This window comes from Rhinatrema bivittatum, chromosome 11, assembly GCF_901001135.1.
Source record: "Rhinatrema bivittatum chromosome 11, aRhiBiv1.1, whole genome shotgun sequence".
Classification (NCBI taxonomy): domain Eukaryota; kingdom Metazoa; phylum Chordata; class Amphibia; order Gymnophiona; family Rhinatrematidae; genus Rhinatrema; species Rhinatrema bivittatum.
In genome coordinates this window covers 35,332,114-35,620,471 of record NC_042625.1, presented here as the reverse complement: position 1 = coordinate 35,620,471, position 288,358 = coordinate 35,332,114, and the positions used below count along the sequence as shown (strand labels likewise).

Below are 288,358 nucleotides of genomic sequence, written 5' to 3'. Positions count from 1 at the left end.
ATGGTCTTGCCCTACGCCCCTAGAATTGGCGTTTGCTAAAGGTTTTGCTAGGAGGAAAACTTGCTCAATTCTGTACTGGGCAATTTGTCAGACAGGTCTGGATAAGTAACCAGTCCTGAAGGTGGAAAGGTAGTGGAAAACAGACCTGCAGCTCCATATCAGCCCGAAGGACTGGAAGGGAATCTGGCATAGAATGCATAAATCCTCTCTCTGTGCCAAAAGGGCAGAGCTTATGGTCCGCCTGATTATGTGCATTTTTCTCTAAATTTTCAACCACATCCTCTCCTCTGTGCTGGTGAGGCTGTGGCCAGCCAGATTCTTACTTGCATGTATGGTGGGGATGTCCCTTGATATCTGACTTTTGGCAGAGAGCCGGATGGCTCATTGGGCAAATCACTGGCTGCTCTCTTTCACTTTCTCCAGAACTTTGTCTTTTGGGGCTGTGGAGGGATCGTAGACAGGCCGATACAGTAAAGCGCGGCCGCGGTTACCCTGCTTCTAACCCGCTTCTAACTCACAATTTGGCCGTGTAAGTCCAACCCGCGATTCACTATCCCTTTTAACTCATCCTTACCGCTTCTTTAAATCAACCGGTAACCCTTTCCGCCCGCAGCATGTATATGAGATGTAAACGCTCCGATTAGCTATTCCCTCCCATACAGCAATGTGCACCCCGATTATCTTCTTTTTAACCTGTAGTTTTGCCGCGCGTTTAACCTGCTAACTTACCGCCTACCCTTACCCCCTGCGTTAGTGTGGAGCGTCAGGTCAGAGAGACGAAATTTCATGGACAAACAACCCCCTCATCCCCCGGGACCCTTACCCTGGCGTTAGTGTGGTGTGAAGCAAGGCGCAGGGCGAAAATCGGCTCGACATGTCATTAAAACAAAAGTAAATAAAGTGTAATAAAAGTAAACTTACTGCATGTGAATTTTCTTTGAACAGTCCTCTCTCCCCTCCTCTCGAGGCGTGCACTGCAGCTCCCCTGCCTCCCGGGGGCAGCCGGCGGCGAAAGCGGCTTCCAGCAGCCCCCGCCGGCGAAGGTGGATGAATGCACGCCCGCCAGCGAAGGTGAGTGAATGAATGCATGCCTGTACGCGCCAGCGGGCATGCATTCATTCAGGCGGGAGCCGGTGGGCGTGCATTCATCCAGGCGGAGGGAGCCGGCGGGCATGCATTCACTCACCTTCGCCGGTGGGCGTGCATTCATCCAGGCAGAGGGAGCCGGCGGCAAAAGCGGCTTCCAGCAGCCCCCGCCGGTGATGAATGAATGCGCGCCTATGCGTGCAATTTGGGAGCTCAAGGTGTGACGTCACAGCGTGTGACATCGGCGTTCGCTAATGCACTGCCTTGAGCACCCAAATTGCACGACAGGTGTACACAGGCGTGCGTTCATTCACCTTCGCCGGCGGGGGCAGGGGAGCCAAAGCGGCTTCCAGCAGCCCCCGCCAGCGAAGGTGAATGAATGCAATTTGGGCCCTCAAGGCAGTGCATTAGCGAACGCCGACATCACACGCCGTGACGCCAAACGTCGTGACGTCACGCCTTGAGCGACCAAATTGCATGCACAGGCGCGCATTCATTCACCTTTGCCGGCGGGGGCTGCTGAAAGCCGCTTTCGCCGCCGGCTGCCCCCAGGAGGCAGGGGAGCCGCGGTGCGTGCCTCGGGAGGAGGAGAGAGAGAGAGAGAGAGGACTGTTCAAAGAAAATTCACATGCAGTAAGTTTACTTTTATTACACTTTATTCACTTTTGTTTTAATTTTCGCCCTGCGCCTTGCTTCGGGGGGGGGGGGGGGGGGGGGGGGGAGAGAGGACTCGCAATCCCCCCTGGTACCTGTCATTTCAAATGTCATTTGAAATGTCATTTGAAATGACAGGTACCAGCGCACCCAGGATACTGTATAGGCGCTGTATAGTGCTCTATACAGTAAAATGGATTGTGCGGGCCTAACGCTTCAGGGACGCTTCTTGGACACGGCTTGCATTTGCAAGCTATTTAAATACAGTATCGAGAGGTAGGTGATCCGAACTGTGCGTGCGGCAAACGCGGGTGCGCCTGGCACTAACGCACCTCTTCCTACCGCTCCTTACTGAATCGGCCTAAGAGTGAGTAAACATCAAAGATTACTGATTGAGCAAATGCTACATGCTGCCTGTTTTGTTATAGGATGGAAATGGAAATCAGTATCAACTTTGGGTGACTGGAGATCCCAGATGTACTCTGTGGCCTTACTTGAGAAGTTAACCTTCGTGTTACATGATAATGTCAAATTGTATGACAAGATTTGGGTCCTATACTGGAAGAGTTATAATTCCCTATGGAAGCTTTTGCTCATTATCATTATGTTCTATTTTACTATGTTGTGGCTGATGTACTGCATTATATCTCAGTGCTTGATGCATGTTCTAACGAATAAAAAAGTTTGGACAAGTTCCTGGAGGAAACTTCCAGTAACTTTCCTTTCCCTGCTCCTAGTCCAATACTTCCATCACAGAACTTAATCCACTGTTTCTCTCCATTTTACATAAACTAGCATTAAGTCACATAAACATGTCATAATTCTAGAGGTAAATTTAGAGGTTGGCTCTCCTAGCCTTCCCCACACTCTCTGTAAATAGTTTTCTACTATTGTATCTCCCCCTTCTCCTTTTCCAATTCCCAGTTGCTCACCCCTTGTTATAATGTAATTTTATGCTTCTACTAATTTACGTCTCATATAATTTTGGTTTGGGTTCTGTTACTGTTAAAAGCTTTGTTCTATGTAAACCGATTTGATTTGTATCTAGAAAGTCGGTATAAAAAAGCCTTAAATAAATAAACAATTATTAAGGTAGAGATCAAGAAATCCATTGCTTATTCTTGGATAAGCAGCTTGGTATCTGTCAACCCCTTGGGATCCTGCCAGGTACCTGTGACTTGGCTTGACCACTGTTGGAAACAGGATACTGGGCTTGATGGACTCTTGGTCTGACCCAATATGGCAAGCCTTATGTTTCTTATGTTCTAATTCTGGTCGCCGCATCTCAAACAAAATATTGATGCACTGGCAAGGGTAAAGAGAAGGGCAATCAATATGATAACGAGGATTGAACGGCTCCCCCTATGAGGCAAGGCTAAAGAGGTTAGGGTTGTTCAGCTTGGAGAAGAGAAGGCTGAGGAGGGATATGACCGAAGTCTATAAAATCATGATTGGACTTGAACAGGTAAATGTGAATCAGTTATTTACTCTTTCAGATAATACAAGGACTATGAGGCATTCCATGAAGTTAGCAACTAGCACATTTAAAACATCTGCTGGCAGGGATACATAAACCCAGGAGTCTGGACTGATCCAGGGAACAGTTTCAGATACACAGCTAGGGTATAACGGGCAGAGGGACAGGCAGCATGTACTGAACTGACTGATAATAGCTAGAGGAGAGGAGAGATCGCTTCCTGGATGTAATAGAGCAGACTGTGTGGCAGTCAAAAAAGCAAACAGAATGTTAGGAATTATTAGGAAGGGAATGGTGAATAAAACGGATAATGCACTTTGAGTACTGTGTACAATTCTGGTCACCGCATCTCAAAAAAGATATAGTTGCCCTGGAGAAGGTACAGAGAAGGGCGACCTAAACGATAAAGGGGATGGAACAGCTCCCCTATGAGTTAAGGCTAAAGAGGTTAGGGCTGTTCAGCTTGGAGAAGAGACAGCTGAGGGGGGATATGATAGAAGTCTTTAAAATCATAGAGGTCAAATTCCAGAGCTTAATTGTGCGTTGAGTGAAAACAAATTTTCTCCGATTAGTTTTAATTCTCTTTAGTATTATCTGATGTTCCCTGTACGTACCTGGATCAGTCCAGACCGTGGGTTATGTCCCCAATCCAGCAGATGGAGTCAGCCCAAAGATCTGAGGGGGCGTCACCATAAGTACTACTACCCCCTCTGCAGGAGTCCAGTATCTTCTGACTCCAGCAGATGCGAGTAGGGGAATCTGGGCTTGCTCCCGATTGCCTCTAACCTTCTTCCTTTTCTTCCCTTGTTTGGGACTTTATTTCCTGCTCCTTTGTTAGTTTTATTTGCTTGGATCAAGTTCTGCTTCATTTCAAAAAAAAAAAAAAAAATCCAAAAGTTAATTGATTAATTGGGGAGGCGTGGCTTCTGTGTTGTAAGTCTCTGTCCCTCTCTTTCCTGCCTCGGCGCCTGTTGTTGCTTCACCAGGGTAAGTGTTTTTCTTCTCCGTTGTTGTTTTGATTTGCAGCTAGTTTAGACGCGGCTGCCGGGGGCACCGGCCTTCAGCGTCTTCGCCTGCTCCCGCGGCCATTTTTCGTTTCCACGTGGGCCGCAGCGGGGAGCAGGGTGATCATCTTCGGCGGGTTGTGCGGCCAGGAAGGCCCCCCCGCGGCGCCGCTTTGTTCTTCGGTGGGTAGTGCAGGCCATCGGGCCCCCCCGCAGCGGCGCTCCGTATCGCGGCCCCCCCCCCCCCCCCGAGGCTCCCAGGGCGTTTTTGGCTGCCGGAGACTGTTTCTTTTTTTTTTTTATCACGATCGCGATGCCGCGGCCGGCGCGTTGCTCGGCCTGCGGCGAGCCTGGATCGCGTATCTCGAGGGAGGGGATCTGCGCTCGGTGCCTCCCCGGGGGGGAAGGCACGTCTCGGCCCCTCACTCGGTTTTCCCCTCTGGCAGCCTTGCCCGGGCGGCGTGGGCCGGCCCCTCCCCCATTCCTGGCGGGAACGGCGGCCATCTTGCATGCGCTGCGTCCTGAGGGAGATCAGGCAGCGCAGGGGGACGGAGAAGCCTCAGAGGGCTCCCCCCCGAACTTATTACCAGAAGACCCGCAGGGGCAGGGTCCCCTGGGGCCCCCAACAGCGGATGTCCCCCCGAGTAGGCCGGGGTTTTCACCAGAGTTCATCCGCCTGATGCACACAGCTTATCTTCAGGACCTGGCTGCTCCCGCGGAACCGCCACCACCCAAGCTGCCGCGACCTTCGTCCCTCTACACGGCCCCCCCCCGCGCCGGCGGGAGTGGGGGCCCCACAGCTCCCCGTCCCCACCCGGCTCCCTGTGGGCTCGGGGGGAGCTGGGTCGGACCCAGTTTCCCCTGGGGCGGACCCTGCAGCTTCGGGACAAGGGGACTCCACTTCAGAGGGAGAGGATCCACGCACGCTGCGCCTTTTCCAGCGGGAAGAGCTGGATGACCTAATCCCGCAAATCATTCAGGGGTTGGACCTCGATCCTCCGCCGGATCCGCCGGCTCCTGTGGCGCCAGCGGTCGTCACTTCCTCAAAGAAGGGGGATCCGGTACTGGCTGCCCTGCGTCCGAGGGCTCGGGCTTTTCCCATTCACGAGTCTTTCCTGCAGCTTCTCACCAGAGAATGGGATGCCCCGGAAGCTGCCCTAAGGGGCAGCCGCGCCATGGAGAGGCTGTATCCGCTGCCGGAAGATTTTCTGGATCTCATCAAGGTGCCCAGGGTGGACTCCGCGGTGTCGGCAGTCACGAAGAGGACGACCATACCGGTGATGGGTGGAGCGGCGTTAAGGGATACGCAGGATCGCAAGTTGGAAGTCTTCCTCAAGCGGGTCTTCGAGGTCTCCGCGGTGGGGCTGCGGGCGGCGATGTGCAGCTCGCTTGCCCAGCGGGCCAGTCTTCTCTGGGTGCAGCTATTGCTCACTTCTCAGGTGTTGCCGCCCGAGGAGGCCGCCCAGGCGGATAGGCTGGAAGCGGCGGTGGCATACGGGGCTGACGCCTCCTATGATCTGTTTAGGGTCCTCGCCCGTTCCATGGCCTCGGTGATGGCGGCACGTCGTCTTCTATGGCTACGCAACTGGGCGGCGGACACGTCCTCCAAGTCAAGTCTGGGTTCCCTGCCATTCAGGGGAAAATTCCTGTTCGGGGAGGATCTAGACCAGATCATCAAGTCTCTGGGGGAAAACGCAGTCCATCGCCTGCCGGAAGACAGATATCGCTCCACCAGGGCTTTTTTGTCCTCCCGGACCAGAGCCAGGGCGCAAAGGCGCTACAGGAATTACAGACCGGCGGCGTCTCGGGCCGCTGCTCCTAGGTCTCAGCCCTGGTCCCGGTCCTTTCGCGGGCGCCGCCCACCGCGTGCCGCTCCCACGGCAGGATAGCCCTCGCCCAAGTCCTCTCAATGATGTTCAGCTCGCCCACTCCGCCGTCCCCAAGATCGGGGGGCGGCTGGCGTTCTTTTACGAGGAGTGGGCACGGATCACCTCGGATCAGTGGGTCTTGGACACCATAGGACACGGCTACGCGTTGGAATTTGCCCGCGCTCCGAAGGGACGGTTCATTTTCTCTCCCTGCGGCTCGGCCATCAAGCGAAGGGCGGTGCAGCTGACCCTGGACAGACTATGGGAGATAGGCGCCATTGTGCCCGTACCCTCCGGAGAGGTGGGCTTGGGCCATTATTCCATCTACTTCGTGGTACCAAAGAAAGACGGTTCCTTCCGCCCCATACTGGACTTGAAGGAAGTCAACAGGTCCCTTCGGGTGGTCCGGTTTCGCATGGAAACGCTACGTTCGGTGATCGCGGCGGTACATCCAGGGGAGTTTCTGGCCTCCCTGGACCTGACGGAGGCCTATCTTCACATTCCCATTCGCCGGGAGCATCATTGTCTGCTACGGTTCAAGATTCTGGATCAGCATTTCCAGTTTGTGGCGCTTCCGTTTGGCTTGGCGACGGCCCCGCGCACCTTCACCAAGATCATGGTAGCCGTGGCGGCTGCCCTTCGGAAGGAGGGGATTCTAGTCCATCCTTATCTGGACGATTGGCTCATCCGAGCGAAGTCTTTTCGACATGGACAGGCGGCAGTGGCCAGGGTGATAGAGTTTCTGCAGTCCCTGGGATGGGTGGTGAACTTCTCCAAGAGCTCCCTCGTGCCCTCGCAGCGCTTGGATTTCTTGGGGGCGACCTTCGACACCCGCCTGGGCGCGGTTTTTCTCAGACAGGACAAGGCGCACGCCCTACGGGAACACATACAGCGATTCTCTGCATTACCAGCTCCCACCTCCTGGGACTATCTGCAGCTCCTGGGAGTGATGGGCTCCACCATCGACATGGTTCCTTGGGCATTTGCGCACCTACGGCCTCTGCAAAGAGCACTTCTATCCCGTTGGAAACCACTTTCGCAGGACTACCAGGTGATACTTCCGCTGCCCCAGTTTGCCAGGGACAGCTTGGCCTGGTGGATGGTGCCGGAGAATCTGGCTCGAGGCGTGTCCCTCGACCTACCAAATTGGGTGGTGGTAACCACCGACGCCAGCCTCGTAGGCTGGGGAGCAGTCTGCGACCGAAGCGCCACGCAGGGGACGTGGTCCGCGGAGGAATCAAAGTGGTCCATCAATCGTCTGGAGACCAGGGCGGTCAGGCTGGCGCTTCTCCACTTCCTGCCGCTCCTTCGGAATCGGGAAGTCAGAATCTTATCGGACAACGCGACTACGGTGGCCTACATCAACCGTCAGGGCGGCACTCGCAGCCCGCAGGTTGCGCTCGAGGCAGCGATGCTGATGCAGTGGGCGGAACGACATCTGCGCCGCCTGGCAGCCTCGCACATCGCGGGCGTGGACAACGTCCAGGCGGACTTCTTAAGTCGCCAGCTTCTGGATCCCGGAGAGTGGTCGCTCTCCGACGAGGCCATGCAGCTGCTTGTTCGGCGGTGGGGCGCCCCCCACCTGGATCTCATGGCATCCGCCCAGAACACCAAGGCTCCTCGCTTCTTCAGTCACCGGAGGGAACGGGGTGCAGAGGGCGTCGATGCTCTTGCGCTCCCGTGGCCGGCCGATCTGCTCCTATACGCGTTTCCCCCTTGGCCGCTGGTGGGAAGACTACTCTGACGGATAGAAGTTCATCAGGGGATGGTGATCTTCGTCGCGCCGGAGTGGCCAAGAAGACCTTGGTTTGCGGACCTCCTCCACCTGGTAATCGACGGTCCCATCCGGCTGGGACATCTTCCCCGCCTCCTCCACCAGGGACCGGTATTTTTCGACCAGGCAGAACTCTTCTGTCTTGCGGCCTGGCTTTTGAGAGGCGCCGCCTCCGCTGACGGGGGTATCCGGAGGCGGTAGTGTCCACTCTGCTGCGGTCTCGGAAAACTTCGACGTCGGTGGCCTATGTGCGAGTCTGGAAAGTGTTCGAGCTGTGGTGTACCGAGCGGAACACAAGATCCACGGAAGCGTCTGTCCCGCAGATTCTCCAGTTCCTACAGGCGGGAGTGGACAAGGGGCTCGCTTACAACTCACTTCGGGTTCAAGTGGCCACTCTTGGCTCTCTCCTGTGGGGAGGAGGATCGCTGCTACAGCATCCGGACATCATCCGTTTTCTCAAGGGGGTCAAGCACTTGCGGCCTCCATTGCGGGATCCTTGTCCCTCTTGGAGCCTCAATCTGGTCCTACGTTCCATGTCGGGACCTCCGTTTGAACCACTGAGGTGTGCGACGATCAAGGACCTCACTCTCAAGGCGGTGTTCCTGGTGGCCATATGCTCCGCTCGGCGTATTTCGGAGCTGCAGGCTCTGTCCTGTCGAGAGCCTTATCTCCGGTTCTCCGATTCGGGCGTGTCACTCCGTACTGTGCCTTCCTTCCTCCCGAAGGTGGTGTCCGCCTTCCACGTGAATCAGACTGTGGAATTGCCATCTTTCTCTTCGTCTGAGCCGCGGTCTCTCCGTCTCCTTGACGTCAAGCGCACCCTGCGGCTCTACCTGGAGGCTACGAATGATTTTCGGACCTCTGACCATCTCTTCGTTCTTTGGTCCGGTCCCCGGAAGGGATCCCAGGCCTCGAAGACGACTATTGCCAGATGGTTGAAGGCCGGCATTGCCGCTTCCTACATCGGGGCGGGGCGGACGCCCCCACCCGGTATTGTGGCGCATTCTACACGCTCTCAGGCGGCCTCCTGGGCGGAGAGTCGCTCGGTATCCTCGCAAGAAATCTGTAGAGCGGCCACCTGGAAATCTTTGCACACGTTCTCAAGACACTACAGACTACACCTCGCCTCGTCCGTCCATGGACACTTTGGCGAACAGGTTCTACGAGCAGGCCTCGCAGGACCCCACCCGGATTAGGGAAGCTTGGGTACATCCCACGGTCTGGACTGATCCAGGTACGTACAGGGAAAAGAAAATTATTACTTACCTGCTAATTTTCGTTCCTGTAGTACCATGGATCAGTCCAGACGCCCACCGCATTTGGGTTCTACTCCTGCTCAGCTGTATTTGGGGGCTGACTCTGCTCCACTGTTCTTTATGTTACAGTAGTGGCTTTACTGCTGTTGTTTTTCACGTGTTTCCAGTTTTCATTGTCTGTCACCATTCTCTTGGAGGTTGACACGCGATGTTCGTGGCCTCCCACCCGTTGGTGGGACGGTTCCAGTTCTCTATTTCGACCCAGCGGCTCTTTGTTGCCGTTTTGTTTAAACTTGATCCAATCAAGGGGTTTCTGTTTACTCGGGCTTTGATATACTCGATACTGAACTCCTGCAGAGGGGGTAGTAGTACTTATGGTGACGCCCCCTCAGATCTTTGGGCTGACTCCATCTGCTGGATTGGGGACATAACCCACGGTCTGGACTGATCCATGGTACTACAGGAACGAAAATTAGCAGGTAAGTAATAATTTTCTTTTATTGATTCTCTGTTACACAGAAACATAGAAATGATGGCAGAAAGGGAGCAAACTAGTCCATCCAGTCTGCACAGCAAGCTTCCGACAATAGTTCCTGCCACATCATGTAGGTTATCCCATGTTTCTCTTAAGGATAGCAACTGCTGCTCTGTGTAGTTATCCCAGAGTATTGCGATAACCCATAAACATTTACTGCTAGCAACATTTTTACTGGGTGAGGAGCCTTTTTGAAAATTCAGACAGAGGAAAATTGGTTCTTACCTGCTCATTTTCATTCCTGTAGTACCACGGATCAGCCCAGACTGCTGGGTTATGCCTCCCTTCCAGCAGATGGAGACAGAAAAACTTGAAGGGCACCCCTGTAAGTATGGTGCGCCACCTGCAGCCCCCTTCAGTATAAACTGTATCAAAGCATAAAAGGAAATCGAACTGGTAACAGGAATCCAAATTTAAATGGTCAAACCAAATCTATGAGAATCAACTATGTACAAAATAAGAGTACTTGTGAAATTTTCATCCTGCACTAATATAGCGTGACAGCAAATTAAAACTTTCGAGCAGATCAAAGACTGGGCGGGCATCTGGGCTGATCCGTAGTACTACAGGAACGAAAATTAGCAGGCAAGAACCAATTTTCCTTTCCCTGTACGTACCCGGATCAGCCCGGACTGCTGGGATGTACCCAAGCTGCCTTACATGGGGTGGGACCTAGGAAGGCCCGCTCGAAGTACACCGCTTCAAAAACTCTCTGAGTTGGGAGCCCTAACATTCAAGCGGTAATGCCGAGCAAAGGTATGCAAAGATTTCCATGTCGCCGCCCTACAGCTCTCCTGGGGGGAAATCAACTGACTTTCTGCCCAAGAAGCAGCTTGAGAATGAAGTGAATGAGCCTTAAGATCATCTGGAACCGCTCGCCCGTGACATATGTATGCTGAAGCAATAGCAGCCTTGGAAGCTTTATGCCCTTTCTTGGGACAGCTCCACAAGACAAAAAGATGATCCAACAGGCGAAATTCATTAGTGACCTCCAAATAACACAGCAATGCCCGCCTGACATCCAACTTTTTCAATTCACATGCATGCGGAGAATTCTGATCCAAATCCGGAAACGCAAGCAACTCAACGGACTGGTTCACGTGAAAATCCGATACAACCTTAGGAAGAAAGGATGGCACAGTTCTGAGAGAAACACCAAAATCGGAAAACCTAAGAAAAGGTTCGCGACAAGATAGAGCTTGAATCTCAGAAACTCTCCGAGCCGAGCATACAGCCACCAAAAAAGACCGTTTTGAGCGTAAGGTCCTTCAGAGTAACGCACTTGAGCGGCTCAAGAGGAGGTTCACACAACGTCTGAAGTACCAAATTCAAACTCCAGGATGGACAAACAGCCCGACGTGGCAGATTCAAGTGCTTAGCACCTCTAAGGAAACACACCACATCAGGATGAGCCGCTATGGACACGCCTTCCCTCTTAAACAGCCTAAAGCCGCCACTTGACCCCTTAGAGAACTGAAAGCTAGCCCCTTCGCCAGACCCTCTTGCAAGAATGCTAGAATGTGGACTATCGAGGCTCGCCTAGGGGGAACCTTCGACCTAATATACCAAGAGTCAAAAACTTTCCAGACTTGAACATACGTAAGAGAGGTGGAAGGTTTGCGAGCTCACAAGAGTGTAAATCACCGTATCTGGATAACCCTTCTTTTTCAACTCTCTCTCAAGCCAGGCTGCTAGACAAAAGCGATCCACCTGGTCGAAAAATACTGGACCTTGCCTCAGGAGATTCTGAAGATGACCCAGACGGAGCGGGCCACCCACTGCAAGGTTGAAAAGATCCGCGAACCACGGTCTCCGTGGCCACTCCGGAGCCACCAGCACTATCGCCCCTGGATGGGCTTCTATCCTTCTCAAGATCTTACCTACGAGGGGCCAAGGAGGGAATGCGTAGAGCAGAATGTTGTGAGGTCACGGAAGGACAAGGGCATCCACTCCTTCCACTCCGTGCTCTTCTGCATCTGAAGAAGCGCGACGCCTTGACATTCCCTCGAGTCACCATTAAATCCAAACAGGGAATCCTTCACCGGTACGTTATCAACACAAATGCCTCGGACGACAGCTCCCACTCTCCGGGATCCAATTTTTGATGGCTCAGAAAATCCGCCTGAATGTGGTCTACCCCGGCAATCTGAGAAGCCGCTATCCTGAGCAGATGTATTTCCGCCCAGGCCATGAGCTCGTCCGCCTCCGTAGCCATGGGACGGCTCTTTGTTCCTTCTTGCCAGTTGATGTATGCCACCGTCTTTGCGTTGTCGGAGAGCAGTCTCACCGACCGACGATGAACTAGAGGCAGAAACTTCTGCAAGACCAACCGTACCGCCCTCGTTTCCAGACGACTGATGGACCATTGCACTTCCTGCTGCGTCCATTGGCCTTGTGCCGCCTGAGACTGGCAAACTGCCCCCCCAACCAGAAAGACTGGCATCCGTCGTCACAATGATCCACTGAGGGACCTCCAGATCCACCCCCCGAGACAAGTGCTCGGGGTTCAACCACCAAGCTAGACTGGACCTGGCCGGTTCCTGCAGCGGTAAGGGAACTTGAAAATCTTCCGACGTGGGGTCCCAACGTGAAAGCAAAGCCCTCTGCAACGGCCTCATATGAGCAAAGGCCCACGGTACCAACTCCAGAGTTGACGCCACAGAACCAAGTACTTGCAAGTAGACCCACACCTTGGGAACATAGGGACAATAGACGCCGAATCTGAGACATGAGTTTGTCTATTCGTTCCTGCAAAAGGAAGACTTTCCCTATCCGAGTATCAAACCTCGCCCCCAAAAAATCCAGAACCTGGGCAGGGGACAATTGGCTCTTGGCTGCACTGATGATCCACCCCAGAGAATGAAGAGTGTGTACCACCTTGGCGACCGCCGCCTCGCATAGTTCCTGTCGCTTCGCTCAAATGAGCTAGTCATCCAAGTAGGGATGGACTAGGATCCCCTCACGTCGGACAGCTGCTGCCACGACCACCATCACCTTGAAATTGGTAATGTTTGCCAAGGGTCATAAACCAGAGATACCGCTGATGGTCCCTTCGAATTGCAATGTGCAAGTACGCTTCCGTCAAATCGAGAGACGCTAAAAACTCCCCGCCTCTGACGGAGGCAATTCCGGAATGAAGCATCTCCATGCGAAAAGGGGGCTCCCGGAGGGCTCTATTGAACTTCTTTAAATACAGAATCGGACGGAAGGATCCCTCCTTCTTCAGAACCAGAAACTACATTGAATATCTGCCGGTCCATAGTTCGTCCAAAGGAACCGGGACTACTACCCCTAGGTCTAACAACCGACGAAGTGTCAGAGACACTTGGCACCTATTCTCCCGGGATCCGCAGGGAAACACCAGAAACAGATCGCGCAAGGGACAAGCAAAATCTATGGTGTAGCCGTGTTCTATAATGTCTAGAAGCCAGTGGTCAGACATGATTTTGACCCTCTCCTCGTAATACAGGGACAGCTGTCCCCCAACGACGGAACAGGGGAGTGGGTCGGCGCTATCTCATTGGGATGATTTGGCTCCTGACGCCACTGGAGTACCGGCATCCCAGGCGGATCTATGGCCGCAAAAGGAATGAAACCAAGGCTGCGCTCTCCCGGCCAACTGCCTTTGCCAAAAGGAGCCAGTTTAGACTGGTGAAAACGGCGCTGTCCTCTAAAACGCGAACGGGAAGGGCCGAAGCCCCTAGCAGCTTTCGGTCTATCCTCCGGGAGCTTGTACACCTTATTCTCCCCCAGGGACTTAATGAGCTGCTCCAAATCATCCCCAAAAAGGAATTTCCCCCGAAATGGAAAAGATCCCAGCTGTGATTTGGAAGAAACATCAGTCAACCAATTATGGAGCCACAAAAGCCAGCGGGCCGACATCGCAGAAACCATAGTACGCGAAGATGTACGAAGGAGATCGTACAAGGCATCTGCCCCATACGCTACCGCCGCTTCCAAGTGATCAGCCTGCTCTGACTCCTTCGGGGAAAGATCCCTGGCAGTCAGGAGCTGCTGTACCCACTGGAGACTCGCACGCTGCATCAAACTACTGCAAATGGCCGCTCTAACCCCAAGAGCCAACACCTCGAAGATACGTTTGAGAAGAACCTCAAGCTTATGATCCTTAAAGGCAGCCACCCCAACTACCGGAATAGTTGTACACTTTGTGACTGCAGATACGGCCGCATCAACTTTAGGAACCTTAATGAGATCGAGAGAGTCGTCCGGCAGCAGGTACAATTTATCCATAGCTCAGCCTATGCAAAGGCTTGCTTCTGGCGTATCCTACTCCCGAAACATCAGCTTTAGCAACATAGGATGAAAAAGGAAAGTCCTAGCAGGGGGGGCGAAAACCAGAGAGCACCGGATCCACTGTGCCCTGATCCTGTGGCGCCTGATCGGCCGGTATGCCCAACTCCACAAGAACATGTGGAATCATCGGCTCTAATTCATTCCTACGAAAGAGACTAAGGACCCGAGGTTCATCCCCTTCCACCAGCGCCACATGCTTGGAATTGTCATCCACGTCCGCCTGAAGCGGATCCGCCAGCGTAATATTTCCCTGGTCCCCGGAACTGGACCCTTCCCGAACCACCTGAATATGGGATACCTCAGGAGGATCCGGCCTAGGAACCTGAACGGGAGGAGAGGACCCAGCCCCAGGACGCCCTGGATCCCCCGATGGCATAAGGCTAGCTAAATAAGCCTTATGCAGTAGCAAAACAAAATCGGCAGAAAAGGGTGGCTGGCCCTTTAAATTCTCCCGCCGGGGGGGGGGGGGGTCCCAAAGGAGCAGGGGTGGGTGGGAATAAAGTTGCAGGGAGACCAGAGGCATACCCTCCCCCCGCCGAGCTATCAGCATCCGCAGCCCCTAAAATGGCCACTGTTCCCGCGTTTCGTGGGAGCGGGGCAGGCCAAGCACCACGAGGCAGCATCAGGTTGCCCGCACCATGAGACCGAGCTGCCTGCCTCCCCCTTCCGCCGGCCACTGCCCCCAACGAGCCCTCGCCCCTGGGAAGACACTGGGAGCAGAGGTTGTTGCCGGAGAGCCGCGCTGCCAGCTCCCCGCAGGCACTGCACACTGAGGCGCTCAGCACCGCCGTGCTGTAAGGGGAGGGACCACTAAAACACCACCACGGAGCCCGGGAGGCCAAAGGAGAGCCATACTACCTCGAATCTGGTTTGTTTGTTTTTGGTTTTTTTTAAATCGGCAAAATCAACGAGCTGGCCTCACCAGAGCACAACCCGCAGTTGTCTCTGGGCCAGGTAGGGAGGGACCAGCCCACCAGTAAATCCCCCCCCCCCCCACCCAGTCACTCGCCAGTCAGCTGCTCCGGGACTGCAGGAGCGAAGAGGAGCCCCCAGCAGGCCTACCACCAAGGAGGAAGAAACGTCTCCTCGGGAGGCCCGTTTTTTGTTTTTTTTTCTTTCTTCAACAAGAATAGCTTTGCTTTAGCCAAATTCAAATTAAGGATTCTCTTCTTTTTTTTTTTTTGTAAGAATTAAGTAACCAGGACCGCAGGTTCTGCTACCTTCATCTGCTGGAGACAGAGAAATACTGAAGGGGGCTGCAGGTGGCGCACCATACTTACAGGGGTGCCCTTCAAGTTTTTCTCTGTCTCCATCTGCTGGAAGGGAGGCATAACCCAGCAGTCTGGGCTGATCCGGGTACGTACAGGGAATGTTGCTTCTTGTGCTTTGCTTATGGTCTTGGCCATAGAAGCAGTCCTGTGTTTTTTTTCCCCCTTATATCTGCGAATCAGTTCCCCAGGCCGTAAAATTTGGGGCCCTCATTGATTGCTATGTGAATCCAATTCCCTTTTCCCCCTGCCATTGAAGCAGAGAGAAATGATGGAGATGCATCAACAATATCAAGGCTTATTGGTTACGGGTAGTAACCACCACACCAGCAAGTTACACTCATGCACTGTTCTATCCTCTTATTGCTTAAATAAACCTATCAGAGAGACCTGGAACTGTGAGGTATTGAGTAAGAGTATGTGTGTGTGAATAGTTGTGTGGGGAATAAGCTTCCAGGTTCAAGTTCCCAGGTATAATCCAGGTAACTATACATGTGTGCACTTACGTGTGTGTGTGTGTGCACTTACGTGTCCATGTGCGTGTCCATCCCTCAGGTAACACCCAGTATAGACCCCAATGAGATTAGCCCCAGGTTTGAGCCCCAGGGCAGAATGCCAGAGTGCACAATCTGAACCCAGAACAGTGTCTCGTTCAGTTCTGGTATAATCTCCATACTTACAGGTGGTTGAAAAATCCCAGAATAACTCCAAAGGTCATGTGAGTGACTCCCAGGATGACTGACATTTTCATTTTGAAAGAGTTTAAAAAGCTGAGACGATTATTTGCCAAGTTCCAAATCTAGAAAACGAAAAAGAAACTATCAAAACATTTTAACCCAGTGCTTATTGAAACGTGCCACAGGAGGTTATAAAAATTGGAATAAATCCTTCTGCTTTTGGAAAATATTCCTTTTCCAAGTGGTTCAAATATTACATTCCATGTTTTGAGGGTGAAGGAAGGGAGCAGGCTTGCTTCCCTCTATATCTGAGCAACCAGTCCATTTGGAACCTGCCTCATCCTCACTCACAGGCCGATACAATACAGTGCGCTCCAGCGGATTAACAGTTTATTATTAACAGCTCCAGCGGAGCGCACTGTTAACCCGGGTTTGGTCGCGCGTTTTTGACACGCTAGCTTTACCCCTTATTCAGTAAGGGGTAATAGCGCATCGAAAACGCGCATCCAACCCCCCCCCCCGAACCTAATAGTGCCCGCAACATGCAAATGCATATTCATGGCCCTATTAGGTATTCCCGTGTGATTCAGAAAACAAAATGTGCAGCCAAGCCGCACATTTTGCTTTCAGAAATTAGCGCCTACCCAAAGGTAGGCATTAATTTCTGCCGGCACCGGGAAAGTGTACAGAAAAGCAGTAAAAACTGCTTTTCTGTACACCCTCTGACTTAATATCCTGGCGATATTAAGTCGGAGATCCTAAAGTAAAAAATAATTTAAAATTTTAAAAAAAATAAAAAAATTTTAAATTGGCTCGCGACTCGAAAACCGGACGCTCAATTTTGCCAGCGTCCGGTTTCCGAACCCGTGGCTATCAGCGGGTTTGAGAACAGACGCCGGCAAAATTGAGCGTCGGCTGTCAAACTCGCTGACAGTCGCCGCTCCTGTCAAAAAAGAGACACTAGTGTCCCTAGCGCCTCTTTTTACCGCGGGCCCTCATTTAAATACTGAATTGTGCGCACAAGAGAGTGGCCTGTGCACTGGCCCGCAACTTTTACTGAATTGGCCCATTAGTGCCATTTATTACCTGGAAGGGGCGGAGTGTGTGTACAGGGTGGGGTGGGGGGGGGGGGGAGGGAATCTGAAGCTGAGGTGTTAGGAGTCTTCACTCATTCATGTCTGTTGTCACCATTTCTACCAACACGCAATTTTTGCCAAAGAAGAGCTGGAAATGTTTTAGTGTCATCCTTTTACAATAGCAGGGCCACCAATCACACATTACAGAAGGTCACACCATTTAAAAACTGGAATTCTTGGGAAGAACAGCAGCACCCTGCTGCAGCAGACTTTGCGGCTGTCACAGTGCGTTGCCCAGCGCCAAGGTCATGCTTCTTGTCAATGGCGTCACTAAGCCATTCTTCCAGCATAAATGCTAAAAGAATGATCAACATAATGATTCACAATTGCAGCCCAAACCGAGGTTGAACAGAATTAATACGTGCCAAGTGACACAAAGGCAATCAAAACTACTCAACTGGTTGGCCTGCTCCTTCCCCCGGCCTTTCTCAGCCTATAATTCTGGTACTCCATCTGTAAGCATAGCCAGACTGTTCCACTGCAGGTTCCCCTCTCCCCGGTGGCACTTTTAAAAACATCTGATTTGTAAATGCTTTATAATGTAATAAAAGCTGCTGCTACTGTGTTTTATGGTTTTAATACACCAGCGCCTGGCTGCAATATCAATGCTTCAAGTAACACTGCTTCCAACCAAACTCTGAGGTTAGCAAAATATAACAGGAAAAAAAACAAAACAAAAAAAACACACAACTCTTCACATTTTAATTTACTTGTGTGTATAAGGAAAATCTCATAAAATCAGAAATTGAAATCGTAAATATGTTTCTTGTGTTATCATTATCTTGGGGAGGATGAACGGCAAGGACTTTAATGATCATTGTGATGTTGTTTTAACGTACAAACAGCATCAATATTTTGCACATAAGCATGGAAAAGTTAAGCAGAATCTAAACATGGGAAGTGAAAGTGATTACTGAAGGATAATCCAAGGAAAATATAGGTTTGTTTGTTTTTTTACATTACTTGATATACTTTTATACCATCTTACTTCACAAATATGAACCCAAAGATAACAATACAATAAACAATATATAACAGTCCCTAATGTACAGAACAGTCCCATTTCCCCACTCTCACTGAGGGACAGGGCAACCCTGAAACATGAAAATGTATATTTTAACATCAGCACTCACTGGATCTATGCCGAAAGGATAAACCCCATTCAGTACGCCTGTAACATTGGGATCCAAACTCAGGAACTGATTTGACTTTAAGTCATCCGAACTGAAATTGGATAAAGAGTCCAGATTAGTGACAGCTCTGGATGTTCAGAGAATGGCACCTATTATACATCCTTATTTTTTCTCTATTTTGTTTTAGTGCTTTAAAAAGTGAGAACACAACCAGACTGCCTTTACTCTACTTTTCCAATAGTAAATAATGAGTTTGGTTATTAAAATCTGACCAATTTGTAACTCTCCTAGGGCCTCATTTACTAAGCATTTTCCCCATAGACAGAATGGGAGAAAAGCCTTAGGAAATCAAGCCTCTATTTTTCGCCTTTGGCAATTATACACAAGGGAGTGTCTGGCATGGATTCCATGTTCATGTTCTTTCCAGCATGTTTCTGCCAGAAGGAGAGAAGTGGCCTAATAGCTAGAGCAATGGGTTGAGAGCCAAGGAAATCAGGGGTCAAATCCCACTTCCTCCACCAACACTCCTCATGACCTCAAGCAAGTCGCTATCTCCTATTGCTGTAGGAAGGGACTAATTATTGTACCTGAAAGCCATTCTGACTATCATTTGGAAAAGCATGTCAGAAATTCACAATTCTTATTACATTCAAGAGTCGGGTCTGAACAATGCACCACCAGGCTTCCAACTTTCAAATTCTTGCACAGTGCGCAAGTATGAATTATGGTAAGCAGTGTCCATTCCAGGCAAAGCTCTGGATCCCAAGCCACTAGCAATTATGATGACCCATGGTAATGCCTTATATAATCAACTGTTTCTGGTGTTGACCTAACATTCAGTCAGGTCTGTTTCTGCCTTCCCTTACTTGGGCATAAATGGATTTCATGTGTAATCTTTATTCAGGGATGCTGGTGAATTTAAAGAAGCACTTCAGCCTTCAACTAATATAAAATTAAACACTTACTTCCAAATGCTCTGATTAAACATTGCTGACACATTCCAGCGCGAGCCAAATATATTCAGGGACTTGGAAAAGCAGTCATTATAGATCAGGCCAGTGTAGACAGAGAACAATCCCATCAACAAAATAATGTACCGGCCATCGAAAAAGGTCTTCACAATCTGTGAAGATTGAAATAAAGAATCTAAAAAAAATGCCTTGAGGAGGAGAAATTTCAATACCAACTCAGCATCAAAAAGGGGTGAAATGGTGCCCCATGCATGCAACATGCTAAGCTGAGAAATTACTACTTACCTGATCATTTCCTTTTCTCTAGTGAAGACAGGTTAATCCATGACCAGTGGGTTACGCACCGCTATCAACAGATTGAGACAGAGCAAAGCTGATGTCACAGTGTATATAGCCCAGCACCGACATCAGCCTGTTAGTATTCTCTGCAAAAGCCAACTGTGGACAAACTAATAACACTTGATTATAACTTTTAACAGACAACTTCTCAAGTATTCAGTCAATGGGAAACACTAAGCTCAGACAAAGAGGGTAACATCATTAATCTAGGGACTAAAACTGACACTAGTTATACCCGGACATGCAGCCACTCGGGAGGACCAAACAACCACAAGCCAGCAGCTAAGGGCAGGAAGGTGAATTAACCTGTCTTCATTAGAGAAAAGGAAATTTTCAGTAAGTAGTCTTTCTCATTTCTCAGCATTCAGACAGGTTAATCCACGACCAGTGGGATGTACCAAATCTACTCCTGAACAGGCTCCATGAGGGCACCGAGGAGTGGGCCGGCCCCGCTTCATTGAGCGGACTTAGATCCTGGCGCCCCCCTGGCTGGAGCCATCTAGTCGGCTTTCGGCCTTGAAAGTACCGATTCTAGAACTGTTGCCTCCCAGAGCTTTGTCTCTGAGCGCCTCCCAAAGCTCTATTTTGCCGAAAATGCTGATTTGTCCGAAAGCAAGTCTGCAGGGAGGAGGAACTCTTGCCGATCCTCGGCTTATCCTCTGATAGCTTGTGACCTTTGTTCTTGCCCAAAAGCTTCACCAGCTCCTCTAAGTCTTCTCCAAAAAGGAGCTTCCCTTTAAGACGTAATGCCCATAATTGAGACTTCGATCATATGTCCGCTGACCAGTTCCTTATTCAAAGGAGTCACCTGGCAGAGACTGCAGACACCATAGTCCTGGAGAATGTCTGGATAAGATTGTATAAGGCATCCAGCTCCATGCTTGGCTCTGAAGTTGGGATCACCTTCACAGACTAACTGCTGCACCCAGCGCAAACCAGCCCGAAGCATAAAGCTGCTGCAAACCGCAGCATGAATGCCCAGAGACCTAAAAATTCTTCTTGAGGTAACTCTCCAGTTTTCTATCTTGCATATCCTTAAGCACAGCAGAAGCAGCCACAGGAATAGTCGTCTTTTTTGTAACCGCCAATACTGAGGCATCAACTTTCTGAAGCCACAACAAATCCAAAGTGTCCTCTGGTAACGGATGCAGCTCATCCATAGCCCTGTCAACTTTCAAACTGGTATTCAGAGTCTCCCGGAGCACAAGTTTCTTCACAGACTTATGAAATGGGAAGGCCTTCACCAGACCTCTTAAGCCCTCCATGACTGGGTCCACTTCTTGATCGGACTAGTCTCGCGGTTCATTGATTCCCAGCTCTTTAAGGACAAATGGAATCAAAGGCCATAATTCTTCCCTGTGGAAAAATGCGAACCACCTTGGGATCATCGCCTTCCACTGTTGGGGCTTGTCCCCTCTCCTCATCCAAATCCGAATGGTCCGGGGGAGAATGCACCTCACAGAAGGTCCTCTGCCAGAGGCTCTCCGTCATCCGAGCCTCCAGAGGTTTGAATCCACAAACTGGGAAGTCTGACCTAGGATTCTCCGAACCCTGGTAGACCCCCTCACATGTGTCCACTTGAGCTTAATAGGACACGGATCCAAGCCAGGAAAGGTGGTGTCCCGCGGCTTTCCTGGCGAGATACACCTAAGAAACATAAGAAAATGCCATACTGGGTCAGACCAAGGGTCCATCAAGCCCAGCATCCTGTTTCCAACAGTGGCCAATCCAGGCCATAAGAGCCTGGCAAGTACCCAAAAACTAAGTCTATTCCATGTAACCATTGCTAATGGCAGTGGCTATTCTCTAAGTGAACTTAATAGCAGGTAATGGACTTCTCCTCCAAGAACTTATCCAATCCTTTTTTAAACACAGCTTTACTAACTGCACTAACCACATCCTCTGGCAACAAATTCCAGAGTTTAATTGTGCGTTGAGTAAAAAAGAACTTTCTCCGATTAGTTTTAAATGTGCCCCATGCTAACTTCATGGAGTGCCCCCTGGTCTTTCTACTATCCGAAAGAGTAAATAACCGATTCACATCTACTCGTTCTAGACCTCTCATGATTTTAAACACCTCTATCCTATCCCCCCTCAGTCGTCTCTTCTCCAAGCTGAAAAGTCCTAACCTCTTTAGTCTTTCCTCATAGGGGAGAAGGAGCACAAATTCAGGGGAAATATCGTCTGCACCCTCAGGATCCCGACCCAGGAGGTCTTCCTCCTCCTCCTCCTCAGAGGCCCTCTGGGTCTCTGTGGGTCTCGTCTCCTGTCAGCTGGGGACAGCAGATGGGGAAGGGATCCCTCTTTCTCCCTGCTTTTCCCCTGATGCAGCAAAGGAGGCTAAAATGGCCGCCATTCCCACGGAAACCGGGAAGGATCCATCAACTGTGCTGGCAGCCTCCGTGATCTCAGAGGAGCTCCGATGCCTGCCAACATTCTGACAGACATTCCCAAACTCCTCTCCCCTTCGGAGAGGCATGGGAAACAAAGGCTGCTTTGTGAAAGGCATGCCCGTGCCTCTCTACATGCTGCACACGGTGCGCCGTGCGGCATGGCCCGAATCGGGCTGCATGCACAGGAACCAGCCGCTGCCGAAAATATGCTTGCAAAGCGAGCTGAACCCCATCTTAGCTGCCTGCCGACTGTCTCGCCGCCTGCACAAAGCGCCACGACACAAAGAAAGAAATGAAACACCTTACAATACTTTCTTTTTTTTAAACAAAAAACTTTAAAGGCAGCAACAGAGAAATCACTTCCCTGAATCTAGGCAGCAGGAATCCAAAGTGTCCTCCAGTCGTCCCTCTGGAGGGGGAGGGATCTGGCACCACCAGATATCCCCAGGAGTCTGGACTGATCTGAGAACATACAGGGAACATGAGATATCACCTCAGGAGAAGACAGTGAGGGACCACAAGGTATCACCTTAGGAGAAGTGGTGCATGATTAATCTCCTTCTTTTCTCCTTCTCTCTCTCTATTTTTTTTGAAAAAAAAAAAGAATCACCAGTAGAGAGATGTACGACTGCTGGAGACAGAGAATACTGGCGGGCTCTCAATGCTGGGATATATACACTGTGACGTCAGCTTTGCTCCACCTCCTTCTGCTGGTAGAGGTGCATAATCCACTGGTCGTGGATTAACCTGTCTAAATGCTGAGAAAGAGAGTTATTAGGGGTCAGTTGAGCTTGGGCACATCACAGAAATGGTATGCACAGGCCTAGAGAGGACTGGTACCCTGCCAGCCAGTGAGTGTCTCCCCCCCTAAGCTACCCCAGGCATGCCATCTGGGGGAGGAGGCGTGGCAGACACTGTTGGAAGTAGGCCAAAAAAAACCCCAAATCTACTAAACTGCAGACCCTCAAAAGGAGAAGAAAACCTTTAAAGGTCATTGTCACTCTTTGTGGATATATAATGTAAGCACTATGCACCCCTCACTTTTCAACCTTGTCAACTTTTAAGCGAATAAAATGCCTCTTAACCTAAACATATCTCGATTATCTCTAGAGGGCAAGAAGTACATGTCCACCAAACTCGGTGATCTGATAAGGAGGATATCTGATGTTTTAGATATGATGGGTTTGCTTGTACTTGGCTTCCCTCCTTGCTCATGAAGAAAGATTCCTCTCCGTCACATTAAAGTGCAAGAACTCTCCATCCCTGCTTTGCTTTACCTCGTCTCGTGTTCGCTGGAGCACGGGACTCTTTTCGTGCAGCACCATCCAGAGGGCAAACAAGAACATCAGAAGGCCATGCCCACAATCGCCGAACATAACAGCAAAGAGAAAGGGGAAGGTGATAATGGTGTATGGCGCTGTTAGAGACAAAATCACGATACACACCATCATCAATCCACTAAACTACTCATTACTTTGCTTAAGATATTTCTTTAAAAAAAAAAAAAAAAAGGTATTTCTTTGCAGTCTAAGCAGAAGCTTCCTTGTAGGACTTCACTGAGCACATTGGGTAAACAAAAGCAATGAGATTTCATTTTGTTATTCTCATTCATATTTCAATTCTGAGATAAAAATCAGTGATGTGTTTTGCTTAGCTCCAGCTTCTTACACACTATCATTCTTTGGGATCTAAGTAAATTAGGGTGCTGCTGTGCTGCTCTACATCATGTGCTGGTACCTTGGTAATAAAGAACAGCACAGCAGCACCCTAACAAACAAATATGAGTCCAGAAAAGACAATATCAAAACAGAGGGTCAGGCCAAGATTAATGGTTAGGGCAAACTAATGGAAAAATAAAAGCAAAGACTAATTTCCAAGCAAAAATAAAAAAAGGAGACATATAAATAAGATGAAAACAATGGTGAGTCATTCTGCGCAACCAGTACAATGCACAGGAAAATGATACTGTGTACAGGAATGAAATCAATAGAAGGAACACAGGCAAGAAAAAGTAGGTTGATTTTTTTTTAACTTCCAATGTGACCCTGCTGTGTCCATGATTAATTAGAGCATGCATAGAAATGTGAAATTGTACAATAGTCATATTATATAATTTAACCCAAGAGATGAGGAACAAGATAGTTATATCTTTAACACACTGTAAGTATCATATTCTGTGCTGAAAAAAGTTCAAAAACTTAGTTTATTCACTTGTAAAGCACCACCAGTATTATCACATACCACATATCATATTTCAAATTAATTTTTTATAAATTCCCATGCAACTAAAACTTGAAAACCTTATCTGAGTACTCACAGTTGTTTCAAAATCCCAATTATTTTTATAAGAGCCCACATAGATGTAATATGAAGGTTTGCAATCCCAAACTCTAAAATGTCAATGTTCCAAAGTTGCAAAAGAAGAGAACTTCAAAAGGCAGAGACAAACACCAAAACTGCCTGACACTCAAGAGTGTTTCGGCAGGATTGCTTGCCTCAGAGGCCAGCACAGTGATTGTTTTGCTTGCCACATGATCCGTAACTTCTTCCCTTTGCAACAGGGAATTTTGGCGTTTGGGATTACAAATCTTCACATTATATCTGTGGGGGTACTCGTTAAAATCTTTGGGACTTTGAAACAGAACTCAGAGTACTCAGATAAGGTTTTCAAGTTTTATTTGCATGGGAATATATAAAAGATTTATTTGAAATATGATACAGTGGGAAGTGATTATACTGGTGATGCTTTACAAGTGAATAAGCTAAGCTTGGTCCTTTTTCAGCACAGTGCATGCTACCACTTATTGTTACATCTTTACAACACTATGGGGCGGATTTTCAGAGCCCTGCTCGCGTAAATCCGCCCAAAACCGGGCAGATTTACGCGAGCAGGGCCCTGCGCGCCGGGAAGCCTATTTTACATAGGCCTCCCGGCGCGCGCAGAGCCCCGGGACTCGCGTAAGTCCCGGGGTTTTCGGAGGGGGCGTGTCGGGGGCGTGTCGGGGGCGGGCCCGAACCGCGCAGCGTTTTCGGGGCGTGTCGGGAGCGTTCCGGGGGCGTGGCTACGGCCCGGGGCGGCCCAGGGGCGTGACCGCGCCCTCCGGACCCGCCCCCAGGTCGCGTCCCGGCGCGCAGGAGGCCCGCTGACGCGCGGGGATTTACGCCTCCCTCCGGGAGGCGTAATCCCCCGACAAAGGTAAGGGGGGGTTTAGACAGGGCCGGGCGGGTGGGTTAGGTAGGGGAAGGGAGGGGAAGGTGAGGGGAGGGCAAAGGAAAGTTCCCTCCGAGGCCGCTCCGATTTCGGAGCGGCCTTGGAGGGAACGGGGGTAGGCTGCGCGGCTCGGCGCGCGCCGGCTATACGATATAGATAGCCTTGCGCGCGCCGATCCAGGATTTTAGCGGATACGCGCGGCTCCGCGCGTATCTACTAAAATCCAGCGTACTTTTGTTTGCGCCTGGAGCGCAAACAAAAGTAGGCTATTCGCGCTCGTTTTAAAATCCGCCCCTATATGTTCCTCATCTTTTGGGATTAACATATTCTTAGATGAAAATAGTTGTGCTCCTGTTTTGTTTTTAGCTTAGTATACCATCTGCCTTTCAGAAAATGAATGGACTAAAACACAGATATCTTCTTTGTGTCCGCGTGATGAAGCCCTTTCCTTCTGCCACCTCTTATGATCTTCAATGTGGAACATAAAAAAAACAAACAAACCAACCTGGATTGACTTCCCCATAGCTCCCGACTCCGTAGGCATCGACGATGTTCTGGAACCCAGAGGTGAATTTGTTGGTGCGGATTAACGTCGGAGGTGTCTCATTGGTAGGTATTCGATTTATAAATGATGGAATCGAGGCACCACTCTTCCTCTGGGAATTTGAAAACAAAATAGAATGGCAGATTAAAAAACATTAATATAAATCAACCTATTTTCTAAGAAAAGCAATTGGAGACTACTTGATATCAGACCGCAAAAAGAAAACTTAAAATGTGGAGGATTTTGGGTTTCCATCACCATAAATATTTATTTATTTTACTAGAACTTGTAGGGTATTTTATTTTCAGAAAGACAATGTTTCCTTCTGACTACAGTACAGTAGTAGTGAAAAGGACAAGCAGCTCTCCCGTTCAACACATGAAGTCGGGAGGTGTGTGTAGTTAGGAAAATTAGTTCTTACCTGCTAATTTTCATTGCTGAAGTACCACAGATCAGTCCAGACAAGTGGGTTTTGATTCCCTACCAGCAGATGGAGACAGAGAACCAATGACTTTGAGGCACTTCTACATAATCGAGAGTGCCACCTGCAGCCCCTCAGTATTGATCTGTAACCAAGCCAAACTAAACTGAAACTCAACTCAAACTTTTCCCCCCTCTTTATCAGGGTGATCTCAAAACCAGGGTTGGAGTCCCCCAAACTGGAGCCCCACATCAACACCAAAGAAACCAATAAAACCTGGTCATCCTATAGGCTCTGAATATATACATTCTGAAATCTGATCCCATTTTGCCAATGTAACCAGTTCGGTCTTTTGCAGATAATGGGCTGGGTCTCTGGACTGATCTGTGGTACTTCAGGAATGAAAGTTAGCAGGTAAGAACCAATTTTCCCTTCCTGTTCATACCCCAGATCAGTCCAGACATGTAGGATGTACCAAAGCACCCCTACACTGGGCGGACATCCGAAAGACCCACTCGCAACATACCCTCACCAAACATTTGCTCTCCCGGCGCACGAACATCTAACCGATAATGTCAGGAAAAAGTGTGCAGTGAAGACCATGTTGCCACCCTACAGATCTCCTATGGCGACACCAACTGATACTCAGCCCAGGAGGCTGCCTGCGCTCTAGTAGAATGTACTCACAACCCTCTGGAACTTGCCAACCCTTGCAAAAATAGGCGGAAAAGATAGCTTCCTTCAACCAATGAGCAAGCGTGCCCTTAGAAACTTTACTTCTCTTCTTAGCTCCACCAAATACCACAAACAGATAATCCGACCGTTGAAAACCATTTGTGACCTTCAGATACTGCAACAGTACCCGGACATCTAACAAATGAAGCTCCCTTGTATCTGGAGATCCGGACAAGCAATTTGAAAACCCAGGAAGCTCCACAGTCTGATTAAGTTGAAACAATGACCTTGGGTAAAATGAAGGCATCATACGCAAGGACACCCCATCATCCATATTCTCAGAAATGGCTCTCTGCAAAACAAAGTGTGCAGTTCTGAAAATCGCCTGGCCAAACAAATCGCCACCAGAAAAACCACCTTCAAGGTGAGGTCTTTTAATGATGTGAGCCATAGCGGTTCAAATGGAAGCCCACATAGCGCTTGAAGAACCAAATTCAAACTCCATGCCGGGCTCGTCCTTCGAACCAGCAGATGCAAATGCTTGGCTCCCTTCAAAAACCAGACTACATCCGGATGTGACACTAAGGATCTCCCTTGTTACTTACCTGAGACACCCCAGAGCCAAGCAAGGAATTGAATGCCAGACCCTTGGACAAGCCCTTTTGCAAAAAAGCTAACACCTGAGGGGTATCCACTCTCAATAGGTCTAGGCCTTCAAGAATAAACCAGACTTCAAAAACCCTCCACATACTGACATATGCCATAGACATGGACGGTCTCCTGGCTTGAAGCAAAAGTAGCAATCACCTGCTCCAAATGCCCTTTAGCTCTTGAAATCCTCCTCTCAAAAGCCAAGCCACAAGACAAAAGCGATCCACCCAATCCAAGAAGATAGGTCCTTGTTTCAACAGGCCTGCTAGATGACCTAATCTCAGTGGGTTGTCCACCGCGAGATGAACCAGATTCACGAACCACGGACGATGCGACCACTCTGACACAACTAGTATGACCATTCCTGGATGTCTCTCCACGGACCGTAACATGCGACCTACTAGAGGCCACGGAGGAAATGTACAACAGAAACCCTGCTGGCCATAGCAGAATCAGAGTCTATTCCCTTGGCGTCAACTAAAGAATTGAGCCATCTTGGCATTGCTTCATGAAGCCATCATATCCAGCTGGGAGTTATCCCAACGGGCTTGAATCTGAATGAAAGCTTTGACAACTCCCATTCTTCTGGATCCAACTGTTGCCTGCTGAGATAGTCTGCTTGCACACTGTCCACTCCTGCCACATGCAAAGCCGCTATCCCCTGTAGATGCCATTCCGCCCAAAGAAAAAGCTCCTGGGCCTCCCGAACCACAGAATGACTCTTTGTCCCACCCTGATTGATATATGCGACAGTCATCACATTGTCCGAGAATACTTTCACCACTTGACCATAGATTGGAGGGAGGAACTCCCTCTGCGCCCTGCAAATTGCCCTCGTTTCCATACAATTGATCAACCAGGATGCTTCTGCGGGCGACCACCAACCTTGGGCCATCCACCCTCGACAGACCACCCCCCAACCTCTGAAGCTGGTGTCCATGGTCATCACCACCCAGTCTGGAATCTCCAGATCCACACCTCTCTCTAAATTGTGACGAGAAAGCCACCACGAGAAACTGGACTTGCGCTTCCCTGTAGCAGTAAAGGCTACTGATATTCCTCCAACAACAGAGTAACGCCCTCTGGAGAGGCTTCAGGTGGGTAAACACCCATGGCACCAAATCTAGAGTACACGCCATAGAATCTGGCATCTGTAAATAATCCCAGGTCATGGGAACTGGCAGGCATAAGAAATGCTCTATCTGCAACTGAATCTTTACCACCCCCTCTGGGAGTGAGAAAGACCCTGCCAGCCCAGGTGTCAAACCACGCTCCCAGGTAATCCAACAATTGTGTCAGCACTAGACGACTCTTGGCTAAATTTATTACCCATCCAAGCGACTGTAACATGTCCATCATCCAACGCACCGCCTGGCAACATTCCCCCTTCGACTTTGCCCAAATGAGCCAATTTTCCAGATAAGAATGGACAAGAATCCCCTCCCTTCGCAGCGTCGCTGCCACCACCACCACCTTCGTGAATGTTTTTGGCGCCGTCGTTAACTCAAAAGGAAGGGCCACAAATTGGAAATGTTGTCCCATCACCATAAAGTATAAAAACTTCTGGTGCTCCTGCCGAATGCCTATATGCAGATAAGCCTCCGTCAAATCCAGGGATGCTAGAAACTCTCTTTGGACCGCTGCGATTACAGACTGCAACATTTCCATCCTGAAACGTAGCACCTGCAGAGCCATATTGACCTTCTGAAGATCCAGAATGGGCCGAAGAGTGCCCTGGTTTTGGGAACCATTAAATAAATCAAGTATCTTCCTTGCCCCCTTTCCAGCAGAGGAACAGGCACAATTGCATCCAGCCTTTGCAAGCAGTGCAGTGTATCTCTCGTATGGCCTCTCGTTTGCTTCGGGATATGCAATGGGACACCATGAATGCTTCCCTCATTGGACGAGAAAATTCTAACGCGTAACCATCTCCTATCACCTCTCAAACCCACTGGTCAGATGAGATCTTGGTCCACTCTTCGTAGAACAGGGACAATCTCCCTACCGCTTCTTCCGAAGAGTGGACATGCACAACTTCATTGCGAACCCCTTCCTCTTCCAGCCACCTGACCGGAGTCTTCTCTGGAGATTCTGTGGCTGCCCTGAAAGGACTGTTGCCTTCCCGAGGACTGCTTCTGCCCCGAACTTGAGACACTCTTGACCAAATGAAAACGCCTGACATCCTGAAAACGGGATCGTAGCGGAAAAGTTTTCCTACCCTCCTTCTTGTCTTCCTGCAACTTGTTGCCCTTGGACTCCTCCAGAAGATTCACCAACTGTTCCAAATCTTCCTGAACAGGAGCTTGCCCTTGAAGGGAAAACTGAAAAGCAATAATTTAGATCACACATCCGCTGACCAATTCCGTAATCACAAATGTCTCCTTGCTGCTACCGCGGAGACCATATTCCTGGGCCAAGTCATAATGTGTATCCATCACATAGGCCACTCTGGCCTCCAGCTGGGCCACCTTACTAGAGCTCGCAGAACTAGGCTCCTTCTCTTGCGCCTTCTGCACTCAGTACAAATAGGCCCTTTGCATCAGGCTACCACAAATCGCCGCCTGTAGACTGAAAGCTGAGACTTCAAACATTCTCTTCAACTGAATTTCCAGCTTGCAGTCCTGCACATCTTTCATTGCAGCTGAACTGCCACTGGGATCATGGTCTTTTTCATGACCGCCAAGGCAGCCGCATCCACCTTAGGTAGCCTCAGCAACTCCAGGGTCTCCTCAGTTAATGGTAACAATGTCGCCATCGCCCTACTGACTTTCAAGCCAGCTTCCAGAGTATCCCACTCCCGGTTGACCAGCTTCTTCACCTTCTTGGGCAACGAAAATACCTTTGGCAGTCCCTGTAGGCCATCCAGTACCAGAGTCACTCCTTCATTATCTGACTCTTCCTGGGTGACCTTAATTCCCAGTTCCTCCAAGACTTGGGGAATGAAGGACTTAACTCCTTTTATGTTTCTATTTTTCGATTTCCTGAAACTATAACTGAAAGTCCTCTTTGGTAGGTTCCCCAATTTTCCCCGGCACACCAGCCTCCATCAAATTACCATCCTCTTTAGATTTCTGCACGCCTGCATTCTCCATCTTATCTTCACCCGATTCTGGATATTCTCGCAAGGCCGCAAATCGGGAGCCTCCGGCTTCGTAAGAGAAGGACTTCAAATCAATTGCTTTCTTCCTGGAAGTCATCATATACCCTATAGCATATCCCAGTTACATTTCATGACTCTCAATTTCCATCGATGTCACCGATTCTTTAAGGATTATAAAAAGTGTGAGGGAGAGGCTGTCTGTGAGAGCAATTTCAGCGTTTTTCTGGTCACAGAAAAATTGGATTTACCTGATATTTCCAGCCCCGGGTGTGCCAGCCCTGACGTCAGTGGGAGCACCGGAAGACTCTACAAAAGGGGAGTTCCTGCGGCGCTTGAACAGAGGCTGTCTGTGAGAGCAATTTCAGCATTTTCTGGTCACAGAAAAATTGGATTTACCTGATATTTCCAGCCCCGGGTGTGCCAGCCCTGACGTCAGTGGGAGCACCGGAAGACTCTACAAAAGGGGAGTTCCTGCGGCGCGTCGTTGCCGCCGGCGCGTCGCCAAGCCGCGCGCGTTTGTCCAACTTAGTCCGAATTATCCAATATATCCAGGTTATTATTAACTTTTGGACTTTTTTTATTTTTTTTTTTTCCTCTCACTGTCTATGAATCGGCGTCATATTGGTCAAAGATTGAATCACTTTTGAAATGCCTGCGAAAAGGAAGGGAAAGATTAGGGTGTTTCCCTCAACACCAGTATCTTCCACCCTGACTCAATCCGAGATTAGTAAATTTTTGACCCAGCTGGAACATAGAGGAGCTGAGGACTCCGTTGGAGCTGCACATAATGGAGATATGGGCGGTTCCCGTGAAGAAGCGTCTCTTAGTCCGGACAGCAGTCTACCCCCAGTGCAAAGAAGTTTGGATGGTGGAGTGATACCGTTGTCTCCCAGTGAAGGGATTGTTACAACGGAACTAGAGGGCCCACCTATCCATAAAGCTGATGAATCATCTTTACAGCAACCCCCCTTGGTGGGGCAGGTAACACTGGATAAGATACTGGAGGCGGTAAATAGTTTAAGTCAGGTTGTATCTAGGCTAGAAAGGAAAATTGACAATGTTACAACTGATTTTCAAGGACAATTGTCCAATGTACAAGTTCAGAGTACCCAAATTGTTCAAAAAGTGAATGAAAATGAAAGGAATTTATTGTCATTACAGAAAGTCAATGTCTCTTTAATTAAAGATCAAATTGCCTCTTACTTTCAATTGTATCGCCTAACGGCGTTGCATCAAGATCGTGTACCTCTATTCCAGAAAATCTGGGACCCCTACACACGATGGCTAGCGACTCAAGACGCCTCGGTGTCCTAACCTGGGAGTGCTGACCTCCGCAGGGGTCCTCTAATCTACCATGTTCCTCATGCTGCTTTTCCTTTTTCATCGGGCACAGTGACTCTTATGCACCTTGTACTGTTTGTTTTACCTATTGATCGGTCGGGGGGCGGGTTATGGGAGGGGGGGGGTTAAGTGTTGATGATGGAAAATATGGAGCCAGTTGTTGTTCTTTTTGACTTGTTGTTCGTTGGGGACTGTACCTCGCTTTCTTGTTATACACATGTCACACATGTTTTATTCTATACTGCCCTTACTTTTTTGCATGCTGGTTCCTAATAAAAACCGTTTAAATACAAAAAAAAAAAAGATCAAATTGCTAGTTCCAGACGTCTTGAGATATTGGAAAACCGGGTACGTCATCTAAACATTAGGATTGTCAATTTTCCTCAGGTACTAGGTGAGATCCCTTATATCTCCCTAAAGAGATACTTTAGAGAGGTATTATTATACAAGGAAGAGGATATCCCTTCCATTAATTCCTGTTATTTCCTTACTCAAAAATCCCAAGTACCAGCTAATTTGACAAACTTCCTAGAGGAATCAAGTTTAGATGTTGTCCATCGGAATACTTTAGTTGTATCTTTTATTACATCCCAAGATATAAATGGAGTAATGAGGAAATATTTTAAAAAGTTTCCTACAATGTTTCACGGGCAGGCAGTTAAATTATATCCGGATTTAGCTCCGGTGACAAGAACAAGGAGAAGGGAATTTTTGGCTATGTGACAACAAATTGTATCCTTGGGTTTTTCTTTCTTTTTAAGATATCCTTGTAGGTGCGAAATTAAGAAAGGGGTAAACTCTTATGTTTTTTATCAAAGTGAACAGTTGAAGCAATTTGTCGAGGCCCAACTACCTAGTATGGCATCAGATTTACCTATAGCTGAGTCTTCTCCCGTTAATATAACACCTAATGGGGCTCAGCAGTAGACGGACATTTATAAAGTTTATCCAGCTGTTATGAATATGCCTATGGTGTTTGATAATATCTTAATTATTCTCCATTGGGTTCTTTAAAAGATTCTAATATCAGCCTCTAATTTTATTTATTTATTTATTTATTTATTATTTTTATATACCGATCTTCTTGCATGGGATACAAATCAAACCGGTTTACAGTGAAACAATAACCTCGCATGAAAGCGTTACATAGAACATGAAACATTGAGTAAACTTTGAATAAAACATTAGGAATATAGAACATTAGGTAAACGTTACAATAAATTAGAATTATATTAAATATAATATAGTGTTAGACAGTGGATAGCATTGAGCAGTTAGGGCTAGAACGGGCCAAAATATAAGCAGAGAGCGAAATACATGGAACTTGCTAATTTCCTTTTATAGGGTAGGTTTATCTATACCTTTTCATGTTAAGACAAGTAATGAGTAATTACTTTTGCAATTACTTTGAGATTAATAATTTTTCTTAACAATATTTCATATGCAATATTGACTATGTTAAATATTGTATGTAAAGTGCTGTATTTCAAGTGCAGTGTTGAAAGTGTATATTAATTTTCTTTATATGTTAAATGAAAATATCAATAAATAAAGAATTAAAAAAAAAAAAGTGTGAGGGGAGCTAAAAGAAAATTATTCCTTACCTGCTAATTTTCGTTCCTGTAGTACCAAGGATCAGTCCAGACGGTGGGTTATGTCCCCCGTCCAGCAGATGGAGTCAGAACAGACTTCGAGGGACGTCACCAGTATAAGCCAGTGCTCCCTCTGCTGGAGCTCAGTATCCCGTATAGCAAAGCCCAAAGGACCCGAAAGGGATTGAATCAAGTTACTCAACATACCTGAAAAGACAGGCACTAAACTGCAATAACAATGAACCGCCAACGAGCGGTAAGAACCCAACTTGTAGAGAGCTGTGCAAAACAGAAACAAGGCACAAACAGCAGGTAATAGAAGATATCGACAGGCATCAGAACCGAGCAGAAGCAGAAAGATCCCAGAGTGGTGGGCGTCTGGACTGATCCTTGGTACTACAGGAACGAAAATTAGCAGGTAAGGAATAATTTTCTTTTCCCTGTACGTACCAGGATCAGTCCAGACGGTGGGATGTACCAAAGCTTCCCTAAACCGGGTGGGCCCCTGAAAGCCCTGCTCGGAGAACCTGGGCACCAAAGTGTCCCATGGAGGACGACGCCAGGTGCAGTCGATAATGTCGTGAAAAGGTATGCAGCGACTTCCACGTCGCTGCTCGGCAGATCTCCTGGGAGGAGACGGAGCGAGATTTCGCCCAGGACGCCGCCTGTGAGCGGGTGGGAATGAGCGATAACCCCCGCTAGGCGGAATACGGCCAGCTCCAATGTAGGAGACCGAGATAGCTTCTTTAAGCCATCGCGCAATCGTTGTCTTCGAGGCCCGACACCCCTTCTTCGGACCGGACCAGAGAACGAAGAGATGATCTGAGAGCCGGAAATCATTGGTCACCTCCAGATAGTGACGCAAGGTGCGCTTGACATCCAAGAGACGAAGAGACCTAGGCTCGCTGGGTCCAAAGGACGGAAGTTCCACCGTCTGATTCAAGTGAAAAGACGAGACAACCTTCGGAAGGAAGGAAGGTACGGTGCGCAGGGAGACACCGGAATCCGTGAACCTGAGATAAGGCTCCCTGCAGGACAACGCTTGTAGCTCCGAGACACGACGCGCGGAGCAGATGGCCACAAGGAAGACCGCCTTTAGAGTCAGATCCTTGAGGGTCGCTCCACGTATCGGCTCAAAAGGTGCCCCTGACAAGGCTCGAAGCACCAGGTTGAGACTCCAGGAGGGACAAGGATCCCGGACAGGAGGGCGCACATGTTTGACCCCCTTGAGGAAACGGGCAACGTCCAGTTGCAGGAGAAGAGAGCCATCCGCGCGCACGAAGGAACTCAGGGCCGACACCTGGACTCGTAGGGAATTATAGGCGAGTCCCTTATCCAGACCATCTTGAAGGAACTGCAGAATCGACGGGACAGACGCCTCCGTGGGTCGGATCCCCCTGGAAGAACACCAGACGTCGAACGTTCTCCAAACTCGCACATAAGCAACAGAAGTAGAAGACTTCCGGGCCCGCAGCATTGTAGAAACTACCGCCTCAGGGTAGCCCCTGCGTCGAAGGCGGCGCCGTTCAAAAGCCATGCCGCAAGACAGAAGAGTTCGGCCTGGTCGAAATATACTGGACCCTGGCGCAGGAGCCGAGGAAGATGACCGAGCCGAAGCGGGCCGTCCACCGCCAGCTGGAGAAGGTCCGCAAACCAGGGCCTGCGCGGCCACTCCGGAGCGACGAGTACCACAGGACCTTGATGATTTTCTATCCTGCGGAGCGTTTTGCCCACCAGGGGCCACGGAGGAAAGACGTAGAGCAGCCGACGAGTCGGCCACGGAAGGGCTAGGGCATCCACCCCCTCCGCGCCTCGTTCCCTCCGGCGACTGAAAAACCGAGGTGCCTTGGCGTTGGCGGCCGTGGCCATCAGATCGAAATGCGGTGCGCCCCACCGCTGAATCACCAGCCGCATCGCCTTGGCGGAGAGCTCCCATTCGCCGGGATCCAGTTGTTGACGACTGAGAAAGTCCGCCTGGATATTGTCCACTCCGGCGATGTGAGAAGCTGCGATCCTGACCAGATGCCTTTCCGCCCACTCCATTAGGGGGGTCGACTCTAGGGAGACATGCTTGCTTTTCGTGCCTCCCTGTCGATTGATATAGGCCACCGTGGTGGCGTTGTCGGAGAGGATTCGTACTTCCCTGTTCCGCACCAGGGGAAGGAACCGCTGTAGTGCCAGCCGCACCGCCCTGGTCTCCAGACGGTTGATCGGCCAGGTCGCCTCTGTCGGGGACCACGTTCCCTGTGTTGCGCTGCGGTCGCAGACGGCGCCCCAGCCCACGAGGCTGGGCATCGGTGGTGACCACCACCCAATTGGGAACATCGAGAGAGACACCCTGAGCCAGATTCGTCGGCACCAGCCACCAGTCCAGACTGTCCCTGGCGACAGAGGGGAGAGGAAGGATCAGCTGATAATCCTGGGACACCGGTTTCCACCTGGAGAGGAGGGACGCCTGCAGAGGGCGCAGGTGCGCAAAAGCCCAGGCACCATATCGATGGTGGACGCCATCACTCCCAGCAACTGAAGATAATTCCAGGAAGTGGGCTCCTGCAAAGCTGAAAAATGACAGACATGCTCCCGCAACGACTGAGCCTTGTCCGGACGCAAAAACACCTTGCCCTGCAGCGTGTCGAAGCTGGCACCCAGGAAGTCCAGGCGCTGAGAAGGAACCAAAGAACTCTTGGCGAAGTTCACGACCCATCCCAGGGATTGTAGGACCTGGACCACCCTGGCCACAGACTCCTGTCCGTGGGCAAAGGACTTCGATCGAATCAGCCAATCGTCCAGATAGGGATGGACAAGTATCCCGTCCCTGCGGAGAGCCGCGGCGACGACAACCATGATCTTGGTGAAGGTGCGAGGCGCTGTCGCTAGACCGAACGGGAGAGCTGTGAACTGGAAGTGCTGGCCCAGAACCTTGTAGCGGAGAAAACGACGATGCGCCGGCAGGATGGGAATGTGCAAATAGGCCTCCGTCAGATCCAAGGAGGCCAGAAATTCCCCTCGATGAACTGCTGCAATCACCGAGCGCAGCGTCTCCATGCGGAACCTGCTGACTCGCAGAGACTTGTTGACTTCCTTGAGATCGAGAATGGGCCGGAAGGAACCGTCCTTCTTTGGCACGACGAAGTAGATAGAATAGTGACCCGAGCCCACCTCGCCGAAGGGGACGGGGGCAATGGCTCCTATGCCCTGTAGTCGATCCAGAGTCTGCTGTATCGCCGCCCTCTTGAGGTCCGAGCCACAGGGGGAGAAGAGGAACCGGTCTCTGGGAGGACGGGCAAACTCCAAAGCGTAGCCGTCCCTTATAGTGTCCAGAACCCACTGGTCCGCCGATATCCTTACCCACTCCCCGTAGAAATCTGCCAGGCGACCCCCTATCCTGGGCGTGGGGGAGTGGGGGCATCTGGCATCATTGGGACGACTTTGGTGGAGGAGGACCCTGTCCGGAGCCGTCATGGGCGGAGCGGCGCCCCCGAAAGGACCGAGACCAGGTCTGGGGTCTAGAGGAGGAGGAGGCAGCACGGGTCCCCGGCTGCCTGTATGACCTATAGCGCCTCTGCGCTCTGGTTCTAGTCCGGGTAGACGCAAAAGCCCTGGAGGGTCGATGTCTGTCTTCAGGGAGTCGGTGAACAGCATTCTCCCCGAGCGATTTGATGATCTGATCCAAGTCATCTCCAAACAAGAATTTTCCGCGGAAAGGCAAGGACCCCAAGCTCGACTTAGAGGAGGCATCCGCCGCCCAGTTGCGGAGCCAAGGAGCCTCCTAGCCGCCACCACCGATACCATGGAACGCGCCTGTACTCGGAAGAGATCATACAGGGCATCGGCCCCATAGGCTATCGCGGACTCCAGGCGGTCAGCCTGCGCGGCTTCGTCCGCTGGTAACGCTTGAGAAGTCAGCAACTGTTGCACCCACCGGAGACTGGCCCGCTGAGCCAGTGAGGTACACATGACAGCCCGCATGCCCAAGGCGGATACTTCGAAAACCTTCTTCAAGAATACCTCCAACTTGCGGTCCTGAGTATCCCGGAGCGCCGTGCCGCCCGTGACCGGGATCGTCGTCCTCTTGGTGACCGCCGAGACGGCCGAATCCACCTTGGGAACCTTGATAAGATCCAAGAAGTCTTCTGGCAGCGGGTACAACTTCTCCATGGCACGAGTGACCTTAAATGAGGCTTCAGGGGTATCCCACTCCCTGGTGAGAAGCTGCAGGAAAGACTCATGGATGGGAAATGCCCGAGGCCGGGGACGAAAGGCAGCGAGAACCGGGTCCCCCTTTCTGGCCGATGTGGTGACGGCGGGCGCCACCGGGAGCAGCGGATCCGGAGGAGGATCAAGATCCAGCTCCAAAAGGATCTGCTGTATCAGATCATTCAGTTCGTCCCGCTGGAAAATCCGGAGTGCCAGCGGGTCATCCCCCTCGGAAGGGAGCTCCGAGAGCGCAGGGTCCGCAGGATCCGGTGAGGGTGGCGAGATCGGTGCCGCCGCTCCCGTGGCAGGCCGAGGCCGCAGAAGAGGAGCTGGGGCCCCGGACACCGACCCAACCAGGTCAGGGGGCGTCCCAGGAGGGGCCACGGGCACCCGAGGAGTCTTTGCCGGCGGAGGGCGAGGGGCCAGGTCCCCGGGAGCCCCAATCCCTGAAGGTACGCACTATGCATGAGTAGAATAAACTCAGGTGAAAAACGAGGCAAGCTGGGAGGGGGGTCCGAGGAAGGAACCTCTGAGGGCCCAGGATCGGACAAGCCCCCCTCCGGGGATAAATTCGGAGGTGAGACCTCCTGAAAATCCCTCCGCTCGGGCACAGCCTCAACAGCAGCGAGGTGCCGCGAAAGCAAAATGGCCGCCGTTCCCGCCAACGGCGGCGAAGTGGCCGGCCCGCGCCGCCCCTGCCGGGGGGAGGGGAGAGAGGAAAAAGCGGCTGCCAGCTGCGAGGTGCCTTCCCCGCCCGGGAGGCACCTCGCGCAGATCCCCTCCCTTGAAATCCTTGACCCCGGCTCGCCGCAGGCCGCGCATCGAGACGGCCGCGGCATTCTCAAAACTCGTCGGGAGCGGGCAAAAAAGCCTCGGGGGGGGGGGGCCAGGGGCACTAAAGAGGTGCCGCGGGGGGGCCGGAGGGCCTGCACAACCCGCCAAAGGGATCCCTGCAGCGCCGAAGAGGACGCGAAAAATAGGCCGCAAAGCCGCGGGATCGCCTGCCCACACGTGGGAGCCGGCCCACCGGCAACCACGGGGCTCCAACAACCTGTGAAGAGAAAAAACCCTACAAGGAAAAATCAACACAGGGGAACAAAAAAACCAAACTTACACCAGAAACGGAGGAAGCAACAGAGGAGGAAGCAAGAGAGAAGGCAGAAAGACACGCCTCCAAACAAGAAACCTCCCTTTTTTTTTTTCAAAGAATTTAACTTGATTCAAATAGCTCAATAACAAGAAAACCTGAAAGGAAGAAAGAGAAGAAATAAAGAGAAATCCTGAAAAAGAATCCAATCAGCCTGGGGAGACCGTGGATCCCCCAACTCTCATCTGCTGGAGTCAGAAAGATACTGAGCTCCAGCAGAGGGAGCACTGGCTTATACTGGTGACGTCCCTCGAAGTCTGTTCTAACTCCATCTGCTGGACGGGGGACATAACCCACCGTCTGGACTGATCCTGGTACGTACAGGGAACGCCTCAAGCGTCCATGCTGGAAGGCTGACGGCACTTCCCCCCTTTTATGTTTCTAATTTATATTTTACTACTATTGATGTATTTTACTAATTTTATTGTATTATCAAATGTTGTGAACCGGTATGATGTTACCACGAATATTGGTATATAAATACATACATAAATAAACTCCTCTTTCCAGAACAATAGAATGACCCTAGGGTTATCCCTTTCCATCACCAGTGCTTCATCCGAGTCATCCCCCATCCTTGTTCATCCCTGGGTTGGTAACCAGATTGCCCACTGTGAGGTCTTTCTCTGGCTCTTCCGCTGGGTGACCTTCCATCACAAACGGGTCATCCAAATCCTGATCCTCTTCATCTTCCTCCCCTGAAGGATGTGCCAAACCCAGGTGACAAAGCAATGACCCTGACCCCCCCCCAACCGAGGCCATCTGGGATTTCTTCAAGGGACACTGCGGCTTTCCTCTCAAGGGCCGGTTTCCCCTCACTCCCCATCTAGGCTAAATAAGCCCTGTGAAGGAGCAACACAAAGTCTGTAGAGAACTCCTGTCTCTGCGAGGTCATCCACATCTGGTTCATCCCCAGCCTCCGAATCCTCTCCTGAGGGCAGCCCCACCAAGGAGAGAGAAGGAGGGGAACCTCTGGGCCCTGCCACTGCTGTTGACGCATGTGCATATAGGAAAATTAGTTTCTTACCTGATAATTTTCGTTCCTGTAGTACCAAGGATCAGTCCAGGACACCTGGGTTGTGACTCCGCACCAGTAGATGGAGACAGAGCAAGAGCTGTCGGGCTCACCCATATATGGTCACACTCCTGTCACAGCCCCTCAGTCTTACGTAATGTCAAAGTAGCAAAGGATAACACAAACCAAAAGAGGGATCCCTCCCCAACAGGGAGCAACGACAAAACCCCCAACTGGAACAAAACTCTCAATCGAGAAAGCAGAACAGAAAAACCGAAACACTGAAAACCTACGAGCGGACTCTCCATGTCCTCAGAGCAGCACGGGCGGGATCCTGGACTGATCCTTGGTACTACAGGAACGAAAATTATCAGGTAAGAAACTAATTTTCCTTTCCCTGTACGTACCAGGATCAGTCCAGGACACCTGGGATGTACCAGAGCTAACTTACCGAGGGTGGGAAGCAGAGAGTCCCGCACGGAGTACCCTCTCTCCAAAACCCCCAGCAGTGTTCTGAACATCTAGCCGGTAATGCCGCGTAAAAGTATGCAAGGACTTCCAAGTAGCCGCCCTGCAAATTTCTTGGGGCGACACCTGAGAAGATTCCGCCCAGGAAGCAGCGTGCGACCGGGTCGAATGCGCCTTGAGACCCTCAGGCACTGGCTTCCCTTGTACTATGTACGCGGAACCAATGGCCTCCTTGAGCCATCGGGCAATTGTCGTCCGGGAAGCCATGCCCCCACGCTTTGCGCCTGAGAACAGAACAAAAAGATGATCCGTTACACGGAACGGATTGGTGACTTCCAGATAGCGGAGAAGTGTCCTCCGAACATCCAACCTCCGCAAATCCCGCAGCCTTGACTGCGACGCACCCCGGACGCTGAAAACGGGAAGCTCAATGGACAGGTTCAAATGAAACGCCGAAACCACTTTGGGCAAGAAGGAGGGGACCGTTCGTAAGGAGACCCCGGAATCCGAGATCCTTAGGAACGGTTCCCTGCATGAGAGCGCCTGCAACTCGGAAACACGGCGCGCTGAGGCAATAGCGACAAGGAAGACCGTCTTCAACGTGAGATCCTTGAGGGCTGCCCTCTTCAAGGGCTCAAAAGGAGCCGAACACAATGCAGAGAATACCCAATTGAGGTTCCAGGACGGGCATGGAGGACGTAAGGGAGGACGGAGATGTTTGGCCCCCCTCAAAAAACGTGCAATGTCCGGGTGCAGTGTCAAGGAGCCCTTCCGCCCCTTGCCACGCAGACATCCAAGTGCTGCCACCTGGACCCGAAGGGAACTACACGAAAGACCTTTAGCCAAACCAGCCTGTAAAAACGACAGAATATCGGATACAGGAGCCGAGATAGGATCCACATTGCGCTCCGCACACCAGTCATCAAAGACTGCCCAGACATGAACGTAGGCCATAGAAGTAGACTGCTTTCTGGCCCGCAACAACGTGGCGACCACCGCATCCGAATAACCCTTCTTCTTCAAGCGCTGCCTCTCAAAAGCCATGCCGCGAGACAGAAGTGATCCGCATCCTCCAAACAAACGGGGCCTTGCCGAAGAAGCCCCGCCAACCTTTGAAGACGAAGGGGCGATGCCACCGACAACTGAATGAGATCTGCGAACCACGGGCGTCGTGGCCACTCTGGCGCCACCAAGATCACTTCGGCCGGAGGTAGCTCTATGCGACGAAGAACCTTGCCGATCAGCGGCCAAGGAGGGAACACATACAGCAGTACGTCCAGCGGCCAGGGTAGAACTAACGCGTCTACTCCTTCGGCCCCTCTCTCTCTCCGACGGCTGTAAACCTGGGCGCCTTTGCATTCTGCCATGTGGCCATGAGGTCCATGTGTGGCGTCCCCCACTGTTCGCAAATGAGGTGAAACACCTCCGGTGCCAATTCCCACTCTCCGGGATCCAGATGATGACGACTGAGGAAGTCTGCCTGAACATTGTCGACTCCGGCGATGTGAGACGCCGCTATGTTGCTGAGGTGGTGCTCCGCCCAGGCTAGCAGAAGCTGCGCCTTCTCCGCCACTAGTGGACTTCTCGTCCCCCCCTGACGGTTGATATAAGACACGGTGGTGGCATTGTCCGACAACACTCGAACCGCTTTTCCTCGCACAAGCGGCAGAAAAGACTGTAGTGCCAGGCGAACCGCCCTGGTCTCTAGGCGATTGATGGACCACTGAGTCTGAGCCAAGGGCCATTGGCCCTGCGCCGACTTGCCCAGGCAGACTGCTCCCCAGCCGGAGAGACTGGCGTCTGTGGTTACTACTGTCCACTTGGGCACTAACAGGGAGACTCCGCAAGTCAAGTGGTCCGCTTCTAGCCACCAGTGAAGACTGGCCCGCGCCTGGGCCGTGAGCGGGAGTGGCAGATGAAACTCTTCGGACACTGGCTTCTATCGGGAAAGCATCGCTGATTGCAACGGACGCAGATGAGCAAAGGCCCAGGGGACCAAAGCTAGCGTTGAAGCCATAGAACCCAAAACCGTCAGGTAATTGGATACCAGGGGAAGCCGAAGCGACAAGCGGCGCACCTGCCCCTGAAGCTTGAGGACCCTGTCCTTGGATAGAAAGACCTTGCCCCTCTTCGTGTCGAACAGGGCCCCCAAGTACTCCAGAGACTGGGTGGGTGTCAGATGACTCTTGCTGAGGTTGACAACCCAACCCAGGGACTGCAAGAGCGTGAGGACTCTGTTGACTGCTTGTCGACACTGGACCTCGGACTTGGCCCGAATCAACCAATCGTCCAGGTAGGGGTGTACTAGGAACCCCTCTCTTCGGAGGTGAGCCGCAACCACCACCAGCACCTTGGTGAATGTCCTGGGAGCCGTGGCCAGCCCGAAGGGAAGAGCCTTGAACTGATAATGCTTGCCCAGAATGCAGAACCTGAGGAACCGGTGGTAAGACGGCTGGATGCCGATATGATGGTACGCTTCCGTGAGGTCCAAGGACTCCAGGAATTCGCCGGGGTGCACAGAGGCAATCACCGACCGGATCCTCTCCAATTTGAAGCGGGGAATGCGAAGGCATCTGTTTACCCCCTTGAGATCTAGAATCGGCCGTGAAGTACCGTCCTTCTTCGGCACGATGAAATAAATGGAATCCTTGCAAAAATCTAACACGTAACCGTGATTTATCACGTTGAGGACCCACTGATCTGAAGTTATCTTGGCCCATTCCTTGACAAACAACTGCAGCTGAGCTCCCACGTTTGGAACGACCGACTGAAGCTGAAGCGAGGGATGGACCGGCCGCATCTCATTGGGAGGCCTTGGAGGTCGAGCCCCCCGGGGTTCCACCCTGACGGCCGAACCGCTTCCCCCGAAAGGACTGAGTCCATGAGGACGACCGTGAGGAACCGGAACGATTGGAAGGACCTGCGGACCTCTGGGGACGTGACCTCCTGCTACCACGGAAACGAGCTCGGTTGGAGAAGGAGGATCGGGCTCTGACCCTATCCTCAGGCAACCTGAAAGCTCTGTTCTCGCCAAGAGACAACATCAAATCGTCCAACTCCTTGCCAAACAATAATTTCCCTTTAAACAGCAGCGCCCCAAGATGCTCTCTCTCCGAAGCCTTGGACGAGCCATCCGCGGCCCAATTCCGGAGCCAGAGAAGCCGACGGGCCGACACTGCCGAGACCATGGACCTGGCCGAAGTACGAAGGAGGTCATGTAGGGCATCGGCACTATACGCTATTGCAGCCTCCAGCCGATCTGCTTGTTTGGCCTCCTGCATTAGCCTGGAGGACCTGAGCCCATCTCAAACTGGCCCGCATTGCGAAGTTACTGCAGATGGCTGCCCGGACCCCCAATGCTGAAACTTCGAAGATTTTCTTCAGCTGCACCTCCAGCTTTCTGTCCTGTATATCCTTGAGGGCCGTAGCTCCTGTAACCGGAATCGACCTCTTTGTCACGGCGGACACCGCAGCATCCACCTTCGGTAGTCGGAGAAGTTCCAGCGCATCCTCAGGCAACGGGTAGAGCCTGTCCATAGCTTTACTGACCTTTAGGCCCAACTCCGGAGTGTCCCACTCCCGGAACTAGATATCCGAAGCCGTAAACAGACAGGGGAAAGCTACTGCTGGACCCGTGAGACCCAGCAGTACCGGATCCATGTTCGCTGCCTGCCGGGGTACCACCGGCAGCGCTTCAACCCCCAGTTCCTGGAGGATAGCTGGAATAAGCGGGGTTAGTTCCTCTCTGCGGAACAACCGCACCACCGTTGGGTCATCACCCTCGACGGCCGGCGTACCTTTCCCCGCTCCCGGTTGAGAAGGACTCCCATCCGTCGCATCGCCGGCCCCCCCCAGGGGCTCTGCGGCCAGGTCATCTTCCTCATGGGAGGTAGAATCAGAGTCCGTGTCCTGCGGCATTCCTCGCACAGGGCGCTTCCGCCGCGTTGCGTCGCTCTCAGAGACCGCCGAAGATCTCCTCTTCCGGGATCCAGCTGAACTGCTGGATCCCTTCACTTTCCTTGGCCTCCTTTTGCTCCGTTTATACTTTAAAATTTTGCGCAAAAGTAGCGCAAAATCGGATGAGCAGGAGGACCCAGAGCCTGCAGTTTCCTCTTCAGGCCCGGACCCCTCTTGGGACCGGGCCTCTCCAGGGGCTTTCCCCGAGGGACGTCGTTGTGGCGAAAGCGCGGAAGGCAAGCCGCCATTTGCGACTGCCACCCGCGTGGCTTCCCTGACTGTGGCCAAAATGGCCGCCGTTCCCGCGCTAAGCGGGAACGGGTCCCCCGGGCCGTCAGCAGCAGCGGAATCGCGAGGCGGCGAACGCGGCGCCCGGGATCGGCCCTCCTGAGAGACCCCCGACGAACCTTCGCCCCCGGTGGCACAAGACGCACAGACGCTGTCCCGGGAGAGACGAGAAAGCGCCGAGCAGCACGCGCGGCAGACGGATCCCCTCAGCATGCGGCCCCGATGGGAGGAAGGCCCCTTTAAAATGAAATCGAAAAACGGCGCGGGCGGCAACGAAGACGGCCCCCCCCTGAAGAAACGGGGAGCCGGCGCGAAGGAGAAGCCGCGGCACAAACAAAAACAGTCAAACACTTTTTTTTTTTTTTGTAAAGAAAAACCGCCGCTGTCCACGGTCCTGTTGCAGCAGGGGTGAGTGAACCGGGCTCCCCGGTGTCACCCCCGACGCTGCTACTTCCCTAGGCGGGTCCTCGACCCTAGCAGCGGCCTCAACCAGGGGGGGATAGTCCCCTCAGAACCTTCCAAACCCCCCTGGGAGGCAGGACCAGCGGGGATGTATCCTCTCAAGAGGAAAAATTCCTAACTTTTTTTTTTTTTTTTTTTTTTTTTTAAATACCAATCAAATTCCAATTAAAGAAAAGAACCTGAACCTTAACAACCAAAAGGAAAACCCCAGGGAACAGCCAAAACCCCCAGGGACCAGGGCTGTGACCAAACCTGCACCATCTACTGGAGACAGAGTAAGACTGAGGGGCTGTGACAGGAGTGTGACCATATATGGGTGAGCCCGACAGCTCTTGCTCGGTCTCCATCTACTGGTGCGGAGTCACAACCCAGGTGTCCTGGACTGATCCTGGTACGTACAGGGAAACTGAAATTTTCAACCACAGATGAATAGTAAATAGACTTCAAGCTCCTGCACTTACAGGAAAACATGAAATAGCACACAAGAAAACAAAGGCATACTACAGAACTGGACTTACCGAACCCTCTTCAAGGGCTTGCCTCACGCCTTGCAAATCAGCAACGGGACACCAGACTTCTGCAATCAGACACTTATTGGTGACATCGAAGCTGCAAAAGTTCAGGATGTGGTAAATGGCCTTCATCTTCTTTACCTGAATAACCCAGCTGTGAATGGATTCGGATGCCTTGCACAGCACCTGTCTCAGATAATCTTCAGTCCTGTACAGCACCTTGCACGAAAGAACACAACCACCGCAATTAAAACACTGCAGACATCGGCAAAGTGCAGACTCCAGGCCTCCCAAGATTAGGATAAGGGTCCATTTCCCTAAATCTCCCTTTCATGGAACACTTTGGAAGGAAGCAAACTTATCGCACAAAGAATTTGGCTAAAATTAACAGAACTCCCATTCTGAAGACAATTCTTTGTGGCTTCCAGGTTCAGTACATGGTAAGAATTCTTGCAGCACAACCCACAAAACTATAACCAGGGTCTCAGGATACTACATTCCTCAAACTATGCATTTTTCAAGGAGCGATGAGCCTTTTCACAGGTTAAAGCCCCCAGTGATCGATCCCAACTCCCATCTTCAGCTGCATAAGGTGTTTTGCACCTTCCTCCAAATTGGGACATCTAGTGATAGGTGTGAGCAATCAGCTCACGATAGTGTTTAGGGCAGTAGGCATTATCACATAATTAAATGTTTTAGCACATAAGATAGTGTGACCAGCCCCAGCTGTGGTGCACTCACTGTATGCAGATCTTGAATGCGAGTGTTCAGTCCCTGCAGCACTTCCTGACGTTCTTCGATGGAATTTGGGTAGGGATAGACGTGACAGTGATAACTGGAGAAGGCAAGAATGGACATATGACTCGCTGATAATGGTGAAAAAAGTACAGCTGAGTGAAAATTAAACAACCAGAACTTGCCCCCATGCCACTGTATAGAGTTTACAAACTGCATGCAAAATATTTATTCAGACTATATGGTGACTGCAGGAGAAGAACCGTTAACATCACGAGAAATGCATGAGTTTGTTCTATCAACCACTGGGTTAATTTATATGCCACTTTGTTTCCTCCCTTATGTGTATTTGTACAGTGCTGCATATGTCTAGTAGCAGTATAAATAAGTAACAGTATTCACTCAGAAACACAGAACAAAATGCAATACTTTCTTTTGGAAAGAGCCCCACTCTGAAAATGACCAGATATCTGGTCATTTTCAGAGTGCAGAATGTCAAGGTCCTCGCCAAACTCCTGTAATCCTTACAAGTCTGACCCCATTCCGTCCCGTATCTTTGTCCACAAGGCACTGCAGGAACTAAGGGAAACCAGAACACGCAGCCAAATGTGAGAGCGGTTGGCCCAGTGGCCACAGTGATGGGCTGAGAAGCAGGAGACCAGAATTCAAATGCAGGTTCTTCTGCTAGCACTTTGGGTGTACTTTACTAAGGCATTTTTTTTCCATTCCGTGTCCACGGGTGGGTGGGTGGAGAAAAAAAGCTTAGTAAATCAGGTCTTAAATCTCCTAGTGCCTCATTTAGATTGTAAGCTCACCATGGAAAGGGCTGTATGTAATTTGTTCTACGTGTCCTGGGCTACTATATAAAAAGTCAAAATAAAATAAATTAATGACTTAGTGATACTATCTTTTTAACCTCAAAACGAAAGCATAATTTTATCAACATACAACATCATGTGATGCATTACGCAAGCCGCTTAGAACTGAGTTATAGGTGGCATACAAGTGCCATAAATAAAGAGGTCCTGCTGCTTACCAATCGCATATCTTCTTAACTTTCTGTCCAATGTGTTCACCCCAATAGGATATCAAAAATACAAACCATTTTGTGATTTCACCCTAAAGAAAAAGAAGAAATAAATCTAAGCAAATACTTTATACAAAATGGATAAGATTTTATCAGCTTTCCCAAGACAATGTATAATATTTTCTTATTTATTCCAATTTCTTAGACGCTCACTTCCAAAAGGAATTCTGAGCAACTTAAAAACCAATATTTCAACTACAAATCAACCCAAGGGGCTAACCACAGCCTGGTAAACTTCTTTAGGTTATATATACACACATATCCTGACCGTTTGCCCCAGTAAGCATGCCAGAACATGGACTTGCAATAATGGTCTTGAGAACATTAAGGGGCTGGGTTTCTGGACTGATCTTGGTACTTCAGGAACAAAAATTAACAGATAAGAACCAATTTTCCTTTCCTGTTCATACCCCAAATCAGTCCAGACAAGTGGGATGTACCAAAGCACCCTTACACTGAGCGAGCCTATGAAAGACCCCCCCCCCCCCTCGCAACACACTTGTGCCAAAGGTCAGCTCTTGTGGAGCCTGAACATCTAAACAGTAATGGCAAGATAAAGTGTGAAGAGAAGACCACATCACCGCTCTACAATACTCCTGCGGCAATACCAACTGACACTCAGTCCACAACGCTGCCTGCGCACGCAGCCCCTCTGGAATTCTCCCCTTACAAAAGGTAGACCGAAACAATAGCTTCCTTCAGACAACGCACTATTGTGCCCTTGGAGGCCTTGCATCATTTCTGGCACCTCCAAGCAATACAAACAAATGATCCGGCTGCCGAAAACTGTTTCTCACCTTTGCCTCCGGCGACTCAGCAGACCAATTCGGGAAGGCAGGAGTTCCTCAGTCTGATTCAGGTGAAACAAAGATACCACCTTAGATAGGAACAAGACACCCCCTCGTCTGAAATTTTCATAAATGGTTCCCTATAGAACAAAGCCGCAGCTCCGAGATCCTTCCGAACGAGCAAATCGCCACCAAAAATACCACCTTCAGCGTGAGGTCCTTTAACGATGCTTTCCTCAACAGCTCAAAACCGGAGGCCCTCAAAGCACCCACAAGACCAAGTTTAAACTCCACGCCAGACCCAATCTATGCACTGGCAGCCACAGAGGCTCAACCCCATTCAAAAACCTCACAACATCCAGATGTGAGGCCAACAAACTTTTCCCTATACATCTGAGACACCCTAAGGCTGCCACAAGGAATTGTAAATTAAGCCCTTGAAAATCACTGGCTCAGAGTATCTTTTTTGTTGCAAGTGTTTGCTCTCAAAATTCAAGTCTCAAGACAAAAGCGATCCATGCAATCCGAGAAAATAGGACCTTGCTTTAACAGACCCTGCAAATGAGCCAATCTCAGGGACCCATTAATTGCGTGCTGAACCAAATCCACAAAATACAGACAACACAGCCTCTCTGGCACCACCAGTACCATCTGGCCCAGATGCTTCTTGACGTGTCTAAACACTCGACCTATTAATGGTCACGGAGGGAACATGTACAGCAGGATCCTTGTCAGCCATGGAAGAACCCAAGTGTCTATGCCCTTGGCTGCGACCTATCATCTATGGCTGAAGAAACTTGTTGCTTTGGCGTTGCTCCTTGACACCATCAAATCCAGACAGAGGCTGCCCCAACGAGATTGGATAAGGTCGAAAGCCTCCTTCGACAGCTCCTGTTCTCCTGGATCCAACTGTTGCCTGCTGAGTTTGCCGCTTCATATGTTGTGGGAGTGGACAGTGTACAAGCGGATTATCCCCTACAAATGTGGCTCCGCCCAAGCAAAAAGGTCCTCGGCTCCTTGGGTAACCACGAGACTCCAATCCCCCTTGCCAATTGATATAAGCCACTGCTGTCGCATTTTCAAAAAACACTCTGACCATTTGACCTCGGACTTGTGGAAGGAATTCCACCAATGTCTTGCACACTGTTCTCGTTTCCAAGTGATTGATAGACCAGGATGCTTCAACTGGCGACCACAGTCCTTGTGCTAGCTGTTCTTGACAGATTGCCCCCAACCCTTGAGGCTGGCATCTGTGATCCCTATAACACAATCCAGAACCTCCAGGCCCATCCCTTTCTCCAAACTGGGCCGACAAAGCCACCACAAGAGACTGGACCTGGAAGTACCCTGCAGCGGTAAAAGCCGATGAAACTCCTCCAACAACAGATTCCAGCGCGACAGCAATGCCCCTTGTAGAGGGCGCATATGGGCAAAAGCCCATGGCCAAATTCACCGCAAATGTCATTGAACCCAGAACCTGTAGATAATCCCAAGCCCTGGGCACTGGCATCAGCAAAATCCACACCTCCTGGGTTTGAAACTTCCCACTCCTCTGTCGAGCTGAGTGTCGAACTTTGACCCCAAGTATTCCAGCATCTGGGTAGGGCTCGGGTGACTCTTCGCAAATTCACCACATATCCATCACCGTGCACACAGACTGCCGGTATACCTACTCCGATTTACCCTGGATAAGAAGGTCGTCCAAATAAGTATGAACTAGGATCCCCTCCCACCATCACCACCATCACCTTTGTGAACATGCAAGGTACAGTCACCAAACCAAACGGGAGGGCTCGAACCTGGAAAAGTTACCCCAGAACCATAACATGAAGAAACTTTGATGTTCGTTCTGAATGGGTATGTGCAGATAGGCTTCCATCAAGTCCAGCAGGCCCGAAAAACTCCATTCGACGAACTGCCACTATCACTATAAGCAACATTTCCATACGGAAAAACGGGGACTCACCGAATCACATTTCACCTTTTGCAGATTGAGTTTGGGATGAAAGGGCTCCTTCCTTTTTTGGCACAACACAGTAAATCGAGTACCTCCTGCGACCATGCTCCCTGGCCACCACCAGCACTATCATGCCAGCAACTGAAGGTGACACAGCATGTCCCGAATTACCGCTTGCTTGCCTCGGACACTGCAATGAGACACCACAATAGCTCCTGTTGTGGGGCGAAAAAATTCTAAAGCATAGCCGTCCCTTATTACCCTCTAGGACCCACTGGTCTGAGGTAATCCTGGTCCACTCTTCATAAAAATGTGATAGATGGCCTTCCCCCGCCATCTCAAGAGTGGACAAGCTTGGCTTCATTGTGAACCTTTACCACAGCCGGCACCCTGGTCGAAGCCCTCTCTGGGAAGTCTACGGGTGCCTCGAAAGGACTGCTGCCTACCAGACCCCTGGTTCTCCCCAAAGACAGTGCAGAACCCTTAATGGGATGAAAAACACCGCACCTCCTGAAACCAAGAGCGAGGTGGAAAGACTTCCTGACTGACTGTCATCTTATCCTCCAGCAGCTTATTTCCTTTAGAGTCCCCCAAAACCCTCATGAATTGTTTCAGGTCCTCTCCGAACAACAATTTTCCTTCCTTTAAAGGGAAGATTACAGAGCTGAGACTTGGACCACCTATCAGCTGAGCAATTCCGCAACCACAGCAGATGATGCACCGAGACGGCCGCAGTCATATTCCTGGCCGAAGTCCAGCTCAAGTCATAAAGCGCATCAGCCTCATAGGCAATCCCGGCCTCCACCTGAGCTGCCTGGCTATTAACACTGAAGACTTCCTCTGAGACTTCTGGACACAGCATAAACAGGTCCTCTGGATCAGACTTCCATAGATCGCCGCTCGCAGGCTCAGTGCCGAGACTTCAACCATCCTCTCCCGATGAATCTCTAATGGTCCTGCGGCATCAAAGGATGCTGCCAAACCCCCAACCGGAATGGTCTTCTTGTTAGTGACTGCCGAGACCGAAGCTTCCACCTTCATCAATACCAGCAGCTGCAGGATATTCTCTGTGAGGGGATACAACTTTGCTACGGCACTAGCTACATTGGGGCTCGCCTCTGGGAATTCCCATTCCTGGTTCACCAGCTTCTTGATCCTTTTAAGGAGAGGAAAGGCTTTCAGTGGGCCCCAGAGTTCAATCAACAATGGATACACCCCTTCACTGTCCAACTCCTCCTGGACCACCCTAATATCCAGTTCCTTACGAACATGGGAAATAAAGGGCCTCAATTCCTTAACAGATGAACCACCCGTGGGTCATCTCCCTCCGTTATTGGGACCTCTTCTGGATCAGCCATGTTCTTATCCCCGTTCTAACTGACATCTGCAGTGAGATCTGTTGGGTCATCCACATCTACCCCCGGACCAAACCCAAGACCATCTTCTGGGTCATCCAAGTCCAAATCATCTGAGCCACCAGGACCTTTAGGATGGTCTAGGTCAAGCTGGCAAAGGAGATCCCCTGACCAAGGAGCTTTTCGACCTTTGAGCAGCAGGATGAGACAGCTGATAGAAGTGCCCTTTTAAACCCAGTGATTTTCCTGGTTAAAAAAGCCTTATGCATAAACAAGTCAAATTCTGAGGAAAACACCACGTCATCTTCTCCCCTGTCTGGCCTAGAGCTTGCATCTACTCTGCGCCCCCCCCCCCCCCCCCCCCATGGGATTGCTGGAGACAACGGGAGAGTGGAGCCTGTCACCTTCTGAGTTATAGCCCTTCTCCTGCCTAATATGATGTTTAGCCTCCCAGTATTGATCCTGACAGGGCCTTGGGAATTTGTGGCTTTCCTACCAGACTTGTTTCCACCCCCCCACGGAGGGCCCCTCCCCCCCAGAAACGAATCGTGGCATAGCGCCGCTGCATTCAGCTGTCCCCGAGCTAGGCTGCCAGCCAGACAAGCTTTCCCGTGCTGGAAAACCGCTGTCGGTGCCAATTTGTCTCCACGTGTCTGGGCCTGCTGCAGAGGAACAGAAGCCAGATGATAGCGGTGTCAGGAGAGGAGGGGAAGTGGCCCAATGCAGCCTCCGCCTCCCTGACCAGCCCGAAGCCACGAACAGAGGAGCTATACTGCTTCCTTCCCCAGCCCAGGCCTGCCCCGGTGATCAAACCAGGAACAACCTGAGCATTTACTGCTGAAAGAAAAAGGTTACACTTTTTTTTTTTTTTTTTTTTTTTAAAGAAACAGCAGCCACAGCAAAGGAAGAAAGTCAAACAAAAAACGAATACTTCCCTGCTGCTGGTAACACCTCTGGGAAGGAGCCTTCAGAGGATAAGAGGGAACCAGGACCCCTGGCTGTCAGACCCGTGGATCTGCTGCGGGCTAAAGCTGATCAGGAATTACCAATCCCCTGCTCGCCTGGTTCATCCTGAGGGATGGCCCATGAAGGAACCTAACACCTCAGAGACCGTCTTCTGACTTCTCGTCTTCTGTCCCTTCTTTCTTATTAACTGCAGGTTTGCATCTCTACCATCTGCTGGAGACAGAGAAATACTGAGGGACTGCAGGTAGCACTCTTGGTTATGTAGCAGTGCCTCAAAGTTTTTAGTTCTCTGCCTCCATCTGCTGGTAGGGATGCAAAACCCACTTGTCTGGACTGATCTGGGGTATGAACAGGAATTGTAATTCAGTGGATATAATACAAGAATGAAAAATAAAATTTCAATATACTTTTGCTGAAGTAAAACTTAGGGTCTGATTCGTTTTTCTTCTATCCTGTGTTTATGGGCAAAAAAGGTTTAATGAACTGGATCCTCAATGTACCACTCTTTCCATGTTAGTCTGAATTGTACATTAAAAATGTTTCATAAATTTTGAAACTAGTAAATATCTTGCGTTTGCACCAGAGCCCTCATAGGCTACTTTGCAAGCAGATCACTACTGGTTTCAGGGATGGCTCTAAGACACTGTATAGTACCAAACATCACTGCCATAAAATGAGTTGAAAGGGGGTGGTGGGGGCACTAAGAGATTATCTTACTCTTGCTGATCTCCAGGGAGAGTTTATATATTTCTATTGCCTGGTTTTGATATTTTATTACAATGCCTTCTAGAATTTCACACTCTTGTAAAATTTTCACATTCTATCTAAAAAAAAAAAAAAAAAAAAATCAAAATGCATTAAAGCCTCTAATTTTTAAACCATACATCCACAAAGGTTTCTACAATAACAAGCACCAGGGCCATGATGGTTACTCACAGTGTCTGGATCCACAAGGCCTTCCTCCAGCTCAGCATACGTAAGAATGGTGTACCCCTTACACACCCTCCACAGCATCTTCTCAAACGCATCCACTTTTGCTCGCTGAACCAAGCCTGATACAAACCTGTTTGGAAGAGACAAAAGAAAATTGGTTCATACCTGCTAATTCTCGTTCCTGTAGTACCACAGATCAGTCCAGACTCCTGGGTTTTGCCTCCCTGCCAGCAGATGGAGACAGAGAAAGTTTCACTGACACTGCACCATAACCCAGTGCGCCACCTGCAGCCCCTCAGTATTGACCTGAACCCAAGCCAAGTCGGCATCAACAACCATAAATTTCTAAGCAAACTTTTAAGCAAACTCGCTCCCCTCCAAAAAGCTGGAAGAAGGTGAAGCTGCCCAAAAAGACAATGGAAAATTTGTTTCCCAAATTTAACATGAGCAATCAGCATTGAAAACCTCTAACAACTCTGCACTATATACAAAGCAACAGTACAAGCGGCGGACTCTTTCCCCCAGTAAATGGGCAGGTATCTGGATTAATCTGTAGTTCTACAGGAATGAAAATTAGCAGGTAAGAACCAATTTTCCTTTCCCTGTACGTACCCAGATCAGTCCAGATTCCTGGGATGTACCTACGCTCCCCTCAACTTGGGTGGGACGTGGAGAGTTCCGCTCGTAGAACACTCTCACTAAAGCACATGGAAGCTGGAGCCCTGATATCCAAGCAATAATGTCTAGCAAAAGTGGGCAATGGCTTCTAAGAAGCCATCTAGCAAATTTCATGCATAGATCCCTGCAGTGACTCAGCCCAGGAAGTCGCCTGAGAACGTGTCAAGTGCGCCCCTAAACCCCCCCGGCAGCGGGCGCTCTTTAGAAATGTACGTCGGCTTGATTGCTTCCTTCAGAAACCGCACACCTGTAGCCTTAGACGACTTATTTTCCTTCTCTGGACCACTTCACAGTAGAAAGAGGTGATACGATCTACAAAGAGGAGATGCGATCTATGGAAATCATAAGTGACCTTTAGATACCTCAGTAATGCAATGCCTCTAATCTAAGAGGCAAAGCTCCCCTGCAAGAGACAGACAAATCCAAATCCATAAAAGCTGGAAGCTCTACTGTCTAACTAATATGGAACACCGAGACAACCTTAGGCAGAAAAGAAGGCACCATGCATAAAGATACCCCCAAATCAGATATTTGTAGGAAGGGATCTCAATTCGACAGTGCCCGGAGCTCCGATATGCTCCTGGCTGAACAAATAGCAACCAAGAAAACCACTTTAAGAGTCAAGTCCTTAACCGTAGCTCTTTTTAATGGTTCAAATTGAGCCTCCCACAATCCTCTAAGGATTAGATACAGATTCCAAGATGGACAAATATTCCGCACCAGAGGACACAAGTTCTTAGCTCCCTGAAGGAACCATAGAACATCCGGATGTGCGGACAAAGGATCCCTTTGCACCTTACCCTGGAGGCAACCCAATGTCGCTACCTGGACAGTCAGAGAGTTAAAAGCCAGTCCCTTCACCAAAATCTTTCTGTAGAAAAACCAAAATATGAACACTGTGGCCTGAACAGACTGAGGCTGCACTCCGTCAACAAAAGACCAGGACTCGAAGATCCTCCAAATTCGTACATATATCAAGGATGTAGAAGGTCACCTAGCCTGCAATAAGGTGGAAATAACCGCTTCAGAATATCCCCTCCATCTTAGTCGTCTCCTCTCAGAATCAAAAACATGAGACAGAAGTGAGCCGCCTGACCAAAAATATTGGGCCCTGGTGGAAAACAGTCGACTGATGTCCAAACCTCAGGGGCCCGTCTACAGCCATGTTGATTAGATCTGGGAAGTATGGTCGATGTGGCTACTCTGGAGCTACCAGGATCACGTTGCCTGAATTTTTCTCTATCCACCATAATCCCTTGTCCACCAGAGGCCACAAGATGAAAGACAAAAAGAAGAATCCCTGAATCCATGGCAGCACCAGAGCTCCAATTCCTTTGTACTGTGTTCTGTTCAGCGGCTGTAAAACCGCAACGCCTTGGTGTTCTCTTTTGTTGGAATACCCCCATTTTCAGTGAATGAGACTCATTGCTGCCTCCAACAGCTCCCATTCCTTGGGGTCTAACTTTCTCAGACTAATAAAATCCGACTAAATGTTGTTCACTCTGACGATGTGAGATGCTGCCAGCCACTCCCAAGTGCTGTTCTGCCCGGAGAATCAACTCTCGGGCCTCTCAAACCACTGCCTGATTCTTCGTTCCACCTTGATGGTTGATATACTCCATCGTCATTAATTCCAATGTCTGATAGGATCCGTAGTGGATGGCCGCATAACCTTGGCAGACAAGCAAGCAATGCAAAATGCACTGCTCTCATCTCTAACCAATTGATAGACCATGAGACTTCCTGCTTCGACCATTGGCCCTGCACCTACTGATCTTGCCACACCACCCTTCATCCAGAGAGGTTTGCATCGGTGGTGACAATTATTCAATTCGGAATCTCCAATTCCACATCACACTCAAGATTGGTGTGAGTAAGCCACCACGAAAGACTGTCCCTGGCTTCCCCCATAACGGAAGAGGAAGATGAAACTCTTCCAATAACTGATTCCAGCGGGAGAGAAGAGCCCCCTGCAGAGGCCGCATATGCACAAACACCCAATGCATTAATTCCAATGTCGAAGCCATAGAACCCAGACCTGTAAATAGTCCTGACTCTGCAATTTCAGCACACTTTCTCCATGAGAAACACTCTCTCTGCCAGTGTGTCGAAATGAATTCCCAGATACTCCAGAATTTGTAAGAGTGTTAAATGGCTCGTTGCTAGGTTTGCCATCCATACCTTCTGTACTGATTCAGGTACGTACAGGGAACTATACCTTTTGTACCGATTGTTGACAGAGGTCATTTGATTTTGCACGAATAAGCCAATCACCCAGCTACGAACACACCAACACACCCTGTTTTGCAATGCGGCTGCCCTCACCACCATCAGCTTGGTGAAGGTACATGGAGCCGTCGCCAGCCGAAGGCAAGGGCTCAAAACCCAAAATGTTCCCTTAGAACCTTGAATCTCAGGAATGTCTGGTGCTCCGGCCTGCTGGCTAAGTGCAGATATGCCTCTATCAAGGCGAGAGATGCCAACAGACCTCAGAGTTTCCATGCAGAAATGGGGAACCTTGAGATCTGCATTTACCTTCTTTAAATCAAATATCTCTTAAATTGCATAGAGGGGGGAAAGAAACAGACGCTTAACTTAAAATTGACCTCCGGCCACACTAAGCATGTTCAGGGTCTGAGCCAAATTCAGCAAGACATCGCTGTGAAAAAAGAAAAAAAAAAAAAGTCAGAGCAGAGTCCAAAGTGGCTCTTGATCATATGCAATTTCTCCTTCTTCTAGAAGGGAGAAAGCCAATTCCCCATCATAAACCTCCGATGTCGCATGATCCACACCCTCTTGAACATTACCAGAGACAGCCTCCCTGCGGCATTTGCCCGCCATGACTGATAAATGGGAGGCTCGACCATGTGATCCCTACATAGCAGGTTGCTTTGCCTTTGCTAGGCACCCCTGCAGAAAGGTCTGCAGGCCCTGGAAACATTTCACCCAGGAGGAGGAAGAGGAGGACAGAACTATACCGGAGTCCATAGGCCCAAGCCTTGCTCTCTCCAACCTTTCTCAGGGAAGATTCTGCCCTCAGGAACAAGGAAGGAGAACTGACCATTGTCTCATCTCCCACTCCACTCCCCCTCCAGAGACTCCATAGGCTGAGGGGGATGTCCCAATGTGGGCAAAAGCTGTAGTAGTCAAAATCGCTTTGAGCATCTAAACAGCACTGACAGAGAGAGAATGAGGACTGAACTGCTATGAGACGGCAAGTCTCACAGATAGCAAGGCGCATGGACCTGTTCATCCCCTGCGCCTAGCTCTCCTGAACTTCGGCTCTAGGAGGCCTTCTGTGTGCCCTCCAATGCCACCTGGACGTCCATGCACACCCCTCCAGGATGTGCACAAATATGCGCTCAAGACTGGGTTGCAGTTGTACACGCACAAGTATATGTGCAAATATGCGCTTGTATAGGCCATGCTTGAATGCACACAAATAGCTGTGCAAATACGTGTTCCAGGCTAGATTGCGGCCTTATGCACACAAGCACCTGTGCAAATACGTGCTCAAGTCTAGGTCACAGACATACGCACTTAAAGCTAGGCCGCAGCCTTTTGCACATAGGTCCCTGCGCACAGAACTGCAACGCGGCGAGAATGCGCACACACGCCTACGCACGTGGGAAAAGAACCGCTGCCAAGGACTACTACTACATGGTTAAGCAAAGCCTGTCTGAACCTTCAGCGCATTTTAGGCCCGGATCCGTTTAACATCCAACACCAAAAATCATTGGCCTGAAGAGCTTCTCAACAGCATAGGCCTCTTGACTGGCCAAGAATACAAGGAGACTGGGGCCAAGAGTCAGCATCACGCTAAACAAACTTTGTGCACAAGCTAGTTAAAACCAGCAGGAGACCTCTACCAGAACCAGACACTCCTCCTCAGTGCAAGTGCCTCTCTGCGGGATAGAGAACTGCCGGTGATAGCTGAGGAGGGGATTCCCCCACCTGTCTCACCGAAGCTGCTTGAGAATAAAAAATGGCTGCCGTTTTCACGCTGATAGGGAAAGCCTCAGCACTAGACCCCGTCAGGCTCGATGCAAACCCCCCCCACCCCCCCCCAGGAACGCTTTTGCCACACGCACACACTGTTCCTTCCCACACCTGCGGCACCACCCGCACCTCAACGGCAAGCAAAGGAAAAGTCCCTCAGCACCACACAGCCAACACCCGGTCTCCTCCACAGGCAGAGACACTGCTGGAAAAGCCCATCGATGAGCTCCTCGAGCTGCTAAGGTAGCTCCCCCCCGCCCCGGAACCTCACTGCTACACAGATTCCTCTAACTAGTTCCTTGTTTTGTTTTTTTTTTTACTGAGAACAAATAAAGATACATATCTCTGTCTCCATCTGCTGGCAAGGAGGTAAAACCCAGGAGTCTGGACTGATCTGGGTACGTACAGGGAAGGACAAGTGTTTTGAAATTATTTTTTTTTTTAATATTCTCGCTCCTGCAGTCTCATTACAGCACTACATCGAGTTCTGTTTTACTGCCTCTGAATGAAAAGATTTTTTTTTTTTTTTTGTGTGGTTACGCACCCCAGTTTCACATTCAGCCTCTGCATGGAGGTGCAGTCCAGCAACAACTCCTTCTCCAGAGGAGGAAATTCTTCATAATTACATAAAGATGATTCATGCTGCCAAGAAAGAAAACATAATATTTGGCGGCTTAGATAAGCTCATGTTAGAAAGTGGAGGGGTCAACCATGGCGAGACCTAGGTTTGCTTCCTAGCTGAGGTTTTCCCCTCCCCATTGGCCGGGGCTGAGGATGCTGCAAACGTAGCACTCATGGCCACCGGAGGCAGAGGGAAGGAGTCCTAGTCAATGGCAACATCTAAGGCCGGACTTTAGAGCTTATAGAGCCATGGTGCATTGTCCCCAGTGAAAGATTGCTGCTGCGATGATTAGACTAGGCAAGTTGGGAGTGCGCATAAAACAGAGGAAAAGAAATACCCAGCTAGTTGCAAATGAAGGCTCAAGGTGCTGGATGCTAGCCCTGGTCTGAATGAATTGGAATCCCAAATCAACAGGAGGAAACTGACAGAACCGCTACACTCTCCTTTACCTACCCCCCAAACAAATATATCACAGATGTGATGCTAGGCCCCAGGCATACACTTCTAAAAAGACAGGGTGGTGTAAAAAACAATAAGAGAATTCAGGAAAGCCTTCTCACGCCACCTCTTAGGAGGGACTAAAGTTTGAAAACCAGTTAGGCTAATTTTGTTGCCAATGCTTTTCTGGGTATTTTGTTCTTTAAAGCAGGAGAAAAGCTTCTCAAATGTCACAAAAATCATTAGGCTAAGAGGAAGTAAGGTATAACTACGGGACTGTGAAACATGCCAGTGACCGGCCTTGCTAGATCCCATGAAGCTTCACAGTTATCTCTGTGCCAAGGATGTAAATATTATCCATTTAAAATGATATATATCTGGACAAGCTCCCTTGGACTGGCTCTCACTAGTCATTCCTTCCCTTATATGCCCATATGCTCCTTTCCATCCCCCAAACCTTAATATGCCCAAGAGCTCCTCCCTCCCCCAACCCCTGATATGCCTGCATGCTCCCCAGGCTGGCCAACAGCATCCCAACCTGTCCCAACATGGGCAGCTATGCAGTACACCAGGAAAGGGGAACCCAGAAGTTGGCCATGTGCCTAGCTTGCGCCGGCAGCTATTAGAGGTTTAAATGACCAAAACAGAAAGACTTTACTTTTCGTTTAAACTTTTAATATATTTTGCATCCGCACACTGTACCTCTGCAGATCTATGGACAAAGCCCCGAGTGACTCGGAGCAGGCAGGTGTACTCCATCAGTTCCAGCAGGTTCCTGCACAGCTTCTCCTTGTTCTTCGTCACCTCGCGCAGTTCCACCTCCAGCTTCTGCAGCTGCTCCTGAGAAAGCGGAGAACAGCAGATCACCTTTGGTCATATTGAGAAGTACTGACCTCATCCATTTAATACTAGCAAAATGACCCCTTGCAATGCATTCACTAAAGCTTCAGCTTGCTGGAAAACTCCACAAGGTCAAGGTTTAGCAGGTTTGTCTGGCTAAGTTTGGAAACCAGTCAGACTTAAGGGGTTTCAAATTCCTGTCCCATGCAGCGGAAAACGTTTTATCCAGGTAAATCCAGGAAAATGCCAACGAAAACTTAGCTGGGTAAAAAAAAGAAGCAGCAATGGGAGTGGGGCTTAAATTTAGCCAGTTTAGCACCATTGTTCAGTGCAATCCAGGTGAATCTGGTCATGCCGGAAAGCAGATCCAAACTTATCTGGCTAGCTTTATCTGGCCAATTTGACTTTATCAGGTAAAAAAGCCCCACAGACTTTATACCACTGTGAGCAGTTGCAAAATGACCCCCTAAAATGTTTGAATGTATTAATCCTCTGGGATGGGTTTTGATGTTTTTATAACCCACTTAAAGCAGCATTTACTGGAAAGAAAGGGATATAAAATTCTTAAATTAAATTAAAGTGAGGTTCGCCAAGACTAGGAGGGAGGAATAACCTAGTGGTTAGAGCAGTGGACTATGAACCAGGAGACCTGGGTTTGAGTCCTGCTGTCGCTCCTTGTGACCTTGGGCAAGTCACTTTACCCTCCAGTGCCTCAGGTACAAACTTAGATTGTAAGCCCTGTGGGGATAGGGAAATACCTACAGTACCTGAATGTAAACCGGTGTGATATCTCAATTGAGATCGAATGTCGGTATATAAAAATAATAAATAAATAAATAAATAGTTTTTATTTCTGATAAATTTAGTTTCTTTTACTCCTTGGGGAATTTTGCACTAGTGCAGAATTCCCCTCCTGCGCAGAATTGTTTTTTTCACACAGGATTTGGAGATTCCTGGTGGACTGCACATGGAGACCATCCTGCTCGTGATCGAAGTTGAGGGGAGGCCTGGTGGCCATGGGCGGAGCCCATCTCACTTGTCACTGAAGGTGATGGAGGCCCTGGTGGGCCGCAAGCAGAGCCCATCCCACTGACGGCCGAAGTCGAGGGAGGTCTGGCAGCCATGAGCGAAGCCTGTCCCACTCACAGCTGAAGACGGAGACCCTGTACGCCTGATTGAGGCTGTGTGTGAGTGTTGAGAGAGGGAGCCTATGTGAAGGGGTGTGTGAGTGTGCAGGAGCTTGAGTGAGTATGCGTTTGCAAGAGAGAGAAAGTAATGATTGTAATGATGGCAGAAAAGGACCAAATGGTCCATCCAATCTGCCCAGCAAGTTTCTTATGATATCTGCCACACCGTGCAGATTACTCCAAGTTTCTCTTAAGGGTAGACTGTATGGTTACCCTCAAGCCTTATGATAAGGGTAGTAATATTTACAATCAAAAACCAAGGAACTGTGGCTTCCGGTGACGTCGGCAGCTTGAATGGTGGCCTAATTGGGTGCTCCGGTCCCCACTAGACACAATCTGCAATGAAACACAGGCATCCATGGACCAAAATTCTTAAGAGATGCATCCAAAAGTAAAGAAGCAAGTAGGATGTCTGCCCGTAGAAAAAAAAAAATTGTGGACTTTCAGCAATACTCCTTTAAGAATTCAGGTGGAGAGATGAGCGAGGCGCCATGCGAAATTGAGAAAGATGGCCGCGGCTCACCCAAAATGTGCTCCGATTCTGCTAACGCTGAGAACTTGCAGGTGGGAAATGACTTACCATCTAGAGCCGAATTTCAGCAATAGCTCAGCGAGCTCCACAGGGATATGAAAAATAATAAGCAGGAGATACTGGAGATGGTAGAATTCTGAGAAGAAATCATGGAGCTGGGCCATCAGGTCGAGGAAACAGAGAACCGCGTGGATGCGCAAACGTATCCCTGAAACAACTTGATGCTAAATATCGGGCACTGCAGGTAGAGCAAGCTGAGTTGCAGGATAAGTTGGAGGACATGGAAAACCGGGCCTGGAGTTGTAACTTGCGCATCGGGGGGGGGAGTGGGGGAGATTCCCAAAGCTGAGGGCTGTAAGGCGGTAGTGATAAGCATATACCAAACCATTTTAAAAGCTCGGTTGAATTGGAGAGGGCGCATTGAGCGCTGAGTCAGCGAGTGCAAAATAAACCTAGGGACATTATTCTCACCTTCCACAATTATGCGATAAAAAAAGAGGATTTATTCAGGGGCTGGGGGGGGGGGGGGGGGATGGAGGGGATAACTGTTTCAATGATATACTTCAATGGTCGTTGTAAGAGTCTGGCGTAGGTTCAGAGTCTACCCTCCGCTGACCCAATGTTCTGCTGTTTGGTTTGTATAAATCAATAAAAAAAACTTTTGAATATAAAAAAAAAAAAAAGATTTACAATGCAGCTAGGAAGCAATCCACTTGGTAATGGGTGGGCCAGTTTATTGCGATGTACGCCGACTTAGCTCAACGCACACTGAGGAAATGCCAAGAGAGGAGAGAAAGAAGAAAGAAGAGCTAAACAGGTGGAATTGGAAAAGCAATTTAAGGATTTGGAGGAGAGGCATAAAGGGGACTGCTCTTCAGAAACACTGAAGAGATTAGACTTGGCAAAGGATGAACTAAGAGTATTGCAGTAAGCGAAATTGAAAAAGCATTGCGATTTTCTAAGCAGCGCTGCTATGAGCATGCAGGTTTACTGCTTGCCAAGGCAATCTGAAATCAGAGGGAAAGTTCCATTATAGATGGTGTTAGAGATGGCCAGGGGAATGCAAAGCAGCTGCCAGTGGATGTTAAATTGTTCGCTGTTCATTTTGCAAATTTATATTGGGCACAACGGGAACCGGAGGAGCTAGGGATAACTTTTTTGAATTCTTTAGAGTTTCCAAGCTTGACGGCGGACAAGGTAGACTTTTTATCTGCAGATATCACACCAAATGAGGTGGAAAGGGCTATTAGGGTTTGGGAGAAGGGAAGAGCCCAGGCCCTGATGGGTACCCTATTGAATTTTACAAGGCTTTCTCTGACTTGTTAACTCCTACTCTGTATGAGTTATTTAATTGTTTTTTCAACGTATACAAAAATTGCCATCAAATGCCGCTCACAGCGATCAACATTATTACATCATAGCTCTGCCCATCAGTCATTACTATTTTGTTTGGATACTACGGGAGCCATGTGTGAAGCCTTGGATGTGATATTCTTTTGTATAATCTGTAGAATTACTTAACTGATGCTAACAGAATACAGTACACTATAATTGTTGATGTTCATTTGAAAGTTACAAATAAAAAGATATTTAAAAAAAAAAAAAACCCAAAAAAACAACTGCCAAATCTATAAAAAATTACTGCTAGCAACATTTTTACTGGATGAGGACCCTTCTTGAAAATTCAGACCGTGCTACTTGACATGCTTTGCTTTTGAACTTAACCATAGAAGCAATCCTGTTCGTTTTCCCTTATATCTGTGTATCAGTATCTTGGACCATAAAAGTCGGGGCCCTTGTTGGTTGTCCTCTGAATCCAATTCCCCTTTTCCCTTCACACCTTAAAAGCAGAGAGCAACGTCAAAGAGGAGAACAGTGTGTGGAAAGCATCAAGGCTTATTGGGTCAGGGTAGAAATTCCCATGCATACTGTTAAGGGTAGTAACTGCCACCCAGCAAGTTACCCTCGTGCACCCTTTTCTTCATTTCCGTCCTTCACCCTTTAGGGATCTACAGTGTTTATCCCATGCCCCTTTGATTTCTTTGACTGTTTTTGTGTTCACCACCTCTTCTGGAAGGGCATTCCAGGCATTCAGTACCCTCTCCATGAAGAAATATTTCCTGAGATTGGCTCTGAATGTTCCTCCTTGGAGTTTCATTTCATGACCCCTAGTTCTACTGTTTCCTTTCCAATGGAAAAGGCTTGAAGTTTGTGCATCATTAAAACCTTTCAGGTATCTGAAGGTCTGTATCCTATCTCCCCTGCACCTCCTCTCTTCCAGGCTGTACATGTTCACATCCTTCAGCCTCTCCTCATAAGTCTTCCAATACAGACCCGATAGCAGCCAGTGGGCCTGATGCAGGCAGAGAGTGAAGTGACTGGGGAAAATGGTATAACAGAGAGGCTCGTGGTGGACTAATGTTGTGTACATCACTGTTCAAGGGGTGGGGGGAGGATAACCTGACAGCCACATGCTGCCTGGGTGATTTACATGGAGACTGATGGGAAGTTTGGGAGCTTGGAGACCTGGAGCAATTTTAATTAGGCTATGTTAATATATATTTTGTGATATTTCGCATGATTCTTTTTAAATGTTTAATGATGTTCCCCGTCTTGATGGCCAACTTTAAGATAAAAGTACAGATAAATAAATCCTTGCTGGCAAGGCACCAAAGAGTTCAGTTTTCGAAGTCCTCAGCCAGCAAAAAGATGTCACCCAGAGCAAGCATCTACAGAAGGGCGAGGAAAAAGTAAATGTGGAAGAGAGAACTTAGTCCACACTGTGTTGCCTCATTTCTAAACTCCATCAAATCTTACTGTACAATAATACAGTACATCTTGGCCTTTCTTTCCGTTTTTCAGGTATGCATGTTAAACGTCCCCATTCATCTGTACATTCATTTTTTGAAAACTGAACATATAATTTTATTTATTTTTTAGATTTATATTCCACTTTCCACCCTTTTTTTAAGCACTTCAAAGTGGATTACATTCAGGTACTGTAGGTATTTTCCTATCCCCAGAGGGATAACAATCTAAGTTTGTACCTGAGGCAATGGAGGGTAAAGTGACTTGCCCAAGGTCACAAGGAGCGACAGCAGGGCTCGAACCCTGGTCTCCTGGTTCGTAACCCACTGCTCTAACCACTAGGCTACTCCTCCACTCCTAATAAATAGGATAATAATAAAAAGTATTTTCAAAAAGATGATAAACAGACTAATTTACCCATCTGTAAGATTTTTACTCCATTAAAATATAAATTCCAGTTTACCTGGATGTCCAAAACATGTTTTGGAAGAGGAGCTACAGGAGCGATACCTCCTTCAGGAAGAGGGATATCAGCTTTCTTGATTTCTTGCACTAAATATCCTGTGAGAAACAAAAGTCACCAACTCAGAAGAAGTCTTAGTTACACCATTTGCCTCTACCAACAGGAGATGCAAAGGAAGGTAAAATACACAAGGCAGAATGACTTTCGGATCAGAGTCAGTGTTGTCTTCGTACACTGCAGCCCTCACAGAACAGACCCGTAAAGCATAACTTCACAGCAAAGTTAACAGGATACATTTCACAAAATTATAAAGCATTAAGTTGGCTGGATTTATATTTTGATGGTTCTTTAGAAAAAACATTATGAAATTAAAAAGCTATGAAAGTGGGGACAGGAAGGCAGCCATTTTCATCCCATGGGTCTCGGGCTCTCATGCTGCCCTGTCGGTGATTAAACACTGCTGCAGGAGATATCCTTCCAGAGCAACAAAAACAAGAACTGTTGTGGTGAACTAAACAGGAAAAGGCTGAAATCTTGAATACCTGCTGCTACTTGTTGAGAAATGAAATGCTATGCAAAGCTAGAATAATAGTGTGTAATAAAAGGTTTCCTTGGGTTATTGGCTAAAGCACTCAGGATTTTATTAACCTCTATCATATTCCCTCTCAATCATCTCTTCTTCAAGCTGAAGATCCCTAATTTGTTAAGCTTTTCCTCGTGAGAGCAGCCAAAAGGGGAAAACTAGCACGCAAATCTTTCAAAATGTCATATGTGCTCTATCTTCTTCCTCTAAGCAAAACATTCCTCCAGGCTATAAGAACATGTACTGGAAGCAAGCATATACTTTTAACTGGAAGCCACCTAGAACACAGGCTAGGGTGGCCTATAAATTTTTTAAATAAAGTAAAATGCAACGTGAAAATGACTATTATTTATTACTTTGCTCATGTGTGCATCTAGCACCCCAACAGCATTTTGAATCCCAGGCCATAATGCTCCTGAAGCAGGCCGATACCGAGTTCAGATAATATACATCGCTGGCATCTTTGCTAGTAAACCACAGAGCTCTCTTGGTGATAACGGCATTGCCTACTAAAGCGTTCCATAAAACTTTGAAAACAGAGAGTATTTGTAGCTTACATGATTCTGCCAACCACAGCCTGAGCAGATGGCAGTTCTACTTTAAGAGAGATTTTTTTAAAGAGATACTGTACTACTTTGTACATGGACTTTGCACTGCAATAACAAAGGTGAAACACTCAGTTGATTACTTCATATTTTCACAGACTCTGGGTTTTTCTGATCAGCACATTAAAATAGCTAGCTAATTCTCAGCATGACTTTGCTAGACATATTAGCTCAGAACATACCGACTATATTGGTTCAAGTTAAAAAAAAAAAACACCTATATGAATCTCTGGGTGCCATTACCAACATAGCTGCTGCACTGGACTGGAGGGTTAAAATCTAGACAATTCCTGGTCATTTTAGCCCTCTGTCTGGCTTCCGGACACTGCCTTTAAATTCAGTACAGTCCGGGAAAATCTGGACAGTTGGCAACCCTAACTCCTAACAGAGACTACCATAATCTGATAATCTTCCATCAAGCACTGAACAGAAATTGATTCAGCCATTCCCCAGGGCTGAGTGTGCTGGTAGAGGAGGCTGCATCCTAAATCATGCTAATCTCTAAATCAATTAATCAGACCTGGATTTCTCATTTAGTAGCTCAGCCATTAACTACTATTGTCACCCAACACAAGCTTCATTGGAGAAAGGCCGAATCAAATCAAACAAAACTTGACAAAAAAGGTATTGTACCCCATTTGAATCTAAAGGATATCTAATGTAAAAAGAGACAGAAAATAATATATGCATCTCCAGGTTTCATGCTAAGTGCAATGTTAGACAGGACTACCAGGAAACACTTCAACCAAGAAAAATAATATTGAATCAAGAGATGCTGAGTTTCTTTGAAGCTTTCCATTACTTTGTGTTTCTAGACAATTTTACAAAAAACATTGTTCCAACAGGCAGGATATGCAGTGAAGAATTCTATGCTAACTCGCAGAAGGGCCCAGAGAACAACAGGGCAAAGCCAGCTAGACAGCCTTCCCAGTCTATATATTTGATTGCAAAGATGTAATGTTTGCATATGGGCTTTTCTCATAACTTTCCATGACCAAATTCCAAACTATGTACTTTATTCACCAGGGATGTTTATCACAAACACAAAATGAAAAAAGGGCTATTACTGAAAATGTTAGTGCTATTTATAAGAAATGCCATTCATACAGAACATGTATTCGTTTTTTGTTTAGCAAACTAGCAGCCTTTTCAAAAGTTCAGTGATCCCAATACGAACATAGAGATTTTACAAATGCTGCTGAGTTTTAAACTAATAAAACAAATGTTACAATTTGTTTACCTAATATTCTCTCCATCTCTTCACATTTCTTCACTTCACCAACAAATTTTCTCTGAAAGGGGCTTACATGTGGATTGAGCTGTGGTGAGAAAACAAATTGACTAAGTCATCCGCTTTGGGCTTCATTTACTAAGCCTTAGTAAATCAGGCTCTTTGTTTATGGTCACATGCTGTAACATTCAAAATACAGCTAGACTTCTCTCTTCTGACAGGATCTGCTGTATGCCCTAACCCAGTCTGGAATCATAAGCACAGCTGTGCTGACAAAGGTCATTTGTTTATATAGAAATTTGTAACTCACTTTGCCAATAAAAAATGCTCAAAGGTACAACATATAATCTACATAATAAAAAACCCCAATAAATACATTAACTAAAATAATAAGTTTAGAAAATAATTACATTTATTATAAGTGAGCATATCTTAAACTCTTTTCAATGCAGCCCACCCACCCTCTGCCCTGCAAGCATGTGTGCTGTGGATAGATGGCTTTATCTTACCTGTTTCTTTTCATTTGGATTGCAAATTCCCTTAGCTCCACCTGACATGAAGTATTCTACACACAAGTACCACCTGCAATAGTCATTTCTAAAATATCGTATTTTTCTATGGCTGTAAACATGAAACACATCCATGAATGACCTGTGGCCAGTCATTCACACAAGTGCCAAAGAAGGTTACATCATGAATTGAAGACAGCACAGGGAATTTGATACAGATTGTTAACTATGCCACAGCGTTTTGGTTTATTTTTTAACTCTACACAAAAGATTTACAGGTTAGTGCCTTTGGTTTTCAGTAGCTACCATTTTTAAATCAATTGAAGAAATCATTCTTCAAATATGCCAGAAAAACAATTTCATATAAAAATGCAACAATATCATAAGAAAAATGGATCTGATTGTGCATAACTAGTTTGTCAGCAGATTTGAATGTGTCTGAGTGAGAGTGTGTGCGTTTCAGTTACTCACATCTCTGAACTCAGCCAGTCCCAGTTCTCCCAGTTCACTGATGCAGTCATAGGCAGATCCAGACTGCAGGAAGAGCTGTGCCAGGCACATCGCCTCACTCCTGAACAGGGAGCCCATATTCTGTTCCGGCCCGATACTACAATCTGACGCCTCTCTCCAACCGGGGCAGATCCGGGTTACCTCTCCAGGCCGAGTAGTTCTGGGAGTCACCTCTCCAGTCGGGGCAGACAAAATGAATGGTTTGAGAAGAACACGGAGGTGGGAAAGGGGGGTGAGTCAGCACTCACCGGGACAAAGCGAGATGTGCAGTGTCAATCTCCCACTCTCCTTCAAACCACGTCACTTTCTTCTACTTCTCGGCTTCCCCATTCGGAGCAGTGCCGCATCGTGCGGAAGCGGAAGTGCAATTCGCTCGGAGGCCGTCCCCCGCCCCTGACGTCACGCGCACCGCAGGGCCGATCGTCCCCTATCCCGGGGCGAGTGTTACCAGATTGGGCTATTTCCCACCCCATTGGCTACTTTTTTCCCATTGTGCGGGTTGGGCAAGTGGGTGGTTGAGTGCTAACAATCCTGTTTGTTGCTGGTACCTCTTCTTTGCCGCAGCCGGGCAGCAGTCGCAGTGTGATGACACAGCGGCAGCAGCAGCCAATCAGAGGCCGCAAGAACAGCAGGGCAAAGAGGCCTCTTACACCACCGTGCTCATAAAACAGATTACATACTTGAATGAAACTCAGACGTGGAAGGTAAGTAGTTTCTTTCCAGCTTGTTGTTGTGCTGCTTTCACAAACCTTTTCTAGCAAGCAGCATCACTAAGTATAACTAACTCCAGGCAGGAGGCTTTACATAGAAAAAATATGATAGAAATGAGACTAGCATCAAGTCTAAATCTGAATAGAAGCTTCCCCATCCTGAATACAACTGTCATTATTTATTTATTTATTTATAGTTTTTATATACCGGGAGTTCCTGTATACAATACATATCACTCCGGTTCACAGTTAACAGAAGAACTACTGCCAGGGGGGCAGTTTACATGGAACAGTTTACATTGAACAAGACTTGAAACAAGTAAAAAAACACTAGATCTAAAAAAATAGGTAAAAACCAAAAACTAAGCTCAACTTTAAGTAAATAAATAAGGCAATTAATAGACTAGATTAAATAAAGGCAGAGAAACCATACATTAAAACCAAAGGACAGGGTTTTTTAAATCTTCTAGTTCTTAGCTCTCAGGGAATGCTTGCAGGAAGAGCCAAGTCTTGAGTTTCGCTTTAAAGGTAGTATGGCACGGCTCAAGGCGGAGGTCTGGTGGTAGAGAATTCCAGAGAGACGGGCCCGCAGTTGATAGAGCGTGTTTTCTCAGGGAGGATTTTGCAGGCTGGGTAATCAATCTGTTTTGATATGCTCTTCTAGTCGGCTTATCCGAAGTATGAATTTGTAGCTTGAAGGTTAAGTTGAGTGGGGATATGTTGTGTAGAGCCTTATGAATCATCATGCTGCTTTTGAACTGTATCCTGTATTTAATGGGAAGCCAGTGGAGGTGCTGGAGGATTGGGGTGATGTGGTCTGTTTTTTTTGCGTTGGTGAGAATTCTTGCTGTGGCATTTAGGACCATCTGGAGGGGTTTCGTAGAGCATGCGGGGAGTCCCAGCAGAAGTGAATTGCAATAGTCCAGTTTCGGGAGAATGATGGCCTGGAGCACTGTGCGGAAATCTCTGTAGCGTAGGAGTGGCTTTATTTTCTTTAAAACTTGTAATTTAAAGAAGCATTCTTTGGTGGTGTTAATGAATTTATTGAGGCTGAATCTGTCGTCTAGAATTACACCCAGATCTCTGACACCAGGTGGTGTATCCTGAGGTGTGTGTAGTGTTGCTGAAGGTAGGCAGGGTTGATTTGTCCGGTGCTATTATAAGGATCTCCGTTTTATTAGTATTTAGAACCAGGTTGAGGCTGGTTAGAAGCTCGTTGATGGATGGTGTGTTGATTAGGCGTTGGTTTGTCTAATTTTTATTTTTACAAAAAATAAGTAAAAAAATTGAGCATTAAATGTTAGGATTATGGGTCATAATTTTATTTTTTTTAAAGCCCCAGTTAATTATGTTTAATGGTGCTGCTTACTAGGAAATGTTAGTGTTATCAGCACAAGACAAGCTGGAAAGAAACTATTTACCTCTAGGTTTGTTTCACTTCAATCTGTAATTTGTTTTATGAGCACAGTGATATAAGAGTTCTCCTTCTATATTAGGGCTTCCCTAACTGTGGGTTGGGACCCTAAATGAGGTCACAAAACCTTCAGCTGGGGCGGTGGAGATTGAGAGAAAGATTGACTGGAGGTGGGGATTAAGAGAATGAAGACTATGCAGGGAAAGTGAGAATGGACTGCTTGTTAGAAGGAGACAGCACCCCTGCTAACATTTTGGATATCCGCTGGGGTTCATGTGAATTTCTAAGTACAAAAACTGGGTCCCGTTACCTAAATGTTTGAGAAATCCTACTCTATGTGACAGCATGCCTCGTCCCCTTCCAAGCTCTGCAAACTGCAGCAAGTCTCTTCCAGCTATTCCTTTAGTCTCTGATTGGCTGCTGCCGATGAGTCATCACATTGCGACTGCTGGCAAGGTTGCCCGGCTGTCTGTGGCAAAGGAACAAAGATACCAACAACAAAAAGGACTGCTAGCACGCAGCCACATAACTTTTCCAGCCCAAAACTTGCCCAACCTGCACAGCAGGAAAAAAAACTAGCCCAGTAGGATGGGAAATAGGCCAATCTGGCAACACTGAGTCCCTGCCTCCCGCTGACAGGTTATCGAAAGGAGGCGGAGCCTCAGCGAACTGGCGCCCGGCGGTGGCGTTAGCGAGCTCCGATTGGTTGGTAGGGCACGAGCCGTTTCCATGGCCGACGAGCGTCAGTTTAGACATGGCGTCCCGACAACCCGGCTGGTCCCCGCGCCGGGGCTAGCGCCTCTCCCGCCGGGCTCGCGGGAAAAATGTCCCCGGCGCCCTTCCTTCTGCTGCTCTCCGTGCTGGCGGGCATGGCGCGGGCAGGTGAGCTGCTGGAGGGGGAAAGAGGGTTAGAAAATTTTCCTTGCGATTCGTGTTTTATTTGGTGCTGCCAGTCGTACGCAGCGCTGTACGGTGTTTTCTCCGAGGATCTTATCTATCTAGACAAGACGATTGAAAGGTTCTGTGCATTAAGACCCTGCTCACAGTCTGTTTATTTGTGTCACTTAGGCTTTCATCCTTATTTCATCTTCATGTCCGGCCCCTCTGTGAGTTCATTCGTGGTTGGAAATACAACAGCGATCTCCCTGCATCTGGTCTTGGGGCAGGATGTGGGTAAGCGGAGGGCAACCTTTCATTTTTCTTATTTTCTGGGTTTCCAGTTGTATTTTTTGGGGGGGGGGGAGGAGGGTGCGTAATTGTGCTTTAATCACAGGGCAGCCGGATGCATTATCTGCACTAACTGACAGATTCCCCTATTCGTTTATTTTACTTAAGGAACTTTGGCAGAGTCCAATTGCGGTGGCAGTAACACAACTTGCTCTTGGTATCTGAGTCTGGCTGCAAGTCAGGTAAATGCAAAGATATACTGCTACCTACATCAGTGCTGTGTCCTGATTGATGGACGTGTGTGAGTGACTCCTGACCAGAGATGGAGTATAGGTGGATGTGTTTGTTTCAGTAAAAGTCAGATCGTTCCCAGCTGCTGTAGTCTTCCAAAGAAAACAAATTTATTCAACCTGAATGGAGCCTGCTTTCCAGAGCATTCATGTTTATGTGGATCAAAAAAAAACAAAACTTTGTCCAACTATTTTTGGCCTCCCCCATCCCAACATATATGATGGTTTGGTGTATTTCAATCACAAACTCGCAGGCATCTCATAGGCATTCTTTTTGAAAGTAGCCTAAAATAACACAGTAAAAGGCAAATTTTTAAAGCCCTATGCATGCTAAAGCTAGGAGATATGTGCAGAAGTCGGGCCAGCATGCGCAGATTTTAAAAAGCACGCGAGTAGGTGCATATCTCCCGGTACACCCACCAAAAATCTTTTGCAAAAAGGGATGGGGGTGTGGGCATGCCAGGATTTATGAATGGAGCCAGCACGTAAATTCTTGCGTGCCCAAGTGTACACCAGGGTCCCCCACCGTGTAACTTTAATTCTGCTATGGGTGGCTTGTAAGTCCTAAACCAAAATACTTTAATAGTCAATGGGATTGTAAGGGTAGAGGCTAATTAACTAGGGGGGGTTAGGAAGGCTTATCCTTTACATGGGGAAACTGGTAATTGTGTTGGAGGTCGTATCTACTAAAATTCTCCAACTTACGCGGTGGAGGTGGCATTTGCATGCATATGTCCGCATCTGTATAAAATTGCACGCATATGCATGCGTGTACAGCCTGTTTTATATTATGTGCGCATGTTATAATATGGCTGTATTCTTTGGCGCAAGCTGGCATATGCCAGTACATGTGCGCCTGCGCGACTGTTTAAAAGTTACCATCTTAGTGAAGGCAGGTAAGGACCAGTTGGTCCATCCAGTCTGCCCAGTTACTCCCCCTACACATATTTTACCCAACCTCTCAACTGGCAGTCTTTTTAATACTAGCAAAACTTTGCAAATGTTCTTCAGTAGGCAGTGATTTCATCCTAAATTACACTTTGTTGTACTGTTGTAAAATGTGTGTGTGCTTTTTTGTTTTCAATAACTTTCATAAGCAGATTCAAATGTATTGTTGCCTTGTATATTCAGTCCCTGCAGTCCGATCTTATCAGGGAGCAGTTCTTTGTGTAGTGAATTTTGTGTGTCAGAAAACAGCTGGAAGATTGAAATTAAAATTTAAAAAAGTTGTGCAGGACATCAGATCTAACACTATCTATATATATATATATATATATATATATATATATATATATATATATATATATATGATAAAAAGCACTCAAATACAATATGATATAAGCATCACATCAACATATTTCTTAAGCTGAAATGTTACAATTTCATGTTATTTATTATGTAATAGTCATATAGCTGGTAACATCTTTTGTGTTTTCTTACATTAGTCAATGGTATCATCAATATGTCAGTTTTTGATAGAATCCAGGGCTGAGGGTATAGTATTTTTCCTGTTCGTACCCCAGATCAGTCCAGACAAGTGGGTTCTGCATCTCTACTAGCAGAGAACTAAAACATTTAAGAACATAAGAACTTGCCATACTGGGTCAGACCAAGGGTCCATCAAGCCCAGCATCCTGTCTCCAACAGAGGCCAATCCAGGCCATAAGAACCTGGCAAGTACCCAAAAACTAAGTCTATTCCATGTTACCATTGCTAATGGCAATAATCGAGAGTGCCACCTGCAGTCGCTCAGTATTTCTCTGTCTCCAGCAGTGAGGTGCAAACCTGCAGTTAAGAAAAAAAAAAAAAACCGGACAGAAGAAGGGAAGTTAGAAGACGCTCCCTGAGATGTCAGCTACCTTTGTGGGCCATCCCTCAGGTTGAGCCAGGCGAGCAGGAGGGATGGGCAGTTTGACCCATAGCAGATGACTGGATCTGACAGCCAGAGGTCCTGGTGCCCTCATATCCCATGAAGGCTCCTTCCCAGAGGTGTTGCCAGCCGCAGGGAAATATTCCTTTTTTGGCTTGAATTTCTTCCTTTGCTGTGGCTGCTGTTTCTTTATATAAAAAAAAAAAGGTGTTACATTTTTCTTTCAGCAACAACTGTTTAGGTTGTTCCTGGTTTGATCCTTGGGGCAATCCCAGGCTGGGGAAGGGAGCAGTGTAGCTCCTCTGTTCATGGCTTCGGGCTGCTCGGGGAGCCAGAGGATGTATTGAGCCACGTTCCCCTCCTTTCCCGCTTACCGCGAAAGCACGGCTTCTGTTCCTCTGCAGTAGGCCCGGCCGCATGGAGACAAGATGGTACCGAAATCAGCTTACCAGCGCAGAAAGGTTGTCGGGCTGGCAGTCTAGCTCGGGGATATCTGGATGCATGGCACTAAGGCACGAATCGTTTTTGGAGGGGGGGGGAACGAGGTTGGTAGGAGAGCTACAGGTTCCCAAGGCACTGTCAGGATTAATACTGGGAGCCTAAACAACCTGTCAGGCAGGAGGAGGGCTACAGCTCGGAAGGTGAAGGACTCCTGGGAGCCCAGGGACTCCTCTCCCCCGTTGTCTCCAGCGATCCCGTCTTTGGGGGGGGGGAAGGGATGTGAGCTCTGGGCCAGATAGGGGAGAGGATGATGTGGAGTTTTCCTCAGAATTTGTCTTCATTATGCTTAAGGCCTTTTTAACCAGGAAAAGCACTGGCTATAAAAGACATTTCAATTAGCCATCTCGTCCTGCTGCAAAGAGGTCGAGGGACTCCTTGGCCAGGGGTCAGGTGACTTCCTTCAATGGCTGGGCCTGGATTATCCTGAGGGGCCTGGTGGCTCGGATGATTTGGACCTGGATGACCCGGAAGATGATCCTGGGGTTGTTCCAGTGGTGATCAGGACGACCCAGCAGATCTAACCATGGATGTTGATCAGGATGCGGATAAGGGCATGGTTGATCTGGAAGAGGACCCAATAACTGAGGGAGATGACCCATGGGTGATTCATCTGTCCGTAAGAAGGAATTGAGGCCCCTTATTTCCCATATTCTGAAGGAACTGGGTATGAGGATGGTCCAGGAGGAGTCTGATAATGAAAGGTTGGATCCAGTATTAGGTTCTGGGGTGCACCGAAAGCCTTTCCTCTCCCTAAGTGGATTGAGAAGCTGGTGAACCAGAAATGGGACTTCCCGAAGGTGAGCGTCAAGATGGCTAGAGCAGTAGCAAAGTTGTATCCCCTCACGGAGATATCCTGCAGCTGCTAGTTTCGCCGAAGGTGGATGCTTCGATCTCGGTGGTCACTAAGAAGACAACCATTCTGGTTAGGCAGGAAACGAATCATGGCATGCAGCACCGTAAGCTAGAGATTCATCGGGAGTGAATATTTGAAGTTTCTGTGCTGAGCCTGCGAGCGGCGATCTGTGGAAGTCTGATGGAGAGGGCCTGTTTATGCTGGGTCCGGAAGTCTCAGGAGGAAGTCTTCAGCCAGGCAGCTCAGGTGGAGGCCGGGATTGCCTATGAGGCTGACGCGCTTTATGGCCTGAGCTGGACTTCAGCCAGGAATATGGTCACGGTGGACTTGGTGCGACATCTGCTGTGGTTGTGGAATTGGTCGGCTGATGTGTGGTCCAAGTCTCAGCTCTGTAATCCTCCCTTTAAAGGCAGGAGAAATATTGTTCGGGGAGGACCTGAAACAATTGATGAAGGTTTTGGGGGAGTCTAAAGGGATTAGGCTGCCGGAGTATAAGAAGACAGTCGAGAAGTCTTTTCCGCCTCGCTCTAGATTTTGGGAGATGCAATGGTTTTCAACTCAGTAAGGGTTCTGCACTGTCTTCGGAGCAGAACCAGGGGTCTGGTAGGCAGCAGTCCTTTTGAGGTGCCCGTAGACTTCCCAGAGAGGGCTCCAGCCAGTGGGCTGGCAGCAGTAAGGCTTCACACTCAATCCAGACTGGTCCACTCTCTCGAGATGGCGGAGGAAGGCCGTCTATCACAGTTTTACCAAGAGTGGACCAGTATTACTTTGGACCAATGGGTCCTACAGGTAATAAGGGATGGCTAGATTTTAGAATTTTTTTGCCCCATCACAGAAGCTTTCATGGTGTCTCATTACGGTGCCAGAGGCAAGCAAGTAGCGATTCGGTACGCGTTATATTGCCTTCGGTTGCTGGCATGATACATAGTAACATAGTAATGATGGCAGAAAAAGACTAAAATGGTCCATCTAGTCTGGCCAGCAAGCTTCCCAAAGCAGTCACTGCCGCTCCATGCTGGTTAAGCTTTTTTATTTATTCCCATCCTCTAGCCTTTTAGGGATCCTTGCTGGTATGATAGTACTGGTGGCAGCCAGGGAGCGCAGTCATGGGAGGTACTCTTTTTACTGTGTTGTACCAAAAAAAGTAAAGAACCTTTCATCCCATCCTCGATTTGCAAAAGGTGAAAGTGATACTGCGAGTTCCCCGTTGCCAATGGTGATAGTGGCAGTTCATCAAGTGGAGTTTTTCTGGTCTCGTTGGACTTGACGGAAGCCTATCTGCACACACTCGTTCGGGAAGAACATCAAAAGTTTCTTCGTGTTATGGTTCTGGGACAATGTTTCCAGTTTCGGACCCTCCCATTTGGTTGGGTGACTGCACCTCACATGTTCACAATGGTGATGTGGTGGCAGCAGCTCTCCGCAGGGAAGGGATCCTAGTTCATACTTATCTGGACGACTGGGTTATCCGAGGGAAATAGGAGAAGGTATTCTGGCAGTCTGTGCTCATTGTGATGGATTTATTGTGGTCCTTGAACTGGGTGGTGTATTTGGCAAAGAGTCACCTGAGACCTACCCAGATGCTGGAATACTTGAAGGCAAAATTCGATGCTCAGCAGAGTGTTTCTCACCTCTGAGAAGATTGGGAAGTTACAATCCCAGGTAGTGCGGATTTTGCGGATGCCAATGCTCAAGGCTTGGGATTATCTTCAGGTTCTCGATTCAATGGCATCTACGTTGAATTTGGTGCTATGGGCTTTTGCCCACATACGTCCTCTTCAGGAGGCATTGCTATTGCGCTGGAATGCGTTGTCAGAGGAGTTTCATTGTCCTTTACCGCTGCAGGGTCCAATCTCTCCAGGTCCAGCCTGCGTGGTGGCTGTGTTGGCCCAATTTGGAGAAAGGGATGGGCTTGGAAATTCCAGACTGGGTTATAGGGATCATGGATGCCAACCTCGAGGGTTGGGGGCGGTCTGACAAGACCAGATGATACAAGGACTGTGGTCGCCAGTAGAAGCATCCTGGTCTATCAATCGCTTGGAATCATGAGCAGTGTGCAGGGTGTTAGTGGAATTCTTTCCACAAGTCCAAGGTCGAATAGTCAGAGTCTTGTCGAACAATGCGAGAATGGTGGTTTATATCAATCTGAAAAGGGGAACGAAGAGTTGTGCAGTTTCCCAAGAAGCCCAGGACCTTTTTGCCTGGGCGGAGCAACATTTGCAGGGGATAACCGCTTCACATGTTGTAGGAGTGGACTATCTCACCAGACAATAGTTGGACCCAGGAGAATGGGCGCTGTTGAAGGAGGCCTGAGGCCTTATCCAGTCTCGTTGGGGCAGTCCCAGTCTGGATCTGATGGCATCAAGGAGCAATGACAAGACAGCAGATTTCTTCAGCCCCAGACGATAGGTCAGAGCTCAGGGCATACACGCTCGGCTTCTTTCATGGCTGACAGGAATCCTGCTGTACGCATTCCCTCTGTGGCTCTTAATAGGTCGAGTGTAAGGCCCATTGAGAGGCATCTGGGCCTGGTGGTGCCGGGGGGGGGGGGGGGGGGTTGCGTTGTCCATGGTTCACTGATCTGGTTCAGTGCGCAATAGATAAGTCCCTGAGATTGGCTCAATTCCAAGGACTGTTAAGGAAAGGTCCTATTTTCTCAGATCGAGTGGATCACTTTTGTCTCATGGCTTGGCTTTTGAGAGCAGGTGCTTGCGACAAAAGGATACACTGAGCCCATGATTTTCAAGGGCTTAGTTTACAATTCCTTGCAGGTTCAGGTGGCAGCCTTGGGGTGTCTCAGAGGTAGACTCCAGGGAAAGGGTCGTTGGCCTCACATCTGGATGTTAGGTTTTTGAAGGGGGTCAAGCATCTGTGGCTGCCGGTGCATAGATTGGGTCTGGCATGGAGTTTAAACTTGGTCTTGCAGGTGCTTTGTGGGCCTCCATTTGAGCCGTGGTGGAAGGAGTCATTAAAGGACCTCACGCTGAAGTTGGTATTTTTGGTGGCAATTTGTTCGTTCAGAAAGATATCAGAGCTGCAGGCTCTGTCCTGTAAGGAACCATTTCTGAAAATTTCAGACGAGGAGTTGTCTTTGCGCATGGTACCCTGGTTCCTACTTGAATCAGATGGTGGAGTTCCTGTCTTTCCTAATTGGTCTGCTGAGTCGCTGGAAGCAAAAGAGCTCCATTTCTGGGATGTGCGTCGGGTACTGTTGCTTTATCTAAAGGTCACCAACAGTTTTCGGTGGTCGGTTCATGTGTTTGTATTGTTTGGAGGTGCCAGAAAAGGATGCAAGGCCTCCAAGGGCACAAAAGTGCATTGGATGAAGGAAGCTATTACCTTTGTAAGGGGAGAAGAATTCCAGATGGGTTGCGTGCGCATTCTTCTAGAGCACAGGCAGCGTTGTGGGCTAAATGTCAGTTAGTGTCTCTGCAGGAGATTTGTGGAGCAGGGACATGGTCTTCCCTTCACTCTTTATCTTGCCACTATCATTTAGATGTTCAGGCTCCAGGAGAGCCAACCTTTGGCAAAAGCGTGTTGAGAGGGAGTCTTTCACAGGCCCGCTCAGTGTAGGGGAACTTTGGTACATCCCACTTGACTGAACTCATCTGGGGATATGAACAGGAAAGGAAAATTGATTCTTACCTGCTAATTTTCATTCCTGAAGTGCCAGCAATCGGTCCAGAGACCCAGCCCCTTGTCTGCGAAAGACCTTTCTGGTTACATTGAAAAATTGGATCATATTTTTGTATGTACATATTTAGAACCTATAGGATGACCAGATTTAGTTGGTTTCCTTGGTGTTGGTGGGCTCTAGCCCTGGTTTTGATGTTCACCCTGATAAAGAGGGGGAAAGTTTTAAGTTTCAGTATAGTTTGGCTTGGGTACAGGTCAATACTGAGGGACTGCAGGTCGCACTCTCAGTTAAGTAGCAGTGCCTGAAAGTGTTTTGTTCTCTGCCGCCATCTGCTGATAGGAATGCAAAACCCACTTGTCTGGACTGATCTGTGGTATTATAGGAACGAAAACTAGCAGGAAAGAACCAATTTTCCTTTTTTAATTAAAGTATCCTTTTAACTATGTGGTGAGGCAAGTGGGCAAAGTCTTAACACCTTGAAGCCAATGCAATAAATGTGTACAGAAAATGGGTGCTCAGCATGAGCACCCATTTTCCTAATGCACGCCCAACCACCACTCCTGGGCTCGCACTCCAACATTAAAATGAGGGGTCGTGCTAACAAGGAGGCGTTAGTGACAAATGTGCGTCCCTGGCGCCTTTTCAGCATCAGCCACCCAGGAGAGGTGGCTGTCAAGCCGGTTGGGAAAACGCACGCTCAATCTACCAGCATCCATTTTCTCCTTCTACTGGCATACACACACAGATATACGGCCTGGACCGTGTATCTAGTGTGTGTATTGGACGTCCAGATTTTTTTTTAAAATAAATACTACTTTATTTCATTCCTCCTACATAGTATTGCTACGATACTATTAGGAGGAATCACAGAAAGCAGGATTTTTCTATTTTTTTCAATGCGCCCTTGAGTGTGGCAGACCTTTACAACAAGCATAAAATTTTCCACGTTGCAAGGGTGCGTTGGCCACACGGAAAATGTATTGGATTGCGGGGATTACCTAACAGCCTCATCTACATGAATTTTCATGTGATGAGTGCTATTAGCTATGTAATGATTTGGAAGCACGTTTTAGACACGCTAATCCCCATATTGGATCTCAGGGGTTGTGAATGTGCATCCAATCGCGTGTTAAGCCATGCGCAGCTGCTAGCGCACGATATTTTATCGGCCCCTTTTTAAATAGATTTGCTTGTTCCTTTCAGAGTTTCTCCATCGTAACATTGCATTTGAACAGGACTCTGCCGCCATGCTCCTCCAACGAAACAGAGTGCTGTACCAACTCGCTGCACATTGTTGAAACTCTTCATGTTGTGGCTTGTCAGAATTCCAGCGTTTTTGCCGTTCTGTACATTCAAGCAGAAATATATGCCAATTCCACCATCAAGGGAAATGTGTCAGGTAACAGATGTGTGAATAGCTTTTCATACAGAAAGCATTTTATGGCCATAGTACCAGTTCAGTTTAATAAAGGACAGGACAAATGAATCATCGCAGTACATTCTCTGGGTTGTGAGCTTGATTTTCTTAAAATTAATATTATAAATTTGTAATAGAAATTTAAAAATCCAGTGCCAGATCTTAACATTATTTAAGTCAAACTTAAAAAATAAAAATGTTCCCTAAAGTAAAATACATATTCCCTGTACGTACCCAGATCAGTCCAGACTCCTGAGTTTTCCCTCCCTGCCAGCAGATGGAGACAGATAAAGTTTCTCTGACACTGTATATAACCCAGTGTGCCACCTTCAGTCCCTCAGTATTTCTCTATCTCCAGCAGATGGTAGATGGTGCAAAACCTGCAGTTCTGCAGTGATGAGACAGTTTTGGATTTATCGGCCTTCCTCCCAAGGGGTTTTTGAATTCCAGTGGGTCCTTCCCTATCTGGTCGAGATGGGGGGGTGGGGTTGGTGACCCTTTTGTACGCTTGCTTCTTTCTTCCATGGGGTGTAAATCTGGTGGTCCAGATCCCTCCCCTTCACGAGGCTGCTGAGGCAACTACAGGCTCAGGGCAGCTGTTTTCTTTTAGTCAGTCCCTTTTTTAATTTGGCTGACTTTCTTTTTTTCTGCTAGCAGCTCTGTGTACCATTCTAGGGAGTAGGTATTGTAAGTTTGGTAAAGTTTTTTTTTTCTGATCTGCCATACGACCTGTGCTTCTGAACCTCTGCACCAAAGGAAAGTATTGGTTTCTATGTATCTTTATTTGTTGTCAGAGTTAAAAAAAAAAAAAAAAAAAAAAGGAACAAGGAACTAGATAGAGGAATCTGTGCAGTAGCGAGGTTCTGGGGGGAAAGCTACCTCAGCAGATTGGGCAGTTCAGCGATGGAGATTTTCAGCAGTTTCTCTGCCTGCGGAGGAGACCAGGTGTTGGCTCCGTGGCGCTGAGGGACTGTTCCCCTGCTTGCCGTTGAGGTGCTGCTAGTACCACGTGTGCAGGGAGGAACAGCGTGTGCGAGTGGCAGAAGCGGCATGGCATTCAGGGGGTCTGCATCAAGCATGACCGCACCGGTAGAACAAGCCTCATGGATGACGGGTCTAGCACGGAGGCTTTCTCCGTCAGTGCGGAAACGGCAGCCATTTTCAATTCCCTAGCAGCGTCGGCGGGAGAGGCAGGGGAATCCCCTCTACAACTATCGCCGGCGGTTCCCTGTCCCACAGAGGTGCAGAGAGGCACTTGCTCCGAGGAGGAGTAGAGGTCTTCTGCTGGTTTTGATTATGCACAAAGTGTGTTTCACGAGATGCTGGCTCTTGGCCTCAGTCTCCATGGATTCTCGGCCAGTCAAGAGGCCTGAGCTGTTGAGAAGCTCTTCAGGCCGATGATTTTCAGTGCCGGATGTTAAACGGATCCGGGCCTAAACCTGCTGAAATTGCAGGCAGGCTTTGCTTAGCATTGCTGTGGGCCTCTGCAGCGGTTCTTTTCTCGTGTGCTTAGGCATGTGAGCATTCTCACCACGTGGTAGTTGCATGTGCTGGGACCTGGGGACATAAGGCCACGGCCTAGATTTGAGCGTATACTGTCTGCAACCTAGATTTGAGTGCATATGTGCACAGGTACTTGAACGCTTAAGGCCTCGACCTAGACTGGAGCACGTATGTGCGCAGGTACTTGTGCGCATAAGAGTGCAACCTAAACTTGAGTGCGTATTTGAGCAGCTACTTGTACGTGTACATTCACGGCCTATGCGAGTGTGTATTTGCGCATATACCTGTGCACGTATGACCTCGACCTAGTCTTGAGTGTGTATTTGCATGTATCCTGGGGTATGCTCAGGTGGTATTAGTGTGCGTGCAGGAGGCTGCCTACAGCTGAAGTTCAACAGATCTAGGTGCCAGGGACAAACAGCTCCAAGCACCTTGCTATCTGTGAGGCTTGCCATCTGACAGCAATTCAGTCCTCATTCTCTCTCCGTTTGTGTCAGTGCTGTTTAGATGCTCAAAGCGATTTGACTACTATAGCTTTTGCCCATGTTGGGGTATCCCTTCTGCCGATGGTGTCAGTGGAGTGGGAGGCGAGGCAACGGTCAGTTCTCTCTTGTTCCTGAGGGCAGAAGCTTTCCCAAGAGAGGTTGGAGAGAGCAAGGTTGGGCCTATGGACTCTGGTATAGATCCATCCTCCTCCTGCTGGGTGAAATGTTTCCAGGGGCTGCAGACCTTTCTTCAGGGGTTCCCAGGGAAGACAAAGCAACCTACTTTTCCTAGCGTGTAGCCAGATGGACTCAGGACCAATGGGTATTGTGCTCTCCTGATAGCAGATGGGAGACGGAGTCAGATTTCAAAGCTGACTTCAGCCTACATATACCCGTGCAGCATGCTTAGCTCTTTAGTATTTCTCAGTCTCCCATAGCAGATGCGGACACTATCCCAAACGAGAATAGTGTAACATTTTACAAAAAAGAAGAAAGAAGAAACTTTACCTTTAAGAAGAGAGTCCTGCTTCTCCTGCGGGAAACCTAACGGTCCCTCTCCCAGTCGAGACTTTCCTGAGGTCGATTCGATATCCCTCAGAGGTGAGCCTTAGACTGCCGGCTGATTCCCAGCATGGACATTGCCCCCAAGGGTGGCTGAAAGGCAGCGGGTGCAGATTCGAGCGCGGCGGTGAAGGTATTTCCTTCTCCTACCGCAGCTGGAGACCACCCGGTAAGCGCCGAAACCAGGTAAAGTAGAAACCTTTTCTTCTAAGTCTCCGGTCTCCAAGGCTCGAACAGCCGTACCGACCTTCCTCCAACGAGGTTTAAATCTGGTTGAGCAGCCTTTGGCTAGGCCCCGATCTGGTGGAGGGTCCACAGTCGAGGAGACCCTCCGGGGGGATCACCATCTTGTTGCCGGAGTCGTCGGTGCCATCTTCCCCGCCCTTGCTGTCTGTACACGTGGAGCAGGCCAGAGGCCTGAGGAGCCTAACTTGAGCGCGTCCGTAGGGATACATGCTTAACTGCACGCTCATCTGGATTGTGCACACAGTGGCACACACAACTGTGCGCGCATAACTGTGCGCACACAAAATCCGCCACCTGCACGCATAACTTGTGCGTTCGTACTGCGCATAACTTCTGTGCTCCTGACGCGCACAACTAAGAGCATCCGAGCGCGTAACTCTCGCACGGACAAATCTTTAAGCCCTACATGTGCACAAACAATGGCGCCACCATCCAAGAAGGCCAAGGGACCCTTCCTTTGCCCAGCCTGCCACTTGAGAACTGCGCAGCCTGAATTAGAATCCTCACTGTGCCAGCAGTGCGATCAGAACCAGGGAGAGCCCAATCAAGGCCTCCCAAATCCAGGAGTGGGATCCGGAACCACTGATGATGGCACCCTGGAACTAACTATGTCCAACTCGGCACCCCCACAGGAAAATTTCTCTGGGGCTACCACTACAATCCCTCCTGGCATCAACATGGACCCAGGAACCTTCTCCTGGGTGGAATTTTTCAAAGGGCTGCAAACCTTTGTCCAGGTGCAACCAGCCCCGGCTGTCCACTTGCCTCAAACTCTGCCGGAAGCACAAGCACTTCCCAGCACCTCCGAGGATCTCGAGACATGCCTCTCCTATCCAAGATCATCCCGGATGGGGAGCCAGACACTTCAGAGGAGGAAACAGACTTCCTGGAAGAAGGGGAAATCCCCCCCCAGGGATGGAGCCATACCGGACCATGCTCCGATTCTTCCACAAAGACGAATTACTCGTGTCCCAAACTATGAAGACACTGGGATCTCCCAGGCACGGACCCTACATTGGAACCTAAAAAGAATCCCATGTTGGTGTACCTCTGTAAAGCCTCATGCTATTTTCCTATGTTTGAGCCCATCAAGGAACTGATTGACCTGGAATGGAATGCTCCAGAGGCCAGTTTTAAAGTGGGATGGGCACTAGAAGCCCTATACCCGCTAGAACCCACAGCCAAGGAACTTCTACGCTTCCCTAAAGTGGATGCTGTGATCTGCAGTGTCTCAAAACGCACCACAGTCCCTGTGGAGGGAGGAACGGCACTGAAGGACGCCCAAGACAGAAGGCTGGAAGCCATCCTTAAGCAGTCCTTTGATGTCTCAGCAATGACGCTACAAATTGCCTCCAGCTGCGCCTTAGTGGCACGTTCCTGTTTGATCCTCTCCAGAGACGCTACCACGTCCAGAGAAGCAATGGAACCTGCGGTCTCCTTCCTCACCGATGCTACCGCTGACCTCATGTGCACATCATCCAGAGGTGTCGCCACCACAATGGCGGCCAGAAGACAATTATGGCTCTGAAACTGGTCAGCTGACATGACTTCCAAGGCAAATCTCACAAAAAATGCCTTTTAAAGGATCTCTCCTGTTCGGAAGCGAACTGGAGAAGTTAGCCAACAAATGGGGTGAATCCCCAGTAACCCGATTACCTGAAGACAGGGAAAAAAAGAACATATCAGCGCTCCTCCCCCCAAAGAACCAAGGGTAGAGGATTGTAGCGTTTTAAACCTTACAGGAACACACAGTTCCAAGCACCTCGTACTTCAGGAAGGTTTCAGTCCTTTCGGAACAAGCACATTAAGAGAGGAGCAAGCTCAGGGGCAGATGCAGACCCATCCACAGGAAGAAGACATAGGGGGCAGACTTACCCTCTTCTACCAAAGATGGGTCGAAGTAACATCGGACAAGTGAGTCCTAACTATCATTCGAGAGGGGTACACCCTGGAATTCCAAAGCATCCCCCAAGACAAATTTATGAGATCACCGTGCCACTGACTGGCAGTGGAAACCACGCTAGCAAGACTACTCAGCCTGAAGGCAATAACTCTGGTGCCTACGTCTCAACAAAATACTGGTCACTATTCCATCTATTTTATCGTTCCCAAGAAAGAAGGAACATTCTGACCCATCCTGGACCTCAAGGCCATTAACTGTTACCTGAAGGTACCACACTTCCACATGAAAACCCTATGCTCCATTATAATGGCAGTGCAACCGGGAGAACTTTTAACCTCCCTGGACCTATCTGAAGCCTACCTTCACATCTCTGTCCATCAGGACTACCAGCGCTTCCTGCACTTTGCGATATTGGGCAATCATTACCAATTTCGAGCGCTTCCCTTCGGACTAGCCACTGCTACCAGAACCTTCACCAAAATTATGGTGGTAGTAGCAGCTGCACTGAGGAAAGAAGAAGTTCTGGTACATCCTTACTTGGACAATTGACTGATCAGAGTAAGGTCTCTGGAAGAGAGTCGCCACACGACCACTGGCGTCAAGTACTTACTACAAGAACTCAGGTGGGGTGTGAACACAGCCAAGAGCTGCCTACAGCCCTCCCAGTCACTAGAATACCTGGGAGTCTGGTTTGAAACCAGGCTGGACAAGATCTACCTTCCCCCTCCAAGGAGAAGGAAACTGATGGGTCAACTGCAAAACCTGTTGAACTCGGTTCGCCCCAAGGTATGGGAGTACCTTCAAGTCCTCGGCCTCATGACCTCAACTCTTGAAGTTGTTCCATGGGCAAGGACCCACATGCAACCACTACAACGCTCCCTATTGTCACGATGGAACCAGGTGTCCCAGAACTACTCAATTCGCCTCCGGTTACCGACAAAAGTTCGGCATCTGCTTCAGTGGTGGCTACGAGAAGAACACCTAAGCAGAGGCATAAACCTATCCGCACTGAAGTGGATCTTGCTCACCACGGACGTGAGTCTGTGAGGGTGGGGAGCCCACTGTCAGGAACTAACATCCCAGGGACAATGGAACAAAGAAGAGGCGGAATGGAACATAAACCGCCTGAAAGCTCGAGCGGTCAAACTAACCTGCCTGCGATTCAGCCACAGACTCCAAGGTGAGTCTGTCCGAGTCATGTCGGACAATGCCACAACCATGGCCTACATCAACCGCCAGGGAGGAGCCAGGGCCAGCAGGTGTCTCTGGAAATAGACCCTCTCATGGAGTGGCAAGAAACAAACCTGCAAGGGATTTCGGCCTCCCACATCGTGGGAAAAGACAACATCTCAGCGGATTATCTCAGCAGAGAGAGCCTTGACCCGGGGGAATGGTCATCAGCCTTGACCCGGGGGAAGGTCATCAGCTTCCAGATGATGGTGAATCAATGGGGTCCCCCAGCCAAGGACCTCCTAGCAACTCGTCACAATGCCCAAGTCCCCAGATTCTTCAGCCGCAGACGAGAACCACAGTCTCAAGGAATAGGCGCTCTCCTCCAGCACTGGCCAGAGGAAGACCTCCTGTATGCCTTCCCACCCTGGCCGCTACTGGGCAGGGTCATTCACAAGATAGAGCACCACAGGGGACTAGTCCCTACTAGTTGCCCCAGATTGACCAAGAAGGCTTGGCGGGGAATCCCCTCCATCTACCGCCATACAATGACCTTCTTCAGCAGGGACTGATCTCCCACAAAGACTCGGCTCAATTCTCTCTTACGGTATGGCCCTTGAGTGGACTAACCTAAAGAAGCACGGCTACTCAAAAGCCGTGATTGACACCCTGCTCCGAGCATGCAAGTTCTCCACATCTCTGTCTTACATACAGATCTGGACAGTATTGAAGCCTGGTGTGAAGACCGCGCCCTCCTTTCGCGGACAGCCAAGATTCCCACGATCCTAGAATTCCTACAGGACGGCATGCAGAAGGGGTTGTCTCTCAACTCCCTCAAGGTTCAAGTCGCTGCACTGGCCTGTTTCAGGTCCGAAGCGGATGGCATCAGATTATCAACTCATCCTGATGTGTCTCGCCTCCTGAAAGGAGTTAAACAACTCCGGCCACCTCTAAAGTGGCCGGTGCCTCTATGGAACCTCAACCTAGTACTAGACATTCTAGCAGGGGAATCCTTCAGACCAACAAGCGGCCTGTCCCTTTGCCTCTTGACCTTTAAAGACTCATTCTTGATCGTTATATGCTCAGCTCAGTGCATCTCCGAACTTCAAGCATTATCCTGTCGAGAACAGTTCCTCAGGTTCACCCCAGGCACCATACAGCTGTGTACGGTACCATCCTTCCTTCCAAAAGTGGTTTCCCAGTTCCATATGAACCAGACCATATCCTTACCAACACCAGATGAACACAGAGATTCGGAAGATTCACGCCTCCTTCGCCACCTGAATGTTGGCAGAATCCTAGTCTGATACCTGCTATTAAATTCACTTAGAGAATAGCCACTGCCATTATCAATGGTAACATGGAATAGACTTAGTTTTGGGGTACTTTCCAGGTTCTTGTGGCCTGGATTGGCCACTGTTGGAAACAGGATGCTGGGCTTGATGGACCCTTGGTCTGACCCAGTATGGCATTTTCTTATGTTCTTATACCTCAAGAGATCGGAATCCTTGCGCAAAACTGATCACCTGTTCATTCTTCACAGCAGAAACAAGGGGAAGTGGCATCGCAGGCGACCATAGCCCGCTGGATCAAAGAAGTCATTAATGCTGCCTACATAGAGGCAGGAAAACCATTGCCTCTACGGGTCAAGGCGCATTCTACAAGGCCCCAGGCAATCTCCTGGGCTGAAACCAGGCTGCTTTCTGAAGTCTGTAGTAAGATACGAATAAGAAACACCAGCTATACCAGCACTGTTGAATTAATTGGGCTCAGTCTTTTATGGTTTGTCTGCTGTTTTTGTGATTTTGACTATTTGTTTTAATTTTATATTTTAATTGACCTATTTTACTGCTTTTAATAACTAACTTATTTCATACTTTTTAACAGTTAGTTATTACTATTTTATAAATGTATTGTATTTATTATATGTTTTAAACCCTGTAAACCGTTGTGAAGGCACATCTGATGTGACGGTATAGAAATACAATAAACTAAACTAAACTTTCACCAGCCGAGATCTGTCGGGTGGCGACATAGTCCTCCCTATACACCTTCTCCAGATTCTACCGCCTGGATGTCCAGGCCAGGGAGGCTACAGCCTTCGCAAGGGTAGCACTAAGTGGGCCATGGGCAGCCTCTCACCTGGTAGGGGAGTAGCTTTTGTTCATCCCATATGTCCTGAGTCCATCTGGCTACACACTAGGAAATGGAGAAATTACTTACCTGATAATTTTGTTTTCCTTAGTGTAGACAGATGGACTCAGCATCCCACCCACGGCTGCTCCAGAAATAGAGAATCTTGGATATCAATCTCGAGACTGTACGGGTAAGCCTCTGCCTACCTTTATGTTAAGACACCTGCAGTTACCTAGGTGTCAGCGTTTATTGTTTCAGTGCACCGGTGGTCTCCAGTGCCAAAACGTTTTTATATATATAATCAGTTGAACCTGTTCAAAGTTAATCAAGTATACTCAAGTGTAATCAAGTATCAAGCAATATATATCCACACTGGCTTTTCAAGGAGAATACTGAAGAGCTAAGCATGTAGGCTGACGTCAGCTTTGAAATCTGCTATCAGGAGAGCACAATACCCATTGGTCCTGAGTCTATCTGTCTACACTAAGGAAAATGAAATTATCAGGTAAGTAATTTCTCCAATGTGTAGGGATCACATGTTTGGGCCTCCCATTTGTCAGTCGCGATGGGCAGGGATGCTGTCCCTGGTAATGTTCAAGGGGGTGTGTATCATGAGACATTGGAGGATTCCGATGGGGAATTGGCTTTCTCACTTCTAGAAGAGGGAGAAATTGCATATGATTGAGAGCCAATTTGGACTCTGCTCAGAATTTTCTTTTTTTTCACAGAGATGTCTTGCTGATTTTGTTGGCTCAGACCCTGAACACACTCAAAGTGGCCCGAGTCTGTTGGCTTTTCTACAGAAAGGTTCTGGTCAAGGGACTGGCCTTTAACTCTTTGATTGTCCAGGTAGCGTCTCTGGGGTAAGGTGCAAGGGTATCCTCTGTCCGCACATCCGGATGTTCTATGGTTCCTTCAGGGAGCTAAGAACTTGTGTCCTCAGGTGTGGAACATTTGTCCATCTTGGAATCTGAATCTAGTTCTTAGAGGATTGTCTGAGGCTCTGTTTGAACCACTAAAGAGAGCTACAGTTAAAGACTTGACTCTTAAAGTGGTTTCCTTTGTTGCTATTTGTTCAGCCAGGTGTCTGATTTGGGGGTATCTTTATGCGTGGTGCCTTCTGCTTGAGATAGTCTCGGCGTTTCATCTTAGACATAGAGCTTCCAGCTTTTATGGATTTGGATTCCTCTGCACCTCATGTGGGGGAGCTTAGGGTCTTAGATTGGGGGCATACATTATTGAGGTATCTAAAGGTCACTTATGATTTCCATAGATCGCATCTCCTCTTTGTAGATCATATCATCTCTTTGTACTGTGGAGTGGTCCAGAGAAGGAAAATAAGTCGTCTAAGGCTTATGGTGGTGGTGGTTGAAGGAAGCAATCGAGTCGACTTACATTTCTAAAGGGTGCCCGCTGCCGGAGAGTTTAGGGGAGCACTTGACATGTTCTCAGGCGACTTCCTGCGCTGAGTCACATCAGGTGTCAGCATGAAATTTGCTGGGTGGCTACTGGGACGTCATTGCCCACTTTTGCTAGGCATTATCGCTTGGATGTCAGGGCTCCGGGTTCCGTGTTTAGAGAGAGTGTTCTACAAGCAGAACACTCCACACCCCACCCAAGTTAAGGGGAACTTAGGTACATCCCAGGAGTCTGGTGGACTGATCTGGGTATGTACAGGAAAAGGAAACTTGATTCTTACCTTATAATTTTCATTCCTGTAGTACCACAGATCAGTCCAGAGACCTGCCCATTTACTTAAGGGGGGGGGGGGGAGAGTCCACCGCTCGTACGTTGCTTTGTATATAGTTCGGTGTTGTTGGACGTTTTCAATGCTGATTGCTTATGTTAAATTTGGGAAACAAGTTTTCCGTTGTCTTTTTGGGCAACTTCACCTTCTTCCGGTTCGTTGGAGGGGAGCAAGTTTGCTTAAAAGCTTGCTTAGAAATGTATGGCTGTTGCTGTCATCTTGGCTTGGGTATAGATCAATACTGAGGAACTGCAGGTGGCACACTTGGTTATGTACAGTGTCAGTGAAACTTTCTTTGTCTCCATCTGCTGGTAGGGAGGCAAAACCCAGGAGTTTGGACTCATCTTTGGTACTACAGGAATGAAAATTAGCAGGTAAGACCCAATTTTCCTTGATTGTGTAGTGCTTTCCCATCGATCATGAAGAACAGTGCAAGATCACTTTATTATCAGATGACTTGCGTGTTAGCGTAGTCCTGTTTGTTCAGAAGGGCATATGCTGACTATTACTTATTACATCATGAATGTTACTGATCAACAGTATTTTCCTCCCTCCCCTACTGTCACAGTGACTTGCTTCTCCTGCCTCCAGGGTAGGCCATATTATAGCGCATGCATGTTTTCATCATTGTTACAAGTGGATGTAAATAACTCATTTCCTGCAGTTTCTTTTAATGTCAGCACATTTAGAATAATGTTGGTGCAAATAGTATTGTTAATTTTCCATTGTTTTTTTTTTAATTTTAACTTTTTTTTTTTTTTTTTTATAGAAAATGCAATTCTGATTCCTAATCAGGTGTATCAACCCCTTGGCCCATGCCCTTGTAACTTGACTGCAGGGGCCTGTGATATTCGTTGTTGTTGTGATCAGGTACCAATTCCCTGCTTACATGTAAAATTACTTCATAATGCTGTCATTTATCTAATGTCGTAATAACAGACACAGTGTTGTTGGTATGTTATGACATTATTAACCCAGAGCAAGTTTAAAATAAGTGTACACTTAACATCTAATTTGCTAGATAAAATATTGTCTTTTGCTAGGAATGTACATCGGAGGAGAAGCAGCTGTTCAGTGGACTTTGTTATACTGGAGTGTTTGGTGGCAATGTGACGCCGCCATTTGACCAGCTCTGCTCTGTTCAGGCAATGAATAATGCTCCCGACTGGTTCCCTTTCTTGTGTGTGCAGTCCCCCCTCAACAACACACCATTTCTGGGGCTTTTCTATCAAGGGGCTACTGTGTAAGTACCAGGAGTTTGTTGCCTACACTGGCTTTCCAAGGAAAATAAAAAACAGAAGTTATGCAATGGTTCAGGTAAAATATCCCTGGTTCCCAATATTTGTATTACTGGGTCTGACAATTAGTTGGATCAATATAGGTAAGTAATGAGAACAACGTTATTTGGCATGAACTTTGTCAAAAAGTTGAGTTTTAGGGATGTGCATTTGTTTTAAATCAGGGACCCGACACAGAGACCCAACCTGAAGGCTGGGGCCTAGGCCTGATGCTAAGACCCGACCCGGAGGCCTAGGCCTGGACCCAGGCCCGATGCAGGAGCCTCATCCAGGAGACAGGGTCAGGTCCAGGCCCTAGAGCCTCTTCCTCACCCTCTTCGTTCTTCAGCATTTGCAAGCCAAATGACACCCCATTGGGATCTGGCCTCCGGGTCAGGCCGAAGCGTCGGCCTTGATTAGGCCGATGTCGCTGCAACCTACTGCACTCTCGGTCTACGCAAGCCCGAGGCTTTGTCCTGGGCCTAACCAGCAGATCCCCCCTTTTTTTTTTTTTTTTTTTTAATTATTTGATTTTTTTTTTTCTCACAAACAAAAACGAATCAAACAATCCACGAACCAAAATTTGTGGAAACAAAACCTCTTGAAAACAAAACGAAAACACATTTTTTTCTCCTGTACATCCCTATTGAGTCTCTCTCTAAAAGTGAACCTCACATAAATTTGTGCACTAGGACTTATATTTATAGTATATCTTGTCCCATAAAATAATTTGACTGGTATCTTCCATTCAGGCAGGATCACAGTATGATTTATAATTTAATACTTTAAACCACTGACCATGTCTAGAATGGATGTCTGGGAGAGTGGCTGGGTAAATGAAGGCAAGTGGTTTTTATTTGCACACTGATATTTTTTTTTTTCTTGAAGAACCTGTTTTTTTTTTCCATTCCAGAAGTTTCAGGAAATTTTAAAGCAGTGGGGAAAAAGATGCATGTGTTAAAAACTGTGCAATTGAACTGACTTGCCGGTGTTTCATACTTCATTGGTCTTAATTTACCTGAAACGTACCATAAATCTGGTCCACCCTGAGATAAAATGATTAGCCCTGAGGTCCAGGATAATTTGATTTGCATCCAACCCCCCTCAGCGCTCCACACAGTTTGTTTTTTGGCCATATGTAGACAAGTGAAAGAGCTCAGAGAACAGAAATTCTGTAGCTTCTTGTTAAGGGTTCCGCTTCCTTTGCAGAAGAGAAACCATTTCAGCCGAAACAAATGTTTCAGCATTTTGCCCAAGTTTAGCTTTGGTTTGTAATTTTGCTCACATTTTAGCATCTGTGTTTCTCCCCTTATTTTTATTTTTTTTTTTATTATTTATTCTGGTTTATAATAGTCACATGTGCATTTAAATAGCATTACTAATTAGTCCTTGCTTTCATTTATTCACAGTTCTGTATCACAAGCACCTTCTTTTAAGGTGCCTATGCAAGATGATTTACAGCCACCTACTGGTCATTATAGGCAAGGAGATCCAATCATTTTTACAGATCAGAATGACTACAATCAGTATTTCACAATTCCTCAGGTAATGGCCTTATGTTAATTTCAATAATTGGCCTTGCCCTAGTGTGTTGTACTAATGTATGGTTTATAGAGATGCAACCTAAGTTAGAGATTTCTAGCTGAAGACTTTATTTATTTTCAATAAATACAATGTGTGTTTAACAATACTTGTCCAAAAAAATGTCTATTTTGTCTCCTGGCTATCCTAATCGTAGCCTTGTTGACTTTAATCATGTTTTCTCTAATAAATAAGAGGGCCATATTCAAAGCAGCTTGTCTGGCTAAGTTCAGACTTAGCTTGACAATCCATGGGATTTGAATTTCCTACTGCTCCAACCACTGCTGATTTTTATCCAGGTAATTTTTTTTTTTTTTTGTCAGATAAATTGGAGGTGTTCTAGGGCAATTCTGGGTTGGGTTCTAATCAGAAAACACTGAATATCCACTTAATCCGGATAAGTTATCTGGGCAGGTCAGGTCGTGCTAGAGAACACTCCTAAAGTAATCGGAATAACTTGGTGGTTATATTCAGCACATTCCACCGAATATCTAATTAAAGTTATCTAGGCTGATGAATATGGACCTCTAAACTTCCTGAAGCCTCTTATTTGTCATGTCTTAACTAATCGTAAGCTCCATCAGAAGGGTCTTTCTCTTTTGTGTCTCTCTACAGCGCTGTGTACATCCAACAGCACTATAGAAATGCTAAGTGATTGTAGTAATATTGTCTCAGCCCTGTTTTATTTATCCTCTGTTCTTTTTTTTTTTCCCAATGTTTTGTAGGCTGTCTTCTCCAGCTAGGAGGACAAGGGACTTGAACCCATATAGGACTTTTGATTCATCTGGGAGCAGGAAGTGCTCCTGGACAAGGTGTCCTTGTTCTCCTCGGCTCCTATAGCCTAGACCGCTAGACCGGTAACTGTGACGAGGCTATTTTCCAAGTCACGTTATGGCCTTTTTAAGGCCGGAAAAACTACTGTTCTGTTTGTACATCTCACTCTGAATGTCAGAGTGGCCCCTAACCCCTACACTACTACCTAAACCTCACCTCGAGTTACTAGGGGTATAAATACCTAACTACTAGAAGGGCCTTATAGCTAGTCTCTCTCTCTCTTCTCCCCCCCCCCCCCCCCCCCAAGTGATTGTAGGTAGGAATTGCAACAATTGTGGTTTTACTGCAAAGTGCAAAAAAGTTATCGCACTCTGCAGTAATACCTATGCGAAGTGTGCATGTGATAATTTGATGAATCTAGCCCTTAGTTTGCATATTTATTTTGTCCTGGCAGTTTCCTCCTGTTGCTTTGTACTCAGTTGGAATCAAGGTTGCAGTCTGACATCAAGAACTTTTATTCACGATAATCTTGTCATTGCTGTGATGGTCCTGGACCAGGAGCTGTGTACCATAGGCTCTGAATCTGTGACCATAGGCTCTGAATCTGTGTCTTCCCCCCCCCCCCCCCCCCCCCCCCCCCTTTAACTAATGACTACAACTGAGGGTTGTTAACACTTTCCCAGCCAACCCAGGGATTGGAGACCCAACTTAGAGATTGAACAGGGGCTTTCTGCATGGCAATGCAGAGCACTGCTAGTAAGCCACTGAGCTGGCCTTTAGTTTGCATATTTGTCTATATTTTGGCATGAAAATAAGTGGAAGCATATGTAATTAATGAACTGTTTGTGTTGCACATATAGCAGTAGTTAGTGTATTTATTATTATAATATGTTCTGCTGATTTTTCTTTAGCAATCCATGAATGGACAGTGTGTAAGAAATTCCCCAGTGGCATTCCTTCAGAATTTCGTCACTACATGCATTTTTACAGCCGGTTCAGGTAACCATGCCTTAACTTGTTAGAATCAGCAATTGCTTTGTGTACCATTTCTGTAAAAGACAGGCCAGTACGCTGTACCTTTACTCAAAAAAAAAGGACTTTTCTCCATATTTCTTTTTCCCTGTACGTACCCGGATCAGTCCAGACCCCGTGGGTTGAGCCTCCTGTCCAGCAGATGGAGACAGATTAAAACTGAAAAGGGTATCCTATATCAGGACAGAGCCTACCCTGTAGCCCTTCAGTATTTGTCTGTCTCCAGCAGATGGATCAGCTCACTCTGTGGTTCCCTGATCTTGGCTAGTTAGCCTGTTTTCTCCCCGTTTTAGGTAGTTTCTTTCAAAGGATCAAGCAAGTACTGCTCTTTTGTTCAGTTTTAATAGAAAAAAAAATACTAAGAGGCAATTGACTCTGTGTTCTTTTCGGGAGACAGTATTGTCTCCCCGCTCTTACGGGGGCTTCGCCCCTTGTGTGGACATAGCCTAAGCCCCTGTTCCTGGTGATCCCAGTAGGGGTGATACTGTTGGTCCAGTCCCTCACACCCCCCCCCCCCCACACCCCCCCGGCTGCCTTTAGAGGGAGGGTCCTGGGGCCCCCCTCTAGTGCAGTTCCCTCAGGGACTCTGCATTCTTCAGCTACCACTTTTATGATGTAAAAAAAAAAAAAGTAGAAAGTACTCCTCAGCTCACAAGCCTGTTTGGGGCCGGCAGCCAGGGTGGTAGTGGAAGAGGAGCGTGCAAGGTTCAGTCTTCTGCCTCCGCTCCTCTTGGCAGCTGATTTTTTTTTACTGCAGCTTGCGGCTCTCGTCGATTATGCTGTGCTCCCACTGCTGCCTGGCTTGTGGCGAGCCCTCGAGGCTTTGTTCAGCATGTCTGCCGGGGGGTGAAGGGCCCTCTCCAGCAGCGCAATCGCTGTCAGTCCGGGGGCGCTCTTCTCAGCGCGTGACCAGGCCGTTCCTGGATCGGCAAACCGTGGGAACGGCAGACATTTTGGGGGTTTCAGCAGCTCCCGATTCGGAGGAGCCGAATTTTTTAGGGTCTCCCCCCCCCACCTCCTCTGGCAAGTCTAGGCCACGTTTTTCTTCGGAATTTCTGCTTCTCATGCACAAATCCTATCTGGCCAGCTTGCAGGAGGAGGAGGAGGATTCTTTCTCTGGTCCCCCGCCAGCCAAACTTCTGAGGATCCCCCCCTCACTCGCTCCTGCGCCTCCAGAGGCGCAGGGGCTGTCCAGATGCGGGTGGTCCTGGGGCCCCCCCTCTCCCAGACCCCCCAGATCCCGATCAGAGCTTGGACTTAGAAGAGGTGCTCCCTCCTCTAGACGGGGATGATCCGAGGGTTCTCTGTCTTTTTCAGAAGGAGGAGTTGGAGCCCCTCATTCCTTTTGTCCTTCAGGAATTAGGGATCGAGGGGACCCCAGCATTCCCTTATGGCCGCGTTGCCTAAGCATATGGACCCGGTCCTGGCAGGGCTCCGGCTTGTGCTTTTCCTTTTCATCCTATGCACAAGTTGTTACTTCTCCGGGAATGGGAAGCTCCCGAGGTGGGGCTCCGCGTCAGGAGAGCCATGGACAAGCTTTATCCGCTCCCGGAGGACTGCTTGGAAATGCTGAAAACTCCCACCGTAGATTCTTCAGTCTTCGCTGTGACCAAGCACACCACTATTCCAGTGGTGGGTGCTTCAGCCTTGAAGGACGTGCAGGATCGCAAGCTCGAATTCCACCTTAAGCGTATCTTCGAGGTGCTTGCCTTGGGAGTCAGGGCTACTATCTGCAGCAGTCTCATGCAGCGGGCAGGCCTTAGGTGGGTTCAGCAATTACTCGGCACCCAGGACCTTCCCGAGGCGGAGCAGGCTGAAAGATTGGAAGGTGTTATTGCATATGGGGTGGACGCCCTGTACAATCTTCTCCGCGTCCAGGGGAAAGCGATGGCCTCGGCGGTCTCCACCAGACGGCTCCTCTGATTATACAATTGGTCAGTGGATCTGTCATCAAAGACACGGCTGGGCACTCTGCCTTTCAAAGGTAAGTTGCTTTTTGGCGAGGACCTTGAGTAGCTTATTCATTCCTTTGGTGAGAACAAGGTTTATAAGCTGCCTGAGGACCACCCGAAACAATTCCGAGCGTTTGTACCTGGCCGGTCTCGATTTCGGGGCCAATGTAGATATGCGACTCGAGGGCAGGGTGTTTCTGCTAGGGGTTATTCTTCCAGGTCTCAATCTTGGTCTCAGCCCTTTCGAGGTCGCCGGCCCTTCCGCGAGGGGGCCTCTCAGCGTCCCACCCCGAAGCCCACTCCCCAATGAGATTGTTGACCCATTCCTCTGTCCCCAATCTAGGGGGTCGTCTCTCCTTATTTTTCGAGGAATGGGTAAAGATCACGTCGGACTAGTGGGTTCTCGAGATCATCCGAGACGGTTACGCTTTAGAATTTTCTCCAGATCTGCCGGACCTCTATGTAGTCTCTCCTTGCGGACGTCTGAAGCAGGATGCAGTGTCCCAAACCCTTACCAGGCTCCGGCAACTGGGCGCCATTGTTCCAGTTCCTGCAGACGAGATTGGCGCCGGCCAGTATTCCATCTACTTCGTAGTACCAAAGAAGGAGGATTCCTTCCGCCCAATCTTGGACCTCAAAAGGGTCAACCAGGCTCTCAGGGTGCCCCATTTTCGTATGGAGACCCTGAGGGCGGTCATTGCAGCTGTTCATCCCGGCGAATAGCTGGCCTTTCTCGACCTAACAGAGGCATACTTACACATCCCGATTCGCCCCGAACACCAGAAGTACCTTCGCTTCCACGTTCTGGGCCAGCATTTTCAGTTCCGAGCGCTCCCCTTCGGTCTCGCCACTGCGCCACGCACCTTTACCAAGGTCATGGTGGTGGTGGCCGTTGCTCTTCACCGGGAAGGAATCTTGGTTCATCCTTATCTGGACGACTGGCTCGTGAGGGCCAAGTTGGAGATTCTCTGCCGGCAGGCAGTCGACCAGGTTCTTGCTCTTCTACCCTCTCTAGGGTGGATAGTCAACTTCTCAAAAAGTCATCTACAGCCTTCCCAGGAGTTGGAGTTTCTGGGGGCGCGCTTCGATACTCAGGTCGGCAAGGTGTTCCTGTCCCATGCTCGGGCATTCAAGCTTCTCGACCAGGTATGCAACCTTATATCGCTCCCGACGGCGTGGGACTATCTCCAGGTCCTGGGGACTATGGCCTCCACCATTGACCTCGTCCCCTGGGCTTTTGCGCATATGCGACCGTTACAGAGAGCTTTGCTATCCTGCTGGCAGCTGGTGTCGGAACAGTTTCAAATGGTGCTTCCTCTGTCGGCTTCTACCATCGCCGACGTACAGTGGTGGCTCTCGCTTCCCCATCTTCTGAGGGGAATGCCTCTTCGGACTCCACAATGGATCATCGTTACTACAGATGCCAGTCTCTCCGGTTGGGGTGCAGTCTGCCAGTCCCTGACCACACAGGGATATTGGTCCCCGGTCCAATCCCGCTGGCACATCAATCGTCTGGAAGCCTGGACGGTTCGGCTGGCCTTACAGGAGTTTCTACCTCTGCTCCAAGGCAAGGTGGTGAGGGTCCTCTCCGACAACTCCACTATGGTAGCTTATATCAACTGACAGGGGGGGGGGGGCACGTGGAGTCGCTTAGCAGCTTGGAAGCCAGTCGGCTTCTCGTCTGGGCGGAGCGTCACCTGGATTGCCTGGTGGCCTCCCACATAGCAGGCAAGGAGAATGTGCAAGCCAATTTCCTCAGTTGCCAGTGTCTTGATCTGGGAGAGTGGGAACTCTCAGACGAGGCCATGGAATTGATCATCAGCAGGTGGGGTCCCCCGCACCTGGACCTCATGGCGACTCTGAGCAACTCCAAAGCCAACAGGTTCTTCAGCCATTTGAGGGAGCACTGTTCGGAGGGAGTGGATGCCCTCGCTCTTCCTTGGCCCTCAGATGTTCTCCTATACTTGTTTCCTCTGTGGCCTCTCGTAGGGAAGGTTCTACAGAGAATAGAACTTCACGAGGGGCCGGTCATCCTGGTAGCACTCGAATGGCCCCGCAGACTGTGGTTTGCGGATCTCGTCAACCTGGCGTCGGATGGGCCTCTTCGTCTCGGCCATCTCCCTCGGCTGCTTCGGCAGGGTCCCATATTTTTCGACCAGGCGGATCGCTTCTGTCTAGCGGCCTGGCTTTTGAACGGAGACAGCTGAGGTGTAAGGGCTATAGGGGGGAGGTGATTTCTGTTCTTCTCCGTGCACGGAAGCCATCTACTTCTTTGGCTTATGTTCGCGTTTGGAAAGTTTTTGAGAATGTCTGTTTGGAATCGGGTGTCTCGGTGCGCTCGGCACCGGTCTCCGTGGTTCTTTCTTTTCTTCAGAACGGCCTATCTAAGGGGCTGTCCTTCAGTTCTTTGCGAGTCCAAGTGTCCGCTTTCGGTTCTCTTCTTGGTAGAGTGGAAGGACACTCTTTGGCGTCTCATCCGGACGTGGTTCGCTTCCTGAAAGGTGCCAAACATTTGCCACCGCCCGGCCGTCCCACCTGTCCATCCTGGAATCTCAATCTAGTCCTCCGGGCTCTCTGTGTGGCTCCATTCGAACTTCTCCGACGGGCTACTCTAAAGGATCTTATGCTGAAAGCGGTTTTCTTGGTGTCTATTTGTTCCGCTAGATGGATTTCGGAGATCCAAGCGTTGTCCTGTCAGGAGCCCTTTCTGCAGTTTTCGGATGCGGGAGTTTCTCTCAAGACCGTCCCTTCCTTTTTACCGAAGGTCGTTTCCTCCTTCCATGTTAATCAGTCAGTAGAGCTTTCTGCATTCTCCCTGGCGGACGTCGCAGGTCCCTCCGGGAGCGATCTGCACCAGCTTGACATGAAACGCGTGTTAATTCGCTACCTTCAGGTCACCAATGAGTTTCGACTTTCTGATCATTTTTTTGTCCTCTGGAGTGGTCCAAATAGGGGCAAACAGGTTTCCACTACTACTATTGCGCAGTGGTTGAAGGAAGCCATTTCCTCGGCATACCTTTGCCAGGGCCGGATAGTTCCTGAGGGCTTGAAGGCTCACTCTTTGCGTTCTCAGGCTACTTTGTGGGTGGAGAGCCTTTCGGTCTCTCCGCAAGAAATCTGCAGGGCCACTACATGGTCTTCCTGCATACCTTTGTTCGGCATTACCGCCTAGATGTGCATGCCCCAGTTTTTGGTTCTTTTGGGCGGCAGATGCTTCAAGCGGGACTATCTCGGTCCCACCCGGTTTAGGGAAGCTTGGGTACATCCCACGGTCTGGACTGATTCGGGTATGTACAGGGAAAGGAATATTAGTTCTTACCTGTTAATTTTCATTCCTGTAGTACCACGGATCAGTCCAGACGCCCTTCCCTGGTTCTTTTCTTTCTGCCGTCCGCTCGAAGCTTTTCTTCCAGGTCTATGGATGAATGTCACCTATCATTATTTTACGGACACCGGAAGCATCTGTGTTGGTGACCAAGGATATGCAAGAGCATTGTTCTACAGAGTCCATTCCTTGTTGTTAATTGTTTCAATTGTTACTCTTTTGAGTATTGTTTGCTTGCTTGATCTCTTTTCTGGATTGTTTTGTTTTTTTCTGCTTTGACAATGGTTATACTGAAGGGCTACAGGGTAGGCTCTGTCCTGATATAGGATACCTTTTTCAGTTTTAGTCTGTGTCCATCTGCTGGACAGGAGGCTCAACCCACGGTCTGGACTGATCTGTGGTACTACAGGAACGAAAATTAACAGGTAAGAACTAATTTTCCTATACATCATCACATCTTGATACAAAAGAATGTAGTGGCAACTCACAGTATTGCATTCCAAAGTCAGGTGATTGTGCCTTGTGTCCTGAGTCTGTTAAATTAACAAATGGAATCTCCTCACAGATGTCATCCCATTCAGCTTGCCACAGCCGAAGGCATTCAGCATAATCAACATCATAACTGCTGAACAGGCAGGTACAAAGCTTTTTGTGGATGCTTTTATCCTTTCTCCAGTAGTGTGCTCTCCACCAGTCTATACAATTACTAATATTATTAGCAAAGCTCAGACTTGTTAAAATGAAGTACTAGTTTTGTCTCTGAAGACTTCAGTCCTCTCTGTACTGACCTCAAGTCTTCAACCATTCTCAATATACAGTCAAGTTCTAAGGAAATTGATTTCAGATCTGTAACCTTTCAAACATCAAGAATCCAACTATTTTCATTTTTATAATTTCTGCATTTGGTAAGCATCTTAGATAGCAATGCTTCCTCTGTTTCAGCTTGGCTGTTTTATCCTCTCTTCAAACCTTGTCCTTTGCTGAGAACAGTATTGAATCAGTAATGCAGTTTTAAGTACAATCTCTTTGCAGAAACTGGACAGCCTACAAATTCAACATGTGTGAATGTGACCTTGGAAGCAAACTATACTTTCCTCTGGGAGGGGAATATGATAAGATCAGTCAATGTGAGCACCATCAGTGGGTGTCTCGCCTTCAACCATAATGGTAAGAGACTTTCTTTTTTGCTCCCTGTCATCTAAATATTTTCCTTCTCCTATGATTTCCTTTACACATGCGCTGAAGAAAGTTATGGATATATAGAGCATTTTATTGTGAAATGCTATACAGGTTTTATTTTTTCTGAGTTTAGCTGAGTTCTTTCTACAAGGGGGGGAGGTTATCCGGCCAGATAGTTCAATCTGTATCTTTGTTAATCTCTATTAATTTGATTTTCAGTGGGGAGGAGGAGCTTTGAGCCGCTCTCTGGCATAATGACTTGTTTGTATTGTGTATAATCTGTTTTATAGTCCGTGTAGAAAATTCTTGAATAAATCTGTTAGGAATCTGAATAGGACCATTCATAGAAACAAGGGATTCCTTTGTGAATGCTTTCTGAGACAGTGGGTATTTTGGGGGACACCTTGTCATCTGTTGCCTTAAATATGTACTTTAGTCCTGTGTGTATTTTTAACAGAGACGAGGGTGCAAAAGTTCAGAGCAGAGTTTGTAAATATAAACAGCAGTGGGACGACATCAGCATTATCTGGGAATCCAGGTAAAATATCTTCCTATTTACTTGCTATTTTTTTTTAATCAGTTGATGGATATAGAAGCTGTGTTACCAGGCTGGCAATTTCAAAGGAACCTTTGGCTCTTGAGCTTAGAGCTCTCACTCGTTTTCTCACCATGTCCCCTCCCCCCGCCCCAATTGAGTTTTAAACTCCTTCAGGCCAATACTGTAAAGTCTGCGGGAAAACATGCGCTCACCGTTGAGCGCCCCCTTTCCTAACGCATGCCAGCATGTAAATGAGGGGTTGCGCTACAAAGGATGCCCCTGGCGTCTCTTTAGCAGCGGGCACCCAGGAGAGGTCGGCTGTTCGTGAGTTAGGAAAGCAGATGCTCAATTTTATGAGCATCCGTTTTTCCTTATTGGTGCACAGCCAAGGGTTAGGAAAATGGACGCACATAAAATTGAGTGTCTGTTTTCCTGACTGACCTGCCGGTATATGTGTGTATATATGTATAATTTTTTTTTTTTAATCTGTTTTTTTTTTTTTTTTTTTTTTTGCCATTTATTTATTTATTGAGTTTTATATACCGTCATTCAGAAGAGCCATCACAACGGTTTACAAAAGTATACACTACGATCATAGTGAAAAGTATTTCACTACGATATTAAGTCTGAGGATGTACAGCTGCACATTTTTTTTTTTTTTTGGTATCCTGGATGAATGGCTAATAGCCTCATCAGTATGCATTTACATGTGATGAGCGCTATTAGTTTTGGGAGGGGGGGATTGGACACACGTTTTGGACGCTGTATTAAGGGGTAGTAGACACTCCCTTGAAAACGCGTGTCCAATTGCGGGTAAAACAGTGTGGTCAGTTGAGCGCACTTTACAGTATCGGCCTGCTTGTGCATTATCTAGTTTGCAGCTGACAGAATTACAGGCATTGTAACAACCCCAACTAACAGCTGCTGGGAGCTTTAGCCAGGCTCGCTGCATGAAGGTCATGTCTCTGGCCAAGTAGGGACTGCCCCTCCAATGGCTGAGGATTTCCAAGGACTTCTACCTCCCTCCCCCCACCAGAATAAACCTGAATCATGCTATGCAATTAAAAGGTGATTTTTCTTTTAATTTCTTTTGAGTGTTCATGGGTAGTTTAGAATCACTAGGCAATCGCATAGGTCTTTTTAAGGAATTAGCACAGTATATAAGGACAATTCAGTGCAAAGATGGTAAAAAATCATAGGGACTATCCAGTTAAAAGTTTCTGTATTAAGCTCCTGATCTATGTGATTTTTTTTCCTTTCGATATGACAGTTCTTGTATGTTGTAGTGACTCGTTTAAGTGAAAGAAAGACAAAGTACTTCTCAGGGTTTGCAGATTTTGAATGCACTGGATCATTTGACTAGGAATACAAGTATCTACATGGGCATGGTAGAGTTGGGATTTGATTAGTTTTAAAATAGCTGCAATCATTACTTCATTTAGTATAATTTGTTAAGTTGTAAACCTTTTTCTTTAGCAAGTATATTAAATCAGAGGGTCATTTTTAAATGTCTTCCATAATAGAGCCAGTGCACCTATTAGCTTCACCTTGTCTATGTCTATCTGTATGCATGCATCAAGCTGCACTGCAAGAAAATGCTAAATTTCTGCTACACAGTTTTCCAACTTATTCTGTGCTTCCTGTGTTTTGTAAATTTTCAATTCTTCAGGTTATCAAGTTGGCAGACCTGTAATAACTGGCAATGAGAATGCTTCTGCCATCACTAGCAGCAGATTAAACCTTTGGAGGCCAGGTATTGTGCTATTCTCCAGTCTGTAGCTTTGGATCTAAGAGTCTGAGGAGTGATCAAGTGTTTGGCAGCTGAGATTCAAGGCAGAAAAAGTATAGAATCATACATTGGGGGTGAGATACTGATGGGCATTAAATAGAAGACAAATCCTGGGGTGATCATATCTAATGATGTCAAGGCTGCCAAGCAATGACCTGAGCTGCAGGCACAGGGAGAGAGGGATAACCAATATCAAAAAAGGAGGTCATCATGCCTCTTTCCTGTTCGTACCCCAGATCAGTCCAGACAAGTAGGTTTTGCATCACTAGCAGCAGATGGAGGGCAGAGGACCAAAAATCTTGAGGCATTGCTACATAACTGAGAGTGCCACCTGCAGTCCCTCAGTATTTCTCTGTCTCCAGCAGATGGTAGAGTTGCATACCTGCATAAAGAAAAAGAGAAGGGACAGAAGAAGAGAAATTAGAAAACGCTCCCTGAGGTGTTAGGTTCCTTCGTGGGCCATCCCTCAGGTTGAGCCAGGTGAGCAGGGGATTGGTAATTCCTGATCAGCTTTAGCCCGCAGCAGATCCACGGGTCTGACAGCCAGGGGTCCTGGTTCCCTCTTATCCTCTGAAGGCTCCTTCCCAGAGGTATTGCCAGCAGCAGGGAAACATAGAAATGACGGCAGAAAAAGACCAAACGGCCCATCCAGCCTGCCCAGCAAGCTCCCAAACTTATTTTCCCATACTTATCTGTTTCACCAACACCAAGTTCAGGACCCTTGTTGGAAACTGTTTGATTTCAATTTCCTGCCATCCCCTGCCATAGATGCAGAGAGTAATGTTGGAGTTGCATCAAAGGTGAGCATAAGGCTTAATGGTTAAGAGTAGCAACTGCCGCATCAAACAAGTTGCCCCGATGCTTGTTTACCCAGACTGCACAGATCAATGCCTTGTTGGATGTTGTCTGAATATATATCCTCTTTTCCACATTTCCCCCTGCCGTTGAAGCAGAGGTTTGCTTGAATTTCCTCCTTTGCTGTGGCTGCTGTTTCTTTAAAAAAAAAAATAAAGTGTTACATTTTTCTTTCAGTAGCGACCGCTCGGGCTGTTTCTGGTTTGATCATTGGGGCTGGGCTGGGGAAGGGAGCAGTATAGCTCCTCTGTTCATAGCTTCGGGCTGCTCAGGGAGCCGGAGGCTGCATTGGACCCTGGTCCCCTCCTCTCCTGCACGCCACGATCATGTGGCTTCTGTTCCTCTGCAGCAGGCCCAGCCGCGTGGAGACAAGATGGCTCCGATTCGTTTCTGGAGGGAAGGGAACCCTCCGTGGGAACGAGGCTGGTAGGAGAGGCACAGGTTCCCAAGGCCCTGTCAGGATCAATACTGGGAGCCTAAACAGACTGTAAGGCAGGAGAAGGGCTACAGCTCGGTAGGTGATGGACTCCCGGGAGCCCATGGTCTCCCCTCCCCCATTGTCTAAGGTAATCCCGTCTGGAAGGTGGGGGGAGAGGAGATGCGAGCTCTGGGCCAGACAAGGGAGAAAATGACGTGGAGTTTTCCTCAGAATTTGTCTTGCTTACGTATAATGTCTTTTTAACCAGGAAAAGCACTGGCTATAAAAGGGCATTTCCCTGTACGTACCCAGATCAGTCCAGACCATGGATTGAGCCTCCTGTCCAGCAAGTGGAGACAGACCAAAACTGAAAGGGTATCCTATATCAGGACAGAGCCTACCCAGCAACCCTTCAGTATTCGTCTGTCTCCAGCAGATGCCAGACAGCTCACCCTGCGGTTCCCTGTTAGCTTGCCCTTCCCCTATGGGGTTTCTTCTTTGCTTCTTTTCTATAGGGGCAAGCTCAAGCAAGTATTGTTTGATTCTATGTAAAAAAAAAAAAAAAAAAAAAAAATTGTGTTAAATTTCTGTCAGACTGTGTTAGGGAGACAGTCCTGTCTCCCTCGCTCTTGGGGTTACTAGGGGGGCTTTGTCCCTTGACTTGCTCAGCCTAGGTTCCCTTCCCAGTGACCCCCTTCCCAGTGACCTCCTTACCTGGGGTGATACTGGTGGAGCCAGTCCCTCTCCCTCAGCCTTCTGCCTTGCCCCGAGACGCCTATTCCTCTGGTGCAGATTCAAGGAAGCTCATTCCTGTGTAACTTGCTGCTGTTTAAAAAAAAAAAAAAAGAACAGTAGAGGTCCAAATTAGTTTATTTGTATTTTTGCTGTATTAAATTCAGTGGCAGTAAGGCTTGGACTCTTAGGGAGGGAGTGGGGTTCGATCTCCTGCTCCTCTCCTCTGGGACTCCCCCTCTCAGCTGATTTTTATTTTTCTGTGGCTGGGCTGCTTCTTGCATGCCGCGTTCAAATTTCTGTTTGGCTTGTGGAAAGCCGGCTCTCCAGAGAGGGGGTGTGCTCCAGATGCCTCCCGGGTGGGGAGGGCTCCTCCGCAGCGGCGCCGAAGACCCAAGCCCGGGGTCGGGCTCCCCGACGCATGGCCAGGCCGTTCCCGACCCGGCAAACCGCTGGAATGGCAGCCATCTTGGATTTTTCTGCCGATGCGAATTCAGCCCTACAGGGGGCAGAAGAGCTTGTTTTGCTGGATTTACCCTCCTGATTTGAGCCCGGTGCGCTCTCAAATTTTTTCTCCCGCTGATCCGCCGCAAAGCGGTACGAGTTCTGTTGGACAATTCCACCACGGTGGCCTACATCAATTGTCAGGGGGGTACTCGAAGTCGTCTGATGTTGCTGGAAGCCAGCAAGCTTTTCGACTGGGCGGACAGGCACTTGGATCGTCTAGTTGCCTCCCATATAGTGGGCAAGGAGAACGTTCAAGCCGACTTCCTCAGCCGTCAACTTCTCGATCCTGGCGAGTGGGAGTTGTCCGAAGAGGCAATGGATCTGATCGTCCGCAGGTGGGGTCCCCCTCACCTGGATCTGATGGCGACTTTGAGCAACGCCAAGGCTCCCCGATTCTTCAGCCGTTGGAGGGAGCATTGCTCGGAGGGAATGGATGCGTTGGACCTCCCTTGGCCTCCCGACATCCTCCTCTACGTGTTTCCGCCTTGGCCATTAGTGGTCAAGGTTCTCAGGAGAATAGAGCTGCACCGGGTACCGGTTATTCTCGAGGCCCCCGAGTGGCCTCACAGGCTGTGGTTCGCGGATCTGGTAAATCTGGCAACGGACGGTCCTCTTCGCCTCGGCCATCTCCCCTGTCTTCTTCGACAGGGTCCCGTATATTTTGATCAGGCGGATCGCGTCTGTCTAGCGGCATGGCATTTGAACGGCAATGATTGAGGAGAAAAGGTTATAGAGAAGAGGTTATCTCTACTCTGCTTAGGGCTCGTAAGCAGTCTACGTCTCTGGCCTATGTCCGTGTCCGGAAAGTTTTTGAGAACACTTGCGTGGACTTGGATATTTCGGCGCATTCGCTTTCGGTTTCTGTGGTTCTCACTTTCCTTCAACCAGGGCTATCAAGGGTCTTTCCGTCAACTCGTTGCACGTACAGGTTTCCACCCTCGGTTCCCTCCTGGGCACCATCGAGGGGTGGGCGGTGGCCTCCCACCCAGATGTTGTCCGTTTCCTCAGGGGCGCTAAGCACCTGAAGCCGCCCGTCCGGGCCACTTGTCCTTAGTGGAGTCTCAATTTGGTGCTTCGGGTTCTTTGTTCGGCCCCTTTTGAACCTCTCCATCAGGCTACTCTCAAGGACTTGACGCTCAAGGCTGTCTTCCTGGTCGCCATTTGCTCCGCCAGGAGGGTGTCGGAGATTCAAGCTTTGTCTTGCAGAGAGCCTTTTCTGCGGTTTTCAGATTCGGGAGTCTGTCTCAAAACCGTACCTTCTTTCTTACCCAAGGTTGTTTCCTCTTTTCATGTGAATCAGTCTGTGGAACTCCCCGCTTTCTCTCCTGAGGATATAGTGGGATCCGATGGCAGTGACCTTCACCGCCTGGACGTTAAACGCGTTTTGCTGCATTACCTTCAGGTTACCAATGACTTCCGGGACTCGGATCATCTTTTTGTTCTGTGGAGCAATCCAAATAGGGGTAAACAAGCTTCTAAGACTATGATCGCTCGGTTGTTGAAGGAGGCGATTTCTTCGGCCTACATCTGCAAGGGTTGGGCGGTTCCGGAAGGCTTGAAAGCTCATTCCTTGCATTCTCAGGCTACTTCTTGGGCAGAGAGTCAGTCGGTCTCCCCACAGGAAATATGCAGGGCAGCTACATGGAAGTCCCTGCATACCTTTGCTCGTCATTACCTCCTTGATGTTCAGGCGCCAGTCTTTGGTTCCTTTGGTCGGCAGGTGCTTCGAGCGGGACTGTCTAGGTCCCACCCTTTGTAGGGAAGCTTTGGTACATCCCATGGTCTGGACTGATCCGGAAACGTACAGGGAAAGGAAAATTAGTTCTTACCTGATAACATTTGTTCCTGTAGTACCATAGATCAGTCCAGACGCCCTCCCGTTTTGTTCTGTCCACTCGGACATTTTACTGTATTTCTTCCTTCTTATAGGAGTAATTTTGTGTCTCTGCATGGCTCTCTTGGATTCTCATTACAGGCACTGGAAGCATCTTTCACGATGATGTGGGGTAGTCATGCAAGAGCGCTTAGTCACACAGTTTATTCAACTGTTCTATTTGTTTGCTGATTTACACAAAGTTCATAGTTCTTCTGTTACTTGCTTGACCTTATGCCTTTTACTGCTTTGACAATGGTTATACTGAAGGGCTGCAGGATAGGCTCTGTCCTGATATAGAATACCCTTTCAGTTTTGGTCTGTCTCCATCTGCTGGACAGGAGGCTCAACCCACGGTCTGGACTAATCCGTGGTACTTCAGGAACGAAAATTATCAGGTGAGAACTAATTTTCCTTACTGTCAGCTGTCTCATCCTGCTACAAAGAGACCGAGGGGCTCTTTGTAGCAGGATGAGACAGGATGACCCAGCAGATCTCGCAGCATATGTCAATCAGGATGGGGATAAGGACATGGTCCCAATAATGGAGATCCACAGGTGATTCGTCAGTTCCAGAAGGAGGTGTTGAGACCCCTTATTTAAAATGTTCGGAAGGAACTGGTTATTAAGGTGGTCCAGGAGTAATCTGACAATGAAGGGGTGGACCTGGTGTTGGTTGGTCTCCGGGGCCAACCAAACGCCTTTCCTCTCCCTATGTGGATCGGGAAACTGGTGAACCGGGAATGGGACTTCCCAGAGGCAAGCCCCAAAGTGACTAGAGCCATAACAAAGTTGTATCTCCTCACGGAGAATATCCTGCAGCTGCTGGTATTGTTGAAGGTGCATGCTTCGGTCTCAGTGGTCACTGACAAGATGACCATTCTGGTTGCGGGTTTGGCAGTATTAAAGGACACGCAGGACCATAAGCTAGGGATTCGACCATTGTCCACTTCACCAACTCACTCCGTCTGTCTCTCGCCTGGTGGAAAAATCAGAACAATCTCCTCCAGGGACTGCCCTTTCAAGTGCCAGATGCTCAAGTCATTCTCACCACCGACGCTTCCAACCTTGGGTGGGGAGCCCACGTGGCCGATCTACAGACACAAGGATCTTGGTCTCCAGAGGAAGCCAAACATCAAATAAATTTCCTGGAACTTCGAGCAATGCGATATGCTCTCAGGGCTTTTCAGGATCGCCTATCAAATCAAGTCATCCTGATTCAGACGGACAACCAGGTGGCCATGTGGTACATCAACAAGCAGGGAGGCACAGGCTCCTTCCTTCTGTGTCAGGAAGCTGCGCAGATTTGGGCGGAAGCTCTCTCTCCCACTCGATGTACCTCAGGGCCACCTACTTGCCGGGAGTGGACAGTGTGTTGAGCAGACAAGCTGAGTTGCGTCTTTCAACCGCACAGTGGTCTCCTCAACCCTCGTTAGCGAACTCCATCTTCCAACAATGGGGTTTTCCCTCAGACAGACCTCTTGCGTCCCCTCAGAACCACAAAGTGGACAATTATTATGCTCCCTCATTCGCAGCAAATGCTCTCAGCCCAGAGATGCATACTCCCTTCGTGGGCAACCGGTCTGCTTTAATGCATCCCTCCACTCTCCTCTTCTTTCAAAGACTCTCGTGAAGCTACGCAGGACAAAGGAACCATGATCCTGATAGCACTCACTGGCCACGCCAAGTGTGGTTCCCATACTCCAGGATCTCTCCATCTGCAGGCACATTCCCTTGGGAAAGGGACCCACTCCTGATTACTCAAAATGACGGGTGCCTACGCCATCCCATCTTCAGGCCTTGTCTCTGACAGCATGGATGTTGAAAGGTTAATCCTTCAACCACTTAACCTTTTGATCTAGTTCCCGTGTCTTGATTGCTTCATCACCGAAGCCTTCCACGAGAAATCTTACTCCTGTAAATGGAAAACGGTACACATCATGGTGCGCCTCTCAGTCCCTTCATCCCTTTTCCTGTCCAATCTCAAGGTTTTTGGACTATCTCTGGCATTTGTCAGTCAGGTCTCAAGACATCTTCCATCAGAATGTATGTCAGTGTAGTAGCCGCCTTCCATAAAAGTGTCGGGGATGTCCCTATATCAGTACAACCCCTTGTAACACGCTTTTGAAGGACTTGCTCCATATCAAGCCACCTGTACGTCCTCCGGCCCCTTCTGGGACCTTAACCTGATTCTCGGTCGACTCATGAAACCACCATTTGAGCCTCTTCACTCCTGTGACCCAAAATTTCTCACATGGAAAGTGATTTTTCTTTTGGCTATCACTTCAGCTTGCAGGGTTAGTGAGTTACAGGCCCTAGTTACCTATCCACCTTACACTAAACTCCTGCAGGACCGGGCGGTACTCCACACTCACCCTAAATTTTTACCTAAGCTAGTTTCGGAGTTTCACATTAATCAATCCATCATACTACCTACCTTCTTTCCCAGGCTCCATTCCAATCCAGGGGAACAGGCTCTGCATACCCTTGACTGTAAACAGGCTGTAGTTTTCTATCTAAACCGTACAGTTGCCTACAGGAAGAGCACTCAGTTATTCGTCTCTTTCCACCCAAACAAATTAGGGCAACCTGTGGGTAAGCAGACTCTCTCCTCCTGGTTGGCGTACTGCATATCTTTTTGCTATCGGCAAGCAGGCATTCCTTTTCAAGAACGTGTTAAAGCACACTCGGTGAGGGCCATGACGACTTCAGTAGCACACCTACAAGCGGTGCCACTTCCTGACATTTGCAGGGCTGCCACCTGGAGTTCTCTCCATACCTTCGCAGCCCCCTATTGCTTGGACAAAGCCGGAAGACAAGATTCCATCTTCGGACAGTCTGTCCTGCGTAACTTATTTCCAATGTGATGTACCTACACCCTTCCGTCTGCCCGGTGGGGTTCAGGATGCCCTCTGCCAAATTCCACCCCAGTTGTTGTGCCTGTTGCACGCCATTGGGTACATTTGGTGCAAGTTCAGACATCCTCAGCTCGGTACTCACCCATATGTGAGGACTACCATCCTGCTTGTCCTGTGAGAAAGCAAATGTTTACCTGTAACAGGTGTTCTCACAGGACAGCAGGATGTTAGTCCTCACGAAACCTGCCCGCCGCCCCGCAGTGTTGGGTTCGTAAGGTTTTGTTGTTTTATTTTTCGGCACTGCCTGTAGCTTTCAAATAAGACTGAAGGGGGACCCCTGCTGCTGCAGGGTTAGTGCCATGCTGGGCATGCCCAGTAGGTGCCAGTCAAAGTGTTCCATGATTGGGCTCCATCCTGATGATGTCACCCATATGTGAGGACTAACATCCTGCTGTCCTGTGAGAACACCTGTTACAGGTAAACAACATTTGCTATACTGAGGGGACTGCAGGTCGCACTCTCAGTTATGTAGCAGTGCCTCAAAGTTTTTAGTTCTCTCCCTCCATCTGCTGGTAGGGATGCAAAACCCACTTGTCTGGACTGATCTGTGGTACTTCAGGAACGAAAATTAGCAGGTAAGAACCAATTTTCCTTTACAAGTATTTTTCCTTTTTTTAAGTGATTTACTTACAAAAACGTAATATCAGAGCCATAAAGATTAACCATTGCTAACAGGTTTAAAACTATTTAAAGAAGAAAGCATACAGATTATGAAAGCTTGATTGTTCATTGCATTATGTCATGGATAAGATCTGACACTGGAAAGTGCAACAGTTGGAAATTGCTGTATTTTCTTGAGGTTTACAATGTTTCCATTTTCATCTTGCACCTGATTGTCAGCTATTAATTCATTTTTATTGATTTTCTGGCAGCCTTTAGTTGCTGCTTTCTTTTGGAATAGTCCAAAAAGCAGAGCAATAAAATGCAAGCTTGGCGGAAAAGACAGCAGTCAAAGATGGGACTGAAAACAGCTGTTTGTTTATTTTTCAGCTGTCGGCCTTTGCACATCAGCTCGCACACCAGTACTGTTTGGAGAAGATGCCACATCTGGATGTTTTTTGCAAATTGGCTTTAGCGAAAACTGTACTCTGATACGGTAAACGTGCTTTGTGTTTACTTCATAATCCTTGCCTGAGTAAAGTGTCTATTTCCTAATTGCTTAGAGTAGTAACTGATATGAAAGTTATGGTAACTGTGAAGGTTCTCCCCCCTATGGAGCACCCCTCAGCATGAATACCTGTCTTTACCTGCTGGGGAGATCAAGATTTGAATATGAAATTTTCAGACTTCAAATCCAGGATGCTAAAAGAGCAGTGCCCCTACCTAGGATCTCCACCCCCTTATACCATATGTGACTCAATTCTGTGCCGTGTTACATTAGACATCTCCAATTGCAGATGTCAAAATCTTTCATGACAATTGAACAGATAAAAAAAAAAAGTTTTAAAAGTAGAGCTCTGCTCGATTTAAATAATTACCATTCATAAAAAAACAAAATTCAGGGGATACCCTGCAATGACAGATTTCCCTTGCTCCCAGTCTGCAGCAGACTATTTGTAATGTAGGTTTTGAATAGAAAAATTGAAATTGATTTGCAAATTTAGTCTGAAATGCAGGGAAACTTTGCATGGTGCCACAACCAGTAAATGCTGGTTATTTTGTATTGTGATCAAGTATTATTTGTTGAAATTATTCTTTTGATTATGATGTGTATTTTTTATTAAAGTGGTTTTTATATGTTTGAAAAATAATTCAGAATTTTGTTTTTAATTTTTTGTTTAAAAATTATTTGCATGTATCTTTTTTTTTCTTTGCAAGTATTGATGTTATTGGTACATGACTCCTGTTTTTGGTTTAAGTATATTATTTTATAGACTGGCATATTGCAGCCTTTGGCAATACAATGATTTGCAAGACTTGTAAAGACTTCCCCAACAGAAAACCAATACAGTAATCCAAGCCATTATAGTTATATTTATCCCAATGTGTATTTTACTACAACATATAAATTACTGTTGTGACATGACAAGATAACACTTTCACCACACATCGACACACGACACATCCCTGTGTGCCAGAGCATATGTAGCACCATAATATTGACACCAATCGTTAGTATAACCTAGGAAAGATGTTATCTCTTATTTCTTTAGAAAGGCAGGAATGAAATGGTATCCAAGCCTTTAGATAATCTTTAACACATTTATGTAAATATTTAAAGGTGAATTTTAAAAGCCCGACGCGTGCATCAATTAGGGATTCCTGTTCATACCTCAGATCAGCCCCGACAATAGTTAGAAGAAAGCAGAGTAAACAGGCATGAAGGAAAAAACTTCTATCAAGATGACATTTAGAACAGTCTTCAGAATCGTACGGGGTGAGTGAACCGGGCTCCCCGGTGTCACCTCCGATGCTGCTAACCGGAAAAGGCCGGGTCCTCCACCCTTAGCAGCTGCCTCGACCAGGGGGTGGGTGGTCCCCTCAGGACTTTCAATCCCCCTGGGAGGCTCCCACAACGAGGGACTGTCTTCTACTTCCTCTCTTCTTTTCTTTTTTTTTTTTAATTCAAATCCTGACTAACTAACATACAACAAACCTTCTTCCCTGAGGATCCCAGAGGCTGTGGCTTTGCACCTGCACCATCTGCTGGAGACAGAGTAAGACTGTGGGTGGCCCTCTGCTATATGTGGCTGAGCCAGTCAAATCTTGCTCTGTCTCCATCTGCTGGTGCGGAGGCAAAACCCAGGTGTCTGGACTGATCCGGGTACGTACAGGGAACATCAATATAATTGTGATGAAGAAGTTTAAATTGCAGCTTCTGATATTTAGAGTCAAATGTTGTAAAGTACAATAATTTTATATTTTTATTAACATCTCCAAAATACAAATTCAAATATAAAAGATCAAAACACTGAAAGGGCCCACAAACTATGAACATATAAGACATTCGAGACAAACAAACAAACCCCAAACCCCTAAAAAATATGGAAAACACAAAATGGATAGAAAAAATTGCTGCTGCTTCAGTGTCGTCTTTTTTTTTTTTTAACACTATCTAGAATCTTCAAATGGGCAAACCTAGCCCAAATCCAATCGAGAAAAATCTTTCAAAAAAAGCGTTGAGAAAACAGCCGATCCAAATCAAGAGAGGACACATGTCTGACAACTAGAAACACAAGTTCTAAATAAGAAAGGGGAAGTGGTTATAACTAACGGTTTGAAATTAAACAAATCCAAATGTAGGAATTGAAAGCAGCATTCCCTGTCTAGGAGTGTCTGTACGGTTTCATGTGCGGTCCGTGGCCTGAAACCTTGCACATTTGGAGCTCTCATTGCTTGAACCATTAATGTTTAAACTCTTCCATTCTAAATAAATGGGAAGTGGTTTTTGTTTTTTACGTGTTCATTTTAAGGGCTTATTACAATCTTCCTTGTGATTGATCAGCCGCGAAGAACTGAGTCTCTCTCTGCTTTGGTGTGTTGTAGGGAGACTGTGTCCAAAAACTTGCGATCATTGGTTATCTGCTACTTATGTTGCAAAAAGAAGGCCAACTCCAATGCCAGTGACCTGAGCGAATGGGAGAAAATAATATGTAAGTCAAAACTGTCTGTGCAGTCCTTTCACCCCGCCCTCGTTCTGAATCCCCCCAGACAACTCGGGCCCCAAGAGTTGGAGGGACGTCTCGGGTTAGTCCTTTAAGGTGCCGCCAGCCTCTTGGTCATTTTCACTGCTGCAGACTGGCACAGCTGAGGTTTTCATCCTCAGCGGTGTCGCCGAGGCCAGCAGGAGCCGCTGCAATCTTCTTTCCCTGCACGGGCTCCAGCCTTGCCGGCCCCTGAGTGTCTTGCCCTAGGCCTGAGGCTGGCCCAGGTGTCATTTATCAATTATAAATGCTGCTGGTTTCCAGTTCCAGTATATAGGGATTCTTAGAGGGTACAACGTGGGGGGGATGTTTATCAGCGGTTTTGTGATGCAGATACTAATGCTGGGTATTTTTATTTTTTTTTAATTGAGGCAAATACAACAATCCTCCCATTTCCTCCCCAGTCACCAGCAGGAGCACTCGCATTCCACCCTCCTGCGGGGAAAGGGGGCCCACATCTGCTAAAAATGTGTCCAGCTGAGGTATCCTCAGCATAGAGAAGGCACATAAACTGAGAGAAGTATCTAAGGCAGACAAGAGGAGGGCTGACAGAGCACTAGAGGAAGTAGCATTTTTCCAGAGTTTAATAAACGCCCAATTTACTTTATTTGTATGTTGTGGTGATTTTTTCAGTATTTAGTAGTTAAAATCTACAATTGAAACCTTCATTATACTATACTTTGAAATTATCATTAAATAATTATGGCTGTTTATTTATTGAAGTCTTAGTCCTGGTAATACAATGTCATTTTAGGCAGTACACTGAAATGTATCACCCAGTTTTCTGCTTTTGGTCTCATCATCTGTATGTTGATTTTCGTAGATGATAGTGAAATCCTCAAACAGAATGTGCCTGCGTTTTGTTTTTGTAAACTGATAAAGAACCAGGAAATGTGTTCTTGAAAGATAAGGAGTTCTTCTAAGAACCCAAATTAGCTTTTTTTTTTTTTTCCTCTTTATTCAAAATAAGTTTTGCTTTTTGGCACATACAGAACTTTGTGTACTTAAGACACTAGAGTCTGCTGTTCTCTGCCTTCTCTATAGCCTAATAAGTAATGTATGCAATATCCCATGTACATGCTAACTCCATCCAGGTGACAGCAAACATTTACTTGTGACGCTGAGTGCAGAAGAGCAGATATTACCGAGGGCACTATGATTTCTTAGCAACATATTTGAATATAATATCACTTAGTCCTTTTTTAGATGCAGAACCAAACAGTGCACCTAGTAACTGTTTTTATGGCATCATTCAAGACGTTCCTGCTAACCTGAATATCCAGGTAATCACTGCTGATACTGGTGCAGTCGAAGGGATTCGACAGCAGGAGATCCTTGCAGTAACCGTCAGGTATAATAAAAGAAAATCCAGCACTATAAATATTTGGACTGCACATATTAGCAGTTGTTGATGAATAACCATTATTGTTGTGTTATTTGATGACCAGGAAAGCCAGTTTGTCAAAACCTTGTTTGTAACTGAACCTTGTTGGCACAGGAAAGTAAAACGACTTGTCCTGGGTCACTCAGAGATATAGTGGCAGGGGGAGACTTTGACTCATGTCTTACTTAATCAACCATTAGAATCACTCATTCCTGTTGTATACCCGGATCACTCCAGACTCCTGGGATTATGCTTCCCATCCAGCAGATGGAGATAGAGAAAGTTTCACTAGCACTGGCATATAACCCGGAGTGCCACCTGCAGTCCCCAGTATTTCTCTGTCTCCAGCAGATGGATAAAGGTGCAGGCCCTGCTTGCTAGAAAAAAAAAAAAGAGAGAGAGAGAAATTCTTTTAATTTATCCTCCCAGAAGGTTGCTAGGCCCTGGTGGGGCTATCCCTCCTGGTGTTGAGGGAAATGAGCAGGGGGTCGGAGACCCTTGGTTGTCTGTCATTCATCAGCGGGGGAGGTATAACTGGTGGGGCCTGTTCCTTCCTTCCCCCAGGAGAACAATTGCTCTTCAGCAGCTCTTCTATCAGGGAAGTAGTTTTAGGCTTCCTCTGTTGTAAATAAAGTTTAAAAAAAAAAAACTTTTTTTCAAAAAGAAAAAAAGTGTAAAGAGAAGCGACAAGGTTTTAGCAGCTGGGAAAGTTGCGTGGGACCTTGAGGAGCTGCTGGGAGCGTGGCGCAACGGGGCTATTTTGCCACATGGTCGGGCCTCTTGTGAATTCGGCATGGCTTCGGGGTTGAGATGGCACGTGGCAGTGCATGCCGCTTGTGTAGCGACACACGAGTGCATCTCTCTCGCCCCAGGCAATGCCTCCCGATGCGCCGCTGGAGGAAAGGGCGGGTCAGGGCCATAGGAGACCGCGCAGGAACAGCAGCCAAAAGCAAAAGCAAGCACGGGATAGTCTTTGAAGACAGCCACCCTTCCCCCACTGGGCGCAGGAAAGTTGGCCATGTTGTCCAGGGCTGAAGGCCTCTCCAGGCTGTTTCAGTGGTGTGAGGACCTCCCCTCAGCTGTCTCCAGTGGGGCAGGGTATTTTCAATCGGAGGGAGCCCAATTTGGATGGGGAAGGGGAACCTTCTGAGGAGGTATCAGAGAACCCCGCTCCATTTTCCTCTGAATTTGTCCTGCTTCTGCACGAAGCATTTTTGTCACGAAAGGCGGCCGGGAGGACGGACCAAACTCAGGGGCCTGGTGATCGGTGGCCAGCTAAGAGATCTGGTAGTTCTGGAGGTCCAGTTTTGCGCAAAGTGCCCAGGGTCCTCGGAATGAGGACTGCTTTGGGCAGTCTGGATGTCGACTCCAATGACTCAGAAGGGGCTCCGCAAGTTCCAGCTTTTTTGTATCCTTCCGGGCCTGATAATGATCTAGCTGCTCCCGATAAAGGTCAGGATGGGCCAGATCCAGATGACGGGTTGGGCCAGGTGCTGGTGGCTGAGGGGAATGACCCTAATGTGGTGCATTTATTCTGGAAAGAGGAGTTGTGACCCTTAATTCCGCATGTTCTCGAGGAACTGGGGATTAAGATTCCTCAGGAGGAGTCCGATCAAGAGAGAGTGGACTCGGTCATGGATGGCCTGAGGGGGTCCAGTGAAAGCTTTTCCTTTTCACAAATTGGTGAAAAAGCTGGTGGTCAGAGAGTGGGATTCTCCTGAGAAGGACCTGAAGGTCGGTCGGGCGATGGCTAAGTTGTATCCATTTCCATCGGGCACCCTCGAGTTGTTGGCACTTCCTAAGGTGGACACTTTGGCATCTGCGGTCACTAAGAAGACCACCATCCCTGTGACTGGTTCAGTGGCGCTAAAGGATTTACAGGACAGGAGTTTGGAAATTCATCTCAACAGGACCTCGGCTAGGAGTATGGTATCGACAGTATCAGCTTGCCGCCTGCTGTGGTTATGCAATTGGTTGGCGGATATGTGGTCTAAGTCTCAACTCTGTAATCTCCCATTTAAAGGGAAGCTTCTTTATGGGGAGGATTTGGAACAGTTAATGAAGCAGTTGGGAGCATTGAAAGGAAATAGGCTACCGGAGGATAAGAAAAGCAATAGGAAATCTTTTCCAGCTCAATCATGTTTTCGCACTGTGAGCCATTTTCGTCCCAACAAAGGTTCCTCATCAGCACAGAAGTCAGGTTCTAGGAGACAGCAATCCTTCTGAGGGTCCCGAAGGCTGGCCAGGGATGGTGCAGGTCAGGGGGCAGCAAATAGACCTCACAATGAAACCAGATTGGTCCATTCTCTCGGGGAGTCTGTCAGGGTGGGGGGGGGGGGGGGGGTGTGGCTGACTCAGTTTTACGGAGAGTGGACCAAGATTACCTCAGACCAGTGGGTTCTGGAAGTAATAAGAGACAGCTACGCTTTTGAATTTTCTTGCCCCATCAGGGAAGCCTTCATGGAGTCTCGCTGCTTATCTCTGGGCAGGCGAGAGGCGGTTCGAGAAAACCTGTGTCGCCAGCAGAGATTAGGAGTAATCGTACCCGTCCCAACAGCGGAGCAAAGGTGAGGAAGATATTCAAACTACTTTGTCATTCCCAAGAAGGATGGAACTTTTTGCCCCATTCTGGACCTGAAAAAAGTCAATGCAGCACGGTGGATTCCATGTTTTTGTATGAAAAAGTTAAGGACGGTAATAGCAGCTGTTTGCCAAAGCGAATTTCTGGCCTCTCTGGATTTAACAGATTTATCTTCACATTTCCATTCGCATGGAGCATCAGAAGTTCCTTCGATTCATGATGCTGGGCCAGCATTTTCAGTTTCAGGCTCTCCCCTTCGGGCTAGCTATGGCTCCACAGACTTTCACAAGGTGATGGTTGTGGTGGTGGCCGCGTAGCAAAGGGAAGGGATTCTAGTTCATCCTTATCTGGACGACTGGCTTATTGAGCGAAGTCGGAAGTGGAGTATGGCCGATCAGTTCAGAGGGTACTGGAGATGTTGCGGTCTCTGGGGTGGATCGTGAACTTGACAAAGAGTCATCTCATTCTGAGTCAGTTTTTGGAGTATTTGGGGGTGAGATTCGACACCTGCTTAGGCAAGGTGTTTCTCACTTTGGAGAGAATTTTGAAGTTGCACTCTCAGGTAACTCGACTGTTGTGCATTCAGGTTCCCAAGACATGGGATTATAGGTCCTCAGTTCAATGGCCTCTACTCTACTCTGGATCTGGTTCCATGGGCCTTTGCTCACAATTGTCTGCTCCAGAGCGCACTTCTATCCTGTTGGGATCCATTGCCAGAGGATTTTCAGCGGCCTTTGCCATTACTAGCAGTCTTCAGATCCAGTCTCTTGTGGTGGCTGTCGTGGCCCAATTTGAAGTGGGGAGTGGATGTGAAGGTCCCGGACTGGGTGGTGGTGACCACGAATGCCAGCCCTCAGGGGTTGGGGTGCAGTTTGTCAAGGGCGGACAGCCCAGGGACGGTGGTCACCAGTAGAGAGATCCTGGTTTATAAAGCGACTAGAAACGAGAGTGGTTTGCGAGGTGTTGAAAATTGTCCTTCCTCGTGTAGGACCGAATGGTGAGAATTTTTTTGGACAATGCAAAGACTGTGGCGTATGTCAACCAATAAGGCAGTATGAAGAGTCTAGGAGTGGCTCTGAAGACCTAGGAATTGTTTCTCTGGGCAGAACGATACCTGCGGGGCATTGGTGCATCTCATTTTACGGGAGTAGACAACATGCAAGTGGATTTTCTCATCAGACAATAGTTGGATCCAGGGGAATGGGAGTTGTCAAAGGCTTTCGACCTCATTCAGACCACATGGGGTGCTTCCCAGCTGCCTTGATTGTCATGCAGCAATGCCAAAGCAAACAGATTTTTTTAGTCGTAGAAGAGAGTCGGGAGCCGAAGGAATTGATGCTCTAGTTCTTCCGTGGGCAACAGGGATTCTGCTGTGCATGTTTCCTCCATGGCCTCTTGTAGGCAGAGTCCTGTAGAGCATCAAAAGGCATCTGGGCAGGGTGGTGATGGTGATGCCAGAGTGGCCTCAGCATTCCTGGTTTGCAGATCTGATTCATCTCGCCGTAGACAGACCCCTCAGGTTGACTCACTTGCAGGGACTGCTCAGACAGTGACCTATCTTTTCAGATCAGTTGTATTGCTTTTGTCTCGCAGCTTGGCGTTTGAGATGAGACGATTAAGATTCAGAGGATATTCGGAGGCTGTGATAATGACATTGCTTCAGGCTCGGAAACCCTCCACATCGCTGGCTTATGTCAGGGTATGTTTGAGACCTGGTGTGTGGAAAGGCACTTAGATTCTTTGCGGGTGGATATTTTGCATATTTTGTCCTTTTTACAACGGGGATTGTCGAAAGGATTTACCTTTAATCCTCTTCATTTACAGATGGTGGCCCTAGGATGCTTTCAATGGAAAGTTCAAGGAAAGCCATTGGCGACTCACCCGGATATGTGCGTTTTCTCAAGGGAGTTAAGCACCTGCAACCACTGGTTCAGAGGGTTTGTCCTCCATGGAATTTGAACGGTGTTGCGAGGTCTTTGTGGGCCTCCATTTGAGCCATTGCAGAAGGCATCTTTGAAGGACTTTACTTTAGACTGTTTTCCTAGTAGCTATTTGTTCAGCCAGATGGATTTTGGAGTTGCAGATTTTGTCCTTTAGAGAGCTGTTTCCTCAAATTTTAGACAATGGGGACTCGCTGCGGACCATTCCCTCACTCCTGCCAAAGGTGGTCTCAAGTTTTCACTTTAACCAGTCGATAGAACTTCCCACGTTCCCAAATTTGGAGCGGGAAGGCCAGCTAATGAAGGATCTTCACTGCTTGGACATACGGAGGATGCTGTTGCATTTTCTTAAGGTAACAAATTCCTTTCGGCAGTTGGATCATCTTTTTTTGTCCTGTTTGGTGATGCAAAGAAGGGAACCAAGGCTTCTAAAGCCACCGTAGCTCATTGTTTAAAGGAGACTATATTTTCGACCTATCTGTGTAAGGTCGTGATGTCCCAAGGGGGTTGCGGGCACATTCAATCAGAGTGCAAGCAACCTCTTCGGCGGAGTGTTGGTTGGTGTCGTCGCAGGAAATTTGTAGGGTGGCCACTTAGTTATCTTTACACACTTTCATCAAGCATTATTGTCTGGATGTCAGAGCGCCTGAGGAGGCGACCTTTGGAGAGAGTGTTTTGAGAGCATGTCTTTCAGGTTCCCGCCCAGTATAGGGGAGCTTGGGTACATCCCACTTGTCTGGACTGATCTGGGATACGAATAGGAAAGGAAAATTGATTCTTACTTGCTAATTTTCGTTCCTGTAGTACTACAGATCAGTCCAGAGACCCATTCCCTTGTTTGTTTTTTGAAAGACAGCATAACTGTGCGTGGTATTTTCTGAAGAATTTACAGCTGTATAAGTTGGGTTCTAGGACCTATACAAAGTAAGTTTTCTCTGGCCTTGGATTCAAGGGCTCCAGCTGAACTTACTTGTTTGCCCTGGGAGGGACATTATTAGTTGAGATTGTTTGATATTTTTTGGACTGTACATTGGCTTGGGTACAGGTCAATACTGAGGGACTGCAGGTGGCACTCTCAGTTAAGTAGCAGTGCCTGAAAAGTGTTTAGTTCTCTGCCTCCATCTGCTGGTAGGGATTCAAAACCCACTTGTAAACCTATCATTAAAATCATCCATTGTACCTGAAGACTGGAGGGTGGCCATTGTAACCCCAATATTTAAAAAAGGCTCCAGGGGCGATCCAGGTAACTATAGACCAGTGAGCCTGACTTCAGTGCCGGGAAAAATAGTGGAAACTATTCTCAAGATCAAAATCGTAGAGCATATAGAAAGACATGATTGAATGGGACACAGTCAACATGGATTTACCCAAGGGAAGTCTTGCTTAACAAATCTGCTCCATTTTTTTGAAGGGGTTAATAAACATGTGGATAAAGGTGAACCGGTAGATGTAGTGTATTTGGATTTTCAGAAGGCGTTTGACAAAGTCCCTCATGAGAGGCTTCTTCGAAAACTAAAAAGTCATGGGATAGGAGGCGATGTCCTTTCGTGGATTACAAACTGGTTAAAAGACAGGATTAAATGGTCAATTTTCTCAGTGGAAAAGGGTAAACAGTAGAGTGCCTCAGGGATCTGTACTTGGACCGATGCTTTTCAATATATATATATAAATGATCTGGAAAGGAATACGACGAGTGAGGTTATCAAATTTGCGGATGATACAAAATTATTCAGAGTAATTAAATCACAAGCAGACTATGATACATTACAGGAGGACCTTGCAAGACTGGAAGATTGGGCATCCAAATGGCAGATGAAATTTAATGTGGACAAGTGCAAGGTGTTGCATATAGGGAAAAATAACCCTTGCTGTAGTTACACGATGTTAGGTTCCATATTAGGAGCTACCACCCAGGAAAAAGATCTAGGCATCATAGTGGATAATACTTTAAAATAGTCGGCTCAGTGTGCTGCAGCAGTCAAAAAAGCAAATAGAATATTAAGAATTATTAGGAAGGGAATGGTGAATAAAACGGAAAATGTCATAATGCCTCTGTATCACTCCATGGTGAGACCGCACCTTGAATACTGTGTACAATTCTGGTCGCCGCATCTCAAAAAAGATATAGTTGCGATGGAGAAGGTACAGAGAAGGGCAACCAAAATGATAAAGGGGATGGAACAGCTCCCCTATGAAGAAAGGCTGAAGAGGTTAGGGTTGTTCAGCTTGGAGAAGAGATGGCTGAGAGGGGATATGATAGAGGTCTTTAAGATCATGAGAGGTCTTGAACAAGTAGATGTGACTCGGTTATTTACACTTTTGAATAATAGAAGGACTAGGGGGCATTCCATGAAGTTAGCAAGTAGCACATTTAAGACTAATCGGAGAAAATTCTTTTTCACTCAACGCACAATAAAGCTCTGGAATTTGTTGCCAGAGGATGTGGTTAGTGCAGTTAGTGTAGCTGGGTTCAAAAAAGGTTTGGATAAGTTCTTGGAGGAGAAGTCCATTAATGGCTATTAATTAATTTTACTTAGGAAATAGCCACTGCTATTCATTGCGTCAGTAGCATGGGATCTTCTTAGTGTTTGGGTAATTGCCAGGTTCTTGTGGCCTGGTTTTGGCCTCTGTTGGAAACAGGATGCTGGGCTTGATGGACCCTTGGTCTGACCCAGCATGGCAATTATGTTCTTATGTTCTTGTCTGGACTGATCCATGGTACTACAGGAACGAAAATTAGCAGGTAAGAACCAATTTACCTTTATTCTCCATTCCTTTCCTGGTAATCCCTAGCATTCTATTTGCTTTCTTGGTTGCTGCTGCACACTGGGCAGAAGATTTCAATGTATTATCAACGATGACCCTAGATCCTTTCTCCTAATGTGGAGCCTTGCATTGTGTAACTATAATTTGGGTTACTCTTCCCTAAGTGCATCTCTTTGCACTTGTCCTCATTACATTTCGTTTGCCATTTGTGTGCCCAGTCTCCCAGTTTTGCAAGGTCCTCTTACAATTTCTCACAATCCTTTTGTGCTTTAACAACTTTGAATACTTTTAAACTAGTTATATTTATTCTGGCTTTATTCTTCAGTTTTTCCACAGCTGTGTGGCAATTCCAGTGCAGCAGTGCTTGTGATAACTATAATCAGTCTTTTCCTGTCAGTGCATCGGTCCAATTCATTAAAATACCAGCTCAGCCACCCCCTGCAGCAACGAGGTGATTCCCATTTTCCTGTTCTCTTTTTTAGGGCTTGGACACTGAATCTCCAACTAACAGTGGCTCTTCTTTTGTTTTTCAATGCCTTACAGTTTTCAGATGAGCTACACAGAATACGATTGTAACAGAAATGCAGTCTGCTGGCCCCACCTTGCCTATCCAATGACACGACATTACACAGGTAAACAGCCCCATTTGTAAAAAGCGTTTTCCATTATCTAGTTAGCTTTATTGAAAAAAGAGCAGAGAGATATAGTTTGCATACAAATCAGCTTTCTAAGATCTGTAATTAAAAATAAACATAAAGACATTATTTGCATAGTACTCCTTGCCCCTGGGCTTCTCTTTCTCAAAGGAATGTGGACAAATAACTCCATTTCTTGTCCTCCTTCTCTACCAGTCAAGAACCTGTAGATTTAGTCCCCTCATCCAGCAATTGGAGGCAGAGGTGTTTTGGGTTTGGTTTTTTTTGAATGACATCACCTGTATGTATGTCATGCATGGAACCAGATACAGCCAGTGTTCTCTGCCTCCTGCTATTGGATGGACGGTTGTGGACAAGCCTCAACCCAGTTTTTTAATTGAAGAGAATTTTTATGGGGTTGTAATAAAGCACTTAAGATAAATTTAACTCAAAAATAGTTTAAGGGCCAAACTCCTAGTGATTGCCCAAAAGTATTCAACTTACTGAGATCAGGAAGAGGCTCTTTTTGGTGCAGGGTTCAGTGTTATGGAATTTCCTGCCTCTTGATTTAAAAAAAGAAATATAATTATTAAGATTCAGAAAACATCTTAAGGCTCAATTATTCTCTCAGGCATACAATGGTGCATAGCTATAGAAAGATTAAGCTGAATAGTTAAGAGAGTTAAGATATTCCGGTATTTAGTTTAATATAGCTGAGTAATTTGTTAGATCAGTTAACTATTATTTTATTATTGTTGATAATATTTTTATTATTATGTTTCCTTCTTATTTTTTATTTTAGCGTTTTGTCTGATGAGCTTATTGTGAATGTACTTGAACCGCTGATGGAGATTCTCCATCAGCGCCTGCTTGTTGCGGCGGTTGCTACCCCTGTTTGAGCTGGATGTTCACTGGGAAGCGGATACAGCGCTGCTTTCTGCATGGTGGAGGGGTGGAAGGGAGTTGGGGCCGGAGGGTGCTGGAAGCCAATAGTGATGGGTGGGAGGGAGAAAAAGGGTGGGAAAAAATAAATAAAGAAAGAAATAAATGGATGAACTGCGTGGCTTGCTGGGCAGACTGGATGGGCCGTTTGGTCTTCTTCTCTCGTCATTTCTATGTTTCTCAGTGGCCTTTACTCTGTGGCTTTCTGAGGTGCACAAAACATTAGGCACAGGAGTAGTAGTTTAACACTTTCTTTGGTGCACAGCTTTTCACTCAAATTCCCAAAGTAAGACCATGAGCTGGCCAAAAATTCTTTTCTTCAGTTTGAGAAACCACCAGAGGCTAAATATCTTCAGCCATAGAGCCATTCTCGTGGCTCAGGACATTTTGGCAGAACAGAAGCTAGCAATGGCCAATGAAATATGAAAAACATTTTACTTTTGTACGAACATTTCATTTTTGTTTTTATTGTTTTTAATGCATGCTCTGCGTTCTTCCAGGGGAAGCGTATTCCCAGTCCATCACACAGGGACTGGTGCTGGTGGCTTTCTTCCTGTTGGCTGCAGTACTGGGTGGTCCCTGGAACATGATCCGTAAAGCCTGGAATAAGAAGACATTCTAAGGGCGGAGCGAAGCAGCAGCACGTCTCCTGGAGACCCCAGGAAAGAAGTGGGGCCCAGACCTGGAATTGTGGTCCGTACCAGCTCCCAACAAGCAGAAGCACACTTGTTTGGAAACACGTTTTGTAGTGCTTGGGTTTTGTTTTTTTTTTTATATGAAGCTGGATAATGTTTTGCCAAATGGTACTATTTGTAAAATTTGTAGAAAGAAATTATGGAAAAAAAATTGCTGATGTTTAAGCATGCATATATTTTATTATATCCAGAGGTAATATTTTTAAGGTATTTTTATCTTAAGATTTTTAAACGTGATGATGGTACTGTATAATGGATTTAGAGATTTTTTCTTTTTTACCTCCTTTGTAGCAAAACATACTTTTATTAAAGAATCATATGTAAAAGCAGGGTTTTGACATTATTTGGGTTTGTAGCATAAAGCATAAGGAGTTACACGAGGGCAGGAAAAGGTGTCTACTTTTACCAGTAATTGTAAAGAGAAACACAAGAGGAATGCCTGTATGAGTAAGACTGAACAAGATCTTACAAAAGCCAGAGCACATCTCTTGCAATAGAAGAGGCAGGCGAGGAAGCGAGTAGGGCTGCCAAAATCTCCAACATGATCCTGGAGTCTCTAGGAATTAGGATCAACCTCCATCCTGGAAAAAAAGGTAGGGAACTCTCCAAACGGTAAGATACATCCCTCATATCTGCTTCTCACTCATTTTTTTATATGCCAGAGGGAGACTGGTAAGATGAGCAAACGCTCTCATTTTGTTATGGGTGTGTGCAGGTGTGCACCGCTGTTAGACCCAGTCACTTTGGCCATGAGCAGAGGTGGGGGTGACGGAGAGGCAGGCCCCTCCCCCACTGTTCCCTCTAATTTGTATGCGCTCTTCTAAGGCACATAACTTTGCAAGTGCGTGGGAGACCCCAGCATGTGCTGCTTGTACCTCCTACCATAGCCCCACCACCAGGGACCCAAGCTCTGTCTGTTAGTTTTCTTCTTTTCAGCTTCCATCGCTTCACTGCTCCTTAGCTTTTCCCACACCTTTTCCTTCCCTCCTTTATCCCTCCACTCGGTTTTCCTTTCTCCCCTCCACCTCCTCCTCCTCCCATTTCTCCTCTTCGTATCATTCATCATCCCTAGGCCAACTCCTTTCTGGTCACTCCACAGTTCTTACACCTAGCCTCTTAACACACAGGCCCTGATAGTTCCCGCCCTGTCCCCCTCCCATTAGTTCTGCTACCCCCACAGGCACGAGGACTTGGATGATTGGCCACAGGCAGAGCAAGAAGTTGGAGGAGCCTGGGAAGAGGAGCAGGCTCTGGTTTACTCCCCTTCTGCCCGCTGTGGGAGGTGGATAGGAGGATTCACTCAAGCTCGGCTGATTGACTGCAGGAGGTGGGTGGGCAAGGGAGCTGCACTGTTTCTGCCAGTAAACTACAGGTAACCAGGAAATGGAACTGGGAGGCAGCCAAGGAGATTGCAGAAGCTGCGCAGCTCAGAAGCAACATTGGCAAGGATTTTTTTTTAATATAAATTTTATTTATAAATTTCAGAATAATACAAGCAAACTGCTCACAGAAAATTCAAACTTCCTAAACATAAAAACATGGGTAAAAAAAAAAAAAAATCAAAGCCTGATTCACAACTCCACTCTTTAAGGAGCAGCTGCAAATAGAGAGAGGATATAGCTATACAAGTTTTTATTATATCCTGTACTTCAAAGTGGATTACATTCAGATTCTGAAAGTATTTCCGTGTCCAGGGGGCCTCATTTACTAAACATTTTTCCCATAGACACAGAAGGGAGAAAAGCCTTAGGAAATCAGGCCCGAAGGCTGTACCAGAGGCAAGTGATTTGCCCAAGGTCTCAAAGAGTGGATTTAAACCCCGGCTTCCCTGATTCTCGGGCCACTGCTCTAAAGAGTGGACGACGTCTGCCATGAGACTGGATAGGTTTCCCACAGGCCCGTCCGATGGCTGAGTCAATGATGCAGAAACAACTACCCTGTTGGCCTAAAATGCTGCTTCGAAGAAGATACGCTCTACCTCCTGAAAGAAAGGAGGCACTAAGCTGCAACAATTTAAGAGTCGTTAATAAGAATTGTGGTTCGAGCAACATGTGGAAACGTGTATCTTACAATTTAAAAAAGAAGAGCCAGGCCCTATCTGAATCCAGTACTAACTGAACAATCAAAAGTTGATGATGATGCAGCATCCCTGCCCAACCTCTCAGAAACCTGGTCAGATCAAAGATTAGTGAGAGAGAGAGCTGCCATTGCTGGCCCTCCACAGCTTTCTTCTCTTGCCCTGAGGAAGTTAATCTGTTTTACGGGCCGATGCAATATTTATGTGCAGAAAGTGGGTGCTGAACAGTCCCCTGCTGGGGGCGCCATGCAATATTTAAATTTGGGGGTCGCGTTAGCAAGTCGGTGCTAGGGTCCCTTGAGCGCCACGAGAGCCTAAAAGTGTTGGCCATCCGCACAGCCAAGAGTTCAGGAAATGGACCCTTGTCAATTGAGACGTTTCCTTCAGCTGAATGCTGGCGCTTTTTTTTTTTTTTTAGTTTGTTTAGTTTTTCCTCCTACTTAATAATCGCAATGATATTAAGTAGGAGGCAGTATAGAAAAGCAGTTTTTTCTGTTTTTCTGTACTAGTTTTAGGAGTGCTCAGCTATTAACGTCTGCTCCTGACAGGCATTAATTTCTGATTGCTAAAATGTGAATTGGGAGTGAATCGCTAATAGCCTCAGTCACATGCATTTGCATGTGATGAACGCTATTAGATTCACTCCGTGTTGGATACGCCTTGTAGAGGCCCTAATCCTCTTATTGCATTAAGGGGATTAGTTAGCGCCTATACAACATGCATCCAACTGCAGGTTATTGCATCAGCCTTTTAGAGGGAGGAAATGATGCTGTAGGCACATCAAGCACATACCTTTTGAACATAACATACAGCAGAACAGAAAATGACTTGGAGGCAAATTGCTGGACCTGATATTATTCTTCAGGCTCCTTGTTCTGTAGCATTAAATTATCTTTAATGAAGAGTCATTCAATTCAAGCTTCTTCTGCATACGTTCAGGTAAAGTAATATTTAAGAACCCTTCTATCCTGTACTCTACAGGAAATGCCCAGAGCGGCTCACATAAATGTATATAGTTACATTATAAAATTATAAAAGAAGGAAAAGAAATACAAGTGAGGACATAAGAGAAGAAGAAAAATGTGCACCTGGGAGTTGCCTGCTTTATTTTATGCTTTTTTATTTATTTTTTTAATGAAGCTTCAGAAGTTCAGCCAGTTAATCCACTTAGCTTGAGGGATTGCTCTTGTGTAGACGAGTCCCTGTAAATGGAAATATTCTCTCTACATGCTGAAGAGTCAGAAATCACATAAATGCTGGATTTGGCCCAACAGTTGTGAAGCAGCTGTGGCCTCCCACACTGATTTAACATCTCCTGAGGAGTTCATGAAGAGCTAAAGCGGAAGGAATATTTGGAAATAAAACTCCAAGCAATACCTTCCTTTCAGAACAATGTTTGGGTGAGATCAAGAGGAATCCATGGGCTGAGACACTCCAGAGGTCAGGCTGGATCTGCACCTGACCATTTACTATTGTCCGGCTTTTCTTCTGTTCATGGTAGTTTTGCCAATCTCTGTTAACGAATTATAAATGTAATCTAAACCCTACTGTTAATCTGTCAAATTGAAATGCAATTTGCTTATTCAAACCTAATCTGCTGCCTATATTTATTTATTTAGATTTTTATTCCACTTTTCGCAGTGCTTCAAAGTGGATTACATGCAGGTACTGTAGGTATTTCCCTATCCCCAGAGGGCTTACAATCTAACAGGCCAATTCAGTAAAATGCGTGGGAGAGCTGGTGCTCTGAGGGGAGCACCTGCTCTCCCAACCCGTGCCCTGGCCGCGTGATTCTGAATGCAAATGAGGGACTAGCGCTTCCTTATTGGCAGAAGCGGCGGCTGTCAGCAGGTTTGACAACCGATGCTTAATTTTACCGGCATCAGTTGCCAAACCTGCTGACAGCCACGGGTTCGGAAAACGGGACGCCGGCAAAATTGAGCGTCTGTTTTCCGGGCAGAGGTTTTTGGGTTTTTTTAAAGATTTTTTTTATTTTTTGGACCTAGACTTAATATTGCTATTCTGTACACTTTCCCCGGAGCCAGCCGAAATTAACGCCTGCCTTTGGGCAGACAATTTCTGAGAGTAAAATGTGCAGCTTGGCTGCACATTTTACTTTCTGTATCGTGTGGGACTAACTAATAGGCTAATTAGTTTTTGGGGGGTGGGGGGGTGTTGGATGCGCGTTCTAAGCACTATTACTGTATAAGGGTAATAATAGTGCGTGGAAAACACACATCCAAACGGGGGGGGGCTAATAGTGCGCTCAGCCTGTAAAGTGACTTCCCATAAGGAGCGACAGCAGGACTTGAACCCTAATCTCCTGGTTTGTAGCCCACTGCTCTAACCACTAGACTACTCCTCCATTCTTATATATCTTATATAAAGATCGAGGTGGTTTACAATTAAAAAAAAAAACATAAAACAGATGTACAGGCTAAAACACACTTCAAGACCAACCAATTCACAAAATGCATCATCACACTTAAATGCCACTTAAAATGATGTCACCTAGAGTCTGTTATAAATAAAGTGGGAGGACTAGGACACAATGTAATTAGCTGAGTGTTAAAATTGTGCGCACAGTTTCTTAACAAACAAGCTAATTTTTTTTTTTTACTTTTGAAACAGTATGCTAATGCATCAGGAATTTAAAAAATGCATGCAAACCAGAAAATATGCACAGAAAAAGCTTAGTGCACAGCAAACAATGATTAATGGCAGGGGTGGAAGGGAAATAGAATAAAAAACGTTACTAAGAGTCAAGAGAAACAGATAAGTATGTGAGAGAGGAAAAAAAAGTGCGAAACTTGCTGGGCAGACTGGATGGGCCGTTTGGTCTTCTGCCGTCATTTCTATGTTTCTATTTATGCATCAATCATATTTCATTTGCAGGAAAAAAAAAATGAATTTGTTGCTCCCAATCAAAACATATGCGTCTCACAGAAGTTAAAAAAAAATTTTTTTTTTCAATTTCATCATATCCCTTTAGGTTGACAGAATAGTAATGGTCAGTTCACTTCCAGCTTTGATCTTGTTCCTGCTGGCTGGCATTTCTGTGTAACTCCTGACCTCATGGGAAACCCTGCCCCTGCTTCTTCTTTCCTTAGGCTTCACTGACGGGATCAGGCAGAAATAAGCAGAGTATTCAGCTGTGTCCTAAACCTGATTGCCTTGCCTGCTGGCCTGGAAATGATGTCACCTCTTGGACTTTCTGAATCGTGTGTGTGCTACCCACGCTGTATGCTAAAACCCACAATGTAGCTTATTTTCCTCAAGTATCACTTCCACAGGGCATTCTGTGGGCCAGATTTCTAGTAATTGTGCAAGCGGAGCTTTGTGCCGGAGAAGATTGGTTGGTTGGGTGGTTGCATGACCTCCCAAAGACCGGGTAAATGTTTAGCTCGGTGGGGGGAAGCAGCTCAGCTCACACTTTCCTGGGAGGCGATGCATTGGGAACTGGATGAATCCAACCCAGAGGGCCCCTCCCTCCCACTCTCCCTGGGAGAAAAGAGCATCCACAGTTAGAAGGCCACAAGGGTCAACCCAGAAGGGCAAGGCAACTCCCCTGGCTTCATCGGTTGGGAACTTAGGCCTTCCTTAAAATCCCCCAGCAGTACAGGAGACTTTGAAACTCACATGCAAGAATCCGAGTATGGAAGCCAACCCGGGGATCTCTCTGTCCTCTCTGTACAAGAACGATTCTTTGTATGCGCTCTGCCTTTCAGATCTGATGACTGCTTCTCAGTCTGTCACCAACCGATTCGTGAAGGAGCAGAAGAACCTTACAGCGGTAAGACCAGGACTTTTATGGCTCCTCCTCACAGTTCTGCTAGTAATTCCTAGTGCTTATTTCTAACATTCACAAATAATTCTTAGATTTATGGAAACAAGCATGGAAAAATGGAGCTCATTTTCTTTTCAGAAGATTTAATACAAAGAAGCCATAGCGCATGTATTTAATTTATAGTAATGTTCTTAACTGTTAAACTACTAACAATAGATTGTTGTGACAAACCGAAAATGATTACAAAAGAACGGTATTCAGAGGTTTGATTTTATATATTTGAGGAACACCTATAATGGGGAAAAGCTTTCTGTGTCTATTTTATATAAATGAGATGTAGTTACGATGGCAATATTATTATTAAGAAGCAGTATAGAGGCAAAGGTCACCTGCTGCTCAAATTTAGAGCCCGGGTTGAAAATTACTTTTAAGCAAAATAAATGAATCATGAATTAGAAGACAGTTTTATCTAAATATCTTTACCCCAAAAAATTTCCTTTTGAGCAACAACAAATCCTTTGACACAAAAAGCATGACTAAAAACAGAAATGGGTTAACTCCATCCGTTCTGTCTTCCTAGTCTGACTAAGCTGAAAAAGTAAATCACGCCTGATCTAAAACCTTGAGACGGGGGTCTGCCAGGGGAACCTCAGCTCCTTCTCACTGGAGCTGTGGTGCAGTTAGGAGTGGGAGCTGCTGGAATCCTGAAGCTTGGTTGCTTCCTCACACCTGGCTGTTGCCAAACAAGTCACATTTGTCTGAGAGATGCAAACACCTCTGACTTTCAAAAGCAATCTCAAAGTGCCTCACTTCTTCCGCATTTGCACTCGTTAACAAAGAACAGGCAAGATCAAAGAACTGTGCCTGATAGAAGCAGATGCAATAACAACACCACATCCCAAACCCTGGTATGATTAGAGGTTCGGAAGATACCAGCTGCAGGAGAGTGCCCCCACCTCCATCTCCTACAGGTCTGAAAAACACAGTTGAATGGAGGAGTAGCCTAGTGGTTCATACACTCCTCTTAGTGCAGCAGGCTAAGAAGCAGGGAAACCAGCATTGCAATCTCCCTCTTGCTTCTTGTGATCTGGGGCAAGTCACTTCAGTCTCCATGGTCTTGCGTACAAACTTAGATTGTGAGCCCTCTGGGGACAGAGAAATACCTGCATGTAATCCACTTCAAAAGAAAATAAATAATTGCATGCATTTCAAGCCCTCAGCTATTTAGAAAAGTCAAGGCAATTTTACTGAAGGGGTTGATTGTATTTATAACTAGCCTAGCAGCACTTCCTAGGGGAGGTGCAACTATACACTGACAGAACATGTTTTAGAAGTAAACTAAATCTGTATTGTGATTATGAAAACATTGCTGGCGGCATACTCTTCATAAGATGGATGTTGCCTTCTCTGACACCTTTTGTGTGAAATCAGTGTGCACAACGCCTGCAGCATTAGGTAATCCGTTACCATCTTTATTCTGCCATACAAAGAATGTCTTTAGTTTCAGGCTCTTCACCATGGAATAATGTATTGGATAAAATGCACACACGCTGCATTTCTCCTCTTCCCCAAGGAGACCTTAGCTTACTGTTTGGAGCATTTCCATTACCCACACAGTCTGGTTCTGACTTCCAGCTCGCAGAAGGGAAGGCCTTGCTGTCAGTGCTGACCTCACTACTGCCCGATGGCAGGACTCAGGGACACATTTGACTTCGTAATCAGCCTTTGTACCTTTTCTTCTATACCAGGAGTAATCAAACTACAGCCCAAAGAGCTAATTTTTCTATTCCTCCATGTTTTTCCTTCTCACAGCTGGATCTGGTCGGGGAGGGGGGGTTTCTCCACACACAGAAGCCGAAGAAATGCTGGCAGGGTATCTCAGGGCCCTCTCGTGGGAGAAAAGTCAAATTCACCTGCACAAATTAAGGACAGCCATTGTGGGGAGGCCAGGCCAGGCCCTGTCAGTAGGAGAAGAGCCAGCTAATCCACCCATATCTTATATTATTTTTACTCACTGCATAATTAAGCTCTGGCATGCATTGCCGGAGGATGTGGTAAAAGCTGTTAGTATGGATGGGTTTAAAAAACATTTGGACAAGTTCCTGGAGGAAAAGTCCATAAACTATTATTAAGGTGGACTTGGAGAAATTCACTGCTTACCCCTGGGAGAAGCAGCATGGAATTTATTGACTTTTTAGGATCCTGCTAGGCAATTGTGACTTGGATTGGCCACTTTTGGAAACAGGATATTGGCCTTGATAGACCTTTAGTCTGACCCAGTATGGCAAGTCTTATGTTCTTACGAAGCACTGGCAAGAGATGGCAGGTTCCACCTGCAGCAGCTCAAAAAGATGTGAAAGCAGAGCAGGTGAGTGAGTGAGGGGAAAAAGGCTGAGTGAATAGAGGGATGAAGAGTGGGTGAAAGTGAGAGAAGAAGAAAGGATGGGTGGGAAGTGAATGAGACAGAAAAGGGAGGACACCACCTACATGCACTCCTCAGGAGGCAGATGCAGAAAGGGGCAGGATTCCTGTGGGTGTTGGAGAACTCTTGAAACATCATTACTGACACTATCTGCCACCCCTTCCTTTCCCAGCATTTCAGATCATCCAAAGGGACAGACGTGTCTTTTCTCCCACTCCCCACCACTCAGCAATCTCAGTCTTTGAGGGAAGCCCACTCTTCCCCCCACTCCACCCCCATGTGGGCTTTCACTTGAAAAGTTTGGGGACCCCTGTTCTAGATATTCTTTGCATGTCCTCTGCTCTGTCCCAGAATACAACCAGCGCCTCCCCTTGTCAGCATCTCCTCTCCTCCCAGGATCTGAAGAAAGCGCCAATAAAAGGGTGCCCTCACCTGAAAAAATATCAGTCTCCTCCGGGAGCAATGTGGCTACGAGAATCCTCCTCTCTCAAAAAAATACCACAGCCTCTGCTGAAATTCAAATTCTCCACCTTGGAATAAGGAACCTGGTCTTTAGCACTGTCCCCATCTCATCCAGTATTTGTGCTTTCTGCCTCAGTTCCTTGGAAATTAAAAATAAAAAAACGAGGAATCTTGATATTGCTTGTGAACACGGACAACTGATTTTGTCAAGAAAAAAAATGTTTGCAAGTATTGTTGCATAATTAAGAATATACCAACATGCAGGTCTTCTTGTCGAGAGAAACTTAGAATACAGTGTCGGATAAGAGGCACGTGGCTCATCCAGGCTGCCCACTTTACTTCCTGACTTTCCCCTCACTTTCTTCGCAGCTAGGAGTCCTCCGTGCTACTCCTGGGCTTTCTTGAATTCTGCCATTGTTTTTGCCTCCATCTCTTCCAATAACAGTTCCCAGTTTGTCAGTGTGTAGCTGGTAGCTGAGTATTAGCAGAAGCTCCCTTTATATTTAACTGCAGACAAGCAGACAGTACTTTGGCTTGATTTGGTTAATATTTTAGCCCAGAACTCTTCTCCTGCTCTTACAGCTTCCAGACCAATTGCACTTGGCCTCCATTGAGCTATGAGTCTACACCCAAGTACCTGGGGCTATTTCTCCTATTTTATATCCTCTCACTTTTCTCCTATCCTCGTCACCCTCCAGTCACTGGCTGGCACCTTTGAAATGGCAGATGAAATTTAATGTGGACAAGGGCAAAGTGGTGAATATAGGGAAAAATAACCCTTGCTCTAGTTACACAATGTTAGGTTCTCTCTTAAGAGTTTCCACCCAAGAAAGAGATCTAGGCATCATAGTGGATAATACATTGAAATCGTTGGCCTATTGTGCTGCAGCAGTCAAAAAAGCAAACAGAATGTTAGGAATTATTAGGAAGGGAATGGAAAATAAAACAGTGGATGTCATAATGCCTCTGTATCACAGGAGAAAGTGCACAGAAGGGCAACGAAAATGATAAGGGGCATGGAAAGGCTGCCCTATGAAGAAAGGCTAAAGAAGTTAGGGCTGTTCAGTTTGGAGAAGCGATGACTGAGGGGAGATATGATAGAAGTTTTCAAAATCATGAAAGGACTTGAACAGGTTAATGTAAATCAGTTATTTACTCCCTCAGATAATAGAAGGACCAGGGGGCACTCCATGAAGTTAGCAAGTAGCTCATTTAAAACAAATTAAAGAAAATTATTTTTCACTCAGCGCATGGTTAAACTCTGGAATTCATTGCCAGAGGATGTGATTTTTAGCAGTTAGTGTTACTGGGTTTAAAACAGGTTTGTATAAGTTCCTAGAGGTTAAATCCATAAACTGCTATTATGGTAATTAATAAGCATTAGTAGCTTGTGATTTATTTAATGTTTGGGTACTTGCCAGGTTCTTATGGCCTGGATTGGCCTCTGTTGGAAACAGGATGCTGGGCTTGATGGACCCTTGGTCTGACCCAGTATGGCATGTTCTTATGTTCTTATGGAGCTGTGAATGCTGCCTCCAGGGCATCCCACTCTGCCCAACCAGGGGAGCTAAAGATTTGAGCTGGCAATCGGACCCAGCTCCGAGTGACTGAGCCACCAGCCTGGCCTTAAGGTTAACTTTCTACCTGCCATTCGGGTCTGCAGTAAGGAGTGCGTCCTCATGCACAAATTGCCAGCAGACGCTTCCATCTTTCAGCCAAATGCAGCAGCCTTTCTATCCTTAAAAGACATGTCTGCTTTCCACATGAAAGGGCAGTTCCTTGATTTTTTTTTACCCCCTTCTCATTTGTATTGTTCTTTTTTTACCTTTCCTTCTTTTGCACATTATTTCCCCTCATTGCTGTTTCCTTTCTTAGAATCTCACTTCCTTCATGTTTTTACAGCCGTTCTGTTCCAGTTTTCACCCGCACACAGAGCACCCCACGCTGGTTCATCAGTGAAGAGGCAGAATGATTACTAAAATGCCAACACCGTAAAGAACTGCTGAAGAAAATAAAAACACTGCCCTATCCAGTCTGCCCAGCTATTCCTGTTCACACTGCCAACGCTATATCCTGGCTGCCAGTCACAGAGGGTGACAGCTTGTAAAGTATCACTCCATATCCTGGACAGTTGTCATCACCATCCTGTTTTGTATCATCTTGGACAAATAAGCATACAAAATCTACATTTTAATTCACATCTAGCACTCCCTCCATTTTCATGTCTAACCACAAATTTTGTAAACTAAATAGCCACCACTACTAGCATGTCCATTTCCCAAATCGCACTCCTAGGATCGGTGAAGCCTGCCAGACCTAGGCAGCTGTGTGAAAGGCAGGATTTCTAGTTATTACTGGACTCACAGCCTGCCAGTCAGACCCTTATGTTCATTGGTCTATCAAGGATACACCTTGATCACCAACATCCTTGACAGAAAATTGCACCTGAGCACCCACACAGACTGTTGCAGTGAATTTTGGTGCACGGGCAAAGCCAGCTTGCTGTCGAGTTCCTCCAAATTATCCAATTTTGTATGATTAGTGAACTAAAATCAGTGCTGCAATAGTCACAGAATTGTCCATCTGCTGAAATGCTTTGGTTTTTTTGCTTTTCAGCATCTCTGTGAATATAATTTCCCTTTCAGACTTTAAAGAAGCTAGAACACCAGAGGCTGAGCAGGCTGAGACAACTAAATGAGGAGAAAAGGCAATTTGCTCTTCTGATGAACAGAAAGTTAGTGCCAAGGGTCAACAGGCTTTCACCTTTCCTGGCAGACAAAGGCTTTGGAAGATCTTTCTCCACTACCAGCTTTTCAGTCCTCACCTCGAGCAAAAGTAGCCTCCTGAGCTTTGGCACGCAGCCTCTTTCCAAGTCTGATACTGCAGCTCCCCCACCAGCGTCTGCGAAACATCCCTCAGACACCAAAGCCAAGCATTTAAAAGTAAGTCTGAAGCGCAGCAGGTTTAGAGGGGCAGCAGTTTAATTTGAATGCAGAGGGTGGCAGCCTTCCTGTGGCAACGCTTGCCCTAAAACACGGGGGAGCAGGGGAAACTTACTGGATGTGCTCCGTTGACTGGTTTGGACACCCCAACCCTTCCATCTCAGCTTACCAGTTTAAAGCATGCCCAAATCACCAAACTTCTACTTAGGGTAATAATGGCAGGGCCTGGGCTTCCATTAAGCAAACTAGATGGGCGCCTAGCGGGCCAACATTTTAGGGACGGCAATATCTTGTCCCTGCAAGGGGCAGAGGGCTGCTGTGCCAGAGCCATTACCTCCAGGAGGAGGGAGCACTGTGCTGCAGCTGCCACCCATAGCTAAGCTGGGAGAGCGGAAGTGCACGTGCCTAGGGCACCCAAAATGCTTGCACCAGCCCTGAATAATGGCCTATGGAAGACAAGCTGGGGGTCTCAGTCCACTGCTGAACTGGGCAGAAGGGGAAAGGGCATAACCCAGTCCCATCCGTCCCCCGTCCCCCCCCAAAAAAAAGGTTTTAAGTGGCAGTAGGAGAGAAAGAGAGAGAGATAGGCTTGCTAAAATGTTATCTTGGTCGCTGGACCAGTCTGAATCCATTTCCAAAGTGAATAGGTTGCCACACTAACTCCAGCAGGGTCGGGGATTAAACCAGCATCGAAATTAAATGTGGTCCTCTCAGACCAAGATGAATCCAGCAAAGCAGGTTAAAGCCCACTGAGGCACCGTTCACAAATGCAGTAACCATTAGACATTGGGGGGGTTTTTTACAGGTTTTTTTGTTGGTTTTTTTTAGGTTTCTCGTCCTTATTTCACAGCTTCTGTGCCGAAGAAACGATACGAGTGTAGTCAAGCCCGAAAGCTGACAAGAAGCGAGAGTTACCTGCCGACTCCCTAATCACAACGTATCGACAAACTACTGCAGCCCGGCTTCAGGATAAACCAAGGAGGGAATCAGTCAGGTTCAAAGATTGTTTTGCCAAGGGTTTTCATTTCAAGCACAATTGCAGGCACTGGTCCGAGCATCAATGCCATTTCCAAGGGGTTTCTTTTAAGGAATCACAGCTTTGAAATGCTTTAAGTGAAAGGAGGGAAGGTGGGCACATCTCCACCTACTTTGCTTGTTGACAAAAGGCCCCACTCTAGCAACCGTGGCTACAGAAGTTGATCTCATAGAGCAGCAATCACTGCAGCTATGCCTACTATTCAAGCAAAGGTATTTCACTATGAGCATTCATGCAACAATATCAGTTTGCCAGGTATTATTGCAATTCCCCCCCACCCATTGAGTCAAGAAGCCAATTTAAAATATTAACATTGGCCTTTAAGTCACTTCGGAATAAAGGCCCGGTTTATTTAACTAAAGGACTACTGAACTGGGCTTTTCAGGCCCAGAGTGAAAGCTTATTATGGGAACCCTCAGCGAGAGATGCTACCTTAAAGCCAAGAAATCAGGGTTTTTCATATGCATATGGGACATCTGGCCAAAAATATGATAATTTTAGACAGGCCTTGAAGACTTGGCTGTTTAAATAGAATCTGACTAGAGACAAATATTATGAAGGTTAAGACAGTAGACAGCCTGTCTTCACTCCAAGGCTGAAGCAGTCTATGTAATGCCCAATGGAAGATCTAGGGTGGGGATGACGATGACTGAGAGTAGTAAAGGATTTCCGGTTAATGTTATTATTTATTTAGACATTTTATATACCGTCGTTCCTTTTATAGATCACAAAGGTTTACAAAGTGACATTCATAATTGTAATTCATCGCATAGACAAAAGGGCTTGGTTACAGAGGTGGTATGCAAAGGCAGGCATTTATCTATCAAGTCTGAATTTCTAGTCCATATTAACATTGATTAAGTCCTTCTTAATTTTGATGTTCTGTATATTCTGATGTTTTTAAACTAAATTATATGCATTTTTTTTTTAATAGCCATGTTTTCAATTCACATTTAAATCTCTACTTGGTAAAATACGTAACGTCTCAGGCATTGAATTTCAGGTTTTGTGTTTAGGGTCTAGAGGAGTAGTTACGTAAATGTCTTTTATATGGTCTGCTGGTACTGTATTGCACAATTGCATGCTTCAGAATTGTGTAGAGAGTTTTAAACTGGTTTTCAGTAAAATGGAATCAAATTCTAAACCAATAAAATACATTTTTAAAAAGATGAACACTCCTTCCTCCCCCCCCCCCCCCCACTATGATTTAGAAGGAAAAAATGAATTCTAGGTCGAGTCCTATACAGAAATAGCTTTACCAGCAGTAATTGTTCATACTCAGTATCAAGAAGTCCAGGCATACTTTAATCATATCTTCAAAATTATTTGCTTACACACCCCCAACTACCAGCGTCTCAGTCCTGTTCTCGGCCTGTCAGCAGGGTCAAAAGACTTAACTTGTAAGTGGGTTTTTAACCTCAACGGTAGTTCAGGAATGGGACTGAAATGCTGATGTGTATGACTATGCAAGTAAATAAACTTGCATTCAGTCTTATGGGAGTGGGCATGGCCATTTTTTCATGTTGTGTACAAGTCCGCAGGACCTTCTGAGAAGTCAAGAGCATTTCAAGAAAAAGACTGTAAACTAGCTAAAAGCCTGGACAATCTGCAAGAGTTGGCACAATCTGCTGTACCTAAAAATTACATAATATTAAAATTCCATTCTAGTTTTTGGACACAGTTCTATAGACATCTCTTACCAATAATATCACCTCTTGAAAACCACATTAAGGGGCAGATTTTAAAATCCCTACGCGCATAAATCAGGAGGATTAAGCGCGCAGGAGGGATTTTCAAAAGGCCCGGCGGCACACATAAAGCCCCGGGACACGGCCAGAGGCCTCTGAGCCAGGTGGATCGCGCCGGCCCGCAGTCAACTTGTGAATAAAGGTAAGGGGGGGAGTTTTGGGCGGGGGGGGGGGGAGGAAGGAAAGTACTAGTTGCACCCCCCTTGCGCGCACAGACCCCCTGATTTTATAACATGCGCGCGGCTGCGTGCACATGTTATAAAATAGAGTGTACGTTTGTGTGCCGGGTACACTTTAAAATCTGCCCCTAAATGTTGCATTTTGCAGCTTCTGGTGGGGAAGAAGGAAGAGGAATCACACCCTCTATGGGCCCCAAAATCCTCCCAGCAGACTTGTGTTGGCAGGACTTTATGGAGCGAAAGCAGGTTACACCAATGAGGTGCGTCTCGGAGCTTGGAAAGAACAAACAATCTAAAAAGCAAATTATTTTCAACACTTTTCAAAATATTAAAAAAAGTATCATATATCTTTTCAAACACCTCCTTCTCTAATTGCTACTGAGATAAATCAGTCAGAAAAACTCTTAATTTCACATCCAATGACTTCAGCTGGTAAAATACGAATTAAAACACAGAATCTGAATACCTTGTGTCCCAATTTTACACATCTCAGCCTCAGGTGAGCTAATTATAGCGACTGCAACTTCTCCCTTCTTTGAGACAGGATGTTGGGCTCGATGGACCTTTGTTGTGACCCAGCATGGCACATCTTATGTTCTCATCATATTCTGCAGACAGCCTGCCTGCTGAATGGCTGGAACCAAGTCAAGGCAGTGCCAGTGTTAAAAGACCTAGAGGAGGTTTTGAAGCAGATTGGTGGGGGAAGGGAACAATACAAAATGTCTGGATATCGAAAAACATTCTGCAGAAGTAGAAAATGCAATTTACATTTCCCCTGATTTAAAAAAAAAATCATTTCACATTCAGTAAACTCCTTTTAACATCACCTTTGTTGCCTGATTCATTAAATCTAATGTAAAATCTGCCTCTAGCTTCTATTTAGGAAGAAAAAGGTTTGATTTATGAAGTGGCGTTTATCTTTTCTGTATGTATGGGAAACCATGACCAACTGTGGCTGGTGAAGATCACATCAGCAATCACATGACCTGCTGTGCGCCAAGCACCCAGATAAGAGGATTGTTCGGTAAACATTAAAGGCACTGTGACAGTCCTGTAGTGTAGCGGAGGAGATATCTGATTGGCAAAAACAGGCTGTGCTAATGCAGCAAGCAGTGCCAAAACCCTCAACCGATCCTGGCTCTGAGAATTATCATCCCCTTCCCCGAACAAAAAGTGGCAGGCATTTATTTTCTGCCTAATTAGCATTAATGTAGGGAGCAGCAGGTATACACCAGTACAAAATATGATCACTCATGCTATCGACCCTACAGTCTAGTGAAAAAATTAAGATTAAAAAATAACCCAAATGAAACAATGACATCTCAAATGCAATCTCCAGGGCCTTGCTCTTCCGAGCTAATGCAGGAGTCTGTGCCAGCTCATCATAACGTCCCATAAAATGAGGGGAAAGTTTCAGCATGGAATAAAGGAAAGCAAAATGACAGACTCCAGTTAAAATGCCTTGTACAGTCCCTGTAGCTCTGGAGGAGAATCGACCCCCAGCATCTTGGTAAAGTCCAATTAAAGATGGGGAAAGGAGGGAGTCACTTTATTTCACCGATTGGCTTCCTTCTACACGGTGCATGGACAGGAAAACTCTTCAGTAATTGAGTTCAGGGATCTAACCTAAGATCTGCTATTTTGAAAATTCAAGGGTCAAGGAGCATGATAAGATCTTTTTTTTTTCTTCCACCTTAAAACATGCATGGTTCTGTTGGAACAGCCGGTTCTTCTCGTCATCATAAAATGCAGTGTTTATTGGCGCATCGGGTTCTTCTCCATCCACACACGTGCTAGCCAAGGTCAGTACAAAGCTGGCCTTAGTTTCTTCTTCTTACTTTTCATGACAGGAGGTAAAGAAATCTTAAAGGCAGTCCTAAAATTAAATATTTAAAGTGTAAGTTAATGAGTATAATACTTAATCTGCCCAAATCCATAATGTGAAATATACCAAACACTTACTCGCACGTCGTACAAATGGGACTGAAGTTACAGAATACTGAAAGCAAAAGAAGATTTGTTGCGTTAGTTCAAAACACCAGAGGCCTGTGATTGGAGCAAAAGGAGGCAAAGGACATCTGCATTCTTACTTGACAGGCAAACGGAGCAGACGTAACCAATCTCAATGAGATTTCGATGGCAGAAGCAGGCAGCCCTGTAGTCAACATGAACAGGGGTGGAAGGATTAGCTGGATCTCTGATCCGGCTCAGGCAGAAACACCCACTGGAAGGAAAAAAAAGAGAGTCTTTTTATTTATTAATACAAAATTAATTGCCGAAACTGTCACTTATTAAATCTTAGGAAAAAAACCCATTTCTATAGACATACTCCCTTCCAAATATACATTAGCCCACCAAAAATAAAATAAAACTTGCTAAGAGAAAACCAATGTACTTGGGTAGAAATGATCCTTTACTATCTTTAACTAAATATTACTATTACTACTTTATTTCTAATTAAAGTATCATTGCTACTCATCACACTAATTGTATACAATTTTACCCCCATTATATTAGAGTTTTCTTCTACAGTACATCTGTGTGATTCTACTGGTTTGGAGCAACTAAATGTGAGTCAGATCTTCTTAGTTATTATAGATCAGTGGTTTTCAATGGAGAAATTACTTACCTGATAATTTTGTTTTCTTTAGTGTAGACAGATGGACTCAGGACCAGTGGGTTATGCTCCCCTGCCAGCAGATGGAGATGGAGTCAGATTTCAAAGCTGATGTCACCCTAGATTCACCCCTGTAGTGACCTCAGCCCTTCAGTATTCTCTTCAAAAGCTACTGTCGACATACTATTGAAAAAAAAACGATTTAAAATATGATTAAAAACGGATAACCGTAACTGTACTCAACCAATCATAAACACTGAACCCCAGTAAGTATATAGATGCCCTGATCTAGGGATTGGGCGATGCCTTACCCGTAATCCCTTGGAATCGAAATCTACTCCATGGATGAATCCTTGGCCCTGTTCTTGGGCAGCTGAGCATGGGATGCTGAGTCCATCTGTCTACACTAAGGAAAACAAAATTATCAGGCAAGTCATTTCTCCATTTCTTAGTGTTTAGCCAGATGGACTCAGGTCCAAAGGGATGTACAAAAGCTATTCCCAATTGGGGTGGGAGGCTGCCCGTGGTCCGGTTAATACCACCCTTGCAAAGACTGAATCCTCTCGGGCCTGTACATCCAGGCGATAGAACCTGGAGAAGGTGTGCAATGAGGACCACGTTGCCGCTCAGCAGATATTGACGGGAGACAGCAGTCTAGTTCCCATCCACAAGACTGCCTAAGCCCTGGTGGAATGAGCTTTAATCTTAGAAGGTAATGGCTTTCCTGCCTCCACATAGGCTCCCGTAACCACCTTCTTAATCCAATGAGCTATGGTAGCCCGCGAAGCTGGTTCACCCTGCTTCCTTCCACTGTGAAGGACAAACAGGCAGCCCGTCTTTCAGACCAGTTCTGAAACTTCCAGATACCGCACCAAAAGTCTACTGGCATTGAAATGGTGAGGAGGCGGTATTGTTCTGCGTCCCTGTGCTTATCTAGGGATGGCAACAAAACAGACTGATTCAAATGAAAACTCCGAGACTACCTTGGGCAAGAAGGATGGAACGGTTACAAAGCTGTAACACTTCTGAAATCACCCGAAGAAACAGTTCCCGACACAACAATCGGTTCAAGAGATGTGACGCACCGAGCATATAGCCACCAGGAAAGGAAAATTAGTTTCTTACCTGATAATTTTCGTTCCTGTAGTACCAAGGATCAGTCCATGACACCTGGGTTGTGACTCCGCACCAGTAGGTGGAGACAGAGCAAAACTTGTGGGCGGAGCCATATATAAGCCCCTGTGCCAGTCACAGCCCCTCAGTCATACGTAATGTCAAAGTAGCCATGCAACCAAGTAACAAAACTGGCTAGAAAATGCACTTCTAACTTTAAACTAACACCAAACTCCTACCTGAACCGGACTCCCCAACCGGGAGAGCTAAACAAGCTAACAGCAGAACCAAGAAAACATTATGAGCGGACTCTCCGTTACTGTAGCGAAGCCCTGCGGGCGGGATCCTGGACTGATCCTTGGTACTACAGGAACGAAAATTATCAGGTAAGAAACTAATTTCCTTTCCCTGTACGTACCAGGATCAGTCCAGGACACCTGGGATGTACCAGAGCCAACTTACCGAGGGTGGGAAGCAGAGAGTCCCGCTCGGAGTACCCTCTCTCCAAATCCCCCGGAATCGGTAGCCCGGACATCCAACCGGTAATGCCGGATAAAGGTATGCAACGACTTCCAGGTAGCCGCCCTGCAAATCTCTTGAGGCTACACCTGAGAAGCTTCCGCTCAAGACGCAGCTGGAGAGCGAGTCGAGGGAGCCCGAAGACCCACGGGAAGTGATTTTCCCCCCGCACCAAGTACGCCGAACCAATGGCCCTCCTTGAGCCAAGTGGCAATCGTCGTGGGGACGCTGCAACTCCTTTCTTTGAACCAGAGAACAAAACAAAGAGAAGAGCCGTGACCCGAAAAGGATAATTGACCTCCAGACAGCGAAGGGGGGATCTCCGCACGTCAAGCTTCCTTAATTCCCTCGCTTCTGGATCAGAGGGCTCCCGGACCGCGAAAACGGATAGCTCAATTGAAAAAAACATGGAAGGCCGACACCCCTTTCGGCAGGAAGGAAGGAAACCGTCCGCAAATAAACTCCGGAATCGGAAATACACAAGAAGGGTTCCCTACAGGACAAAGCCCGTAACTCCGAAACACGCCGTGCCGAAGCAATCGCCACCAAGAACACCATCTTCAACGTGAGATCCTGAAGTTAAGCGTTTCACGGGTTCAACAGCGCCGCGCATAAAGCGGATGAGAACGGAATGGAGGTTCCAAGCCGGACAGGGGAGACGCAAATGGAGGACGAAGGTGCTTAGCTCCCCAAAGGAAACGGGAGATATCCGGGTGAAGAGCCAGGAAAGTACCACGGACCTTACCCTCGCAAACAACCAATCGCCGCCACTTGGACCCGTAGGGAACTGCAAGCCAGACCTTACCTTTGGCAAAACCTGCCTGGAGGAGACAGAAGCCGCAATAGGGACCACCCCACGCTGCACGCACCATTCCTCCAAGTCCACCCAGACACAGACATAAGTCCGGGACGTCGCCTGTGTCCTGGAACATAGCAACGTGGCTACCACCGCAGCCTGAGTAACCTTTTCTCTTCAGCCGATTCCTCTCAAAACCATGCTGCGAGGCAGAAGTGATCCGCAGTCTCCAAACAGACGGGGCCCCTGATGGAGTAGACCCGCCATCCACTGTGAGCTGGACGAGGTCTGCGAACCACGGCCGACGCGGCAACTCCGGTGTCACCAGGAGCACGTTGGCTGGGTGCAACTCTATGCGCCGCAGAATCTTGCCGATCGGCCACGGGAGAAACCACGTACAGCAGAACATCCGTCGGCCCGGGAAGCGCCAACGCCTCGACGCCTTCCGCCCTCTTTTCTGGACTTCGACTGAAAAATCGCGGAGCCTTCGCGTTGTGCCACGTGTCCATCAGATCCATGTGGGGCACTCCCCACTTTTCGCAAATGAAAGGCAACGCTTCGTCCGCCAGTTCCCACTCACCGGGATCCAGGTGATGCCGGCTGAGAAAATCCGCCTGAACGTTGTCGACTCCTGCACTGTGAGAGGCTGCTATGTGGCTGAGATGGAGTCCTGACCAGACCATTAAGCGGAGAGCCTCCTCCGCCACCTGTGGGCTCCTTGTCCCGCCTTGGCGGTTGATGTAGGTCACGGTGGTCGCGTTGTCCGACAACACTCGGACCGCCTTTCCCCGCACTACGGTAGGAAGGCTTGCAGAGCCCAACGGACCGCTCTGGTCTCTAGTCTGTTGACAGACCACTGGGCTAGCGACACTGACCATAGGCTTGGACCGAGCTCCCTAGGCAGACCGCTCCCCGACCGGAGAGGCTGGCATCCGCGGTCACCACCGTCCAATTGGGCACCAGAGAGACACTCCAGAGGGACAGATGACTGGAATCCAGCCACCAGAGCAGGCTGGACCTCGCGAGTCCCCCTAGTGGAAGCGGTAAGTGGAACTCCTCTGAAACCGGCGCCCAGCAAGATAGTAAGGACGACGGTAAAAGGCCGCAGATGAGCGAACGCCCAGGAAACCAGCGCAGGCATGGAAGCCATATAGCCCCGGACCGTAAGGCAGTCGCAGACAAGAAGCGCCGTACTTGAGCTGGCAGCTCGTATCTCCGTTCGTGTGACAGGAACACCTAGCCCTGCGACGTGTCGACAACGGCTCCCAGATATTCCAAGGTCCTCGAGGGTGCCCGATGACTCTTGTTGAAGTTGACCACCCATCCTAGGGACTGCCAAGGTATAAGACCCTGGCCAACTGACAACCAACATTGATCCTCGGGCTTCGCCCGAATCCACCAATCGTCCAGGGACGAATGGACCAGGAGATCATACTGGCGCAGCCGCGCCGCCACCGCAACCATCACCTTCGTGAACGTGCGGGGGCCGTCGCTAGACCAACCGGGAGCGCTTGTAACTGGCAGTGCTGTCATAGAACGCAGAACCGGACGAAGAGCAGGAACGACGGCTGAATGCCTATGTGATGATACGCCTTCGCGAAATCCAGGGAGGCCAGAAAACTCGCCGGGCCGCCCCGCAGCAATTACCGACCGAATCGACTCCATTTTGAAGTGAGAAACGCGAAGGCATCTTACCGACCGAATCGACTCCATTTTGAAGGGAGAACGCGAAGGCATCGCGAAGGCAACAGTTCACTCCACCAAGATCCAGAATAGATCTGTCCGTGCCGCCTGTCTTGGGGACGACGAAGTAAATGGAGTAACGGCCCCTGCCGTGCGGTTGACCGGAACGGAGGAGGCAGCCGAGTCTGATCACGCGGAGGACCCACTGGTCTGACGATACACCGGCCCATCTCTCTACAACTGAAATCAACCGCGCTCGCCGGGGCTCCCTTGTTTCCCCCGAAAGGACTGCTGCTGCCATGGCGGGGTCCGGGAGGAAGCAGACCTATACGACTGACCAGCAGACTTTGGAGGACGCGACGTCCTGGGATCACGAAAGCGGGACCTGGCCGAAAATGAAAACCGCGCCCTGAATTTATCCTCGAGCCTCGGGAATCAGTCGATCTCCGGCAAGGGAGAGAGCTTACCCATAGGTTCGTGACCTGGAGGTGCAAAGCCGGAGTATCCTATTCTCGATAGAGCAGGGCTGACACAGAGAGGTGAAAAGGAATGAAGCCCAGCCGAGACTACCCCCAGCGGGGTGGGGATGACCAACCCCTCCAGGATGGCGGGAATCAGGGGCCAGCTCCTTCCTGATGAAGAGGCGGATCAAGCTCGAGTAATCCCCTTCCGAAGGCTGTGTCTGCCCCGCCGCCCTCTGCGGCGGTGTGCCATCCCCCTCAGCCCCCCTCGGAGGCGGGGAGGGCGCCTTGGAAATCTCCGGACCAGACGATGCAAACGTCGACATCTCCCTCAGCCCCTTTCGGAGGAGGGGAGGACACCTAGGAAATTACCGGATCCGACGAGGCAGAGGTAGGGCCCGTGCTCAAACCAGACGGTATGGCCCGCAACGGGCGTTTGGCTATGAATCGCCCCACAGTGAACTGCGGCCGAGTACGCGTCCGATCCTAACTTGATTGGCCTCTCAGGCTCCCCGCCTGGCCAGAAGGTCGCTTGTGGGCACTGCAGCCTTAAAAGCCCTATGCCTGGCCAAAAGAAAAAAACCAGGAACAAAGAGTCCCTCAGAGATCGTGGCGTGTCTCCCCCGGCCCTCCCCCCCCCACCGCCTCCGATGGCAAAACAGACCGCGGAGCCGGCGAGTGGAGGGGGGGGGGGGAACGGAAATGAGGGAAAAAAAAAACCCCCTGGGGACTGCCGCGCTCGACGCCGCACCAAGATGGCCGACTTTCCCGCCAAAGTTCGCGCGAAAAGTCTGTGTGGAATTTTTTTTTTTTTTTTTTTTTTTTAAATCTTTGCCCGCGGCAGGCAGAACACTGCTTGGGGAAGGCCGCCGGACGGTCCCCGCAACCAAGTACGCCGCAAGAGCGAAATGCCACCGCCGAACAAGCACCCCCCGAAGCAAGGCCAATGATACTGTGCCCCTCGTTTCGCAGCCTGAGGAGAGCCGAGCTCGCTAGAGGCGCGCGGGCGCGAAAACGTCTGAAAAATGAGGACCCCCGAAACGAGGAGTTCCCATCCACGCTAGCCTCATCGGAGGACTCAGCCCCCCCGGGGGACATCCCCCGAAGGCCTCCGCTAAGGAGACAACGCGGGAGGCATGCCGGGATTCCCTGCCGGTTCGCGCACAGGTTCGCGAGCTGACCCCAAGATGGCCGCCGCTCCCGCGCTGAGCGGGAAGGGGTCAGCCGGCATGACTGGAGCGGCGAAAACGCGCGACTGCGAAGTGCCGACCGGGATCGGCTCCCCCTGTCTGTCCCGGACGGTCCCTCCCGCCCAGGACGCAAGCGGAGCAAATCCCCTCTCGTGGGAGCCGTGAGCGCGGCCAACCGTTCCCCTCGGCCTCCATGCGGTCGCGGCGGAACGGACGGCGCACTAACAAGACAGAAAATAATTAATTCCTACCGCCTAAACACTCCCCGCGCCTCACCGAGCCGAGAAAACTCCCCCACCGGCGAAGAAACGAAGAGCCGCACAAGAAAAAATAAAAGTACAATTTTTTTTTTTTTTTTTTTGTACGCAAACCTGCCGCTGTCCGGAGTCCTGGATCTCTTGCTTCAGTTGGGGGTGAGTGAACCGGGCTCCCCGGTGTCACCCCCACGCTGCTGCCAGTGGTAGGCCGGGTCCTCGACCCTCAGCAGCGGCCTCAACCAAGGGGGGATGGTCCCCTCAGAACCTTCCCACCCCCCTGGGAGGCAGGACGGACAGCTTCCTCTTGTCTCTTCTCACCTTCAAATCCTTTTCTTTGTTTGTTTTTTTTTTTTTTAAATAACCAAAACCAATAAAACCACAATGACCCTGACTAACCAACTATCAGTCCTCAGGCCACTCAGAGGCTGTGACTAGACCTGCACCACCTACTGGAGACAGAGTAAGACTGAGGGGCTGTGACTGGCACAGGGGCTTATATATGGCTCCGCCCACAAGTTTTGCTCTGTCTCCACCTACTGGTGCGGAGTCACAACCCAGGTGTCCTGGACTGATCCTGGTACGTACAGGGAACACCATTTTCAAGGTTAATAAACGCAAGGAAAGACTGCGCAGTGGCCAAAAGGAGGGCCCTGTCAAAAATTCTAATACTAGATTAAGAATCCACAAGGGAACCGGCCACCTAGGGGTGGCTGAAGGTGCTTCACCCCTTTCAGAAAATGGGCCACGTCCAGATGAGCCGACAGGCGGGTTCTGTTCACCTCGCCCCTGAAACAGGAGAGAGCCTCTACCTGGACCTTCAAGGAGTTAAGGGTCAAACCTTTATTCAGGCCATCCTGCAAAAATTCCAGAATTAATGGGATTTTGACAACCCAAGGGGGGACATCACATTCCTCACAGCAAGCCTCAAATACTCTCCAGACCCGTAAATAGACCAGGGACATAGAGAACCTCTGTGCGCGGAGTAAGGTGGCAATTACTGCTTCAGAATATCCTCACTTCATCAGGCCATTCCATAAGGAGATCTATCTCCTATGACACTTACTGGCTCTTGGTTCCACCCTGGCGGTTGATGTAGGCTACCATTGTTGCGTTATCCGACATTACATGGACCTCTTGGCCCTGGAGTCTCACTGCCTGGACTACCAGGTAGTTATGTTCCAGAGGACCTCTTCCTCGATCCAACGTCCCTGGGCCGTCAGTTCCTGACAGTGAGCACCCCAGCCCTGGAGGCTCACATCTGTTGTGAGTACCAGTAATTGTGTGTTCTGTCAACTCGTACTTAAAATTTTATGTGCACAGATTTTGGGCACCTAGGTGGGACGCAGCGAGGAACATGCACAGCTCGTGCGCCCGGCTTTTCCTGTTTTCTGCACTTAGTAGGTAGTGTGCGTATGTACGTTCTATGGAGGGCAAAACAGCACGCACAAAGACGCATGCAAGATGGCGCTGCACGGCCTACCATGCGGTGTGCCGCCCAAGGCTAAATTGGGGCCTAGCCCACTGGAGGGACCGCTCAACCCGCTCAGAAGCCCACTTCCCCTTACCCCAATGGGATCAGGAATGACATCAGTACAGCGCGCCGAGCAAGGAGACCGGAAGAAGTCTTACCGAAACTCCTCCAAATGTCTCTGAATCGGAAGGTAAATCTTCTTCTCTCTTCTCTCTCTTTTTTTTTTTTTTTTAAACTTAGCTGGGCTTAGCGCGCTTACTGGCTAAGTACAGAGACGGTCTCCGGCTGCCGGGGAGAGGGCTTTGGCCATCACCGCCCACTGCTTTTCAGCTGCTTGACTAGCAAAGTCCATGCCGGGAACCGGCTACGGGACCGAGGCTCACCTCTGAGGGATCTCAGAAATCGCCTCAGGAATTCTCAACTGGGGGAGGGACCTTTAGGTATCAGCGCAGGAGAGTGGGGCTCAATTTTTTTTTTTCTCCGTCCCAAAAGTACAGCAATCCCAATAGGGAGAGGTACATCCACCATCTGCTGGAGACGGAGAAATACTGATGGGCTGAGGTCACTGTAGGGGTGTATCTAGAGTGAGGTCAGCTTTGAAATCTGACCCCATCTCCATCTGCTGGCAGAGGAGCATAACTCATTGGTCCCGAGTCCATTTTGCTACACGCTAGGAAAACTTCTTTTCTTGTAATCCAGTGTAAGAAATAGGAAAATTGGTTTTTACCTGCTAATTTCCTTTCCTATAATACCACAGATCAGATCAGAGAAGTGGGTTTTGCCTCCCTTCCAACAGATGGAGTCAGAGAAACAAAACTTTGAGGCACTGCTACATAACAGAGAGTGCCACCTGCAGTCCCCTCAGTGTTGATCTGTACCCAAGCCAAGATGTAACCCCAAAACCCCTTTCACTGGCTAACAGGGAAAACTATAGGGTTGGAAACCCCCAAAAACTGGAGCCCAAAACACTCCCAAACACTAAATCTGAAAAATCCAAACCATGATCAACAACTGCCCAAATACCCTGAAAGGCAAACCAACATGAACCACCAGTTGGCAAAAAACAGTCTTTCAGCAGCGACAGGAAGGGTCTCTGGACTGATCTGTGGTATTACAGGAATGAAAATTAGCAGGTAAGAACCAATTTTCCTTTTCTGAACATACCAAGATCAGGCCAGACAAGTGGGATGTACCAAAGCACCTCTAGACTGGGCGGGAACCACTCTCACCAAAACACTTCTTCCTGTGCCCTCACATCCATGCAGTTATGTCTGATGAAAGTATGCAACAAGGACCACACCGCAGCCCTACAAATCTCCTGAGGCGACAGCAACTGACATTCTGCCCAGGAAGTGGTTAGTGATGTTGTAGTGTGCCTTCAGCCCCGCTGGAACTTGACAGCCCTTACAAATATAGGCCTTGCAAATAGCCGCTTTCAACCAACAGGAAATGGTAGCCTTAGAGGTCTTCTCTCCCTTCTTCCTGCCCCCCCCCCCCGTACAGGACAAAAAGATTATCAGAGCACCAGAACTATTCGACAGCTCCAGATAACACAACAGAGTTTATTTATTTTTAATTTTTCTATACCGAAGTTCCTGTAAGAATACAAATGACACCAGTTTACATAATAACAGTTCTCCTCACATCCAAAAAAGACACAGCTCCCTGTCCCTAGGGGAATCATTAGACCACTCCGGAAAAGCTGGAAAGTCTATTGACTGATTAACATGAAAGGAGGACACCACCTTAGACCAAAAAGAGAGGACCATCCGCAAGGAAATCCCGTCATGGGAAATCCGCAGAAAGGGATTCTTGCAAGACAGAGCCTTAACTCCAAAGCCTGTCTGGCAGAACAGAAGGCCACCAAGAACACTGCCTTCAGAGTCAAAGCCTTCAACAATGCTCTCCTCAAAGGCTCAAACATAGCCCCACACAAAACTCGCAAGACCAAATTAAGGCTCCAAAATGGGCATAACTTCCGGACCGTAAGTCGCAAATGCTTGACCTTTTTTAAGAAATGAACCATGACTGGACGCGAGGCCAAGAACCTCCCTCACCATTTGCCCCAAGAGAACCCAAAGCTGACACCTGAACGCGAATGGAACTATAGGCGAGACCCTTAGACAAGCCCTGTTGCACAAATTCCAAGATGAGAGGAACCTCCACTGACAAGGGTTGCACCTGTCTCCGAAGTCACCAAGACTCAAACGCCCTCCAGACCTGAATACAGGCAAAAGCGGCAGGTCGACGAGCCTGGAGAAACGTGGAGGTAATCTGTTCTGAATAACCTCTCATGTGCAGCCACCACCTCTCAAAAGCCAAGCCGTGAGACAAAAGTGATCCTCTCGATTCGAAAATATGGGCCCCTGATGCAGCAACTTTGATAGATGAGCCAGCCGAAGGGATCCGACCACCGCCAGATGCACCAGATCTGCAAACCACGGACACCGTGGCCACTTGGGCGCTAACAATACCACAGAACCAGGATGCGCCTCTATATGCCTCAGAATTCGACCGACCAGAGACCAAGTAGGAAACACATACAGCAGGATCTCCGACAGCCAAGGACACACTAGAGTATCCAGGCCCACCGAACCAACATCTCTTCTGCAACTAAGAAACCTCTCTGTCTTTGCTTTGAACCGTGTTGCCATGAGGCCCAGCTGGGGAACACCCCACCAGGCACAAATGTGGTTCCAAGCCTCATGGGCAACTCCCATTCCCCTGGGTTCAGCTGCTGCCTGCTGAGGAAGTCCGCCTGTATGTTTTCTGCCCCTGTGACATGTGAGGCCGCTATGCACTCGAGGTGGCACTCTGTCCACATGAACAAACGCCGTGCCTCCAAGGGTGATGTACGCAACCGTTGTCACATGGTCTGAAAACACGCGATCCTGCATCCATGGTGACCATCTCCCAGGCCGGGGATTTCATTCCCTTCTTCAGATTGTGCTGAAACAGCCACCAATAGAGAGTAGACCTGGATTCTTGCAGCAGGGCAATAGCAGATGATATTGTCCCGACAATGGGTCCCACCTGAACAACAGAGCGAGCTGCAGAGGATTCATGGGCGCAAACGCCTATGGAATCAAATCTAACGTGGATGCCATGGAACCGAGCACTTGAAAGTAATCCCAAGCAGTTGGCAACATAAGACGAAGCAGGTGTGTCACCTGTGCCTGCAACCTTCTTGCTCAATCTTTCAACAAAAACACCCTGCCCTTCCTAGTATCAAAGACAGCCCCAGATACTCCAAGGATTGGGTCGGAACCAGATGGCTCTTTAACATATTTATGACCCAACCTAGTGATTGCAAGGTGCTCATCACTGCTGAAGCTGCCTCTCGCACTCCTCCACCGATTTTGTTCGAACGAGCCAGTCGTCCAAGTACGGATGAATCAGAACTCCTTCCTTGCATAGAGCCGCAGCCACCACCACCATCATCTTGGTGAAGGTTCGTGGCGCCGTCACCACTCCAAAAGGAAGGGCCCGAAACTGAAAATGCTGACCCAGCACTATGAACCGAAGAAACTTCTGATGGTCCATCCAAATCAGAATATGAAAATATGCCTCCATCAAGTCCAGGGATGCCAGGAACTCTCCTTTGCAGACTGCCGCTACAACCGTGTGCAGTGTCCCCCATATGAAAACGTGGTACCCGAAGGGCCTGTTCACCTTCTAAATGTAGAAAATGGGATGGAAGGTACCCTCCTTCTTGGGAACCACGAAGTAAATGGAGTACCTTCCCTGCCCTTGTACCTCCTACGGCATGGGCACTATGGCACATAGATCCAGTAACCTTTGCAGCGTCCACCATTCAGCCTCCCGCTTGCTGTGAGACCACGTGAGACTCGAGAAAGGCCTTCCTAACCAGGCACAAAAATTTGAGAGTGTAGCTATCTCTTATGACCTCTAGCATCCAACGGTCCAAGGTAATCCTGGGTCCACTCCATGAAAAAGTTGGACAATCTGCCCCCTACTGCTTCTATGCAGGAGTGGGACACCCTGGCTTCCTTGTGTTGACTTTCCACCATTGGCTCCTTGACCGACACCATCCTTGGAGCCTCTACAGACTCCATGAAAGGATTGCTGGCGGTTACCAGTCAGCTTTGCAGATGCATTGGAGGTGGTCCTACCAGACCGAAATCTCCTCGAATCCCTGAACTGGGTTCAAGGCGGGAACAGCTTCTTGCTAATGCGCTTATTCTCATGCAGCCTGTTCCCCTTAGATTCCCCTAACATCTTTATCAGCTGATTCAAATCCTCCCCGAAAAGAAGCTTCCCATTGAAAGGGAGATTACACAACTGAACCTTCGACCACATGTCCGCTGACCAATTGTGCAGCCACAAAAGCCTGCAGGCTGCCCCCACCGAAATGGTCATCTTTTAAGTGACCGCTGACACCGCAGCATCCACATTCAGTACCCGCAATATCTCCAAAATCTCCTCCATCAGGGGATACAGCTTCCCAACTTCCTGATCTTCTTAGGTAAGGAAAATGCACTTGGGGGGGCCCTCAGCCCATCCAGGAAGAGACTCACCCCCCTCGCTATCCAACTCCTCCTGAGTCACTTTAACCCCCAATTCCTCCAAGACCTGGGGAATAAGAGGGCATAGTTCCACCTTAAGTAAAACAGACATCCGGATCTGGGTCGTCCTTAGCTACATCTGGATCCACACCCGGTGCCACAGTCACATCAACGTCTGGAACCACCCCCTGGTAGTCCAAAGGGACATCCTGCGGATCATCCATGAAGTCCCCCTCCCATCCCTGGGGTCTACCTCCGACTCCACCAGACGCAGTCCCAGACAATGCAGTAGGTCCCTGGACCCACCTGCGGCCCTCTTAGCTTCTTCGTCGCAGATAGGGGAGGCCCGACTCTCGCCCGCTTCCCCTTCGCCCCCTTCCTTGCCAGGAAGGCTTTATGCATCAAGAGGATACATTTTGGCAAAACGTCCTCAAGGCCATCCGTCCCCTGCTCCAGGCTGTCGTCTGAGTTCCCCCGAACCACAGGAGAACATGGGGGAGGGGAATGGGTTCCCTAGTTTAAAAGGACTCCTGCCTGTGGCCCTCTGCGGATCCACCACCTCACGGGACCCTGGACCCCTCGGCCGCCAATATCGATGTCCCCGCTGAAGGGCGGGAAATCTGCTTCCCCCAGTGCTCCCCCCGCTGAGGAACCTCCTCTCCCGAAGCGCAACCAGGACAGAGGGAGCGAGAATTCAAGCATGTAGACTCCAGCCCACACGCACGCGGCACGGGCACCATACCACGTGCTCCCGCACCGATGGCCGCCCCATGACCTGCAAACACCACCGGCCTTAATCGCCACTCTGACAAGCGTCTTTTTTTTTTTTTTTTTTGTTCTCAACCACGCTGCGACATTTCCCACAGTGTGGAAAAATCAGCCAGGCACTGGCGGAAAAGGCCACTGCTTTCCGGCTTCAGCACGGCCCCCTGAGACACACAAAAAAACAAACATGGCTGCACCAACCGCTGCTGCGCCTCCTCTGCTACAGGCCTGGCTGCTAATGCCGCTCCCCCGGGACACGTGGACCAGCGCAGTAATTACCTTCTGTCTGCCGAGGCCTGCAACCCTTGCTGCCTCATTGCCATACCTTCCACCCCCCAGCAACAATTTGCCTTTCGGCTCCTTTCTTTCTTTTTAAATTTTAAAATCACAGATACAAAGGCAAAAAACAGACGGGGGTACTTCCCTAATTCCGGGGCCTTGCAGACAGAGGCCTCGGAGGCCCTGAGGGAACCAGCCCCCTGGCTTTCAGGGACCCTGGCACAATGCGAGCGAGCACAAGGCAGGGGTTCCCAACCCCACGGATGCCCGGCTCAACCTGAAGGATGGTCCACCAAGGAGCCTAACGCCTCAGGGCGCTTCCTCCGAAATTCTCCTACTTCAGTTTCTCTCTTTCTCTTTTTTTTATCTCAGACTGCAGGTTTGCACTTCTACCATCTGCTGGAGTCAGAGAAATACTGAGGGACTGCAGGTGGCACTCTCGTTATGTAGCAGTGCCTCAAAGTTTTGTTTTTCTGACTCCATCTGCTGGTAAGGAGGCAAAACCCACTTGTCTGGACTGATCTGGGTATGTTCATGAAATCCTAATCCTTGCGATCCCCCTCCCCAGTCTGTTCCCATCATACTCTCTCTCTCTATCCCAGTGGGCAGTCGCTTCCTTCCCCCCCCCTGCTCCCTTTTTCTCCTGTCCCAATGCTCACTCCATGCTCGTCTCCCGTTCTATGCTACCATGGTCGCTTCTCTAATCTGGCTCCGTGTAGCTACTTAAAGTGTGAGTTTAATGGTGTCCGATTTAAAAAGTGGCCACAGGGCCCTGGGTGGGGTTTGAAAAGGAAAATTAGTTCTTACCTGATAATTTTCGTTCCTGTAGTACACGGATCAGTCCAGACACCTGGGTTGTGACTCCGCACCAGCAGGTGGAGACAGAGTAAAACTTGTCGGGCTCCCTACATATAGTAAGGTGCCACCCACAGCCCCTCAGTCGCACGTAATGTCAAAGCCAGATAAAGCCAAAAACTAGCTAACTAGAAAAAACCCCCCAAACATGAGGCCAATTCACAACAGCCCCTGAGCTGGAGCCGAAAACCTTCAGAACCATGAACACAACGTGCAAAACTGCAAAACTACAATGGCCAAATAAGCAACCGAGCAGACTCTCTCTCTTTCTTCTGACATAAACTACAAGACACAGACGGGCGGGAGTCTGGACTGATCCGTGTACTACAGGAACGAAAATTATCAGGTAAGAACTAATTTTCCTTTTCAAACCCCACCCAGGGCCCTGTGGCCACTTTTTAAATCGGACACCATTAAACTCACACTTTAAGTAGCTACACGGAGCCAGATTAGAGAAGCGACCATGGTAGCATAGAACGGGAGACGAGCATGGAGTGTCCAGACACCTGGGATGTACCAGAGCCAAGTTACCCAGGGTGGGAAGCAGAGAGTCCCGCTCGGAGAACACTCGCCCCAAAACCCTGAGCCTCAGCCGCCTGGACATCAAGCCTGTAATGTCTCGTGAAAGTGTGCAACGATTTCCACGTTGCCGCCCTGCAGATCTCCTGTGTGGATACACTAGAAACTTCGGCCCAAGACGTGGCCTGCGCCCGTGTCGAATGGGCACGAAGCTCCCTGGGTGCCAGCTTGCCCTGCAGAAGATACGCCGAACCAATCGCCTCCTTGAGCCAACGCGCAATCGTGGCCCGTGAAGCCGCCGATCCTCTACGAGGCCCCGACCAGAGAACAAACAAGTGATCGGAAACCCGGAAAGGATTCGTAACTTCCAGATAACGAAGTAGAATCCTACGGACATCAAGTTTCCTCAGTTCCCTCGATCCTCTGGCCTGAGGATCCATGGCCGAAAACCCAGGAAGATCAACTGACTGATTTAAGTGAAAGGACGACACCACCTTGGGTAAAAAGGAGGGAACAGTCCGCAGTGAGACACCAGTCTCTGTAAACGCAAAAACGGTTCTCTACAAGAAAGAGCTTGTAACTCCGAGACCCGACGCGCGGACGTAATAGCGACCAAAAACACTGTTTTCAATGTTAAATCCTTCAACGTCGCACGCTTGACCGGTTCAAAAGGCGACCCACAAAGAGCCGAAAGCACGCAGTTTAAGTTCCAGGAGGGACAATGATTCCGGACCGGCGGACGGAGATGCTTTGGCCCCCGCAGAAACCGCGTCACATCTGGATGGCCCGCCAAGGACACTCCCCGGACCTTTCCTCGAAGGCAGCCAAGGGCTGCCACCTGAACCTTCAGGGTACTCCAGGACAGTCCCTTCGAGAGGCCCTCTTGCAGAAAAGAGAGAATCTCCGGCACCTCTGGCCGAATGGGGTTCACCTCGTGAGCACTACACCAGTCCTCAAAGACCATCCAGACCCTCATGTAGGTCAAAGACGTGGACTGTTTTCTAGCCCTCAACAACGTGGTGACCACTGCCTCGGAGTACCCCTTGGATCTTAGGCGCGCCCTCTCAAAAGCCAAGCCGCGAGACAGAAGTGATCCGCGTCCTCCAAACAGACGGGTCCCTGCCGCAGAATGGTCGCGTCGCCCCGCAAACGGAGCGGAGATTCCACCGCCAGCCGCAGTAGATCCGCGAACCACGGACGTCGTGGCCACTCCGGCGCCACCAATATCACCGCCGCCGGATGTAGCTCGATCCGTCGGAGCACCTTGCCTATCAGAGGCCACGGGGGAAACACGTAGAGCAGCACGTCCGTGGGCCAAGGAAGCACGAGGGCATCGACCCCTTCCGCGCCCGCTCCTCCGACGGCTGAAGAACCTCGGAGCCTTTGCGTTGTGCGCGGTGGCCATCAGATCCAGACGTGGCTGACCCCATCTGGCACAGATGAGACGATATGCTACCTCCGGGAGCTCCCACTCCCCTGGATCCAGCCGGTGCCGGCTGAGGAAGTCCGCTTGTACGTTGTCGACGCCGGCGATGTGTGACGCCGCAATGCTGCTGAGGTGCCGTTCCGCCCAGTCCATCAACTGAGCCGCTTCCTCCGCTACTTGCTGACTCCTTGTCCCGCCTTGGCGGTTGATATAGGCTACCGTGGTGGCGTTGTCCGATAGGACTCGTACCGCCTGGCCCCGTATCCACGGCAGAAAGGCTTGCAACGCCAGTGCCACCGCCTTGGTCTCCAACCGATTGATGGGCCACTGCGATTGCTGAGCTGACCACAGACCCTGCACCGAGCGCCCCCCACAGACCGCTCCCCAACCCGAGAGACTGGCATCCGTCGTGATCACCGTCCAGTTGAGCAGGATCAGAGAAACACCGCACGTCAGATGGTTGGGGCAGAGCCACCACTGCAGGCTGGCCCTGGCGCGGTCCGTGAGAGGCAGCGGGCGCAGGAACTCCTCCGAGACCGGCCTCCAGCGGGAAAGTAACGCTGATTGTAACGGTCGCAGATGAGCAAAAGCCCAGGGCACCAAGGCGAGTGTCGACGCCATGGAACCCAAGACCATCAGGTAATCGCGGACCAAAGGGCATCGTAGGGCTAGCAAACGCCTCACCTGCCCCTGGAGCTTGAGGACCCTGTCCTGAGTCAGGGATACCGTGGCCTCCTTGGTGTCGAACACGGCCCCCAGATATTCCAACCTCTGGGTGGGCTGAAGGTGACTCTTGGCTAGATTGACCACCCAACCAAGCGACTGCAGGAGCTGCAGAACCCTGGCCACCGCTTGCCGACACTCCATCTCGGATTTGGCCCGAATGAGCCAATCGTCCAGGTAAGGATGAACGAAGAGCCCTTCCCGTCGGAGCTGAGCAGCCACCACCACCATAACCTTGGTGAAGGTGCGTGGAGCCGTGGCTAGACCGATGGGAAGAGCCCTGAACTGGAAATGCTTGCCCAGGATGCAAAATCGCAAGTACTGATGATAGGCTGGCTGGATCCCTATGTGGAGATACGCCTCCGTCAGATCCAGGGACGCTAGGAACTCGCCCGGGCGAACCGCTGCCACTACCGAGCGAATTGTTTCCATCTTGAACCGTGGAACACGAAGGCACCGGTTTACTCCTTTTAGATCGAGGATCGGACGATACGCTCCGTCCTTCTTTGGAACCACGAAATAAATGGAGTACCTTCCCATGCCCCGTTGCGCCGGCGGCACAGTAGTGATGGCGCCCAGAGCCTCCAGGCGCTGGAGGGTTGCCCGTACGGCGGCCCTTTTGGCTACGGCCTTGCAGGGGGATACGAGAAACTTGTCCCAGGGGAGACGTGCAAATTCTAACGCGTAACCGTGTCTTATCACGTCTAACACCCACTGGTCCGAAGTGATTTTGGTCCATTCCTCGTAAAAACTCTCGAGGCGCGCTCCCACCAGTGGAACGGCCTCCTGAGTCCTCGCCGAGAAACGAACCAATCGCGTATCATTGGGCCGACTTGGCCCCGGATCCCGCCGAGGATCCCCCTGACCTGTTGAATCTCTTCCCCCGAAAGGACTGAGGCCAGGTCAAAGCCCTGGCAGAGCCTCCTCTGAAGGATTGACCCGCCCCAGCTGACCTCTACGGCCTCTGGCGACGGTTGTTACGAAAACGGTTTCCGTGCAGAGAAATTGGGTCTAGGACGTGGCCTGTCCTCCGGTAGCTAAAAGCCTTGTTCTCACTCAGGAACTGCATGATATCATCCAGCTGCTTTCCAAACAGCAACTTCCCCTTAAAAGGCAAGGCGCCTAGATGAGCCTTAGACGTACCGTCCGCCGTCCAGTTTCGGAGCCAGAGAAGACGGCGCGCTGAAACCGCAGACACCATGGCCCGGGCCGAGGTGCGCAGCAAATCGTGCATGGCATCAGCGCTGTAAGCGATTACTGCCTCCAGAAGGTCCGCCTGAGCAGCCTCCCCTTCTGAGAGACCCGCATTCGCTTGTAAGGTCTGGGCCCAGCGGAGCCCAGCCCGCAACGCAAAATTGCTGCAAATAGCAGCCCTGGCTCCCAGGGCTGACACCTCGAAAACTTTTTTTGAGCTGCACCTCCAGCTTCCGATCCTGGACATCCCGCAGCGCTGTAGCGCTGGTGACGGGAATGGTCGACCTTTTGGTGACCGCCGACACAGCGGCATCCACGCGAGGGAGCCGCAGGAGCTCCAAGGCATCATCCGGCAGAGGATATAGCTTATCCATGGCCTTACTTACCTTGAGGCCCAGCTCCGGGGTGTCCCATTCTCGGAAGAGAATGTCGGACGCAGAAAAATGGAAAGGGAACGCTACCGTAGGACCCGCGAGTCCCAGGAGTACCGGATCCATCTTAGGCCCTTGACGGGTTTCCACCGGCGGGGCCTCCACTCCAATCTCGTCGAGGATCGCTGGAATGAGAGGGGAAAGCTCCTCCCTCTTAAACAGGCGGACGACCTTGGGGTCGTCACCATCCCCCGTCTGCGCGCCCTTGCCTGCGCCTGACTGCGCTGGACCCTGCTCATCGGGCCCCTCAGGCCCTTCCGGCGCCCCCGAGATCGACCGTTCCTCCTCCGAGGAAGTGGATTCTGAATCCGCGTCCTGGGGCGCGCCACACGCCAGCCGCTTGTCCTTCGGGGGCACAGCCGTGTCTCTAGGGCGGGCCGACCTCTTCCGGGAGCGGGACCGGCCATCCGCATCTCCTGGCACTTTCCCGTGCCTGCGCCGCTCCCTCTGATACTTCGCCAATTTTTTTAATAAAAAATTAAAATCCTCCGAAAAGGACTCTTCAGAGTCCGAGTGCCCCTCCCCCGAGCCCCAGTCAGCCGCATCGGAGGCACCCCGAGGCGCACCCGACGCGACCCGAGGCTGGGGAGAGAGCGGAGGGGGCTGGGAGCCATGTTCCATGGCTCTCCTGGTCGCCTCGTGGACGGTCAACAAAATGGCCGCCGCTCCCGCGCTAAGCGGGAACGGATCCGGCCCCCCCTCCTGCACTGCACTAACGCGCGGCGGCGAACAAGACGCCCGGGTCCGACCCCCCCGATCGCCCCCGGACGGTCCCTCGCCTCCGGCGAGGCACCCCGAGCAACATGCCGTCCCTCGAGACTCGCGTACGCGCGGCAGGCGGCCCCGACTGGCATTCCGGCCGAGACTGCACAAAAAACGCCGCAGCCCTAAGAAAACAAACCGCCCCCCCCCCCCGAACGAAACGTCGCGCGGGAGAGCGAGAGAGAGAGCCGGCGCAAAAGTAAAAAACTTTTTTTTTTTTTACAGAAATCGCTGACCAGGGTGCTGAAAAACCTCCGGGCTCCACTGGGGGTGAGTGACCGGGCTCCCCGGTGTCACCCCCAACGCTGCTGCCAGAGGGGACGGGTCCTCGACCCCAGCAGCGGCCTCTACCAGGGGAGGATGATCCCCTCAGGATCTGGCAACCCCCCTGGGAGGCACTTCCACCGGGAGCTTCCTGGCCCAAAACTTTCTAACTAACTTTCTATTTTTTTTTTTTTTTTTTACTATGAATTAAAACAAAAAAAAGGGAATCCCCTTTCTGTCCTATGTGTTTTTTTTTTGTTTTTTTTTTCTTATCCCTGACTGGCTAACTCCAACCCCAGGGATCCCAGAGACTGTGGGTGGACCTGCCCCAACTGCTGGAGACAGAGAAAGACTGAGGGGCTGTGGGTGGCACCTTACTATATGTAGGGAGCCCGACAAGTTTTACTCTGTCTCCACCTGCTGGTGCGGAGTCACAACCCAGGTGTCTGGACTGATCCGGTACGTACAGGGAAAGCTCAGTTTTAGATGAGCTAACCTGAAGAGAACACTTACCAGTAAATACTGCAGAAGAGATGTCATCTGAGGCACCTTAAGATATATGCCCCCTGTGATGTCACAAGCCTACAAAGAGAAACGATGCAGCTCTGAAAACGCCCCAAAAAAGGAGGCAGGGCAAGAGTGCCCACCTTCCATCACTTTCCCTCCAGCTGAAATATAATCACCACCATGTCGGACCCATAATGAAAAGTGCACCTGCTGCAGAAGTCCCGATTCAGAATCTAAGACGCAGGCATCAATCAAAACATTCTGAAAGAGAAAGAGACAGGGCGTAGACTGGGATTCACTAAAGAGACTGAGTTTGTTTTTTCACATCATTTAAGACAGAATCCTATCCCATCCTATCAAAAACCATTTACACCCATCTCTTCTCCGTTCCAGGCTTCAGCACTCAGTGTGCACTGGTCCCTCAATACTAAGATGCCAAACCTGTGCTCTGGCAGTGTAAGTCATTCCTTATGCACAGCCAGCATTTTAGTCCATATCGTCATCATCATCTAAAGTTTACTGTACTTATAAAATCGGCATAAATGTTTGACAGTGGCAACACAAGTACACACCGAATCAAATAAATGATGGAATATTTCATCTCAGGCATCTTACTATGACGACAACTGTGGAGATGGGAAAACGTCCCGGGGTAGAATTTTAAGGCACAGGCCGGAAACCCCTCCCACCCTCCAAAAGGTTGTTAGCCACCGTCCCCATCACATTAAAACAAAAAGGCAATAAACTGAAAAAGTATTTTCATATGAACACCTGGACTCAAAATACACCTGAATACTATAACGGTCTATAAATAACTGATCATGTTTAATCACTCTCCAACTCCAGTCCTCAAGACCCCTTACAAGTTGGGATTTCAAGCTATACCCACAGAAAATGCAAGACATACATTTGTCCTAAAAAGCAGTTGAGTTTGAGTATTTGCAGTTACCCTGACTGGGGCCTAGGTACAGTAATTATTTTTAGACAGAAGACCCCCCTGGCGTTGGCATTTACCTGCTTTTGGGCCGCAAAGATGACATTCATGAAATTCATATACTGTAAAGCACTGTCTTCAGCTGCTTTTATGACCTGCAAATAAACCCAACACATCCCCTTGGCAACGTGCTCTGTAGGTGGCATAAAAAAAAATCTGATTTTCAGAAAGCAGGGGCCAGAAAAAGCATGAAAACAAAAAGCACTTACCAAAATTTTCGACTTCATTTCTTGGCCAGCTGCACGGAAAACGAGCAGAGACACTCATCAAAGCCCTGGCTCCTGAACTGTTCTAAAAAGGCCATTTCACTGCAGTCACATGGAGATTAAACATCTGATCCTTGCTGGCTGTCAGCTTTCCGCAAGCTCTGCACAGAGCCGAGCTCAACAGAGCAGAACCCTTTTTTTTTTTATTATTTGAACTGCACCTTCAGTAGGAGTCACTATCCTGTTCAGATACCTCTAAAAAATGCTGAACATCACGGATTATTTGCACTGAATTCAGATTCAATAGCCATAGGGGAGTCCAGGAAGCCTCACCAGTTTCTCTGGAGCCTTAAAACGTCTATGTAGTTTGATAATGGTAAGGTTATTGACTGGCTTCACTCTTGTGGCTTCTGTTTTCTATTCTATCCGTTTCCCTTGATTATGGACGGGTTACAATGTGGATTATTTCCTGGTTTTTGAGACTTGGATCCTTTCTTTATTGCATACTTTTAATTTTACCATGAAATGGTTTTTTTTTCCCTTGTTACTCTTTATATTAACTTTTGTAATGCTTTGTACCCAATGCCATTCCCAAACAATATTGTTTCTTGACATTTGATTCTACAAATAAAAGATGTAAATAAATTAGCAGTAAAACTTTACCTTTTGTCTCTTTGGTCATCCTATGAATATCTGGGTTACGCAGCGCTCAGGAAATTTGCATTCGGTCTTCGTGCGATACATAATGGAACAGAGACTGCCACAATGCCTACACGTCACAAAATTAAAAGGCAATGAGTGGGCACGGTGGTGCTTGTCTCGGGCAGTAACAAAATCACAGTCTGCAGAGCAAAATCCTACACACCTGGGTTTATTTTGGAGAACATACTGGGAACATCCGTTACATGCAAGGCAAAAATATTTGCAAAAAAAAAAAAGTGGCATAGTTCAGCAATGTCTTTTTTTTTTTTTTTTGCTAGTAAGCATCCAAATTGAGTTTCCATCCAAACCTGAACTGGCCCCAAACAGTGACTATGGCAGCATGAGCCTTCATATGTGGCTTTCCTCCTCCCCCTCCCCCTGTCTGTTTCAAGCACCGCAGTGAAAATCCTCTGGCCCAGAGGCACGGACTGCAGAATCCAGCAGAAGTGCGCGCTTCAGCCAGCTAGAGCAGCCACCGAGGTTCCCTCTCAGGGAGTCCGGAAGCTCCAGCTCTACCGCCTTCCAGTTTTCCCCCCAGTTTTTAAAAAGGATACAGCACAATGCTTTTGAAAGCGATCCTGCTAGCAGCGTCTCTGTCTGCTGACCCATCATGCCATCTGCTGATCAAAAACACAGAAAACACGATTACAGCAGAGCCTGGCACACGCACGATCCAGAGCGCAGACTGCAGGCCCGGTCTAGCACAGCCGCCTCTCACTATATTCAATCCCCTGCCATAGTAGGGACCGTGCAACAGTCGCCGATTCTTACACAGTACTACGGCAGCTAAATAACCAACTGGCTCTGTGATACGTGTCCCTGCTCCCAAACTGTTACACAAAAGGAACGCTGTTGCCATCGTTTTTTTAAATGAATGAATTTGGATTGCGTTGCACAAAGCAATTAGAAACGATTTATCAAAAGGACATTAATTAGATGAGGTGTTATGTGGCGGAAGTGATCAGTCATCCTTGAGCAGACAATGAATCAAAACTAAAAAAAAAAAAAAGGCCCTTAAAAGCATTTCTTTTCCACACCCCTTGGGCCATTCTAAGGAGAGGAAAGTTTCAATCCAAAAACAGCTCCTCTTTCGTAGCAGGCAAACAAATAATTACAGTCCACGAGCCTGATGTAAACTTTATTCAACTTTTATAAGACATGGGGACTCTATGAACGTTGGCTGCAGGCTAACTCAGGATGACTGCCGGCCTTGCAGGCTTGGACACAATTTCATATACAGGTGCTGGAGCGGGCACAGCCTACTTGGGGCTCTCAGTACCTGCTGGAGATCTGCCTTTCTAATCTGACATATTCCTGTTTTACCCTCAAAGCTTCCATTTCACGTTGCTTACTGGAGTTGTGTGCACACCTCTATGGGGGGAGGGTGGGTAACTAGGGATTCTACTCTTATAATGGCATCTATTAATGTTACAGAATGTTCACAATGCTGATTAAGATTTCCATTTGATCTGTTCTGTACCTAGTGGATTATGTATAGGTTTTTCAATGTTTGCCAATAAAATTTAAATTTAAAAAAAAAAACAAAAAAAAAAAACTTTATTCCCATGCACACAGAATGTAAAAAAGCACCTTTGCAACAGATTTACTAATTGCTCAGGAAGTATACTGCCCCTAAGCAATGGACATGGGAATCCTACCTTACAACTGGTGGGCTCAGTTTGTCCCAGTTAGACTGCAAGATCCATTCAACCTTGTTACCTTTTCAGATTATTTATTTATTATTTTTATATACCGATGTTCCTGTATAGAATACATATCGCACCGGTTTACAGAGAACTGAACTGTCGCCCCAGGAGGCGGATACATGGAACAAGGTTGATACGAACTTAACAGTGAACAAATGGGATGCAATTAAAACATGAATGCTAACATGATTGGTACAATTAAAACATATTTACAATGACATATTTACAGTGGAAAAAGTGGAAGAACGGCTGTGAAGCACCATTCATCGGACCTTAACCCTCCGGGAATGCCTGGCTGAATAGCCATGTTTTAGTTTCTTTTTGAAAACCAGAGGGCCGGGTTCTTGGCGGCGGTCCAGTGGGAGCGAGCTCCAAAGGGGAGGACCCGCTGTGGAGAGGGCGCGTTTCCTTAGTGAGGTTTTGGCCGGCTGGGTGTGCAGCATGTCCTTGTACGCTCTTCTGATGGATCTATTAGAAGTGTGTGGCTGCAGTTGGAAGGTTAGGTTGAGGGGGGAGATGTTGTGTAGATTATCACTAATGATTTGGCAGTTCATAACCTCTCAGGTCGAAAGCTGAAGGCACAGGCTCAGTTTCCTTATCTACCACTCTGAGACCTTGAGTAAGTCATAAATAAAGTGTAAGCTCTTCAGACCTGTGATTTCTATAAAGCTGGGTAAATCGATAGCATTATACGCGTATTAAACATTATTATTCTACCTTACAGGTTTTAACGTGGGGAGAGGATCACCATGCAATATAAAGGTGTAAGCAGCACTATGGAGCTCCAGAGAGAAGCAGCAGCAGCTGCCCTTGCTGTACACACTCCCTTCTCTAGAGATTCTTACTTTTTGACATCAGGTTTTTAACCTCCTCCATGATGATTTCGTTTGCTGCTGTCAGCAGTTCATATTTTCCATCCTTACTTCCAGAGCAATCTATAAGGACATTACCAGAATCTCCCAACACATCCCCATGTTTTCCAGGGTATAAAAAACGACTGAAAGAGATAAAAAAAAAAAAGCATTAAAATCTCTAGGTGTGCCAGTTTGCTGGCCTAGAGATTAGTGATGTCCACTGCCAAGTTCAGCAGAGGCCAAATTCTATTGAGCTGGAAGCCTACAGGAGCAGGAACAAACTTCTGGGCTAAAAAAACACTTTTTCAGGATTATAAACCTGTAACTTTATTAGCTCGTGTCTGCAGCAATGCAGGTGGCTTTGGGTTTTGAAATTAGAATAGAGCAAACATTCCAAAAGTACATGTATTAGATTGACTTAAGAATTGCTTTTGGGGATGACAAGTGGAGAGGTTACTAACAATTGAGCAGCACTTGGTAAACATTTTCATTCACAGCTCTCAGTAATCATTTAAAACAAACAGTATCTTTTAAAAAATAAAGAGTTTATTAAAAAAAAGTAAGTAAATGGCTGGCTATTCCCAGCAGCATAAATATATTATAAAAACCACAGAAAGTAGCAGAAATTGAAAAATCATTTGGGATATGCATGTTTCATCGGTAATGCACGTACCTCACCAACATTATAGCACATGTGGAAAAAAAAAAGGGAAATTGGTTCTTACCTGCTAATTTTCATTCCTGTAGTACCACAGATTAGTCCAGACTCCTGGGTTTTGCCTCCCCTCCAGCAGATGGAGACAAAGAAAGTTTTACTGACACTGCCACTTAACACGAGGTGCCACCTGCAGTCTCTCAGTATTTATCTGTACCCAAGCCAAATAAAACAACAAATACCTAAACATTAACGAACCTTCCCCAAACGAGCAGTGGGAAGTAAAAAACAGGAACAGTTAATCTAGCCCGTATTAATCCCTGTGTCGAACTAACAAAACCTGTGCCATTCTTCAGAGTAACTCCAAAGAAACAGCAGATCGAGCGGACTCTCCGCATCTCCCCTTCCTCCAATGGGCAGGACTCTGGACAGATCTGTGGTACTACAGGAACAAAAATTATCTAAGAACCAATTTTCCTTTCCCTGTACGTACCCAGATCAGTCCAGACTCCTGAGATGAACCAAAGCTTCCCTAAATGGGGTGGGATTGTGAGAGTCCCGCTCAAAGTACACTCTCACCAAAGCCCATGGTCCCAGGGGCCTGGACATCCAACCGGTAATCCCTGGCGAAAGTGTGCAATGATTTCCAAGTAGCCACCTTACAGATCTCCTGTGGCGAAACTTGCTGACCTTCGGCCCGGGAGGTCGCCTGGGAACGGGTAGGATGCGCCCTTAGCCCCTCCGGGACCGGGTGACCCTGACAAATATATGCAGAGCCAATCACCTCCTTCAGCCATCTCGCAACTGTAGCTTTAGACGCTTTATGTCCCTTTTTTGCACCACTCCAAAGCACACACCCTCTAAATAATCAAACAATTACCCATATGGCACATTGCTTCTTTTCATGATGAATCACTATTTATAAATTGTTTATTTTTCACCTCAATTTTTTATTTTATATTATATATTTTTTGTAATTTTTAATATTTATTATTTTATACTTATGTTTCTATGTTTTTTTTTCAATGATATTGTACACCGTTTTGACTAAACTCTGTTTGTAAAGGCGGTATATAAACATTTTTAAATAAAATAAATAAATAAAAAGATGATCCGACAAACAGAAGCCGTTCATGACCTTCAGGTAGCGAAGCAACGCACGCTTCACGTCCAAAACATGCAACTCTCTTGACAGAGGTGCCGAAGAATCCAACATTGGAAAGGACGGGAACTCCACGGATTGATTTAAATGGAATGATAATACCACCTTCAGTAGAAAGGAAGGATTCGTTCTTAAGGAAAACCCCAAACCCAAAATTCTAAAAAGGGCTCCCTACACGGAAGGCTTGAAGCTCAAGAGATCCTCGAGCCGAACAAATCGCCACCAAGAAAACCACCTTCAACGTGAGATCTTTCATGGTCGCTAGCCTTATGGGTTCAAACAAAGCTGCACACATGCCCTTAAGGACTATATTTAGGCTCCAAGAAAGACACTGCTTCCGAATCAGAGGACGCAAGTGTTTTGCTCCCCGGAGAAAACGAACCACATCCAGATGTGCAGCTAGAGAAGAACCTCGCACTCTTCCTTGAAGACAGCCTAGGGCTGCCACCTGAACCAGGAGGGAATTAAAGGATAACCCCTTTGCTAAACCATTTTGCAGAAAGGCAAGAATCTGAGCCACAGGCCCCTTGCTCTGTGGACCAGGACTCAAAGACTCTCCAGACCCTCACATATGCTAAGGAGGTAGAAGTCTTTCTAGACTGTAAGAGAGTAGCGATGATTCCCTCCGAGTAACCCTTTTTTCTCAAATGCTGCCTCTCAAAAGCCAGGCCACTAGACAAAAGCGATCCGTCTGATCCGAAAATATGGGTCCCTGATGCAGGAGATTCGGTAGATGAGCTAATCTCAACGGAGCACCTACTGCTAGGTTGATTAAGTCTGTGAACCACGGATGTCTTGGACACTCTGATGCCACAAGGATCACATTGCCCGGATGCCCCTCTATGTGTCGCAAGATCTTGCCCACCAGCGGCCAAGGTGGAAACACAGAGCAGGACGTCTGACAGCCAAGGAGGCACCAGGGCATCCACTCCTTCCGCTCCTCACTCTCTTCTTGGGCTGAAGAACCACAGGGCCTTAGCATTGTGATAAGTTGTCATTAGATCCATACATAGTGAGCCCCTCCTGCACCAGATTAGGGACATAGCTTCCTCTGACAGCTCCCACTCTCCAGGGTCCAGCTGTTGCCGGCTCAGAAAATCCACCTGCACGTTGTCCGTGCCTGCTATATGAGAGGCCGCTAGCAACGATAGATGCTGCTCTGCCTAGCTGATCAGATCTTGAGCTTCCTGAGCCACCGTTCCACTTTTGGTGTCCCCCTGCCGATTGATGTATGCCACTGTCATCGCATTGTCCGACAACACTCTCACCGGCTTTCCCCTCACCAGGGGAAGAAAAGCTTGTGGGGCCAAGCATACAGCTCTCATCTCTAGGCGATTGATGGTCCATAGTGCCTCCTTTGACGACCATTGGCCCTGAATGGACTAGTTCTGACACACAGCTCTCCAACCGGTGAGACTGGCATCGGTGGTGATGAACGTCCAGAACGGGATTTCGAGGACCACTCCTTACCTCAAGTTCTCCGGAAGTAGCCACCACGAGAGGCTGGCCCTGGACACTCCATAAGCAGGAGAGAAATATGAAACTGCTCTGACAGTGGGTCCCATCGGGATATTAAAGCTGACTGTAGCAGTCTCATATGAGCAAAGGCCCATGGAACCAGTTCCAACATGGAAGCCATAGAACCGAGAACTTGTAAATAACCCCAGACCTTGGCCACCTTTTTCCTCAACAAACCACGAACCTGCAATTGTAACTTGGAAATTCATTCCTCAGTGAGAAAAGCCTGCCCCACCTGAGTGTTAAAACACACCCCCAGGAATTCCAAAATCTGAGAAGGGGAAAGATGGCTCTTGGACAGACTGACTATCCATCCTAACGATTGTAAATGCTGGAGAACCAGGTCTACTGCCTCCCGGCAAAGGGATTCTGACCTCGCCCGGATCAACCAGTCGTCTGGATAGGGATGAACCAGGACCCCTCCTTCCAGAGAACCGCAGCCACTATGACCATCACCTTGGTGAAGGTCCTGGGAGCCGCCGCCAGACTGAAAGACAGAGCGCAAAACTGAAAATGTTCCCCCAGAGTACAGAATCTCAGATATTTTTGATGATCTGGCCTGATGCCTATGTGTAAATAGACTTCTGTCAAATCCAGCGATGCCAGATACTCTTCCTTGTGCACCAAGGCAATCACCGAGCGCAAAGTCTCTATTCAAAAATAAGGAACCCTCAGGGCCACATTCACCTTTTTTAAGTTGAGAATTGGACGGAAGGAGCCCCCTTTCTTGGGAACTATGAAATAAATGGCATAGCGGCCTGTTCCCTGCTCTTCCATGGGGACCAGAACAATGGCTCCCAGCCTGCGAAGGCAACAAACGGTTTCTCGGCTTGCAAGCTTCTTTTCCTCGTAAGTGCACAGGAAGACCAGGAACGAGTCTCTTAGTGGTTGAGCAAATTCTAAAATGTAATCTTGTTTTTTCACACTTAAAACCCACTGGTCTGACGTAATCTTGGTCTACTCCTTATAGAACAGGGTCAATTGGCCCCCCACGGCTGGCTACAAGGCATGAACCAGCCTGGCATCATTGGGCAGATTTGGAACCGCCTTGGGAAGAGCCATCTCTTCCCAGCCTCCTCCCTCGAAAGGACTGGCCCCAAGATGGCTGCCTCCCGGAGGGCAGTCGGGAGCTGCCAGAGGCCCTGGTAGGTCGAAAACCCCAATTTCTGCCCGAATGACAACAGGCTGCAAAGGAGCCTTTCCCCTTCAACTTATATTCAGGCAATTTATGAACCTTGTTCTCGCCGAGAAGCTTTATCATCTCCTCCAAGTCCCAACCAAAGAGCAATTTCTCTTTGAAAGGCAAGGCTCCTAGCTGTGCCTTGGATGAGACATCAGCTGACCAATTCCTCAACTAGAGGAGCCTGTGGGCCGAAACTGTCGAAGTTAGCATCCTGGAGGAGGAGGTCCTGATGAGGTCAAACAACACATCAGCGTCATAGGCTACAATGGCTTCCAGCTGCTCTGCCACCTGCGCCTTGGAATCAGACAAGGAAATATCAGTTTGTCTGCGCTAAATCCAGCGCAAGTCCGCCCTCAACATGAAGCTTCTGCATGCTGCCACTCGAATACCAAGCGCAGACACCTCAAAAATCTTCTTGAGGTGCGCTTCCAATTTTCTATCCTGAAGGACCTTCAGAGCTGTGGAAGCGGCCAAAGCAGTGGTCGTCTTCTTGGTAACCAGCATCTACCTTATGTATTCAGAAACTCCAGCGTTTCCTATGGCAAAGGATATATAGAAACATAGAAATGACGGCAGAAGAAGACCAAACAGCCCATCCAGTCTGCCCAGCAAGTTTCGCACTTTTTTTTTTTTCTCATACTTATGTTACTCTTGGCTCTTATTAACCTTTTGGTTCTATTTCCCTTCCACCCCCATGTCCATCCCTTGTCCATGGCCCTGCTAACCTTCAGGCCTGTGTTGGGAGTATCCCACTCCCTAAACACCAAAGAACTGACCGAATGATGAAAAGGAAAAGATCTTGTTGGGCCCCGACAACCAGTCATAACTGGGTCCACATCTTCCATAGCCGACTCCTGCCGCGGAACCTTTAAACCCAGTTCGTCCAGAACCACAGGAATCAAGGGGTCCAGCTGCTCCCTGGGGAACAACCATACCACTTTGGGATCATCCCCCTCCACCACAGATCCGGCTCTCGCGGACCCCCTACATCCTAAACCTCGGAGGAGCTGTCCGTGGCTCCTCCGTGGCCCCTGGGACCCACGGGTCCTTGTAGCCTCAGGAGTCCAAGAAGTCCTGGCCCTCTTTGCCAGCCTACAATGCGCCGCAGATCCCTGCACAGCTTTGGCTTTCCTGGTTTTATAAGCCTTAGGCAACAACAGTACAAAATCGGAGAAGTCAGAAGGATCCGAATCCCCGAGAGTCCTCATCCGCTGCAGCATGACTTTCCTCAGCCTCCCGACCTCCCCTCTGAGGCCCTATCTGCAAGGGACAACGGAGGAGGGAAATCGCCCTCCCCCTCCACGGGCCGCGAGGCAGCTGAGAAAGTGTACAAAATGGCTGCCATTCCCACGCTCAGCGGGAACGGGTCATCCCCTGGTTGCCCCGCTGAAGAGAGCCTACCAGACTCGTGATGCCCGGCTGAAACAGGCTTGTCCCTCCCCCAATGTGTTCTCTTCGCCGGAGAGACACCAGGAGCATCGACCGTCACACACTCGCATCTCTACAAAGCTTAGAGTACGACCCACCCGGCATAGCAATGTGGCCGCGAGTCACGGAAGCAACAAGCAGCACCCCGGAGGAAAGGAAATAACACCAAGCCACCCGATTGCCAGCAGGGGTTCACAGGACCAGCCGTACCACAACTGCCCCTTGGAAGGGGTACTTGGCCACCTCTCTCTGGATCTCTTCCCTCCTGCACCCTTCCTAGCAAGGAAGGCTCTATGCAACAGCAGGACAAACTCCGGAGAAAAACTTCTCCGGATCCTTGGCCCCCTGCACGAGGAGGCTGCCTTCCGAGTCTGCTCCCCCCTCAGCATCTTGCACCACAGGAGATAGGAGAGGAAGGGAGGAGGGGAATCACCAGACTCCTGGCAGGGTGGAGGCCCCTGAATGCAATTCCCCGGGACCACAGCCGCAGCCCGGGAGGTCCTCCTTTCTTTTGATCCTCCTGCAGAGGTCCCCTCCTCCCCTGATGTACAACCAGTGCATAGGGAGCAGGAATTAAGCCGGGCCACCAGAGCCCGCAGGTCCCTGCAAGCTGCAATGCGTGGTTTAGGCGCTATGAATCACGCGGATCCAAAATGCAATGCGGCTCAAGCGCGCAGACACGAAGGTAGGCCACAGCATGTGGCTGCCCCGCTAAGCCGCACGATCGGGTTTGGCCTGAGCAGCGCATGGTGATAGCCCGCAGCCCGATAACGCGTGAACAGGCCTTCCCCCGCCGGGGAAAATAAATCACCCACAGACTCTCCTACCTCTCCTCTCCTGCAGACCCCGGCAGCTCCCACTTGCGACTACCCTAGTCACTGAGCCGCAGATTGAGTCCCCAACCCTCTGTCCTTTTTAACTTTTTTTTTGTTAAACTTAATTTATCAGAATATAAGGCTACTTCCCTGATCAGCGACTGCAGCTGGCAGGAGGAAACTTCGGAGGCAGAAGGGGAGCCAGTCCCCTGGCTATCAAGGCCTCTGGGCGCTACGGGCTATGCCAGTCAGGAGTTTCCAACACCCCCCCCCCCCCCCCCCGCCACTCAGCTCAATCTGAGGGATGGCCCACAAAGGAACCTAGCACCTCAGGCAGCTAATCCAACTTCTTGAAGTCAAAAAACTGTTCACTAGCTCCCAAATGTAACTTTCAGACAGAACTGCAGGTTTGCACCTCTGCCATCTGCTTGGAGACAGAGAAATGCTGAGGGACTGCAGGTTGCACTCTTAGATATGTAGCAGTGCCTCAAAGTTTTTTCTTCTCTGCCTCCATCTACTGGTAAGGATGCAAAACCCACTTGTCTGGACTGATCTAGGTATGAACAGGAAAATTCTTTTTCACTCAATGCACAATTAAGCTCTGGAATTTGTTGCTAGAGGATATGATTAGTGCAGTTAGTATAGCTGGGTTTAAAAAACAGTTGGATAAGTTCATGGAGAATTCCATTAACTGCTATCAATCAAGTAGGGAACAACCACTGCTATTACTGGCATCAGTAGCATGGGATCTACTTAGTTTTGGGTACTTGCCAGGTACTTATAGCTGGATTGGCCACTGTTGGAAACAGGATGCTGGGCTTGATGGACCCTTGGTCTGACCCAGTATGGCAATTTCTTATGTTCTTATGATGAGAAGTACTGGCTATGGTCATCGATTGTCAAACCATTTTTAGTTAACTGTGAAAGCTATAACAATGTTTTTCCTCCAGAAAAGTATTTTTTGTGTATAAATACTTTCTAAAAGTAGTTTAAATTTTGCATGTTTTTTCAGCAAAGCGCACTTGTTTATTTTTTTTATTTATTTAAGTTTTTCTATACCGGCATTCGCGATAAAAATCGCATCATGTCGGTTTACAATTACAAGTAGATAGGGAACAAAAGGCAATAAATAACATTGATCTAAGTAATAATAATAATAAAATAATAGTAATAGTAGTAAAAAACGTTAAACAAGAGAAGGCTAAGGAATGCAGTTACAAATAAAACAAGGGAGTAATATAACTTGGATCAGAGAAAAGAAGCAGGGGTTTAAATATATATAACATATATGCCAGTCAATGTGCTTATAGCGTTGAAGAATTGGCCCTTATGAGGTAGGGATATTAATTACTATGATTAAGGCAAAGTCTGAGCGAATAGGTAATAATGGAATAGGTGTAGTTTAGTTCAGGAAAGGCTTTCGTGAATAGCCACGTTTTAAGTCTTTTCCTAAATGTAGGAAGGCAGGGTTCCTGTCGCAAAATTCTGGGTGGGATGGAGTTCCACAATGTTGGTCCTGCAGTGGAGAAAGCCCTGTCTCTGGCGGTTATGTGCCTCATGGATTTGGAGGGTGGTACTTGTAGGGTTTCTCTATAGGACTCTCTGATTGGTCTTTGGACGTGAATTTTTTGAGAGGAATTGTGAAGGGTGAGCTGAGAGTGTTGATGTATAGCTTGTAAATAATGTTATGGACTTATATATGATTCTGTAAGAATTGGCAGCCAGTGCAGATCTTTGAGGATTGGTGATATGTGGTCTCTTCTCCGTGTGTTAGTTAATATTCTAGCAGCCGTGTTTTGGACCATCTGAAGGGGTTTGGTGTGAGATGATGGAAGACCTAATAGCAAAGAGTTGCAGTAATCTAGTTTCGAAAAAATTATTGATTGTAGAATAGTTCTGTAGTCATGAAAATGGAAGAGTGGTCTTATTCTTTTTAAGACTTGGATTTTATAGAAGCAGTCCTTAGTAGTTTGATTTATGAATGATTTTAGGTTTAACCTGTTATCCATGATAGTTCCCAAGTTCTTACTTGTGGAGTTTGTAAATTGGGTGGAGGGTTTGTGTCGATGTTACTGTTTTCAGATGTTGTGCCAAGAGAAATGCCTGATTTGAGCATTTCAGCTTCTCCATGTGATATGTAGCAGATTTATCACAGGGAAGCATGAGTGCACCACTTGTTCTTTCATAACTTCTTGGCAACACTCAAATGTGTCATGCATATTCATTGTGAATATCTAGAAATCCCATCCCTGAGGCCACATTTGAGAAAACACAGATCAATCTACATTAGGATATATTTTACCTTTCTTGAATGTGGCTAGCGATTACAGCAAGTTTGTTGTTACGGCTCATAAACAAATGTGAATTCCCCAACACCATCACTGCATCAATGCATTTGGACAATGTGAACTATTAAAAGATGAGAAGAATAAAACATTTCCATTAAAAAAAAGCAAGCAACAAATGAATTTTTGTTTCAGAACAGTAATAAAAATACACCTAAAAAGCACACACAGCAAATGCTCATTACCCTAAATGTAGTATTTCTTACCTCAGACTGTTCAAGGGCCTGCTTTCCCCACCAGATGGGGTTTACGTCAACTACAATAACTAAGATGTTGATTTCATCATCTGAAAAGAACATATATTCTGTTAAACTAGAATAATGCATAATCACATTTAAAAAAAAAATGCTGCACAGTAACATTTAAAAAAACAGCTCAATCTGTAATTAGAAATTCGCTTGGTAAATTTAGGAAGTAGCACGTTCCAATTACAATATAAATAAAAGACAAAACACACAAAATGCACTATGTTAACCGTCAACCATTTCTCCAGATCAAAACTCTTCAGTTGTATCACAGCTGCATCCATAGCTCACCAATAACTGACTGTGCCAATAATGAATTTAAAGCAAAAGTAATCATGACACTCAGATCATAATTATAGTGAACGATTTTTGCGGGGGGGAGGGCGGAAATTTGTTTTTGACTCGTGCTTCATGGAAACCGCAGCACAACTAACTCCATCACCAATAAGGGACCATAGGAGTCCCCAGTGCCGGCATCCCAGGGTGGTGCTAGCAGCAGCACAATCCTCTCCAGTGTCAGAAAATAATGACTCCCACTATTCCAACACATCCTGTTTAATCCATGCGCATTTCCAACTTTTTCGCTGATATTCTTGGCACTGCGACCCGCCCTCTTACCAGCAGCCATCACCTCCGCAGGTGCCAGCCCGAGCTGCTTCCGGGCGGACCCACAGCCGCAGGTGGCAGGCGGGCTGGCTCTCTCCGGCGCCTGCCGATGACGTGACCCATAAGGCGGGGCCTCGGTCTGCAAGTGACGCACGGAGGAAACTATACCCTCCCCCACCCCCTTCCCCGCTCACATTCCGTGTGCTGCAGAAAGCGCCTCGGGTGAGGCACCGGCCGGGGTGAGTAGTGCTCACCCCTATTATTTTGATATATTTTATTTTGGGTTTTTTTGCATCGCGCAATTACAAGAAAAATAAAACGAGAGAAGTTTGGCCCCGAGGAGACGCCGTAGAAAGCCGGGGTGCGCCGGTAAAAGATGTCCCTCTTGCTGCCTGCACTCTGTAGAATACATAACGTACCCTTTCTGTTCCTTCCTGCTTTCCGGTTCTCCTCTTGGACAGAGGCGTCCGGTTCAAGCCATGGATACAGCAGGTAATACATGGTGCAATTCAAGGTAATGGAGGGTTAAGCACACTCTGAGGCCGTGGATACAGCAGGTGATAGTATGAGGCAACTCAAGGTAATGGAGGGGTGGGCACACTCAGACTGTGGATACAAGAGCAAACTAGATGAAGGCAAAAGCCCTGTTTTTAACTGGTATGTAGTAGGGTTCAAGGAACATATTAACAGTAAAACATAAAATTACATAAATGAAGTGACTGTCGCAGCATTTGATGATTGTCACATTCTGAGGCCATGGGTAATGAGGGGGTGAGGTGAGTGTCATTCGTGGAGGATGGCTCAAGCACTCCTCCCCATGGCTTGTCAGGAATTCTGCCTAAAATTCTGAATGAATAGAATTTCAGGTGCTGACAATGCCTGAGGCCTCAGCATGCATCAAACATCTGACAAAAATGCCTGAAATGGTGAGTGTATATTTTTCAGAAGGCAGCATAAGGTTTTGAATTGAGTCATTACAAAACATTGTGATGTGTGGCTATTACAAAATATTCTATGCTATTAAAACATTGTCTTTTTTATCGTCATATCTTTTAGAGATAATTGAGTATTTTAAAACTCAAAAAGAGGATCCAGATGTTGCATCTGCTGTAGCAGCTATTCGGACTTTACTAGAGTTTTTGAAGAGAGATAAAGGTACAGTAAAGAACCTTAGTCATTTACATAAAAACATAACATATGCCATACTGGGTCAATCAAGCTCAGTATCCTGTTTCCAACAGTGACTAATCCAAGAATACAAGAGTGTTATACAATGTAATTTCAATTATGGTCTTTCTGATTTTTTTTTTTTTTATATTTACATTGGATCATCCTGGATTGGTGTTTTGGATTGTAATTTTGTTTTTTTTTTAATAATGGACCCAGTGAGCGCAGGAAGGCCCATGTTAAGTGTGCACCACCAGAAGAGATATCCGCAGTGGGCAATGGAGTCACCGGAATGCAAAATTCTCTGTACTCGGGCATGATGCAGTGGTACACGTCTGTCATAACCATACTTATCTGTGGGGTAACATATTGCAACACGCAGTTGGATCTACAGATTTTCATCACAGACCTGTGCCAAATGCCAGGCTGGATTCCAGAGGCGAGACATTGTGGAAGTCAAGGCGTTTCATCTAATGGATCATTTTAGAAGTCCTGTGGTCGCTGGCTTCAAAAGCGATAATATACTTTCACCATCATCTGTGGCTTTCTTTTTGTTTTTTCTTTTTTCATGGACCTTCATTTTTTATTCTTTTTCATTTTTATTGTTAACTTTGGTGCTGAGTGGCATCCCTGGGGCCTGTTCATTGCCTCTGGAGATTGCTGCTTTACTGTTTTTTGTGCTGGTGTGTCCAGTCAGTTGGCTGGATTATCACTTTATCTATATGAACAAAGGTTTTGCAGTGTCTCAATGGTTGCACTGAAGTTTATCTTCTATATTCTGTTTGGAAATTGTGGGACTAGGGATTTTTTAAGTTGGGGGCTTTTGGGTAGGGAGATGGGGAAGGAGATATAAAGGTTAAATTGGGGAGGTTGAGGAAAGGGGGAGTTCGGGTGGTGTAGGGAAGGTTGAGGGGGCGAGTTGGTTCGGGGTAAAAAAGGGTACTCATCAAGTTCTGTTTTGATAACACAAAATTATGTGCACTCTGTTATAAGAGATGGCTTTTTGATATTGGCATTGATATGTTGGTAATTGCAATGATATTATGGGGTACTATTATGATTTTCTTTTCTCTTGGTAAATGGCTGAAGGTAAAATTATGTCCTTGAATGTTCGGGGAATATTGAACCCTGTAAAAAGATCAAGGATATTGCAGTTTCTGAAGCAAAAGGGGGCAAGTGTTGTATTTTTGCAAGGGACTCATTTGGTGGGTTGCAAGCATGCAAAACTAAAGAGGGCTTGGGTTGGGCAGGTAAATACTGCTTCTTATTGATCCAAATGAAGTGGAGTTTGTGTCTTAATTCATAAAAATTTCCACTACAGATACACCAGTCTTGCTACGACTCAGAGGGTCTGTGTGATTCTAGAGGGTAGTTTTATATGGGCATTTGATCACATATATGAATATCCATGAGCCAAATGTGGGACAAAAAGAATTTTACACTAAGGTGCAAGGGATTCTAATGGGATATGATTCAACAAGAGTGTGTATGGGAGGCAACTGGAATACATACCTCCAACCGGCTTTATATAGATCTGAAACACGGAGTATTCAAGATGATAGTGGGAGGGGCATTAAAGATCTAATACAACCGTATGCTTTGGTGGATATATGGAGAGAGAAGAACCCAAGCAGTAGAAACTATACTTCTTTCCAAGGCATCAAACTTATAGCCAGATTGATTTTTTTTCTTTGTAGCAGGGGAGTGATGACTGCAAATCTCCAGCCTGATATTTTGGTGTGCACAATATCTGATCATCATGCTATCTCCCTCTCATTTAAATTGTAAGGTAGGGTTGCACACTACAAATGTCAAGTAGGAGCAGGCAACATCCACTGGTTGAACATGGCGAATCAACGCCCTCCATGTTTTGAGTGTATGCGCAATTATAACATGTCTCTGTGTAATCTTCCTATATGTGTTGGATGACTGCAACATATGCAGCAAGGTTGTCAGACTGCATCTCCTTGTTTTTTCCTCCTCCAAAGACAGCCATGACTGCGTTGGATCTATACCCAACCATGTCCACAGACATGCTAACCTACATGCCCAATAATTGGAAGTTTGGCAACTCAAGCCCTTTGGCATCCCTAGTTTTAACCATATTTTAGCTTAGGAGATCTCCCCTGTCATATAATGTTATGGCCGCTGGCTGCGGTGGTCCACGGATGGGCTGTCTCTGAAGTGCCGGCAGGAGCAGGCAGCCATCCCTGATGATCTCTTTGCGGCCGTTCCAGTCGCCACTGAACATGGCCACATCTCCAGCCTGCCTTCCTCCTGATTGCTGACTCCTCCCCCGCAGGGCCTTCCTAGAGTCGCGCTTGCGGCTGATCTCTGATATTTAAAGGGGCCACGACGGGAAATTGTCACGGCTTCTCCTACCTGATTGCTATTTAAGGCAAGGTCTGCTCCTCACACCTTGCCTTGGTTTCTTGGTTGCTTGGCTCCTGTTGCTGTGTTAGTGCTGAGTTCCTGCTTCCGAGTTCCTGTATCTGTATCCTGTGCTCCACAGCCTGACCTCCCCGGACCTGCTCCTGTCTTCCTGCCCGGTCCCAGCTCCCGCTCCTTTCCTCCTTGGACAGATCTTCTGACTTCTGGACCGGCTTCCAACCTCCCTCAGGCTTCCGACCTCAGACTGAACACAGACCTTTCTCCTGTCTTCACGGGGGCCCACCTAAGTCCAGCCGGCCCCACGCACCCAAAGGCTCAACCCACGGAGAACGGGGCTAGTATTGGTGAAGCTCCAGTCGGCCCCTGCATCAGTTCAGCCTCACCTTCCGACAGTAGGGACCTCTGAGGGTCTTCTCTCTCAGGTAGCGCCAACTCTACCTCGGACAAAGGATCCACCTCTCAGAATCATAACAGTAAACCAAGGCCATGGATTCGGCGGAGGCCTCAGCCCTGCAAGCCTTTCCAGGTCTGGCCCAGAGGATTCTGGAGCCAGACCTGAGTCCTTGAGTCCTTGGCGTCCTCGATGGAGCAACTCAACACCCATTTGGATTCGGTGATCCAGACTCACATAACCCCTCCACCAGCACAGACTCCTCCTGTGATGCCAGAATCCACTTGACCGGTAATTCCGCTGCCTGCACCTCCACACTATTCCGGCGAACCCCACCTGTGCCAGGGCTTCCTTAATCAGTGCAGTATGCATTTCCGCCTTCAATCTTACCTCTTTCTGGACAGCATGATGAAAACTACCTACATCCTGTACTTTTTGGAAGGTGAGGCCCTGGCCTGGGCCTCTCCGTTATGGGAACGTTCAGATCCAGTGTTGCAAGATCTTTCTTGTTTCTTGGAGCTGTTCCAGACTGTGTTTGAGGATCTGGGGAAACAGGTAGCAGCTGGGTCCAATCTCCTGCATCTCCGTCAAGGAGGACATTCTCTCGTGGACTACACAATCGAGTTCAGAACCTTAGCATCGGAACTCCATTGGGAGGAGAGCTGTCTCCGGACTATATTCCTCGAGGGGCTGTCGGCTAAAATTAAGGACGAGCTGGCAGCCCGGGAGCTTCCATCTTCGCTTGACTCCCTCATCGAGATGGCCTCCAGGATCGACCGCCACCTGCAGGAGAGGGCTCGTGAGTTTCAAGGCTCGAGAAGGTGCATGGCAACTTCTACTCCTCCACGACCATCTTCACCTGCCTCTTGAACTCCTCCCATCACTGAGGGGACCATTGACGATCCTATGCAATTAGGACGAGGACCTTTCTCTCCGGAGGAACGGCAAAGACGCCGCAAGGTGGGCCTCTGTCTCTACTGTGGAGGATCGGGCGATCTCATTGCTTGCTGTCCAATTTGTCAGGGAAACTCCAAGGCCTAGGCTTCACTGGAGGAGTGACTCTAGGCATAACTTCACCTACTCCACCGTTTACTTGCCTGTGACCCTCTTTTGCAGAGGTCACGAATTCCCTACACTGGCCCTGGTGGACTCTGGGGCTGGAGGAAACTTCATCCTGCAGGACATAGTAGAACAACTACTCATTCCTACTTGTCCATGCCAGAGACCCTCGACTCTCTCCTCCATCCGTGGAGATCCCCTTCCGGGGAGAATAACGCACCACACCGTTCCCTTGGAATGTCACATCGCACCAGACCATATGGAACACATTACTCTATATGTCATCCCGAAAGCCATCCACCCAGTTGTACTTGGTATACCTTGGCTGCAACGCCACAACCCGCAGTCTGACTGGACATCTTTATGACTAACTCGCTGGGGCCCAGCGTGCCATGAAACCTGCCTTAAGGGAGTAACTTCCTCCTCTAGCTGCCTCTGTACCTCACTCTTGGAGGGCCTGCCTACTCAATACAGCCAGTTCGCCGATGTGTTCTCCAAGAAGGCCGCAGATACTTTGCCCCCGCATCGAGAATTTGATTGCGCCATTAACCAGGTTCCTGGAGCCACCCCGCCTCATGGATTTATCAGATAAATATTAATCCTTTGATGGACAGTGCAAGGCGTTCATTAGATAGTTGGCAATTTCTTCCACTGTCTTGGTATGGCAGCCCTTGGGAGACCTGGTCTTGGGAGACCATTGGTTAAAATGATCATTCTGCCAAAATGTCTTTATGTACTGCAAATGCTGCTAATATGGCTCCTAAAAATTGGATGTCATGCTGCGGATTACTCTCATCTCACAATTTATCAATACTATTGTAACTTGTAATGGAATAGGAGTTATTTTATTTTGTATTGTCTTTTTTTAAAAACAATGCTGTAAACAGGCTTGAAGTTATTTGTGAAAGTTTCGGTATATAAAATGGTTAAATAAATTGGTGCATTTACAGCTTGGATTTCGGGATGGTGGCCTCAAATTGCCAAACTTACAAGTTTATAACGTGGCTTGCCTTCTTTGGGTGGTGCAGGACTGGCTCGGGGAAGAGAATACTGTCACAGATATTTTGTTGTTTTTATTTATTTATTTAAAATCTTTTCTATACCGTCGTTCAGTATATTACCGTCACAACAGTTTACATAGAGGCACATTTAGTAAATTGTACATGCATCTGTTCTTATTATTAGTAATGGAGGTGCCTGATAAGTTCGGTAACATAGTTTCACAATAATGGCTATATGTTCAGTGTTGTCAAATCTGACCTGTGATTACAATAAAGACGGTTAGATTATACATTCAATTAAGAGGTGTAGTAAACAAACCATGACGTACATACATAAAAAGTGCTAGTGCTGTATAAAGGTTTTGTGTGTACAGCTTTCAGAGTTTTTCTCCTTCTCGCTCGCTTTGTGAAAAAGCTTCTCTAAAGAGCCATGTCTTTAAGCTCTTTTTGAAAGTTTTGTAATCTCTCTGTAATCTTACCTCTATGGGCATGGTATTCCATAGTACCGGCCCGGCCAATGATAGTGCTCTTTCTCTGACTTGTTAGTTTTGCAGTTTTGACTGAGGGGATGGTTAGGAGGGCTTTGTTGGCAGATCTCAGGTTTCTTGTGGGACATGGACGCGGAGTGCTGTGTTTAGCCATTCAGCTTTTTTGTCGTGGATTAGTTTATGTATAGTGCAAAGGGTTTTATATTTTACCCTGTATTCAATTGGCAGCCAGTGTAGTTCAGCTAGTGTTTTAGTGATGTAATCTCTTTTTCTTTTGCCTGTCAAAATTCTTGCGGCCGAGTTTTGGAGTATTTGGAGTGGTCTTATTGTCGTGTATGGTAATCCTAATAGTAGGGCATTACAGTAGTCAGTGCTGGCAAATATTAAAGCTTGTAGGACAGTTCGGAAGTTAGTTTGATTTAGTAATGGTTTAAGTTTCCTGAGGACCATTAGTTTGGCATATCCTTCTTTGACTTTTAATGATATGTGTTGTTTGAGGCTGAGTTCTGTGTCTATTATTACCCTGAGGTTCCGTACTTTCTCGGCTATTTCAATTTTCTGATTGTTTTTTAGTAGTATTGGAGATTGGATGACTGTCATGTTTTTTCTTTCAAGGTGGAGGAATTCGGTTTTTTCTCTGTTAATGACTAGCTCCATTTGGTTTAGTAGTTTTATGATGTCAAGGTACATGATTGCTAGGTTTAGTGTCTTTTCCAGTGAGTCTTCGATTGGTAGTAATATTTGAATATCATCGGCGTATATGTAGTGTATGATACCCAGGCCTGGTAGAAGATGGCACAGTGGAAGTAGGTAAATATTAAAGAGTGTAGCGGAGAGTGCTGATCCTTGTGGTACTCCAGTTGCTAGATTTATTTTCTCTGACAATGTGTTTTTTTATTTGAACTTGATAATATTTGTTACTTAGGTACGATCTGAACCAGGCTTTATTTTTTTCCTTTAATCCAATTTCGTCGAGTCTTTTTAGCAGTATATCGTGATTTACTGTGTCAAAGGCAGAGGATAGGTCAAGCATTAGAAGGATGTAATGTTTACCATTGTCAAAACCTCTCATTATGCTGTCAGTCAATGAGAGAAGTAAGGTTTCAGTGCTGTAATGTTTGCAAAATCTGTGCTGTGAGGGGTATAGTATATTATTGTTGTCTAGGTGTTCGGCTAATTGTTTCTGAACGATTTTTTTCTATTAATTTTGCTATTAGTGGTAGATTTGATACTGGTCTGTAGTTACTCAGTATAAGTGGGTCACTGTTCTTTTTCTTTATTATTGGTTTAATTATTGCTCCTTTTAGGTTATCTGGAAGGGATCCTTCCTCTAAGGAGAGGTTTATGATTTTTGTTAATGTGGGGGAGACTGTTGGCTAGTTTTTTGATGTCGTTTGTCAGTATGGTGTCACTTATATGTGGGGCTGGGTTTATCTTTTTTAGTATGGTTTCAACTTCAGGTTCTGTTGTTTCCTCAAATGTGGACCAATGTGTACTGGCCCTTATGTGCATTTTGATTTCTTGTTTTGTTGTGTTTGGAAACCTTAAAAACAAAATTCCAATTTTGTCATCGAAGTATTGAGCTATTTCGTTACATTTGTTTTCAGGTAACTCTGTGGGAGCTTCTGTTGTGTCGTTGGTAAGGTTTTTGACTATGGTGAATAACGTTCTAGGATTATTTGAGAATTTTTCAATTTTTGTTCTATAGTATTGTTTTTTAGCATCAAGGATTGTTTGTTTGTAGTAGGCTAGATGTTTTCTATATCTAGTTAGGTTTTCATTGGTTTTGTGTTTTTTCCAGTCTTTTTCTTTTTTTTCTCAGATTTTGCTTTATTTCTTTTATATTTTGGTTGTACCATGGGTTTGTTTGTTTTTGGTTCTTTGATGAGGGTGTGTTTCATCGGGTTGATTTCGTCTGCTAGCTTATTCATTGTTTCTGTCCATATTTTTGTTGCTGAGTGGCCATCCTTGAACTCAATTTTTTTTAGTTTTTTGTCTAGTTCGTTTCCTAATGTTTCAATGTTGAATGATGGTTGGTATTTAAATTCTGTTGGTTCCGTTCTATGTTTGGCTGGGGCCTCGTATATTTAATGGTAGACTGTATTAGAAAGTGGTCAGACCATGGAATTTGTGAGTACTTTGTTTTAATGTGTTCTAAGAAGCTACTATTTATGAATGTAAGGTCAAGGGAGTGTCCTGCTTTGTGTGAACCCTAGGGCTGTCATAATGTCCATTAATGTTCGGCAGGTGTTTGATAAAGGATGTACGTCCATATGTAAATTGAAATCTCCTAATACTATTGTGGGTTTTGTTGTACTTAAGTGTGTTGTGAAGAATTCTATTAGCGGTGATCTATTTAGTTCAAGGAGGCTTGGAGGGTAGTAAATAAGACATATTTGTATGTTGAGGGTTTCAAACATAGCAATTTCATGGTTTGTTCGGGGTATTATGGTTAGCAGTTTACATTTAAGTTTATTTTCAGTTATTAGTAGGAGACCACCTCCTCTTTTGTTTGCTCTGGGAATTGAGAATACATCATAGTTCTTGTGTGCTAGGGGGTTATTGAAACCCTTAGGGTGTCTTATCTTTTACATGGAGGAACTAAGGTTAAGGTTAGATCCGTTGTTTTCATCTGCCCTTCAAGTATGGAAATGGGTGAGGATTAAATATAGGCTCTCTCCTACAGTGTTGATCTTTCTTTTTGCCACTTCGGGGGAATGGCAATTTTTTGCCGGGAATGGACCATGTTATTTTCTGTAACTGGGAGGCAGCTGGTCTTACCAATATAGGTCAAATGTTAATGGAATCTCGACTGGGGGTGTTAACCTTTCAAACTTTAAAAGACAAATATGGCTTGGAGAATAGAGCCCTTTATGCCTATTTGCAAGTGCGCCATTATGTTGAATCTCTGTTGCATGGTAATCAGGAGATTTTCAAGGCAGGGAAATTTGAAGGGATGGTTTTTAAACTAACATCTCAATCTGGGTTAATTTTCAAATTAATAGGGGTTTAATGGATTATTGGACGACTGATTCCCTTTCATCTGTTACTGCGAGGTGGGCCAGGGATTTAGGATTGGCTTTGGAAGAGGATGATATCCGCTTTTCCCTGTCTGGGTTGGGACAACTTGTAGAACGTGCCAATCTTCATGAAACGCAATTTAAGGTGGTTCACAGGCTCTGGGGTAGATTTTTAAAAATTGCGCGATCGCGTACTTTTGTTCGCGCACCAGGCACGAACAAAAGTACGCTGGATGTTTATAAGATACGCGCGTATCTTATAAAATCCGGGGTCGGCGCACGCAAGGGGGTGCACATTTGTACAACCTGCGCACGCCAAGCCCAGCGCGCGCTGCTGTTCCCTCCGAGGCCGCTCCAATTTCGGAGCGGCCTCGGAGGGAACTTTCCTTCGCCCTCCCCCCCCCTTACCTTTGGCAGATTTATGCCTGCTAAAAGCAGACGTAAACCTGCGTGCGCCAGCGGGCTGCTGGCGCGCCGTCACTCGACCCGGGGGCTGGTCCGGAGGCCTTGACCACGCCCCCGGGCCGGGGCCCGCCCTCGAAACACCGCGTCGTTTCGGGAACGCCCCCTCCCCGCCCCTTTTACAAAGCCCCGGGACTTGCGCGCTTCCCGCGGCTCTGCGCGCGCCGGCAGCCTATGCAAAATAGGCACGCCGGCACGCAGGGCTTTTAAAATCCGCCCCTCTGCTTTTCCTCCTGGGCATTTCAGGCGGGTATCATTCAGTGCCTGTTTTGACATGTGGAGCTGCAGAGGGCATATTTGGTCGTGCAAGTATTACAAGTTTTTGGGTTACTGTGTTGGGCTGGGAGGAACGTGCCTTTAGATGCATGCCTGAGGCTGTAAATAGGCTATACCGCATATCAGTGTTTCTTGTAAAATTCAGCAACGTGAGCACACCTGGTCATGACCGTTTCACTAAACAATCGATTGTATTATATAATATATTGTAACTGAACCTATTGTGGCACCTGTTAGAATGTACTATAGTACACATCTCACCTACTTTAATTTATGTGCCTACATGTAAACTGTTGCGATGGTATATAACTTAGCGACGGTATAGAAAAGATTTTAAACAAATAAATAAATATTGCTGGAGAGAGTGCAGACAGTCAGATGTGGTGGGATTGTCAGGAAACTCAAAGTTCTGGTCTCAAGTGTCTGTATTTCAGACCTATTTGGACAGCAGCTGGTTGTTAGCACTACTCTCTTCTTGCTAGAGAAGTGGGTCTAACAGATGGGAAATGAGAGGTCAGAGAAAACTGGTGGGGCATAGATTACATGCGGCAAAACTAACGGTGTTTCCACTGATGAGCCAATCTCCAACGGTCCTGTGTTGGGAAAAATAATGTGGTAGATATCGCTTTAATGGAGAAATTATCATATGTGTTTAAAAAAAACAAACAGATAAATACTTTGCTCTGTGGAGGCCCTATTGGAAGTGGCGAGAAATGGATGATATGTGATCTCCTATTTTGTACTTTAACAGTATGTTGATATGTCTATGCCAAGTCAATGTGGTGGTGTTTATGTTCAAAAAGCTTTTTAAATAAAGAGTTGGAAGTAAAGTGAATGTGCATTAATCTGATGGGATTATTTTTCCTAGGTGAAACAATTCAAGGTTTAAGAGCAAATCTAAAAGAGGCCATTGAGATTCTGTCAGGTATTGACTCTTCTGTGGCAGTTTCTTCAGGGGGAGAGCTTTTCTTAAGGTTCATCAGTCTCACTTCATTAGAGCAATCTGTAAGTCCAAGTAACCTGTGTAATTATTTCATTTGCCTTCTATAAAATGAATCTATTTAATGTATGTTTTTTGACTTCATTTTGCAGGACTTCTCAAAATGTAAAAAGGTGATGATTGAAAGAGGAGAAGATTTCCTAGCGAGAATATCTTTGTCAAGAAACAAGATTGCCAAACTGTGTCATACTTTTATAAAAGATGGGGCGGTGAGTGGCCATGTTGTATTGGAATTACAGGCTTTGCTTCCTAAAGGACACTGGTATTGTGGAGATAGGGGACTTGCATGAGTGACGTTCCATTATTGGAACTTAACATGGACACCTGTAGTCAAGAGTTTTTGAAAAGCAGTAGCAGCATTGAAAGAAAGAAAAAAGAAAGGATCAGTGCCCCAAACCTTCAGCCCCTTAGGAATGAAAGTAACAGGGAATCATTAGCACAATATTAGAGATTTTTGGTGGTAACCAATAGAAATATTGAAAAATTAACTCAAAACTTCCCATCTTTAATAATTTGGATTTATATAATTCCTTCTACCTACAAAATGATTTCAACTAATGATTCAGAAACAAACCTGTAGCCACCTTCCAGGGTGGATAACTTTTATAACACATTTCAGGCACCCGGACTGCATGGAAAGCTTCAAAAAACAGATGGTATTACTTTTACCCGAGTACATGAATAAAATAAAGCCCAGGGAGGGAAAGGGGGTTTGCCCAGGGTCACACAGAGTTAGTGGCAACACCACAGATCCTTGGAAATTATGCTTTTTACCAGACAAGGAAAGCTACTGTAGTGTTCTTTCAGAAGAGAAAATGCATTAAAAAGTTAAGGAGAGTAAAATAAATGAGAATGAGAGAGAGCTCTCAGTACAGGGAGAAGAAATGCTCTCTGAATGATCACTAGGTAACAAGCAAGCTGGGGCCCAATGGTTGCCCTGATTCTTTATTAGCATTTAAAATTGGGGGAGAATTTAGATGATTGTTTTTCTCCAACCAAAACAGAAATTATTACAGCTAAGAACATAAAACTTTGAATTCTGTAGGCTCTCTCACTGCTTGAAGAATAGATCAGCCAGACTCTAGTAGATATTGCTAAGTATCAAGAAATGTTTTCCTACTAAACTTGTTGACAGATGAACTCTTAATTGTTCGGGTTTTTTTGTTTTTTTTTAACAGAGAATATTAACTCATGCTTACTCCAGAGTGGTTCTGAGAGTTTTGAAAGAAGCTGCTACAGCGAAAAAACGTTTCAGTGTCTATATTACTGAATCACAGCCAGATTTATCAGGGCAAGTATACCGTAATCCTGCATCTCTCATTATGCAGAGTATTCAATGTAATAGTTTATTTTCTTGTATCTTTTATTTTTCATGTACACCCCATAAGAAAATAACATTTTTTTTTAAGTCCCTGAGAGACCAATATGGGTGCTAGAAAACCCTGAATTAACTAATTCAGCTCCTTCTAAGCAATGTTCTACTCTGCCACATAAAATCTTTGGCTTGCACCCACTTCTATAAAATTCATTGTTCTACACCTCTTACCTGTATGAAACAATCTATGGTAGGTGAAAGGGAAAATTTGGATAATTTTTGTTCCTGTAGTACCACAGATCAGTCCAGACTCCTGGGTTTTGCCTCCCTGCCAGCAGGTGGAGCCAGAGAAGGTTTCACTGACACTGTACATAACCCAGTGTGCCACCTGCAGTCCCTCAGTATTGACCTCTATCCGAGCCAAGATGACAGCAACTTTCTCTCTCTTCATCTGCTGGCAGAAAGGCAAACCCAGGAGTCTGGACTGATCTGGATACATACAGGGAATCATCCATTATGGATTCCTTTGATACAGTATGCCATAACCCTTCACTCTGGCTATCTACCACAGTAATGCACAGGTTTCTTCACCACAGTGTTTAAGGCTAGCAGTCTCCTGCTATTAGACTGCAGCATCTCCATACCACCAACTTTTGACTGTGCCCCGGCCACAGGTCCAGATGAAGCTTGCTCATTTCCAGTGCAACATGTTTGTACTCTCTTCCTACTTATTTATTTATTTATAACTTTTTTTTATACCGAAGTTCAGGTAACAGAATTACTTATCACTCTGGTTGACATTATAACAAGTAGAAAACAATGACAACATATGTCTTACAATGAACAAGGCACTTACTTAGAAGGATTATGTTCCTGTGTAATATTGCTTATTTCCTCTTCAACCGGGCAAGCCAGTCCACACCAGTGGATTGTACACTCAACCAGCAGGTGGAAACGGAGAACAATGACTCACTTCCTCTCATATAGCTCATGACAGACATCAGCCAGCCGGTATTTCTCCATCTCCAGCAGGTGGTGGACATGCATCCTTGCTTGTGGACTTCGGCCTGTCAGGATTGAACAGGCTGTTCTGACCTCCCGTGACGATAGCCTTTGCTCACTCCTTCAGTTGAGTGTCTGATAACACCAGGTGGGGAGCAAGGTGAAGGCTGGTGCCTTAGCCCTCTGCCTGACAGAGGGAGAGTTCTGTAGGGAGAGTGCTGGTAGGATAAGGGAGCCTTGGCCTCAGCCATGTTAATTTGTTTCTCCCTCTCCTCTCTGTCGTGTTCTCCTCTCTACCTGCTCTCTGCCCCAACTTTACCAGTTTCAGCGCGGTAAATACAGTTTATAAATTAACGCACCAAGGAGAGGCAGGAGTAAAATGCCACATAAGAGCGCATTGCGAGCAGGGTCCAGAGTGATAGTGTTAGAGTGGTCGGAATGCTATGGCAGTGCAGGAGGTACACAGCAGATGCCATTTTGGGCTTGCAGTAATGCCACTGAAGCGCAAAAGGGGGAGAGATGGCGTCTGGAGAGCAGCGCGGGAAAAAGTTGCGTGTCTGCTCTGCCTGTCATAATCGGGTAATTAGCTCCAGGAGACCACTCAGCATTTGCCAGAAATGGGCAGAGGCTCAAGGAGATGTCCCTGCAGTGACTTCAGGAGCTCCCAGCTCACAGGAGGGAAGTGTGACAATCGCTCTTCCAGGGGAGGGTGGGGTGTTGAGTCTTCCCTGCTGCCTCTCCTGCCAGTTCCCAGAGGGGTGAGTTAGGAAGGGGCTTTACCTACTCAGGGAATGGATCTTTCCACTGTGTCATGGATGGAATTTTTTTAAAAGCCTGCATGTCTTTTGTAAGGAGCAGGGAAGGGTCCTGGGTTGAATCTCAGCATCGCCCACGACAGCAGTCTCAGGTTCACGGAAGCGGTCAAAAAAGTCTTTGTCTGTCATGCCCCCCCCCAGATGGGTAAAGCAGAGAAGGGGACGTGCTGGGGGAGACTCCTAGGAAGAATCGGGATCCTCGATGGGGGATCCCGACAAGGCGTTTTTGGAGGAAGGGAGAGATTCCCGCAGATGCAGAGCCGCACAAGACAATGCTTCGGCTTTTTCACAGGGACGAGGTGTCTTCCTGATTTTACAGACCCTGAAGGCCCTGGGTTGTGAAGAAGCCTTGCCTGCAGTGGCCCAGAATCTAAAGAAGAATTCTGTGATAATTAGTTTGTGAAAGGTGTCACGGTTATTTCCTCTGCATGAGGCTGTCCAAGAATTGATCGATCTGGAATGGAGTTCTCCTGAGGCCAATTTTAAAAGGGGTTGCTCATTAGCGCTTTTATACCCTATGGATCCTAAGGCTAGGGAGCAGCTCCAGTTTCCCCAACGTGGATGCCCTGGTCTGAGCAGTGACAAAACATATTACCATTCCGGTGGAAAGGAGGTGCAGCTTGAAAAGATGCTCAGGATCAGAAGAGGCAATTTTGAAAGAGGCCTTTGAGGCAGTGGCCATGAATCTATAAATCTCTGCTTGCTGTTGTATGGTGGCCAGGGCTGGATTGCAAATAGCCCAGGAGGCTCAGGAGGCTTTGGGTGAGAATGGCCATACCTGGAGCTGTGTGCTTGGCAGATGTAGGTTATGATTTGGTGGATATGGCTGCTTGTGGGTGGCTTAAGTGATTGCAGCCCAAAGACTTCTTTTGGTTGCGGAACTGGTCCGTGGATACTATTTCAAAGTCCAATCTTACCAAGTTGCCCTTTAAGGGGCGATTGTTTGGGGAGGAATTGGAGAAGATGGGGAGAGTCCAAGTTTCCTCGGTTATCCGAAGACAGAAAATCTACGCCCCGGTTTTTGTCAGAGAAGGGGCGATTTCAGAGCACTCGGCATTTTTACTTTTCCAGAAGTTTGAGTATTGAGAAGTCCTGAGTGGTTATGAGGTCTTTTGAGCAAAGAAGCCAGGTAAAGACAGTGCCTCTGGCTCCGGAGCTCCTTGATCCTCCCAATGAAGTTTTGGGAGTCCATCCTCCAGTTTCAGAGATAGGCAGCCACTTGGCTGTTTTATCGGAGTTGGGCCCACATCATTTCCAATCAGTGGATCTTGGAGGTGGTGCGCAATAGGTGCATCTTGAAGCTTCTCCCTCCTCTCTAATGCTTTTATGGTTTCCCCTTGCCATTCCACAGAAAAGCAGGCAGCAGTTCAGGCCACATTGTAGAGGCTGCTCACTTTGAAGGCTGTTGTTCGGTTCCAAAGGATCAGGAAGGTACAGACCGTTATTCCATTTACCTCTTGGTTTCCAAGGAGGAGGGTTCCTTTTGACCTATTCTAGATCCTAAAGGAGGTAATCGAGCCTTTTGGGTTACCCATTTCTGAATGGCAACCTTAAGGCCAGTCATCATGGCAGTACTGAGGGGAGAGTTCTTTATTTCTCTAGATCTCTCGGAGGCTTACCTACACATTCCGATTCACTTGCACTTGTGGTCTTAGGCCGCCATTATTAGTTTCAGGCGTTGCCTTTCGGCTTGGCTATAGCACCTAGGACCTTTTTCCAAGATATTGGTGGTGGTGGCCATGGCTCCTCGCAAGGAGGCGATTCTAATGCATCCATATTTGGATGACTGGCTAATCTAAGCCAAGTCTGATGCGGTGAGCCGGGTGGTATCAAAGCAGGGTGGTTTAGTTGCTGCAGCACCTGGAATGGGTAGTGAATTTGGCCAAGAGCAACCTGCAACCTTCTCAGGTCCTGGAGTATCTGGGTGTCTGGTTTGATACAGCTCAGGGCAAGGTGATTCTTCCAGAGTCCCACATTCAGAAGATCTGGGGGCAGGTTCAGATCTTGAGATCGGCGGTCTCTCCATTGGTATGGTCATACCCACAGACGCTGGGATCAGTGGCTGCGACGATAGAGGTAGTTCCCTGGGCACGCACTCATAGCCTGGTGCTTAACAATCTAACAGCAGCCTTCGACACTGTGGACCATACCCTGCTATGCCACCAGCTGAGAAAAATTGGAATAGACGGAAGAGTTCACAAATGGTTCTCTTCATTCCTATCTAACAGGACATTCCAAGTAAAACTGGGAAACCATATATCTGACACCTTCCCCCCCATCAGTACTGGTGTCCTCCAGGGCTCAGCACTCTCTGCAACCCTATTCAACATCTGCATGCTTCCTCTGTGTAAATTACTGATGGAAATAGGAATTGCCTACTTATATGCTGATGACAGTTCTACATTCATTTGACTCATCATTTGAAAATACAGCATCGACACTCTCTCAAAATATATGAAGGCAATACAGCAAGAACTAACTGATCTCAAACTAACATTAAACACACACACACACACACACACACACACACACAAATTAACTCATCTGATTAAGGCGAAACTCCTCCATAGTTAAACCTCCATCCCTAAACCTAGGTAATTTCCATATTATGAAAATGTTACAATGAAAAGACACACAAATAAATTAATCACCACAGGATATGCAAAATTGCACATACTGCATATATTGAAATCATTACTAAACCTCAAAGACTTCCGTACGGTTCTACAGTCTCTAATTTTCTCAAATATAGATTACTGTAACTCCCTACTACTCGAACTCCCAACCTGCCTAATAAAAAAAAAAATAAAAAAACCAACCTACAACTACTACGAAATGCTGCTGCAAGACTCTTAATTGGAACCATGAAATCTGATCACATCACTCCCTCGCTAATAGCACTGCATTGGCTACAGATACAATTCCGAATCTATTTCAAAGTATTAACCCTAATTTTTAAATTCATCCCCAATGATAAACATGGACTAATCGGTGTGACGCTATAACCATACACACCACAATGAACTCAAAGGTCCCAAAACAAAGGACTACTAACTGTACCAACAATCCAGAGCACACACATGACCAAATAAGAGATCAAATGTTCTCCACAGCAGGCCGCAAACTGTGGAACTCACTACCGGAGATATTACAAACGATCCCAGAAAGAAAGATATTCAAATGTGAATTAAAAATTTGGTTATTTAAAAACGCTTATAACATAACTTAAATCTATCAGTATGCAGAGTCAACAATAACAAGAACAAAGACTTTATCAAGTAACAACTTATGTCATCTCCCCTATGATTATGTAAACTACTAAACAGAATCCCTAACCTACTAGCCTAATGTCCCATCTCCTCACTTGAGACTTATAAGAACACCTCCCTAGATTCATTGTGTCTTACCAAAGTATGTGCCTTACTAAAATGTGTTACAACAAAGTATCTAATGACCTAGAGGATGAATGTTACTTTTGGAACGACTGTATATAAAATATATTTTACAAAGAATATAAAAAAATATCAAAAAAAAAATATGTATGTAAAAAAAAAAGGCAGGAGCCATACAATAAGGGAAGAGACAACCACGAGCGAAAGGCCCGTGATCGGGATCCCCGCCCACCACACCCGACGTCACCAGCGCCAGAACGCTAAAGAGAGCGACACCAGCAGGCGTCGCAAAAAAAGAGAAATAACCCACCCACCACCAAGCGCCCTGCAACACCGCAACGAAAAAAATAAGAAAGCAGGAGCCATACAATAAGGGAAGAGACGCCCGTGATCGGGAGCCCCGCCCACCACACCCAACATCACCAGCCCCGGAGCGCTAAAGAGAGCGACACCACAGGCGTCGCATATTGTGCGTCGCGTAGGGTCGCGACAAAGGGGCATTCTCCATTGTGCACCCCTTCGTGCAAACCGCAGTGACAGCAGTAATCAAACTCTGGAAAACTACCGAACAACCAATTAAATGGCAAACCATCAACCCCTCAAAGACCTCAAGATCAACAGAAATGATCCAAACGTAGACAACAATTGAGGAACAAAAACAAAAATAAAACACAAGTATCAACACTCAACCATTACACACAACAACAATAAATCTCTCAGCAGCTACTTAACACTTTCTTTCCTACTATTTAATGCTCAATCCATAATTAAGAAAATACCAATCGTCAACGACCTTCTCCAAGATGAAAAACCAGATTTCAAAGCAATCACAGAAACATGGGCAAAAAACACAGACACAGTACTAATCAACCAAATAAATAACTCTACCTACAGAACTTTTTCAATACCCAGACCTAAAAAGAAAGGCGGAGGCCTTATGCTAATCATCAAAAAAAAAATCTACAGATGAAATTACTCCCCACTGGAAATTGCACTATTTGATTCTCCACATCTACAAATTTGTCTGGTATACTGCCCTCCTAATACTCTCGATCGGAACTGCTCACCACTTATTGAATTCTTCCTGACCAGAATATCAACCAACAAACCCATAATTATTCTAGGTGACTTCAACTTACTTAGACACTGCCCCCTACTCTCCCGCTTGCGCCTCAATCATTGAGGCTCTCTCATCACTGGGACTCAGTCAAATCATCAATGGCCCAACACACAAAGCAGGTCACACACTAGACCTAGTCTTCATCAACACTAACATATGGTCTAACCACCAAACTAAGATAACGAAAATACCATGGTCAGACCACTCTATCATCCATGCAAACTTATATTCAAATTGTAAACTTACAACAAGAAAAAGCACAACTAATTCCTTCTCATACCGTCCACCTTTTTGCATCGAAACTCTTCAAGCAAATCTACAAACTGAACTAACAAACATAGACCTATCAAACACAGAAAACACAACATCATCCTGGATTACCATAACTAGAACTGTAGCAGACAAGATAAACCCCATGATAAAGAAAACAATAAAAGAACCAAAAAATCAGAACCTTTGGTACAATGACAACATCAGAGCAGCCAAACGGAAACTCAGAAAAGAGAAATCATGCAGAAACAACAAAACAACCACACTACTCGACACATACAGAGCACAACTAGCAGAATACAAAAAACTCATCCATAAAACAAAAAAAGACTTTTACACTAACAAAATAAACAAATTCCAACATAACCCTAAGATGCTCTTCAACATAGTAAAAAGCCTAACCAGAGGCTGATGACGTCAGCGGAGCGAGCGGTCGCTTAATCCGCAGCTCCTGACCGATCCAACGGGAATCTTTCGCAATTCATGCCATCCAGCGTTTATTTTTTCCCTATAGGACAGCATTTTGGCCAGGCGTCACTAACCCATGTCGTGTAGGAAAAAAGGACACGATTTACAACAGTTTTCCTACAGAAAAGTAAGTCGGGAGAGCACGGCCGAACTGCCCAAAATGGCGGACGATCCCGACTGCGAGGGTACGGGCGGCACGGAAGGCCTAGAACCCCTTTCTGATGCTGAAGTCCCGACAAGGGGAGAATTCAGGGTCTGGTTCCGGGAACTCCGACACGACTTACAATCATTTAAAAAGGAGATTCGAGAGGCTGTCGGGGATATGCGCGAAGAAGTTAATGACATGGGTCGCCGGATTTTTGAGTACGAAACCCTAACGGAGGCCCAGACGGAATCCCTTCAACAACTTAAACAGAGTAATCATAATATGGCCCAAGATATAACGCAGTTGTCGGCGAAGCTGGAGGACCTGGAAAACAGGCACAGACGGGTGAATTTAAGGTTCCGCGGCGTACCAGACTTGCCGGAGTTCTCGGACTGTGCCCAGGTGATCCAGAAAATTTGCAGGGAGCTGTTGCAGGCCGCGGGTGAAGGGGAGGCTAGGGATGTAACCGCCATGCCTGTTGTGAAAATAGAGCGGGCGCACCGAGCGTTGGGCCCCAAAATAGCTAACCGGACCAAAGACATAATTGTATGTTTTCACGAGTATGCTGTCAAGGAAAAAATATATTTGGCAGCGCGGCAGAAAGGGAAGATACTGTTGGATGGCCACGAGATTCAAGTTTTCACAGACCTCTCACCTCTGACACTCAAAAAACGGAGTGAGCTGCGACCGGTCACCATGATTCTCAATAAAGAGAACATTCGTTACCGCTGGGTATTTCCCTTTGGGTTAATTTTCACAGTTCAGGGCCGGTCCTACAGAGCCCAGTCCTGGAAGGAAGCCGTGGCGAGTCTTAAGGAAGCGGGTCTACCAGCTCCGGAACAACCGGCTCCAGAATCTCCTAATGCTTCTAGGAAGGATGAGCCTCGTTGGCAGAGAGCGGGCAAAGGAGGGAAGCGGCTCCGACGCACACCTGATCCTGAGCCTGCATCGTTAGCACCCATATGATTGCGAGCGGATTTTTCCTGGTAGTGCGGTTTGCAGCGGCGCTGGATGGCTGAATATTTCCCAGATTCAGTTTTGTTTTTCCATTTCCCGATCGGGGGGTGCAGCAGGAGTTCTGCTGTGCCATGCCTCCTACATTGGGTCCTGAGGTCAATGTTGTTTATGATCTCTTGTGTGTGGGGGGGGTGGGGGGAGATATGGGGGAAGGGAGTTGGGGGGTTTTTTGCTTTCTCGTTCGACAAGTTATTTGCTTAAACCTGCCTGCATTCAACGATGTGACTATAGCAAGATTGAAGGCCCATGCAACGGTGGATGAGCCCCTGTCAGGGGTTCATGCTGATCTTGCAACATGACTTCCTTTAAGTTATTATCCCTTAATGTTAAGGGATTGAATTCCCCTTATAAACGCCGGTTATTGTTTAAGGATCGACAACGGAACTGCACTGCTATTGCCCTGGTTCAGGAGACACACCTGAGGAGCAAATATGAGCGGCTGATGCGTTCACCCCTTTATCCACAGCAGTTTTGGTCAGCAGCCTCGAGATCTTCCAAGTACTCGGGAGTGGGTGTGCTGTTTCATAAGGATTTTGTATTTGAACTTCAAAAAAGTGTCTCTGATCCGGAGGGACGTTTTATTATGCTTAATATACTGATTGCTGGGGAGAAGTTTACTATTGTGAATATCTATGCTCCTAATGTTCAGCAAGCACGTTTTTATGACACCTTACTTACCGAAATTCAATTACATTTAGAGGGTCATCTTATTTTAGCCGGCGATTGTAATATACCTATTAGCCCAGACCTGGATACATCTAAGGGGCGTGGATCAGTCTCTAAGAGGGATCGAGGTGGCTTCTTAACTCTAGTTCGTCATCTCCAGTTAGTAGACACCTGGCGGTTTTATAACCCTGTAAAAAGGGAATATACCTTTTATTCCCGGCCGCACGACTTATATACTAGAATTGACTATATATTTATTGACAAGGGGCTTATTAATCGGGCGGCCAAAGCCCATATTGGAGTTCTGACGTGGTCGGATCATGCTCCAACGGGGGTGGAACTATTTTTTCCCCAATACGACAGGGGGCAAAGATTCTGGAGGATGAACGACAGCTTATTAGATGATATGGCTTACTTAGCTCAATGCCGCCAGTTTATTAAGGAATATATACAATTGAATGCTACCCCGGATATTACCCCTGTCGTCCTTTGGGACTGCCTGAAAGCAGTTATTAGGGGAAAGCTTATAGCCCGGGCGACTTTTGTCAAACGGAAGGACTTGCAAGAGCGGGTTTCCCTTTGTTCTACTCTCGAGGCGTTGGAACGCCAGCATCAGCTGAGACCTGCTGAGGAGCTCTTGCGGCAGGCAGATCAATGTCGAGCGCAGATCGCCTCCCTCGATGCGGCTAAAATAGCTTATGATATGGAAAGGGTACAACAAACCTTTTTTGAGGGGGGAAATAGGGCGGGGAAACTACTGGCCAACAAATTGCGGGCTAAACAAATGCAGAATCTCATTACTAAGCTGAGAGGTGAGCAAGGGAACCTGGTGACCACTAACGAGGGTATCAGACAAGAATTCCTACACTTTTACTCTACATTGTACATGGGGAGGACGGATATAACGGAAACGGATATTGCAGCATTTTTAGATAGTGTCTTTCTGCCTCGCTTATCTGAGGATCACTGTACCGCTTTAGATGCTGAGATTTCCTCAATGGAAGTATCTGCTGCTATTAAACAATTAAAGGCCAACAAATCGCCTGGGTTGGATGGTTTCACAGCTCGTTTTTACCAAAGTTTTCAGGATGAGCTTACGGGACCGCTTACCCAGATGTTTAATGCATTACGGTCTGGCGCTTGATTTTCCCCACATACAAATGTGGCTGGGATCACAGTGATCGCCAAGCCAGGTAGAGACGCTACTAAATGTGGTTCTTATCGACCAATTTCATTGTTGAATATCGATCTTAAGATTCTGGCCAAGATCCTAGCGAACCGTCTTAACAACTATATTGCACGCCTAATACACCCGGATCAAGCGGGCTTTATTCCCGGTCGTATGGCCTCAGATAACGTAAGGAAAATTTTGGACTCACTCTGGTGGGTTAAAAGACAGAAGCTCCCTTTCTTGTTGATGGCTATGGACGCGGAAAAGGCCTTTGATCTGGTTCATTGGCCTTTTCTTTTCCAGACCCTTGAAAAGTTTGGTTTTGGAAGTTATTTTCTCACATGGATTCGTACACTTTACCATAACCCTAGGGCGTGCATAAAAGTTAACGGGGGATATTCGCCCTTTTTTCCAGTGGGACGGGGAACGAGGCAGGGTTGCCCCTTATCCCCCCTGCTGTTCGCTATTTTCATAGAACCCTTAGCGCAGAAGATTAGAGAGGACCCAGGGGTGATGGGTGTTACTGTGGGAAGTTTTTCGTCTAAATTGGCTATGTTTGCTGACGATGTGATCTTAACACTGACAAACCCCAGGACTTCGCTGCCTAGGGTGGTAGATATCATTAAGACTTTTAGCCAGGTTTCGGGTTATTCGCTCAATTGGGATAAAACGGAAATTCTCAATGTCACTCTCACAGATGGGGAGGTGAAACAACTTAAAGAGACCTTTCGGTTTCGTTGGGCCAAGGATAAGATTAAATATTTAGGGGTCTATCTAGGGGCCCATCGAGATATCTACAGCATTAATTATCCTCCGATGGTGGCTAAAATGTATAAAGAACTTGAAGAATGGAGCCGCTATCATATCTCGTGGCTGGGGCGGGTAGCCACTTTTAAAATGAATATTTTACCTAGATTTTGCTACCTATTCCAGACTTTACCGGTAAATTCTAGATTTTGCTACCTATTCCAGACTTTACCGGTAACCCTCCTCACTAACCTCCACATCAAGCATTTTATTTATGCGGACGATGTGCAACTTATTTTCCCATTCTCTGACTCTCTCCTTACTGCCCTTCGCAACTGGGAATCCTGTCTCTCAGCCATCAACAAATTACTAAATGACATGCAACTAGTGCTAAACCCCAGCAAGACTGAACTTTTAATTATATCTAACAGGCCACCGCTCCCAGACATCCCACCTGCATACTCTTCCACAACTTTCCCATCACAAGTTCGCAACCTTGGTGTTTTCATTGATAACCATCTTACATTCAAACCTTTCATTAAATCTATCATTAAGGAATGCTTCTTTAAGCTCCAAACCATAAAAAAACTCAAACCACTGCTACACTTTTCTGATTTCCGCACTGTACTACAGTCTATCATTTTATCTAAGGTAGACTATTGTAATGCACTTTTTCTAGGCATCCCCGCTACCCATATCAAACCCCTACAACTACTACAAAACGCTGCCGCCAGGATACTATCAAACACGAAAAAAAGAGATCACATCACCCCTACACTCATCGAACTTCATTGGCTCCCTATACACTCTCGAATTCTCTATAAAGCCTGTTCCATCATCCACAAAAGTCTGTTGAACTCTAACCTGAAATGGATTAACCCCCCACTCCTCCCCCGCACCTCGAATAGACCCACACGTACTGCCCTCCAAGGAACCCTACGTGCACAACCTATCAAATCTTTCAAATTATCGTCCACTATAAACAGAGCTTTCTCCCTAGCCGGCCCCTCTATATGGAACTCCCTGCCTCCTGATATACGCCTGGAATCATACACACCCACTTTCAAAAAAAAACTGAAAACATGGCTCTTCCAGCAAGCTTACCACACATCACCTCCCATTACATAAATCCTTACTGATTAAATAAGTGATTCTCCTAGAATCTGATACGCGACTTATGATTTATTTCTCGGATTACGTTGTATGCCTATCGATTTTGTACTTTGACTCGGCTATTTATGTACTTATCTTTTGTATAGTTTTGGTGATATGTATATAGTGATTTTGCTGTTCTCAATTTTTATGTAAGGGCCCTGCCCAAAAGTTAACCTGTTTGCAATGTTATATGTAAGGGTTCTGCCCAATGGTTCCTGTTTAACTGTAAACCGATACGATGTGTGAACGGTTATCGGTATAAAAAAGACATTAAATAAATAAATAAAATAAATAACAATCCCACCGGCCAGTTTAATTAAATGGCAACGGCGTCTGATGAAATTTATATGGCAAGGTAAACAACCGAGAGTGGCGCGAAATGTACTTTATCGCCCAAAGTTGCATGGAGGATTGGCCATTCCCAATTTAATTTGGTATCATGCCGCTGCTCAACTTAGGGCAATAACCGATTGGCACAAGAAGGATGGGAGCAAAGCTTGGGTAGCTTTGGAGCAAGAATTAGTAGGTTCCTGCCCTCTATCGGCCTTGGTTTGGAGACCCAAGAAAGAGTGGTTGAATCTTTTGTCCACCCCGCCACCTGTCCAACATACGCTCCAGGTTTGGCATTCTTGGCGTAAAGTCCTTGTGGGAGATAGGTATGGGTCTATAAATTCCAGGCCTTTTTATCACTCGGACTTTTTAGGGGGTAAAGCTTATCAGGTCTATGGGGTCTGGATGAGGAGTGGGATTACCTCCTGTGTTCAACTATGGGAAAATAATACCTGGGTGCCTTTTGAAACTCTACAGGACAGGTACGGTTTAGGCCCCGAAGAAAGATATCGGTATCTCCAGGTGTTGGCTTATGGACGCGACTCTGGATTGAAGAGGGATCTGCAATCACCGGTATCCCTCTTTGAATCCTTTTGTAAAGAGGCGGACAAAATCCCCAGACTACTTTCTAGAATCTATAAATTGTTGAATAGGGACTTGCACTCTCGCCCTTCTTTTCTAGTGGCCTGGGAAAGGGATCTTGGGGGACCGATGGAGGAAGATTTTTGGGAGTCTGTGTTTGCTTCCTTGGGGAAAGGTCTCATTTCTGCTTCTTTAGCTGAAAACAGTTATAAGCTATTGTATAGGTGGCACTTTACGCCAGCCCGCCTACACCATATTTTTGAGGGGGTATCCGATTCCTGCTGGAAAGGGTGCGGGATGGTGGGGACATTTTTCCATCTTTGGTGGAGGTGCCCTGTAATAACGGGGATATGGGAGAGGGTGGCCAGGTGGCTATCCGACATTTTACACGTGCAATGTGAAATTTCCCCGCAGGCAGCACTCTTGCACGGGGAACTATTAGGGAGTGACCCCCATCAAAACTTGTTTCTTAAATTGGTATTTACAGCCACTAGATGTGAAATAGCACTCCACTGGAAACACCCCACAGGCCCTTCTTTAACTCAAATCCAGTCGAGGGTTGCCAAAATATATTCTCTTAGTAAAATCACTGCTCATAAACAGCATAGGATGGGGTGGTTTCGAAAGATTTGGAGCCCATACCAACTATGGAGGGAGTCTCACATCCAAGTTGTTTAGGGTTGGATCTTTGTAGGAAGCGCATACGTGTTGAGGGTTGGACAGGTTTAATCATGTCTGTTTTTGCAGTACTTGTCATCATTATTGATATAGTAAACGCAGGGAAGGGGGGGAGGTGGGTGGGTAGGGGGGTGGACGGAGGGAGAAATAATCAAACATGTAGAGGCTTTTCTTATTATGTTTATTGCTTGATCAGCGTTGAATATTTGTGATGTTTTATGACACACTGTTGTTCATTAAGCACAGCCTGTTACAATAAAAATCTTTAATTACAAAAAAAAAAAAAAAGCCTAACCAAATCATCTTATGATAATCAGTCACAATCCACACCAAAGATCACTAGTAACGACTTTGCAGATTTCTTTAATGAAAGAATTTGCAGATTTCTTTAATGAAAAAATCAAAATCCTCATAAAGAACAACCTCAAAAATGACTCACAAGACCAGAAAATACAGAACATTCAAACAAAAAGCTGGCCCAACTGTGAGACAGCATCTTCTCTGGAAATCCAAATGATCATAAAAAAAATGAACCCAGCCAAACATCCTATTGATGCCATACCCATTACAATGATAAAAAATCTTATTAACTAAGACGATAACTGACATCGTAAACCTTTTCCTCACGGAAGGAAACTACCCAGAATGCCTAAAATCTGCAATCATCAAACCCATTATGAAAAAGAATAATCTTGATCCAGAAAACCCACTGAACTACCGACCCATATCAAATCTACCATTCATTGCCAAAATCATTGAGAAAAGTCGTCCACACACGGCTCAGTGACCACCTGGAGGAAAATAACATCCTGCTACCCTCGCAATTTGGCTTCAGAAAACAACTGAACACGGAGACTCTACTACTAGCAATTAATGACTTCGTACTCAAAGGTTTCAAAAACGGCCACAGCTACCTTCTAGTCCTACTTGACCTATCAGCAGCCTTTGATACAGTAAACCACTCTATCATGATTGACTATCTATCTGAAATTGGGGCACAGGAAACAACCCTACAATGGTTGTCTTCATACCTACCACAAAGAACCTACCAAGTGCTGCTCAATGATACCCTCTCAAAGAAAATTAAAGTAAACACTGGAGTTCCCCAAGGATCCGCTCTATCAGTGACGCTCTTCAACATCTATCTGCTTCCAATGTGCAACTTCCTATCAAATCTTAATCTGACCCACTTCATCTATGCTGATGACATTCAAATATTAATCCCAATACAAAAATCACTAGAAGAAACATACAAATTAACAACCACTTACCTAAGCAGAATAAAGGAAATACTAACCAACTGAAAACTCATCCTTAACCTCGACAAGACCGAAATAAACATATTAGACAGACAGAACAACTCTCCTCAACTTCCACCACTCAACCTAATTAACCAAAATACGGTTATATCTCCGGTCAATCATGCCCGCAATCTTGGAGTAATAATTGACAAGGAACTTCTTTCAAAAACCACATCACAACAAAAATCAAAGACTGATATAATAAACTACTAACATTCCATTAATTAAAACCTTTCCTTTCCACCAATGACTTCAGATCAGTCCTTCAATTACTCATTTTCTCTAACCTAGACTACTGTAACTCACTCCTTTTCAACCTACCTCTAAACACTATGGGGCGGATTTTCAGAGCCCTGCTCGCGTAAATCCGCCCAAAACCGGGCGGATTTACGCGAGCAGGGCCCTGCGCGCCGGGAAGCCTATTTTACATAGGCCTCCCGGCGCGCGCAGAGCCCCGGGACTCGCGTAAGTCCCGGGGTTCTCGGAGGGGGGCGTGTCGGGGGGCGGGCCCGGTCGTCGCGGCGTTCCGGGGGGGTGTCGGCAGCGTTTTGGGGGCGGGTATGGGGGCGTGGCTACGGCCCGGGGGCGTGGCCGCGCCCTCCGTACCCGCCCCCAGGTCGCGGCCCGGCGCGCAGCAGGCCCGCTGGCGTGCGGGGATTTACGTCTCCCTCCGGGAGGCGTAAATCCCCCGACAAAGGTAAGGGGGGGGTGTAGACAGGGCCGGGTGGGTGGGTTAGGTAGGGGAAGGGAGGGTAAGGTGAGGCGAGGGCAAAGGAAAGTTCCCTCCGAGGCCGCTCCGATTTCGGAGCGGCCTTGGAGGGAACGGGGGGAGGCAGCGCGGCTCGGCGCGCACAGGCTATACAAAATCGATAGCCTTGCGCGCGCCGATCCAGGATTTTAGTGGATACGCGCGGCTCCGCGCGTATCTACTAAAATCCAGCGTACTTTTGCTTGAGTCTGATGCACAAGCAAAAGTAGGCTGATCGCGCTTCTTTTAAAATCTACCCCTATATGTCCACTCCAAATCCTACAAAACACAGCCGCAAGAATCCTCACTGGATCTAAAAAACATGACCACATCATTCCAACACTTATCTCACTACACTGGCTACCAATAAAATTCAGGATTGAATACAAAATACTATCCATACTACATAAAATTATATATGAAAAACAAGAAAACTGGCTAAGTTCCTCCATAAAACTACATACCCCAAACAGAAACCTCAGATCAGCAAATAAAGGACTTCTAAAGACACCACCAACTCGTTCCAAACAACTCGCCTCAACCCAAAAGAGAGCAATCTCTCTAGGAAGCCTGAAACTCTGGAACTCCCTCCCAACCAAACTCAGAACTCAAGTAAACCTAAAAACTTTCAAAAAAGATCTAAAAATATGGATGTTCACCAAAACATACCAACTCACCCAATGAACAAAACAACGCCAAGCCCCTCCGGTCTAACCTTAAGAAAACTGAAACTCAACACAAGTATATATTATAACAAAGAATTGAAACGTGAAAAAAATGAACAGCATCTAACTTGTATATTATGTCTCTGTTAACAATCATTTGAACCTTTTTGAAAACCTTGTTAACCTCCTTAACCTTGTAATCCATCATATTTTTGTTAACTGTTATGATGGCGAAACCGAATGATGGTATATAAAACTCGACAGATAAATAATAGACTAAATAATAAATAATAATAAAAATATGCATCCTCTGAAGAGGTCCCTTCTGGCCTGCTGGAACCCTCAGTTTCACAAGTACAATGTGCTGTTGATCTTGCCGCTGGAGGTAAGATGACAGTTGCTCTGGTGGTTACACAGGGAGCATCTAGAGAAAGGAATGGAATTGGAGACTCCAGACTGGTTGGTGATCTCTACACTACAGATGCGAGTCTACAAGGTTGGGGAGCTCACTCTCAGGAACTAGTGGCTCAGGGGCAGTGGGCGCCCGAAGAGGTATCTTGGTCCATCAACTGGCTGGAAGCCTGTGCAATTCTGCTACCCTATCTGCAGTTTGAGGCCCAGTTGGAAGGAAAAACGGTAAAAGTAATGTTGGACAATGTGACAGCAGTGGCCTACATAAATCATCAAGGGGGGACTCGAAGTTGACAAGTCTCTCAGGAAATGGATCTCCTTCCGTGGGTGGAACAGCATTTGCTAGTGTTATTGGCTTCTCATATAGCAGGGGTTGACAGTGTGCGGGAGGACTATCTCTGTCGTCACAAGTTAGATCCAGGAGAATAGGAATTGGTCCCCAAAGTGTTTTGACTTATCGTGGAGTGATGGGGTTGGCCCTTTCTGGATCTGATGGCGAGCTGCAAGAACATAAAAGTGGACCACTTTTACAGTCGGACCTGAGTTGTTCTAGTGTTCGGAGTGGATGTGTTGGTTCAGTCTTGGCTAAGGGGAAAGTTGCTATATAGGTTTCCACTATAGCCCATGACTAGTCAGTTACTACAGAAGATAGCGTGGTATCCAAGCTTGGTGATCCTGGTAGCCCCAGATTGGCTGCACAGGCCAAGGTACACAGATATCCATCTGTTGGTGAAGATTCCATGGCAGCTCTCTCTGCTTGGGGGCTTCTGCAGCAGGGTCCGGAATTTTACGACAATCCAGATCAGTTTTGTCTTAGCATTTGACCCTTTGAGAGCTCTTGACTGTTGATCCAGGGGTATTCGGGTCCGGTGGTGGAAACTTGAGAGCATGAAATTTTTCCACCTCCTTGGCCTATATCTGGGTCTGGTGAGTCATTGAACATTGGTGTCAGGGCCACGCTTGTCTTCCTGCCTGTGTCTATTCCTTTGATCTTAGAGTTTTTACAGGAAGGTCTGAGTAAAGGTTTAACCTTGAACATGCTCCAAAGTGCAGGTGACTGCCATAGCATGTTATCAGGGACACATACAGGGGAGGCCCCTCTCTTCATATCCAGATGTGTCTAGATTTCGGAGGGTGTGAAGCACCTTAGACCCCCCCCCCCCCCCCTGCGTTTCCCATTGCCTTTATGGAATTTGAATCTGGTTCTCTTCTTTTGGACAGGTCCAACCTTTCATCCTCTGCGGGATATTTCTTTGCGGTTGTTGACTTTGAAGATGGTGTTTCTGGTCGCTATTTGTTGGGCAAGGTGGATTTCAAAATTGGAAGCCTTGTCATGTAAAGAGCCCTTTTTGATTATTATGCCAGATAGGGTCCAGTTAAGGACAGTTCCTGCCCTTTTTCTGAAAGTGGTTTCAGATTTCCATTTGAAACAGTTGGTTTTTCTACCATCCTTAAATAGGGAGTTGGATAGACAAAATCAGGAAATTGTGCCTATTGGATATGCGGTGGCATTTATTGTATTAACTGGAAGTTACCAATATTTTCTGTAAAACGGAGCGGCTCTTTCTTCCTCACCAAAGATTGAAGAAGGGGGAGGCGGCCTCTTGTGCCACGGTGGCTTGGTGGATTAAGGAAGTGGTGACAGCAGTCTCTGTGGATGCCGGGAAGCCTCTTTCGAAGCAGATAACACATTCGACCCAGGTGCATATGGTTTCCTGAGTGGAATTGCATTTACTTTCTCTGGTGGAGATCTGTAGAGCGGCGACATGGTCTTCCTTGCGTACATTTACCGGATACTATCAGTTAGATTTGGCTGCGTGGTAGGATTTGTCCTCTGCTAGGGCCTCGGGCAGCTTCCTTCCTGTCTGAGGAGTAGCTTTGGTACATCTCACTGGTGTGAACTGGTTTGCCCAGATGAAGAGGAAGGTGAAATTACTTCTTACCTAGATAATTTCCTTTCCTCAAAGTAGGGCGAGCCGTTCCACCATCCCACCCTGAGCTGCCTTGAAGCGGCTGACTTTCTCCTGTTGTGTGAGATCCTTATTAAGGAACATATTCTATGGCAAGGATCTCAGACACACATGGACTTGCACTGTACCAGGTGAGTTTCGTTCTACAATATTCGTTTTATAGTTTTTCCTATGAGTCTATGGTTGGCAGAGTCCAGTGTTTCCATTATGTTTTAAAATAAATAATGGAAGAACATTCTATTTTGAATAGTGATTATTGGAGGATGCAATAATGTTTAGGTAGTTTAGTGTCCACAGTTGACTTTTGAAGAAAAATATTGTCTGACTGATGTATATGATGAGCCATATGAGAGGAATGTCAGCAAGTCATTGTTCTCCATCTCCAACTGTGGACTGGCTTACTCTACTTCGAGGCAAGGAAATTATCAGGTAAGAAGTAATTTCACCTTTCACATCTGTTTTCTATAAAGCCACTGGTCATTACCAGTTTGTAAATCTGCTTGGCTCTTAAGAGCAGTTTCCTACAGATCATGCTCTGCACTGATTAACAGATAATATAAGCTTTAGATGTTTGTGTGTCTCTAAACCTTAATTTTCTCTTCAAGGAAGACCATGGCAGCAGCCCTTAGAAAGCTCAATGTTCCTGTAACTGTCATTTTGGACGCTGCAGTCGGGTGAGTGTGATTCACAGTATTAATCATTGGCAATCTGGCTTATTATCTTGAGGTTCTTCCCAAATACCATAAAATATCATGGACTTGCATTGATGCGGATGTAAAGAGTATCTCTTTATTCACAGTTACATGATGGAAAAAGTGGATCTGGTCATAGTTGGTGCTGAAGGTGTAGTTGAAAGTGGAGGAATAATTAATAAGGTAATTTTAAATGTATTTTCTGCATTTATTTGGAGTATTTTTGAACCAAGAAAGATTCGGAAGTCAGACTATCTAATTCATTTTTGTACCTATCAATTTGACGGATGCGTGCTCCTATCAGAAAAAATGATATGCTTATATGATTATGCTTTAACGCTGGTGTAAACAGAAATAAGTGAAACACGTGTCTCCACAGATTGGTACCAATCAGATGGCAGTGTGTGCAAAAGCTCAGAACAAGCCCTTCTATGTAGTGGCAGAAAGTTTCAAGTTTGTAAGACTTTTCCCTCTCAATCAGCAAGATGTCCCTGATAAATTTAAGGTAAGCATTTAAAAACTAGAAGGTATTTTGTAATTGTTGAAGTGACACAGTAGGGATGAGAGGTTCATAATTCTGTATCCTAATACCCTACAGTCAAAACAGGAAAAAATACATTCATGCATATTAAATCTGTTGTAATTTGGTTCTAAGCTTGAACTTTATTTTTAAAGAAAATGATGGTGCTCATTATTTTTAAATGGAAGTAGCACTAATTGAAGCATTGAGGAAGGGGGGGGGCAGGGCGGGAAGTAGGGTGACATCTCCGCGGACAAGTAGAATGGTAGTCCTCCTACATGGGTGACATCAGATGGAGCCCGATGCGGAAAACATATGTCAAAGTTTCTAGAAAACTAGGTACACTGAGCATGCTCTATACCGTGCATCACGCAAGGTCCCTCTTCAGTCTCTCTCTTTTTTTAACACGTGGAGCTGTGACCCTTGCAGTTTGAGCTCTAAACCTTTTGGCTTTTTGCCTCATGGAAAACTTTGTTTGTGCAGTTTTTTCACAATCTCTTCCTTCGGTCCGTCACCGGGTCTCTCTGTGCCTCCCCATAGTGCCCCCAGTCAGGGTTTTTGGTGTTCGGATAAGTTTCCTTTTACAGTCTGTTCCCCCTGTGGTGGCGATGCCTTAGTGCCTATCTTCCATCAATGCCCACTGTCATCATTCCGTGTTTTTTTCCCCCATTTGTTTCACCCCGTCTTGGCTGCGTCTGGTTTCCAATAATGGTCCCAGTGCCCGAGGGCCATGTCGATCACTGATCCTCATGAGGTTTGTATCCTCTGCCTGGGGGCATCACATGACGTCCAAGGATGCTGCTTGTGCACCTAGATGACCCTGAAGGGACATCCGCTCCGACGCAACAAGATGGACAACCTCTTCAGGTCAAAGAAGTCCAAGCCATCGGTGGACCTCGGAGCCACACTGATGGACTCTATGCCATTGACATCAGTGGGACCATCTGTTCCATCAAGGTCGCCAGTGAATGGGGTGCCAGAGATCGACCATTGTCGATCTCCTCCAGGCAGAGGACGACTGGTTCATCGTCCTCAACTTCGGCACCGGGAAAAAGACTGGGCCGAGCATCATGGGAAGACCAAGAAGCATCAGTACTGGTCCCCATTGATGCACGAGGATGCAACTGGCTTTTGCCACGATGCCCCTGTGGCGAGGAGCGCTCAACCTCCATTGATGCCTGCATTACATGATGGTCTCCACCAGTCCTGGTTCCAGTCGCTGATCCCCCTCACAGGTCTAAGGAAGATCTGGATACCCCTCCTTCTTCCTAGTTTGTGTTGGCATCGTCAACTTTTGAGGAGCAAGCACTGCAAGGTTTCAGTCCTGCAGCACCGACAGCACCAGATCCGGTGCCACCCCTGCTCATACCACTTCTGGAGAAGCCAGTGTGCTCATTAGTGCCTTACTGACCCAGCTGGCATCAGTTCCCGGGGCAGCACCCGAGTCTGGCAGGGCATCGAGGCCTCCACTTACTGATTATGGTGCTTGTTACTGGTTCTTCTGAAGAGGAAGCTCCGCCAAGGCCAGCAGAGATGCTGAGGCTGGTAGTCCCACGTCCAGTTCCATCCATGCCTGTTCCTCTGGACATTGGCCAAGTACCTAGGGCCCCATTCCCTGTGGTATACAGTGAGGATGAGGGTCCCTATGGCCCCTGGGGGGATGATCAGGTGGAATCTGCCAAGGATTTGGATGGTGTCCTATCAGATCCTTCTCTTCCAGAAGAGCAAAGGCGGTCTCTGCCTGAGGACTTAATTTTATTTATTTATTTGATTTATATTCTGCTTTTCAGCCACTTCAAAGCAGCTTACATTCAGGGACTGTAGTTATTTCTGTCCCCAGAGGGCTCACAATCTAACTTAACCTTTGCAGGGTTTGTCAGGGAGATGGCGGAAGCCATCCCCTTCCAATGTTTGATTGAAGATGAGGCCAGGCACAAAATAGTTGAGGTTTTTCAGTTCATGGAGCCTCCTAAGGAGGTTGTGGCAATCCCAGCACATGAGATCCTTAAAGAGTTGCTGCTGAGGATTTGGTAACACCCCCTCACAGTGCCTCCTGTGAATAAGAAGGCAGACGGGGTTTACCTCATCCAAAAAGCTGCCGGATTCGATAAGCGTCAGCTGCCCCATCACTCTGTGGTGGTTGAATCCGCCCTTAAGAGGGCCAAGCGCTCTTGGACCCACTCCTCTGCACCCCCAGGGAAGGACCATAGAGTGCTGGACACTCTTGGGAAGAAGATGTTCCAAGGCACCATGCTTATTGCCTACCAGCTCTACATGAGTCAATACACGCGGGATATCTGGAAGCAGGTGCAGGTGGTGGCTAAACACCTGCTTCAACAGCAGCAAGACCCTCTCATGTCACTGGTACACAAGGGTTTGGAGTGTGGAAAACATGAGGTCCGTGCAACCTACAATGTTTTCAAAATGGCTTTGAGGGTCTCTGCAGCAGGAATCAGCACCCGCAGCCTGGCCTAGCTGTGGGCCTCTGATCTCAGACCACAGGTAGAGGAACAATTCGACGTGCCATGTACTAGAGAGAATCTCTTTGGAGATAGGGTGAATGATACTATGGCCCAACTCCGGGACCATCATGAAGCCCTTCAACAACTCTCTGCCAGCAATCCAGACCCGTCCTCCTCACCCAGAAAACAGTCGAGGCCGGGGCCCAGGAACTCTTTCACCAAAGGAAGTACTATCATCTGCCTCCTCAATCCCATACACATCATCAGAGCTTCTGCGGCCATTCCAGGCAGCAGAGAGCTTCCAAGCCGCAGCCAGCTCCTCAGTTAACTCCGGGAACAGGGTTTTGACTGGGCTGTAGGGAATGTAAACCAGTTGCCCGAACCCAGGACAATGAACCCTCCAGTCGGGGGCAGGCTGCGGTTCTTTACGAACTGGTAGCACATTGTAACCTCGGACCAGTGGGTTTTGTCCCTTGTCCACCAAATGTACCAATTAAATCTATTGGGTGTCCAACCCAATTGCCGCCCTTGCCCATTTTTGGGGCTGGTAGCACAGCCGAGGCTGCTACAAGTGGAGCTCTCCTCCATCTTAATGGGCAGAGCGATCAAGCCCATACCACCAGGGCAAAAAGGGCGGGGATTCTACTCCAGATTCTTCTGATTCCAAAGAAACAGAAGGAATCTGTCCCATCTTAGACCTGAGGGCCTTGTACAAGTTTCTAAAAAAAAAAAAAAAAAAAAAAAAGCAAAGTTGAGGATGGTTTCTCTGGGCACCTTGATTTCCCCCCGCCGTTGCAAAAAGGGTACTAGCTGTGCTCACTTAACTCAAAGGACGCATACACCCATATCAAGATCTTCCCCGGTTATAGGAAGTATAGGAAAATTGGTCCTTATCTGCTAATTTTCGTTCCTGCAGTACCTCAGTGCAGTCCAGACTCCTAGGTTATGCCTCCTTGCCAGCAGATGGAGACAGAGAAAATTTCACTGACCCTATATATAACCCACTGTGCCACCTGCAGTCCCTCAGTATTGACCTGTACCCAAATCAAGATGACAGCAACAACCATATATTTCTAAACAAACTTCTAAGGAAACTCGCTCCCCTCCAATGAACAAGAAGGTGAAGTTGCCCAAAAAGACAACAGAAAATTCATTTCCCAAATTCAACATAGAAAACCTCCAACAACTCCACACTATATACAAAGTAACAGAACGAGTGGCGGACTCTCCCCCCCAGAAAATGGGCTGGTTTTTGGACTGATCTGTGGTACTACAGGAACAAAAATTAGCAGGTACGAACCAATTTTCCTTTCCCTATATGGACCCAGATCAGTCCAGACTCCTGGAATGTACCTAAGCTCCTCAACTTGAATGGGACATGGAGAGTTCCTCTCATAGAACACTCTCATTAAAGCACATGGAAGCTGGATCCCCCACATCCAAGCGATAATGCCTAGCAAAAGTGTGCAACGACTTCCCAGTAGCCACCCACCAAATTACATGCGGATACACGTGTGAGACTCAGCGCAGGAAGTCGCCTAAAAACAAGTCAAGTGCACCCCTAAACCCCCTGACAGCGGGTGTTCGTTAGAAATTTGTCAACTTGATTGCTTCCTTCAATCTCCGCACAATTTTAGCCTTAGACGACTTATTTCCCTTCTTTGGATCACTCCACAGTACAAAGAGGTAATGCGATCTACGGCAATCATAAGTGACCTTTAGTTACCTCAATAATGCATGCATCCAGTCTAAGAGCCTAACCTCCCCCGTGTGAGGTGTAGAGGAATCCAAATACATAAAAGCTGTAAGCTCCACTATTTAAGATGGAATACCGAGACTATCTCAGACAGAAAAGAAGGCACCATACATAAGAACATAAGAAATTGCCATGCTGGGTCAGATCAAGCCCAGCATCCTGTTTCCAACACAGGCCAAATCAGGCCACAAGAACCCTGCAATTACCCAAACACTAAGAAGATCCCATGCTACTGATGCAATTAATAGCAGTGGCTATTCCCTAAGTAAACTTGATTTATAGCCGTTAATGGACTTCTCCTCCAAGAACTTATCCAAACCTTTTTTGAACGCAGCTACACTAACTGCACTAACCACAACTCTGGCAACAAATTCCAGAGCTTTACTGAGTGAAAAAGAATTTTCTCCGATTAGTCTTAAATGTGGTTCTTGCTAACTTCATGGAATGCCCCCTAGTCCTTCTATTATTCGAAAGTGTAAATAACAGATTCACATCTACTCGTTCAAGACCTCTCATGATCTTAAAGACCTCTATCATATCCCCCCTCAGCTGTCTCTTCTCCAAGCTGAACAGCCCTAACCTCTTCAGCCTTTCCTCATAGGGGAGCTGTTCCATCCCCTTTATCATTTTGGTTGCCCTTCTCTGAATCCGACATCTGTAGGATCTTGACATGACAGCACCTGGAGTGCCAAAATTCTCCTAGCTGCACAAATAGCCACCAAGAAAACCACTTTAAGTCAAATCCTTTACCATAGCTCTCTTTAGTGGTTCAAACTGAGCCTCGTACAATCTTCTAAGAAATAGATTCAGATTCCAAGATGGACACACCTGAAGACACAAGTTCTTAGTTCCCCAAAGGAACAGTATAACATCCGGATATGTGGACAGAGGATACCTTTGCACCTTACTCCAGAGATAACCCAATGTTACTATCTGGACTCTCAGAGAGTTAGGTTTTGGTCAAGGGACTGGCCTTTTTATGTTGAAAAGCCAAAATATGCAACACCATAGCCTGAACAGACTGAGGCTGCACTCCTTCAACAGCAGACCAGGACTCTAAGATCCTCCAATTTGCACATAAGTCAAGGTTGTAGAAGGGCACCGAGCCTGCAATAAGATGGAAATAACCACTTCGGAATATCCCCTCCGTCTCATTAGTCTCCTCTCAGAAGCAAAGCCATGAGATGGAAGTGAGCTGCCTGACCCAAAAATATTGGGCCCTGGTGGAAAACAGTCGACCAACAACCGAACCTTCAGGGCCCATCTGTGGCCATTTTGATCAGATCTGGAAGCATGGTTGATGTGACCACTGCGGAGTTGGGTTTCTCAGATTTTTTTTTTTTTTAAATCGTAATTCTATGTTACGAGACTGAAGAGAGACCCCACGAGGATGCATGATATAGGGCATGCTCAGTGGGCCTAGTCAAAGTTTCCCACATCATGGGGCTATTTGATATCACCCATGTAGGAGGTAAGCAACTCTTTTTAATACCTGTCTTTTGCAGCAGGGTTCATAGCTAGGGCGGAGCAAGTCTGCACTCTTTAAGTAAATCCATCATTGCCATCTTGAAGGCAATTTGGAATCCTTAGTTATGCAGACATATCTATTCACTTAAGTTTACATGGACAGAGTCAGGGAGATTTGTGTTCATGGAGTTGTATGTTAAAAAAAAAATGGGTGCATTATATATAAGGGCATTATATATAGTTCTTGCCTTGAGTGAATATGGTATTTAGAATCAATTGCTGGTTAACAGGATCCATAAGGGCTCCTTTTGCTGATTAATCCAGCATTGTATGAGAAGCAGACCTTCTTCTCCTCTGGAATAAATATGCCATGTCTGTAAGCAACAGTTCAAAATTTGCAGTCCTCAGCATGTGCCTGAATCTCAAATCCCAAGTCTTGAAATCAGTAATCTCACCCAAGGTATTAAAATTGCTGGAGAAATTACGTATCTGAATTTAATTTTCCTTAGTGTAGACAGATGGACTCAGGACCAATGGGTTATGCTCCCCTGCCAGTAGATGGAGACTGAGTCAGATTTCAAAGTTGGCATCACCTCAGCCCTTCAGTATTCTCCTCAAAAAGCACAGTGGACATACTAATGAAAAACCTTGATTAAAAACGGATAACCAATCAAACACTGAACTCCACCAAGAATATAGATGCCCTGATCTAGGGACTGGATGACTGTTTACTCGTAATCTCTATGGCACCATTCTTGGGCAGCTGTGGGCATGATGCTGAGTCCCATCTGTCTACAATAAGGAAAACAAAATTATCAGATAAGTAATTTTTCCATTTCCTAGTGTGTAGCCAGATGGACTCAGGACGAATGGGATGAACAAAAGCTACTCCCAAGGTGGGGTGGGAGGCTGCCTGTGGTCTGGTTAGCACTGCCCTTGAAAAAGCTGTGTCCTCTCGGGCCTGGCTGTCCAGGGGATAGAACCTGGAGGTGTGCAAGGAGGACTAGGTTGCCACTTGGCCGATATCGACAGGAGACAGCAGTCTAGCTTCCACCCATGAGACCGCCTGAGGCTTAGTAGATTGAGCTTTAACCTGAGAAGGTAATGGCTTTCCTGCCTCCATATAGGCTCCCATAACCACCTCCTTAATCCAGCGAGCTATGGTAGCCCATGAAGCTGGTTCGCCCTGCTTCCTTCCACCCTGAAGGGCAAACAGGCGGTCTGTCTTTTGGACCGGTTCTGAATCTTCCAGATACCACACCAAACGTCTATTAACATTCAAATGATGGAGGAGGTGGTATTCTTCTTTGAGCTTATCTAGGGATGGCAACAAAATGGACTGATTCAAATGAAACTCAGCCTACCTTGGGCAAGAAGGATGGAAGGGTATGAAGCTGTAATGTTCCTGGAGTCATCCAGAGGAAAGTTCCCAACACGACAATGCCTGCAGTTCAGAGATACATGCCAACCATTTAGCCACCACGAACACCTTTTTGAAAGTTAATAAACACAAGAAAATACTGCGCAGCAGCCAAAAGGAGGGCCCTGCCAAAAATTCCAATAATAGATTAAGAAATCCGGCCACCATAGGGGCAGCCGGAGGTGCTTCACCCCTTTCAGAAAACGGGCCAAGTCTGGATGAACCGACAGGCAGGTTCCATTCACCTCGCCCCTGAAACAGAAGAGAGCTGCTACTTATACCTTCAATGAGTTAAGGGCCAAACATTTATTCAAGTTATCCTGCAAAAATTCCAGAATTAGTGGGATTTTGACTGCCAGAGGGGGGGGATACTGCGTTCCTCACACCAGGCCTCAAATACTTTCTAGACCCACACATACGCTAGGGACGTAGAGAACTTCTGCGTGCAGAGTAAGGTGGTACTTACTGCTGCAGAATATCCTCGCTTCATCAGGCGAGCCCTCTCAAGGGCCAGATTGTAACACAGAATCAAGTCAGATCCTCGTGAAGGACTGGTCCCTGCTGTAGCAGGTCTATGCGGGGGAAGGCACAGGGGGATCTCCACGTCTACATCCCACAGATGCCTGGGCCAGTCTGGAGCCACTAGTAAGACTAAACCCCTGTGGTGCTCAATTCTGTGAATGACACTGCCCAGCAGGGGCCACACTGAGGGAAGGCGTATAGCAACTCTTCCGGCCTGGTCTGAACGAAGCGTCAACCCCCAGGGACCACTGATCTCTTCTGCAACTGAAGAATCGGGGAACCTTTGCATTGTGGAATGCGGCCAGCCAAGCAATCTACTATCAGCTGAAAGGCTTTGGTCGACAATGCCCACTCTCCTGGATCCACACTCCCCTGCTTAGAAAGTCTGCTGTGATGTTGTCTTTTCCTGCAATGTGGGAGTTTGAGATCATCGATAGATGTATTTCCGCCCATTCCATAAGAAGATCTATCTCCTGTGGCGGTTGATGTAGGATATCGTCGTTGCCTTGTCAGACATTACACAGACTGCTTGACCCTAGAATATGTGGCTGAATTGGAGACATGCCAATCTGACTGCCTGGGCTTCCAGGCGATTGATATTCTAAAGAGCCTCTTCCTCGGTCCAATGACCCTGGCCCATCAGTTCCTGACAGTGAGCTCCCCAGCCCCAGAAGCTCGCCTCTGTTGAGAGGACCAGCCAGTTTGGGGAGGATAGGGGTACACCTCTGCTTAGATGAGCTCCCTGCAGCCACCCTTGGAGCTGAGAGCATGCTCCCATCGGTAGTGGAGGTGAATCGAATAGTCTTGAGACTGCGGGTTCCAACGTGACAGTAGCGAGCGTTGAAGTAGTCGCATGTCTGCCTATGTCCACGGCACTACTTCCAGGGTTGCTACCATCAAACCGAGAACTTGGAGATAGCTCCACATCATTAGGCGCAACATGCTCATCAACTAATGCACTTTGGAACATCAACTTCCTTATCCATGTGGTCTGAAGGAAAACATTGCTGTGCTTGGTGTTGAACCAGACTCCCAGATATTCCAAGGACTGGGAGAGCTTAAAACTGCTTTTGTCCAAGTTTACGACCCAGCCGAGTTCCTGAAGCAAGGAGGTCACCTTGTTAGTCACCCAGGGCCTTGGCCAGGATCAACCAGACTTCCAAGTACAGGTATACCAGCATTCCCTTTTTTTTCCAATGCTGCCGCTATGACCACCATAATCTTGGAAAATGTTGTGGGGGCAATGGCTAAGCCAGACTGCAGTGCCTAAAACTGATTATGGCGACCCAGTATTGCAAAGTGTAGGAAACGTTGGAGTTCGACAGATTGGAATATGTAGGTAGGCCTTGGATAGGCCCAGGGAGGTTAAGAACTCTCCCGATTGTACGGCCATTATCATGAAGCATAGTGTTTCCATGCAGAAATGATTCACTCGTAGATGGCGGTTGACGCTTTTGAGGTCCAGGATGGGGCCGAAAGGAGTCTTTCTTTTGGGTATGATGAAATAGATGGTATAATGTCCCATATTTTCCTGGGGCGCAGGTACTGGAATTATAGCCCTCATCCTGAGGATCCTTAAAAGAGTAGTCTCCACTACCTGCTTCTTGTACTGGGAGTGGCAAGGAGACATCTTGAATATGTCCCGAGGAGTGCTGTGAAATTCCAGCGCATATCCTTCTCGTATGACCTCCAGCACCCATTTGTGTGAAGTGATCTCGACCCACTGCTGGTAGAAGAGGGACCGTCAACCCCTATCTTCTCGTTCCGGGGGTGGATCGGCAAAATTTCTTTTGGGGGGGGGTGTTTCAGGACAAACCTGAACCCAAGCCTGCCCCTCTCTTGGGCTGTCGACTATGAAAGGACTGAGACCTCTGAAATGTTGAGTTTCTGTGGGGCAAAAGCACTAGGAGGCCCTGGATTGACTCCTCATAAGTGAGGGCCACTAACTGCTTTCTCTCATCTTCTGCTAGCCAGGGAACTGGAAATTCACCCCATTTACTGGCCAGCTTTTCCAATTTGCTTCCGAAAAGGAGTGATCCTTTTAAAAGGCATCTTTGTAAGCTTTGCCTTGGAGATTGTATCTGCTGACCAATTCTACAGCCATAGCTGTCTTCTGGCCGCCACCACTGAGGCCACTCTTCTGGCCAAAGTATGGACTAGATTGGAGCCCACGTCAGCCAAAAAGGCGGCAGTAGGTTCCATAACCACTCTGGAATTCACCCCCGAGTCATCCACCTCCTCCAGAGCTACCAAGGCACAACAAGAAGCAATCTGTAAGGTCATTGCTACTACGTCAAAGGCCTGTTTTAAGGATGGACTCCATCCATCGTGCACATCCTTTGAAGCGCTACTCCCTCCACTGGGATAGTTCGCTTAGAGACAGCACAGACCAGCACATCCACTTTAGTGAAACACAGCCAGATCCAGTGGCATAGAGCTAATAATGCTCGTCCCCCTTTTAAAACTTGCTTCTGAGGCATTCTATTCTAGATCAGTCAACTCCTGGATGGCTTCCAGTACTGGCACGTAGCAAGAGGCTTTCTGTAGGGAAATCAGAATGGATTCTTCTTTGGTTCCGTCATAGTCTGCCTCAAATTCCCAGCATCTTCAGGGTCTGGGAAACCAGGGCCAGCAATTCGTCTCTATGGAAAAACCATAACATGGTCCGATACGGATCTAAGCCAAGGGGAATTTCTCCATCTTCCAAGGAATCCGTATCCTCTTCATCAGTGCAGTCCAGGTTCCTGCCAAGGATACCCTTGGTGAGGCGGGGCATGCCTCGAGGTCTAATGATAGGACTGGTTAGAGGGAGGGCTTGCCTGCTGAGGTTCCTTCCAGACAAGGGCAAGAGCGGTAGCAGACTGCACCTGCACGAAGGCTTGAAGACCCTGGAAAAATTCCACCCAAGGCAGCCGGATCCATGCCTAGCCTAGCAGGTACTGGGGTAGGCGCTGCTGAATTTCCCTCTCCCATGGAGGTCTGTCACAGGGGTACTCATCCAGGGTACTTCATTAAGGCTGTGAACAACCCCATCCTCTGAATGGGAGGAGCCACGCTTAGCAAAGTCCGGAAGCCAACTCTCCCTGGGCTTCCTTAGTGCTAACATAAGCCAGAATCCAGGTCAGAGTATGAAGGCCTTAATAAAAATGTTTCAACACAGAGTATGAAGGCCTAATATGACAGGCAGCGCAGAGAGAAAGGCGCTTATGTTTCTTGGTTGCTGGAGCCATTGGCGGTAGTAACTGTGCGTTCTGTCGGCTTACGCTTAATTTTGTGTACAGATTTCGGGCGCCTCGGCGCATGCACAGCATGTGCACAGAGCCAACGCACTGCGCATACCGATGTTCTATGAAGGGTAATACAGCACACTCAAAGGCGCGCGCAAGGTGGAGCCACTGTAGCCTACCACATGTCCTGACCAAGCCTAACCGGGCAGTCACTCAACCGGGCAGTCACTCAACCCACTCGGAAGCCCACTTCCTCTTACTCCAACGGGATCGGGAATGATGTCTGTACGGCGTGCCGAGCAAGAAGACCGGAGGAAGTCTTACTGAAAACCCCTCCAAATGTCTCTGAATCAGGAGGGAAAACCTTTTATCTTACCTGGTCTGAGCGCTTACCGGCTGAGTACAGAGATGGTCTCTGGCTGTGGGGGGAAGAGGGCTTTGGCTGTCACTGCCATGCTCGGCTTCCTGCACCTGCTGCCTTTCAGCTGCTTAAGCAGCAAAGTCCACGCCAAGAACTGGCTACTGGACCAAGGCACACCTCTGAGGGATCTCTGAAATCACCTCAGGAATTCTCAACGGGGGGAGGGACCTTTAGCTATCACCGCAGGAGAGCGGGGCTCAATTTTTTCTCCAATTTAAATGTAGAATTTCTTCTTCCAAAAGTATAGCAATCTCCATAGGGAGAGGTACATCCACCATCTGCTGGAGATGGAGAAATACTGAAGGGCTGAGGTCAGTGCAGGTGTGTATGTAGGGTGACCTCAACTTTGAAGTCTGATGCAGTCTCCATCTGCTGGCAGCGGAGCATAACCCATTGGTCCTGAGTCCATCTCGCTAAAAGCTAGGAAATTCAAGTTCTACCATTTTTGTCTCTTGCTGCCTAACGGCTAAATTTGTTTCCCTCTCCAGTACAAGGCAGACACGCTGAAAACCGTCCAGAACCTACTGGAAGAGCATCCTTGGATTGACTACACTTTCCCTTCACTCATAACATTACTGTTTACAGACCTAGGTGTGTTAACTCCCTCTGCTGTTAGTGATGAACTGATTAAACTCTATCTCTGAGAAGCAAAGTAATGCACAGCTCTGTAATTAACATAGCATCAGCAAACACCAACCTGTGCATGTAACTTGTAGGTCCTTCTAGATCAACTAAGAACTGACAGATGTCTCACTTAAGCAGAAATTAGCTTTTCTAAAGTGATCTGCCAGGCATATTTAAAGTTTGTACATTCTGACAGTTGTTTCATATTCATACTAATACAGGTGGAGATCATTGTTTTAAAATAGGATTGCAGCTTGTTTCTTTGCTTGAAAATCTAGATTACCGTATTTTCGCTCCATAAGACGCACCTGACTATAAGACGCACCTAGGATTCAGAGGGGGAAAATAAAAAAAAAAAAAAAATTTTGTGCTAAACCGGCTCTGCATCTGGGCGTCTTATGGAGCAAATTAGGGGAGTACATAGCTTTTTTTTTCCTCCCCATTTTGTTTTCGGGTCTGGGGAGGGCCATTTCAGTCCACTCCCCAGATCAGAAAACTTTTCTTTCTCTGGGAACCCCTCCCCCCCCAAAAAAAAACCCCATCCCAATCCTTTAAATTAATAACCCCCACCCCCCTACCCCCCCCCCCCCCCAAGACCTGCCGACTTAATTTACTGCAACCCCCCACCCTCCTGACCCCTCCAAGACCTGCCGACTTAATTTACTACAACCCCCCACCCTCCTGACCCCCCCAAGACCTGCCAAACGTCCCTGGTGGTCCAGCTGGGGTCCAGGAGCGGTCCGGGAACGATCTCCTGGGCTTCGGTCGTCGGCTGCCAGTAAACAAAATGGCGCCGACGGCCCTTTGCCCTCACTATGTCACTGAGACCGACCAATAGCAGCGGTCGGTCCCAGTGACATAGTGAGGGCAAAGGGCCGTCGGCGCCATTTTGTTTACTGGCAGCCGACGGCCCACGCCCAGGAGATCGTTCCCGGACCTCCGCTGGACCACCAGGGACGTTTGGCAGGTCTTGGGGGGGGGGTCAGGAGGGTGGGGGGGTTTGTTAGATTTTTATTTTTTTTTTATATATTCGCTCCATAAGACGCACATACATTTTCCCCCCACTTTTGGGGGGAAAAAAGTGCGTCTTATGGAGCGAAAAATACGGTAAGTATTCCTGAATTTACAATTATTTAGAAAGAAGCAGGAACAGTTTGGTTACAACCGGTACATGAATGGGATTTTCAAACATAGAAGCAGTAATTTAAAAGGTCTCGACTGTAGTTGGATATGCTGCTAGCCCCTCATGCTTCATACGGGGCTTACACAAGCCATCACTTTAGCTGGTCCTAAATGGTTCGTTTCCCTACTTATCTGCTTTCTGAGCAGTGCCATAGCTTACCTTCACCTCTCCTTGTTCCTCATGGGCAAAAGCAGAGCTGGACTGAGCTACCAGATCTAATGTAAATAACTGCATTAGCCCCCGTGTAGAGCAGACATTTTCACACAAAGCTTCAAGTGTTGGAAACATCTGTCCAAGTTATGGATTTCACCCATGTTTTCAGAACTGGTTTGTTTAGAACAATGAATTTTATTTTATAAAATTGTAAAATATTCTTTACTGGCAATAAACTTATCTGGAAACAAACAATGATTGAGCTACCTTCTTAAGTCATAGCACTACAGTATCCCATTCTTGATTTTTTAGTGGGTTTTCTTAGATTGCTTATATCCATCCATGCTGTGTTATGATACATAAAGCTAGGCCAAGTGTGATGAAATTTACACTGTACAATAAACTCCCGCAGAGCCCTTCTCTCATTACAAAGTTTCTGCTGAAAGTCTGACGATTCCCATTGATCCAAATCCTCAGTCATCAGCTTCTTCGCTTCCAAATTTCCTTTTATTGCATAAAAGCTGCTTTTCAAACTCTTCCTCACTGATTTTACCTTTCTTTAGTTTTTTCAAAAGTCTGGTGTCATTCAGCAGCTCATCCAGGTCCTCTTCTTCGATATCAGAGCCCTGCAGGCAGATCCAGTAAAAGTGAGAACATGCTCAGGGACACACCTGCCTAGCACACTAAAGCTGAAACTGCATCCATTTTAGTTTATGGAATAGAATAAGAGTTAAATGCAAAACAAAGCTGAAATTATCTGACACTGTAGACTTGATTAAACCCAGTTTCACCATAAACTAGCAATATTTGGTCTCTAAATTGTTACTAGAAGGTGGTAGAATTCTGGTCGGGCGGCTTCTATCTGCTTTTACCACACCACCTACTGCCTCCACCACTGCTCAGATTCTTCCTCTTCATGCACTTGCATTGAGTATTTCCCCCTCCACCCCAGTCCACTCCTGCTATACTTGCCACAGATCATCCTTTCTGATATACCCACCCACCAGTGTGTGTGTGTGTGTGTGTGTGTGGGTCGGGGCAACAGGATTGAGAGGAAATATATTGGGCTTCTCTGCTGCTGCTGCTTTGGAAGTCTGAGCTTCACAGTGCCCATAGTCTCGTGCTCTTCTCTCTCTCTCATGAGAACAGTGCAAGAATATGGGCACCAAGAGGCCGAAACTCACATGAGCTGGAGCAGCAGCTGGTTGGGGCGCCAATGGATGGCGATGCCCTGACTAGGGGAGGTATGGTAACCACATTTGAAAAAATGTGCTAGCGAGTACAAAGATTATCACAAATACTTGGCATCATTTGATCTGGTTAGGCAGTAATGCCCAGAGAGTACAATCTTCCTACCAGCAGATAGCGCTGCAGGAATGAGGCCCGGGTACAATTATTTGTATTTTAAACCTGCAACTTTTTCTTGCTCCTTTGGGCTCCCAGGTCAGTCAGAACTAACCTCTGCTGGGGTGACCAGTGCTAGTATCCTCATTCACAACTCTAAGAATCCCTGCCTGCCTTTATTGATTTTTTTTTTAATTGCCTCCCTCCCCAACAAGCCTAGCCACAGGCCTCAGACTGTGGCTCCTACTACATGTGCACTCGTAGTCTGGCCACTAGCTTTCAGCTCTGCAATGGCAGGGATCATCCAAGTCCTGATCAGCCCACGGAGCAGAAGCCAAGCTGCGGTGCCAAACTTAGATACCTCATCACCACCAAGCCATCGGGCCAACCCACAACATAATGGCTTAAGAGCCAGCCCATACTCTGTGTGGGCAAAGCTCGCACTTCTGTAAACTTAACATTATACCTCCTCTCTCTTCCTCTTCTCAGCGACTTTCTTCTTCTTGTCTTTCTTGGCTTTCTGTTTTGACCAAGCTTTGCTCTTGCAGAATTTCTTTTGCCCTCCACTCTCTTGCTTTTGCTTCCTGTGTTCTTCTAGCACCTTCTGCCTCTGTTTTTCTCGATTTTTATCTTTGTATGCAATGGAGTCCGTGTCGACGGCAGTGGGGATAAAGTCAGAAAACGACTTTCCTCTCAGTTCTGGCATTTTTGGCATCTTCAGCAAAGCAAACCCTCGTGCGAGACTAGCAAAGTCAAGGTCTTCAGATAAGAGTCACAAAATTAACTTGTCTTAAATTTAGACTGGCACAAGTAAAAACATTTACAATGTAGAATACCTAAGAAATTATGTAGTCACAATGGATTTAGGCTTTTATTTTACTTAAGACTTTCTCAACCTCCTCCCGGTAAATCAGGCTCCAAGTAATAAAATCTTCCACTCCAGCATATATTTCTAATCTGATTTTTAGAGTTTTGTTCCCTTTTTTCCCCGGTGGCTGTCACAGGAAACATTAGCTCCCTTGCTGGCTAAGGACTGGAGAGCAAGTCTTGTCAGAGACTGAACCTCCCCAGTGTCACTCTCCTGCCAGCTGCCCTCCCAGAGTGAACCACATCTCATCCAATGTATTTTATGTGCCTGGAAAAGAAAAGGCGTGGGCTTGGGCAGCTCAAGCTCTTCTGGATGTAAAAGACAGACAGTGATAAATGCATTTTAGAAGATCTGTTTCTCTGAGGCTGAATTAAATAACACATTCAGCAAACAAACTGCATCCAGAATACAAGACAAATAACTACATCTGAGACCTTTATATTGCACTAGATTGGTGCTTATTATTTTATTTAATGTATTGGTTTATGATCTGCTCCGAGCAATGATCTTTGGATGGGTGGACTGTAAAATATTCAAATTGCATAAAAATTAAAACTGATGAGAAAAAATATCAAAGTTTTTATTAAGACTGGGTCTCCTAGAGAGGCTACACTTAGGCCTAAGTCCTGGTGCACGTGAGACAGGAATGGTACCTTTGACTCTGAAGATCAGACTGCATTCATGTTTTGCATAGGCCTGGACATAGGACACAAAAGCTTTCATTCCTTTGTCAAACATTGCTCTGTCAGCCAACACCAAAGTCTTCAGCTTGGGCAGAAGATCGACTGAGTTTTTCAGGGGCTTCATTTCCTGCATGGGACACTACAATTAAAAACAAACAACCTATGTTAGAAGGAATATGCAACAACACAGAGATATCGCTGATCATTCTAACTACCATGAAGTACCAAAATCTAAATTCCCTGCGCATGCCCAGATCAGTCCAGACGCTTGAGTTCTGCCTCCCTGCCAGCAGATGGAGACAGAGAAAGTTTCACTGCCAGCTGCAGCCCCTCAGGATTTTTTTTGTCTCCAGCAGATGGTGGTGCAAAACCTGCAGTTTTTTTTTTTTCCCCCCATTTCGTGACTATGGAAGACAGCTTAGTACATTTGGTCCTATATCTTTTTGTTAAAAACTTTCAGGGGTATCTTTGTTCATCGGTGGTGAATATTCTTACTCACTAACGTCGGTAACATACATTTTATTCTGGAAGAACAGCCAACTTACTTTTTGGTTTATGGAGAGGAAATTGACGTAGGATTCTTCCATGGGAAGTAAAAATACGAGTGCACTGCCGTGATGGCCGATTCTGGCAGTCCGACCGCAACGATGAACAAAAGAACTGTGGCAGGAGATTTTATAGTCATGAAAGAGCTATTAACAAAGGAAAATGTCTCAACACAGCCTCTGGTCTTGGCACCAAATAATAAAACCTTAGTTTAGGAGGTAAAATGCCTGTAAAACAGCCAGATTATTTCTCTCTGGTTTATGGCCATATAACTGTCATTTCTACGACTTGAGACCACCAAAAAATAAAAATTCTTTTCAAGGAGAATGTTTTTAAATTTGCTGACCAAGACGACCAGAGTTACAACACAAGCCTCATTTTCCAATGGGTCCTGAAAGGCAGCTGGATAAAAGGAACATATTAAAAGTAGAACCAGAACAATCAGAGAACTAGGCAAAGAATTTTCAAACCTGTTTTGTTACAAGACACAGCTACTACAGATTTAAAGCACAAAAAGGAGCGTACCTGGCACTGCTGGGAGGGTCGTACTGTATGACCCAGTTTACCTCTGGAATGTCTATGCCACGTGCCATCACATCAGTGCACACTAAGATGCCACTAAAATTGAAAAGCAAACTATGTCACAGTGAGGAGTTAGCGAGAATCACACAGAAATAACATGCTAACGAGGGAAACTTTACTCACGATTTAATAAAGGTTTGACACATAGGAGCAAAATGTGCTACAATTAGCACACCTCCATGTAAATCCTTTTTAAATGAAGGAATTAGCTATTATTCAGCAATGCAGAAGTTGTGTTAAAGCCTGAAATGCTTAACACTGGAAATTTAACTACGATGTCTGAGGTTGAATAAAAAAAACAAAACAGCAGAGTGGGAAACTTTAATTAACAGTACAGTGTTTGGCTCAGACCCATACTGCAATGCTTGGGCTACTGCCAAGGTTTGCCAAGTGCACAGAAGCAACTCCTCCTACTGTTTTATTCTCTCTGGTTCACAGGCATTTATTCTAAATGTGATTTTCTGCCTTAACAAAACAAATCACAAATTGATAAAAACCAAATTTTGTCAACGTCCGCAGCATGCCCACCTTGGCAACTTCCGAAATTCTGTGAAAATCTTGTTCCGTTTGTGTTTCATTTTTCCGTGGATGCACAGGATTTTCACATTTTTCACGAGGGTCCCCAAGGCCTTCCCGTAATATTCCACGCAGGCACATGTACTGCAGGAAACACCAAAACAAAGCATATCAAGGGTTGTATGTGAAAATATAAAAGCAGGGATGTATCTGTATAACTTTACCAGGCTTAATTCAGCCCCGAGAGCAGTGATGGGGAACTCCAGTTCTCGAGTACCACAAATAGGCCAGGTTTTCAGGATATCCACAATGAATATGCATGAGAGAGATTTGCATACAATGGAGGCAGTGCATGAAAATCTCTCATGCATATTCATTGTGGATATCCTGAAAACCTGACCTGTTTGTGGTATTCAAGAACTGGAGTTCATTATCACTGCCCTAGAGTGTAAATAAAGGTATTAAGTCTAGCCAAGTTTATCATATTATCCACAGGGAATTTGTTTTTTTTATTGTTGTCTGTGTATAAGTTGTTAAATAATAAGGCTTTAGAAACCATTTTATTTATTTTGCTATTTTATATATCTTTGTTCCACGTGAAGATCACAATGGTGGCCACTTTTGATATTAGATTTTTTTTCTGTATTTTGGCCTTATATGTTTTGCCTTTTATATATTAGCCACATGTACAGGCTTATTTGCGCATAGCAAAGGGTTGATAAACAAGGATGCTATTCTTGGCCTCTCTCTGTGACCAATGTTCCCTGTAAACTGCATTGCACATAAGAGAAAAGGAAAATAGAAGAACACTGCATACAAGTTAAAAACATAAGAATGTGACGGCAGAAAAACAAAACATGGCCTATCATCTACCCATCCAGAAATGCTCAGCACTACAATCCCTACCACTCCTCTCCTCTCTATCTCCACCACCCTCTCTGTAAAGAAAGGTTTCCTTACATTGCTCCTACTCGCTTTCACTCGCATCCTTGACCCCTCAGGCCCACCTTCTGTACATAAATACCTTGGAGGTATTTATCATATCTTCCCTCTCGTGTGTACATGTTTAGCTCTTTAAGTCTGTTCCTATGTGCTTTGCATGAAGACCACTGCCCATTTTAGTAGCCACCCCTCTGGACCGACTCCTTCCAGTTTATATCCTTTTGAAGGTGCAGGCTCCAGAATTATACACGGTGAAGTCTCACCAGGGAGTTATACAGGGGCAATATCACCTCCCTTTTCAGCATTAAATCCTAGCTGCCGGACTCTAGACCATTCAAAGTTTTGCTAGATCCCGCCTCATGTTTTCCACAGCTTCCAGGGTTTCTATACTGTTGCAAATTTTTGTATTATCTGCAAAAAGACAAACCTGTCCCAATAGTCCTTCCGCAATATTGCTTACAAAGATGTTGAAAAGAACAATCCAAGGACTGAAATCTCACTAGTAGCACCCCGTCCTGGGCGTGAACTTAATGTACCACTACCCTCTGTCACCTCCCTTTCAACCAGTCACTTTATTACATCTTTATGTGGAGCCATGTTAGAGGCCTTACTGAAATCCAAGTGCACTACAGCTCGTGCTCTCTGCTGATCCACATGTCCCATCTAATGTGCACCATGCTGCACACAGCCCACAAACATTAAGGGGAACACAGCCCTCACACCGTGTTAAAGGGGCCTTATTCCTCTCTCCTACATCAAAACTCGCCTCCCTTCAATAATGCCCAGTACCCTGGATGCCGAGCACAAGAGATTTCTTCCGGGTTTATCCAAAAGGCCCACCTGAAGAAGACTAGATGTTTTTCTGGCTTACGCCGGCGGAGGAAGGCCACAAGGTGGTTAAATTTTTCATCTGCTTTGCATACCTGTGTAAAGCAAAGAGCAAAACCATTTCTTTATATGTCACATGAGATGGTATTTATTATATTCATTTCTGTTTGTCTACGGTACATTACAACAGTAAAATGAAAAAAATAAGTGAGGGCATTCCAAAGTAAGTGAGGAAGATAACGATTCCAAAGAAGGGGATGGAGAAAAAGAGGCAATCCTAAATGCTGGTCTGAAAAGGGGCTTTTCCCCCCACTCGGAGGCTTCCCTGCTAATCCGCTGAGCTTTCAGCTTAGCTGGAATATGGTGCTTTGAGCCTTCAATTGGAGCTCCCCAGGGATTTCCCCCCTCCCCAACAAACCTAATCTAATCATTGCAGTGACTGTCCTTGGCTGGGGGCCATGCATCAGGGCTCATTCTGCAACTCTGTCATCACGGGTCCTGAATCCAGCCACTGGGTGTCACCCTTGAATGATGGCCATGACCCCAGCCCCACTCCGGGTGCTATTGAGGAAGACTTTGAACCGGGGACCTGAGAAGACACAGTGCTGGCATGTTCTGTAAGTGGAAGGGAGAGGATGTGGCACCATTTCTTAGACAAAAAGAAAATAAATGGCGCAAAGTACCATCTCCGACCTCCCTATCAGCCTACAAACTCACGCTTCATACATACAAGAGCACCACGTTAAAAACAAAAAGGGACTACTATGCTCACAAGATACACCACCTCATCTTCGATTCAAAAGCCCTCTTCACTTACGTCTCGAACTTAACACAAGTCAACTCCTTCGACATTCCTCTCAACCAAGCGCACAAAAAAGCTGAGGAGCTAGCCATCTACTTCAGTAACAAAATCTCCAACCTGCAATCTCTACTAAAACCGAATACCCTAGCTCCATTCAACACATACCACCATCACTGCAAAGACACTGCTATACAAGCCTTCGAACCCATTGCAACATCTGAGACCATGCTAATATTGAAGAAAATGAAACCCTCATCTCACCCATTTGACCATATCCCTTCCAAACTTCTGCTGCTAATACCTGATACCATCGCCAAAACCTTGACTGACATCATCAATTGTTCCTTAGCCCAAGGAGTTTATCCAGATGACCTGAAAATTGCCTCTATCAAACCTTTACTAAAAAAACCTAATCTAAATCCTAAAGAGCCCTCCAACTTCCGCCTAATCTCCAACCTCCCTTTTATAGCTAAGGTTACGGAAAAATTAGTCAACACCAGATTATCTGAATACCTCGATGATCACAAGATTTTATTCCCCACTCAATACGGCTTCCGGAAATCCTTAAGTACAGAATCACATCTCATATCTCTGACAGATTACCTCATCATGGGCCTCGACAAAGGTCACGCCTACCTGCTGATACTCCTTGACCTATCGGCAGCCTTTGATACCGTGAATCACTCCCATCTCATAAATCAACTAGCGAACATCGGAATAACAGGCTCTGCACTAGACTGGTTCAAATCATTCCTGGGAAACAGAGGATATAAAGTCAAAATACATAACAAAGAATCACAGTTCTATCCTTCCACTCTGGGAGTTCCTCAGGGCTCCTCTCTTTCCCCCACGCTCTTCAATATTTACCTCTTACCCCTATGTCAACTATTAACCAATCTGAACCTCAAATACTTTATATACGCAGATGACGTCCAGATTGTCATCCCTATCAAAGAATCCCTTATTAAAACTATTAAAATCTGGGAAAATTGCCTTCAAAATATTGACAACCTCCTCTCCAGTCTAAATCTAATCTTAAATTCTGCAAAAACTGAACTCATCATAATTTCCCCCGAAAACAGTTATCTCACCGCAAATCCTCCATCCGGCTTTCAAACATCACACGTAAGAGACCTAGGAGCCATCATTGATAATCGGCTAAATCTTAAATCTTTCATTAATCAAACCACTAAAGACTGCTTTCATAAACTGCACGTCTTAAAAAGAATTAAACCACTTTTCCATTTCCACGACTACAGAACAGTTCTGCAATCAATAATCTTCTCTAAGTTAGATTATTGTAATTCCATTCTATTAGGTCTCCCATCTTCTCATACTAAACCTCTCCAGATGGTTCAGAACACGGCGGCCAGAATTTTGACAAACACAAGAAGAAGAGAACACATATCTCCGATTCTCAAAGACCTACATTGGCTGCCAGTGCACTATAGAATCTTATACAAGTCCATCACCATCTACAAAGCATTCCATCAACTATCTCCGCTTAACCTCCAAATACCATTTAAAAAACATACCTCTACCAGACCTATCAGAGAGTCATACAGAGATTCACTACAGGTTCCACCTGCCAAAACCTTTCACCATACAACGCTCAGAGACAGGGCTTTCTCTGCAGCAGGACCTACCTTGTGGAACTCCATCCCACCAGAACTGAGACAGGAACCCTGCCTTCCTACATTCAGAAAAAGACTCAAAACCTGGTTATTTATGAAAGCCTTTCCAGACACAAATTGAACTTTCTCTCAACCAAATCAACTAAGACCTCCCCTCAGGGTAAACATAAACTCTAACAACTCCATAATGTTATTTCTCATTAAATGAGCAGGTTTTTTATGTTGCTTTTATTATATACGGTATATTATATACGGTATATTATATATACGGTATGTTATATATTATATATTTTATTATATTATATAAATTTATTATATACGGTATATTACCTTGTTACTCTTTTTATCACATTGTTAATTTTCTATCGCTTTCCTTACTTTCCAAGTTACTTTATGTCCCTGTTTTATTGTAACTGCTATTTCTTCTTATATCACATGTTAATGTTCTAAGTTTTTCTCCTCTTGTCACACCCTGTTAATTGTAAACCGACATGATGCGACTCCCATCGCGAATGCCGGTATATAAAAAATTAAAATAAATAAATAAAATAAAATGAAGCTGTGTCTGCTGCCTGTTATACAGAAGAGAATCAAATATAAAACGGCCAGATAGTAATCAGCACAATGCCTAATCTCATCAAAAGAATAACTTCTAACTACAATGTTCAACGTCGAGGTGGATTTTGCCTTTCAATTCACTAACGTTATCTCCCTCCGAGAAGAAGGGCAGCGGGCTCCGCAAAGTTCTCCTGGGAAAGAGGAAACTGGCTCCAGCAGCTGTCTACCCCCGACAGCGAAAGGACCGAGCTTGTCAACCTCAGTATCAGGAAGGATGGCCCCACTACGACCTGCCAGCCTCCAGCAAGGAAATCTTCCAACAGACTTCTTTAAATCTTTCTATTTATTTATTTTTTAAATTAATTTCCAGACTGCAGGTTTTGCACATTTACCATCTGCTGCAGACAGAGAAATACTGAGGGACTGCAGGTGGCACACCAGGTTATGTGGCAGTGTCAGCAAAACTTTCTCTGTCTCCATCTGCTGGAAGGAAGGCAAAACCCAGGAGTCTGGACTGATCTGGGTACATACAAGGAAAGGAAAATTGGTTCTTAAACCTGCTAATTTTTGTTCCTGGAATACCACAGCTCAGTCCAGACAAGTGGTTTTATGCATCCCTACCAGCAGATGGAGGCAGAGAACAAAACTTTGAGGCAATGCTACATTTCCGAGAGTGCCACCTGCAGGCCCTCAGTATTGGCCTGTATCCAAGCCAAGTTGTCTAATCCCAACCTCCAGGATCTTTTCCTCTAAAAGAGCTGAGGCACAAGTTGAAAACTCCCAACCAAACTGACCACTGCACTAGGGGCAAGAAAAAGAATTTTGAGTCTCAAACAAGTGAGAACTATTTACAATATTATTCTGCAGCACACAACAAAGTCTGCATCAGCAGGAGTATGCAGAATCAGGTCTTTCGAAAAGCATTATAATGGGGTCAGGATTCTGGACTGATCTGTGGTATTCCAGGAATGAAAATCAGCAGGTAAGAACCAAATCTCCTTTCCTGTTCATACCCCAGACCAGTCCAGACAACTGGAATGTACCCAAACCCCTCTAACCTGGGTGGGATCCCGAAAGACCTGCACGCAGTACACGCTCACCAAAGGAGCCCCGACATCCAAATTGTAATGTTTAATAAAAGTGTGCAAAGAGGACCAAGTTGCTGCCCGATAAATCTCCTGCGGTGACACTAACTGACACTCTGCCCAGGAGGCTGCCTATGCCTTAGTGAAATGCGCCCACAATCCCTCAGGGATCGACCGATCTTTACTAATATAGGCCAAAACTATGGCCTCCTTCAACCAACGAGCAATCGTACTCTTAGTCGCTTTGCAACCCTTCTTTGGTCCACTAAACACCACAAAAAGATGGTCCAAGCACCGAAATCCATTGGTCACCTTCAGATATCTGAGGAGAACCCGACGTACATCCAACAGATGAAGCTCCCTGTCATGGGGAGAATCGGGCTTCAGCTGTGAAAACCCTGGCAGCTCCACTGTCTAAGATGAAAAGACGACACTACCTTCGGCAAAAAGGAAGGAACCAGACGCAACAAGACTCCATCATCAGAAATTCGCAATAAGGCTCTCTGCATGATAAGGCTTGGAGCTCAGAAATCAGTCTCACCAAGTAAATCGCCACCAGGAACACCGCCTTCCGGGTAAGATCCTTCAAAGCAGCCCTTTGCAAAGGCTTGAAAAGAGGACCACGCAGTATTCGTAGGACCAAGTTAAGATTCCAGGGCAAAGTCTATGGACTGGAGGATGCAAATGCTTTGCAGCTTTCAGGAAACGCACTATGTCCGAATGAGATGCTAAGGGTCTTCCCTGCAACCTCCCTCTGAAACAACCCAAGGCTGCAACCTGGACTCTGAAAGAATTATAGGCCAAACCATTTGATAAGCCCTCCTGCAAAAAGGCCAAGACCTGGGCAACGTTCACTTGCAAAGGATTAGCGCATTGACCCCACTCCAGGACTGAAACACTCTCCAGACTCTGATATATGCCAAAGGAGTGGAGGATCTTCTAGCTTGAAGAAGAATAGTAATCACCGGCTTGAAATACCCTTTCAAGTGGAAATGTCGCCTCTCAAAAGCCAAGCCACTAGACAGAAGCGATCCGCCTGCTCCGACAAGATGGGTCCCTGAAGTAGCACTCTCCTCAGGTGGTTTAACCGAACGGGTCCGTCTACCGCTAGCTGAATCAGACCTGCAAACCACGGACGGCACGGCCATGCTGGTGCTACCAGGATCAATCATCCCCGATGCTCCTCAATGCAATGCAACACCCGACCTACAGGCAGCCACGGAGGAAAGACATAACAGGAGCCTCACTGGCCACTGCTGAACTAGGGCATTGATCCCAAAAGAGCCAAACCTCCTTCAGTGGCTGTAAAACCTGGTCACTTTGACAGTCTTCCTCATTGCCATGAGATCGAACTGGGGTTTGTCCCACTTGCGTTGAATGAGCACAAAGGCCTCCGCTGACAGCTTCCATTCTTCTGGAGCCAGCTGTTGTCTGCTAAGATAATCCGCCTACACATTGTCCACCCCTGCCATATGAGAGGCTGCAAGTGCTACTAGATGAAGTTCCACCCAGGCAAAGAGTTTGTGATCCTCCTGAGCCATCAAGTGACTCTTCGTATCACCTTGTTGATTGATATAGGCCACCATCACCACATTGTCCGAGAACACATGTACTGCCCATCCCTGAATCCAAGGAAGAAAGAACAGCGCCTTCTGGACCGGCCTTGTTTCCAGACTGTTGATTGACCAGGTCGCTTCCATCGGAGACCATTGTCCTTGGGCTGTAGATCCTTGACATATCCCCAACCGCTAAGCCTGGCGTCCATGGCTACTACCACCCAGTCCGGAACCTCCAGATCCACTCCTTCTCTAAATTGGACTGCGACAGCCATCATGAGAGACTGGACTGGATTCCTCCTGGTGTGGTAACGGCAGCCGAAACTCCTCCAACATCGGATTCCAACGGGACAAGAGTACCTTCTGAAGTGGATGCATGTGCGCAAGTGCCCATGGCACCAAATCCAGCATAGAAGCCATGGACCCTAGCACCTGAAGATAATCCCAGATCTTGGGGACCAATGGGTCCCTCAGTCGAACCATTTGCAACTGCAACTTGAGCGGGATAAGAAACACTTTGCCTAACCAGGTGTCGAATCATGCTCCCAGACAATCCAAGGACTGGGACGGTTCCAGATGGCTCTTCGCCTGGATTATCACCCAGCCCAGCGACTCCAGGTGCCCCATCACTTGCCGAATGGAACAGAGACACTCCACCTCCAACTTCGCCTGAATGAACCAATTGACCAGGTACAGATGCACCGGTATCCCTTCTCTTGTGAGAGCTGCTGCCGCTACCACCATCACCTTAAGAACATAAGAAATTGCCATACTGGTTCAGACCAAGGGTTAATCGAGCCCAGAATCCTGTTTCCAACAGGATAATATAGAATTTCGATTATGTATATACTACTGTAAACCACCTAGATGGATTATTTTAATCTTATTAGCAGTATATAAAAACGTTTAAATAAATAAATAAAACAGTATACAAATACCTGGCAAGTTTGTGAACATTCTCAGAGCAGTATGTAGCACGAAGGGAAGAGCGCAAAACTGAAAATGCTCTTCTAGCACCATGAGGTACAGAAACTTCTGATGGTCTGCTCTGATGGGTATGTGGAGATTATGCCTCCATAAGATGCAAGGAGGCTAGAAACTCCCCATTGCGCACCGCTGCAATCACCATTCGTAACGTTTCCATCCGAAAACATTACACTCGCAGTGGTGCATGGACCCTTTGCAGATCCAGAATGGGTGAAAACGAGCCCTCCTTCTTGGCAACCTTCCCTGACCATGTTCCTCTTGTAGCACTGGGAGGATGGCTTCCAATCACTGCAGCCGCTGCAGAGTGTCCCACACCACCACCCACTTGCCGGGTGCAGCACAACTGGACACCACAAAGGCATCTGAGGGGGGTCAAGAAAATTCTAAAGCGTAGCCTTCCCTTATTACTTCCAGCACCCACTGGTCCAAAGTGATTCTGGTCCACTCCTCGTAAAACCAAGATAATCATCCTGCGACAGCTACCAGGAAGGAGTGCACCAGCCTGCCTTCATTGGAGGGGCATTGCACTGCTGGAGCCCTGTCCAAAACACACTCTGGCTGGTCTACGGGTCCCTCGAAAGGACTACTGCCTTCTTGAACCCTGCTTCTGTGCAGAACCTGAAGAACCTATGTTGGAGCGAAATCTCATTTCACAAAAGCGAATGTAAGGTGGGAAGGTCTTCTGAGTTACCTTCTTATCCTCTGGCAACCTAGTCCCTTTAGAATCTGCCAAATGCTTCATCAGCTTCTCCCCAAACAATAACCTTCCTTTGAAGGGAGATTATAAAGCTGCGCCTTCGACCAAACATCTGCTGACCAATTACATAGCCACAAAAGCCTTTGCATGGCTATTGCAGACATTATATTCCTAGCTGAAGTGCGACGCATATCATAGAGAGCATCTGCCACATAAGCCACTTCTGCTTCCAACCAAGCATCCTGGCCAGGCTCCGCAGAGGTTCCCGCTGCCTTCATCTGCCCAGGCTGCACCCAGCACATACAGGCCTTCTGCATTAGGCTAGTGCAGACTGTAGCCCAAAGGCTCAGAGCAGAGACCTCAAACAGCAACAGGATCTCCAGCTTCTGGTCCTGGGCATCCAAGGCCGCCAACCCTGCCACAGGAATCGTTTTCTTTCTCACCGCCGACACTGCCGCATCTACTTTTGGCAGTTTCCACAGCTCTGAAGTATCCTCCAGCAGGGGATATAAGCTGGCTATAGCCCAGGCAACCTTTAAACCAGCTTCTGGGAAATCCCACTCCCAGTCAATCATCTTCTTTATCTGCTTTGGCAAAGGGAATGCCCTCAACGATCCACATAGGCCCTCCAACACCAGGATTACCCCCTTCTTTGTAGCAATCCTTCTGTGCAAACTTAATCCCCAGCTCCTCCAGAATCTGAGGGATGAGAGGCCACAATTCCTCCTTACAGAATAACCTGACCACCCTCGGGTCATTCTGTTCTGCCAAAGAGACCTCATCTGCATCTGGGTCCCCCCAGCGGATCAGTCACCAGATCTGTGCCCTGGTCCACTTGTGGGTCCTGCGGATCAGTTACATTGGAATCCTTGGAGGAAAGCTCCTCCCCTCGCTATCGATCCAGACCCAACAGACGCAAAATGCCCCCCCATCCTCAGAGGCACCTCAGGTCGTCTGAAAGGCTGGCGGCTTAGCTGCCAGCTCCTGCCTGTGAGATAGGCCTCATGCATTAATAAAACAAAATCCGCGGAAAATCTGCTGCAGTTTCCCTGCTCCATGGCGCTGGGTCCTCCCCTGCGTCCACTAGCACATCTCCCCCTCCCCCAAGCTCCTAATGCATAGGAGAAAGCGGGGAAGGAGAGTCCTGCCTTCCCCATCCATGTCAGGGCCGCTATCTTTCACCCCCACCACCGGGGCCTCCTGCACAGGTGCAGCGTCTGCCCCCTGATACTTTTACTGAGGCTCCCTCACCTCCAGAGACACAAGAAGGGCAGAGAAGGTTCGCATTGAGGCGAGAGCGCCTCCCCCGCAGGTTCAACAGGCTTTCCTATGCTCAATGGAGACGGCATCACAAGCAACCTGGCCCGTGGCTAAAAATAACCCCGAGAAGGAGAAAATAAAGCCGCTGTCCCGACCTGGGGTGCTGAAAAACAGCCCCAGCCGCATGGTTTCCACCTCACCCGACACACACCTCAGGCACTCCCACAGAGAAAAAAAAATAAACAGGCCTCAAAGCTTCTGAGCATTTTTTTTTTAAGTTAAGCCCTTAAAGAAACAGCCTCATGAGCCACACAGAACAGCAAAAGCAAATGAAAATACTATTTTCCTGTTTCTGGGAGTTCCAAGGCACGGCAGCTGGTCAGCCTGGGTGAGAGGACCTCAGGAGGAGTGAGGGAACCAGGACCCCTGGCTTTCCCTCCCCCTGGAATCAAGGGTCGAGTTTAGTCAGGGATTTCCAACCCCCCGCTCACCCTACTCAACCAGAGGGATGGCCCACGAATTTTATTTTACTTTAACTAACAGACTGCAGATTTACACCTCTACCATCTGCTGGAGACAGAGAAATACTGAGGAACTGCAGGTGGCACTCTCAGTTATGTAGCAGTGCTTCAAAGGTTTGTTCTCTGCCTCCATCTACTGGAAGGGATGCATAAACCCACCTGTCTGGACTGATCTGCGGTATGAACCGGAACCTCATTTGTGTTTGGAAAATGTTTTAAACAGATCAAGTCTAAGCAGCAGTTATACTAAAAGTTTATTAGGAACACTGCTGACAATTTGCTTCTTTTTTTTTTGTAAATGAGTTGTTTTATTAAAGAGACAACAAAACAGAAAACAGCATGGATAAAGCCCACGTACATATCCTCAACGTAACAGAACAAAGTGGTCTATACAAATTGAAAGGAGTTACAAGCAATAAAACAAGTAGAAAACATAAACCCCTGATCAATGTGTACCTGATCGTTTATAGAACATGGAGGAAGAAAATTATTAAATGCTTATCCATAACAAAACCACATGTCTGAGACTCTGTTTATTGACCATCGCCCCCCCCCCCCCCCCGCATGTCTCACTCGAGTGGGTAGTCTGCCAGCTGAAGATCAGAAATAGCCCGGAACAGTCATAAGAGTCCATGGCTCAAAGAATAAGGTCTCTAGATGTCAGAAAGAGGACATACTCAGGTAGCAGCAGGGCATGCGCGCTTCTCCCTCCAGAGACGATAGGGGGACCACGTATCTTGAAACCGTCGAAGAGTCCTCCGAAGGGTCGCTGTAATCTCCGCCATATGATAAATGTGGTCCAATTTGGCTTGTATTTCCGCTAGAGTGGGAGTAGTGGTAGTTTTCCACTTCCTGGCTATTTCAGTTCTGGTGGCGGTACATATAAAGGTCACCAAACGTTTGTGACCCTCCCGCAGCGAGGACAATGGTACTCCTAGCAAGGCGTGTTGCGGCAATAGCTCCACTGTGACTCCACACAGGTGTTGGATCCAGGCGTCCACCGCTTGCCACACCGGACGCAGTGCAGGACAAGTCCACCACATATGAAAATAGCTGCCCACCCCCTGACAGCCTCTCCAACACAAATCTGATACATGAGAAGACATACAGTGCAATCGAACTGGATAATAGTACCATCTATAAAACATTTTTAGTGTATTTTCTAGTAACGATGACGCAATTAGTCCCTTACCCAGGCCCATAATTATCCCCTCCCAATCGGAGATTGAAAAGGTACAGTGTAAATCACATTCCCAAGCCAGCATGGCCTTCGTTTTCGCCCATGGTGCCAGACCCAGCAGATTATACAACCCGGACAGCAATTTAAGCCCAAAATCAGCCTTCTGACAAAGCTTCTCATACTCCGATTTCCCCATTTGCACATGTGGAGACAACTGCGAGGTACGGGCGAAGTGACAAAGCTGTAAGTAAAAATATACATCCCCCTCCTCAAGACCGAACCTCAGTTGTAAGTCCCGAAAGGAAAGCATACCCTTGGATCCCATCAGCTGTCCCCAGTAGCGAATACCTCTAGTTTGCCATCGGAAGGCAGCCCGACTCCCATATCCAGGCATGAAAGCCGTATTGGCATAGATATAGGTTGAGGCATGATATTCGCGGGTCCCCAGGACCAGTCCCTTCCGAGAACACCAAAACTGTAGATCCAAGATCATAGTCGGGGGCACTAAAGTCTCAGGATTAATCAGCCAAGTACCTCGGGGTTGCCATAAAAAACTACACAGAGGTATCTCCCCTATTAATTGTTGCCCAAAACGGAACCACTGCTTAGGATTAGCTTGTTTATGCCAGTCTGCTAGGGACTTAAAACGTGCCGCCATATAATATCGCTCTAAATTGGGCACTCCCAGACCTCCCCGTTTTCTATGTCGATACAGAATGGTACGAGCAATACGAGGACGTTTGCCCCCCCAAATATACACCAAGAGCCGCTTTTGCCATTGGGCTAAACTATGGCGGGGGATGGCAATCGGCAATGTTTGGAACAGATACAGTAGTTTAGGAAGCACGGTCATTTTGACTGCGGCTATTCTGCCCAGCCAGGAAATGCTATATCTGTTCCATTCCTCCAACTCCCTAAGTATCGTGGACCACAGCTTACCATAGTTAATGGAAAATAAATCCTGGGAAGCACTAATATACACTCCCAGGTATTTTAATTTGTCATGAGCCCATCTAAAGCGAAATTGCTGCTTAAGAAGCAGTTCAGAGGAACTAGGGATGTTAATATTTAAAATCTCTGACTTTTCCCAATTGAGCCGAAAGCCCGAGACACTACTGAACTCCTCCAACGCCCTCGTCAAGTGAGGGAGAGAAGTCTCAGGGTGGGTTACCAGTAACAAAATGTCGTCTGCAAACAGCGACAATTTGGAGGAGAACTCCCCCTCCTGCACTCCCTGTATCTCAGTATGATTCCTTACCATATTAGCAAAGGGTTCCAAAAATATTGCAAAAAGCAAAGGGGACAGCGGGCAACCCTGTCTGGTGCCTCGCCGTACCGGAAAGGTAGGAGAGTATCCCCCATTAATTTTTATACAGGCTAGAGGATTTGAATACAACTGCTGGAGCCATTGGATGAAGTTATCACCAAATTTCATTTTTCGTAACAGTGCAAAGAGATATGGGCAGTGCACCATATCAAATGCCTTCTTGGCGTCAATCGCCAAGGCCACTGTCGGAATGTTGTGCTTTTTTACCCACCAGAATAAGTCAATGATCTTGCGCACATTATCACTGGTTTGTCTACCGGGAATAAACCCGGCTTGATCAGGGTGTATGAATTGGGCTATGAAAGTGTTCAAACGTGTCGCCAAAATTTTTGCTAAGATTTTAAGGTCAATATTTATGAGGGAGATGGGTCTATACGAACCACAGACTGTAGGGTCCCTACCTGGTTTGGCAAGTATCGTGATTCCAGCTGTATTAGCCGCATCTGAGAGGGGCGTCCCTTCTTTTAGTGCTAAAAACACTTTGGCCAGGACAGGAGTCAACCGAGTAGCAAAAGTTTGGTAAAACCTGCCTGTGTATCCGTCGATACCCGGCGATTTTCCGGGTTTAAGCGATCGAATCGCAGTCAAGATTTCTTGCTCAGTAATATCCTTATTCAAGAGACGTTGGTGGGAATCCTCCAGCCCTCTAACCTGGGAAGCCTCTAAATATTTGTCAATCTCCCCTAGACTAATATCCTCATCCATCGCGTATAACTCAGAATAAAATTGATGAAAACGCCCTCGGATAGACCTATTGTCCGTCAGGACCTCCCCTGCTTTGCTTTTGATCTTAGTAATGGAGGTCTGAGCCTGCCTCCGTTTTAAAACATTGGCCAGTACCCTACCTGCTCTGTTCCCCCCTTCAAAATATTTTTGCTGAGTTAGTAGCAATTGATGCGCAATATACGCGGAGTCTAGCGCCGCTATTTGATTCCTGAGCTCCTGTAATTTGGAGGAAAGGGACAGAGACGAACTAGACTGTTTATGCAAGCGTTCTAAAGTTTTGAGCTGGGCTAATAATTGTTCACGGTTCCGTTCCCTAAGTTTTTTTAATAGCGCCCGCCTGGCAATAAGTCTACCCCTAATCACTACCTTAAGGCATTCCCAGACAACCACCGGGTGTACGTCACTATTGTCATTAAATTGTAAATATTCCTGTATGGCTGAGTCTACCTGAGAAACAAAATCAGGGTCGTCCAGTAACGAGTCATTGAGCCTCCAAAACTTAGTCCCTTGATCATAGTCCCGCACCTGTAGTACGAACCATATAGGAGCATGGTCGGACCACAGTATAGGCTCTATATCAATCCGTGAAATTCTAGGTAATAAGCTAGCGCTGCCCAAAAACATATCTATTCTGGAATAGCTATGGTGCGGCGTGGAGAAAAAGGTATAATTCCTCGACGTAGGATTTCTGGACCTCCACACGTCCTGAAGCCCAAAGCTATGCATTAGGGCTTTTAATGCGTCTCTTGCTTTTCGGGGATCTGAGCTAGAACCAACCGATGTATCAATCCTAGGGTTCAGAGTTAAATTGAAATCACCACCGAGAACTAAAGACCCCTCCACCCGGGAGAGCAGGATCTGATGTAGAGTTTGGTAAAAATCCTGCTTTTGTGAGGTGGGACCGTAAATAGACACTAAGGTATATACCTCAGACCCAATATTAATTTTTAAAATAATAAACCTACCAAGCGGATCCTCGTAAGTGTCTTTTAACTCAAAATGACAGTCCTTTTGAATCAAGATTCCCACTCCCGAATATTTAGAAGCTACTGAGGCAGCCGCCCAGTATTGATATGGATACTTGGGATTACTCATCAAACTCTGGTGCCTCCTCCTCAGGTGGGTCTCTTGCAACAATGCTATGTCTACCTTCAAACGATCTAGTTCTTTAAATAATAATTTCCTCTTTCTAGGGGTATTGAGCCCTTTCACATTGAGGGCAAGGAAGTTGAAACTAGCCATCCGCAATGTAACCTAGACTTCCCTTACAGCATATGTAGCACTCCACCCCATGATGACTGCCCCCACACTCAACAGAAAATACCCACTCCATTCGTACATGTCCATAACATACCCCCACCCCAACCCCCCCTCCCCCTTCCCCCTCCCCCACCCCCTGCCTGAGCACACCATGGCACATCCCCCTTGTGCCAGCCACCCATGGAGGAAGTATAAACCATCCCCCCCGATGCCCCGCTCCCAGGCATGCCTAAGAAAAGCTTCAAAATTACCAATCAACACAGCTTAGTAACTAAAATAGAATAGGAACATCCCAATACAGCAAAAACTCACAGAGAGACAGTAAGACTGCCAGTAAAGGGATAAGCAGTGAACCCCCGGTATCTGCTCCACAACTGGAACCTGTAAAGAAAGAGTGAATCTCAAAAGTAAAGTCAAGCTGGGGCCTCCTCAGCACTCTCTTCAGCCGCATTCCGTTGCAATCTGCGCCGTCCTTTAGTCACTCTTTGCCATTTGGGTTGAGGAGCATTCCTGGAAACAAATCCTCCTGATTCTTTTAGTACCCCTGGAGGTATTTCAACCGCTATGCCTTCCTGTTTCAAAATCTCAACTGCCTCTTTTACTGATTTAATGCTGTGTGTTTGGCCGTGTACCGTGAAAGCCAGCCCGCCCGGGTATAACCAACGATATCTGATGTGGTCTTCGTTCAGCTTTGCGGTGACACAGCGAAACTCCTGCCTTTTCTTTAAAGTAGAAGATGAAAGATCAGCATAGATAGCCAGATCGTGGCCTTCCCATCGCCAGGATCTCTGTCTCCTAGCTATGCCAAAAATGAGTGATGAGTGATAACATACCACAATGTCCCTGGGCTTATTAGCTAGCCGAGGCCCCCGTGTTCGGTGCGCTCGCTCCACATTTATAATGGTATCCGGCACAGGGGGTGTCTCAGTAGCCATCTCTGTATTTGGCACTTCTGCTTGAGCTAAGAAAAATAGAGAGATTTTCCTCACCACATCCATGCAGTCTGAATAGTCCTCAGATTCAGGCACGCCCCGGATCCTTATGTTACATCTCCTGCTGCGGTTCTCTATATCCTCCATTTTGTCTGACAGGGAGAGGTAGGATTGCTGTAATTGAGCGTGTTCCTTCCTCAGAGCGTCCCAGCCTTCCCCCTGAGTGTCCAGCCGCAGCTCGTTTTCATCCACGCGGTGCCCCAATTCTGCTGTCTCCTCTTTCATGCCCGCAAGCATGTCGGCGATCTCCCTCTTATAGGATTTCAAATCCTGTCGCAGCTCCCCAAACCACCTCCTCATCTCAGTCCAGGACGGTGGAGAGTCATCTGCTGCAGTCGTTTCGTCTTGCTCATCCTCCCGGTCCGCGAGGGGATCCGCCGCCGCCATTTTGGATTTACCCGGGTCGGGATCGTCATCGCCGCGGGCGGATGAAAACTTCCGCAGGTCCGGTTTTTTCTGTTTGGATGCCATTCCCTGTGTGTAGGTGGAACAGACGGGGGTTCTTGTTGCAAAAAGGCTGCGCTGAAACCGGCAAAAAAGCTAAAGAGCCACGGGAGCTCGAGGAGCAGTACCGAAGTGCTGCTTACATGGGGAAGTGACGTCACTTCCTCGACAATTTGCTTCTAACCAAAAATAGAAGCACTAGAGACTGCAACAGAAATAAATAGAATTCATCACTGGTGATGAAGCACCAACAGCATGCGGCCAAACAGCTGGAAATTTGGGACTGTACAAAATCATAGAAACACAGAAATGACGGCAACAAAGGACCAATCATTCCATCCAGCCTGCCCAGCAAGCTTATGGTAGCACCAGCCATGTCATACACGTCTCCCCCATAATGGCAGCATCTGCCACATCATACAAGTCAGCACCCTTGTTGGTTGCTGTCTGAGTCCAATTCTACATTACCTCTTGCCGTTGGAGTTGCATCATCTCCATGCTTATTTGTTTTCCTAGACTGTAAAATTCAGGTCTTTATTGGCTGCTGTCTGAATCTAATTCCCCTTTTCCTCTTTACCCCCTGCCATTAAAGCAGAGAGCAATAATGGAGTAGCATCAACAATATGCAGGCGTATTGGTTAAGGGTAGTAACCGCCATACCAGCAAGTTACCCCCATGCACTCCAGCTTCCCTCCACTACTGGCAAACAAACTGTTCTCAAAGGAAACAGATTTCTGTAAAAAGTAATCACCTTTACTCTGGATCTAAAAAGTTTTATTCTATGCTCCATCTGCTGGTAGGGATGCAAAACCCACTTACTTGTTTGGACTGATCTGGGGTATGAACAGGAATATGCAGTTTGTCATTTAGTGGTCATTTTAGATGACTTACTGAAGTTTCCAGTTAGGGAGGTCTGCTGGGTATGAGCTTGGATGTAGTAGGAAGGGAGTCCTCAAAAACGGACTCTGTGACCCTGTGCCTCACTACAGCTCCCTGACAATGAGTAACACGTATATATTATTTGGCTGCTAAAATTCAAAACCTCTGGCAGTCCGGCTTAGATAGGAGACCACATTTAAACACAAACCCATCAATGTTTTAAGCCATTTCCTGTTTGTTTCATGCTGAACCTGTCAAGCAGGTCAGTGGAGCCTTAGTTCACAAATCCTACTGCAGTCTGCACATTCAAGACAGGACTTGTGTGCTTCAGTACTTAGAATTATCTCACCAGAGTCCCAAACCAGTCAAAGAAACTGCAGCCTGACAAAAAAGACTGCTGAGTAATAATTAAACATGATCTGAAGTCAAAAAGTCATGGCTTGTGCCATGGACTTCTCATTCTGGTAATTAAAACTCTAATTACTCTATAATCATTCAACAAAATGCAAAGCTCAGAAAATACATTAAAATCATTGGCTCACTGCGCTGTGGCAGTCAAAAAAGCAACAATGTTAGGAATTATTAGTAAGGGAATGGTGAATAAAGCGGAGAATGTCATAATGCCTCTGTATCAATCCATGGTGAGACCGCACCTTGAGCACTATGTTCAATTCTGGCCTCTGCATCTCAAAAAAGATAGTTGCACTGGAGAAAGTACAGAGAAGGGCAACCAAAATGATAAAGGGGATGGAACAGCTCCCCTATGACGAAAGGCTGAAGAGGTTAAGGCTGTTCAGCTTACATAAGAGACGACTGAGGGGGGATATGATACAGGTCTACAAAATCATGAAAGGACTTGAACAAGTTCATGTAAATCAGTTATTTACTCTCAGATAATAGAAGGACCAGGGGGCACTCCATGAAGTTAGCAAGTAGCTCATTTAAAACAAATCAGAGAAAATTATTTTTTCACTCAGTGCATAATTAAGCTCTGGAATTCATTGGCAGAGGATGTGGTTATGGCAGTTAGTGTAACTGGGTTTAAAAAAGGTTTGAATAAGTTTCTAGAACATAAACTGCTATTAATCAATAAGGATTAGTAGCTTGGGATCTATTCATTTAATGTTTGGGTACTTGCCAGGTATTTGTGACTTGATTGGCCACTGTTGGACATAGTATGCTAAGCTTGATGGGAAGCTTGGTCTGACCCAGTATGGCATCTCTTATGTTTGTACTTTAACATTAATCAAATAGTTTGCTCACTGTGGGGTGATGTCAGTTTAAGAGAAAGGCAAACTGAGCTATGGAACCTGTGTAAAAAAAATGTGATTTTTTTTTTATCCAGTGAATTGAGCCAGTATAACCTAAAAGTTTCTTAAAAGTGAAAAGAAATCTTACCATGTAGTAGTTCTGAAGGCGAGTTGGCGTCTTCTGGCTGCTGCTGGCTGCCACCCCTTTCTCCTTCACCGTGATGCGTACCGGGTTCCGCAGACCTGCTCGCACCAGGTTCTCCACCTCCTGAGTCTGAGTCGCTGAGAACAAGCCTGTCCGCCTCTGCTTGGGTAAGAACTCCAGAATGGTATTTAAACTAAAAACCAATGTATCCAAATATATTCTTTTCAAAATTTCCATTCAGCATAACACCTACTCTTGCTAGAAATAATTACAAAAAAATATGCAAATCATTTGAGAAACTCATGAAAAACGCATTTCCAAAAGACAAAAACTACCGCTTTCAGCAGATCAAAATGATACATTTTCAGGGTGCGGTTAAACAAACTAAAGTATTAGCTGAAAAAATATCCGAGCTACAGTTGTTCTGCCATCTTAGGTTGTGCATTCTCTTCGGTTACCTGTCTCAGGACTCCTATGTTACACCACCAGCAACTGCACACACTAATCTGCTAAATTACACAGTCTTCTCCACTCTCCATAACATGATGGCAATGTTTATTTGGAAAATATAAGGAAAATCTATTCCTAAAAAAAAAAAAAAAAACGCTTCACTGATTTTATTTTTCCTGCTAAGGAGAAAGGAAGCACCGCTGTTGATAAAAGGCACAGTCTATGACTGCATGCATTCAGGGAACATGCAGCGAATGGCCTTGGTTCAAAGTTATAACTTTTTGAAATCCATTTTCTGCTCTTCATTAAACCTCTTCAGCTTACCCACACCTGAGTGCGGTAGAGATAAAAACAGAATGGCACTTAGCCTTGGCCTCGACCATTTGCCTCTGCAGACTTAAAATATGAGTTTTAAAGATGCATCCATTTGTTTAGCCAATTAAAAACCTTCCCACCTACAAAAGAAACTCAATTGCTCTGATTGGTGGCACACAGACCAAAACTGGCCAGAATCCAGCAACAGCTGGAATCTCATATTACAAAAATCTAATTGTTTGGTGTGGTCCCTGTCAAAATAAAGAAGGCACCTTGCAGTGCAAAAGCGCTCAATAAGTCTCTTCCATAGTGACAGTGTAACATAGCAAATGACAACAGATCACATTCAATTCCTCCATCCAGTCAGCCCCGTCGTCTTCCTCACCGATTCTCTACCCCTTTGGGTGAGCAAGCATAGACATTCCCATGCTTTAACTAACACCAGCTCCTGTGCCCACTCCATGTCTTTTACCTGACCTCTCACCACTACCCGCTATACCTGCCACAAGCGATTTCCAATTGCTACCCAAATACCTTGCTTCAAATCCCATGTCCAGAAGTCGGTCTGCCTCATCCAGAACCAGGACATCCAACGCTTTCACACAGCTGGCCAAATCTAGTCCGTCCGTTCTTCTTCTGAACATGTCCACCAAGCGGCCTGGTGTGGCCACGATGATATTTCCTCTGTTAGACAGATGTGTTAAACTGGTTTTCACTTTCAATTATCTCACAAATTCCTCCAAAAATTGCATTCTAGGAAGGTCTAACATTTGCATGCATTATTTAATTAGAAAAATAAATAAATAAATAAGGGGCTGACCCAGTGGCAGTTCTGCACGATACCATAGGGGAGACCTTGGTTCAGTCACGTTAGGTCTTCTGTGATCTGAGCTAGCTGGGACCCTGTGGGGTAGCCCTAGTTGTCACACAATGGCGACACCTAGTGGCCAGATTTAGGACTTATGACTGCAGGATTCTGGAAGGAGTCCTGGGACTGTAGGGACTAACTAGTCACCTTAAAAAGGAGCATATGCAACTGTAAACCAAGCTGAGGGCAGGCCAAGCAACACAAAATGGAAGCAGACTAGTATGAGATGGCCCTGAGGTAGCATGGGAGGGAGGCATACCGGAGGATAGAAAACCAGTGCAACTCTAGCTTTCAACGGAAAACACTTTTTCTTCACATAAACAAAGACAGCAAAAAATCAGACTTTAGATTAAAAAATCAAAGTTTCAAATGTACAGGATTCTGGTGTAATTCCAGGAGCTTCCCTCTCCCTTTCTGGACCATTTGCTCCATCCTGAGTCTGGGCTTTTACTCCCCTCCCCCAGGCTACACCCTGTGGTCTGAATTCCCACTCTGTATTTAAGATGGACCAGGCCAGATAGCTGGTCTTGGTCTTTTAAGATGTTCTTGGGTTCTAGTCACCCCTCCACATTCCCCCCCCCCCCCCCGCCCCCAACTCAACTGTCTTAGGTTGAGTGCCTGCCTCTACTAGGGATGCCTCCCGGGAAAGGAAACCAGCATTCCTAGTTTACTTTGTCCCTTTATTCTTCTAAAGTCGGGGTGTGGACCTCTGAGCCAGAGACTGACTTATTTTTATTTTATTTAATATCTTTTATATACCGACGAACGTTGGGAACATCTCGTCGGTTTACAGACTTCCTCTCTATCACCTGTACATGCCCCCAGACAAACTTAAAAGGCACCATTTTCCAGTTGGTTCTGTTTAAATCTTCCAAGATTACCCTCTCCCTTCCATTCTGGAATTAAGGGGACCAATTAAGAGTTTTTTGGGGCAGTCACAGTTCCTCATTTGACCCAGTGAGCCTACCTACTGTAACCTCTGTGCATCTGGAATCTTCAGCCTGCCCTTGGATGTCTTGGCATCCCTCACATACAAGTCCAGGCTTCCCCGAGGGAAGATCTCAGAAAATGACTGTGGACAGAGTCTGTTGACCCAGCCCAAAGCTGGAGCCAAAAAGGGTCCCAAAGTCCGGGACATCATGTCCCAGGATATGAGCGCCATGAAAGTACTCTTACTTCAAGGCTGACCTGCCCAGTGGGTGTCTTCAGCGAGACCTGTGTGGTAGGTTACTGCCAGTGGCCTCCGTACATGCAAGCTAGAGTCACTATATTTTTTTAAACTTATATTTTTATTAGTTTTAACATCCAGCCAGAAAGAAAAAAAGAAGCATCATCATTCCATTATTGTGCGTCAACATTACGCACCAAATTAGTTAAGACTCCATCTGGTCCACCACCCCCATTCACCCTTTTCCCCCACCCCCCTTCATAGAAATAAAAAACAAAAAAAGCTCTCTTTGGTCATCTTAAGGGAGCAAGAAACACATAGTGAATAATAAAAAGCAGAAAAAAAATTATGCATGCAGTGGTATGGAGAAAGAGATTAGAACGAACACTTGAAAGTCCAAAGTGATGCAGAGCTTCAAGTTAGTGAACAAAATCTTTCACACTGGTTCTCACAATTTCTGTCCTTTTGTTAATCTTCCCCTGATCTTTTCAGTCAAAACTTCCAGTTCCGTCATTACCCCCACCTCTCTTGTACCAATCCTGCTTCCTCAGAGGATGCTTGTTCATCCAATATCTCACTGTCAGGCCGATACAGAAAGAAACACGGGAGAGCAGGCGAGTGCACCAGCCAGGGTCCTGGGCGCACGATCCTGGGCGGAAACCAAGATGCTGAAACCCGCCGAGATCTGTAGGGCAGCGACATGGTCCTCCATCCACACCTTCTCCAGGTTTTACCGCCTGGATGTTCAGGCTCGGGAGGACCCAAAAAACAGCAGGGTAGGCGATCCAGTGAAACCGTAGGCAAGCAACAAATAGAAGGATGCCAAAGAGCGTCTTTTTCAAACTTTAATCAAGGAGACGTAAAAGCTCAAATAAAATTGCCCGACTCTGGCCGAGTTTCACCACCTGCGGTGGCTGCCTCAGGGGCTACAAACAAACATATAAAGTGTTTATTTATTTATTTATTTAACATTTTTCTATACCGACCTTCAAGGTTGAATACCATATCAGGTCGGTTTACATCGAACAGGGGTAGATCAGTATAACGTAACATAACATAAGGAGTAAATTTTGTGGTAAGAGACAAGAGCAGAGAAGCAAAAAGTTACATAATAACAAGGACCTTGAACTTGGAAGCTGGTTCAGCTGGAAAAAGAGAAGCCTTAAGAAGGTATTAAATTAAGTACATTGTGATATGTCCAAACTAGTAAATGAGGTGAATATTGGCGGGGCGAAGTTCCATATTCAAAAGCTGAGTAGTTATCTAGTGAAAGTTTGATGGATCAGGGAAGGCTTGTAAGAAGAGCCAAGTTTTGAGTTTTTTTTTAAATGTAGTTAGGCACGGTTCCATTCTGAGTTCTGAGGGGAGGTTGTTCCAGATGGATGGACCTGCTGTAGAAAAAGCTCGGTCCCTGGTAGAGATGAGTCGTGTGGCTTTAGATGGCGGGGCTTGTAGAGTTCCTTTGTAGGTTTCCCTCATTGGTCTGTTGGAAGTGTGGAGTTTGAGTGGGAATTCGAGGTCGAGATGGAGGAGGTTATGAATTGATTTGTGGATTAGAGTTAGCGATTTGTGTAGAGCCCTGTAACTGACTGGTAACCAGTGTAGATTACGGAGGATGGGCGTAATATGGTCTCTCTGGTTGGTGCTTGTCAAAATTCTTGCTGCAGCGTTCTGTATCATCTGTAAGGGCTTGGTAGGCCGGTGAGGAGAGCGCTGCAGTAGTCAATTTTGGCAAATATTAGAGATTGGAGAACAGTCCTAAAGTCATGAAAATATAGGAGAGGTTTGAGTGTTTTTAACACCTGAAGTCTGTAGAAGCACTCTTTAGTTGTGGTTTTGATCATATTCTTTAGGTTAAGACGGTTGTCTATAATTACTCCAAGGTCTCTCACATGAGAGTGGGTGAGAAGGTGTTTGTGATGAATCTGAGATGAGAGGTTTTCTTGGTTGGAGGAAATGAATAGGAGTTCAGTCTTAGATGCATTGATGACCAGATTTAGACTGTTGAGGAGATTAGTGATGGCTTGTAAGCTGTTGTTCCAGAGTGCGAGGGATTTGTTAATAGATTCTGTTATGGGAATCAAAATCTGAACATCGTCTGCGTAGATGTAGTGAATGAGGTTAAGACTAGTTAACAGTTGGCAAAGGGGAAGGAGGTAGATATTGAAAAGGGTAGGTGATAGGGATGAACCTTGTGGTACGCCAAGAGCGGAATTTGTAGATGGTGATTCCTTATTGTTGATTTTGACTTTAAAACTCCTGTTACTGAGGAACGACTTGAACCAATTGTGGACTGTTCCCGAGATGCCTATGTCTGAAAGGCGATTCAAGAGGATGAGGTGGTTGACGGTGTCGAAAGCCGCCGAGATGTCTAGAAGGATTAGGAGAAAGGAGTGTCCTTTGTCTAGCCCCATAATAATATGGTCTGTTAGAGATATGAGTAGGGTTTCAGTGCTGCGAGATTTGCGGAACCCATATTGGGAAGGGAAAAGTAAGTTGTGATCTTCTAGATAATCAGAAAGCTGGGTGTTGACCAATTTCTCAGTGAGTTTGGCTAAAAATGGTAGATTCGAGATAGGGCGGAAATTAGCCAGAACACCAGGGTCTAGGTTATGTTTCTTGAGGAGTGGTTTCAGGGAAGCGTTTTTTAGACTATCTGGGTAGAATCCTTGAGTTAAGCAGCAGTTTATGATTTTGGTTAAGGGACCAGAGATTATATTTGGGATAAGTAGCAGTAGCTTGGAAGGTATGTTGTCCAATGGGTGGCTAGATGGTTTTTGCCTTTTGAGAATGGATTCGATCTCTTTGGTCGATGTTAATTCGAATTTGTCGAATTTGATTCCCTTAAGAATGTAGGTGTTATCGAATGAGGTGGTGTAGTCAGTCTTGGTTGGAAGGAGAGCAAGTGTATTTGAAATCTTCTGCTGAAAGAATAGGGCTAACTCATTTGCTTTGGTTTGAGCTTGTTCGTCAGGAATTGATGGTGGTAGAGACTTTGTTATTTGAGAGACATATGCAAAGAGGGTTTCTGCATCAAATTGGAGATCATGGATTTTATTACCGAAGTATTCTCTTTTTGCTTTTAGAATTGAAGTCCTGTAGAAATGTAGAGTTCCTTTGTATGACAGTAGTGTAGTTTAATAACATAAATATGTTTAATAACATAAATATTAAAAACATAAATAATTAAAACCACATAAACATGTAGAGATCAAATCATCAGAAAACATAAAAATCAATACATAAATACATAAACTTAAAATGACAATGGAAAAAGTAAAAATGAATAAATAAAATGAGACAATAAAAATCAACAACAACTAAAAGAGCAGCAACAGGAGATAGTACCTGAATAATCAAAGAACAGTGTTCAAGTGATGGTCCGAATAAAATCAACAATGTATCTTCATCTATATAAAATAGATAAATAACGGTCAGCTATAAGTCAATAAAAGGCATACATCAGTATCTATTAAAAACGTGGATCACCCCCTCTTTATAAAAACGTATTTATATCCAATGGATGAAAAAAAATTTTTGAAAAATTTTTTTATATATTCCCGAAGTATTAAAAAATATTTAACCAAAGTGTTAAAGATTTTTTTAAATTGTTTATCTCCAATGGATAAAACATTTTTTTAATGGATAAAAACATATCTATGTTGGGGAAAATTTTAATTTATTTAACCAGAAGCACAAGAGAACAATATTATACAATTCGCTCATGGAACACAGAATATGTCTTCTGTTTCAATAAACATCAATGGGATTATTCGTAATTTTTTAGTTTCAGGTGCACTGTTGATATATTTTACTAATTAGACGCACTCTAGTAACTATTTTTAAACATGTGATTTTACTACTGATACCATCACAATTTTTGTTAAAATTTTTTCAACTTCTTATTGAAATTAGAAAAACTGTTGTTACATATTTCGTTAATTAGATGCACTCTATAAACATTGTTTAAACATATGATTGAACTACTTATACCGTCACAATTTTTGTTTAAATTCCTCCAATTTCATCGTTGCACTCCAATATACACCTTTTGTTAATTATACTATCGCAATCCGTGTCACATTTTTTGATTCACAATCTAGCATTTTCTAGTTTTTTAAGACATATTCTGTGTTCCATGAGCGAATTGTATAATATTGTTCTCTTGTGCTTCTGGTTAAATAAATTAAAATTTTCCCCAACATAGATATGTTTTTATCCATTAAAAAAATGTTTTATCCATTGGAGATAAACAATTTAAAAAATTTTTTAACACTTTGGTTAAATATTTTTTAATACTTCGGCAATATATAAAAAATGTTTTCAAAAACATTTTTTCATCCATTGGATATAAATACGTTTTTATAAAGAGGGGGTGATCCACGTTTTTAATAGATACTGATGTATGCCTTTTATTGACTTATAGCTGACCGTTATTTATCTATTTTATATAGATGAAGATACATTGTTGATTTTATTCAGACCATCACTTGAACACTGTTCTTTGATTATTCAGGTACTATCTCCTGTTGCTGCTCTTTTAGTTGTTGTTGATTTTTATTGTCTCATTTTATTTATTCATTTTTACTTTTTCCATTGTCATTTTAAGTTTATGTATTTATGTATTGATTTTTATGTTTTCTGATGATTTGATCTCTACATGTTTATGTGGTTTTAATTATTTATGTTTTTAATATTTATGTTATTAAACACTTTATATGTTTGTTTGTAGCCCCTGAGGCAGCCACCGCAGGTGGCGAAACTCGGCCAGAGTCAGGCAATTTTATTTGAGCTTTTACGTCTCCTTGATTAAAGTTTGAAAAAGACGCTCTTTGGCATCCTTCTATTTGTTGCTTGCCTACAGGCTCGGGAGGACACAGCATTTGCAAGGGCAGTACTAAGTGGGTCACAGGCAGCCTCCCACCTGGTTCGGGAGTAGCTTTTATACATCCCATTGGTCCTGAGTCCATCTGCCACACCCTAGGAAATGGAGAAATTACTTACCTGATAATTTTGTTTTCCTTAGTGTAGACAGATGGACTCAGTATCCAGCCCACAGCTGCCATTACTCATGGAATTCTCGGGGGACATCCCCGGGAGCGAGTGATTCAAGGGTAAGCCATGCTTTCCTTCATCTAGGACACCCATCCTACTGGGTGTCGACGTTTCTCGGTTGAGGGCACTGGCGGTCTCCAGCTATAGCCAATTCAACCAGTTCAAATTAATCAAGTTAACCAAGTTATAAAGTTAATCAAGTTATTCAAATTAGTCAGTCACACATATATCCACAATACTGAAGAGCTGCACTTCCTGCACGGGTATATGTACTAGGGCTGACGTCAGAATGAAATCTGATCCATCTCCAACTGCTATCAGGAGCACACTATACCCATTGGTCCTGAGTCCATCTGCTACACGCTAGGAAATGGCTAATTTCTACTTCTAAGTTGGAGAGTTAATTGCAATGTGTCTTTAAAATGCAAGTTGGATTAAGGGCAGACAAGTGTTTTCATAACATTGTAGAAAGAGTGATTTGCTCTGCTAAAGCACATAGTTAAAAATAATACTTTACTGTATCTAAATCCATTTTATATCTTCTGCTGCTATAATAAAACTCATTATATACCGCAAGAAAAAGGTGTAGGCATTCTGATCTCTTTATATGAACTTACATTTTATCTGATGTAAACAAGTCAGACTCACCATAAGATTAATTTTACTAATAGTACATGGATCTCAGCTGAGGACTGTCACTGCAACGACTGGGCTAAGTTTTAAAATAGGGGTAGTTACAAGGTATCAGATTCCAGCTCCGGTTCCGAATGAGCTGGAAGCCCAAAGTTGCAGAAAGACAGAGCCAAGTCAAAAAAATGTTAAAAGCTGTTCTCCTTTAGCACTCTGAATGTTCCACTTATGTTAAGTAACAAAATAACATAATATTGATGCAGAAAAAGTTAAGGATAGTAACTGCCGCTCCATACAAGTTAACCCCCTGTTTCTGTTAAGGGTAGTAACTGCCTCCCCGAGCAGGTTACCCCCCTGTTTCTGTTAAGGGTAGTAACTGCCGCTCCATACAAGTTACCCCCCTGTTTCTGTTAAGGGTAGTAACTGCCGCTCCATACAGGTTACTCCCCTGTTTCTGTTAAGGGTAGTAACTGCCGCTCCATACAAGTTACCCCCATGTTTCTGTTAAGGGTAGTAACTGCCGCTCCATACAAGTTACCCCCATGTTTCTGTTAAGGGTAGTAACTGCCGCTCCATACAGGTTACCCCCCTGTTTCTGTTAAGGGTAGTAACTGCCGCTCCATACAGGTTACCCCCCTGTTTCTGTTAAGGATAGTAACTGCCGCTCCATACAGGTTAACAGAAACAGGGGGGTAACCTGTATGGAGCGGCAGTTACTACCCTTAACAGAAACATGGGGGTAACTTGTATGGAGCGGCAGTTACTACCCTTACCCCCCTGTTTCTGTTAAGGGTAGTAACTGCCGCTCCATACAGGTTACCCCCCTGTTTCTGTTAAGGGTAGTAAAGGAAAATTAGTTTCTTACCTGATAATTTTCGTTCCTGTAGTACCAAGGATCAGTCCAGGACACCTGGGTTGTGACTCCGCACCAGTAGATGGAGACAGACTAAAACTTGTGGGCGGAGCCATATATGCCCCTGTGCCAGTCACAGCCCCTCAGTCATACGGAATGTCAAAGTAGAACATAACCAGAGAACCAAACTAGCTATTTAACCATAAAACGGGGAAGAACACCCCTACTGGAAATAGACTCCCCAAACGAGAGAGCGAACAAGCGGAACAGATTAATTTAAAACCATGAGCGGACTCTCCATTACTTCAGCGCAGCACTGCGGGCGGGATCCTGGACTGATCCTTGGTACTACAGGAACGAAAATTATCAGGTAAGAAACTAATTTTCCTTTCCCTGTACGTACCAGGATCAGTCCAGGACACCTGGGATGTACCAGAGCAAACCTACTGAGGGTGGGAAGCAGAGAGTCCCGCTCGGAGCATCCTCTCTCCAAAACCCCCGGGATCGGTAGCCCTGCCATCCAACCTGTAATGCCTGATAAAGGTATGCCACGATTTCCAGGTAGCCGCCCTGCAAATCTCTTGAGGCGACACCTGCGAAGCTTCCGCCCAAGACGTTGCTTGAGAACGAGTCGAGTGAGCCCTCAGGCCCACGGGAAGTGGCTTTCCACGCATCAAGTAGGCCGCGCCAATGGCCTCTTTGATCCAACGGCCGATCGTAGCGCGAGACGCTGCGGCCCCATTCTTTGGACCAGAGAACAGGAGAAACGGATGATCCGTGAACCGAAACGGATTAGTGACCTCCAGACACCGAAGGAGGGCTCTCCGCACGTCTAGCTTCCGTAAGTCCCTTGCTTCCGGAACCGAGGACGCCCCACCCGCGAAACGGGCAGCTCCACCGATTGATTCACATGAAAAGACGACACAACTTTCGGAAGAAGGAAGGAACCGTTCGCAGAGAAACACCGGTATCAGAAATACGCAAGAAAGGTTCCCTACAGGACAGGGCCTGTAGCTCGGAGACACGCCGCGCCGAAGCAATTGCCACCAAGAACGCCGTTTTTAAAGTGAGATCCTTAAGCGTTACGCATTTCAAGGGCTCAAACGGTGCCGCACAGAGAGCGGAGAGAACCCAAATGAGGTTCCAAGCCGGACAAGGGAGCCGTAATGGAGGGCGAAGAAGCTTAGCCCCCCCGAAGGAAACGAGAAACATCCGGATGAAACGCCAGGTACGCACCCCGGACCTTACCTCGCAAACAACCAAGCGCCGCTACCTGAACCCGTAGGGAACTGCACGCTAGACCCTTGGCCAGCCCTGCCTGGAGGAACGCCAGAGTGTCGGAAACTGAAGCCGAAGTGGGGTCCACCCCACGCTGCACGCACCATTCCTCAAAGACCACCCAGACACGGACAGAAGCCAGAAAAGTCGACTGTTTCCTGGAACGCAGCACCGTAGCCACCACCGCATCATGCCGCGAGACAGAAGTGATCCGCATCCTCCAAACAGACGGGGCCCTGGCGGAGTAGGCCCGCCATTCCTTGGAGCCGAAGGGGCACCGTTACTTCCAGCTGGACCAGGTCTGCGAACCACGGCCGGCGCGGCCACTCCGGTGCCACCAAGATCACGTTGGCCGGGTGCAACTCTATGCGCCGAAGAATCTTGCCGATCATCGGCCACGGGGGAAACACGTAGAGCAACACGTCCGTCAGGGAAGCACCAACGCATCGACGCCTTCTGCCCCCCGTCCTCGACGTCGGCTGTAAAGTCGCGGAGCCTTCGCATTGTGCCACGTGGCCATCAGGTCCATGTGGGGCACCCCCCCACGTGTCGCAAAAGAGCCGCCTGAACGTTGTCGACTCCCGCAATGTGAGATGCTGCTATGTTGCTGAGATGCAGCTCCGACCAGGCCATCAAGCGTTGAGCTTCCTCCGCCACCTGGGGGCTCCTTGTCCCGCCCTGGCGGTTAATGTAAGCCACGGTGGTCGCATTGTCCGACAACACCCGGACTGCCTTTCCTCGCAGCAAGGGCAGGAAGCGTTGTAAAGCCAGACGGACCACTCTGGTCTCTAGGCGATTAATAGACCATTGGGCTTGCGACACTGACCATTTGCCCTGGACCGAACTCCCTAGGCAGACCGCCCCCCAGCCGGAGAGGCTGGCGTCCATGGTGACCACTGTCCAGCCGGGTACCAGAAGGGAGACTCCCGAAGACAGATGACTGGAATCCAGCCACCACAGCAGGCTGGACCTCGCGTGTCCCGCTAGAGAAAGCGGTAGGCAGAAGTCCTCCGAGACCGGCTTCCAGCGGGCCAGCAACGAAGCCTGTAATGGTCGCAGGTGAGCAAACGCCCAGGGGACCAGCGCCAGCGTGGGAGCCATAGATCCAAGGACCGTACCCGCGGTCGACGGAGCGACAGTAAACGCCGTACCTGAGACTGCAGTTTGCATACCCGGTCGTGTGACAGGAACACCTTGCCTTGCTTCGTGTCGAACATCGCTCCTAGATATTCCAAGGTCTGCGTGGGTGCCAGATGACTTTTGCTGAAGTTGACCACCCATCCTAGGGACTGCAGGAGATGGAGAACCCTGTCCACTGCCAACCGACACTGATTCTCAGACTTCGCCCGAATCAGCCAATCGTCCAGATAAGGATGGACCAGGAGACCTTCCCGGCGCAACTGCGCTGCCACCACCACCATCACCTTCGTGAATGTATGGGGAGCCGTTGCGAGCCGAAACGGGAGCGCCCGAAACTGGTAATGCCGTCCCAGAATGCAGAACCTGAGGAAGCTTTGGAACGCCGGCTGAATGCCTATGTGAAGATACGCCTCCGTGAGATCCAGGGAGGCCAGGAACTCGCCGGGCCTTACCGCGGCGATGACCGACTGAATCGTCTCCATTTTGAAGTGCGGAACGCGCCGGCATCGGTTTACCCCCTTGAGATCCAGGATTGGTCTGTACGAGCCGTCTTCCTTTGGGACGATGAAGTAAATGGAGTAACGGCCCCTGCCGTGCTGGCTGACCGGGACGGGGGAAATGGCTCCCAAGCTTCTAAGCGTCGGATGGTGCCTAGCACCTCTTCTCGGGGGCCTTGCAGGGTGAGACAAGAAACTTGTCCGCCAGAGTGCGAACAAAATCTAACGCGTAGCCGTGTCTTATCACGCTGAGGACCCACTGGTCCGACGTCACATCGGCCCATCTCCCGAAAAGGACATCAACCGCGCCCCGACGTTGGGAACGGAGTGCAGGGGCTGCGGCGGGAGATGGGCCGACCACTCTTCATTGTGACGACATGGGCCCCGTAATCGCAAGGGGACCTCCTTGCCTCCCGAAACGCTTTCACCGAAAGGACCGTTGCTGCCACTGCGAAGTACGGGAGGAAGCAGACCTATATGCATGCCCGGACGACCTTTGAGGGCGCGACTTCCTGGGACCCCGAAAGCGGGACCTAGCCGAAAAGAAGACCGCGCCCTGGATCTATCCTCGGGCAGCCTAAAAAACCCTGTTTTCCCCCAGGGAAACCATCAAGTCATCCAACTCTTTGCCAAACAGCAACTTGCCTTTGAACGGTAGCGCCCCGAGGGGAGCCTTGGAGGAGCCGTCTGCTGCCCAGTTGCGTAGCCACAGGAGTCTGCGCGCCGAAACTGCAGCCACCATGGATCTCGCCGAGGTACGCAGCAGATCATGGAGCGCATCTGCGCCATATGCTATTGCTGCTTCCAACCTATCCGCCTGCGCTGCCTCGCCAGCAGTAAGATCCGCATTGGCCTGGAGAACTTGGGCCCAGCGCAAGCTAGCTCTCATAGCGAAATTTGTACATATGGCCGCTCGAATACCCAGCGCTGAAACCTCGAAAATCTTCGTAAGCTGCACTTCCAGCTTCCTGTCCTGAAGATCTCTGAGGGCTGTCGCACCCGTGACAGGAATAGTGGATCTCTTTGTTACTGCAGACACCGCCGAATCCACCTTGGGGAGCTTAAGAAGGTCCAGCGCATCCTCCGGGAGCGGGTAAAGCTTGTCCATGGCTTTGCTGACCTTCGGCCCCAATTCCGGGGTGTCCCATTCCCGGAATAGGATGTCCGTAGAAGAAAAATGAGACGGAAAAAACCACTACAGGGCCCGTGAGGCCTAACCGGACCGGATCCATGTGCGCCTCCTGCCGAACCGCTACCGGAGGTGCTTCAATTCCCAGTTCCTGGGGGATGGCCGGAATTAGGGGAGGCAGTTCCTCCCTGCGGAAAAGCCGGACCACCTTGGGATCGTCTCCCTCCGCTGCTTGTGATGCCTTTCCTTCTCCGGATGGAGCGGATCCGTCCCCTGCCCCCTCATCGGCCCCTTTAGGGGCTCTTCAGGGGAATCAGTGTCCACCCCCGTGGAGGAATCCGGGTCCGCCTCCTGTGGGACGCCACGCGGAGGCCGTTTCCCCCTGGAAGCACTCGGGGGCACATCCGTAATCCCCGAGGGTCTGTTGGACTTCTTCGGCGGTGGAGCCCTGCGGGACTCCCTCCGGCCGCGCTTGCTCTTACTTTTCTTACACTTCAGGACTTTGCGCAGCCAAAGCGCAAAGTCCTCAGAAAATGAGCTGGAAACAGAATCAGCCTCAGCTGGGCTCCCCGGGGACCCCGGGTCCCCCGAGGGACTCCCCCCCGCCGGGCCCCGCTGAGGAGACAGCGCGGGAGGCAAGGCCGCAGGCCCTGCCGCTTCCCGCGCCATTTCGCGGCCCGTGGCTAAAATGGCCGCCACTCCCGCGCTGAGCGGGAAACAATCCTGGGGCCTTTCCATCGCGCCCCCCACCGCTCGGCGGCGGTCGCGCGGGCCGTACTCGAGCCCCCCGAGACGGCCCGGACGAACCTTCATCGCCCGGGATACCGGAAGCGCATAGGCCGTCGCGCGAGAGACGCGCGCGCGCGCCGAGCCGCAGGCCCGGCAAGCGGAGCCGCGATGCAGGCCGGCGAAAAAGGCGCGAAGACGGCCGTCAAAGGAAATCAAAAATAATAAAAGTCGCGCGAAACGGCCTCCCCCCTGTCAGCGGCGCCCCCCCCTAGAGCGGCGACGCAAGGAACAGAGAGCCGGCACAAAACAAAAGACAAACTTTTTTTTTTTTTTTTTTTTTTTTAAACAACAAAACGCCTGTCGCTGTCCGCGGTCCTGGAGCCCTAGTCCAGCAGGGGTGAGTGAACCGGGCTCCCCGGTGTCACCCCTGACGCTGCTACTTAGAAAAAGCCGGGTCCTCGACCCTAGCAGCGGCCTCAACCGGGGGGGGGTAGTCCCCTCAGGACCTCTCAACCCCCCCGGGAGGTAGGGCAGACTGACGTCAGCGACAATTTGGCAAAAATTCCAATTAAAAGACACTAAAGCCTAAACTGGCCTAAACCAAAAGAAAACCAACCCTGACGGAGTACCAGAATCAGGGCAGGGAGGAGCTGTGACCGGACCTGCACCATCTACTGGAGACAGAGTAAGACTGAGGGGCTGTGACTGGCACAGGGGCATATATGGCTCCGCCCACAAGTTTTAGTCTGTCTCCATCTACTGGTGCGGAGTCACAACCCAGGTGTCCTGGACTGATCCTGGTACGTACAGGGAACTGCCGCTCCATACAAGTTACCCCCATGTTTCTGTTAAGGATAGTAACTGCCGCTCCATGCAGGTCACCCCCAACACTATTATTAGATATAATAAAAAACAAACATCACCCCTTATGGATTCTTTCTGCATCCAAAAAGATTAACAAAAGTCCCCCCAAAATACCCCTAAACATACAGAACTTACCCATGTTCTTTAAACTTTTCTACATCGTCTGCTGGATTGCTGCCACCAATTAAAAGTATCTGACTAAAAAGGAGAAAGGTTTCATTCAAATACTGCAAACCGAAAGGACAAGAAAAATGCTTTGGTGGTGAAAGCTCTGGAAATGCACTTACCTGAAGTGGGGAAAATGTTTTGTGAAATGTGAGAGCACCTCATTGATCTGAACTGCAAGCTCTCTTGTGGGAGTGATAATGATGCCTCCAACCTACACATTGGGAGAGAAATGACATCTTCACGCACATGAATACCCGGCAAACTGGTAAACAAAAAGCTTTGTATTGCTGTTTGATCAAATGATGAGGCTTAGAACTCCTACTCCAAGGGGTCAGACTCAGAAGTAACATTAGAAAATCTTTCTTCAAGGAAAGGGAGGTGGATGCATGGAACAGCCTCTCAATGAAGGTGGCACAGAATCCTCTGTGCTTATCAGGCAGGCACAGGATAAGCACAGAGGATCTTTAGTTATAAAGAAGCAAAGGGAAAGCCAGAGACAGGGGTCCACAGCATTGCCAAGAGAAGCGAATGAAGCAGCCTAAATTTCACCATAACATCTCATTTATAATCCGTTTGTTGGGGCCAGCAGAATTCAGGCAAGGCAGATCTCAGGAAGCACGACAAGTGCTCCTGCAGGCAGGCAGCCCTCCCAAACCCAAGAAGCACTGAAGGGCTCCACCTTGAAGGAGATTTCTCCTCCAACTCTTAGCAAGCTAGGAGATTTAAGTGACCTGGATAAATTGTCTTGAGATGGTTAAATAAAGTGCTGGCTGACATGTACTGTAAAAGATCCCATTCCTGTAGACTGTGTTTGTAGGGCACATGCAGATTTTTTTTTTTAAATCAGTGTGCCCTCCAACCTGATGTGGAATAAACTTATTTATGGACAAGGGCTGAGTCAGTCAAGTATAAGAAAAGGGTCAAGTCAATTTCTCAGCATGTTTCGGCTTCCCTCTGCAAACTCCAAGATTGTACGTTGTTTTATAATTCTTGGTATAACAAGCATAGTGTTGATTTGCAAACTTAAAAAAAAGAGGTTTCCACATTAGCAATGTTCTATTTGAGCAGTACTATATTACCCAAAAATGCAGTAACAACACTAAAGCTGAACTGCAGATACTTACCATTTAGCCGACAGACACAAAATGAGAAAAAATTGCTTTTAGAGCATCTAGTCCTAACTGAGAACTGAACATCCTCCTGAGTCCCTAACATACACTTCCAGTAACGCTGTCCACAGGCAGCCTTGAGAATCCCGGGCCATGGCTTCCAGTAAAGTATCTATTTCAACAGCTTACCTGCATTTTCTTCAGTTTTTCTTCCCGTCTTAAAAGAATTTCCAGTAAGGGAATCACAAAAGCTAATGTTTTGCCGCTGCCAGTTATCTAAAAGAAAACATTAACAAGAAACAGTTCCCATAATCGTTTTGGTTACAGGGGCCTGATCAATGGGCAAGAAATAAACTAAAAGTCACACAAGCACTCACCGCTTCAGCAGCAATGTCTTTGTTGTTCATAAATAAAGGGATGGTTGCAGACTGAAAAACAAGAAATACATCAGAACGACATTAAAAAAAAAATATATATATATATATATATTCCCTTATATGCCAGTCAGAGAACAAAATAACGTGAGGAAGCTTAATACCTTCAAGAAATATTAAACATTATGTAAAAAGAAGTTACATTTCCTTTTAAAAAAAAAAAAAAAATATATATATATATATATATATATACAGAACCTGTCACATCACAGATGACAGCCATTATTGTTAATAAAATACTATCAGCACATCCTATCATAGGAAATGGAACTTGGGATAGTTCATATTTATTATTATTATATGTATTTACTTTTTTAATTAAACTTCAACTAGAGGCTTACATAAAAAAAGGAAAATTGGTTCTTACCTGCTAATTTCCGTTCCTGGAATACCACAGATCAGTCTGGGTTTTGCCTCCCTGCCAGCAGATGGAGACAGCTGGGTTTTGCCTCCCTGCCAGCAGATGGAGACAGAGAAAGTTTCACTAACACTGGCTTATAACCTGGTGTGCTACCTACAGTCCCTCAGTATTCACCTGTACCCAAGTCAAGATTCATCCCATAACAATCCTAATGAAATAGAAAACAACCTCCCACAATGAGCAGGAGAAAAGGCAAAACCCCACCCTTGAAAAATCTTTTCTTTGCAATTCCAAACCAGGAGAACAAACCTGAAATTCTGAGCAGCTCTGCAGCCTATATACAATAGAAATACGACAGAAAATATGAGCGGATTCTCCTCCTCAAACAGGGTGGGACTCTGGACTGATCCGTGGTATTCCAGGAATGATAATTAGCAGGTAAGAACCAATTCTCCTTTCCTGTTCATATCCGGATCAATCCAGACTCCTGGGATGTACCCAAGCTTCCCTAAACAGGGTGGGACTGCGAGAGTCCCGCTCAAAGCACACTTTCACCAAAGCCCATGGCCTCCGGAATCTGGACATCCAAACAATGTCTGGCGAAACTGTCCAACGACTTCCAAGCAGCCACCCTACAAATCTCTAGTGGCGTTACCTGCTGACATTCAGTCCAACCAAGTAGAGTGAGCCCTTAAACCCTCAAGAATAGGACAATCTTGACAGATATAAGCCAAACCTATCACTTCCTTCAACCGCTGCACTTTGGTGGATTTTGAAGCCTTAAGTCCCTTTTTTGCACCATTCTATAGCACAAAAAGATGATCTGACACCCAGAAACTATTAGTGATCTTAAGATACCGCAACAACGCCCGCTTTACATCCAAGAGACTCAACTCTCTCGCATGAGGCATTGCTGCATCCAGGTTTGGGGAAGGCTGGAAGCTCTACCGATTGACTCAAGTGGAATGACGACACCATCTTCAAAAGGAAGGAAGGAACCATACACAATGAGATTCCGGAATCTGTGATCCTCAAAAAAGGATCCCCTACATGACAAAGCTCTGAAATCCTTCGAGCGGAACTGATTGCCACCAAAAAAAAAAACCCAAAACAACCTTTAAGGTGAGATCTTTCATAGTTGCCCTTCTAAGAGACTCAAACGGAGCTGTACACATCCCCTTAAATTAAGGCTCCAGGAGGGACACAACTTCCACACCAGTCGAAGCAAATGCTTCGTCCCTGGAGAAAAACGCCCCACATCAGGATGCACAGCTAAGGCCGCTCCCTGCACCTTGCCTCGAAGACAGCCCAACACTGCCACCTGTAGACTGAGGGAGTTAAAGGCAAACCCTTCACCAACCCTCGTTGCAAGAAGTTTAAAATGTGCGTCACTGACTCTTGAGTAGGTTTAACACCCTGCTTTGCGCACCAAGACTCAAAAACTCTCCAGATCCTCACATACGCTAAGGACAAGGAAGGCTTCCTAGCTTGCAGCAGAGTGGAAATAACATCCTCGGAATACCCTTTCCATCTTAAACGCTTCCTCTCAAAAGCCAAGCCGCAAGACAGAAGAGAGCTGCCTGATCTGAAAATATGGGACCTTGGTGAAGAAAGTTTGGTAGATGGCCGAGCCACAATGGGCCATCCACTGCTAGATTGACCAGCTCAGCGAACCATGGCTGCCGCAGCCACTCCAGTGCCACTAGAATCATCTCTCCCAGTTGAGTGTCTATTCACCGCAACACTTTGCCCACCGGCGGCCAGAGTGGAAACATGTATAGGAGAATATCCCACAGCTGTGGAAGCACCAAGGCATCGACCCCTTCTGCTGCACATTCCCTTCTGCAAGTGAAGAAGTGCGGTACCTTGGTATTTCACTGAGCCGCCATCAAGTCCATGCGGGGCATGCCGCATCTGCAGTGGATAAGAAGCATTGCTTCCTCCAACAACTCCCCCTCTCCGGGATCCAGCTGTTGTTGACAGAAAAATCCACCTGCACATTGTCTATCCCAGCTATTTGAGATGCCGCCAGTAATGCCAGATGTTGCTCTGCCCAGCGAAGTAATTCCTGGGCTTCCTGAGCCATCACCTGACTTCTTGGTACCACCCTGCTGATTGATGTAAGCCACAGTCATCGCATTATCTGACAAGATCCTTACTGGCCAACCACGCAAGAGAGGCAGAAAGGCATGCAACATGAACCACACCACTCTCGTTTCTAACCGATTGATAGACCACAATGCCTCTTCCATCAACCATTGGCCCTGTGCCAACTGAGTCTGGCATACAACTCCCCAACCGGAGAGACTGGCATCAGTGGTAACTACTATACAATTTGGAACCTCCATGTCCACTCCATGACATAACTGGTCCCGATCAAGCCACCATGACGGACTGGACCTGGCTACCTCCGTAAGAGGTAGTGAAAGATGAAACTGCTCTAATGGATTCCACCGGGATGCAATGCCCTCTGCAGAGGCCGCATATGAGCAAACACTCAAGGAACCAGCACCAAAGTGGAAGCCATAGAACCAAGACTCTGCAGGTAATCCCAGACCCTGGAAATCTGCCTCTGTAATTTGCAAATGCAGTCCCTGGTGAGAAACTCTTTCCCAAACCTGGTACTCCAACCACTGAAGCACCAAAGCCACTGCCTGTCTACAAAGGATCTCTGACTTTGCTCGAATGAGCCAATCTTCAAGATATGGGTGAACTAGAATGCCCTCATTCCTGAGAGCCACCGCCACCATGACCATCACCTTACTGAAGGTCCTCGGAGAAGTTGCCAACCCGAACAGAAGGGTGCACAATTGAAATTATGTCCAGAGGCTCATGGACCGCAGGAATATCTGGTGATCCAGTCAGATTGCCATGTGCAAGTACACCTCGGTCAAATCCACGGAAGCCAAGAACTTTCCTTCACGAATCGCTGCAATGACCAAGCACAGGGTCTCCACCTGAAAACAAGGAACTTTGAAAGCCAAGTTTACCTTCTTTAAGTCCAAGATCGAGTGGAAGGTCCCCTCCTTTTTTGGGACATTAAATAAAATAGAATACCTTCCCATCCTTCAGGCCCCTACGGGGTCAGGAACAATGGCCCCCAGCATCTGTAAGCAGTTGATAGTTTCCTGTACCACTTGCCTTCCAGCCAGAGAAACGCAAGGGGAGACCATAAACAAATCCTTTACCGGAGGAGCAAATTCTAAAGCATACCCTTGCCTTATCACACTTAAGACCCACGGGTCCATCGTGATCTTGACCCACTCCTCGTAAAAAAGATTCAACTGACCCCGTTTAGCAGGAACTGAGGAGTGGACCAGCCTCGCTTCATTAGGTGGACTTGGCTCCACCTCTGTTCGGCTTTCAACCTCAAAAGGATTGGTTCAAGGACTGCTGTCTCCCAGTGCTTTGTCTCTGGGCTCCCACCAAAGCCCTATTCTGCCGAAAACACCTAAATCGAGAACACATAGGAAAAGATCCTTTTTCCCCTTTCGGCTTATCCTCAGATAATCTATGCCCTTTATTCTCTCCCAAATGTTTTATGAACTCCTCCAAGTCCTCCTCAAAGTTCAGTTTCCCTTTAAAAGGCAATGATCCTGAGACTTGGGCCAAACGTCCGCCAACCAGTTTTGTAACCAAAGGAGTTGTCTGGCCAAGACCACTGATATCATAGTTCTGGAAGAAGTTCTGATGAGCTCATATAATGCATCTACCCCATAGGCCACCACAGCCTCTGGCCACTCTGCCTCTGATGCAGACATCACTTTTTCACCTTCAACTGCTGTACCCAGCACAAACCAGCCCGAAGCATAAACCTGCTGCAGACAGCAGCACGTATGCCTAAGGCAGACACCTCAGAAATCTTTTTGAGATGGACTTCCAGCTTCCTGTCCTGTATATCTTTCAGTACTGCAGAACCAGTCACCAGAATGGTTATCTTCTTAGTGACCGCAGACACTGAGGCATCCACCTATGGAAGTCTCAACAGCTCAAGCGTGTCCTCTGGTAATGGATATAACGTATCCATTTCTCTACCAACCTTCAAACCGGTCTCTGGAGTATCCCACTCCCTGACTACTAACTTCTTATGGAAGGGGAAAGCTTTCGCTGGACCTCTCAAGGCATCCATAACCGGATCCACCTCTTCCTGATTGGATTCTTCTCGCAGAATCTTTATCCCCAGCTCTTTAAGGACATAGGGGATCAGGGGCCACAGCTCTTCTTTGTGCCAAAGACAAACCATCTTCGGATCGTCCCCCTCTCCCGGATCCTACCCTTCCGAAGGATCACCTCAGGAGGGTGCTCTTCTGGAGCATCCTCCTCCAACGAAATCTCGTCCACAGCATTTGACTTGGGGACATACCAAGGACTTGCTGAAACCTTGTCGCACCATTAGCCCGTGAAACCCTGGCCATGGGCCCACTGACCCCTCCTGCCTGGAAACACGCTGCCCCGTGGCTTTCCTGACCAGGTATGCTTTGTGCATCAAAAGGACAAAGTCTGATGAGAAAGCTGTAGAATTCAGAATCCTCCCCCAGGAGGTCCCCCAGATTCCCCGAGACTCTGAGCAGCCAGGGACAGCAGCAGAGGGAGATCCCCCCTCTCCCCAAGGCTTCTGAAGCAGCTGTGAATGCAGACAAAATGACTGATGTTCCCACACTAACCGGAAAGGGGTCCGCTGCCTCACCCGATGCACCTGCGACCCCTCCAGGCCCTTGCTGCTTCCCTAACCCAGTTGCAGTCATTCCTGAGCTGTCCTCTCACTCACAGAGGCAGCGGAAACAGGCAACGGCATTCGCCATGATTCCAGCCTGCCCTGACCAAGTGTGAAACCAGCTGCCAAGGACCGCAGAAAACGCTGCAAGAGCAATTACAGCCAAGCCCCTGCAAGGCTGCCCTCAGATCTCCTCCTTGGGTTGACAGACAAAGAAAAAGAAAACCCCAAATTTTTTTTAACTTTAAAGAACAGACAAAAGCTACTTCCCTTTAGGTGAAGAAGGGCAGCAGGTTCCACAAGTCCTCCTGAGGGAGAGAGAACTGCCCCCACCAGCTACCTACCCCTGGCAGTGAAAGGACAGAGCTATATAAGGACCCCCAACCCCCTGCTCGCCACCTAAGTACCAGGAGGGTTGGTCCCACCAGGACCTGCCAACGTCCTGGGAGGAAATCTTCACTCTTCTTCATTTTTTTTTTTTAATCTAAAACCTTATTTCCAGACTGCAGGTTTTGTACCTCTACCATCTGCTGGAGATAGAGGAATACTGAGGGACTGCAGGTGATACACCAGGTTATGTGGCAGTGTCCGCAAAACTTTCTCTGTTCCATCTGCTGGAAGGAAGGCAAAACCCAGGAGTCTGGACTGATCTGGGTATGAAAAGGAACGTACTACCCCCAGAACATGCTCTTAAAATCCAAACCATCCTAACCCATTAACTTTATCCCTTTACTGTACAATACAAAGAATCGCAACATCAGTAGCGTCGCAGCAGATTCAAAATATAAATAAAGGTGTATCCAGGAAGGAGATCGCAGACCAGCCCGGGCATTTTAACGCCCCCCCAATGTTCCCGGTGTATTTTGGTACTTGCGGCGTTGGCTTCCTGTGAGCGAAGTAGGGCTACGAACGCCAGCGTGCGCCGGGCTTCACCTGTACCGGAGTCATGTGGGTGAACTGCAGCTCCCGTAGCGTCTGCAGCACCTTCTCGTGCAACCGCACCGAGAGACTCTCCCAGGAGCCCTCCATGGCTGAGACACCACGCGATACCCCTTCTGGTCATCCGGTCCGCCGTTGCATCCGCGCCGGCCTGAAGCGCGGCCCAGAGCAGATTGGTTCCGGGGAGCGGGACGCGCACAGAACCTGTTCCTGAAGTTTTCCCTCCGAGAGAGCTCCCGAGTTCTTCTGCAACTCTGCAGGCATCTGTAAACCACACCTGCGCCGCCCTTACAATCTCTGGGGCCAAAACGCAGCCTCTTATACCAAAATGAAGGACACTACTGTACTCGGCATCTAGATTTCATACTTTTTTTTATCGACAAAACTACAACTATGCAACCCTATAATTCATGTACAAACTTGTAACATTTTTCCTAGTATCATAATTACAACCCACTCTTACCGTTATGAGGTAGCTGGTGTCTTTGCTTCTTTAAAAAAAAATCACCCGCCAGCAACGAGGCCCAGCTTTATATTTGAAAAACAAACAAAACCCAACTTAGCAGCTGGTGCAAATGTCAGCAAGGCCAGGTTTACACGGGTTTTGGATGCCCTAGACTAGCACCCACTGCAATAAGATTAGCACATCTAAACCTAGTGCCCAAATATGTAGCCGACGGCCTCATCTACATGGATTTTACATGTGATGAGCACTATCAGCTATTAACCCCGATGCAAAAAATCGTTGGGCACCCAACTCACACTTTCTACTGCACCAAATTTAACTCCAGCCCCGGAAGTCGCATTAAGTCAATCCACAAGTCCAGTGTTCAGGAGAAATTAAAAAATACAGGCTGCTGTGGTTCCTCATGGTAGCGCTGTGACTCATGGTCTATATAAATAAAGGTATATGGCCTTGATTTAAAAAAAAAAAAAAAAAAATTCTGGATGCACAATGTACATGCACCAAAGCAAGGGGCGCTTAAATATGGGCATCCAGCAACCTCAGCAAAATCTGCCAGAAGCGGGATAAAAACAGACGTTCAAATTGAGCGCCGTTGCAATTGTGGGTCACGATGCATTTTAGGCTAGGGATGCACTAAGGAACTCTTTTTACGCGATCCCTCATTTACATGCTGCATCGTGCGCGATGGGGATGTGGCTGGGTGCGCATTAGGAAACCGGTGCCTGTTTTAATTAACATTTTTTAAATGAACATCTTACTGCAGCAGCCTGTAAGTGGGTACCTGAGACAACAGGAGAAAAGTTATTTGCTCAAGGTCATTGCAGTGGGATTTGAACCCTAGTTTCCCTGTTCAAGCCCTTGCTTAAACCACTTAGTAGGAACAGGAAAAGTAGTGGCTATTACAGAACAAAAGTTTAGGCTTCTCACTTTTCTCATATTCCCTCCATTTTGGTGAATACTGTTGGGCTGAGCAAACATTACACAGCAGCAAAATTAGGATGACTCAGGGTCCAAGGATTTTTGATGTAACACTAAAGCAATAAAAACTCTCAATATGCAGAACCATAAAAAAAGGAAAAGAAAAATGAAAAACTGTTTAAAGAATGTTGTCTTTATTGTTCAGTGGACCTGGGTCATATTTAGTTACACAGGCAGTTTCAAATGTACATCTTCAAATGTAATTCTGAAGTGATATTTCACACAAAATTGGCATGCACCAGTTCTTTTACAGAGGTGTCAGTCACCTTGACTATGAACTGCTGCAATAAGTTGTTGCCCAAGGTTGAAAAAAGGGTTATTTTAAACATGAAAACATACAATAATTCTTAAATTAATTGTAGAAAATTGTTTTATTTGTAAAGATTCTCCCCCCCCCCTTCAAAAAAGATCCAAAAAAAAAAAAAGTACAAGCAACTAATTTACATCAGTCACAAAATAATCGTGATCAGCACCCACACCATAAACACTTCTTAAATTTAAACCCATCATCAAATAAAAAGAGAGCAGTTTTGTTTAAAACAAACTGAAATCCACATATGCCTAAAATAAAGAGAAAGTTAGCACTGAGCATTATTGCTCAGTTTCAGTGTGACAACATTAGGGCAAAGATTGCCTCTTAAGAATGAACAATTTGTGGCCTTCTGCCATTACATAGTCTCAAGAATTCAGGTTTTCAAAACATTCTCCACAGTTGGCTTTATCAGACAGTGCTAAAACAGTGAAATAAATGGAAAAAAAAAAACAAAAACCCAGAGAAGAGGCTTTGGACATGCACATATTGAACAGGCAGGCCTTGCATATTTTTCATATGTAACTGGTCACTAGCATAAACCTGCCCATTTTCTCCTTATTCCACTGAATATTCACATTTTGAACATTGAATTTGCAGAATTCCAAGCCTCTTGTCGCATTTAATGTTTTAAATTCTCCCAGGTTATGAGTCAGGAGAGGGTCATTGAGGCCTTTTTTGGTTTGACTGAATCTGTCACGGTGCATGTACATCTTCAGCTCCTTTTACAATGGTCCATGCCACCACTCACGATTGCTTACAGCCAGTCTGTTGTATCACTGCATGCCAAGCCCAAGGTAGTACTCAATTCTAAAACCAAAAAAAAAAACATGGCATGGCTCCTACAAATTTATAGTACTGACCAAATGAAAGGTGTTATGTGATGGGTACAGAGCCCATAGATATAGTAAATATCTAATATATATCCCTGTGTCTTTCATTAAGATATGACAAATCACAATGAGCCAGTATTGCTTCTTTCAACCTCCAATCAACATTTTACCAACAGGTTGCCAGCATTAACACTCAACACCATCCTACTCTGGCTTGGAAGTGCAGTACATCGAGTACTGGCTATGCCCAGGGCTGAAAAGATCCATCAAGCACACACAGTCACGGACCTAGCATAGGACTTTGTGCTGTTAATCTATACAATATTCCTTTTCAGTACAGATAAAAAAGGACTGCAGTATTACTATCTCTCAATTACAATCTTTGTGTAATTTAGATTGCCACGTTTTAACAATAGGCAGATTCCAATTTTTAAAAACAGTTCAGTTTTGGGACAAAATTTTCACTCTTACCTTTGCTACAGAAAAAAAAAATGAGAGAGAAACAAGTTTATTTGAAATACAAAGGGATTTAAGAAACAAATGTAACTTCAGTTCAGAAAATAAAACTTGAAAACTAAAATGACATTGTGGGCCAAGATGGTTGGTAGCGTGTGAATTATAGTTCTTGCTCATCAGGAAGAAATTCTTCTTAAACAACTCTTCGGACTTCAAAAAACCTCTTCAGGTAATAGATCTGTCCAAGGGTCATGGCAACTAGTACAAGGGCTTCAAAGAATGACCAAAGCACCACTCTGCTATTTGTGTTGTCGTTAACTGTTGGAAAGCAAATAATTTAGGATTATTATTCATTTGATTGATGCTACAAATCTGCTACACAAGATTTACTGTAGACACTTCTCTGCATAAGTTTAAAAAAAAATGCACAGGGGTGGACGGACAGTGGTCTAGGGCCCCCGGGCACTAATGGTCATTGGCCCCTAACCACCCATCTGAGGTTAGGGGAATTGCACGTGGGCCCTTGGGCATTGCCCTATTGCGTGAAAGAGCAATCCACCCCTGAAGTAGCATGTATGCAATAAACCAGCTTACAGCCATAAGTACTAGCCATGTTAAAGGCCACTGGCTATGTTATTAGAAATGCATTTATACAATGTTTTGTATAAAGTGGTGTTTAACAAGGGAAATGCATACCAAGTAAAGAGGAAGAGTATTTTCTGAGCTCTCTTTTATATGCAAAAAAACCCCCCAATGGGCCATTTTATACAGCGTGTGACACTTTAGCTTGTCAGAACCACTATCTGCTGACCCACGTTCCACTGTCAGTTCAAGGGGGCTCAGATACTTCAGAGAGGTGATTATAAGTCGAACTGGTATATGAGGAGGGAAAAATGTTGATTACCCACTCTAAAATCTAGCACCTGTCAGGAGGAACACATATATTGTAGTAGAAATCAATAATGATGATCAACAGTAGAAAGCAATTGAAATAAACCATACAAAGCAAGATGAATGGGGAAAACATAGAATCGGACAATATATAAGAATTTTTTCCGTAATAGGTCAGGAGCTCTGGAATGGATACGGGAGGTGAAGGTGAAATGTTGGCTTTTACATCTTAGCCAGTGGAAGCGGACATTAGTCATATGCTATATGCCCCTCTGTGGAATAGGAATTTATTTTATTTTGGTAGCTGTTTTAATTAGATTATTGTAGTTTTGCTGTTTGTATTTGGATTTATTTGCTGCAAACTGCACTGACCAGAGATTTCTCTGAGTGAGCAGTATGTAAGAGCAAATAAATATACTGTCCAGCTTTAAACTGGGGTCTTCAGTTGCTGACATCTGAAAGTACAGTTAAGCATTAAAAAAATGTTTATACTACATCAAAGATGCTTACTTGCTCTATGTATTCTCTCCCGGACCTCCATGTACTCCTGCTCATGTTTCACAGCCGTCATGGCCACCGCTAGTTCATTGATCATCTCCTCAAGTTTGTTTGGTGTGCTGCAGAAGAATTTCAAACAATATCAGACATTTACATTTCATAATGCAGTTTTCTGTACTCTGTAGACTGGCACCTTTTAATGCAGTTGCCAAAAATTAACATGTATATATACCAGTGCACATAATGCTATAGATATAATTCACATGGTTACAATCTTTCTTCCCAAAAGGTTTATAGTTAAATATGAGCACAATGGGTTAAGTGACTTACTGAAGGTCACATGGTATCTGGTAGGTAAAGGAACTAAACTATCATATACTGTCAGTCCTAATGCACAGGGGTCTATCCTATCTCATGTAGAATTTACTCCTAATTAATTATTTGACAATATAGTAACATTTTTAAAAATGAATGAAGCTTTAAAGAGTTTCTCCCAGCTTTGGGCAACGGTACTAATCATTTCACTGAAACACGGTAAGAGTCAGTTTTTGCACATAGCATGAGAGGAGTGACCCTCACTCTTAAACCAGAATATGATGGATAAGATATGATATCAGTCTCTCAAATTTACTGCTAATGCTCTTAATACTTGCACTGTACCAAGGAGAGCCTCTTTCCAGAGTTCATAAGATGTAATTATAGATACATCTCGATATACAGATAGACACAGATACAAGCAACATATCAAGATGTGCTTAGAAGTTTTTTAAATCAGGCGTGTGGCACCAACTACAACTAGGACTATTTCTGTATCTTTCTGCCACCTTTTCTTGGTCTCCAATTTTCTAAGACACTGAAGGCTTCCAAATGGACATTACATAGAATGTATGGCAAGAGGAAAGATTTCCTTGGTCTCAGATTGCATCTTTTGATACTTGATCATCCCTTTCCCCCATACATTCCATGTTAACAACCATCAGAAATCAAGAAAATGTGGCAGAAAGATACAGAAACAGTCCCAATGTTATAGAGCACCACCAGCCTAATTAAAAGGAACTTCCAAATGCACCTATGAACTCCAGAAGGAAACTCTTGCAAAATGCAACAGCAGTACATTTGAGAGGCTGAGATTATATGCAACGCACCCTGGCTCATGAGCGAGGTTCACTCCTGTCATGTTATGCATAATAATCAGCACAATCCTCCGGGCCGTCCAATAGTTACTACAATCGGTTCCCTCCTAGAACCTCTTTCGACGTTTATCGATGTGATTATTAATCCCATGGTGATGAGTGCGACATCTTATTGTAAAGATACCAAACACATGCTGTCTAAATTACAAGAGCTACATGTAGCAGATCCAGTGATTTTAGTAAATCTGGACATAAAATCTTTGTATACGTCAATACCTCAAGAAGACACTTTAGTAATTCTGGAGAATTATTTGGACAATAGAGAAGGTCCACATCGGATTCCAACATCCTTTCTGATGGCAATAGCAAGACTAGCATTATGCGAAAACTATTTTGTCTTCAAGAATATGTGGTATAAGCAGGTTTACGGGACTGCCATGGGCGCAACCATGGCCCCGAGCTTGGCTAATTTATACGTGCGGCAATTTGAAGAAGAAAAATTGTATCATAAGCCACAGTTCAGTCCAGTGTCTCACTGGACAAGATTTATTGACGATATTTTCTGTATTTGGCACGCAGATGAAACAAGTCTTCAAGAATTTTTACAATGGTTAAATACACTGGATGTAAATTTACAGTTCACTAGCACCTATCACCACACAGATATTAATTTTTTGGACATTGCTATTCAGTATGACAATGGAAATTTCACTACCACGTTATATCGAAAAGAGTGCGAAAGGAACACTCTTCTACACTATACGAGTTTTCATCCCCATCATTTACGTCAGAATTTACCAATAGCCCAATTCTTGAGGTTGCGCAGGATTTGTAGTACCAGAAGTGAATTCACACGACAAGCTGAATTACTTAAACTGCGATTGCTGGAACGAGGTTATCCAGTGAAATATATTAAAAGAGCATATAAAAGAGCATATAACGCTGAACGACAATGGCTTCTTTTAGATACACCGGTAGATAGAGAAGAAACCCGTATAGTGTGCACTCTGCCATATTCTAGTCAGGGTGGTCAAATTTCTAAGGTAATACATCAACATTGGTCCATTCTGAAAACACATAGCATTTTCAGGGAGTCTCCTATAATCGCATATAGCAGAGGTAAGAATGTGGGGGATTTAGTTATGCATTCCTTCTTGTCACCAGTAACATCGATCAATCCCAATGAAAAGAAGGGACATTGGTCCTGCAAACATTGTTCTGTGTGCAGTCAAGTAATTGAGGGGGAGAACTGGATAGACAAAGATGGGCAAGTGCATAAAGCACGGCAACATTCATCGTGTGAGACTTCAAGAGTAATATACATCATTGTGTGCCCTTGTAATCTTTATTATATAGGGCGCACGAAACGTCAAATACGTGTTAGATTAATAGAACATCGTAGTTGCATTGCCACAGGAAAAACATTAGCCCCGATGGTGGCTCACTGTTTAGATAAACAACACACCTTCCAACAACTTCGATGTGTTAGAGGTAGTTTCAAGTAATATGCGAGGTGGCGATCCTAATTTTTTATTAAATTTAAAGGAGCAGCAGTGGATCTTCCGTATGCACACAGTTATGCCATCAGGTCTTAATAGCATGATAGAGTGGTATTCATTGTAGTACTGGAAGTGACGTAGAAAGACGTCACGTAAGACGGGGGCTTTAAAAATGGAGGCGGGAAATTCAAACCGGAAGAGATGAACAAAGAACGCTGAGAGCCATTATGATGTTGATATGAGTAAGTAGCTGTTGCACGATTGAGTTTTTGTGAAAATAATGTTTAAGTTTTGCTGATATATATTTGTTCTCGTGGCGCAGATGCTTGCCCTTCAGGAAGGACGACAACGTCCGAAACCTGTACAGTGTCGGGCACAGACACGGCAATGTGGGATTGGTCACATTGCTATGGACCATCGGTTTTGGAGAGACTCGGGCTGTAACAACAATATATAAAGAACCAATTCAATTTCAAGATAAGTATCGAGAAGACTGTTCAAGAGTACAGTTAATTTATATTGGATGAGTTTAATGCACAGAGCACTTGAGCACGGAAACATTTTAAAAAAAAGAGAGTAACATGGACTGACCAATGATTACACATAAGGCTGAGTGAAAAAATGGTATGGATTGCCACACAGTGAAGCCTATTATGAAGGTCATGAAGTGAATGCGCTGATGAATGTTAACAACAGAGGTGTGGGGATTTATAGATACATTCTAGATATTATATTGATTCCCATCTCATAAGGCAATCTAGAGGTCGATCATAGGGGGTATTTGTTAGATACAATGGATCAAGATTTCAGACTGGAAGATGGCCAGATGACATCTCTTCCAGCTCTAAGATTCTAGGAGAAAGAATCCATCGCATTAACCTATTCCCCTACAATCCTTTAATAAGAGTAAAGAGAATTTGCCGGTGTTAAAAAAAAAAAAATATATATATATCATCAATTCAAATAATTATTTTGCTTATGATCCTGATCCTGCAGTATGATACAAAAGCACTAGAAACACAACCGCACCATTTTTTAAAAAATATTTTAAAATGCTCTTCCACAGTTTGAAAAAAAAAAAAAAAAACACACACTGCAACCTCAGAAGCAATACCACACAGGTTAAACTTGTAACAAAATACAATATATTGCCATCCATCTACTCTATAAAACTAATATTGTGGTACATAACCAAACTAATCTTCATGTTATCTTCAAAGTTAACTGGAAAGCCATGTGCTGTTAATTGTGAGGTGGACACAATGGGCATGATTATTGCATATTATGACTACCAGAATACACCTTCTCCAGAAATCAAATTAAAATTTTAATGCAAGCTAAGTGTTGAACTATTTTGTATATCAATTTCAATACCCAAGAAGTAAACTCTGAAAAGATGAGAAACTGAGTCGTGAATATATATTTGGTGTCTTCCAGATGTTACTGTCAACATTAAACAAAATCCCAAACACAATATATAATGCTGCCATGCTATCATAATTGTGGTTAGAAAAAGTGAGAGCAAAATGCACAGCAAGAGACAAGAATGCAGAGGAGCTTTCAAACAAGGTGCACATACCATCCCATGTATCTCCACCACCTGGAGAAAAGTGCAAGAGATGAAAACAAGTGAAGAAATACAAAAGAAAACGGCAGATTAACTAACAAGGTTGCATTTAAAAGTTTAAGAAAGTGAGAATAAAAAAAAAGTGCTTTGATTTTTATTTTTTTGTATTATATAAACTAAATTATTCAAAGAAAAATTAGAAAATAATCATATTAGAATATGATACATTTCCCAAAAAACTGATTTTCTGTATTTAGTGCAACAAATTAAGGGAATTCAAATCTTTTTGCCTTTAAACTACCAGAAAGCTGCTAGTATTTGAAATTAAATTTATATTGGTATTATACTAACAATAGAAGTGACCAGAAATGATTTTTTTCCTTTAAATTCTTCCCACCTTCTGTCTCCATGTCTTGTCCTTTTGGAGCTTCTCCAATATCAATGGTAAACATCACTATTTTCGGAGTCATGGTGGACATCCTGTTGCTAAAGCAAAACTTGTATGTTCCATCCATGTGTGCGGCAAATGTGTATTTCCCACTGGACTCTCTGTCTCCTTTGTAGATGTTTTTATTATCAGGCCCTGTAATCTGAAACGTACAAGAAAAAATAGCCATTACTAACAAAAGCAAAGTAGGTGCATACTAGCTCAGCAGCCTTAAAATCTTGACGAGCCTTCCAACGCCATAGCAGGTTTAATATGACAGATACAGAGGGGCACAATATGGCTCTGCGGCCTTTTCACAGATGTGGCAAAAGGGTGCTTTTTCAGATAGTAAAGCAAGTTTGATATAAGGACCAGCAAGCTGCTGCGCTTGCAGATTTCTTTTCTAAGAGTTTAGAGAAGAAATCCTGCATCAGCAGCATAGCTGCGTTGAGTTGTCATTTGTACAGCGAGAAAACACTGATCACACATCCACCCCTGTCATCCCGCAGCTGAACTGATCTGACCCGGTCGTGCGTGGGCTTGACGGATACTTTACATTTGCTTTGTTCACACGATGAAAGGTGGCAAAAAATTAACCGGTTTTATATTCCCAGGGAACCTATGAAGGATTCTCCGCGTATAACGTTGTCTCCCATCCCGCCACCAGCAGACAGCAAGGGCTCTGCCGGGCGGCAGCCGCTGATCCACGTGGAGGGGGCCGTGGGAGCCCAGGTTCGTGTAAACACGCGGGCGCGCGGGTACGCACACCGGCCCCATCCCGGGGGGGGCTCCCGGTCTCACCTCTACGTCGATATCCAGGAAGCCTCCCTCCGCCACCTCGAAGATGAGGCCCATCTTGGTGCCCGAGGTGACCCGATCGTAGAAACATTCCTCGGCGTGCGCGTCGATGCTAACGAAGTAACCGGAGGCGGTGGCGGAGAAAAAGGCAAGGAGGGCGAGGAGCTCGGAGAGGGTGAGCATGGCGGTGGTGGCGGGGCTCGGGCAATATCGGCAGGGGCTCCTCTCTTCTTTTTCTCTCTTTCTCTCTCTCTCTTACTCCCTCCCAACCTCCTCAAAGGCGGTCGCTCTCCGGCGCTAGCGCTGATAGGGAAGCGCCTGCCAGTGCCACGTAACGGCCCGACGGCGGCCGGCGAGGGACAAGGCCCCGCTCACATCCGGGGAGCTTGGGTCGAAGGGCGAGGGGACGTCGCGAGCGCGTTGTGGGCGTCGCTGGCCCACTGGCTAGCGTAACCTTTCTGCTCGTGCGCCGCTTCCGCCCTGTTTCGCTGGGTGGCAGCGATGTACCCCCCACCGCCGAGCGGATGTGCTGCACGTGATCCAAGTGTCCCTGATCACCCGTCCCATGTAGGCTTGGATCACGCGCAGCACACTTGCCCGACTTCTAAGGACGATGTTTTCTGCTATTGCTCTGTGTTCCGGACAATAAGAACATAAGAAAATGCCACACTGCGTCAGACCAAGGGTCCATCAAGCCCAGCATCCTGTTTCCAACAGTGGCCAATCCAGGCCACAAGAACCTGGCAAGTACCCAAAAACTAAGTCCACTCCATGCAACCATTGCTAATGGCAGTGGCTATTCTCTAAGTGAACTTAATAGCAGGTAATGGACTTCTCCTCCAAGAACTTGTCCAATCCTTTTTTAAACACAGCTATACTAACCACATCCTCTGGCAACAAATTCCAGAGTTTAATTGTGCGTTGAGTAAAAACGAACTTTCTCCGATTAGTTTTAAATGTGCCCCATGCTAACTTCATGGAGTACCCCCTAGTCTTTCTATTATCCGAAAGAGTAAATAACCGATTCACATCTACCCGTTCTAGACCTCTCATGATTTTAAACATCTCTATCATATCCCCCCTCAGTCGTCTCTTCTCCAAGCTGAAAAGTCCTAACCTCTTTAGTCTTTCCTCAGTGGGGCCAATGAAGTAAATCCGCGCAAAAAAACGAGCGCTCAATGTTGAGCGTCAGCTTGCCCAACTCGCACCCAGCCATGTCTCCTGAGCCCACGATTGATTATTTAAATGAGGGGTCACGCTGAGAAGGAGGCGCTAGGGACAAATGTGGGCCCCTAGTGCCTCCTTGGCAGTGGGCGCCCAGGAGAGGTGGCTGTCAGCGGGTTAGGAAAACAGACATTCATGGGTTAGGGAAATAAATGGATGCTCGTTAATTGAGCATCCCTTTTCCTAACCTGACCACCGACACTTTTTTTTTTAAACATTTTGGTTTCTCCGACTTAATATCGACACAATATTAAGTCAGAGGAAGTACAGAAAAGCAGTACTGTTTTGTTTTGTTTTTTTAATCGAGGTTAGCCATGTGATGAATGCTATTAGCTTCATGGGGAGGGGGGTTTGAATGTAGGTTTTGGATGCACTAATCTCCTTATAGAATAAGGGCATAAATGCTTGCTTGACAATTTCTAAGTAGGCCTGTTACCATAAATAGATTACAAAACTTTAGAGGAAGGATTCTGCTTATACTATGCCAGCTAAGGAGATCTATCAGCTACCCACCATATAAGCCTGGCTGCCTGCAGGAGGTGACTTATTCTTTTCACCCAGGGCAGGAGACTGTAGCCAAATCAGCCTGTTGTGGCCAGCTACCCTCTCAAGGTTTCCCCCATTCTGTTATACCTATGGACTTTCCAAGAACTTACTGCCACTCCAGTTGACCCTGACATTTTTCTTCTATCCCAAACTCTAATTTGCCAGTATACTAGAGCTGCTTTTCCCAGCATCATATAAGGGGAGTTTTATTTAAAAGATTTTCTCTCTGGAAAAAATGTCAGGGTTATATTTTATTACTATAAGTCATGGAAAGTGTTTTTCTTTGTCACATTATTAGTGGAGTTTTACCTACAACATCTGAAGGATGTCCTCTCAAAAGTTAATTTGCCATAACATTGTTGAATAACTCTTAGGCTGAACCAATAAAAGGTAATACAACATGCAAGAAAAACCGCTGCGTGGTTGATCGCGGAGCGGGTGCCCAAGGCGGGATGCCAGGAAGCAGCGGAGAAGCAAGATTCAAGGCCGAACTGACTGCAAGTCAGGCAGTGCTGAAGACGAGGCCGGGTTCTAAAGTCCAGACAGACTGAAGCAGGGTTGAGAACAAGGTTAAGTCTGAACTGTAAGTTAGGCAAAGCCTAAGACAGGACCATGTCCAAGCAAGGATCAGGACAGGCGACTTATGTCAAGGTCAGGTTCAAGCAGAAGTCAGGGCAGGCAGCTGGAGACAAGGTCAGGTCCAAGCAAGGGTCAAAGCCAGGGAGATCCATCTGAAGGGTAGAAGGAACGTGAAGCTGGAACAGGTACCAGAGCAAGGAACAGGTACTGGAATGCTGGAACAGGAACTGGAACAAGAAACAGGTACAGGAACGCTGGAACAGAAACTGGAACAAAGAGCAACGAAGCACACAACAGGAAGCATGGAGACCTGTTGCCAAGGCGAAGTCTAAGTGGCAGGGACCGCCTTATATATGGAGGCTGAGTGGCGTCATTATCTAGAGGCTTTCCCGCTGCGGACCCTTTAAAGCCAGGGAAGGCGCGCGCACGCCTAAGGCGGACAAGCCAGAAACTAAGAGGTGGCGGATCTCCACGCGATGCACGTGGGGAGACTCGGCCGGGACTGGAGGAGACCGCAGGACCACCAGAGGGGCCTGGGAGCACAGGCAGAGCACGAGCGCATGGGCAACTGCCTACTGCTGCCAGGGAAGATGGGCCAGGTCCGTCCAAGCATTGGGGGTGAGTGAAGCCTGCCGCGGGCCTACCATGGCTGGGAAACGCAACAGATATAATATAATATCTGGTTTACAAAAGGATATGTTAGAATTGTCCTAAAAACTGCTTTAATAAAACTTCCTTAGTCTATTTGTATAACAACCTTATCTGCTTTCTGACAACACAAATAAATGATGCAGAACAAATATAGCTATTTATTTATGCTGTGATAGCCAAAGTTATGCAAACATTTATGCAAAGGAATAAATGTCTTGAGAGAAAGAATATCTACCAAGGTGGTTGGAATACATATTAATTTTTTTGGCAGTTTAAAGTGCCACATACCAGAGATCTCCACATGTTCACTTGTTTACAGGACTCAAAAATTCTACCATTGTGGAAGCTCAGATAAAATGTATTCCATGCATTAAATAAGATTGAAAAAAGACCAAACTACTGCCTGCATGGTTTAATGGTGAGGTAAAGGAGGCAGTTAAAGCTAAAAAAAAAGGATTAAATAATTGAATAATAATTGGGAACATAATTGAATAATCTAAATGATTAAAATAGGCAAGAGCATAAACATTGGCAAGTTAGATATAAAACAGTAGTTAGACAGGCCAAGCAAAAAGCCTGTGAAGGAGTCAGTTGGACTGCTAAATGACCTAGGGGCAAAAGGAGTGCTCAGGGAGGATAAGGAAGTAGTAGAAGAACCATGAATTCTTTACCTCAGTCTTTATGGAGGAAGATGTTGGGAACATACCCGCACATGAAACATTCTTTAATGGTGGTGATTCTGAGCAACTAAAGCAAATACCTGTGACTACAGAGGGATGTAATAGATCACATTAACAAACTAAACTGTAACAAATCATCAGTTCCAGATGGCATCCACTGCAGAGTTCTAAAAGAACTAAAATATTAAATTGTTAAGCTGTTATTAGTAATCTGGAACCTATCATTTATAACAGCCACGATTCCTGAAGACTGGAAGGTGGCCAATGGGACACTGATTTTTAAAAAGGGCTTCAGGATGATCCTGAAACTATAGACTGGTGAGCCTGATGTCAATGCCAGGCAAAATGGTAGAAGCCACACTTTAAAAATAAATCACTGGCCATATAGCTAGTCATGGTTTAATGGGGAAGAGTCAATATAGTTTTTAGCAAGGGGAAGTCTTGTCTTACCAGGTTTTTTAGAATTATTTGGTAAATAATCATAGATATTTATTTGTTTGTTTTTACTATACCAATGTTCAACTGGTTTTATCACACCAGTTTATAGCTTAAACAGTGGAATCTATAGGAATAGATTTCATATTTTACACTGAGGCATTGTAACATGATTGGTTTTTGTAACATGGATAACATTGTAACATGATTATTTTTTTTGTAACATGGAAAACTTTGGGTCATGAGTGAAAATGACCCAAAGATAAAAGAGAGCCAATTGGTATAGTATATTTGGATTTTCTTTTTTTTTTTTTTAGTTTTAAATATTTTATTGCTCAATTTTGCATCAATACAAAATATGTAATATGTTGACATAGCATATTGTATGTAAATAACAGCATTTAACACCGATATGTGTACAGCAATAAAAACTTATGAAAACATCAAATATCAGTACTGTGTTGTGTATAAGGTCTCCGTATTAAACACCGGAATACTCAGTACCAAACTAGGGACCTAAATCCCTCCCCTCCCCCCCTCCCCCCTACCACTAATAAGATATAGGTGATAAGATATAGGTGATATTGAACCGCCATCTAATAGATCCTAGGGTGTCCCAGAACAAGGAAAAGGGTACATGTAGCTAAACCTCCCGAGTGATTGGTGAAATTAAAGAAGCAGCAGATATCATAGTCGCTGGACAGTACCCACAACAGCATTTAAACGTTATCAAGACTTCCCAGCTCCTTCTTCCACTCACAGTATTTATGCCAAACACGCCTAAAAACGCCCACTGTGTGGCGGAGATGAGCCGTAATTTCTGCAAGCCTGTATATTTGTTCCACTTTGCTTTGAATCTCCCCTAGCGTGGGGACCAGCGGGGATTTCCATTTTCTGGCAATTTCTATTCTAGTCGCCGAAAATATATAATGAGCCATAGTATCAGGTTGGTCCTTCCCCAGGGACAAGGGAAACCCCAGCAAGGCTTGTTGAGGCAGGAGGCAAATATGGACCCGATAAATCTTGGTCAACCAAGTTTCCAATTGAGACCACAAGGGGTGCAATGCTGCACAGTCCCACCACATATGGAAAAAACTACCGATGGCCGAACATCCCCTCCAACATTGTGGGGGAAATGAAGGGTACATGCGATGTAACCGCTCTGGAGAGTAATACCATCGCAACACCATCTTCCAAGCATTTTCAACAATATGGGATGCAATTAAACCTTTGCCCGTCTGTAAAAAGAGCGTCTCCCATGCCCCCTGCTCAAAGGTGCGATGTAAGTCGGCTTCCCAGGCTTTAACGTAAGTGGGTTTCTGGAAGGTTTCCCTGCCCAGAAATGCATATATATTCGAAAGTAATTTAGTTGTTTGAGTATTTAAGCACAAACGTTCAAAATCAGATTTCCCTTGCGCCAAATGTCCCTGCAAGTGGTGAGACTGAGCAAAATGACGTAGCTGGAGATATAAATATACATCAGAGGCCTGCTAAATCAAATTTTTGTTGTAACTCCCGGAAGCTTAATAAATTCTGTGTGCCCCAGAGCTGCCCCCAATATTGAATTCCCTTCTTAGCCCATCCCTGAAAGGCCTGACTTTCGAAACCAGGAGTAAATAGGGTATTGGCATACAAATATGTGCTATGATGAAATTCCTGATGTCCCACCAACCCAGATTTTTTATCTTCCCATAGCTGTAAAGGGAGCAGCATGGAGGGTGGTAAAATATCTCGGGGCTGAAGAACCCAAGTCTTTTTAGGCTGCCAGAGCAGACTACACAACGGTACTGAAGCCAGTAATTGTTGGCTAAATGTTATCCAGGGCTTCTGTAGGAAGCTCCTATGCCAATCCACCAGCGTCTTAAATCTAGCTGCCGTATAATATCTTTCTAAATTTGGTACACCCAAGCCACCCTGTGATTTATTTCTGTAAAGAACCTTACGGGCCACTCTAGGTCTGCGGCCCCCCCAAATGTAGAATAACAAGCGTTTTTGCCAAATAGTAAGGCTTCGCCTAGGTATGGCTAAGGGAAGCGTTTGAAACAAATATAAAAATTTGGGCAAAATCATCATTTTCACAGCTGCTATCCGCCCAAACCAAGAAATCCTGTATCGATTCCACTCTTCCAAATCTTTAGTGATCTGAGCCCATAGTTTATCATAGTTGAGCGTGGTCATATCCTGGGAAGCACTGATATAGACCCCTAAATATTTAAAGCTAGTTGATGCCCATCGAAATCTAAATTTCCCCCTCAAAGACTGCTCCATATCAGCGGGAACATTTACATTAAGAATTTCTGATTTTTCCCAATTAATTCGAAATCCAGAAACCTTGCCAAAAGCCTGAAGAATTTGGGAAACTAGTGGAAGTGAGTGCTCCGGTTCAGTAACCAAAAGCAGAATATCGTCTGCGAAGAGTGATATCTTCGTGGAGAAGGCGCCTACCTGTACCCCAGAAATTCCTGGGTGCTGCCGAATGATATTGGCCAAAGGTTCTAGAAAAATAGCGAATAACAATGGTGACAGAGGGCAACCCTGTCGTGTGCCTCTCTGAACCTGAAAGGTGGGCGAATACCCCCCATTAACCTTTACGCACGCCAAGGGATTCTGGTAAAGTTGATGTAACCACTGCAAAAAGTTTGGCCCAAAATTCAAGCAGCGTAATAAAGTAAATAGATAGGGCCAATGAACTACATCAAAGGCTTTCTCGGCATCAACCGAGAGAGCCACGGCTGGTATCCTACGTTGTTTCACCCACCAGATCATATCCAATATCTTATGCACATTATCACTAGCCTGCCGGCCCGGTATAAAGCCAGCCTGGTCTGGATGAATTATCTGGGACAAAAACCCATTTAGCCGGTTTGCTAATATCTTGGCAAGGATCTTTAAATCAATATTAATGAGAGATATCGGTCGATAAGACCCGCATACCGCGGGATCCCTGCCAGGTTTAGTCAAGATCGTTATACCGGCCGTATTCGCCGATGCTGAGAGTGACTGCCCGTCCTTCAAGGACTTGAAAAATTTAGCTAAGATAGGGGCAAGTTGTGGGGCAAACTGCTTATAGAACCGCCCTGTAAACCCATCCAGGCCAGGTGATTTGCCAGGTTTGAGGTTTTGAATAACCTTTTGAATCTCGAGTTCGGAAATATCCTTTTCCAGGATAGACCGCTGCGCAGGCTCTAAGGTAATCAGGTCTGTATTCTCCAGATATTCGTCTATGGCACTCTGTGGTATCTGACCATCAGCAGAGTACAATTCGGAATAAAATTGCTGAAAGCGCTGCCTGATCTCCATACCAGTGGTTAACATGGTACCCGCTTGACTTTTAATTTTAACAATGGTCGCCTGCTCCTGTCGGCGTTTTAATTTGCGAGCCAGTAGTTTCCCCGCTTTATTGCCGCCTTCAAAATATTTTTGTTGAGTCCGTTCAAGCTGAAACGCAATAGCAGCAGCATCTAAGGACGCTATGTGCGTGCGCACAGCCTCAAGGGACGCAAGAATATCCTTTCTCGTTGGGTCCCTTTTATGAGTATTCTCTACCGCCTGCAATCGTCGCACTAATCTCTCCCGTTCTGCTATTCTTTGCCGTTTAAGATAAGAAGCTCTAGCTATAAATTTCCCTCGTAAAACTGCTTTTAGGCATTCCCAAATTGTTCCAGCACTCATCTCCCCAGTATCATTAAATGCTAAATAATCTTGAATTTCTTGTTCTATGTGTGTAATAAAGTCCGGATCGTTGAGAAGAGAATCATTCAATTTCCAATAGTGTACCCCTCTGTCATAATCTTTAAGTTGTAAGGAAAACCAAATGGGGGCATGATCTGACCACACAATGGCCTCTATGTCTGCTTTCGTCACCCGGGGTAAGAGGCTTCTGCTACCCAAGAACATGTCAATCCTTGAATAGCTATTATGTGGGGTTGAGTAAAACGTATAGTTTCTGGATTTTGGAAATCGAGTGCGCCAAATATCCAAAAGGCCCATCTCGGCCATCAGACCCTTAAGGGCCCCGCGAGCCAGCTTGGGGTCCGCACTGTGTCCGGTAGAGGTGTCCTTGCCCGGGTCCAGGGTCAGATTAAAGTCCCCACCAATAATGAGAGTTCCTTCTATTTGAGAAGCCAAAGTGTGATTCAGGGATCTAAAAAAATCTGCCTTCTGGGTAGTAGGCTCATATACAGAGACTAAAGAGAAGATTTCTCCCCCCAATGAAAGCTTTACCAAGACCATGCGGCCGGATGGGTCTGTTATAAGATCCTTAAATTCAAAGTGAACATCTTTGTGTAGTAAAATTCCCACCCCCGAATACCTTGAGGAGGGAGTAGCAGCCGCCCAATATTGATGAGGGAATTTAGGATGTTTCATAAGGCCCAGATATCGTTTGCGGAGGTGGGTTTCCTGAATGAAAACCACCTCGGCCTTCATCCGGTCTAATTCCTTAAACAATAATTTACGCTTGCCTGGGCTATTCAGCCCTTTAGTGTTAAGAGAAAAAAAGTTCAGAGTAATCATGAGAGAACAGCCTCCCCCCTACCCTGCCACCTTCCTCCAGGGAACCCCCACCCAGGATCCATTTGCTTATAGAGATCAACCTTATCACCTTCATTATCAGAAGCCGTTACCCCGATCCCCAACCCCCCACCCCCCCCCCTCCATCAAACCCAGAAGCACAAACCCTGTGCTCCAAATGAACATGGAGGAAATCGTCGTCACTCCTCATGGCACCTATACGGGCTGCGAATTGAACTTAAAGTAACCGCCTATTGTCCTACCAAGGAGCAGAACAAAGGTCCAGCATGCATTGCAACCAAACTCAGGCATTCCACAGTGTCTGCCGTAGGACCTCAGGGCCCCTAGACGGGCAGCGAATGAAACTTAAAAGAACCGCCTATGTCCCTGCAAACGAGCAGAACAAAGGTCCAGCAGGCATTGCAACCACACTCAGTTAGTCCACAGTGTCCGCCGTAGGATCGGTCAAAGAAGAATTCCTCTGTAGCCGTCTTCGCCCCTTGGACACGCGCTGCCAGCGAGGCTGTGAGTTGATTGTAGTCGCAATTTGGGTCAGAGTAGAACCAGCTCCTTTCGCCACGGGTGGTACTGCAATAATGATACCTGCCTCCTTCAGAATCGCGCTGGCCTCCAGAACTGTCTTGACTCTGTGTGTAGTACCCTGAATCATAAAGGACACTCCTCCAGGATAAAGCCAGCGGTACCGGATGTTAGCCTCCTGTAGCTTAGTAGTAACACAGCGAAATTCCTGACGCTTTTTTAAAGTGGCTGAGGACAAATCAGCAAAGATAGCAATATCCTGATCCTCCCAACGCCACATGCGCTTGCTTCGGGAAATAGTAAAAAGCTGCTCTTTTAAAGGAAAGGAGTGGAAACAAACCACTATGTCTCTAGGTCGATTGGCAAGTTTCGGTCCCAGCGCTCGATGCGCCCTATCCAGGAGAATATTAGGCATGGCGGTGTCCTTCAGGGTTTCATCACTTTCCCAGAGAAAAGCGGCTATTCTGTTCACCACATCAAAGCAGTCCCCATACTCCTCCGTTTCCGGGACCCCTCGTATCCGAAGATTATTTCTCCGGCTCCGGTTCTCCATATCTTCCACTTTTTCTGCTAAAGTCTGGCAGATCGCTTGCAAATTCTGGTGGCAGAGTTGCATCTGAGTCCAGCCCTCCCCCTGAGTATCTAGCCGGAGCTCAGCCTCATCCACCCTTCTGCCTAGCTCTG

At 46.9% G+C, this 288,358-nt stretch overlaps 6 protein-coding genes across 13 annotated transcripts in view; 2 read left to right on the top strand and 4 right to left on the bottom strand.

Moving 5' to 3' along the window:
• The window catches only part of ATP6V0A2 (ATPase H+ transporting V0 subunit a2), an 85,731-nt gene extending 17,039 nt beyond the window's left edge, over positions 1 to 68,692 (bottom strand). For 2 of the 3 annotated variants that reach the window (XM_029571285.1, XM_029571287.1), the window contains exons 1-14: positions 68,254 to 68,692; positions 67,283 to 67,361; positions 64,855 to 64,952; positions 59,727 to 59,864; positions 58,509 to 58,606; positions 53,291 to 53,417; positions 47,238 to 47,320; positions 46,208 to 46,301; positions 45,473 to 45,685; positions 25,602 to 25,752; positions 23,163 to 23,302; positions 19,148 to 19,305; positions 18,183 to 18,273; positions 15,917 to 16,035 (exon numbers count right to left, since the gene is read on the bottom strand). In XM_029571285.1, the coding sequence (XP_029427145.1) occupies positions 15,917 to 16,035; positions 18,183 to 18,273; positions 19,148 to 19,305; positions 23,163 to 23,302; positions 25,602 to 25,752; positions 45,473 to 45,685; positions 46,208 to 46,301; positions 47,238 to 47,320; positions 53,291 to 53,417; positions 58,509 to 58,606; positions 59,727 to 59,864; positions 64,855 to 64,952; positions 67,283 to 67,361; positions 68,254 to 68,370 (1,706 nt within the window). In that variant the 5' untranslated portion in view covers positions 68,371 to 68,692. The remainder of the gene's footprint in view (positions 1 to 15,916; positions 16,036 to 18,182; positions 18,274 to 19,147; positions 19,306 to 23,162; positions 23,303 to 25,601; positions 25,753 to 45,472; positions 45,686 to 46,207; positions 46,302 to 47,237; positions 47,321 to 53,290; positions 53,418 to 58,508; positions 58,607 to 59,726; positions 59,865 to 64,854; positions 64,953 to 67,282; positions 67,362 to 68,253) is intronic. The other variant, XM_029571286.1, reaches the window with a different exon arrangement.
• Positions 68,693 to 68,809: 117 nt separating this feature from the next.
• On the top strand, positions 68,810 to 125,403 carry TCTN2 (tectonic family member 2). Of its 3 annotated transcripts, none has more exons than XM_029571289.1 (18): positions 68,810 to 68,996; positions 71,485 to 71,589; positions 71,752 to 71,825; positions 79,938 to 80,133; positions 90,672 to 90,772; positions 90,946 to 91,145; positions 92,589 to 92,724; positions 94,446 to 94,533; positions 100,409 to 100,480; positions 100,876 to 101,010; positions 101,480 to 101,560; positions 103,230 to 103,313; positions 111,642 to 111,747; positions 114,138 to 114,244; positions 115,502 to 115,646; positions 123,292 to 123,417; positions 123,510 to 123,598; positions 125,044 to 125,403. In XM_029571289.1, the coding sequence occupies exons 2-18, from the start codon at positions 71,508 to 71,510 to the stop codon at positions 125,163 to 125,165; spliced, it is 1,944 nt and encodes a 647-aa protein (XP_029427149.1). In that variant the 5' UTR covers positions 68,810 to 68,996; positions 71,485 to 71,507; the 3' UTR covers positions 125,166 to 125,403. The 3 variants fall into 3 exon arrangements, with proteins under 3 accessions (XP_029427149.1, XP_029427150.1, XP_029427148.1); XM_029571288.1 differs by lacking the exon at positions 68,810 to 68,996 and adding an exon at positions 69,010 to 71,298; XM_029571290.1 differs by lacking the exons at positions 68,810 to 68,996; positions 123,292 to 123,417 and adding an exon at positions 69,008 to 71,298.
• A 14,762-nt stretch (positions 125,404 to 140,165) lies between these two features.
• On the bottom strand, positions 140,166 to 176,604 carry GTF2H3 (general transcription factor IIH subunit 3). Its single transcript, XM_029571200.1, is given in 14 exon segments — positions 140,166 to 141,767; positions 141,854 to 141,890; positions 141,982 to 142,070; positions 142,072 to 142,115; positions 162,256 to 162,324; positions 162,457 to 162,510; positions 163,264 to 163,338; positions 163,453 to 163,481; positions 164,113 to 164,142; positions 164,706 to 164,771; positions 166,703 to 166,854; positions 175,775 to 175,881; positions 176,024 to 176,103; positions 176,354 to 176,604. Coding segments are annotated over 14 exon segments (951 nt in total). The 5' UTR covers positions 176,400 to 176,604; the 3' UTR covers positions 140,166 to 141,694.
• A 350-nt stretch (positions 176,605 to 176,954) lies between these two features.
• EIF2B1 (eukaryotic translation initiation factor 2B subunit alpha) lies at positions 176,955 to 221,369 on the top strand. Its single transcript, XM_029571201.1, has 9 exons — positions 176,955 to 177,160; positions 177,725 to 177,823; positions 187,792 to 187,928; positions 188,016 to 188,132; positions 189,102 to 189,214; positions 208,497 to 208,565; positions 208,691 to 208,766; positions 208,963 to 209,088; positions 220,867 to 221,369. Exons 1-9 carry the CDS (start codon positions 177,148 to 177,150, stop codon positions 221,020 to 221,022), a joined length of 906 nt encoding a protein of 301 aa, XP_029427061.1. The 5' UTR covers positions 176,955 to 177,147; the 3' UTR covers positions 221,023 to 221,369.
• Positions 221,370 to 222,513: 1,144 nt separating this feature from the next.
• DDX55 (DEAD-box helicase 55) lies at positions 222,514 to 269,386 on the bottom strand. 3 transcript variants are annotated; one of them, XM_029619982.1, is made up of 14 exons: positions 269,115 to 269,386; positions 262,581 to 262,631; positions 262,393 to 262,479; positions 261,214 to 261,305; positions 261,062 to 261,124; positions 247,250 to 247,399; positions 245,954 to 246,143; positions 228,660 to 228,742; positions 226,890 to 227,021; positions 226,305 to 226,397; positions 225,779 to 225,893; positions 225,204 to 225,372; positions 224,149 to 224,441; positions 222,514 to 222,964 (listed from the first exon to the last, which is right to left on the bottom strand). In XM_029619982.1, the coding sequence occupies exons 2-14, from the start codon at positions 262,608 to 262,610 to the stop codon at positions 222,812 to 222,814; spliced, it is 1,650 nt and encodes a 549-aa protein (XP_029475842.1). In that variant the 5' UTR covers positions 262,611 to 262,631; positions 269,115 to 269,386; the 3' UTR covers positions 222,514 to 222,811. The 3 variants fall into 3 exon arrangements, with proteins under 3 accessions (XP_029475842.1, XP_029475841.1, XP_029475840.1); XM_029619981.1 differs by lacking the exon at positions 269,115 to 269,386 and adding an exon at positions 268,652 to 268,930; XM_029619980.1 differs by lacking the exon at positions 269,115 to 269,386 and adding an exon at positions 268,646 to 268,929.
• An 821-nt stretch (positions 269,387 to 270,207) lies between these two features.
• Positions 270,208 to 278,894, bottom strand: TMED2 (transmembrane p24 trafficking protein 2). 2 transcript variants are annotated; one of them, XR_003851936.1, is made up of 5 exons: positions 278,511 to 278,886; positions 277,680 to 277,872; positions 277,295 to 277,315; positions 273,096 to 273,202; positions 270,208 to 272,012 (listed from the first exon to the last, which is right to left on the bottom strand). XR_003851936.1 is itself a non-coding variant. In XM_029571295.1 (5 exons), the coding sequence occupies exons 1-5, from the start codon at positions 278,688 to 278,690 to the stop codon at positions 271,888 to 271,890; spliced, it is 630 nt and encodes a 209-aa protein (XP_029427155.1). In that variant the 5' UTR covers positions 278,691 to 278,894; the 3' UTR covers positions 270,208 to 271,887. The 2 variants fall into 2 exon arrangements, 1 of the variants encoding a protein (XP_029427155.1); XM_029571295.1 differs by having other exon boundaries at positions 277,291 to 277,315; positions 278,511 to 278,894.
• Positions 278,895 to 288,358: the final 9,464 nt, after the last annotated feature.

What these genes read in the sequence shown, in the direction of transcription:
- TCTN2 (XM_029571288.1), top strand. Translation starts at nt 71,241, where the DNA reads ATGTCCCCGGCGCCCTTCCTTCTGCTGCTCTCCGTGCTGGCGGGCATG. An exon ending in TTCGTTGTTGTTGTGATCAG is followed by an intron (nt 90,773 to 90,945) that starts GTACCAATTCCC and finishes GTCTTTTGCTAG; the next exon opens with GAATGTACATCGGAGGAGAA. An exon ending in TTCTATCAAGGGGCTACTGT is followed by an intron (nt 91,146 to 92,588) that starts GTAAGTACCAGG and finishes ATTTATTCACAG; the next exon opens with TTCTGTATCACAAGCACCTT.
- EIF2B1 (XM_029571201.1), top strand. An exon ending in GTTTTTGAAGAGAGATAAAG is followed by an intron (nt 177,824 to 187,791) that starts GTACAGTAAAGA and finishes TATTTTTCCTAG; the next exon opens with GTGAAACAATTCAAGGTTTA. An exon ending in TCACTTCATTAGAGCAATCT is followed by an intron (nt 187,929 to 188,015) that starts GTAAGTCCAAGT and finishes TTCATTTTGCAG; the next exon opens with GACTTCTCAAAATGTAAAAA.
- DDX55 (XM_029619980.1), bottom strand. Translation starts at nt 268,741, where the DNA reads ATGGAGGGCTCCTGGGAGAGTCTCTCGGTGCGGTTGCACGAGAAGGTG. An exon ending in CCCACATGACTCCGGTACAG is followed by an intron (nt 262,632 to 268,645) that starts GTGAAGCCCGGC and finishes CTTGTTTTTCAG; the next exon opens with TCTGCAACCATCCCTTTATT. An exon ending in AGAAGAGGAAGAGAGAGGAG is followed by an intron (nt 222,965 to 224,148) that starts GTATAATGTTAA and finishes ATCTGCCTGCAG; the next exon opens with GGCTCTGATATCGAAGAAGA.
- TMED2 (XM_029571295.1), bottom strand. Translation starts at nt 278,690, where the DNA reads ATGCTCACCCTCTCCGAGCTCCTCGCCCTCCTTGCCTTTTTCTCCGCC. An exon ending in ACAAGACATGGAGACAGAAG is followed by an intron (nt 277,316 to 277,679) that starts GTGGGAAGAATT and finishes ACTTTTCTCCAG; the next exon opens with GTGGTGGAGATACATGGGAT. An exon ending in GGAGATACATGGGATGGTAT is followed by an intron (nt 273,203 to 277,290) that starts GTGCACCTTGTT and finishes ATTCTTCTGCAG; the next exon opens with CACACCAAACAAACTTGAGG.